A 207,061-nucleotide genomic window follows, 5' to 3' on the forward strand; every position below is an offset into this window, starting at 1 on the left:
TACTCCTTTTTGAAAAATTAAATGAGTAAAAGATTTCGATAAGAGATAGAGAAATACATATGTCATTTTAGAAGCGCACACAAGGATAGTATAATTTGAAGTATTTGAGTTCAGCTAGTTCATGACCTAAATTTCTACTTAATTTTCTCAAAACTTCATACTTTATGACACTTATTAAATTTCCAGTCAAAAATCCTCATTGTAATATAATTTATTTCAACCTATATTGATCTTTATTGTAAACAAAATTTTAACAATCCTGATTCATCTATCTTAACTGATTAAAGTTGACAGTTTCGTTTGGAGATTATTATTATTATTTATCAAAGTGTTTAACCTTGGGGTTATGACTTCGATTGTTTTGCATGATTATGGACAAGGGTGGCAGAGCAAAAGTATTCTAATATGTCTATTGTATTTTACGTTCAGTATTCATAGGTCAGTGGGTTTGGAGCTGCGGAAACAACTTCTAATAACTCATATGATAGATATTGCAACATTTATTCATATTCAATTGTAGGACACATGTAAATAACACTGAACTGATTAACAGTTAAATTATTAATCATAAGATTTTTAAAATAAATGGATTGTGTTTAAAAGTCGAGTTCAAGACAGGCGTTATGTTCTACTTGAGATTCGTCGACTGGATGCATGTGGTTCTCAACGTATTTACATTAACACTTAAACCCAGTGAATTTCACTTCAAATGCCTAACATGTTATCTACTGAGCTACTAACTTCAAAAAGACACCAACGTAGTCTGCTGGCATGGTGTTCAGATTTTTATTAGTTAGGGATATATTGGGACAACCGTCATAGGGTGTACAGAAAAGCCAACACAGGCTAATCATAATTCAGTTCTGGATGTTAAAAACGGGATATTTCAAACCATTTTTAATATGTTATATTAATTATGGAGGTTCTTCATTGGCAATCTAAGATTTCCAACATAGTCAAGGTCACTTTATCGATAGATATATTTAGGCCTAGAATTTGATGAGTATGGAGTAAAACTAACTGCTATCAAGCTATCCATTTACTCATTAATCCCGTTAGTTAGGGATTATACTATCAGACTGTGTGCTTAATACATGTTACTCCAAAATTCCTAACTTTAACATCTGACTGATAATTATGATGAAAGTAAGTCAAAAATATGTCAGCTAGTGTTTTTTATTTTAGATCGTTTAATGAAGACTAAAGATAACATGCACTACTGTGTTCAGTTGAACAAGGTGTATTTTTTAACATTCCTTCCGTCACCTTCCAAGTAGTTAGATTAATGTAAGAATAGCATCTATTCTGATTTGATTTTTCCTCTTCAAAAAGCCCGTTTTCAAATTTATTTGCAGAAATCAATGGTAGCTGAGTAGTTTATTGTTTTGGCAAGAATTTTCATCACAAACTGACTTTAATAGGAAGAAAACATAGTTTTAGTTATAAAACAATCACTTGATTTGACTAGACGAATTCGAATTTAAAAGCAACAAGATCATTACGGAGAAGATCAAAGTGACCATGGTAGGTACACATTTTCCCCAAAATACGCAGAGGATTCTTGAATTTTCGGATAAATAGTTCAAATCATGACCCATTTCTAATATGAATGTTTAAAAATGTAGGATAATTGACACTTGTCATTAGGCTTATCAGATTTAGAAAGCTTATTTGTTTTTCAGTCTCCTAGGTATATAGATTTATGTAGATACCAAAACTTGTCAAAATATGATGTTTCAGATGACTCTAAAATACCTCATTTCCCCGTAACATTAAGACAGTGCAATTCTTCTTGGTTTGTCATATATCATTAGTAGGGTGATAATTATTTCCTCAGACTCACAACGAAGGCCGCAAAAACCAATAAAGTACCTGACTTGAGTCAAACCAAATTTACTGGTGATATACTACTAAATATTCTGTCACATAAATTACTGTAAGCTAACAGAATTTACTTAACATTAGAAGGTGAAACATCTAGCTGTCATTTTAAATAGATGCAATAGTATAGAGAGGTCTGCGTTTGATCCCTGCTGGGAGTTGTGTTATACTCACTGACAATGTGGAGTCCTATACTAGGATGAAACATCTGTCTAATGCATCCCGGTTTTTATTGTTTGACTAAGATTAGTACTTAATGTATGAAAAAATAGTCCCGAAAATTACTGAAGAATCCAATTAAATATATTTATATCATGTTTCTCGATCAAAATGTAAGTTGACCTCAAGGTCAGACTGGATACCTCGACATGAAATCTAAAATAAGTTAACCAAGGATTCTTCAGCATCTAATAACGAATCACTTCACTAATTGACGATGAATGTCAACTAAACCCAGAGTGCAGGTAATGAAACTCTCGTGTACTACTGAGCATGTGGGATGTTGGATATTGTTTCAAGGGATTTATACGCCTTAATAACTTATGAGTACACATATTGTCAGGACCAAAACGCTATTACTAAGAGGGTTTGAACAAATTCCATCGGAATACTGTAGAAAATCAAGATTCATTAGACAACTGTCTCGTTTATTTATGGGACTTCTGAGCACTATACATCTACAGTCTCTCCAGAGATCGAAGTCAGGATTTTCGGGTCTCATGTAAAGCCACTGTTCATTGAAAACACTAGCTCACGTCCAACGGTACAATTTTAAATTTATTGCACTAATATATCACATCTTTCTGATAATTTACATCTTTTGATTACGCTATCTAAATTTATCAAAGGGACCAATTGCTTTAAAATTCTAAAATCAATTCTATATATGTTGGTTTTGAATAGTTGTTAATATTCTACAAGACAATAAAGAAAAACTAGTTCGTTTCATATTCACCCTTCATTTCTCTAACGTTTTAATTCTTCTTCAGTAATCATAAACAAGGAAAATTACTAGAGTTTATCGAGTCATCAGAAACTAATCACTATTTGCACGATTTCAATCATGAAGTGACTTAAGTTATACATTCGAAGTCAAGGGTCACGGAACATGGAGATTTTTAAAATTTGGCTACCTTATGGGTAATAACACTGTTTCTTGGCACAGTTAGTTGGGTGACAACTTGTAGAGCAGTAAAATACTCAGCAATAAAGAACTATTACTCACATAACAAGAAATCGCTCAGCTCGTAATTATTTTTCTCTGTTGAAAATAGTGAAAGGAAATCACTTACTGGTTTATAATTCGTCAGTAGATCTCTACTTTTCGTATGGGTTAAACTAAAAAATATATTTGGATTCTTTTTCAAACCTAACATATGACAGTACACAGTTTACTTCATGATTAATTTAGTAAATCTGAAAAAGAATTAAGTTAATGACTTGTGATTAAGTTCATATTGAGGTCAAAATTTTCTCTGGAAGATATCTCCCTCCCTCTCTCACTTCCTTCCTCATTCTACTATTATTCTGTCAAATTAACTCATTTCTCTTGACCTAGAGATGTGATTATTCACCAGATCCTTTATTCTACAATACCGTTTATATTGGCCAATGGTCATTAGTAGGTTTTCATGTTTTTTTTTAAAAAATTTTTTGACTAGTTCAATTTGAAATGTAAATACAGTACTAAACAACTATTCAGTACTTCCTGATTTTCAGTAGTTATCTCTGACTTAGGTTAGTTCGTGATGTAACCCAGAAAAGATAGGTTTCCCGTTCTCCCTTAACTGTAAATATCCGAAATAATTTAGTATTTAATTACTCTTGTATAGAAAAAGATTACATTAATTTGTCTTATGCTTAGTTATTTGTATGTTCAGTCAACATATTTTGTACTCTTTTAACTAGATGTGGTCCCGTTTATTTTGACCGAACAGAAAATATTCCAAAACTGTGTTCTACCACGAAATAGTGTACTTTATTATACAGAATACATATGGAAGATGTTTGAAGTTAAATATATCTAAGGGGAAGTACAAATGAATAGATCTTGTTCTATCTTTATTAATAAAATCAAATTGAAACGACGATTAACTTTATATATCATGCAACACCTAAATCGGTCAACCGTAAAGAATCATATACATTCGCCCGGGTTTTTTACTAACTATAATCTAGGTATCATATAATTATTTTTGGATAGTTATAGTTTATGAATTCAAAGCTCTTGACTTTAGGCATTATGCATTTCGAGGAAAGGAAAGTAGACTAAACAGTTTTTGAGGAAAATTGAACTGCTTAAGTTTGTACGTTTGAAGTTAACAAAATTAACTGTTTTCTATACTAAACTAATAAGAAGTTTTTAGTATTCTGAATAACTTAACAGCATCCATTAATATATTCTAATTTGAAGGGAAAAAAACATTCCTCAAATGTTTTTGTACTTAGATCTCATAGAACATAGGACAATATTGGCAGTGGTCTTTTCTCATAGAGACAAGATACTGATGTTATGTTTGGTTTTTATCCGTTCTTCAGTAACTGGGCGCCATTAGCATCAGTATATTCTTATTGATATCAAACTAATCCATTTTTTTATATTTGAATTCACATTATGATACAAAGGTGCCTTTTATTAAATGAATAAACTGATTATTTTACAACAATGTATATAAGCGAACAATATTGTTTTCGATTAGATCCTCATCAGGCTTTACTCTAATATACAGTAATATTTATGTGCATATACAAAATTATTAAACCAGTCAAGGTAGTTTATGAGGCAATGACAACAGTGGGATAGTTTACGTAACTAAACATAATAAGTGAAAAGTACAAATTGGTAGCGTGATGACAGGTGTACTAGTTGTGATAAGAATAATGGTAACTATATTTATATACATATGTACAGTTTAACAAGTTAAACATTTCATCATTTTACAATCTTAAACAGAGGTGTAATGCATATTATTCTCTAACCATTATATTTCACTGATGATAGCATTTTCAGATCTCTAAGTTCATATGAAAACTGGATATTTATCGGGTATACGATCTGAATGCAATCAATGAGGACAAAAAGATATTTTGTTAGAGCTCTCCACATGTTAACCAATTCATACTGTCATTCTAATATATTAAAAGTAATTGGATTACACGTTAGTTTCTGTCAGTGGCTAAAATAAACTGAACAGCTGTTTCAAGTCACATAGGGTGTCCAATTTAGTGCTCGTCTTAGGTTTTAAAGCCATCGTGTTAACAACGAGTTACTAGATCAAAGCGCTGTAGTTCTTACTATTTTGGATTCACTCCGTAGTGTAAACGTAAAGTTTGTTTAGAAATTTCTTGATACCTATTTCGACACATGTGCACAGTATAGAAACTGTAATCACAATTGATTGATCACTGGTTGGTGATCAATGTCATGTGTGTCAGGTCCTTCTTAGTGCAGATCAAATGCTATCGAGCAAGTTGCAATGTGGCCACTAGTCTAGGTGACTCGACATTGCGTGCACTATGTTGAGATTAGATGGTGGTTGGAGTTAGTTGACAGGAAACGCTAGACCCGGGTTTCGGGCTACGTGGCACTCATCAGCAAGGTGTACCTGTAATCTTGAGGGAACTGGTGCTCCCTGATGGATTCGATCCCGTGTCACCCAGCTCCACAGTCAGAGAAGTTACTACTGAGCTATCCGGGCCGCGACCGACTTCCTGTAGGACTTAGATGTAATCGCAATTGATTGATCACTGGGTGGTGATCATTGTCATGTGTGTCACCTAGGCTAGTGGTCACAATGCAACTTGGTCGATAGAATTCTATCTGCACTAAGAAGGACTTGACACTTTCATCAATCTGAATTCAGAATTTTAAATTATTCATATTAGTTGCTCACATGGTATGATTATTATTTCTATTGTAATTTCTAGAGGATGTACACTACTAATCGGTAGAGTTAATGCAAATACTCTCATTCACAAGTTAGTTTGGGACTCCAACTGAATAATAGATGCTTTCATTCTAAAACCTTTCTTGTCTCTTAGTATCTAGAATGAAAGAGAAGAGTATGACGGAGAAGAAATAGTGGGACAGTGAGTAATCAACTTTTTTTTGTGACGCAAAGAATATTGTGTAACATAATTAGAAAGGAATTCCAATCTAATTTGATTTATGATTGTTCATGGTCAAGGCAACTAATTAGATACACTACTGAAGGCGATAAGAAACTAACGTTTCAAAACAAATATGTAACGTGACAATTTAGTTAAGGTTTCAGTGCCCAGCTTTCAAAGATATTGTTTTATTCAATGGGTAGTGATTCCAATCTAGCCGACAAAACCATGTATAATTTGTAGTAGTCTTCGACCCTGAAACATAGTGGTTGGGAAAATCAGTGCCTAAATCACCAAGTCATGCAATCGCTTCAATAAATTACCAATTTTTTCACATTAATCTTCTTACGAGAAGCATTTAGAAAGTAAGCAAAGTGTTAAGACAATTAGGCACAGTACACATGAAACCTTAACATCTGCTCACTTTTCAATGTTTATTTTTAGTATTTACTGACAAAATGTGCTTGTGTTTAATGATTTCATCACAAGAACTACCACCAATTGTTATGAAATCGAGTAAAATATATAGATTCGGCATATTAGAACATTTTCAATCCAGTTGGATATAATCTTTTAACTACCGTACCTAAGTACATGTAACTGTAGAGCTGGTAAGAAGAAATATTGTCTTAGAAGTTTCTTTTGTTTGAGAATGAGTTTGCTACATACAATTATAAGTTTTCAGTAGAGTGAAAATTCTCATTCGGACATTTAGTACAAAGACTGGCATATCGCATATGGCTGAAGGTATCGGAATTCATCTTCACAAACCTAATCTTTGTGTTTAAAAATGTGTTTGTGCGACCTCTCTCTCTATTGTTACCATGAATCAATCTAAATTAAACTACCATTCAAAGTGAGCAAGTACTGGACAGTCATTTTGTTCTTATATGGGACTCCTCAGAAGTATGAATCCAAGACCTTGCACGCTGGAACAGAACTCAAAACCTTCAATCTCGCACGCGAATGCGTAACGTCTAGGCCACTGAGCCGGGGTCAAATGATTTGCAAATCTAACTTCAATCAACCCACGACATCCTCCTACTATCTCTCATGGTAGTTAGTGGGTACATTCCTCACAACCGACTCATTTGAAATCCACTCATTATGGCTTCTCACTAAAACTCCATTAATTTCTTCTCACTATCTTGATTATCAACCTGATTCGCCACACTTTTGTGAAGAAGGTTTCTAGTTTCCTTCACTTCTCGGATTCACATATGACTTTAAAATTCATCTCTTGATTCTATGATCAGATCGACTTTTCATGAAAATATTTTATCTACTCGTAATCTGACAGCTACTTAATTACTTACTTTTAGTTATTACAAATAATTGCTTATTACAATTGCCACATTCTCCTTTTAATCACTTAGTCGATCATTAGATGATTTTCTTAATGATCCCTCTGAAATTACGACATTAAATACGTGCAGCACTACTATTTGGTCTCATTCTGTTATTTATACTGATAAAATGTCACGACGACTAACTGGAAACAATCGTCATGTATATGTGCATGGTTTGCGGATTTACACATCGTTTATCATCAACTAGACAGCATAATTCGAAAATCTGTTATAAGTCATTGCCTTTTAGAAATGTAACATTATTAAAAACGTAGAAGTAGACTGGATGATTCCTTTCAAGATTGTTTTATGGTTTGATTATTTGTTAAGTTGAACAGAAGTAATGCAATCAATGAAAAAGAGTAGAGCAAATTACATTAGTTAATATCTATTCACTGGTTATATTTTCTTATCAATAACTAAGTGAAAATCCTGATTAGAGTGCTGAAGGACTAATGAAAAATGTCCTTTGAAACAATTATATCATTCTTGACATGTATGAAAACAGTGGGGGTAATGATGGGCATAACGATACAATATTGATTAGTCAGTGAAAAGAATTAAGATAACTGCTAACAATATTTCGCATGCAATTCGAAACGTCATACTCTTAGATAACATTCACCAAGCGAATACTGCCTTAGGAGATATCTTGATTTACGGACGAAATTGCTTTGGATTGAGTAAGAATAGGCATTCTATGCTAATTTACATAATGTTAATGCAAAAATACTCAAATCATAGAGTTACCCTCTCTGATATAAATTCTATCCAAAACAAAAGAATAAATATCTTTGTCTAGTATTTTTATTGGTTTGAACTAAATGTGCAACCAGATTACTTGATTGAATAATGGACTCAGTTATGAATGTCGAGTAGTTTAAAATGTCAAGAGGTCCGTTTACATAGTCCTCATAAAACTTACTGATCAATCAATTATTTTATCAATCATCTGGTGAGTCTACTTATTTGTGAAGACGTCAACATTTGAGGGGAAGCATGGTATACAGTGGACAGCCAGAATGCACCTGGACGATCTAGATTTCACAGATGATCTGGCTCTTCTATCGCACACGCAACAACAAATGTAGGAGAAGAAGACCAGTATGGCAGCAGCCTCACCAGCAGTAGGTCTCAATATACACAAAGCGAAAAGCAAGATTCTCCGATACAACACAGTATGCACCAATTCAATCACACTTCACGAAGATTTGGAAGTTGTAAAAAGCTTCACATATTTGGGCAGCATCATTGATGAACACGGTGGATCTGATGCAGATGTGAAGGCGCGGATCGGCAAAGCAAGAGGAGCATATTTACAACTGAGGAACGTCTGGAACTCAAAACAACTGTCAACCAACACCAAGGTCAGGATTTTCAATACAAATGTCAAGACAGTTCTACTATATGGGGCGGAAACCTGGAGAACCACGAAAGCCATCATCCAGAAAATACAGCTATCTACGCGAAAAAACTTCGGATCCGTTGGCCAGACACTATCAGCAACAACTAACTGTGGGAGAGAACAAAACAGATTCCAGTGGATGAAGAAATCAGGAAGAAGCGTTGGGAGTGAATAGAACACACATTGAGGAAGACACCCAACTTCGTCACAAGTCAAGCCCTCATATGGAATCCTCAAGGCGAAAGGAAAAGAGGAAGACCAACGAACACATTAGGCCGGGAAATGGAAATAGAGAGGAGAAAAATGAACAAGAATTGGATGGAACTAGAAAAGAAGGCCCAGGATAGATTGGGGTGGAGAATACTGGTCTGCGGCCTATGCTCCCTTAGGAGTAACAGGCGTAAGTTAGTAAGTAATGAAAAGTTATTCATAAAAGTTGCTGACAAAATTTCATGAAACTATTTGAAATTGATTATAACATCAAAAGATTCAGTCATTACCAATTAAATTTGTAATCAATTAAGTAATATTCTTCAACTGACTTTTTTTCTCTCACATCAAATCATTTTGTTACCTTTAATTAATTGTCTTTGTAACATGTGTAACAATAGTAAACGGTTTATTCATAATAATCAATGATCATTGTAACGAGAAGGATTCTTTAAACTTTTGGAATGCTCATATACTGATATTTATTTATTGATTTGATTAGATAATACTTTGAATTCTGTATTACTGTTATTGTTAAATACTTCCGGTCTTCCATTTTTATGTACATAAGCATTTTTGTATTTCTATGTCACATTTTGTCATACGGATAAATTATCTCCCTTAAAAAGCAATTTAACATCAGAGCGAGCGAGTAAGAGAGAGAGAGCAAGAGAGATAGAAAAAGAGAAATCATTTTCCATATTTCAAGTATGATTTATAAAGTATACTGTTTATTAAAGTTATGTAAACAATACTAGGGATAAGTGATTTTGTCATATTGATTTAGAAATGAATAGCACTGGTAATTCTGTTGAAACTTGGTTTCTTTGTGTTGAGTTTAATCGAATTTCAATGGTTCATTAGGGCACTTTTTCTAATCATTGATGATTTCTAGCCATTCATATTAGTTAACCAATGTATCAAGAAATAAAGGGTTGATTCAATTCAGTAGATAAATCATTGCAAAAAGAATCTGCAGCCGACAACTAGCAGTTAAGGAGCGGTATATCTCTTAGATATCAGTGTTGTTTATCATGAAAATGATTAAATGTATGAATAATGTTGGCATTCAACAGGACTGTTGTAACCGTCAAAACGACAGGACATTGAAATAATTAGCTGTAATGATTGACCGTAATCGTTAATGTTGATCACGACGATAGTTCTCCAGCAATAGTGTAATTGAAAATTATCAGTTGTTCGATAATCTGACTCCAGAGATTACGTTTTCACCATTGATGTTTGTCTATGGAAAAGTCTCAGAATAGACTAAAAAGATCTTAGTTTCTCTATTCACCCTGGTCACTAAAATTTACATTATTTATTAACAAGCGGAGGAAGTTCAAAGGAGCAGGTTGGAATAAAATTAGGGACCACCGAACACGGACGGAGTATATATTCATGAACTTAAAAATGGCAAATCAATTGATGAAGTAGTGAAACTTCATCAGTTGAGATGGCTGGGACACGTGTTACGTATGCCCAACCATCGACTACCCCGACGAGCGATCTTTTATGGTGTAGGAGTGGGTTGGAAGAAAGCTAAGGGTGACAATATCAAAACATGGCACAAATCTATAAAGTCACTGACAAGTGGACTGAGTCATATTGGTAGATGTAGACTACATGGTTAAAATCCGCGAAACGATAGCAACCAATGGTTAGAGACCTTGAATGACATGGCTCAAAACCGTCTGGAATGTCGCAGGTGCATCCACTCTTTGTGTTCTTCCAAATTCTAATCTTCTGAATTATTCATGTCCCTTTTTTTCTCGTTCCAAATTTATTTCACTGTATTATACTCTTTAAATAACATCTTTAAACCCTAATCTTTCCGATTACTGCTTATACTCTTACTACCTCCAGTATTATGGGATTTGAATAGATAACTGTATCTCTGTGCTAATGTGGTTTGGGAACTCGAACTGATGTACGTACGTACGAAGTTTCACGTCGTTACTGACTAGCTGACTCATAAAATTATTGGCTGTTGATCTTAACTGTGTTGAACTCTGTGTAATAATCATCATCAGTAATTGGGAACTCTAGATCCAAATGGATTTCATTAGCTCAGAAATACTCATTCTTTGTGTACTTCTAAATACTAAGTTTTAATATTTCATGTATTCTATACCTTTTTTTGCAATTGTAATAGTAACGGCTATATGATAAATTTTTGTGATAAGCTATTCGCTGTTGTTTTTTTTAAAGAATAAGACGTGTATTATCCCATCATCCGAATCTAGATTTCTTTGAACGGGTTATTCAAATCATTCAAAAATATTTTCTTGGAAAAACCATGTACAATGTATGTCATTTGATAGATTTTCTTCGCATTTTATGGTGTTTTAGAGATTTTGAGAAAAGAGAGAGAAATGTCTTTGTTCAAAGAGATAGGGAGCACAGAAATCGGTTACTTCAAATATTGACATCATAAGATGATTTTACTTTAAGTATTTAAAGTGAAAATTAAATTTCTATTTTGATTGTATTGGAGACATAAAGATTTGTTTTGAGATGAGGATAATATTGATTTAAATGGTAATATTTAGAATAAACACAATTTGCCGACATAATTACCCCCCCCCAAAAAAAACACAACTGTGATCAAGTGAATTCATTCTGAAAGATTTACAAAACAAAGGACTTTTTCTATTGCATAAAGGTACGATCAGGCGTTTATATTACGCTAGATTTTTTCGTTGACGCCATATTATCCTTTGTTTTAAACAAAGAAGAGTGAACATTTGATCGTCTTCTGTGTACACATTTAATAGTATTACTTCTTCAAAGGAATATGGAGTAAAACAATATTTACGAATAATGATGGTTTTGTAAATACTGTCGTCAAAGAATCAGTTAATAAACAGTTGAATACAATGAAGGATTGTGATATGTAGACGCTATCAATTTTATGAGGAAGAACTGCTATTTCTATCTTTTTATGCAGACAAAATAAAATTCTCTAACTGTTTAGATTTTAGATGTCGGTAATGCACTACTTTAGCGCAATCTTACTACAGAACATTCATAAGTTAATTACAGCAAATAGTACAAATCATCTTCAAGTTAATACAGTTACTAAGATATCATAGCTCTGAATCATAATCCACCGTTTCTGAGTGACAGATGTTTGAGGAAAATAGTGTTTTATATTTACCAATTGGAAACCTCAAATTCTTGGATATGTCATTTTGGAAGTCAAAATGCATTAGGCGATTATCCCTGATGTTTGGAAATAGCTATGGTTAAAAAAATGGCATTCATTTAAAGTCACTATTGTGGTTTGACGTTAATGTTACATTTTAGACAAATTAATAAAGCATTTACTTTTGAGCTGTCCTCTAAAATAGAATGAATATGTTTCTCACGTTGATTTCCCTCAAATTTCACGTTGAATTATGACATTGAATGTTTATCTGACGGGATAAGTTGTTTATTCCGTTATTGAATGTATCGTCTGCTTTTAAGTAAACTCAATTTATAATTACAGTTCAGTTTTTATTGGTCTAGGACGTTTGACTATGTTTTAGTGTTGTTGAAGGAACCGTTACTAGAAAGGGGAAAGAATACACTAAAGTTTATTTATTCGTGACAAGTTGTAAGGAAAATAGTTCACTGTTAAGTAGTCGGTAGTAGTCGACAGAACATCCCAATTGGCCCTGTTTTTGTGCTAGTCGGCACTTATCACAGGAAGATATACCTATAATCTTGAGGGAACTGATATTTCTTAGTGAATTCAGATCCAGGTAATCCAATTTCACAGTCTGTGGTGTCTGAGATCGACGGAATTCGATTAACGTTCAGAGCTAGATAAACAGAATATTCATTACTACCCATTCTAGTTTAATGTAGATGGAAAGCAGTCATATTTTTGACAAAATCGTTAAGATAATATTTCAGCCGAAATGGATTCTTATTTAAACTAAACAAACATACAATATACACAATTCAGATGAAAAAGCAGCCAAAAACTGTTTATTCTCTGTGTAAACATACGAAACGATGGCGAAAAAAATATTCTAGTCATTAAATTTTTAAGAGAAATTTTCTTTTGACAGTTTTAAATAAAGTTTTTGAATGGTGGAGATTTGTAGCTCAGGTGGGTGATTTTGGTGAAGTTTTGCTCTTTGAGCTGGTTGGTTTGATCGTGAAGCTTTCATCGTTGAGACTCAGAGCCTCATTGTCTATCATATAAGTGAACACATGAAGAGAGAGAGTCAGTCATAACCTTTACGTTAGAGTTGTATAATTTAATTAGAGTATACTGCCCAGCAGTTAATGTGGTAAAAAAAGGCAATCACAATAGATGAAGATGTATTATAATTGTTAAATTTCATAGTCTACATCTTAGTTGAATAACCTTTGAAAGTCAGGAACAATCGGACACCTGGTTAGTCCTCGTAATTAGCTCTTCCACAGTGTATTATATCCATGACCTCATTAAAGATCGAACTCCACACCTTCAGGTCTCTCGGTGAACACTTAACTTTTAGATCACTTAGCCGAAATCAAATGGTTGAAGTATCCAATTGTATCTGTCAACTTGTTTGTTGTCGATTGTAACAAACAAAAAACTTTTATAAGCAATGATGGATGGTTGCTAGCAATGGAATCCAAGACGTGAGTTTCGTCGTATTTGGGACTCATCAGCCGGATGTACCTTCATTCCATAGTTGATGTTCACTCCGGAACATATATGCCAATAAGAGACTGATCAATTACAATCCTAAACATCAATTGGAAAATTCAAACAAACAATACATAATGAATTAAAAAATTGACTATTATAACATATCTGTATCCATTTTCCAATGAAGCCGTTTCATAGTAATAGTTTATGTTGAAATATACATGGAGATAAATAGAGTAGAATTTAAATCTTTTGATTATTTGGGTATTCAGTTGAAAAAAAGTTTCTCTCTCTCTCTCTATTACATACACACATACATAGACTCAATCTATCTACATAAAAGGTTCAAATATATCACCATATAACAACATGATCAACTGTAAAAGGAATAACTCTGATTGTCTATTGACTGATTTGATTCATTTCTTTATTCTGGACTAGTTTTTCTTTTCTAAATTTATTTAAATATTTAGATCATTGATAAAGTTAGAAAAACACAACAATATCATTATCATCATTGTGTGTGCACAGTTGTAAAAATCAGTATTTCCTGTTTTTGGAACGATTGAAGGAAGTGAAAAAAAGGATATTTCCATCACTTGTTGTTCTTCAATAAAGAATTATCATTATTATTATTATTTAGAGAATAATAGTCCAACTTCTACAGAGTCTATTCATTAATTCATGGTAGTAGGAGAACTGTATAAACTTGGAGATCAACAGACAATGAGAATAATGTAAACAAGGAAAAATCAAAAATTTCAGACAGTTTTATTTTATAAATAAGCAGTTTGAGATAGATGTTAGTACTACCATTATTTATGACAAAGAAAGTCTTTTTTTCATAATTCGCATCACAGACTGATCATAATTAGGTAACCATTTGTAAGACAATCATTATGTACTCACTAGTGATTAGCTTCGAGAGGAAAGAAGCTGTGATCGGTGGAGCTAAACTGTGTCGAGTGTGAGGAAGGTATCCACCGAAGACTATGAAATATGGTAGGGATATATCGTGGGTTGATTGAAGTTAGACTTGTAAATGATTGAATCTGTCTCGACGGTCTAGATATTATGCATTTGTCATAGGAAAGAGGTTCCTAGGTTTGATCCGCTGTGACAGATCGTGGATGTGCACAGCTGTAGAGTCTCATACTGGGACAAGATAGCTGTCATGTGCTTGCAGATTTTGAATAGTTATCTAACTTCGGTCGATTCATGATATTTTAGTGACCCGTTGATCTGACTCCAGTTTGAAAGAACGAATGAATATGTCATGAATACAAATTATCCTTTTTACTCTGTATATTACGCTGGCCTAACCCTGTTTGAGTAATGGGAATAGTAAGAAGTTCAATATGAGTTGTGTTGGATCAATTTATTTCAGGCACTTGTTTAATCAGACAAACATTAAGAATGAGAAGTGGGAAGACAAAGCAAAGCGAGGCGGAGAAGGCAAGCGTGCCAACTCTCGTTTTGATAAAGCGTGACTCATTATTTATTGCCAGAGGAAATTAAGTTAGAGACGTTATGAATAGGGTAAGCGCCACTCTTATCATAATTAGAACTCGTCATCTGACTCTACTAGCTTCTCAGTGTTGATCGAAGCATAAACTATCTACTTATATCTTTGAACACTAATAGATTATCCATCGGACCGCTGAGTTTAGATGATAATTTGTTCCACTGGAATAAATTATTTTGTAAGAATATATCAGTTTCACATATGGTTCAATGGATCATTTGTTATTAATTATTCTATTTTCTATTAATATTGGTTTTTGATAGTCGAAGACAATCGGAAGAAATTTCTGGACTTATGTTCCCAGTTATTTAGGATTCTTTACGTTAAGGTAACTACAATCTTGAGATGGTGTATATTCTCTGTGGAATTCAAACTCGTACCACTCAATATAAAAGCCTAAAGTGTCACTTTCGTTTCGCTTTCGTGATTGATTGATTGATTTAGTTCAGTTAGAACTTGAAATTAATTACTTATATACGTGGGAATGAAAAAATATATACCGATGTATTTGACTTGGTTTTAACCAAGACAGATGTGACAAATGCATTATATGAATTAAACTTAATATATGAAAGTATACTACGAAAAATGATTTCAACTTCCCTCTTGCTGTTTTCAACATTTCTTTGTTCATTCACATCTGATTATAAGTAGTTAGAGTGAAATTGAGATATTTATTTATTATTATCTTGCTAATTTTTATTTGTTTTTCAACTCTGAAGGATCAGTGGATGAACGGCATTTGGCTTTACGAAAATCACATTCTTCCAAAAGTCTATTTCAACAAATCGCATGGAGAAGTTTAGATAATTCTAGACGACAAAAAAACATACCAAGTGGAGACTATGCGGAACCACTTTGGGCAATTGTTTTAGATAAGAAAATGGAAAAAAATTATATACCGGTAAGTAAAATTATATTTAATTTCTATCAGACCACTTACTATGAGAAACTAAGATTGCAAATTAATGGTTTGACAACTAAAACATTCAAAATGTAGATAAAGCGAGAGGAGAAAAAACATAATCTCTATCAGATAGTTAACACTTCTTTAGTAGGATATACTGACTTTAGGTAGTAGAAAATAATTGACAAAAATTCCTGAGCTCAGTTTCCACGCTATTCATCAGTACCTTTCAGTAGAGTGTATTTTAAACCTTGTAGTACAGATGCTGACAATTGGGTTTCGAAACTGAGTAGTCATCTAGTGTCGTAGTTTAAGATGTTACCATTGATGTACCCGGGGTGCGATTAGTTTCTGTAGGACTAAGGTATTTACGTTAATCGACACTGATTTAAAACTAATTTACTGTTTGCCTAATCCTTGAAGCTGACTTCATTCTACTGACTCCTTTGTGGCACGGATTTAAATCCTACGGCGAAGCGACACTCCGAGGTTTAATGCTGACTTTCTTCAACCATCTGTCATCAAATATGGTTCATATAGCTTTAAACCACTTTGTAAATTAATAGGCAAATATTAATTAGTGCTGCTCACATGATATTAACTCCTACTTAATGATCATTAGCTGAACATGTATAACACTATTTTTATGCTTATGCAGCTGAATGGTAGTTGGTTTATAACTGTAGTTCTTAGTAGACTCTGCTGTAATTCATCAAACGAACGGCACTCTGAAGTTGGCAATTTAACTTTTATTTTTAAAGCCTGCTGGCATTACAGCACATCATATTGCATATAGAAAATAAAAAGAATACAGACTGGAATATTACCTATGAAATGTGTGTTAATAACTTGTTGCCCCGTAATGTTTAGAAAGATAGATATGATTATTCGTATAAAAATGCCGTAATCAAACTAAATAATACTTTGTATTAACAATAAAAACTGTGTTTCTAACCAGGATTATGAAAGTGAGGCTAAAAACGTGACTTCTAAGGTGTACAGTTCATTAACACATATTGATTCAATGCACGTATCGTGGCATAAAAAATGACAACATTAAAATTCAATGGCATTAAAGTATATTTCCAGGTACTCGTAGTAGATTAGAACATTTCGATTACCATAATTTTCTATGAACAACTGTTAATTCCTAAGTGATTAGAAGTCTGTTTATCATGTAATTAGTGCCAAGATTTGTGTTTATATCATCAGTCTACTCATAAGTAGTTCAAATCAAGAAATGCAAGAATCTAATCATTATGGGATTGTGGAGATCACTAAGTTTTTAAATGAGATCGTGAACCGATTAATGTTAGACCACCATTTAAAAAAACCGGAAACAGTGGACGGCCGTTTCGTCCTACTGTAGGAATCCTCGGCAGTACGCATCCACGATATCGCCCGCGGGTTTCGGAACCACGGCCCTCAGTTTTGCGCGCGATCGCTTAACCTACTGGACAAGTTAGCCGGCGTCCAATGGTGTTAATGTCTAATCTTAACCAATCCACGAAATTGTGCGACCATCTTCCATTGTACTGAGGTAGATACCTATCTCTACCTGACACGGACAAGCTCCGCTGGCCACGGCTTCTCACTAGAACTCCGAGAATTCCCTCACGAAGCTAGTCACTAGTGAGCAGATGGTAATTATCAGTATAGGGGTTGTGCAGGTCATTAAGTTTTTGATTGAAAACATGAACGAACTGAATGCCGGCTTAGTGGTTTGCTAGTTTAAGCGTTAGCGCGCGTGATTGAAGGCCTTGGGTCCGAATCTCCCTAGGCGGGATTGTGGATGCGCACTTCTGAGGAGTCCCACAATAGGAAGAAACGGCCGTCCAGTGCCTCCAGGTTTTCAATGTTTTGTTTTAGAAATTTCTAGGGATTATTAATTGAAAGTAATTAGAAACTATATTGTCAAAGACTGACTTTATTTTAAATTCATGTTTCTGTAGTTCTGTTTTGTATTGTTTATTTATTTATTTGTTTCACATTGTACTCATTGACAGTATTAGTTTTTTAATGATTATTCTATCATTCATTTATTTTGTATTTTTTGACACTTAATCTAACTATGGATAATGTCAGTAGTTGAAGAATGCAAAAATATCTAAACCGTTTTATCCATAATAATCTCTGAATAAATCCTTACATTTCGTTACAAGTAAATGAAGTGATTAATTAGTGTTTTACTTCTGTGATAATATTAATCATAATGACATTTCAGGAAAGAAAATTTTCTTCTTGACAATCATACTTCTTAAAACTATAAAACTGTGTCTATAATTCGTTTATATATTGGTTACTTGAAACTACCTATTGATGTTTAACATTTCGATAGATCAATCTCTTTTGGGATGTGAACATTCAGCTGATAAGTTAAGAATAGAACGAAACAAACGTCCTAGATACCATTGTTAACTACTACACATTTTTGCTTAAAATGTTTCTTTAATTATTTAATGGACATGATGACCTGTTGAGAGGTGCGATGAAGTTGTTTAGTAGAGTGTTTGGGAATACCAAATATCAGCGATAGTTTATTAAAGTTACAATTCAGCAAGGGTTTTACATACAATTAATCTTTGGTTTTGTAGTTTCCAAATTCATCACTTGTAGTTGAACGACAAAAGATATGTTATCTTATTTTTCCAGTTGGATGTATAGTTACGAATTCAGCTATTTTCTTGGATGAATTCGTATTGAGTGTATTACACGACAACCTAGTCAACAAATTAGCCAAATTCTCTCATATACTTTGAAGAGAGTCAGTTATTCTAACGAATATAGAAAAAAGTGAAAAGTTTCAAATATATAACAGTGCACAGTTTGTTTCATGATGAAAGATTTTTGTAAAATATATCAAACTACTCTAGTATCTCATAATTTATCTTTTGGTAATTGCTGTATCCAAACATTCTGAGACAGTTTGACACTAGTCAATGAACTTAACACAAAAATACATTTTAAAGTGCAGGTGCATCCACTCTTTGTGTTCTCCCAAAACCTAATCTTCTTAATTCTTCATGTTCCTTTTTTTCTCGTTCCAAATTTATTTCACTGTATTATACTCTTTAAATAACATCTTCAAACCCCAATCTGTCCGATTACTGCTTATACTCTTACTACCTCCAGTATTATGGGATTTGAATGGACAACTATATTTCTGTGCTAATGTGGTTTGGCAACTCGAAGTGATGTACGTACGTACGACGTTCTACGTTGTTACTGACTGACTGATGTTGAATATAAGTGTCACGGGTTTGATCGCTGGTTTGGTCATGCGTGAACAATTATGAAGAATTCTATACCAGCATAATACAGTTGTGAAGTGTTCCCAATTTTTTAGTGGCACTTCAACTGAGATTAAAGAGTAATGAGTACTGATTATAAAATTAAATCGATTTCGATAAAATTCTTTCATATAAATCATAATAGTTACCTTACTAGTGAATGACTTTAAAATTCCGCGGCTAATGACGTTCAGACATGTTGGGAGTGAAATAGTTGTTCCTAATGCCTCTGTATGACAAATTATTTAAAGTTGGAACTGTACCATTCAACACAAACGCAGTTATCCTATCGGTTAAGCATTCGCTACAATATATGAACGTCCCGGATTCGGGCCCTGATTGGGTCCAAGTAATCATTGCTGCGGAGTATAGTACTAAGACGAAACATCTGCTAAGAGCTCTCTGATTCATAATGGTTTCACAATTGAAATCAATCTCTGACGAACACCGTCTACTTAACACTATCTAATATTTTAGAACGTCTTATTCAAGAGTCATGAACCTCAATATATTCACCAAGACACTGTTTAATAATTATAAATACAATTATACAGCTTAAATAAATGAAAATTATCTACACTGCATTGTCTTAATAATAATTAATAAAGAAAAGAATTACGGTTTAAATTGACTTAACATATTAATGCAGAATATAATTATCGTCGATATATATATATATATATATATATATATAAATTAATACACAGAGTGAAGTCATAGTCATACATCGACATGAGTAAGAAACTACAATATTGGCATAACTACGCAATAAATGAAAGAGAACTGAGCAGTAACAAATTAACAGTAACTTGACAAAAGTACAACATACATTAACAGTTTATACATCATTAACAAGTTTACAAGAAGGACAATGCAAGCATACACTCATTTATTTCATTAATAATTGAAGAACAAATATACAAACAATAACTTCAAGCAGGATACGATTCCGGAAGTTCAACTGTTCTAGTCCTCGTCCCGTTATTACAATAATGTAAACTATAAAACTAATCAAATGGTATTATATCTTTAAAAACACGAAAGGAAATTTCCGGAGTTTTGGTGTGAGGCCGTGACCAGTGGAGTTCGAACGAGTCGCATTGGAGGCAATTATTAAACGAAAATAATGGAAGGTGGTCACACAGTATTTTGAACTGATTAAAGTTGGACATTAACATCGTTAGATGTTGATTCAGTGGTCTAGATGTTAAGCACTCATGTACAAGATCGAAGGTGCTGGGTTCAACTGTCACGTGCAGGATTGTGGATATGCATTGCTTAGGAGTCGCATACTAGGACAAAATGGCCATCCAATGCTTCTAGGTTTTCAATGGTAGTCTAACATTGATCGGTTCATAATTTTAAAGAAGGAAATCTGTTATGTATGTGTAATATGGTTCATATGTAGCAATTCATATGTCTGACTTAATTTTCAAGTGAAATCGACTTGAACACTAGAAGATGTTACTTTCGATGATTGAGATATGGAACAATCATATTGGTAGAAGTATTCTTTCTAAGATAAAGCAGACTAGAAAAACAACACATATGATAGTACTTTTAGTAATCAATGTTAAATGATCACTTTGATCAAACAGGTATGATGATATCAAGGGGATAGTTAATTTTTTTTCAATATTTTTTACTCGAAAAAAGTGTTTACTGTCATATCTACAATTGATAATCGTATGTAATTTGTATTTGGCTTTAGGCATGATTTTTTTTTCCTTTAAAATAATTAAACAGCTGATTGATAAACCTTTTTTTTAATATTTTTCAACAGAATTTTAATTTCATTTGATCGACTCATTTATCTCAAAATAAACTTAATGATTGCTTAATGATGCTCTCATCTGTCTGTTTGTCATACGCTCGTTTACTCTTTCTCTCTCTTTCTCTTTCTCTCTCTCTCTCTCTCTATATATATATATATATATATATATATATATCTACCTCGAGAGAGAGGTCGAATAGCAGTTGGTATCCCATTCTGATTGGTTAGTCGAGTCTACCAATCATATTTTAGAGTAGCCTATCTTTGCCTATATGAAACGAAAGACAATACATTTAGTTTCAGTTGTCCTTTATTATTGTTATTATTATTATTATTATCGTTACTATTATGAGTACTGTTGTTATCATTCTACTCCACATCAATAAATGAAATCATCCATTCAATTATTCGCTATAAGAGACTTTAGTGTTGGGATTATGATCTATCACCGTGATGCATGTACGGTGATATATACGCATGCATGTAGGTGATTTTCAATTCCTTTAATACACACAAGCAACATTATTGTATTTAGTGCTTATCTATTAAGTGCTAGAAATCTAATTTTTTTCATATACATTGTCAAAATGAAACTAACTATCAGAATATTTATGGAATTAATTACTTAACAATAAAAAGAGCAATGTCTAATTATCCTGTTTATCACCCGCTACTGCCTAATCAATCAGAATGGGATCCTGCTAGTGAAGTGGAACGTATTATGTGTGGAACTAGCCAACAAGAGTACCCTGTGATTACGAGTGGGTTACACACTCTACCTCGTCATTACCAATTACGTGAAACAAATCCAATCACATTTAGATATCAAGCTATGAATGGCGGTGAGTGTAGTACAATAAACAGATATGATAAAAACATTCAACATATCAACAAAATGTATCCATGGGGATCTCCAACAACAAGTATCAGACAATTTACAACAACATTTCATCCGTCTTATCAAACTTCTGTAGGTTATGATCCATCTGTACTATTTTCATCGTCACCTTCCTCGTCAGTTTGCTCTGATGAACAACTGTATTATCGACAACAACGATTAGTAAAGCCTGTAAATCAAGCAAGGTACGTATTGAGTACCAACAAAACATTCTCTACTTCTATCGCTACTAATAGTACTACTACTACTACTGTTGCTTATCCACATAATAGGAATACAGTGAATAATAATATTATGTATGATACATTGCAACTAACTGGACGTGTTAATCAACTCCCTGTTCAACAAACACCAATAAATAATCTAAATACTACAACACGCTTACAATATCCATCAGCTTTAGTACGAACAATTGTTAGAATGGAATCGTCGAGTTCTCAACAACCACAACAATCAGCTGATGTACCACCGGCTTTACCATTAAGAGCTCAACGTTCTACAAATCAAAAGGTAACAGTACCTACTAAACCACGTCAATTAATTCCTATCCCATTTGAAGATCGTGTACATTTGGATCCAAATATGGTATTGTATAAACCTAATGCTGGAATTAATAGTCATAATAATCTTGACGACAACCTATCACAATCAATATCAGTTCAGTTAAATCATAAAAGAAATACATTTGATTTAGAAAGTCATTTAGACTGTTCATGTGATTATGTACGAGGTGAAGCTGGCCTGTGGCCAGCTGATGTATGGTTTGAACGTAATTTTCATACGGTTGATAAATGTACGTGTCCACATGAAGAAGTACATCGATTTTTTGATAATGCACCTTCAAAATGGAAATTAGCCGATACTATTGCCATGCTACCAATAAGAGAAACTGATATTTTGGACGATTTAATTGATAGTACAAGCGATGAAGATGAGTCATTGCATCGTTCATTACCATCAGTTATAATGGAGTCACCAACAGACACAACTTATAAAACACAAATTGTAACAACAAATTATAATGATTTAGATGTGACGTCCACACCACCATTCAGTATTCCGATGTCGACTAATCATGTACAGTCGGATATGCAAAAAGATAATTCAACCTATCGGACTAGTGTCACATGTCATCATCTTGTTACAAATAACAGTAGTAGTAATATTTCTTGTGATGAAGATGACTTGGTCCCTCTGGGTGAACTATTGTCGTCAAATACAAACTTACTAAGAACAATTTCAAATTTGGACAGACCAGAATTTTCTATTGATGAGACCACAGTAAGATTGACACCTGCATCATCAAGAAAACAAAGCTTACTCTGTCTTAAGGAGAATGAAGACGAGAGAAATACAAATATCTCTAGGAAAAACAGTTCTCAATTTGTGGAGCAAAGAGAATATATTCCTGGTGTAACGAAAGGGATTGTTTCAACTGTTGCAATACCGAGTGTACCTAGTGATACACGTTGTTTAGCTGTTGTTACCACTAATGCTATTCGACGTAAATCACCACCTGGAGAAACATCTTCACAGTTGAGGATGACACAGATCATTGGACGTAAAAACAATATCTATAAAAATCGTGCGAATTCAATATACCATGAGTCTGGAGATAACCATTTGACAGGAAAAAGTTATATTAACACAGAAGGCACACATACAGGGAACGTGTTAATACCAAATAATTTAACCGATGCTGGTCGAAATGATATGGGAAAAAGCATCCAAGATATGATTGGTGAGGATAAAGCGGGACAACAAAAAGAGGAACGAAAACAGTCTCTGTCTCCATCCGTTCATCGATTTCTGGAACCAGATGGTTGTGTCTATACAGAAGATAAAGAGAATGCATTTCAGACATTTCAGATCGATAATGTTGCAGAAGCCCTAGATCGATTACACCAGGATATGAGAAGTGCTATAGAAGGTAAATTAGTGGATAATTCATCCTCATCTACAGTGAACAAAGAAGGATCATTAACAATTAGCCCTAAAACTGATTCATGCTCAAAGCTGTTAGATAGGCAAAACAAGCATCTATACACTAAATATGACTGGACAGATGAGGATAAGGAATTCAGCCAAAATAAAGAAAATCATTTAATTCCTGACATTGAATTAGTGGGAGAACACAACCATACAGAACATGATCAAGAGATTGATGTGGATCATTACTTTCTCCAGCCTAGAAGATCCACTTTAAAACTGGATGACAATGATTTATCAGCGATACGCTATACAGCTTCTCATAAATCCACCGGCAATAGTTATATTGGTCATGTTCCTTCTGATAATCGGGAGTATAATGACAAATCTCAAAATGTTAGTGATAATGATGAAGAGAACGATGTGGGGGTACATTATTATGAAGATGATCGTAATTCAATGGTGGAGGAAAATGAAGAACTAGATCAAAGTATGGAATATAAATTCAACGATGAATTGACCGATCCTAGTTTATCGCAAAAGTCTGGACAGACTATTAGATTGAATAAATATGGAAGAGCTAAGGAACGATGGAGTCTTCTTCGTACACATGTTGGGAAGGTTGGCAGGCAGGTGAGTGATGTTTGATTAATTACACATTTCGTTTAAGCCTATCATGGGAGTAATAATCCATGTTCATCGGATTGTCTGCTATATGACTAATACTTGAATGACCAAATATATGTTATCTAAAAATCAATTATCAACACTGACTTATGTCAGAGAGAAAATCGTTGAAATATGTGGAAGAGAAGCGTTAGCTGATTGTTACATACTATTCTCGAAATTATTAAATGTATATATTCAAGAAACAGTTACGAAATCAAACTTAAATAGTCAGGTATTATGACAGATACAATCTCATTCGATCAATTCTAGTTGGTTTGGAATGAAGTGGGAATATTAACTAGTGTTATCATAATAGAGTCTCCATTCACTTCTAACGTAATAATGAAAAAAAAATTGGTTGATGAGTTAGTGAGTATTCATCAACAACGGTTACTGTGACATGTATCATGTACGCTCAACCACTACTTGACTTGCCGTACAATGTTGGGTGGTATATAAATGAGTTATTAGAAAGCTAAAGGTGGCTAAAGCAAGACATGGGATCAGCATATGAAGTTACTGACATTTGAACTGAGCTGTGTTGATAGATGTCGATTATCGTAAAGTATGGTTGGAGACGTTGAATGAAATAGGTCGTCTAACCAAAAATTGTCTATAATCTTACAAAAATCTATAATCTATAATTGTAATTATAAGCCCTCTATAAATATGACTATGATTCGCCATATAATTTAGATTCAACTTGATTGAGCAGTTATCATTGTCATTTTCGACTATATCGTCTGTGTTTATTTCATTTAGAATATTTTTTTTGTGTTATCTCATGAGTACTTCACTGTCATTGTCTGTGGTCGACAGATTACTTGTAACCATTTGACAGTTTCAAAATTATTAAAACTAACATACAATAGGCATTATTTTACTGGTACTGTTTTCATCAAAGCATACAGCACTGGATCTAACTACACAAGTTTAGTCTCTGTCTTTTTTTTATAATGGCATAATAATAAAATAAAATAAGAACTGAAAAAAGAGTAAAATTATTACATTTTTAATACTTCGCTTTGTATACAAAAAGAAAAACAAAAAAAAGATCAATCTGAAACAAGATATCAATCTGTCCTTCACTTTATGACCTTAACCTTAAATGCCTACTAGTTTCTTCTTCATTCATCTACGACAGATAAGAACTTATTCTTTAAAAAGAAAAGAAAAAAAACAACTATGTTCTGTATATGAAAATAAATATGTTTTGTTTTTTTCGAAAGAAAAGTATTTACATTTTAATGAAAACTAAACGGTCTCATATTTCAAAGAAGACAATTGGAAAAGAAGTTGAGTAGACTTTCTTCAAAATATTATTCCATAATACCCTCCCCCCCCCGTTTTTTTCTTATTTGACTAATATTTATATGAGAAGAATTTATTAAATTATAAGCATATAAGGTACCTTTCGTCATTAAATATATATATATATATATATATATATATATATATATATATATACAGATGATCGTTATATGTATAGTCGATCACAATGGCGTCGGTGTATACACTCTCTGTCTTCCCTTAAACACTGAAATTAAAATCGTTTCACATCTTTATTTCTATCAACTAATTCTTTCTTCCTATATTATACTCTTATATGCAATCTTTCTTTTATATATTATCACCATTGAATTAATTACTATGAATTAGGTGTTCATCTTATTGTGGTGATGAGGTACGGCAACTTGGACCGATGCATATATGTGCCTGGTCCTACGTTGTAGCTGACTGACTGATAGTCGGAAAATATAGAAAAACAATCTCTTACTTCAATTTACTTCAACACTATCATCATCATCTTGATAATCGTTGATCTAATTAAATATGGAAAAATATTTTTAGGAAGACAATCTTACTACTATATATACTGCAGAACGGAGGATTAATGGTGAACTAGTCAACTTCTAGTCACTGAGTTACTGATTCAAATTTCACTCAGCCTTAATTTGGAGTAAATAACTGAGAAGTATCACTAGTACTAGTATAGATCAGTGTGACTTCAAGTTTCATACATAAACGTGTACTAGGCACTAGCTATATTATTACATAACAGAGAACTTATGGAAACCAAAAAGTACTAGACAGCTGTTACCTCCTAGTATTGGACATTTACGACCTCACTGAAAATCGAACTCAGGAATACAATTCTGATCGATCTGATGAACAGCGAATAACATTCCAACCATTGGATCAGTGTCCAATAAAGTGCATTTTTAACTACCATCGATTCTCGACTGTGCGTAACAATTTTCTAATCCAATTAATGGATAAATAATGCACTATGAAATTCAGCAACCTTTGCAACACTCTATGATAAAAGTCATCATTATTATTGTATCTGGAGCAAATCGATAAAATAATTTGTTAGTTGTCATTAGAGTAGAAAATGCCTGTTTTGCAGAAATAAATTCTGAAATATTTTGGTCATCTGCATGTTGTAATCCATCAACGGGGAATTGAACGTACTGACACATTGAGACACTACTGTTATTAATTAAGTACAGTTGATTTCTTTAAGTTTCTCAAATCACAATAACTAAATATCATCTAGCTGTGATCTAGTCGGAGGCAGTTAGTCAGGGGACTGACTGATAGCCTGCTGATGAAATGATGGTAATAGTCCTTGTAAGTTCGGTATAGTGTTTCCTAGTCCATAGTACGGCCATAGACACCTCTTATTGAAAGGTGTCACGATAAATTGTCCTACAAAATGTTTCTTAACGGTTAATTGCTGGAAGTTGTACAATTTAAAGAAATGAACTGTAAATAGTCAATCTATTCTCTAATTTGTTTAGTTTTTTCAGTAAGTAAAATCTCTGTCTAGGGGTTGCTGAATTTCATGGTTTACATTAACGAGAGATTTTAGTCAGACGATCATTGAAAATAAGGGATCGTTGGACAGATGTTTTATGCTAGTAAGGAGCTGTTACCAGTAAAGTCTAATCATATTGAGAGTGAGTTATTTATCCATTAATTAGATCAGCAGATGGTTACGGACTGTCGAAAATTGATCGAAATTAAACATGTGAACCATTGGTGTCGACTTAGTGGTCTAAAAATTAAGCATTAAACGTGCGGCCTGAAGGTCTCGGGTTCGATCCCATCTTCTAAGTTCGTAGATGAGTTTGACTGAGGAACAAATACTAGTATGAAGCACTTCATTGAGTATCTAACTAGGATCAGTTCGTGCTGTAAACTATGAATATAAAACATAAGTATACAAAGAAGTTGATCATAGTTGACAAGAAAGTTTCTTCGTTTAATTTTCTTTAAAAAAAAAAAAACTCAAGTTTTAATTTTGGCTACCGATCAACAGTCCCTTCTTCCTCTTCTTCATAACCATCATCCGCCTGTTTAAGTGTTTATGCTTATTTATGTAAGTTGTGTGGAGAATACATATTTATATATTATTGTGTGACAACGATAGAGTGAAAACAAACCTAATTAGAAAAACTATGAAATATGTATAGATTTTGTGTCATTCTGTTGACAGTTGTAAATTGTTTTACTAAGACAGTAACTGGAGACAAGAAAAGTTCGTACATTTGACGATATGTAGAGCTACTAGTTACTGTTTGTAGCCAAAGTTGGAACTGTCATATTAGTAGTAGTAGTAGTTTCGCATGGAAATTTATGTTCCTTGGATAGCACATATCGTGCAACTACCTCATTGTAGGTTAAGATTTTAATACAAGAGAAATAGAGTTGTGAAAGTTAGTCAGTTTATAATATAGTTTGCATGATTATTAAAAATATTTATGAGAACAACAAGGTCTCGTTGAACTTAGTTTTTATCACAAACTAATACCAGCTGGATAACCACTGATAAAAACAATCTCAGTGATCAGAGTTTTTGTCAGAAATCGAGATTCCACAGCAGTACCGATAGAGTATCGAAATTTGAACCTTCAAGTCTTGTAGTAAGCTCAGTAGAATCAACTTTGAGATAGATTAACTTCTCAAATCCTTCATCTTAATAATTATTATGTATTGACTAGTAACTAGTTTTCCGAAGAACCCATGAAGTTATTGTTGGAAACCGTGAACAACGATAAAGTTCAAACTTGCTGAGAATGAGGTAAATTGAATAATGTTACGGAATATCATGAACTGACTGATTCTATGAGTGCGGCCCAATTGATTTTCTAATCACTGGTTTAATAACATCATCCTGATTGCAAGACCAGAAGATCTCATGTTTTATCCAGTGTGAGCTTTATATATTAGTATTGATGAATATTTCTTATTTTGGATAAACCATCAATCCAGTACTTCCCTGGTTTTGGTAGTAGTCGTAATACTGCAGTTGGTGTGAGCGAGCAATGAAAGCGAATGTCAGGATAAACAATCCGTGAAAAATCTTGATCTTATTAAGGTATCGATTAGTTTAGTCACGTTTAAAATATTTCACAATTTAAACATATTATTTCATGTCTCTTACAACATTGCAATAGAAACAAAATTATTACAGTTCATATAACGGATCGATTATCTCAGTTAGACAACCATTGAAAACCAGGAAACAAACTACATCCGCTTCATCTTTATTTTAGCCTCTTCAGCAGTGAGCATTCAACACTTTCACTGCAGAACAAGTCGAGTTTAAGAGCTTCAGATCTCGTGATTAGCACATAACCTTTAAACCATTGAGCTGAGATCCAATGATGCATCCTTCTTCAATGCCATTGGTGGATAACCGCTTCAAACCTGGTCATAACTTATTACCAGGACTCCATGAACTATTTCTTGAAATTAGGCGCGAGTGAGCACATGATTGTAAATCAATTTATGAATAACCATTATTTACTAAAGGTCGTCTCTATCTTTTTTCTATCCACGTTCATATCTAAAATGCTCGGTCACGTCTAGATAAGGACTTCTTGGACAGATGCTTCAAGTCTTCGTGTAAACAGTAACTAACAACATTTAAAACAGGACGAAATATATTTTTTAAGTACTAACTATTGATCATCATTATCTTTTATTCATAATAGGTTTATGAATTTTCATATATGACCTTGAAATGCATATTTACCGAATTATTTTAATAGAGAATATTGAGTTGTGTAGTTTCAACAGCCTTTGTAGTAAACATAACAAGAGAATGTCCATACAACTATCACTGTTCAATAAGTGCGCAGTATCCAACATTTTGAGCATTTAATAATAGATTGATGTTATATACCAGGGTGTCATTTTCACTTGTTAACATACCTAACTTTAATTGATCATTCTTAAGTTCTCATTTAAAAGTTTTTAAAAAGTATTAATCTCATGGAATATTGTTTTTCAAAAGTATTTTCCCTATCGATTTCGTACTCACATGCACACACACACACACACTCACATACACAGTGCTGAGAATAGCGTTGAAAAAATATAGGTAAAACTTCTCCTTATTTTGTTACTTATTATTTTTATCCTTGTTATTATTTGTATTTCACCAATAAGAATTGTCTTTTTTCTAGGTCATCCATTCATTCACCACATAGGAAATGTAAATAGAAAAGTTGGTATAAAATAAACAACTATCATAACAGAGGCAATAACCACTGACATAACATTGAATCTAGATTTGATCAGAGGGAATATTCAGATATTGTCGTCCGTGTTATATTCTTTTCTCGAGTTAATTCTTTCTTTTTGATGTCTTATTTTGTTTGTTCTTTTCACTGTAAAATTTCTTGCTAACATTCATTAATTAAATATCTTAAACTGAGGGAAACAAATAGGGTTAACTATAGAAGAGAAGTATAGAAAAATAGTGCACTATCTTGACAAAGTTATGTGGTAGCTGGCAGTGAAATGTCAAGGACATGTGTTTTGAACCATTTTGACCTTGTCAATTAAGTGAACCAAGCACACACCAGAGCTCGAACCAATTACCTGTCGAGTCTTGGTGTAAATATAAACACTGAAAGAAAATATATTTAATTGATGATTTTCAAATAGGGCGAAATGTGTGTCGTAGATTCTACTACTAGCCATTATTCAACTTTACTAAAACTCGTAGCTACATGGTTGTAATCCTACGCTATGATTTATAAAGAATATATCTACAATTTAATTAAGCATTTGTTTTGTCATCAAAATGCAACCAGTGTTAAATGAAACTGATAAAGTGCTGATGATAAATTTATTTAGTAGAAATAAAGGCTGATATTGCCTGCATTCTAAGAAATATATATTTCTAACAGTGAGATCCTAAAAGCAATTCTTAGGTTCAGAGAATATCTTATTAAAGTTCTGTTAATTAAATACTAATTATATAGATTTTACGTAAGAAAACCAATGTTAAGTAAATTAAATTTTTAACATTGGTTTCTTTTGGGAAGATTTAAAACGAGTTTGGAAACTGAAAGTTTGTGGGGCTTGGGTAACACATTTAGGACCAGAAACTTGGTTAATATGACTTGGATTGTAGTGAACAGAACACGGGTGGGGACAATTGAATTACATCTAGCACGAAATTACAGAGTTACTTGCAAAAATAGAAAAACATTATAGTAAATCGTTAGTTTGCAAAATATCAATCCATCATATCAAACCGGACTGTTCTTGTTGCAATCATCAATCCATTTTCTCACATTTCATTGTTCATGCGTTTTCTTACAAATTGCATTGTGTTCTCGCTCTTCTTTTCTTGATCTTCCCCCATCTTCTGCTGCTAAACATTAGGTTTTTAACTCGCGTCATATACTACTTACATCAATATAAGCAGCACGCACACAGTATCAGTGTAGAAAAAGAAATACTTAAAGTTATCTAACAATGTAGTAAAAGCTCTAGTAGACAAAAATGATTGTAGTCGAGAGAAAATCATAGATTACTGGAAAATTTTAACGGACCGTTCTGTATGAATATCTTAGTCTGACAACATTAAACTTTTGTATTTAAAAATTTGTGTATAATCAATAAGTTTCTTCAAGAGTTTGAACTTTACTTGATTAAAAATTGGATGAAAAAGCTTTGCTAAGTAAATATTATAATGATGAATTTTTGGTTATTTACAGTCAGGTACAAGAATCTATTACTACTGTAGGAGAAAGGAAGGTCTTGAGGATTGTCGGATTTTATTGTTTACATCGTGAACTGATCTTACGTGTATATCTATTAAAAATCAGGAAATTCTGGACAGTCGCTTATTCTTAGTATGGAATTACTCGTCATTAAGTATCCAGGAGCCAATCAGGAATCGACAAATACAGGACTTTCAGGATTCATTTTCGACCCCTAACCTGTAGACCACTAAGTTTAAATCCAATGGTTGACATTTCTGACTCTAATCATATTGTGATACTGCTTAGTGAAATTGACATTTAGTTATTAGTTCATTATTGAGGATGAGGGAGGGGACGTTTTCCATCCTTGTTTGTTATTCATAATAAAGTCACTTAATACTTTCAAGAAATAATCTTGACAATCAAACCCATAACGTCATGGCATTCAGTGAGTACTGTATTGTCTTCAGTATGATTTTCATTCTACTACAATACTTGAAATCACTGACAACCACTTAACTGTCAATGTGTTTTTTGTTATGGTCATTTTATGCAAGGTTACCTCAATGAGAATATTCACTAATATAAGTGTTGAAAATTATCGAGCGTTGACTAATTGATGATAATTTGTTGCATGAACTATCCGTCATTTGTTTTTATCTGAATTTTCTTTTACGATTTACAATGTACATGCTGGTGCTTTTATTTGAACAATATAAATCTAAATTGTTCAATGAAATAAGTTTAATAATAAATCCAGCCAACTTACTGATAAGCTTAATTCAAATGTGGCTAAATATTTCATAAATTCGAGTGTATCATTTGCATGTACACTGATCTATTTATTTCTACTTTAACTATTCACTCTATTTATGAGGTATAAAAAATTGTTAAATTTTGACTAGATCTATAGAATCCGATCATCACTAAAATAAACTAGACATTGCTCAATGATCAATCAGTTGTATATATCTCAATTCTACAAGAATTCAGTCTTAGACTGAGTAATTCAGTGGTAACATCTCATACTGTCGAATAGGGTGACCAGGGTTCAAATCCAATAAGGTATATCGTTCACTTTAAGAATACAAGTGAGCTTTAAGAAAGTAACTAGTTAGAATATAAAAATATTATTCGAAATAATTTAGAGGTTACGCCCAACATTTCTATTCTGGTTAAACAATGTAAAATAATTTCTGATAAGCAGCTAAGTTACTTACAATGATTGAATATAATTCTGAGAAAAACAGAAAGGTGAACAATCTATTCATTATTTGAAAATAGTTAACGACATCGAGTGAGATCAACTAATGAACTCTTTAAAAAATTTCGAAGAACTTTAGACTTCAACCAAATGAGAAACTCGTTAACATCATGATCAGTGCATTACGTGTCAACAAAAGAATTTTTTCTAAAAGAGAGTCTAACATGTTTTCTGTCCGATTTTCAAATCTGATGCGTTCAGTTTTGAGAAATTATTCATGAAACATCTCTTCTCTTGTATAAAGTAGACGAAATATTATTGAGCACCATTAATCATTTGTAACAGTAATCAGTGTACTCAATTCTACAATAAAATTATTAAGCATGTTTTTAGTAAGTCTTTGGAAAAAATTTCATACTTGTTTAATCTATGTATATCAGTGAAACAGGTATAAAATATGGCTTTTTACATAACTCTTTCACGTTTATTTTCTCGTCTTTCCTAATGTTTTACAGAAAGTAGAAGACAGTGATTCGATTTCCGCATTTGGGTAAGTTCATTGTTGTTTCTTTATTATCATTGAATGCAGTTTAGATTGAATGATTATATTTGATGTTTGGTAACTTAAGAGTAGGTTGGGAAAAACGTTAGAGGTTGTCAAACCAAGACATTACGTCAGTTCATAATGTGACTTAAGGCTTAATTAAGATATACTAGTATGCGTAGACTACCTGGTCGGGAATAGCTCGATCGTTACAACCAATAGTTGGAGAGGTTAGGTGTTTTGTCTCATAGTCTTTCACCAGGATCTTAGCTACTTAAGACTGACCGACTAATTATTATGTTTCATACAGACTTATCATTTGAAATGTATAGAAGTTGAGATTTCATCATTTCGAGCTACTGAGAAATTATTTCAACTGCTAACTAGAGTTAGAAAGTAAATCAAAAATTAAATTATTGAATGTTATACTACAATTTACTATGGATTTTTTCCACAGAAAAGGATTTAGTAATTTATTGATAGCATAAATATCAAATTCAATTAGTATCGTTTTGCTTGAATCTTCCCATTGAGGTTTAAGACTGCAGTTGATCAGTCTGTTATTGGCATATGTGCATACTGTGCGTATTGCCTCGATATTGTCTTAATTCACAAGCTTTATAAGCAAAGATGGATAGTGGCTAGCAATGAAATCGAGGACGCGCGTTTCGTCCTATTTGGGACTCGTCAGCAGGATGTACCTGCATCTCACAGATGATGTTCACTCTGCGACTCGAACCCAGTACCATGCGCTTCAAAAACCATCAAATTGTTCTTTTGAGAACATAATAGTCAAAAGTAATTCTAATATGGGAATTTCGATTCACATAAACAGAAGTATGATTCTATAGGTTATCCTAAGAAGAACAGTTCTTAAGCATTTCGCGATACACAGATGCAGTTAGACAATATATGGAATAAAAGTGTGTTAAATGTAAAGACCAGAGGAGGCTTTATTTTTGTTGGTGGTGATGGTTTACATTTTTAAAAAATGTGTTTACTGGTTAATATCAGGAAATTTCACATTATGCAATCGGTTTTCGATGTTTGTTTCTTTGTCGACAAACTACAGATCTGATTGTTATTATTGAATGAGAGAAGAAGTAAATCTCTATATAAAGAGGCATTTTATATTACAGTTTCCTCAGTAATAGAAAATTTCTTTTCATTATATTTATATTTGTGTGCTAATGAAAAGTTTATGAGTCGAATGACCGGCGAGACTACAATTTATGGACGAACCAATCAAGTATAAAACAACAGGTCACAGATTTTGGCGAGAAATCAACTCATCCATTTGGATAAATAGAGTTTTGGCATTACATCTGACGTCAGATCTTGATGAAAACTCGAAATTTAATTTCTAACCTTAATATCATCAAATGTAATTTATAATTCTAATTCCTCGCACAGGTTTATCACCCTCATTTGGTGCTGGTTATTAAGTGTACACTCTCTCGAGTTCAGTCTAGTATCGCTCGAAGATCGTCCATTAATTATAGCCTCACCGAATGATCTTCAATAATAAAGAAATATCTGACATAATGGTGTCTTTTTTCAAATTAGGCTACAATATTTTATTGTATAGAAATGTTGATTAATTCTTAGTTGAATTATCCTAACAGATTATAGATGGATTATGATGAAAAATTCATAAATACATTCTTCTCTGTTTTACATTGAAGATATTTTAGCTGATTAACAAATATTTAATACTCTGTTTATTGATGTACTAAGCATAGGGATTCATCTGGCTAGATTACTAATAACATTTATTATTTTGAGTGAATGAGCCATCAATATGTAACAAGAATCGATGTACCAATGTATTTTGGTTATGACTGGCTATACAAACCTATTCACTACTTAAAGTTTGTAATACGGTTGAAATGATTACTGTATATTTGTATTGATGGTATGATGATTGGAAGTCTAGTAGAGACTTTTTTTGTACTGTTTCATTTGGTTAATATGTTCTTATCCAGCTGGGAAACTGGCGTCTGTTCATAATTACAGATTGCATATGAACACACTATACCATATATTAGTGAGGGATATATCAAGCACCGATTCTGAATGCCTTTCAGTGGTATTCAACACTTAGTTTTTTTATCCAGTAATATCCTAGTATAAGGAGGTCGTTCATTTAATTAGAGTGAAATACTGCTGATTGAGATAGATATAACGCTGGTTTAAAGCGAGGACAATTGTCCTTTTTCAACTTTCAACGAAAGTATTGTAGTGAATGAGAACACAAGTGGGGACAACCGAATGAATTTGAATAGAAAATTACAGAATCTTGGTAAAATCTGAGAACCATACAGTAAATACTTCATTTTCAAAATTTCAATCAATCGCTTCAGTCTTCACTGTTCCTTCATTTCCACACCAATCATTTACTGTTCTCGTTCTCTTTTCTTCAACATTCATAAAGTGTGTTAGAGATGCATAAAAGTGTTATTCTTACTGGGGATAAGTTAAAGGTGCCTTCATATATCTTTAATTAATTACACTACTGTAGCGCACATCAGCTTACCTGATGGGAAAGGAAAAAAAGAGAGAAGTTAGAGCTTGAAATTAAACCCTCAGTGAAAATTATACTATCACATGAGGCATTAAATCACTAAATGAACAGAAAAAAGCTAGATCTTGCACACATTGACAATCGAGGAGCAGACAGATTACCGGTTCACAAACACATCCTATCTCCTAGGTAATCACTATATCAGTTTTGAATTTCAACCAATGAGATTAGAAATAAACAGAATACCTAACTTATTGAGACTCATGAGCAGATTGGAGATCTATTCATTTCTCTGTGACTGTACTGAAAATAATGACCTATGAACTCGTGATCCTAACTTTTGATTCAGGGGATCAGTCGAGAAGTGTTTCTTAATCAGTGATAAATTTCAACCACTGAACAGTACACTTTTTCATATAAATTAGTTTTTTACAGACAAAAATCTGTCAATTTCTCCTGCTTACATTGTACTGAAAACACAGATCTATTTAAGCTTTTTATCAAAGCTATAACGCTTTTTAGTGCTAGGTAGTTACCTATACTAGGAATTGATTTCAGAATGTAAAATTTGTTCATATATATTTCTGTAGGGAACGGTCACTGCTGAAGCAAGTCAATTAATTTCTCTTTGAATATGAATTACAACAAATAGGTACATATCATCAGTTTGTAATTCAAGCTTATCAGTTACTCATTTTCGTGTTAGGAATGTAGAAGAAAACTCATTGAACAATTTTGTTTTGTTAAACCACAATTCATTTGAAAAAAGTGATGAGCTGAATAGTTTGAAACTCTTTAAATATGATAGACTTCAATGGCATATGCGTAATAAATGCCGTCCAGTGCTTCCAGGTTTTCCATGGTGGTCTAGCTTCAATTGACTCATGATCTCAACTGTTCAAAGAGTATACCTTTATGTGGAATTCTTTAACGTGTAGATCCAGATGGTTAGACTTTGCTTATTAATAGTTTGTATATTACATATTTATTTAAAATATTAGCTATAGATATAAGTAGATTATGTCTACATAACCAGATTTATTTGTATATTATTTCTTTTTTGATATTGAGGACTGTTATATAATCCGTCTTAGCATTTGTCAATCCTGAATAGATATTTTAATATTGTTTTTGCTTTAAAAGTTTTGTTGCGTTTGAATTACGATTAGTAATGAAGTCCAGGACTTGCGTCTCGATTTTTTTAATGTTTATCAGATGGATGAACTTGGATCCCAATACTGATGTCTATATTTGAACTAGAGTATAGTAGCAGTCTTCCCGAATGCCAACGCGTCATTCACTAAGCTGCTAAGTTCAGATGGCCACTATCTTGATTTATAAAAACTCGTGGTCAAGGTTCAATTGTGAATAGTAACAACGGAATAATTATAAACCTTGACGAATTAACATTAAACCTGTTAAAGAGTTTGGTAGCAATCATAATCAAGCCTTTGAGTAGATAAAACATTAGCATTTGGTGTGGTAGGTAATAGGTTTGATTCTCAGTGTGACACAATCAATACTAAAATTCAAGTGCATTCACCTGTGTAGAGATCAGAATGGGTTAAAACCCATATTCTACATTCTACTGTTGATCATAATTCGAAACTACTAAGATCATATTTATCACCCATGTGAATAATTCAACAATCAATCTATCTATCTTCCATACTTAAAAATAAATATTTATTATACCTAATCGATTTTATGAAATCATTAGATGAAGAGACAAAAATTTTTTTACCAATCAATTTATTAAGGTCAGTTTCTTTGAGATCTTTATGTTTACATGGATATTCATTTCTATTCATCTAAATAGCTTTTGTTTAATGTTATACATGTAACGTGATGATAACATATCAACATAATTATAATGGTTATTATATTGTTGTGAACATGTTTGTCATTTTCGCTCTCTCTTTCAAAATTATTAAGGACTTTATTAATTTTCACTTGGGAAAATAGTACATGAACAGTAGAAATGAACGTGAGAGGTGATAATAATAGTAATAATAAAAAGCTTGTGACTTAAAGCTAGATTGAGGCAATCCGCACAGGATGCACATATACCAACATGAGACTGATCAATTGCAGTTCTAAATAACAATGGGGAAGATACAAGTAAAACAACATCAAGTGAATAATAATAATAATGAAATGGCTGTGTCGAAAATATAAAGTAGAAAAACAAAGATAGGGAGGTGAACTGGATGTCCAGTTAATTGAATATTTGTACAGGTTGTCTGAGGCAGTAATATTAGTGTGACCTCAGTACTAAATCATTTGCGACATTCCTCAGAAATATGTTATAGTGTGATTTCTTAAGCTACAATCAGGATATAATAGGAAAACCTGAAATATTGATATGATATAACTGGAATTAGAAGTATAAACCGTTGTATACTAATCCAGTGATCTGGAAGTTAAGTAATCACCTTAAGGCTGAAATTTTCTGGTTGTCTAAACGAATTTAATCAGTGATGTGAAAAATTCAGGTTCAACAATTTTCAGCAACGCCACAGTATAACAAGATTTATTCCCTAATAACATGTACGAAAGGCACTTTTAGAAAAGAATTTGCTTTTCTGGAACTCTAATTTTACAGACTACTCATCAAGACGGGTAAATAATTTCCCATTATAATGAAATTGTAATTGATATCAGGATGTCAAGTTGACCAGTGGATGATACCATAATTGTCTTGAAAATATTGACGGAAAATAGAGGGAGACAAACAATGTGATCTTAGTAGAATCTACCGGTCTATACCGAAAATTAACTTTATTAGTAAATAACACTTGCCTTTAACGTAGATTTGACAATCTGTGCAATTCAATAGTTCTCGAAAATGATTCTTCGATTAGAAAATTTAATACGACAAGAATAAGTACATTGATTAAATGCTATAATTGTTACCAGTAGTAAAAATGAACAAATTATGTAACGATGTTAGTGTTTAACTTCAATAAATCTAAAATGTAATACGATTAACCTTCATTATTTTTGGTTAATAACTGCCTCATGTTCGACTCCGTTGAACTTTACTGATCACGGATTCTCACTAGAACTCCAGAAATTTCATCTCGAAGCCAGTCATCAATGAGCATATGATAATTCTCAGCATAACGTTGTGTGGGTTTGTTGAGTCTTAATTGAAATCACGAACGGATTAATGTTAGACCATCATTCAAAACTTGGAAGAAATGGATGACTGTTTTGTTTTAGTATGAGACTCCTCAGAAGTTCGCATCTACGATCTGTATCACTATTACATGAATGATGAATGTTAGAAATTTAAGTTTCTTGGTTATTGTCTAGTACTACTGAAAGTGACCAGTAATAATAGGAGATGCTTGAATTAATTTCATCTCTACGAAGTATATTGTCATCGTGTACTTCTTTAGTCATGAATTACAATCTAGCTTAGAATAACATTACATGAAAATGATCACCATTCAGCCTAAAGTATAAAATGTATCTAGGATAAATACGCTTAATAATCACCGAGTAATAACTGATATTGGTTATGTCGTGTATATGTTTGAATGACTTCTGGTGAGATAATTCTTCAAAGAAATATGCCATATTTTTCCCATTTTAAATACATTATTTAGATGCATATCAATCGGTTGTAGACCCAATGTTTCTTATCAATTTATGTTTTAGACTAAACACTTTTCATTCGAAATCCTATCGTTTGTCACTCAATACAAAAAATATCCATGCATTATTTTCACATTATGAAGACTGGAACGATATCTAAACTAGTGTAGCTTTTTTTGGAAACAAATTTATAACTATCATAAATTCTTTTTTTCTATACATCAAAATTGATCGATCGGTTGTTGTCAATTTGTTTTTCCTGTTTTCACCAACAGGTTTTATCGATCTATCGAAAGTCAACCAGAACAACAACCATGGGGTAAGAAAGCAATTCCAATGGTTGGTGATTTGGTAAGTAACTAACACCGTTAGCATGATTTAATGTGACAAAGTGTGACTTGAAACATGCGAATCGTAGGATAAATGAATGTACCAAGAGAGTAACTTATTGCTTATAAGTTTTTATTCAAACGATTGAAGGTAGCTAATCTGTGTATCAGGTGAAAAAAATTATTCAAACCTAAAAAGCATTGAATCGGTGTTTTTCCTTAGTTTGAAACTCTACCTTACTGATAACTCTTACATAGACGAAACTAAGGATATCTGATCTCGTAATGAACGTTATGCTTTTAGAGTACTGAGTCAAAACTCACTAATCCCAATCTTCAACCTCAGTTAATACTCCAAACAGCATGACAATTATACATTACCATCAGTAATAACCTTCCAACTTCCGGTGACATAATCTTTGGAGGTCGCAACTTCATAATAGCACCTCAGCCATCCACTGTAAGAGAAGTCATTGATGAGTGCGTAACTAATTTTAATTTCGATAGTTTGTAAGGAGGTTTATTTTAACAACTTAGCTTCAGCTGAAAGGGAATCAATAAGAATAAAGGAGCACTGGCAAACTATCTCATTCTAATTATAGGTTTAATGATCCCATGATGAATACCCTATTCAAACTATGAAGAGGGGAAACACAACACGTTGTCCATAAAATCGAGTAGCCTAAGATTGAGTTTCTTGATCTAAAAAGTTAATTTATTCAATCTAATGTGAGCCTCCTCAGCTGATAACATAGTCAAATATCATTAGGGTTAAAACGGAACAATAATAAATTAGAGAAATAATCTAACTAATCATTCGTAAAAAGTAGTTTAGTTTTTATAAGTCAATTATTAAACTACAATTTGGGCTATATCTTTTATTTATTTAAAAGGAGTGAGAGAAATAGTAAGAAATATAGCTCATTATCAAATTATACTGCATTTCCTGTTTCACTGAAAGTTGCAATCATTCACTTCAGTAGACTGCTGATGAATTTATAACGATGTATGTGTGAGTGAGTATATGTATGTGTTCATGTAGATATTCAGCTTCATCCTTCAGAACTACCTACAACCACTATTAAAATCTGAGTGAATATTTTTTCAATTATAAAGTTCACAGGTGAAACTATAATTAATGGACGATCTTCGAGCGATACTAGACTGAACTCGAGAGAGTGTACACTTAATAACCAGCACCAAATGAGGGTGATAAACCTGTGCGAGGAATTAGAATTATAAATTACATTTGATGATATTAAGGTTAGAAATTAAATTTCGAGTTTTCATCAAGATCTGACGTCAGATGTAATGCCAAAACTCTATTTATCCAAATGGATGAGTTGATTTCTCGCCAAAATCTGTGACCTGTTGTTTTATACTTGATTGGTTCGTCCATAAATTATAGTCTCGCCAGTTCACGTTTATATGTACATGTTCAATGCTACAATTATATGTAGTCTTGAATTAAAAGTTCAATTTATATTTATATCATGAACTGACTTTAACTGAGCAACTGTTTAAACTAGGAAACACTGGACAGCTGGACTGAAGTTAACAAATCAGAAGTTTGACAGGTGATATTCTATCCCCGGGACTTGAAGTTTGTTACCTCAAAATGATATGAGATAGGATATGCACACTTATGAAGTGTTTCATAACGGGATTAAAAAATCGTTCAATCATTCCAGACATATAATAGTTGTCTAGTTAAATTAATTCAGTGATGTAAACAATATCATGAATAATTTTCACATACGTCTTTTAACGATTAGAAGCAAAGACTTTAAAGCAGATATTATAAACCCATCTGTCCATAGTTTCAGTGAAACAAAATAAAAACTAACTCTCTAGTTTTCAATAATGATCAATTTTGTGTAGTTAAAGCCTAAAAACTATGTAGATAATACTGGTAAATAATACTCTGTTATTATGAATGGAAAATGTGTGCACAAAAATTTTTTCAGTGACCTGGTTTTTATCTTAGATACACATATGTCGAATTTATTCAGAAATTCTAGAGAGTCACTGATATATTAAGATTCGTCAATGGAACATATGACTAATTCATAGAGATAGTAACAAAATAACTTGAATTGAATAACCACTGAAGACCAGGCTTGATGGATGGCTGTTGCATCCCAGAATATAACTACTCGGTAGTCCAAAGATACGAAGTCACCTGAACTCGAACCTAGAACGTTTGGTTACTCTATAAGCGCATCACTTTATGGTCAGTGGGTTGTAATTCGATGGTTCGAATTTATAACTTCAATCACTTCTCGATATTGTGGTATTATTATTATCCACTTTGAATATATAGTGACTGTTACACATCCGATTCAGTTAAGATTCACTTAAAATCTAGTCACCTTTCGAGTTTACAAAGTGACTGATATATTGCAGTGAAATCGGTTTTATAACCCATCAATTGTAAGAAATATCCAAAAGAAAATCATCGAGTATGAGATTATACCAGAGAACTAGTTGGTTAGGTTCATGGTTTTTATTATCTATTGTTTTAGGCTAATCGTAAAAGCAGATTTAAGATAAAATGTTGAGTTTTTTTAATTTTACAGGGAACGTTAGTTAAAACATGCCGATTATCATTGTTCATAGAAAACATTTCTGAATTAGTATGAAGCAATTTTCAAAAACCGAATATTTTAGAAGTCAAGTTGTGTCATTTGAACATTTTTATAGTGACACAGTAACTTTTCTTAACGAACAGAACATGGAGATGTAGTAGGTCGATTTATGAATTCCGTTCAGTGGTTCTTGAATCGGGATTTTTTAGTGGGTTCTCTGGAGAATTCCTCGATGACGTCATCAGGAGTCAGGATTAGACTGAGGACATTTTGTGTAACCAGCACATGTGCTGTTAAAAAGTCTAGGAAATTGACGAAGTATATGCTATACTTTGATTGGATGATTACTTACTATGTTATCAAATTTGATACACTGGTGGAACTTTTCAGAGAATCACAGTTGCCAATAAATCTAGAAGTACTGTTGTTTTCTGTACACTAATTAGCCTTGAAGTAAAGCTTCCTTTCTTATTTTTGCGTATTCTGTAGTGTTCGGGGCTTAATCATGGAAATATTTTGGGGATATAGTAAGCGTTTAGAAAGTCAGTATCAAGAGTTCGAGTGACAGACATATTGGTTTCGTTCTTATCTACCAAAACCTTTTACTGATAGACTAATTATTCAATTTTAATATATCGATAAGCTTCACCTTTTTAAAAGTATATTTATTTGTAAGTGCCTGGATTAAATTGTTAAATCTTCAAATAAAGAATACAATTTTATGCATCTTGTGAGCAAAGTTGGTTTTCGACTAACTAAACGGTTCAGTATCTTAACTGTTCCGTTAAATTACACGTTATACAACTATGTATGCTTGCCAGTCACTCATGAGTTTCTTAAATATTATTTTTTTCATGTACAAATTTTGTGGAAACCAGTTCAGTTTGTTGGTAATATTTGACTTCAGTTGGGATCCCACAGAAAATCAAGGAGCAGTAGATAGTTATTTCGTCTTAATATAGGAGACCTCATGTGTGTTCATCGGTTTTCACTGTCAATTGTCATTTCGAACAGAAAACAATTTGTCCATTAAGTAGTTAGAAACATTTGAGAAGAATCTGTAAATTTAGGTTTCCTGCCTTTTGATACTCATCAAAATACTTTGCTGAGGGTCTCAAAGGGATAGACGCTTTCTATGAGACTTGAATCCACGCAATCCAGTGTTACAGTCAGCTATCTTATCACTGAACCATTTGCGCTGTAACTAATCTGCTACAAGGCTGAGACACATTTATTGATCACTGACTAGTAACCCACGGCATTTTTATTTCATTTTTACCACTAATAGAATTCAATCGACCACTTAGTTATATACACACTGCTTGAGATCGTTTGTTCTGACATTATGTGTTCATAAACTCAGTTAGGCTAAGTGTTCTTTATTCTTTCACCAGTTCAACATTTATTTCTATAATCAAAATTTTTCAATTCAGTTCAATTTAGACAAAAAGATAATACTTTATTGAGTTAGAAAAGAATTCAGTTTGGTGAAAACTAAATGAATGTGCTTCAATGTTCACTACACAAAATTCATTATGACAGTTAGAAATAGTAATTATCGGCAAGAAAATAAAAACACAATAATTACTATATAAGATCTCAGTTATTGTTTAGTCTATTTCTAGTATATGAGTTGAATAATTTTAATTATAAGAGAAAACAAAATGTAATTAGGTAATAATTATGAAAGTTCAATCACATTATTATTACTCCTACTAGTACTTTTAGTACTACTAATAATAGTAATATTAATAATATTAGTAAGATATATATTTAATTTAGAATGTTTGTTTGTTGTAAACCTTTAATACTGAAGATTATGTGTCTTCTCATTTGAATTCGATAGAATTGTTCTAACTCATTCTAAATCTCATTATCGAATGTTTAGGCGATTACTTTATATATTATTATTGTTAGCGTTAATATACATTGATTATTATCACTGAAGTTCAATAGTCTTCGGTTTACATCTCTTAATTTTTGTTTTAATGTTATTCACTGAGGCGAGATTTTTATAGTTGAACGATAAATTTCATACCCCATTGCACAAGCAGGTGGCCACCAGGGCCCAGTAGCTAAGTGGTCAACACGATGGCATTTGAAACCAACGGTACTGGGTTCGAGTCCCGGGGTCAACATCAACTTTGGGATGGAGATACATCCAGCTGACGCGTCCCAAGTAGGACGAAACAGCCGTCCTGGATGCCCCTGCTAACCACTATCCATCTTTGCTTAATAACTAATTTTAGTTTTAGTCGACTTTTCATGGCTACTTCTTTATAGTAATAACTACTATAATGGTTGTGAAAAGAAGTTGTAAGCCCCATGTGAATCTCGTCAAACAAGTTGTACATATACGTAGACAGATCCTGTTGTGTGACAAGTTCATCATATGATGATACTAAAAGGTCTAATATGAAATATATTGGGAATGTGTGCTAATCAACAGACAAGCCAACAGTGAATATAGAGAATGAATGAATTACGCAATAGTATATTTGATTTGTTAATCAAATCAAATTATAGTATGACTATTACAAAATTATAATCAAGTTTTCATTTTCTTCTCTTATATATTGACAACTCTATAGTTTGCATCGAAACTTAAAATCTCCATTAAAGGAAGTTTTCAATGTGTTTATAAACAATTTTCTTTAATTTTTAGATAAGTGAATCTATGATTTACAGATAATCTTGAATGACCATAAGAAATCTCATTATTGATATTATTATTATTATAAGCTTTATTCAATATTAAAGCTTTGGTACAATATAGAATTCTCAGCACAAAGTATTTCAACAAATTTCCGTCTCTTACTTCTTGGTCGATCCTGTCGATAAATATTGAGTGATCGCCAGTTAGATGTTAGCAGTCCAGTAAATGAATATCTGAATAATGTATATTCTTTTTGCTGCATATTGCTAGCGACCACAATATCACTTATTGGTCTTTTTGTAACTTTGACAACGAAAGGTTGTACACTTTTGCGAAACGCACCTGAATAAGTTATGCCATTAATAAACATAATGATGTATTAAAACAAACTAAAATAGATAACTTGCTGAAATATCCAGATGGTAGGAACAGGTAGCTCAGATACTCAAGCAGGCCGCCTTTTATTACGTTCAAAAAAGGGTTAGTAACACATATTAGGAATTAAATCTAGGATTTTCATCATACCCTTTAATCAATAAAATGGTATAAAATACTTTTTAAAACTATGAATAAATAAAAATCATACAAACGCTACTTTAAATCTTATTATTTTAAACCATAACTTATAATCCTTTCGTGATATGCCCTTCATTTTATTACATCATAATAATAACTGAAGTAATAAATTTTCCCCCTCCCCTTGAATCTTTTGTTTCCTACTGAGTTTTAAAATAATCAAATTTTTTTTGTAAAAAAAAACAAACAGCGCCAACTTTCAAATACTCCTGTCAACTGTGATAAATTTTCTAAGAAAAATAATTAATGTTTTTATGACTGGTAACAAATGAGAAAAAAAATTTTTTCTTTTTCTTCTTCTTCTTATTTATGAAAAGTTTCAATTATCATTTGAAGAATTAAAATTAAAATAGATAAATGATGCGTTGTGTATTATAAGTGTTTACATTCTCTTGTAAGCATCTCCTAGTTTGATTAAGGAAAAGGATAGTTAAAACTGTTGACAACTTGATTCTAGTACATTTAGTACAAACAGGTCATACAGACAATATGGAACAATCAATTACAGTAATAATATTGTGTTAACAATAATCTACCTTGATTCATCAGATTAAGAATCCTTTAGACGACTGAAACAATAGCTATTTGGATTTTTAAAAAATATGTTCAATCGCTACTTTTACCATGGCCAACTTCTGATCTAATAAGTTATAATGATCATTTGATGATATACTAACGTAATTCGATTAATGTTCTTATAATCTTCCTTTTGTATTTTCATAGCTTAAACCTATCTTAGTCACATATTCTTATTATCTGTATAATACTTGCAAATATTTTGAGAAATTTATTTTGTATCCATGTCTATTTATTAATTTGTACGTAATTTATATAATACCACATATTACATGATTTTCAATTTGTAATTACATTAATATCTCTCTTATCCCATATTGACCATATTTATTCAAGTCAACGCTTCATATTAGTCATCCAACGTTAGCGATTTTCAGAATAGGGTTATGGAGATTGTTCAGTTTTGATTAAGATCATGAATTGATCAATTTGTGAACTTACCATTGATAATCTGGATGCACTGGACGGCATTTTCGTCCTAGTATGGGAATCCTCAGAAATGAGCATCATTGATTTTATTTTATTTTAGAATTCTAAATTCATATGCTACAATTTTTATACGATGTATTTTTCCCTAAACTTGGTCACCTTTTTGGATTATTAATTTGGAAACTGAAGAAAATTTATTGAAAAGGATATTCTTTGTTTATATATCTGTGTTTTAATGTAATGGATAATCTTTAGCGGTTTTGAATTTGACTGAAATTATGAGGTAGATTACCAGTGAAGACCTGGCAGCACTTGACGTTTGCCTCATCCAAGTGTGCAGGCGGTGCGCATTCATAGTCCTGCACGTGAGACTTGAATCCAGAACTTTTGATCTCACGCCTGAAAGCTTAACTCTTAGACCAATGAGCTGGTATCCAACAATGTTAATGACCAACTTCAATCAATTCACGAAATCGCCCGACTGAGGGTCGGGAGTGAAACAGATGTTATGGGTCGTATTGGATGTTCTTCACTCTTATGGCTTGAGACACTAATCAACATTATGTATCATATCTTCAGTAGGACCGGTGACCTAAGTATCGATTAACACACAGAGCAATGAACAATAATCTATGAGATTAACTCTCATCGGACCATGAGCTCCTTCTAACGAAATAGTCAATTAAAAAACTAAGACGAAAAGCAGAATAAATCACTTTTGTACTCATTTCAATTCATGACTCAAAGCGCATACAATAACAAGCTTGAATTTGCTGATCACATAGCACACCGTATTAGAAATCATACTTTAAAGATAATCATACCATAAGTGGTAGTATTAAACAAACAGTACATAATTAATAAGAAATAAGTAAGGAATAGTAAAACGTATAGTGACAATCAATCCGCTGCGAAAGTTTCAACTTTCCCAACATCTGTCCCGTTATAACACCTACACTATATCGTAAATTGATTAATGTTGAAGTTATAACATCGAAAACCAACCCACTTATTCTAATGTTCAAAAGTTTGCTGAAAGACCTGGAGATTTTGAGTTCTATCCTGAGCAGAATCGTGAATTCATGTGATTAAAGAGTTTCATTACCAGGACTAAGCACCTGTTTAGTACTCCATGATTTCCAATAATATCCTTACAGAGATCAATCTGTAACTAAATCAAACTATGATTTAAACTAATCTTCATTAAAAATCTCTTCAATTAAATCCTTAAAATACCTGAAAATCAATACAGTTGAAGATTTCATTATTACTAAACCATTGTATTAAATATAAATTAAAAATTTATGTTAAAAACATCAAATAATTCAATGAACTATTGTTATCATTTTACGTAAAGAATATTAGAAGGGAAAAGAGTAAAACACGATGGTTTTGCATTAAATTTAACGAGCACTTCCTGTTTATAAGCAAAGATGGATAGTGGTTAGCAAGGGAATCAAGGACAAACGTTTCGTTCTATTTGAGACTCGTCAGCTAGATGTACCTGAATCCTAGAGTTGATGTTCACTCCAGGACTCGAAACGAGTACCGTTCGCTGCAAATGCCATCGCACTCTCCATTATCCATATTTACTTAGAAAGCTTGTGACTTAAGGCTATATCAAGGCAACCTGCACAGGATGCATATATGCCAACATGAGACATCAATTGTAGTTCTAAATAACAATGGAAAGATACAAGTAAAACAACACCAAGTGAATTTCTTGTTTATTATTATTATTATTAACCTTGTTTCTCTCTCTTATAATCAATTAATTTCATCTTTGTTTGATTTCATTTCATCCAAACACTAGGTATTACGAGTAAGTTACAATCTGTTGCCTATATTATACTGTGTATATATTTGTTTTGTTTCGATAATGAATGTGTTATTTTTGAGAACATTATTTATAGGTTTATCTTAAGCCTAATTAAGATTAGCTGTATTATATACTTGTTGTTAGAAGATAACACATACAAGTCATTCAATGGTAACATTTTTATGTTGCATTTTAAATAAAAATATGTTAAATAATTTATTACAATTGATTGATCATTGTGTAGTGACCAGTGTAATGTATGTCTAGTCTTTTCATGTTTCTGATCAAATTCTATAGATTGTTATAATGTAATCATTAGTCTAAGTGACTTAACTATGAATCTATTATGTTGAGATAGAGGAAGTCAACAGAAAAAACTTGCTTAACCTAAGTTTCAGGCTAATTAGAACTTAAGAGCGAGGTGTGCCTGTAATCTTTAGGATTGATTTTAGCGTTGGTTAATTAAGCCTACAAAGACGAAAATATTCATACACTAAAGGAAAAATCTGTCAAAGTAAATTGTTTAATGATTGTATAAGTTTTTTCTGTATTATAAAAGATCCGCTAATTCTGTTACCGTATTCATCCCACAATTGACAAGAAAAAACTCCCACGTCCTTGAACCTTCAGTCAACGTTTCAAGAGTTTTAGTAAAATACCAGATCATAATATTGCTCAATTTCTAAACGTAACCACAAATGACCTCAAAAAGGTGTAGATGAAATTGATTAGGGATTCAGTTTAAACTTAGTACTTTGAAAGTTCTTTCGGTTAATTGTGTTCATAAGTCTTGACTCTATGGAAATTTAGCTTAATGGTTATGTGTAGACAGCATTTTTATCTCATGGAATTAAATTTCTCTTAGTCAGTCAGCTACAACGTAGGACCAAGCACATATATGCATCGGTCCAAGTTACCATACCTCATTAGCACAGCAAGATGAACACCAGATTCATAGAAGTACTTAATTCAGTGATGGTAATATCTAAAAAAGAAAGATTTTATGTAAGGAAAGAATTAGTTCAAAGAAACAAAGATATAAAGTGATTTTAATCTCATGGTTTAAGGGAAGACAAAAAATGTATACACTGCCACCATTGTAATCGATTATGAGCCATATCACCCAGAGTGTCCAACCATTGATTATAATAGTCACACGAACCCCAACCAAGTAGTCTGCATCTACCAACATGGCTCAGAGCGTGAGATAATGATCAAGATTCAAAATTGTTTTTGAAATCCAATATAATTTACATTTAAACAAAAGAACATGCAGAAATTTAAAAAAAAAGTTTTAAATAGTAATTCAAGGGATAAAAACATCTACAGTTTATACAATTCTCAATTGTACTACTTAAAACGATTAGTAACTATGTAAACTACAATGTTAAAATAATAAAAATGTAACATAAAAGTAACATTTTCTTCCAATCTAAAAAAGTATTGAAATAGAACAATGAATAGACACTTAAAAAAACCCACACTCCCCTCCTTGTTTGTCTAAAGTTTATTTTAATTGAAGTTTTTTTTAATTGATGAACAATTAAAGATACTTGTTCAAGAAAGATATCTATCTCTTCAGATAGAATACTTTTCTTCACAGTAGGTTTGCATTTTCTTTCACGCTCCATTCCCTTCTCTCTCTCTCTCTGTATGGAAATGTGTGTGGGAAATATGATGAGACAAACATAGGTTACTTGAGAAATTATTGAATAATTGAATGAATAATGTACGGTGATATGGTGATTCACTAATTCGATGATAATCTATTCACTAAGAAATTCAGATGTTTATACCCTTCGATCAGTTTCAATTAGGAACAAATAATCGAATATTGTTGAACTGTTGTGTTAACAGAGGAGGAGACCAGTTTACTTGATTTCAACTAACAATCACTATTCTAGTATGAAATAAAATATTAGAAGTGATATAAATTTAATCAGAATAATGTCAAAGGTTTTGTAATTAATCGATGTTTAACTGTCTATAGGGTTTTCATTCTTTTCGAAAAAACATTGGTTAAACAGACAAGCCTCAGTTAATAAATAAATGCTCTGACCTATTCCAAATCGTCAGTGTGTCTGATTTTTGAATCAGGGTCGTTTGGTTCTAGAAATTTACTTACAATAATATTCTATGAGACTCAGCTTTTTCCAGCCACGCTATGGTGAATTTCTGTCTTACTTCTAGACTTTCGCTGTATATTTTGTGACTCAGAATGTGAGTATACCGGAGACTTACCAACCAAGAGGGTACTGCTTGTGGCTTTTTCTCTATCTCCGCATGATTGTCCATTTTTCGTCACTCAAGACAGTCTCATCGGAACCATTAGGAACACTGACAGTTTTATCGGGGTCTTCGATTTCTACTTTAGAATCATGAATACAAACATTAGGTGTTATTTCACTCTTCATTAGCTTCAAAGGAGATTTTACTTTTCCGTGAATCACATTCGGGTGTTTGGCAAGTTCGTAACAACATGCACAACACTGATAAATTCTTTGCTGCCAGTATTCGTGTTACCAGTGCAGTCACCGTAAATCTTCTTGAAGGCCAAAGCCAGAACTCGGTAGAAAAAAGTGCCTCGAGGAGGATTTGGGAGAATCCCAAACCCTAACCGAAATAATTCAAGTCAATGTAGACCAAGCATAGTTTGGATGCAACAATTACACAAAAGCCAAGTTAACCACGACTAGTACTAAATCACTGCCCTTTTTGAAACAGGCACTTTCTGTTTTTCTTGTTGTAAGCAGTTCTGCACTGGCTCATTAATGGTATATCAAAGTCAATAACACTACATTGGGAAGTAAACAAGACTCATCATAACATGTACTGTTTCAAGAAGGTGATTTTAAGCATTGTGTTTTGGGCGACGGTTTTTCCTTAATAATCTGCTGCTCAAGCAGTAGTAGTGTAAAACACGACATTACGCTGGAGGAATATACGTTTATTTCAAGAAGTTACAAAGTATTTACGTAATACATATACACAGTAACCATCATCTATTTGCATTTTTCAGTGTTTCTTGCCATCTGAACTATCTTCTCGTCTGGTCTCCATTTGTTCTACCAACGTCGTGCTTTCGATACACTGAATGTCATCACAAGAATTGCAACTTCGACACCCCATTTAGCTACACACTACTTACATACATCCTTGTGGGAGGCGTGCATTACAGTAGTATTAGTAGTAGATAGACAATGGTTTTAGTCACTGTGCTACCACTGAAAGATGTACATGACGGTTAAGATCAAACCCACTAGGTCTAATGACAATTATTTCACACATCACTGGAAGTCGGAAACTGCATAAACAAGTGTTAGTAGTTAATTACTATAAATTATAAAAGGAAAGAATTAGAGATTTTATTAACATGAACAGAAGGAAAGTTGACAATTATGCTAACAGAACTTGTAATCATACTGAATTGCCAAAACAGAAACACAACGAAGTCACCATTATTCCCTGCTTTTGAATAAATAATAAGATAGACAAATTAGTTATCTAATGAAATATCATTCAGATGTCAACCTGTTAAACGCCTAAGTACAAGGGATGCAATTTCCATCTAATAGTCTGACTCGATAAGTGATCTATGTTAAAAACAAATTTGAACTTTATTTTGCATAGCTTTCTGTGCATTAATGTGATGTGTAGTTCAAAGTTTAGCTTGCTTTACTTTCAAATTTTCCTTTGTTCTAATTCAGACTATGGCACAGAAACGTACATTAACATCTTTGTCGTCTAATCTAACCAGTTGGACACTGACAGATCAAGAATTGGTAGGAAGTTATTTTAAATAAATTGTTTTTCTGTTGACTATTTGTGAAAATTGTTAAATTTTATGGTTTACATCAAGGATTGATCTTAAACAGCTTCTGGAAACTAGGTAGCACTGGACCGCTACTGCGTCTTGATAATTGTTAAGCTCTTGTCACGGGACCTGAGAGCCCTGAGTTTGATATCTGGTTAGTCTACGTATGTGTACTGCTGAGGAGTCTCATACTAGCAGGAAATAACTACCCACTGCTTCGCAATTTCCGGCTGTAATTTAACTAATATCAGTCAATGATGCAAGCTATAATAATTCTTTTTATATTGCAACCGAAATTAGAGTAATCACACTTTTTTGGACGGCATACGTAGCTTGAATTAGGCCAATTCATACAAAAATTTCTTTGAATAAGTTTTCGTTGTCCCTACCCAGGTTGATTACAATAGTGCTTCATGTTAAATGCTTGACGTTGTAGGTAATTGGCAGATTTTTGTGATGGACGAGAATATTACTTACCGAATCTAGGTAATCTGAAACCTCTAAATCAACTCATATTTTCTATAGACGACTTCAATCAAATAAACAGTCATGAGAGATATCAGTAGATAACTAACAGAATGTTATATTTAGTATGGAGTTATGGTGATTTTTATAACGCGCAGTTTTACTTCGTCTAATGTTATAACAGTTCGGTTTCCACGTTTCCACGTATGGGACGTTAACTGACCTTAGACGAATATCTACACTAGATTCCCTCCCAGTTTCTATTCTACAGGACTTCAACACAAATCAAGAACACGTGATTAACCTGACCGCAACGTAAATATATTTCCACACCAAAACCCGACACGATCCAACAACAATGAACAATCAATAATAAGTGAGTAATAATAATTAGGATAGGGGAATATATAACTCATCTGACACCTGTCAGTCTACCTACATGGCTGACTAAGCAGACAACCAATCATTATCGTTCTCGCTCACACAGAGATTATTGAATTTCATTGAAATCATTAACTGATCTAAGTTAAGCCACTATTGAAAATTTGGAAGCAGCGGACGACCGTTTTGTCATAGTATCGGATTTCTCAGCAGTAGATACACACGATCGCACACGTGGGAATCGAACCTAGGGTCTTCAGACTCACGTTCAAACACAACCTCTAGACCACTGAGCCGAAATCCAACAGTATCAACGCTTAACCTCAATCAATCTAGGATATTGCGCAATTATTTATATGACATTACTGCTTATGTTAGGTAGATTATCTGAAGAAAAGTAATTTGAATCATCGATGCCAAGGTTGGACTTGGTAGTTTCGAATCGCCTGAGCATCGGGTAGAAAGTTAATGGTAACTATTTTTTATTATATCCCAATGAGTAGAAAAATTGAACTTCTGACGTTTCGTGACTTAATGCAAGTCCCTTCTTCAGAGTAAATAAATAACGGTATTAAATTAACACGTTTCAAAGGAAACAATTTTTTTTCTTTTATCAAGTGACGAAACGTTAGAAATACAATTTTTCATACTCATTGGGATATAATACAGAATAAATTTATCATGAATTTGACTCATGTTTGCTGTGGACTCCCTTACACTGGTCGATGTTAGATAATGGTAGTTTTTTAGTAATTCGTGAGTGAAACTCAGATAACCTACAAACGAATTTGCATATGTTTATATCATCCATTCTAAGAAGCGATGGCTATGAAAGACCCTGAACTAGTTAACTTATTCGGATCGATCATTAGGAAGAACATGAGTAGTTATGCTGATTCGTTTGGAATACATCTGAATAACAAGTGTTCGACTTAAATATCAAGACAACAAAGCAGAAATATGAAATACCATATGATTACAGTTGAAAATATCATAGTTCACTGATATATATGAAGTCGACCAGAGAGTTTCAGGAATGCATATTCTCATTTGTTTCTTACTTACTTACTTACGCCTGTCACTCCTCGTGGAGAAGCATAGGCCGCCCACCAACACTCACAATCCAACCCTGTCCTGAGCAATCCTTTCCAGTTCCTTCCAATTGTTATTCATTCTTTTCATATCTGCTTCTATTTCCCGACGTAATGTGTTCTTTAGCCTTCCACTTTTCCTCTTTCCTTCAGGATTCCAATTTAGGGCTTGTATCGTGATGCGGTTTGGTGATTTCTGTAATGTATGTCCTATCCATTTCTATCATCTTTTTCTAATTTCCTCTTCAGTTAGAATCTGGTTTGTTCTCTCTCACAGAAGGCTGTTGCTGATGGTATCCGGCCAATAGATGTCGAGTATCTTGCGTAGACAGCTATTTATAAATACTTGTACCTTCTCGATTGTGGTTGTTGTAGTTCTCCAAGTTTCCGCTCCGTACAGTAGAACTGCCTTGACGCTCGTATTGAAGATTCTCACTTTGATATTGGTTGAAAGTTATTTTGAGTTCCATACGTTCTTCAACTGTAGGAATGCTGCTTTGCTTAGCCATTCCTCATCTTTACGCCTGTATCACATCCTCCTTGTTCATCGATGATTCTTCCCAGGTACGTGAAGGATTCTACATCTTCCGGAGTTTCGACATCAAGTGCGATTGGATTGGTGTTCTCCGTGTTGTATTTGAGGATCTTAGTTTTCCCCTTGTGTGTGTTGAGGCCTGCTGATGCAGAGATTGCTACTGCCCTTTCCATCCTTATCTGCATTTCTTCGTGTCTATGGGATAGGAGGGCTAGGTCATTTGTAAAGTCCAAATCGTCCAATTAATTCTGAGCTGTCCATTGTATTCCGTCAAGGTTCTCTTAATCCAGTCGACCATCAGAAGAAAGAAGAAGGGGAGAGTAGACAGCCTTGTCCGACTCCGGTCCTTACTTGGAATGCATCTGTCAGCTGTCTTCCATGCACGATATTGCACCGTAGTCCGTCGTATGAGTTCCGGATAAGTTGACGATCTTCTCAGGAACTCCATAGTGTCGAGGAAGTTTCCATAATATTCTCTTATCTACACTGTCGAACGCCTTTTCATAGTCAATGAAGTTGATTTATAGTAACGAGTTTCACTCAACCGATTGTTTAACAGTGATCTGTAGTGTCGCGATTTGGTCTGTGCACGACCGATCCTTACGGAATTCGGCCTGTTGATCTCGAAGTTGGGCGTTTACTGAGTCTTTCATTTGGTCCAGCAACACTTTATTGAAAACGTTTTCTGGTACGGATAGTAGTGTGATTCCTCTGTAGTTCACACATTTGTTCAGATCTCCTTACTTTGGTATCTTGATGAGGTTCCTTCTTTCCAGTCTGTCGGTGGCACTTGTTTCTCCCCCCAAATCTTCCTGAAGAGAGGGTGAATCATACTTAGTTACTTTCATGTCTGAGTTTAGTGCTTCAGTTGGTATATTGTCAGGTCCTGCTATTCTCATTTGTACTACAACATTATGAAGAATAGCTACAGATCTCGACTGTATTCTGTAATTTCCACAAACAGATACCGAAAATATTTATATTTATTTTATAGATCATTCTTTACTAATATTCGTCAAAATAATACTAATTTTCCGTTGAATATTTCCTTATATTTTAGAAAATGCATGTTTATCGTAAAACATTACAAGCCTTGGCTTATCCCATATCAAGTAATACACCGCATAATTTTCAATTGTTTAGTGCTACCAGTCCTACTTATTGTTATGAATGTGAAGGCTTATTATGGGGTGTAGCCAGGCAAGGATTACGTTGTACTGAATGTGGTGTTAAATGTCATGATAAATGTAAACGTTTATTAAATGCAGATTGTTTACAAAGTGAGTATATTATTTCCATATACATATATATCATAATAAAGTGATTTATTTTCACGTTTGGGAAGATAATTGCTGTATGACTTTGAAAGTTGACAGTAGTATATTTATGTTTATATTTAAGTGAGATGAGAAAACAATCAAGTAAGTGTGTCACCTAAATAAATAAGAATCAAAGTAATTCATTAACATACGATTAGCTTGATACTTATTATAATAAATGGTGAAAATTCGTTTGCATAAGTAGGCTATCACTAATCACTCTTTTTGAATCGCTTTTATGCTTCTTGAAAAACAATATATATATTCATATCTATACTTGAAGAAGAGATGAATGTTGACTAATGTTCGTACAAATTATTTGTATTTAGTTTCTATCTTGAAGAACCAGTGAAATAAATGATGAATGGATAAGTGGTTTGTTCTAGTTTTTTTTCTATGACGTCTCACTAGTTCACATGGGGTTGAACCTCAGAACTGCGAAATTTCCAATGGTAATCAAAACAATATGAAGTAGAACTATCTGATAGTTTAATTATTACAATATTATTATTATTAGCTTTATTCAATATTATATTTCTGGTACAATATCGAATTTTCAGCACAAAGTATTTCAACAAATTTCCGTCTCTTACTTCTTGGTCGATCCTGTCGATAAATATTGAGTGATCGCCAGTTAGATGTTAGCAGTCCAGTAAATGAATATCTGAATAATGTATATTCTTTTTGCTGCATATTGCTAGCGACCACAATATCACTTATTGGTCTTTTTGTAACTTTGACAACGAAAGGTTGTACACTTTTGCGAAACGCACCTGAATAAGTTATGCCATTAATAAACATAATGATGTATTAAAACAAACTAAAATAGATAACTTGCTGAAATATCTAGATGGCGGGAACAGGTAGCTCAGATGCTCAAGCGGGCCGCCAGTTATAGTAGACATGTTTAATTTATTCATGACTAAAAGCAAAAACTGACCATGATAGAATCAACAAAAAAAAACTAGATTTCATTAGAAAAATGTATTGAAAATCTTCAGTAAATTCCACTTAATCTTACTTATCTTCAACTGATTTCTTCTTTTCTACTGTTAACCTTAAAATTAGGCCAGCTGTAAGTATAAATCTGTGCATGAGTGTGTGTGTGTATTATTACCAAATATCTAGAGTAATATGACATAAATATCAGCTCAATGAAACAAAAAACACAAAAGAGATAAAATAATCTGGAACGAAATAAAATTGTAAAAAGCTTTCACATATATATTCTTCTACTGTTTGTTTCTCGATACGTTTTTATTATTATTACCAATATATGATATGTGTGTCGGTGTGTAAGTGATAGTCTTGATGACCATATCATTCTAAATCTCGAATGAATCTAATTTTGGAACATTATCCATTCCCTTAAGGAAAAATTATTGTAACAAATATCTACTTGTTCATAAACATTATAAAATAGCTTTCTTCTTTTTTCTCCTTCCAAAAAGAGTTACTTTTCTTCTTCTCAGAGTACGCTGTGGTCTTTGTGGTTAAAAAAATATAAGATCTACAATGGATGATTGTCTCATTGAAATATGTGATGAAAACAGTATAATAATTGTCCATGTAAATTCAATTATTGTTTATACCTTTTACTTCTTATTTCCTTTTATTAGCAACTGGCCCATAAAGAATTCAACAATTTCCTATAAATTTAAGTTTCAAATGTAAGAAGGAACAGTCTACTTAGGGTTTAATCAGTAACAATCAGATGACATCACATTCAGTATATTTCAACTAAATAACTTGATGAATTATAGTATCAGAAAATGATATACAATATCAGAAGCGGAAATTAACAGATTTTTGTACTGAACATCTTTCTTTTTTATGTGAGATTCTTTGATGGATGGACAATGGTACTGATACTGTAAAATGATTTGTAAGATAGTTAACTGATGAGTAGGACTGATAAATCAAACATTTTATCGTAAAGAGAATGTAGCTTGATCAACCAATTGTTGTCTATATTACTGACTTCCGAATGGGTAAACCTTTTCGACATGTTATTACAATATTGTCATACATGTAAGAACAGCAATCTTTACGGAACAAGGTCTGGTAGACTGGTAAATGACAAGGAAGTGGTCAATAACATTTAAGCTATAACATCTCAGACTGTGACTATGGGTCATGTCTGCTCTCATTTCATGGAGAGCATCGGTTCTCTCAAGAATGTTAATAAATCTTGCTAACGAATAGCATTCAGTTCAAAACCCAGATTTAGGGTTATCAGTAGCTTATCTTCAATTGTCTAACAATAAAAGACACTGCACACAGCGTTTAATCATTAATATTAGGTGACCTATAGTGCTTAACGAGTTTTATCGACCAAGTTACTGTGTGGATACTAGTCTAGGTGAATCGACATTGCATGAATTATGTTGAGATAACCAGATTGTTGGTGGTAGTTGGCAGAAAATTTTGCATCTAGATTTTATCCTGCTTGGCGCTCTTCAATAAAACATATTGCCGATCCTGAGGGGACTGAAGCTGCAGTGTAGCAGGATACCCGATTTCACTGTCTGAGATGTTATCACTGAACTATCTGGGTTGTGAAGGGCCTCTGGTAGAACTAAGTTATTTACAACTAGGATTATTTTTTACTCTCAACGATAATCGTCAACTGTCAGTGAGCACGCAATATAAAACCGATGTAATTTCTATCCAGGGTATTTTGTGATCTAATTTGGTTGGATGATATTATTCATCAGTAATTCACTAGAAATCAGGTTATATTTAAAGAGGAAGAATGTATTTGTAAAATCTCAGCGAAAGAATTTGAAGTAAATCCAACATTTCGCCTGGCAATCTGATCCAAGCTTTTTCAAGGAAAATACAATCAAACAACAAAATTATCGCTGAGATTTTACAAATACATTCTTCCTCTTTTTGATGACTCACATTAACTCGGCGCCCAAATGTTGAGAAACTATTCGTTCAAATTTAGACAAAAGTTCTTATTTACAGGTTATATTTATCTGATGAAGATTAATATTTTTAAGCTATAAAATATGTACGTTAACTTCCTTCCTGAGTGCATTAATGCATAATCTATCAATTAATTTCGTTACTTACTTATTTATATAATTTAGTAGTATGCTTGCCCTAATAATTTGACATTCAATAGATTCTTTTATTGGTTCACTATGAGTTAACTAATTATCTATTTAATCTATTTCACTGGTTGAAATCATGAGTCAATTGAAGCTAGACCACTACGGAAAACCTGAAAGCACTGGACGGTCGTTTCGTCCTGGTATGGGACTCCGTTGGATGCCGGCTCAGTGGTCTAATGGTTAAGTGCTCACGCTTGAAACCAGTAGGTCCTGGGTTTGAATCCCGTGGGATCGTGGATGCCCGCTGCTGAGGAGTCCCATATCAGGACGAAACGGCCGTCCAGTGCTTCCAGGTTTTCCATGGTGGTCTAGCTTTAATTGACTCATGATTTCAACCAGTGAAAATTCTAAAAATCTCCACAAAAAACCCATTCTGATAATATTTAATCTATGTTTAAGACATTTGGAATCGACTGACAAAATAATTTCATTTATGACAAGTCATAACGTTTAACAATTGAAATTTCAATGCCATATTCAATAGGATTGAGGTTATTGTTTTAATGATAGCGTTGAAATAGTTTAAAATGATTTGATATAACTGAATTGATTCCGTATTCTATTTTAATTATGAATTTGCTGGCATCAACGTGATAATTGTTACTTTATTTGGCATAGATTTCTAGTAGTTACTTTGAATTTCTTAGAAACTGGTTTCAAATAAAAAGGTATTGAAAATTGGTGGGTACTGAATAATTATTTTGCCCTGGTTTGAGACCACAAAGTTGTGTGCATCCACAGCTCTCTCTCATGAGTTTAAACATCAACTTTAGACCTCAGAGTGAAAGTGTTACTGTTGGATCAATAATTTGCAAAATAGTGTTCAGAAAATTCTAATGAGAACGAGACATCTGTCTAGCTCATATACATTCTAACAGAATATTGGTAAGAATGAATTAGAGAGAATGGAAACAGAAATCAGAGGGTAATTTCAATAACAACGTAATTGACATCATCATGAAACGTGTAAGGGACAACTGAAGGAAGATGTACAAATAGTGTATTCAATGTATGGTTTTCATATTTTAGGAAAGCACTGTTTACTTTTGCATTAAACAACAGATTGGTTATCCCCATCACTAGAATTAAATACTCTGACCAATCAATTGGACTATTTGCCTATTGTGAGCAAACTAAAAGTCGTACAGATCTTTTCGTTGAAATTTAAATATCCGGATGTGAACTTTATTTAGGAAAATCCTAGCTGACTAATCAAATGTTACTGTATCACATAAACTGACAAATAAAAGATAAATTTTCGATGCTTTATCTATAGTTCTACTTTCATATCTGATTTTTAGTTGAATAGTCAGTGCAATATGACGGGTTACCATATGGCAGTATTCATGATTTTATCAGTAACCAATCTGAAAAATTAAAGTTTGATATATTCTTTCTTCAAACTGATTCGTTTTAATAGCAGCTAAGTTTTATAACGATGAATGATTTCAAAATGTTAGTATTAAAACTGAATTAGTTATTCTTAGGGGTAATATTCACATTCTGAAACTTAAGGTTTTTCATTTTTATCCTGATAAAAGTCACTACTTTCTGTTGTCTAAGAAATCTTGAAGTTTCTGTAAATACCTATATAGAGATTCTGAATTTTCATTGATCTTTCAACTTGATTCGGATTTGTTTTTTGCCTGTCTTTCTAACATGTCAGTCATCACACTTTTGAACTGGATTATACTCCTTTTTTAAGTCTTTGTAATCAAATCAGTACATGAATACAGATAAGTTTAACAAGTGATTTTAATTAGAAATTAAATGAAATCAGTTGAAGCTTGTTAATACAATCGTTTATACTTAGAATGTATTCAAATCATATTATTACTGAACATATAATTCCGAAATGATGAATAATTTATTTATGTTAGATTCATAAAATGTCTATTGGAAAAACATCATTCTGTATCTACTAACTAGTAATCATTATTAAAATGATATTTTTTATAAAATAATTTGGATAAATCTTCTCTTTTTCAAAGATTAATGTCTACAATATTGGTTGATTATTAGTTTAAACATTCAGCTATTAAATTCACTTAGTATTACACAAGTAAGTAGCTATCAGGACTCAGTAGCTAAGTGAATAATGTGATGGGGTTTTTAAGCAAACGGTACTGGGTTCGAGTCCCAGAGTGAACATCAACTCCAAGATGCAGACATATCCAGCTGATGAGTCCCAAATAGGAAGAAACGTGCATCAAACTGGATCCCACTACTATTCCATCACTATCCCTTATCCTTTACATTCACCTATTAAGTTCTATATTCCGATTCTTCGTGACCTAAATCATATTGAAGAATCGAGGCTAGTATCAATAATCGTCAAACGTCAATCCATAAACCTATACACTTGATTAGTGAGTTAAAGATTTTAACTTACATTTTACACTTATTGAAAAACTATTACAGAATAGGAAATCAAATTTTGTATGCTACAGTCATATATACAATTTAATAAGTACACAATTATAGTCCATACTAATTAGTTAGACATTAAGAATACTGTATTCACTAAGTTGGTAAATAAAATACTTCTTTATTTATTCATTGTTCTCACACTTGTTAGTGCAAAGTTTTCAACTAAGTATTAGAAAGAAAATTGTGAAAAGTTCCTTTTCTTTCTCTCTTCTCTTTTCTTTTCTTTTTTCTCTTTCTTTTCACATGATATCTGCATATAATTCCTAGTTGAATTAATTAGAATACAGATGACCTAGATTATAGGTAATCATTAAATAAATGCATAAAGAAATAAATGAATAAAAGATGATAACAGGAAATGAACAATCTGATTGTTTGTTATACTTTGTTTCCACATTTTTACACAGATATATATATATACTTGACAAAAACAGGATGTAAAAATAATTGATTCTTTTTATAAAACTGTTGACAAATAATCATTGAACAATGTTGTTTATTAAAACATACTCTCTAGATTATTCTTAGGGATTAGTGTTTTTTTTTGTTGTTGTTGTCCCTATCCCCCCTTTCCTCACTCTATCACAGTTTTGTTCATTTCATTTTTGATCAATCTTGGTTAGGATATGATAGTAATAAGCATAACAATCATTTTATTTATTATAATATGTCAAAAAAAAAAGAATCTTCACAAAAGTGAATAAAATGAGTTTGGATCAATGTTTACAAGGTCTACTTTTTAGTGTGTATAGGTTAGAGGTTTTATATCTTTCCTTGAGTCCATGAATTTCTACTTCTGGTAAAAGAAATAGGCGGGTAAAGATATGAATGGAGTTAACTTCTTGTATCTGATGTAGTAATAATTTCCAGTTGTTTGTAAGAATTCAGATGTCTATCAACAATCAGGTTCGTAAGAATGTCAAAATATTAACCACTTATCCTAATGATAACTTCTAATAAACTACGTAGCACAGAGTAACCTTTTTTTCAAAAATAGAGGTAAAGATATTGGAGAACAGTATAGTATGATAGGTAGCATACAGAAAGTTACATATCTTGAAAGTGAGTGTAGAAGAATACCATCAACACAGCCTCTTCAGTACTGAGGTAATTGGTGTTTTACATAGGATATACTATAGAATTCTAAGTAGTGAAAAATTTCGTGCAACCTAAGCAGGATGTTCAGAATCTTTTTCATATTTTTGGCTAAAGTTATTAGATTAGGAGAAGTTATTGTCAGATCATTTGGAATAGACCATCATCTAACGTGCGCGAACATCCAGTTCATTTCAAAGCAGTCAGAAATGGGAAAGACTGGCATCCACACGCTAGGATCGTCCACGCATTGTTTTTTGTTAGTGGGAGAAGACAGATCGTACAATAAAAACAAGGAAAAGGGAGAGCTTAATGGAATAGACCAACTTCTGGTTATAAAGAAGTAGAATACTTCCCTCCAAGCACTGTATAATCTTCGCTTCGAGAAATGAAAAAAAAACATATCAATGAACGATTCAGTTCAAAATTGTTAGGACTTGCATACTAGCTAAATAACAGAATCAAAGATGAAGAATAGTTGCAAAAGTGTATCCAAAATACTTGTCACAGATGCATTATTCAGCGTTTTTTTAAAAAATTCGTAATCTAACGCTTGACTTATTGAAGACTGAAGTGTAAGTGGTAATAACTTTCCGAGAATTTTGTTCAAATAAAAGATACTGGCATTCTTAACATTGAACATGCTCTTCAATATTAGAGTTACCCTCATTCTACTTCACATTTTTAGTATGAAAGTTGTTAAGAACGATTTACTGCAAATGGTCGTTAGTGAGTGGCACAGAATATCAGAACCTCTTGAAAATGGTTTAAATGCAGTCAGATCCTAAACATGGAGAAGAGTTACTCAACATTAGACATTTTAAAACATCAGTACGACTTTCCCACGAACTTGGAGAAATGGAAAATATAACATCAGATCATCGAACTGTAAAAAGACTTTTTTTTAAAGGACAAGCATATAATTGCATGTCATCACTAAGCCTTTTTTTGCCTGTTAGCTCCCCAATTAGTTTCAATAGATAAAGAGTTTTTACAACTTTCTGAGGACACGTTAAGTTCTTAACTCATCAAACAATTCGAATTCCAAATGTCAACAGAACCGTTTTATTGTAGAGTCTTTTGCTTTCTCCCCTCAATCGTTTAATGTTTTAAGAAGTAGAGCTTTCGAAACTTGGAAAAATTGTTTTTTGGGACAACAAACATCATAACACAAATTAAGCTAATAAGTGATTGTATCAGTAATGTTTTTCAACAAGTCATTCATAAACAAATCTCAGTTTTCCATCCAAAAATAATGTTTTTCAAATCTTAGATATTTCCTTACGAGTAGTCCCTAGATTTGGCAGAAAAAAGTGAATTTTCCAGCTTTGAAACATATTTTGGAAAGAAAGTGGATTATACAGAGTTTAGAGCTGAGAAAAGAAGCTCTTCTGTGAGTCTCATATATTCCTACATTATTGGTAAAACTGCATTAAAATGAGTAGGGAAACAGACTAGGCTTTCAGGATCAACAGATGAAGGTAAGCTGAAATCACCAAAGTTGAGATATGGACATTCTGAATGATTATTTTCTGTAATTACAAGTTGGTCTGAGACCAGTAGAACGGTAAATTTGCCCTGAGACTTGATATCTGAATGAACCTACATTCCAATGTAAATATCCATATGGAAAGTCGAACTCATTTACTGAAGCTTTGAAAACCAGTGACATATCCAATAAACAACTGAGACTAAATATTTGATAAAAACTCTGTTTGTTTAAAGACAGTAAACCCTGGAAAATTATTTCCTTTTACTTCAGTACACTATGGCAACAGTTGTTGATTGAACTTGAATAAACCAATCATAATTAATCTGTCCACCATTGGATAACTTAATTATTGTTTATATGAATTATACTTTTATTTAAAAGAGACACTCATTCAAGACTATTTATCCGTTGATACATTACATAGATAGATTCATTTTATATTGTTTGTTTGAATTATCCTATTGATGTTTAAGACTAAAATTGATTAGGCTCTTATTGGCAATATATGTGCATCCTGTACGGGGATTGCCTCGATATTACTTCAAGTCATAAACAATCTAAGCAAAGATGGTAGATAACATAGTTAACATTATCACTATGAAAACGAAAAAAAACTCTGTTGTTAATGTTTTATCATTTGAAATAATATTTGAAAACAAATGAATTCATCTTTTCTTCATGATGAAGATTTTGTTTAAACAACTGCTTCAATGTATTGTGAAGATGTTTGTTAGGATCATATGAATAGTAAAATATTTAAACATGACTACAATGTGAAAGTTTTTAACAAGCATCTATTATTAAATATATCTTAAATGAATACGTTCAATAGTTATTTGTACTTTTATTTGTACATTATTAACATTTTCGTGTGTATGTGGGATAGGATATTGACTAGGGACTCCAATCAAAGTAAGTGACTTCCTCAGGAAATCAATTCTCCGAAAATTGAATTTAAAGGTCTAAACCATAGTGTAGTGAAGAACTGCCAGACATTACAATGTAATATTAGAAAGGAATCAGAATAGTCTTGTACACCATTCATTCTCTCAGCTTCCTGGATTCCATGTATATCACTGGTTTTGAATAAAAAAATTTCAGCTCCTCATAATTGACCTTCAGTATCCAACAACCTGATGTAAGCTTTGGACATTCACTTTTTGCCCCCTCAGTTTTGTGAAAATAATCTCACTCTACATAGAAGTAGTGAGTAACAGAGCCTATGGTCACGAGGATGGAACTCTTTCCCCAGCTTTTATTATCACTTTAATATATAAATGACAGAAAGTTTCGGTTCTCCGTCTACGTAAAAAAGTTTAGTATTTACTTAAATCTGCTACAATTTTAGTCAAAAGTTTCAAAGAATTATATTACAGGGGTTGACTATCGAGTTTATAGTTTATATAATTTCTCAAGCTCATTAACCTGACCTGATAATAGCCTAAGGCCATATACGATCAATAGATTTACATAAGATTGACATAAATATGTACATATATACGTCTTTACGCGAAGAATTTAAACACATTTAGTTGTTACTAAATTGAAATGGTGGTCGAGCTTGCCTATTGTGATGAACCATTCGAGGTACACTGGCTGGAAAAATCGTTCCTCAAGGTCCTATGATGCCAGACAGGTTGACTGAAGAGCGATGAGACTAAAAGCGGCAAACCCAAGGTCTGAGGGTGAAGTCGTACTGCTAAATGTACAGACGTGTGACGACAGTAAGATGTTTCCTTCAGACAACCAGTATAACAGCAATGCTGCCTTCCCACAAGGCGGGGTGGGGTTAGAAAATGTCGAACCTAAAAATGCGAACCTGGCCTTATCCCATAGATATCCGTCTCCAGTGGTAAGGTCCCAACAAGTACGAAGCTAACAAGAAAATTACTCACAAAAAGTTCGTGTAAGACCAACTTCAAGCACTTGTTCCTTGGGCACTGCGGTCACGCTCTCAGGTCATTAAGACCACCCCTAATCCAATTTCATTTTCAAGTACCACCGAAGAACCCTTGCATAGTGTGGGCAACCAGGAAGTGATAATCGCCCTCATACCTCTAACGGCACTCAAGACCACCAAATAACTTACATTGACACTACAAATTAAAAACTAAACATTTCACTCCAAATCTCAGATTTATTTAAGTGACTACTGTATTTATCTTCGATTTAGTTTGTTTTTTTCCCGGAAGAATTAGAGAGATTGTCAAGTGAAACGTTACAGTTTATTTTGTTACACAAAAATCTGTCATTGAAAATGAACTTATCAACTTAAATAAAATTGAATCATTGAATTGTTTCATATTGAAAGTTGGTACTTCACTTGTATACACAGATGATTGAATTATCTTGTATATCAGGCAATCTATTTATTTGTTATACTTTGATTGATTATTACTTTCTATAAAAGAAATTTATACTAAATAGTAATATCCTTATAGTAGAAATGAAGTGTTTTTCAATATTTGTTTGAATTGTTTTCCAACACGATGATCAAGTAGTATGATCCTTTATTAAATATTGATCCAAAAACGGTTGAAATAGCAATGATCTATGAATGAAAACGAAAGAGAAACGAGATGTTTGTATCAAGACATTGAAGAAATAGATTCTTTTTCAATTAGCCCCATATTATTATGAATTCATAGTTGATATTTAAGAAGTCTTGTCAGTCTAGGTGATTGTGTGTTTGATGAAGTCTCGGGAAAAATGAAAAAATCTCAGTTGGCTTTTACGATCTTGCATCACTTTCGGCCTAGACAAGATAGACAAGATGTCTGGCGAGGGGGAGAATGTATAATGTGCAATGATTTGCTCTGTTTTTTTTATGACTGACACCTAAACATTCGTAGGTTGCTAGTATTTGATCATAGGTTTCTCCGAAGCTCTTGTGACGTATAAGTGTGGCTACTGAGTGGAAAATGATGTATGACACAATATACCAGAAAAAAGGCAATAGTTTTTCATCCACTATGGTAGTTGAGCCTTTTATTGTTTATATGCAACCACGGTCTACCTCAATGCGAGTTCTTAGCCGGTGTAGGAGTAAGCTAGTGAGGAAAGGTTGAAGATCTTGTATTAAATCATAAAATGATCGATTGTCGAGCTGAGCCATATTCAAAGATGCAGATCATCTGATTGAGGTTTACAAGAAACCACGATCAGTGGTTGGAGATGTTGATTATATGGCTCTGGACAATTCCTAGTGTCACAGAAGCATTCACTCTTTGTTTTTCTATGAATACTGAGTTTTAGTTAATAATATCTTTAATCCCACAAAATTGTTTTTCTCAAATCACACAATCTATTTTACTACCATTAATACCATTACCACTTCTGTTGTTTTGCTATTTTTGTTGATATTTTAATCTTGTTGTACTTTTCAGTGGGATAACTTGAATAAATGAACTTATGTTAAAAGTTCTAGGTTACTTACAACGGGTATCAGGTTTTACAATTGGTCAGTTCTTTATTCAAGCTAGTTACGAATGTTCTTTTATCTTTATGTGTACTTAACACTTTTCTTGTCGCTATAGTGTCAGTCAAATTAAGGCATGCAACTAAACAAGCTCATCGTTAAGTTTCTGAATATTATTAATGATAGTTGAGTACTGAATGTTCGGGGACCAGTAGTAGCCCTGTTTGCTCACAATTAATAGACACGAACCAACAAGTATACCTTTTTATCAATGTTATCTATCTAAATGATTCAGTATATCATATAGTTCGCCTATAGAGGAAATAACATAAATCCGTATAGACGCAGACAATCTTTGTGTTTAAATTATACTCTATTTTTTTTACACTAATTATTTACTTAGCTTCAGAATAACACTGATGGGTTTCATTGTGAACTTTTGTAACCAATTTGGATAAGTAACAAAATGAGTAAACATTTTTTTAGTGCATTTGATTATTAACTTACGATTAATGATACATAAATGTAATTCATGTTGATAAAGCTTGACATAAAAAAATGATGATTATCATATCCATTACATGTTAATTGTTAACAGAATGTGAGTAATCAGTAGAGTTGTAAGATTATAGATGGATAGTTTTTGTAGTGAAATTGAATAACATATAAGTTTCATTTTACAACTAATAAATATCCTCTTTCTTTCTAATTCTTATCTTTAAATGAATAGGAGCTGCAGAAAAATCTTTACGTCATGGTGCTGTAGATAAAGCTCAAGCTGCCATGGAAGCAATACGTGCATTGATTCAACGACGTATTACTGAACGACCAGATATTTTCGAATTTTTAGCTAATGTTTTTCAAATTGATGTACATTCAATGACACATTTAAATGCTTTAGAATTTGCACAAAAAAGTATTGTAGCCGGTGCAAGTCAATGGTCAGCTAAAATTGCAATCACTGGTAAATTGTTATTTTTTTAGTATTAAATTATTCAATCTGTTTTTTTTTTAATTTTGAATGACTTAACTCTCCATGTTGCATGTGAGGCATTGATCCACCGAAGAAAAAATAGATGATAGTTGTGTAATATTGTAAATTGACCGGAGTTAGACAATAACACCGTTGGATTAATGATCAATAGTCGCGAGTTTAAGTGTTCGCATGCGCAACTGTAGGTCATTGGCTCGATACCAAGATGTGGGATTGGGGATGAGCACTGCTAAGGGGTTCCATACTATAATAAAACGGCCATCCATAGCTCCCAGGTTTTAAACGGTCGTCTAATTAACATCAATTGGTGGTTTAAACTGTGGTAAATTGAATAATTAATTGTTAGATATCAACTGAAAAGAAAATTTTCTCGAATGAGATAGCTTGGGAGCAAAAGCTCAGTCAATTCATAGGTTGACTTTAGTAGTACTCTCGGAAGATATATATTCCATTTATAATTCGAACAGATTTGGTTGATTGAAATTAAGAAGTATGTATATTATTAGAAGTCAGTTAGCGAAAGTATCTAGTTTTACCAATGGCATTGTAAATAACATTGTCTTTTTTTGTTTGTTTCACATTTAAGTGACAATTATCATATAAATTAATGATAGTGAATATACTTAAACCATTAATAATGTTGCAGTCTTACTAATCACCTCAACCGGGAGTTATTTTCTTGTAATTCGATTTTTTGCATGGCCTTTGATTTCAGATTGGTTAGCTAATTTTCTGTATGCTTTAAGATTGTGCTTTTGTTACTGCATATACTGAGTTTTATCATTTCGGCTTGTTCTGTTTGATGAACAAGTTTTTTTTACAGTCCATTTTCTTCCTATTGTTAGCGGCTAAATTCTAACGTTCTGTATGCTAGTTGACGTTATCAAGTTTACAATAGAACCATTTAAATTAGAATAGCTTAATCATTCGTTAATTCACGAGTATTATAGGTCAATCGGAAACCCTCAGTACATGAGTCATTATTATCAAGATAGAATACAAATCATGGTAAAATTTACAAATATGTGCAATCATGATATTTTACTATTGAATACAAATAGAATCAATTCTCCTAAATCTTAATCCTCTGAATTCTTCATGTCCCCTTTTTTCGTTCCAAATTTATCCCACTGGATTATACTCCTTGACTAACATCTTCAAACCATGATCTTTTCGATTGCTGCTATTACCTTTACTACCTCTACCACTATGGTATTTGAATCGACAATTGTACCTCTGTGGTAATGTGGTATGGGAACCCGAACTGATGTAAGTATGCACGAAGTTCTACGTTGATACTGAATGATTGAACTGTTATAATTGAGTAAATGAATGGAGATGTGAAACTTCGTGAAATATTCCACGGTGAATTAGTTTATACATCTTTAATATGTAATTATTATGTTACCTGATATGTAAGCTTCCATTTGACATATATTGGCTATCAACGCTATCTATTTTGCATCCACGAATTTCATTAAATTAGTTATAAATCTATTATTTAGACTTATACAACGAATATCCTGGTTTTGTATACCGTGAAGTTTAATGTTTACGTCGGGTCATTTCAGGTCTTGTATTTTGTGGTACATAACCGACAGTTTGCTTCATAAGGGTAAAACCCGGTGTATAAGTAATAAAATACAATGACGTATACTGAAAACTGACAAATACTACTTATCATAACAAGTAGCATATATAATTTATTAATTACTCATAATAATGGTTTAGTTGTTCAAGACTAATTTTGTCGATCATCTATAGAGGCTTTACAGTATTTTGATTAAAGCTAGTACATATAATGTATGAATTCACAGCAATTTTGAACATAATGTTAGTGTAACTTGTTTATCAGGTGTAAGTTTGTATTTTTCGACTTCGTCCATATTGATCGTTGTCAAACTGTCAATCAGCCAGTCAGCTACATTGTAGGACCAGGCATACATATGCATCAGTCCAAGTTGCCATACCTCATTAGCACAACAAGATGAACACCGAATTCATAGTAGTTAATTTAAGAAGGATTACACAGAAGGATATAATACAGGAAGAAAGAATTAAGGCAATTTTAGTCGTTGGTGAAGATGACGATGTAGATGTAAGACGTATAGTATCCATTCAAAAAGGGTCGAGCAAAAGGGCATACATTAATAAAGGCATCTATCGAATAGGCGACTATAAAAAAGAATCATATTATTAAAGTTGAGCATTGAAAGGAGGAATAAAATTTTCAGTGGTGTGAAATATATTCGGTTTGCTTTTTGTTTCTCATCCCTACGACCAACCAAAAATGTAGTTATCTAAACGTCTAATGAAGAGTCCACTTTGGATAAATATTGATTCTTCCAATTTGATGACAAATTGTTATTTTTATTACGCTAATTATGTTATCTCTTAAGTCTAATTCAAACAGCTAGAGGATGATCTATTTAGAGGGCTCTTTCGAAAATACTTGAGAAATGTTTAGTGAATGCTACAAACGTGTCCTTTTTTTCAGAAATTAAAAAGTCATACTCAGTATTCTTTATTCTATGTATTCCCGAAAATATTGTTGTTTCTAATCTTCAGCAAAATTTAACCAACTTTTACTCATTCAATTGTTGACATTCGTGTAAATAAGAGTCAAATGGCTAGGTTTTATTTAATATTAGTCGGATGAACAGGTGGAGCTTAATAAGTGGATCTCATAGAATTGATATTATTAAATAACATGAGGATTATTAAGTTTGTATGTAAGTCAGATTATCATTTATTCCAGTTAAAATTATACTCAAATTACCGTTTAATAGGTAAAAATGTTTAAACAGTTTATTTAAATTACAAATCTAACTAAATTACAACAATACCTTCAAGATGATCTCACTGCGGAGGTGATAGTAGTTCATCGATTTAAACATGGGTTATATATGTGCAAAAGTATCAAGTCAGATTATCATTATATCGTAATGCTAATACGTAATTTTCACTTTGTCTATAGCTCTTCTAGATTTACTGCCGGTCTCAAGCCCGGGTAAAAGAGGAAGGTTGAGCATGGGGTTAGCCACCCCATCCCGTAGATAACTAACTCGCCACAAAACGCTAACCAGAAAAAAATAATTGATTATTTATAATTTGTTTTAATTGTCTTTTTTATTTTCTAGTCATTTGTTATTATCACCTCCATGTTTCTTCATCTTTCTCATGCTCTTTAATTAGATAATTATCTTTCACACATTCGGTTTTTATCTCATCATTTTTCTTTTAATTCTTGATCTTTGCGCGATCTTATTTTAACCCTTGAAGTTGTGTACTATTGATTAGATTCTTCAACGGATTAAAAGGAGTAATGAGCATAAGTAAGTAAGTAAGGAAGGAAGGAAGTGACATAGACATTTAAAATTCGGATTCCGACTACCCAACACGTTGATAAATCCTGGACTTTTAACGGCGATTTATTGTTGCAATAAAATAATCCTGGGAACTATATTAACTGACTGAATACAACTCATCAAAAACGAGTATAAAAAAGAGGTAACATCAGCTTAATATAGATGTAAGTGTAGCGTACATTATAAAAATCTCCTAAACAATTTTGGGATGTTTAAATGTGAATATTCAAATTATGCGCTATTCCAAATAGATAGTCTAGTGTTGATCTGTTTTTGTAATCTTCTACGAACAGTTTTATACGTACTGCTGTCTCTTTACACTTTCCTTCTAAGTACTTTTCCTTGATTCCTGCATCCGACCGTTCGATTTTCGATCCATTTATATTTTGTTACTTCTTTGGACCATCAATAATTTTCCATATACTTGAATAAGCGGCACTAATAAGTTGGCGAAAGCCTCAACGCCACTCCTGCATTGTACGTTTTGGGAATTTCTTCCACAGCAAATAAAGAATCAAACATATTTTACACCATTACAAATGTTATTCTTGCTTTCCATGCTCAGCTTTGTTAATGTGGGCTCTTTTGATGGTTGCCCTTATCAATATGAAACTGATTTCATCCTCCCTTTTGATAGTCACTTTTGTTTGTTTCCTTTCTCATGTGAACCTAGATGGTTGAATTACAGTGTACTCGTCTGTTATATTTTCTCAACGGATAGACAACAAAGAAAATATCCTAACATTTTCATTATTTCACTTACTTTAATATTGAGTAACATAACTCAGAATCAGTCACAATGATACAAATGTAGTCATTTCTTTGTTTCCCTCCGGATCTTGAGTTCCATTGTTCCTTCACGAATACTTTTTCTCTATATCTAATAATAATAATAATATATTCTGAAAATAATAATTACAGAATTCACGAAAGTTTACAGGCATGATCAATTTGGTATAAATAGTAACATTAGATGTGGAGAACAAACATGTGATGTAAGACAGTTTTAAGTATTTTAGTTCAGTAATTGTTTAGGCAGTACATTTATGACATGTATTAGAGCAGTCCAATGCATCAGCCGGGAACTTTTAATATTTCTTAAGTGGACAACCTGGTGATTTACGAATGGTGTATTTAAGGTCATTTCCTGTGCCAGAACGAATTAAATGAAAGTTGTCTACAACTAGAGAAAGTAAAACGAAAACAGAGAGTACGGAACAACAAAGCAATAATTACCAAAATACGTCAATCAGGTCTACCATAATGCATCTGTCATTTGACTCAGTGATATACTGTTCATGTTAGATATTATTCAAATTAGTTAAGGCTGCTAGAGACAGTGTTAACGTAAAGTAACAGCAGGTAGGTAGTTTTACTTAAGGAATTCACTAATAAGAATGACTAAACATTTATTATTCCTATAGTCTCACTTGTGGAATAAGATACACCTACAGATGCTAGAACATTTAATGCATTTTCAGAGGAGCAGTATTCATTGAACCATATTTTCAATGTAATGTAAGGAAACAATATAATTCTTTGTAATCCATTGATACAAATATCAAATATCTTTTCAATGTTATTCTATCGTATTAATGTGATATACCAGCTAAGATTTAATACATATTTATCTCAAGTTTTATGTTAGTTATGACTGAATATCTTCTGTCGTTGTGATAAGTCAATTTCAATTCCTGTTTACATTAAGTCTAATAAAATTAACATGAAAAGGAATATCATTAATCAGAGTATACTTATCTATTCTAAACTAAATGAATACAAGCATCAATTTCTTTGTTGAATATACCAGTTGGTGATATGACAAAAAAACAAGTAAAAATCAGACAAACAACACCGATATGCATTCAGTACAGTTTTGTTTTTCTTTTTCATTGTGTTATCTAACTCTATGTTTTATTTAATTGAAGCAAATGAAAGATGCAAGTAAAAAAGTATTATCAGTATTTATATAAATCAAAGTCGGGTGTGATGTAATCAAATCAAAGGAATTATTGTTTACATTGATATTGTTGTTCTCTTCCTTTCTCACTTATCTTTTTTTTTATTGCCTTTCATCATTAATAACGGCACAAATACGTCAAGAAATAGAAGAGAGTACAAATGAATGAAATGACATGCTTTTCTCATATACTATGTCTTCCTTTGTATATCTCTTTGTATCTTTTCTTTATTCCCATTTGGTTGTAATGACTATTTTGTACATATTGATACACAGTTTATCTATCGGTGTAAGTTAATGATAAATTATCAGCAGAATGTAGATTAAGGTGGTATAATGCTATTGTTAAAAGACGAATGTTTGTCACAGTAAACATTTTAACAATGAAAATAATAGTATTTACTAAGGTGAATATGAGCAGAACCTGATTATCCATGTGGAATAACATCAACTTGAGTGAAATTGCATATTGATGGGTAATTGTAAACTAACTCAGCTTAGCTTTAAACTATCAAAAGATGATCGGACGTCAATATCTGTATACTAATTTGAGGTTGAATCCAAGCATTTGGTCTTTTAGGCGAGATCAACGAATCAATTGAAATATATTTCTAAAATAGAGCAGGTCATCTATTTAGGGCATCTTATATTTCATGTTAGATTATTGAAGGCAGTCGACACGGGACACTAAACCTACGCCTAATACTAGTTGGTACTCATCTATAGGGCGTATCTACTAATTTGAAGAAATTGATAATCCCTGGTAGATTCCAACCCGTGTCACATAGTGTCAAAGTCTGGGACGTTACCACTGAACTATTCGTGCTGTACCTGATCTCCTAAAGGACTAAGATATTTGCTCGACATTCATGGAGACATAGCATTTTTTTATTCACTTCCACTGCTAGGAACATTGTTTTGAGTTTTAAGACATTCACGTGCAATCAAATTGCAAGGCTTCATTATTCAGTCTATCAAAGATCTTTAAGGCTTCATCTGTTTGGGGAACTTCAATTAATGTAAATACTGGGTTGTGGAGATTATCTAGTTTGATTAAAATCATTGATTGATCGATGTAAGACCGTTATTGGAAACCTAGAATCAATGAACGTCTTCCGCCTAGTATGGAACTCCTCAGCAGTGCGCACCAATGATCTCGCACGCTGTAGTCAAACCCAAAACCCTTGCCCTTCTACATCACTAAATCTTAAATTAATGTAGCCGGTACAGGAATAAGAAAGAAACATAGTCAGTTAGAAAAAGATGCACAAAGTAAATAATAGTGAAAAATGAAAAAAATACACTGAATACTTAGAGCTAATAGTTATTATAATGGCTGAACTAAAACGCTTATTGAGAAATTGTTAAAAACGGTGTCAGGTCATTGGCAGTTTATTCACGAATTTGTATCCATAACTATATTTGAATATTTATTACCTAGATTTATAAAGTACTTATAGTTTGATACTATAGCATCTCTGGTTTTTCTTCTAAGCTTAATGAAATGTACCATATTATTATTAAATTTCCTATTGAAGCTACAATTCAAAGATCTTGGCAAAAGTATGTCAAATTTTGACCATGGTATCATAAACTAATAAACTCTTTCTAACTTACAACATGATTGATCTTATTAGACACAGTCCCCTGTTAGAATTCCGTGAAACTCATTTTCAAGTTAAATGTGTTTTTAAATTTTTTTTATTTTAACAAAACGGATTGCTGAATGTTTCAGAGGACTGAACTTGACCGTTAATTAATCATTGTACAAATTAATTCAATTTTTTAAAATAACCTCCCTCTTTTTATTGAGTTAGACAAACATAATATATGAAATATATTTTTAAGATTGGTTTTCTTTGTCTAAAGTAGACAAATATTTAGAAGTACTTACTTACCTACTTACTTACTTACTTACTTACTTACGCCTGTTACTCCCAATGGAGCATAGGCCACCGGCCAGCATAGTCCAACTCACTCTGTCCAGAGCCTTCCTTTCCAGTTCTATCCAATTCTTGTTCATTTTTCTCATGTTTGTTTCCATTTCTCGCCGAACTATGTTCTTTGGTCTTCCTCTTTTCCCTTCGCCTTGAGGATTGTGTGTGAGGGATTGCCTTGTGACGCAGTTGGATGCTTTCCTCAATGTGTGTCCTATCCACTTCCAGCACTTCTTTCTGATTTCTTCCTCCGCTGGAATCTGGCTTTGTTCTCTCTGACAATAGTTGTTGTTGATAGTGTCTGGCTAACGGGTCCGAAGTTTTTTGCGTAGACAACTGTTAATAGCCTGTTTTATGTTCTTGATGATGGCTTTCGCCTGGAGTCCCTTTAGGACTACTGCCGGTCCCATGCTCGGATAATGGAGGAGGGTTGGGCATAGGATTAGCGGCGCCAATCCGTAGAAAACTCACTAAAAAACACTAACCAGAAATAATGTTTCGAATACCTGGTGATAAATTATTATTATTGAATTATTTTCTCCAAGAAACGGATAAGATAATACATTATGATTGATTTAGTTAAGGCATTTAGTGAAAATTAATGTACAAAAATTCAGTCGAGCATAGCTAAAAGAAAAAAACAATAATAAAAATAAATGGTTTCTATCATGATTTAGTTTCTTTTTAGCCATAAGACGATTATATCGTCTTAGCAACTGTTTTTTTCAATTGGATATGAAAGTAATTTTGAGCAAAAAGATAGGCAAAGTTTTCATTAATATTATTATAAGAGGGTTTGTGCAGATTATAGAATTTTCATAATTTAAATCACTGGCTATTCTTAGTTAGATCACCATTGAAAAAACTGGAAGTATTGCACATCTATTTTGTCGTAATATAGGATTCTATAGCACTGAGCATCTATGGTTTAACATTTGGGAGCTTAACTTTTAGACTACTTAGTCCTGATCTGATGGTATACATTCCTAACACCAATCACTTCACGATATTGCGTAAGTATTCTGATTTTCAATGGTGATCTAGCTATAATCAATTTGTATTTTAATCTATGAAAGTTCTGCAATCTCCACAAACTCTTCTATACTAATAATGATCATATACCCATTAATGAACGGTTATAAGATGTAATTCCTAGATTTGTATTGAGAATCCTTGACCATTAGGAGTGAAACAATTATTCACCGCAGATAGTCGTTAATGGTCATGTAATATTCTGAAAGCTTTTGTATTTCACGTCTACTTTAAAATAAAATACTTTATGTTTAATTGTAGTGTGTGAAGCATGGAGAAAATTGTATAAGTTGGTTATTTACTATTTGTGACTGACACAACCAACGAGTAATTCGTTCGTCAGTATATTTTCTATATAATTGTATGCTGTATAGTTTGATAAAATTAATTTAAAAATAATCTTGATAAAATGATCTGTTCCCAGTTCGGTTGTTACTTTCATATTTTAAACATTAAATTCAATAGGAGTTTGGTAATATCAGACTATGTATCTGTAATTTTATCCAGCCTGAGAGTGAAAATTATATTGATGTCCCTTCAACTGCAATGATTGACAGTTTAAACGTTCCTGGTCTGTTAGACAGAAATGGCTAACGGACAACTCATATTTTAAATGTTAATCTGTTTAACTGTTATAGCTCAAGATCCTGGTATTTAGTACTGGTGAAAACACTATAATGTCATTGGATATTGAATGAAGTGGTACACATATACTTCCTCATTCTATTTCTTTGCAGGTTATTCTACGTTTGTGCACTCTACTTTCCATCATGTCTGAATGGTTTAATGCTTGAAATTATAAAATAAACGTACAGCCTGTTGTCATGTTAAATACTTGAAACCTGCAGGGGGGATATTTCAATGATTATTATATGTTCCACTTGACCTATATTATGGTTGAAAGTACAAATATGATTACATAGAAATTCACACATGTAAACAACAGTACAAAGGCTATAACATGCCTTACTTGTGATCTCTATATTTTAAGATGAAAAATCTTATAAGGCCAGATCTGATCCAGAGTCCATTTAATTGAGCATAAATGGAATATATGCACTAATTTCATAATTAAGCAAATATTTAGTGATTTTGTAGAAATATATCCATGAGTAATATGTTGGAATATAGTCTATGTTGTACTAAGGATTACAGATTGCAATTAAATATACTACTAATGACGAAGGTTTATAGAGAATTTTCAGTTTGTGATTTACATCAAGAACATTTTTAGTTCGATATTTACCGAAAACCAGAGAGCACTAGTCACTTGTTTCTTTCTAGTATAGAACCTTATAGAAGTGGATATTTATGATCTCACCAGAGATGAAATCCCGGACAATTAGGTCTTGTGGAAATTACTTAGACTCTGGATCATTGAGTTACACTTGCTTGTTCAATGGGATGAAGTTTAAATTCATTTGATGCTGTTTTACTTGTATCTTCCCGTCGTTATTTAGGACTGCAATTGATCAGTTTCATGTTGGCATGTGTGCATCCTGTGCGGATTGCCTCGATATAGTCTTAAGTCACAAGCTTTTTAAGCAAAGATGGATAGTGGCTAGCAGTGGAATCTAGAACGCGCGTTTCACCCTATTTGGGACTCATTAGTTGGATGTGCCTGCGAATTAAGGCTATATTGAGGCAATCCGCACAGGATGTACATATGCCAGCATGAGACTAAATAACTATGGGAAGATACAAATAAAACAACACCAAGTGAATGATAATAATTAATATTACTGTTGAGTACGTAATATTTACAAGGATCAACCGATGAATAAATAATGAATTCATATTCTACAGTCGTATAAATTGTATATTTGTCATGTATTTGGCTGTTCATTTTGATTAATAAATTCAAATATGACGAGATTTTATTGAAAAGAATATTCCTCAATGATGTATCTGAGTTTTCATTAATAAATAATAGTCTTAATTGTTTGAGGTAAGTATTCACACATTGAGATAATTAGCTAGTGGTGACTGTCCTTTGAAGTTTATCCTTTCAGAATTCAGGAATCGATTATGTGAATATATCTGTCAATTCAACCGTCTTATATCGAACAGTTGAATTATTTCAACATATAGGATGATTCTGAAAAAGCTATATATTTCTTTGATGATTTTGATGTTGATTATTATCCTGAAGAAGTCCAGACAACTTAGCTGGACGAAACGTTGGAATTACTCAACTTTCAATCGCTGAGATTATTTCAAATATAATTTTCACATATAATGACTTCTCTATACTCGGCGCCCAATTTCTGTCAAACTATTCATTCTAATTTTGACGAATATTCGTGTATATAGGATTTAATATTATACAAATCAATATGTGTTTACAGTCATATTTTTCGACTAATTTTTATTAGTACCTTCATGTTTATTATACTTATCGCTTTTATTATTATCTTTGTTATTGTTTTCAAGTGAAATCTGCTCAGGGTTTAATTGGTAAAGATAAAACTGGACGAAGTGATCCATATGTGACAGTACAAGTTGGTAAAGTACGTAAACGTACTAAAACAGTTCTACAAGAATTGAATCCAACATGGGATGAAAAATTTCTGTTGTATGTACTTTAGAGTAAAATTATTTGAATCAAATTGTTGTGTATTTTTGGATAATCTTTCTATGGAAAAGCAATTATCTAAGTGAAACCCTACTTTTCTATACTTATTTTTACTTATTATTAATATGTACGAGTAAACGTTATGGAAATGATATCTTCTCTAGTGAATCGAAACCCAATTACGCAGAGACGATCTAACTGAATATTTTTTATTGACTATTAGTGCCAAATGTTTGAGGCTTAAAAAAACGTGTGTTGTCTATATGAACCTTGAGTAGAGACAGCAATCGAAGAGACTATGGTATTGTGTTGTTCCAATGTATTAAACTGTTAAGCACACAATATACTTTCAAACACATTTCATTTAGGTAATTTACGAGTTCAGAAGTGGGTCATATAAATTCTAGGAGTTGCGCAAACTAATAACGTAAGTTACGTAAACATACTTAAAGTCAGTGGTAAATTAGCATATAATGTGATATAAATGTGTGATGGATAAAGTTGCTGCACCACATTAGCATGACGAGATTAGAGTTGAAATAATGTAGTAGCAATGTTGATGGGAAAGACTAACCATTGGAAATAAAACTCTAAAAGACAGAAACAAAAGTTATACATAACGTTAAATTGGAGCTTAAAATTTATGGGAAGGTAATTATTGAATGGATCTTAGTTCTTGTGACGGATTCTAAGCCATATTGCTTAAAGTCTTGACTCACTTATCACAGCTTTAGTGTCAACCACAATCAGGTTGTATGCACCCACTTCATGAACTGATGCCACTTTTTTTATTTAATTCTCTTTCATCAAATCGCAATTATATTGATAAAAGAATTCGATAAACATGATATATTACGAATGACACAACTTTCCTTCTGTTTGCTTCTAGTGAGTGTGATAATGCCTTGGAACGAATTAAACTTCGTGTTTGGTGAGTTTACTTTTGTTTATTAACACTATAATGTATGATTTGTCCACAGAAAATATGCATAATAAGCATTCATTTTATTATAGTAAACTGTAGGAAGAACGATCAGAAAATGCAATAAAATGTTGAGATCTATTTCTATTATGGAAAACAGCTGTTATCATGGGAATTAGACGTTTCATTGTAAACTTTGAAGATTGAAAAGATGATACAAGGTTAGAAAAGTCCTTAACCTACTTTTTGATAAAAAAAAAGTAGACAATGACATGTTAAAGGTCAGCAATAACCAATAAAGATCCAACCCACGACAAGTTGTGCGTCATATGTGACGTAACTCGAACAATTCATTTCTACCTGAAGTGTATGCTAATGATATTATTCAGAAGAACAGTGAAAGCTCCACGATCAAACCATCCAGCTCAGAGAACACAACTCTAGTAAAAGCTAGAATATAAATGTATAGATAAATCTTTCTGATTAATGTCCTCTATTGAATGAAAATAAATTATTTCTATCTTTCTCATCAGTAGTTTATTGTTTATTTAAATAAATCAATCTGTTTTTACGAGAATAATTTAGCCACTCCTTTCTGTATTGGCGTAAAACAATTAATCATTTTGAGTAATTAAGTGTAAACAAATTGACTGATCTTGTTTTCAATGACTTAATTGCTGATATTGATACTGTGAGAGAAGTGTAAATTCTGCAAAATTATAGATATAGAAATATTATTATTTAAATAGTTGCTATGACATGATTTCCATTTGCATCTTATCACATAAGAAAAAGCTTGATATAATAATCAGTTCTCGATTGATTAACCGACTTTATGTTTTATGTTTTAATAAATCACTATTTAAATAGAATAACGGACTAGATATCAATTCATGGGGCTATGATGATCTGTTACTTTTGAATTCTTCAACTAGACCTTATCATATCTCATGGAATGCTTCATTGTTTTGAATTATTTATAGGAATTATTCATGGAAATACTCATTAAGTAAAAAATAACATTCAAATATAGTGAACTTAGTTAAGATAAAGAAATTCAGATGTCTGATAGATCAGTATGAGTTATCTTCATTTTCCTAGGTCTGATACACACAGATACAGCCTATTATACGTAAGTAAACAGATAACATAAATGGATGACCCTGAGATAGTCAGTAACTTCACTGAGACATAAGAATGGTTCACATGTTCATTATCATCCGAATAGTGTACTTTTCTGATAATCATTAATCAACAGTTCACATTGCACATAGCGTACGACCACATGAGTCCAAAGAGACTATCTCATAAGCCGCCCAGTAGAAAACGTTGGATTTCCGCATTTTTGGAGTATAAATGCATCGTTCGATTGATACTCCCTTCGAACACACACACACACACTTGGAATGATTACTAATTGTTTAAGGTTTATTTCCTAATGGGTTGTAGGTGTGCTCATCTGTATACTCTCAAAGTAGAAACAGTTAGCTGTTCATTGTTTCGTGATTTCCAATAGATTTTCCCGACTGATGACGTTTTGTAACAGAAATAATATTCACATACAAATAATCTTTACAAAGCTCTCTTACATTGATTAACATCTGTACAGTCTAAATCATACCATCGTGATTCATTCACACAAAACACTAACAACATAACTCCATTTAACAAAAGATGTTTCTTTATTTCATATCTTGATATATTGAATGACATATTATGTAATGATAAGTTTTGCATAGTGAAAAGAAAGATATAGTTCCGTTTCATAAAAGAATTCTAACATTAACTAAGATGACAATACATGAAAGTCTGTGATGCACAAATTATTGTAAGTGTTTAACATAAAATATGAATGAATTAAATAAGGTTGTTATCACAAAGGTAACTCCTTCTCTTAAAATTTAAATTCATTTTAATATGCTACAATAATATGTAATGTTTACCATTCTTATTCAAATATTATCATGATATAATATCAGTAATTGAGGTCATGAGTCAATTGAAGCCAGAACACTATGGAAGACCTGGAAACACTGGATGGCCGTTTCGTCCTATTGTGGGACTCCCCGGCAGTGCGCATCCACGACCCAACCTCGCAGGATTCAAACCCAGGACCTATCAGTCTCTCGCGCGAGCGCTTAACCACTAGACGACTGGACCGGCATCCAACGGTGTTAATGTCTAAATTCAATGATTCGGAAACAGGATTTATTCAGTTTCTGTATGGCAAATTTTAAGAGTTTGTACAATAGACCATATGCACATTTGTACGCAGTGAAGATGCAAAGCTAAATAGGGATTAGAAGAAAAATTCGTTCATTTTATTGACTGAAAACATTATTCCTAGAACAATGACACACCTTATTCTTTGGGTTTTAAGAAGTTCATTGACTGATGAAAATACATAGTTAGAGCTGATAGCATCCTATATCATCATGAGTACTGATTGAATAATATCAATCATATTTTTATTGATGATCATTTATCTGAATACCAGAACATTGTAGTAAACTTTATTCAAGTGGTTGAAAGCAATTGACAATTAATTTGCCCTACCTAGGTTTCATGCTATTTGCCAATTTTTAGCTAGGAATACCTGCTATCGTGAGGGAATTTGTAGCCTCTGTGAGATTCCAACACAGGTTCATAATTTGGGACATTACCACCGAGCTATTTGAGTCGTTATTGTGTTACTGCAGAACCGATATATCTATAACTGATCGACATCTGAACACTAAGACCATATTTTTCTATTCAAGTGGGAGATGTCAGTTTAAATCCACCGAAAAGCATCGGTTCTCATTGAATTGCAGGGGTACCTTGTTGGTGAGTACCAACTTGCACTAAACTCAGGTTAAATATGGCTGCTCTTAGGCGATGTTGAACCACCCAACATCTCAACAAAGTGCACATAATGTCCAGTCATTCAGGATAGTTGCTACGTTACAACGTCGTAGGTAGAAGTTAATCAGCAATCCCCAATTAGTAGGGTGCTAGGTAAGGATAAGAAACCAATTGATAAAGCAGCAAATCCTCATCAACTGAGTTAGTTGGGACATGTGTTACATGTGTTCAACCATCTTCTACCTCGATGAACGATGCTGTTTGGTGTAGGAGTAGGTTAGAAGAAGGCTAATGGTGGCCAAATCAAGACATGAGAGTGGGTCTACAAAGACACTGACATTTCGACTAAAGCATGTTAATTTATGTAAACTACTTGGTTGAGGTTCGCGTGATTATCATAGCCACTGGTTAGTAAGTTTGAATGACATGGCTCAAAATCATTTACAGTGACGCAGGTCCATCCATTCTTTATCTTCCTTCAAATGATGAGCTTCTGAGTTCCTCATCACGTTTTTATAGTTAACTAATTTATATTTTCTTTTTGAATTGCATATTTGATGACTATTACTAGTGATAATGTTACTGGCTGTACTAGTCTGGGATTCGGTTTGACAATTTCATCTCTTTGTGTTAATGAGGTATGACAACTTGTACGGATATACTAACTGACTGACTGGGGGATTGAATAAACGTGATATTCGTGATTATTCAGTCAACCATAAATGGTCAACTCTATCGGATGTTTACTTCTATGTGTGAAACATCTGTTGACATCAATGATCATCAAAATCTGGTTTTATTATTATCTCATGGAATAGTCCGTTTCAGTTATTGTTGATGTTGTTGTTCTTAGTAGGTTTGAATATTCGTTGAGTTCTTTACCACAGAAATGAATATCTAGAGAGAATGAACTGTCATTAACTATGTTGGATTGATATTGTAATAAAAGATTTCTTGTGTTTTATTCAGTTGTTTATAATTTTCAGTCAAGATAAAAATGTTAGGTGTCTGTAATGAGCAAGAACTCAGATATGGTAAACAATTTATTGTTTGATGTAAAATTACACAGTGCCTGACATTGTGAAAGGTCATGTTCATTTTAAATATTTTTCACATTTTTACAACTTTTTCCCTACAGGGATGAAGATAATGATTTAAAGTCGAAAATTCGACAAAAATTCACTAGAGAATCGGATGATTTTCTTGGTCAGACAATTATTGAAGTAAGAACATTAAGCGGTGAAATGGATGTATGGTATAATCTTGGTAAGTGGTTTAAGTGAATTGAAATAATTTCATCTTGTCTGTATATAAGCACAATAATGATTATGATGATATTGAATGTAATAATCAAATATTGAGACATTTCAATGTTTCATCTACATATAACACTTAAAGTAATTAACTATCGTTCACTTATCCCTGTGATTACAAATTGAGTCGATTGGTTATATAGTATAACAACTATTGAATGAATATTGCTTAGTAACTAACTTCCTTATACGTGATATAATTTAACTCAACTAGAAACAATTTCTTATTGGGATTTCTGAAATTTACCCTTAAACCAGTCATTAATGAGCCAGTTATGTAATAAAAGTGTTAAGGTAGGGTGATTGTGGTAATTACTTCCATCTGAATATTCATTTATTTCATATAGGGTATAGCATACAATGAATGAATTAAAACGGAAAATAATTGTTCTATTCATAACCTGTTAATCACAGTTATAACCCAGTGCACAAATTATCATCAAGTGAATAAATTTTATCGTTTCAGGAATTTTCAGCTATTCTTCACTATGCTAAACAAAACATATTGAAAAGAAAATGTTCAAGAATTAAATTCTCTTGTCAACTTGATCTTATGAATATGTATTCATTAATTCAAAAGAGAAGTGTATTCAACACACTGAAACCACTCCGAGATCATTATTTTTTCTTAGAGAACAATACGGTTTTAATTCACTCAGAAGTTTAAACATTACTTACTTACTTACTTACTTACGCCTGTTACTCCCAATGGAGCATAGGCCACCGACCAGCATAGTCCAACTCACTCTGTCCAGAGCCTTCCTTTCCAGTTCTATCCAATTCTTGTTCATTTTTCTCATGTTTGTTTCCATTTCTCGCCGAACTATGTTCTTTGGTCTTCCTCTTTTCCCTTCGCCTTGAGGATTGTGTGTGAGGGATTGCCTTGTGACGCAGTTGGATGCTTTCCTCAATGTGTGTCCTATACACTTCTAGCACTTCTTTCTGATTTTCTCCTCGGCTGGAATCTGGTTTGTTCTCTCTCACAATAGGTTGTTCCTGATAGTGTTCGGCCAACGGAACCGACGTATTTTGCGTAGACAGCTTTATCTTCTGAATGATGGCTTTCGTAGTTCTCCAGGTTTCCGCCCCATATAGTAGAACTGTTTTGATATTTGTAATAAAAACTCTGGCCTTGGTGTTGGTTGACAGTTGTTTTGAGTTCCAGATGTTCTTCAGTTGTAAATATACTGCCGTTGCCTTCACATCTGCATCAGATCCACCATGTTTATCAATGGTGCTGCCCAGATATGAAAAGGATTATACATCTTCCAAATCTTCTCCGTCAATTGTGACTGGATTGGTGTATACTGTGTTGTATCGGATAATCTTGCTTTTCCCTTTGTGTATGTTGAGACCTACTGCTGCTGAGGCTGCTACTACACGGGTCGTCTTCTCCTGCATTTGTTGTTGCGTTTGCGGTAGAAGAGCCAGATCATCTGCGAAGTCTAGATCGTCCAGCTGCATTCTAGCAGTCCAGCCTTGCCTAACACCAGTAGTTACCTCGAACCACGATGGAAAACGTGGAAGCACTGGACGGCCGTTTCGTCCACAACAACCCTTCTGATACTAATCAACGTGTGCTCACTAGTGACTGGCTTCAAGAGGTATATCCTGGAGTTCCAGTGAGAAGTAGTGACCAATGGAGTTCAACCGGGTCAGTTGTGAGATAGTAACTCACTGAAGACAATGATGGATGTGTCACTCAATTTCATGGATTATTTGAAGTTAGACATTAACATCGTTGAATGCTGGTTCAGTGGTCTAGTGGTTAAGCATTCATGCGCGAGGCCAATAGGTCCTGGGTTGGAATCTTGCAAAGCGGGATCGTCGATGCGCACTGCCGAGGAGTCCCACAGTGGGACGTCCAGTGCCTCCAGGCTTTCTGTGGTTGTCTAGGTTCAACTGACTGATTATCTCAACCATTGAAATTACTATTATATGCACAAAGCTTCTGATACTAATCATTAATTAGTTGATTTTGGACGTACATTATGCTGAATATCTATTAATCAAAGCTTTAAAGATGCTATGATTTGTTACTTCCTTGAGATTTCGATTAGAACTAAAAACGAAGCTTCTATAAACTGGTATCTATTGACAAATAGAACTGAACAAAAAACACTTTTATTGTTATGTAAAACAAATTGATTTTTTAAATAAAATTCAGTTTTTAATTGTTAAAATAATTCTGATGACTAGATACTTTAAATGTTATAAATTAAGAATCTCAGAAAGAGTTTAAGTAACCAGGATACTTCAAACCCCTTTTAATAACAATGTACGCATCATATTCGCCGATCAAATTAATAGTTATTTTGATAATTGATTAAAATTGTGAGACGAAAGGTACTGGATTCGAATCCCTGATTGAATATCAACTATAAGATGCAAGTAGTCCAGGTGACAAGTTTTAAATAGGATGAAGCACGTGCCTTAGATTCCACTGCTAACTATAGTTTGTCTATTCTACATAAAATATGTAACAAAATGGTAGTATCGAGATAATCCGTTCAAAATGCAAATGTGTCAATTGAAATTGATCATTATTTAATCTTGATTATGAACAATGAGATCATTCATTGCCTTTCTAACAATAATACTAATGTTGTTCATATTTTATTCTTTTATTCTCAAAACAAAACTTTAGAGAAACGGACAGATAAATCAGCAGTATCTGGAGCTATTCGTTTATTGATTTCTGTTGAAATAAAAGGTGAAGAACAAATGGCTTCATTTCATGTACAGTATACAGCATTACACGGTGTAAGTATTATTTTCGTTTGTTTGTATAGATGTATGAGGCTTTTGGAAAAATAAATCGAGTTTTCAGTGATGCTATGTTTTGTGATCTAGACAATTTGATTATCGAGTTTTCACTGTTCTTTTAGCTCAGAGAATATTACATCACGAAGAAGAATTCACCGGAGCTACAAACTTTCTTCCTCATTTTGATAAATTGAGGTGAAGAATACTTATATTTTCTACAAAATTCCATAAACTTTAAATCCATTTTCTTTTTTAATCAGAGTGTAATATGGATAAAGAGATTTATCTAGATAGACGAACATCGAAAACCAGGAAGCATTGTGCACCTGTTTCCTCCTATCATGAGACTCTTCAGAGTCCAGAACTAAAGATCTTGCTCTCAATCCTTCGTGGTGGGTTGCGGATTTACAGTGTGAAGTTGAACGTTTATTCAAAAAATCTTTTGATATTTTGATGGGGGAATTATTAAAATCAGCATTCAATCAATCGCTAAACTCGAGATTACTTTTTTCTCTTTCTAGAAAATTGCAATATACAAGAAAGGGCATTTATCATTATCACCTAATATAGTTGCTAGCTTCATTGTTCTGTTAAATGTGGACATTAAAATAAACGTGATAATACAGTTAGTTTCGTGTGTTCAGCATCATCAGCATAACAATAATGCTGACTTCTCACAAACGAATGGGTGGGGTTAGAAAAGGTCAACCCTGAAAATGCACACCTCACCTTGTCCCATGGATATCCGTCTCCGGCGGTAAGGTCCCAACAAGTACGGAGGTAACACGAAAATTACTGACAAAACGTCGTGTGTGACCGACCTCAAGCAGTTGTCCCTTGGGCACTGCATTCATGCTCTCGGGTCACTAAGACCACATCTAATCCAGTTTCCTTTTCAGGTACCTCTAGAAGAACCCTCCCATGGTGTGGGAAACCGAGAAGTGGTAATCGCCCTCATACCTCTAACAGCACTCAAGATCAATATTCATCATTTGCAAGTGAATTGATATAGTGTTAGGATTAATTTCTACTTACTCAGACTTGACGAAAAACGTCAACTACGAAAATGTGAAAAATGATTGAAGTGACGAATTTCGAGTGATGATTGTAAGAGTCCTAGTAATAAGCTATGACCGATAGGGTTTGAATATGTCTAACATGGAAAAGACCTTGTTTATCAGTGATATCAGAATTACATACGTAGACCACTGGATGACAACCCAATGATCAAAATATTAGGCGCTCACAATGAGATCTGAAAGTCATGGGTTTGATCCTCTGTGGAAAGGTCGAGTATGGGCACTACTGTTAAGCCACGTACTAAGATTAAAACAATTATTCAATGCTTTCTGGTTCTTAATATTCGTCAAACTAAAATCGGTCCAATGATATGAACCATAAAAATATTGATATTGATTTTATTAAATTATCTATCATAAATATTTATTGCTTATCGTTTAATAATAAATTGCTGACTGTCCATTTTTTGTACTTTCATGGCATGTCAGTCAAAATTTGCCTGACTTTACTTTTTTTTTGGAAATTTCATTACACCTTCAAAGTAGACATCCGTTTCGCATAACGAAAAGGAGATCGATAAATAGATAAATAGCTGGAGAGAGAGAGAGAGGAATTCTCGATCAAGATGTTATACATGCATCTTAGCTTATCTGTTAGCTGTAACCAACTAGTGAAAATTTACTTAAAAAGATGTATTTTAAATAATGTAACACTGAAAATGACCAACTTAGGATGTATGTTTATGTGTGTATATGCGTTCCTGAAGTATGTATATGATTTGAGATACTTCTTATGGAAGAAAGTATCAAAGGATAAGGTTTTTTAGTGACTATCAATGGAATCCGAAACTTGTTTTTTTACTCGATTAGGGACTCGTCAATTCAGTATACTTTGATTACATTATTCAGACTTGTACCCAGCATCTTACGCGTGAAACTCGAACTCATTATCATCCAAGCTACGATGAGAAGATGGGAACGTCTTTGAATAGGAATTGTTAAAATTTAAGTGATAACCAATTTATTTGGTTTTCCTATGAGAGGTTCTATCTTACTCAATATCTTAGCAAATTTATTACTGCTAGACTGTCAGTGTTTCTCGGTAGACCTTGAAATGTATTCAGTAGTTGATTATAGGCAACCTTGATCCTATATTTTATTATTTTATAGTATTCCACTTGTAGTTAATCAGTTCTAACATTCATCAAATTCAGTAACTGGTGTATAGTCATTAGATTGCTACATTCCTTACTACTCAAGTTAAGTTTGTACACTTTCCAGAAAAAATGTCGCTTAAAAAATCACTTTTTGCTTGTAACAAATTACAGACTATAGTGAAATTACTTTTGTCTACAAAGGTATGGTGATATGAACAATGTTTAGAATGGACACAAAGCTCTAGGTAAATATGACATATAAGCTGACAAATATGGAAATTTTTCATCGACTGAGTTGGTTACATATACCTATTCTTCAACTACCCGATCGCAAGATGGTATCCAGCGTAGGGGTAGGTTGGAAGAAAGTTAATGTCATTCAAACTGATACAGTTAATAATTATAATACTCCATCATTTGTCTTGATTGTTTCATTTTGTTTAGGACATGCAATCATGTCAACATGGACTGATGAACATACCTGACAAATCATAAACTGTATATGACATTGTCTGATAAATGAATTGTAGACAAGAATATAAAATATTACTTTTCCATAATAGGCCAGCATTTATTAAATTTATGATTGAATTCTACTAAGGAGTAATAATATTACCGGTTTGAGGGGGTGAAGTGAGTTGGACTGGGCGGATACTGATTGATGTTGTTAAGTTCTTTTTTCCATCAAAAGCTTATTGAATTATTGAAATATTATTTCAGGTATTTATCTGAACAGTTTTCTAGTTTACTTCATTTACTTCGTTTGTATGTTGATTCAACAATGGAATATTTGTTGATTACAGAAGAAACTAATTATCGTAATTATACAAAGTAAATTAGCTTTATCATGGGAATTACACTTACTCAAGTAATTGTGTTCGTCTAAAAAAAAACAATTGTAAATTACATATTTCTACGAAATAGTAAACTTGAGAATTGAAAACATTTACTCCTTCTCTCATTTTTTCATTAAGATAAAACTTTCAACAATAAACTCATTTGAACTATTGAATAATATGATGGGAATTATGAGTTTTGTTAATGTTTATAGTGAAAACAATCGATAAATGCTCATTGACATATTTATAAGTGATTGATAGCTGTTCTCATATGAATAAAAGGTTGACGGCAATTTCGATAAATCTTATGATGTCAAAATGTAGTCTAGATGACCAGAAAAATTGGATTTATCATTGTCATAAAACGTATTAACAATAGATATTAATTGAATCATAAATTAATCAAAGCTTAGGTGATTGGTGACAACCAGTCATGCTGGTTACTTATATTTGAATAAAATCAAGTTATGGGACAGTAACTGAATGTTTATTTTTCTTGATTATAAATAGATGATCTTTATTTAAGCATTAATAACACGTAAGGATAACATGAAAGGATCTCTTTTCAACGCATTTATTATCAATCAGGTACAATCGTATATATAAGTATATATGAATTTTTTGAAAGTATGAATTTTGTGAGGACTTATGTACAATGAATAAATGTGATAATGTAATATACTATCGTTATAATACTAGATTATGCAGTGTAAGTATTAACAATAATAGACCGTATGTGTTCAAATAAAGTGTTGATTTGTCCGAGAACTGAGCAAACTATCAAATGAAATTGTTCCAACTATGTGACAGTGAGTGAAAATCTCAAGCAGAAATATTTCTATCTCATTTCCTAGTATCTTAAACGACGAAAGTGCCTTCATTGAGAGTATGAATCGGTCTAGGTTAAGCCGCAATTGAAAACCTGTCATAGTATGGCACTCCTCAACAGTGCGCATACACAACCTCGCTGATGAAACAGCTGTCCGGCCCTCTTCGGTCATCGATAGCACCTCAACTATGATTAGCAATCAATGACGAATATCAATTATAAATTAATCTCCTCAAGTATAGTCTACTTGTTGACCATCTACAATTATCCAATATAAAAAACATTGTGTTCTCTGGAACAAATAGTTTAATCATGAAGCTTTGACTGCTTTTCTTGAGAATATAATCAGCCAAACGTTCAACAAGAAGTATTTGTAGTCACGTATGTGGACGTAGAAATATTGTGTAGAGAGTGCACATAGTGGACCAGTAAATCTTCAGAAACCTGGCACTTCGGTCACGCGTCAGTCGAAAGATATATCTTAACTGGCCCGCCATATGAATCAATACCAAAATAGAGTGGATGACTCTAAAACAGTGATCTAGTCAAAGTAAACACAAAAACAAATGCCACACAGTTACGGACATTAATCAATCAAATTTCAGATCAATAGGCCAAGTTCTTAATCAATTATAGTACAGAAATCCTAATAATTTGCTTCTTTTTGAAATATAAACCGATGATACTGTTGTCTAGAGAGACAATGAAAGTTTGTCTACTAAACCATTAGATATCAAAGTAACAACTTCAACACATGTTCATTGTATTTTTTTCCATTTCAGAGTATATTTTGTTATTTATGTCAAGAAAATGAACCAGTTTTTTTACCGGATCAAACATATATCACTCAGGCACAAAATAATGTAAGTGTTAGTCAATTATATTTTAATAATTAATAAGTTTGACACAATGTAACTCATCTCAACTTTTCATCGATTAATTTTGACGGATATGCTATTAATTGTTGATGAATAGAACGGTAGTTTTATGTGTTTTATGTGGTGTGGGTTACTTATATTCACATAAGTAGTATATAACGGTGGTCAGGTATAGAATGTATTTTAGCAGAAGGTCGATAAGGAAAGAATGTGAACGGAACGCAATTGGTATGAAAAGGCATCAACAATGAAATCTGAGACAATCGACTGATATTTACAAAGGAACAGTCAAATTTGAGACGATGGATTGATGTTTTACAAATTAACGATTTGCTATATGGTTTTCAGATTTTATTGAGATGCTCTGTAATTTCTTGTCAAATTGTATTCGATTGTCTCCACTCGTGTTCTTGTTCACTACGTTTTCCTGGTACCTATTTCATAACCAGAAAACTTTTAAGATGACATTTATAGTTATAGACAGGGTTCACTAGATAACTGTTTCATTTCTATTTGCAATTTTTCATTAATTCAAACTCATTATCTCATAAGGAATTCAGCTCGCATCCTATTGATCTGACATCAAGTTTTAAAAAAGTACCTATTTTGGGCATTGAATCGATATCCAATAGTTTATACTTTTATTATTCATCAATTTTCGGTAAGGTCTGATTATTTTCCATTTGTTAATAAGTGCTTGATAGATAAAAAAAAGGTGGAAAAAACGATTACAAAACCATTTGTTATTTATTTTAATTTGCAAATGTTTGTATTTACCCATTGTTCACGTTAAGGAATTCAATGTATCCGTGTGTAATGGGATAAATGCACCCAATTCACAAGCTAGTGGTTATTCAAAGTCGATAGCTCAGTGAATAATACGTTGGAGGTTTTAACAAAGAGGTTTGAGTCTCGGTGTGAACATCAACACTGGGATGTACCAGACTCACCTAACCGACGAGTCTTAAATAGAGTGAAACCAACGCGCTACAATTTGATTTTAGTCAATAATGTGGTTTAACTATCACTTCTTCGTTTCCATCATTGTTGTTTACAATTTGTAATAATTGATAAATATAACCCGGATGGATCATCAATGAAACTGCCTATTTTCATCTAGTTGCATAATCATCTATCATGTTACTGTAATTCATATCCGTTTCATCGGCTTCACGCCCACGATATGTGCATTATCTATTTCTTCTTTACTACTAACTTTATTATCAGTAACATATATTGACAAGTTATTAATCTACTGATGGAAAATTGTTGTCCTGTTCTTTCTGACACTATCTGATACAGTTTTGAAAGAAAAAAACTATCTAATCTGCTGTGAGAAAATGTCTATGATAAGTTGAAAGTTTGAGCTTTTATTTCGGTATTAAGGACTGAAAACAGAAATGATACGAAACATGTGTCCTAAATTTTACTGTAAGCCAAATGTCAAAATTCTAATCAAAAATTATTATTACTAAGTATATCTAACTGACACAATAATAGTAAATATATATCTTGTTGTTATATCCCAATGAGTATAAAATTGTATTTCTGATATTTCGTAGCTTAATGAAAGTCACTCCTTCAGAGTTAGTAACTAACTAAAATAAAATTAACACAAGTTTTACTTACTTACTTACTTACTTACTTACTTACTTACTTACTTACTTACTTACTTACTTACTTACTTACTTACTTACTTACTTACTTACTTACTTACTTACTTACTTACTTACTTACTTACTTACTTCACTTACTTACTTACTCACTTACTTACTCACTCACTCACTCACTCACTCACTCACTCACTCACTCACTCACTCACTCACTCACTCACCTACTCACTCACTACTCACTCACTCACTCACTCACTCACTCACTCACTCACTCACTCACTCACTCACTCACTCACTCACTCACTCACTCACTCACTCACTTCACTCACTCACTCACTCACTCACTCACTCACTCACACTCACTCACTCACTCACTCACTCACTCACTCACTCATCCTCACTCACTCACTCACTCACTCACTCACTCACTCACTCACCACTTACTCACTCACTCACTCACTACTCACTCACTCACTCACTCACCCACTCACTCACTCACTCACTCACTCACTCACTCACTCACTCACTCACTACCACTCACCTCACTCACTCACTCACTCACTCACTTCACTCACCTACTCACTTACTCACTTACTTCACTTACTCACTCACTTACTTACTTACTTACTTACTTACTTACTTACTTACTTACTTACTTACTTACTTACTTACTTACTTACTTACTTACTTACTTACTTACTTACTTACACTTGATACCTCTCGTGGAGAAGTATAGGCCGCTCACCAACACTATCCATCCAACTCTGTCCTGGTAGTCCTTCCCAGTTCTTTCCAATCTTTATTCATTCTCTTCATTTCTGCTTCTATTTCCCGACGTAATGTGTTCATTAGCCTTCCACTTTTCCTCTTCCGTTCAGGATTCCGATTTGGGGCTTCCCTCGTGATGCAGTTTGATGATTTCTGTAATGTATGTCCTACCATTTCCATCGTCTTTTTCTAATTTCCTCTTCAGCTCAAAACTGGTTTGTCCTCTCCCATAGTAGGCTGTTGCTGATGGTATCCGGTCAATGGATATTGAATATCTTGTGTAGACAGCTATTTATAAGTACTTCTACATTCTTGATTATGGTTGTAGTAGTTCTACAAGTTTCGGCTTCGTACAGTAGAACTGTCCTAACGTTCATATTGAAGATTGTGACTTTAATGTTGGTTGAAATTTGTTTCGATTTCCATATGTTCATCAACTGTAGGAATGCTGCTTTACTTTGCCATTCCTCACCTTTACGTCTGTATCACGTCCTCCTTGTTCATCGATGATGCTTTCCAGGTACGTGAAGGATCCTACATCTTCCAGAGTTTAGCCATCAGTTGTGATTGGATTGGTGTTCTCCGTGTTGTATTTGAGGATCTTAGTTTTCCGTTTGTGCATTTTGAGGCCTGCTGATGCAGAGATTGCTGCTGCACTGGTTGTCCTTATCTGCATTTCTTCGTGTCTATGGAATAGGAGGGCTAGGTCATCTGTGAAGTCCAAATCGTCCAATTAATTCCGAGCTGTCTATTGTATTCCGTGCTCCCACTCAGATGTCGAGATCTTCATAATCAATTTGGCCACCAGAAGAGAGAGAAAGGGAGAGTGTAGGCAGCCTTATCTGACTCTAGTCCTTAATTGGAATGGGTTTGTCAGGTGCCCTCTATGTGCGACTTTGCACTGTAGTCCATCGTATCAATTCTTGATGTATAGTAACGAGTTCCACTCAACCAATTGTTTAACAATGATCTGTAGTGTCGCGATTTGGCCTGTGCACGACCGCTTCTTACGGAATCCAGCCTGTTGAAATCGAAGTTGGGCGTTTACTGAGTTTTTCATTCGGTTCAGCAACACTATGTTGAAAACGTTTCCTAGTACGGATAGTAGGGTGATTCCTCTGTAGTTCACACATTTGTTCAGATCTCCTTACTTTGGTATCTTGATGAGGTTCCTTCTTTCCGGTCTGTCGGTGGCACTTGTTTCTCCCCCCAAATCTTCCTGAAAGGAACGTGTAGCATACTTGTAGTTACTTTCATGTCTGAGTTTAGTGCTTCAGTTGGTATATTGTCAGGTCCTGCTGCTTTCCTATTGATGATTTGTCTGATGACCATACTGATTTCTTTGATAGTTTGTGGAGTGACATCTATAGGAAGGTCTGTGTGTGCTGCTTTGATTTACATTGGATTTAATGGAGCTGGTCTATTCAACAGTTCTTCGAAGTATTCTACCCATCTATTTCTCTGTTCTTGAATCTCGGTGATTGACTTGCTTTCCTTGTCCTTGACCGGCTCTCTGGTTTACTATATATTCCCGTCAGTTTCTTCGTAGTATCCTAAGCTGTCTTATATTTTCTTCTCTTAAAACTTTTTTCACTGTTGTTGCTGTCTCTTCTACGTATTTCTGCTCGTCAGCTCTAATTTTTTTCTTCACTCGCTTGTTTATTTCAGTGTATTTAGCTTGTGCCGTGAATTTCTCGGCTCTTGTTCGGCTGTCGTTAATTGCTGTCTTTTTGTTCTTCCTTTCTTGAATCTTGTCCAGAGTTTCTATGGAGATTCATTCCTTATGATGAAGCTTCTTGCGACCCAGCATTTATTAACACAATGAAATTAATACTTTTATGATCTCTTTCCAGATGTCCTCCATAGTAGTTTCTTCTTCTTTCAGCAGATCCTTTAAGGCTTGGAAGCTGTTGTTGAGAATTATTTTGAATTCATTGTGTTTGTTAGTATCTCAAAGGAAGGCTGTATTGAATCTTTATGATGCTGTTCCCCCGGTTGTCCATTGTTTTTTTAGCTTCGATTTCATCTCAGCCACAACCGGTTTGTTATATGAAGCAACGTGATCTCCTCTCCTGGTTCTCATATCCTTCATGTATCTTCTGAACTTTTTATTGATACAAATATGATCTATATGGTTCTCCGTGGTGTGATCCGGTGAGACCCATGTAGCTTTGTGTATACGTTTGTGCCGCCTATAACCAATTTGTTGAATGCACATAGGTTCACAAATCTCTCGCCATTCTCGTTTTTCTCTCCCGGTCCACGTCGTCCCATGATATCTTCATATCTGATGTTGTCTACTCAGACTTTAGCGCTTAGGTCTCTCATCAAGATGTTGAGATCTTTTCTTGGGCACTTCGCTATGACCGATTGAAGCCTCTCATGGAACTAATCTTTATTGTCGTCGTTGCTATCATCGGTGGGTGCATAACATTAGATAACATTCACTATAATTCCCTCCTTCTTTGTTTTGAATGATGCTTTGATGATCCTGGATCCTTCAATTCGAAGAACAGAGTTTAAATAGTTTAATTTGTTTAATCTGGTTGACGTTTATTTAGCAAGATTTTTTTGTACGACATGAGGTTGCCGACCCTATGCTCAACCCTCTTCTTTTATCTGGGTTTGGGACCGGCAGTAACTCTCGAAGAGCTACAGGCAAAGTTACAAGTTTAGGTAGGAACTATTTAACCATTAACTTTCTACCCAGTGCTTAATTTATTCGGAACCATCACGTTCAATCTTGGCATTGATATCTATGAATGACATAATACTCTGATGAACACATTATCTAAGTAGGCAGACAAAAATCATTTGCGAACTGACATTCAATAAATAGCCTTCAACATGATTGTTTGGAAAATAGCTTTTAAATAAATTAATATTAAGGCTGTACGCCGCATAAACTATTAAGTTTTTCAAAACTCAATGGATTAGTTAATGATAGAAGGGGACTGAAATATTTTAAGAGTGTAAACAACGGAACTGCATTTATTCGATTTTTTTAGAATAGTAGTAATAGTAATAGTTCTGTTCCATACTAATCTGAAGTGTCCTCTCCTCCCCCACCCTTCCCTTACACACACATTTCCTTATCGTCGTAGGGTAATGAAGCATGGCGAGTGTATTTCAATCCAATAGGACAGGAAATCGTTGATGAATTTGCTATACGTTATGGTATTGAACCAATATTTCAAGCAATGACGTAAGCTTATCTTATTTTACCATTATTATTATTATTATTATTATTATTAATGTCCACATTGTTTTTACTATAAACTAGTTGTTGGACAGGAATTAATTAAGTGTCGACAAATTCATAAACATTTCTTTCAATTAAGTGTTTGATTCTAATATGTTTACTTTTGTGGTGGTTTCCAAACAAAAAGAGCTTACACAAAATATATTGATACACTAGGTTAATAGTTGTATACCAAAAAATTAATAGTAAAGAAACTTTGATGTCTGTTCGTTAGTAAAACCCAAAGGTAACAAAATACCGTTAACAATACAAAAGGTATATTAAACAAACAGACACTAACAGTTACTATAGAATGAATGTTACTTGTGAATTGCCTTGTGAGAACAACGACCACAAACTGAGTTCACTTGATTGACAGGTGTTCCTCTGCAAGTGACTACACCATTGACGTAATGAGGAAGACGGAGTCCAATAGTATTATACAATGGTAATCCGCGCCAAAAGTCCAACGTTGAGTCGGAAGGCCTATAATGATGTTATAATACTATTATAGTCTTCAATCAAAACGGTGGCCAATAAAACAGAAGAAAAACGGCGTAGATAGTGTTCTATATTTTTAAACAACGCGATAGTATAATCGTATATCATTCATCGGAACAATTATTATCGTCTTTTTAACAAGTGATACAGCAAAACAACAGATATTGAATAAAAATGTGGTTACAACTAAAGTGTGACAAATTAGAGAAAAAATGTGGTTTTTATTTTTGTTGTTACAAAAATCACTGAATATATGTCACCATACTTTTAATCTAGATATTTTGGCCTCATATAGGATATTATTTCCATTATTATTATTATTATTATTATTATTATTATTATTATTATTATTATTACCATCACTAGTATTGTCTTTATGTTTACTCAGGCCTAAAGCCAAAGAGTATAAGTATATAGTGTTCATATATAAACAGCTGGTTTATTGATTGGATGTTAAGATTATTGCGTGAAATTGTTTCTAGTGGGATTCAATCGTGTTGGTAGTAAGACGACTATTTCAGGTGACAAAGAATAAACTTTGTGCTATATCTTGAGTTATTTGATTCCAGATCAAGCAAATAAGTGTATCTTATTCATGGAGAGATCGATGGTTTGTAGGTTTGTTCCAGTATACAATGAACGGGGCCGACTACTGTTATTAAGTGCCAGAATATATCTCAACAATTGCACATAGTTACCTGACTTTTGGTTCGTGACAAAAATCATCTTCAAATCAAACTAGTCTTTAAACATCCCCACCTAGCTACATAGAAAGCTAGTTGCATTTTTTGATCATTCAGTAATAATCATTGTCACTTAATTCAAATCCTTGTTGGTGATCGATTTCTTTCAGTAGTCACAATTTAATTACTATTGTAAGTGGCTAGACATTAAACACATTATGTTTTGGTGTTAGATATCTAGAGCCACTTTTCATGAAGCTTTGAATTTTACTGATTTGTTTATGAATATAGTTAGGCGAAGTCTAAATCACTCGGTTGTAAATACTTCTAAGTATAACAACACTGATTGATATAAGTTCATATTCAATAGGAAGCATTGGTCCTTTCAAAACTGTGCACAAGCCTTGCTCACAAGTACCAACAATCATCAAATCCTAGATTCACAGATTTACATAAATTGCCCCCAACCGTCTAGCATCAAAAACTGAGATTTATGATCTGAGTGTTTTTTATCTGAAGTTATTTTATGAAATTGTGTAAGTGTATACACTCTTTGTCTTCCCCTAAACTATGAGATTAAAATCGCTTCATATCTTTCTTTCTACGTACTAAATCTTTCTTCGTGTACTATATCCATATATGCAATCTTTCTTTTATATATCACCGCCATTGAATTAACTACTTCTATGAATCCGGTGTTCATCTTGCTGTGCTAATGAGGTGTGGCAACTTGAAACTATGCATATATTTACCTGGTTCTACCTTGTAGCTGACTGACTTATATAAAAAATGTAAAAACTTCAACGATTATACACAACTATATATTAATAATTTCATAATGAAGATCACTGACATTTTGAATACCATTGTTTGGTTTGTATGCATACTATTTCACTAACATTCTATGTTATTCTTTTCCATTACTTTTAATTCAATCGGTTTTCCAAGTTCTATATAATAAACTAATCCAATGAATCTTTCAACATTACGTTTGCTTTCATTAATCACTCAATCATTCGTTTAATCATCGTTACATACTTATTTCAACAATCTAGTCCACTATCACTGTCACGAATGATAAACATTTTTTGTTTCTCAATTGGAGTTATATTAATTTTGTAATATGCACTATGACAGATTTTGTCTTGAATTTACTTTGATAAATAATTTCTGAAAAATTGGAATGAATCAAAAAGGTCGTTTGATTTAATTTAAAAAGGTTGTTTGTTCTCTTCGGTTTCTTTGTTTTCTTTCATTCGCTCTTTCTTTCCTCTCTCTCTCTCTCTCCCACCCTCTCAGATCCTCCCTCTTCAAGTAATTTTAACTACATTTTTTCAGAAGGGGTTTTGTAGAGATTTTAGTAATTTCAACAGTTGAAGTTAAACATTAACATCGTTGGATGCCGGCTCAGTGATCTAGTGGTTAAGCGCTCACACGCGGAGCCGATGTGTCCTATGTTTGGATCCCGCTGGAAGTGGAGTCGTGGATACGCACGGCTGAGGAGTCTCATACTGGAATGAAACGGACGTCCAGTGCTTCCGGGTGGTGGTCTAGCTTCAATTGACTCGTGATTTCAACTATTTTTCTTTATTAGAAAGAAAAAGTTTAATCATGATTTTTTTGTAAAATAATAAGTCTTGAGAATTCTCATTAAATGATACCGAAAAATATAATTTTCATGATGATGTGTCAATTATTACTGTCAGTCAACAACAGACTACTAAACTGATAGAATATTGAAAAATATTTTTTTTTAAAAACCGATGAATGTGTGTACGTGACCCAAATTGTCATACTCAATTAGCATGACAACGTGACAATAACAAAAGAGATCGTAATAATATAGTTCCGTAGATAAAAATGGCACTGAACTTTGCAAATGTATTTCACAAGACGGAGAGGAAAGTTATGTATGAAGGTATTTATGAAAGGATACTCGAATTCAAGGTTGATAATAAGATAGTGAGTGAATAATTCTTTCCTCTCTGAACATTTGTGAGCCATATCAGTCAAAGTCTCCAACCACTGATACTGGTTATCGGCAGGCCTCAACCATGTAGTCTGCACCTATCTAAATGACTCAGAACAATTCTCAGTGACTTTATGGGTTGATGTCACGTTTTGGCTTGGTCACCTAAATATTTCTCCCAACCTACTCTTGTACTAGCAGGCGTAGCTCATCGAGGTAGGCGGTGGTTAAGCATACGTAACATGTCTCAACAACTTTGGCCGAAGAAAATTCACCACATCATCAACTAGTTTGTCACCTTCAGGAATCACCCTTTGCCTAACTTCAACATTTTCCACTCAGTCATTCCAAGAAACGCGAGTAATACTTTGAAGACACCTATGATCCAGAATCTTCTACCTTCATATGTATTCGACTGAGTTAAGTTCGAAAGATTGTTGATATTCAGTGGTGACACCATATTAGTAATGCGGAGGTTTAGCAACGCGTGTTCAGACACAGTGATGATAATTTAGTGTCTGTGACGATCTTGCAACATTGACCTTAGTGACCTGGATATGTCCTGTGGATTCCGTCCCAGCGTCTTACACTTCATGAGTTATTTTCCGACTCTAGGACTGATTGGAAAAAGCAGAGAGGTGGTCAGTTTATAACATGGTGCCGTTGTATGAAAGAAATATGAACAAGACTGGCATCTGTCGGACCTTAACAACTATTTGGCCGGCGTCATAGAGATAGTGAAACTAAGTGACTTGAAACGTTGTTGGATAGCTAGAGGCGGTCCTGATGTAATGTTCGATTTATTATTAATATTATTATTAAAACTCACTCACTTGTTTTTTATTCATTCTTGTCCTTTTTCATTATACTCACCTTCCTTTCTCTATTTCTTGATAATCTCTTGTTACTTTTGTGCGGCGCATATATATTCTAGTGCCTCTTAATATCAATGTATGTGTTTAACTAAGGGAATAAATAAGTAAATAAATTTATTCTGATTCCTTATATAAGTTAAAAAGTAGGGGTCCAAGTTCTGAATCCCGGAGAACCCCAGTAGGACATTCAGGATCCTGCGTGAATGAATGTATTCTGATCTTCATTAACTGATTATCAGTTAAAAGTGACTGAATTAAGTGATAAGATCATCATAGTTGGTCTGATTAAATTGCTTTCAAAGTGTTGGAGCAGATTAAATCAACCTCATAGTCAGGAATATTGGTTCAGTTGTCCATCGCGGTCAACATATTCATGAACTATTGATGAATTCCTGAAACAATGGTGTTTAGGTACAAAATAATTAATACATGAGAGAATCACATAGGCTGTCATCGACTGGACCTCAATAATTCTAGGTCTAAATTAATAAAATAAATAAAAATAGTTAAATGTTGTTGCTTGGAAAAACTGTTGAATCCTCCTATGGTTTGTCATTTCTTCTGGTTAATCCAAAAATGTTTTAGCACTGTTTCTGATAGGATATTACTTCAATTTAGTTGGGGTTAAAATCCAACACCAGTTGTTACACTGAAAAGTTGTTTAATGTTATTGTTCTACATTCGAAAGTCCTCTATAGAAAAACTTATAAAATCAAATAAACCACATATATTTTACACAAAATATTAATTCTAACATTTCATATCGCTTCTAAGGATACGTGTGTAGTGAACAAGAAGACGAGTGCGGACAATCGAGTGTACTTGTTATGAAATTACAGAGAATCTCAATAAAATCTGTGAACCATATAGTAAATCGATAATTTGTAAAACATCAATCCATTGTCTCAAATTTGACTGTTCCTTTGTAAATATCAGTCGATTGTCTCAGATTTCATTGTCGATTCCTTTTCATACCAGTTGCGTTCCATTTCTGTTCTTTCCTTATCGATCTTCTGCTAAGTTACATTCTATGCCTTACCACCGTTATATACTACTTGCGTGGAGATAAGCAACCCACACCACGCCTGAATTTTATTCAAATGGTTGTAAGCCATTAAGTATTTCCATCAAATCTGTGGTTTCACATTACTGTTTTCTTGAAAATTTCAGGTGACTATTATTAGATTTTCCATAGTTAATGTTACTTGACACAATTTATTGTTCATTATTTATTTGGTTTAAATATATGCTTGAATTATTTATCAATATTTTCAGGCATTTTGCATGCTTAACTGCGAAATATAATTGCCCTGGTGTACCAGCTCAGTTATCTGTACTTTTGGCTAATATAAATGCATTTTATGCACATACAACATCATCAAATAGTCAGACAGCTAGTGAACGATTTAGTGCAAGTAATTTTGGAGTAAGTTAATTCGTTATTTACTACATATTATCTATTATTTATCAGATTTTTTTATTATTAGATAGAGGTTTTCATATAAGCTCACCGTAAAGGTTTAAACTTACTAGCTTTTTAATTACGCCTGTTACCCCTTGTGGAGAAGTATAGGACACCCACCAACACTATCCATCCAACTCTGTCCTGACAATCCCTCCCAGTTCTTTCCAGTCGCTGTTCATTCTTTTCATTTCTGCTTCCGATTCCCGACGTAGTTTCTTCCTTGACCTTCCTCTTCACTCGTTTCCTTTCAGGATTCAAAGTTAGGGCTTGCCTCGTGATGTAGTTTGATGATTTCTGTAATGTATGTTCTATCCACTTCCAAGGTCTTTTTCTAATTTCCTCTTCAACTGGAAGCTGGTTTGTCCTATTTCATAGTAGGCTGTTGCTGATGATATCCGGTCAACTGATATAAGGTACCTTACGTAGAAAACTGTTTATAAATACTTGTAGATTTTTGATGGTGGTTGTTGTAGTTCTTGAAGTTTCAGCTTTGTACAATAAAGCTGTCCTGAAGTTTGTATTGAAGATGGTGACTTTGATATTGGTTGACAGTTGTTTTGAGTTCCATATGTTAATCAGTGGTGAGAATGTGGCCCTTGCTTTGGTATAGGTTTAGGGCGTTATGGTAATCTATATGTTAGTGAATGAAGCTTTATAAAAGTGAATATTATGGATGCTCAACTCAGTGTCCTAGTGGGTGAATTTACCTATTTTATTGATGTCGTGCTCTCCGAGCTAAACGGTTTAACTGTTGTGATTTCATTGTAATTCTGAACAAAACATCACTAGCGTCTACTTTACTTGAAAATGAGTATTTTAGTTATTTGACAAGTGTTTTGCCAGTTCATTCTAACAGAACTGTCTATGACTGGTTGTATCCGTTTGCCTTACAGATCTGCATTTAGCTAGAATAAGCCATTGAAAACAGTGAGGCTATCACATTATTCAAAATGTATTCTGTTAGATGCAAACAAAGGAGTTCGAAAGAATGACGGATAGCTTTAAACCTAAAGTTCCTGAGTTTATTCCCTGCTGAAACTGTATGTGCTCACTACTGCAGAGTTTCATACTGGGACAAAATAGCTTATCGGTGCTACTAACTTTTAAGTAGTTATTTAATCAAGGTCAATTGGGAATGCCAAACCTTAAATATTTAAACATTAAAATACCCCAATTCATAGTCGTTTGTAAATATGAAAATAATTTACATCCCGTGTATGTTTGAATCCAACTTGAAGTCAAATGAAGTTTTGAAAAAAATATTAGAAAGGAATTAATAAGTATAAGTAATGTAAAAATGAGAAATTATTCAGAGAGGATTTTGACTTAAAATTTACTGTCCTACCGGGTAAATAATTTCTCACAACTCATTTGTCAGCTACGGATTCGTTTACTCAGCTTGGAGCTACACTCTTTGTGCGAGGGTTGGTATTTTTAAACGATTACTGTTGTAAAGTAGGTGGAGTGGGGTTTGCAACTGAAAACACCGAAATCACTGAGACACTATTCCATTGATAATGAATTTCGACCTGCAGATGTAGAACCTGATGTGAAAATTCATTATAACGAGTATTATTTTATTGGATATATCGTTGCGCTTATATGGAATTTCTGAATTTGACATTATATCATTATTTTATCAATATTGATAAATGAAGCTGTGATTTAATTGAAGTGCCTGAATTAATGATAGGCAGTTAAGTAGTTGACCATACCGGCCACTTCACTTGTCTTGGGAGTCTCTCAGTCACAATGGCCTAGTGTCTGACGAAACGCCGGTATGACTTCCGTCAGTTGTAGCATAGGCGAGATATCCGTCTACCTCTAAAGTACTAGTCTAAAGATGGAGGATATATGTAGGTTGTTAGAATTCTATCGTAGGTGTTTTCGAAGTATTTCTTGAGTATTTTGAGAGCACCGCGTAAGCAATAGTTGGGTTAGGAATGGCGTGTCAAGTAAGAATGGGAAATCGATTGATGATGTAGCAAATCTTCATCAACTGAGGTGATTGGAGCATATGTTACGTATGCTCAACCATCATCTATCTCCAAGACGGTGTTGTCTGGGGTAGGAGTAGGTTAGAAGAAAGCTAAGAGTAATGAAGCTAACACGTGCAGCCTATCTACCAAGACACGGACATTTGAACTGAGCTATGTAGTTAGGTGTAAACTACCTGGTAGGGTTTGTGGTATTATCGTAACCACCAGTCAGAGAGTTTGAATGACAGCTTGAAATCGTTTACAGTGAAGCAGGTTCATTTACTCTTTGTTTTCTCCTAAATCCTGAGCTTCTGAATTCTACCAAATTTTTTATCTCATCAATTTATATTTTCTTCTCAAATTGTATCTTCGACGCTCAACCTTTTCTACTATCATTGATATTATTATTATCTCTACTACTCTGGTATTTGTTCTAATAATTTCACTTCACCATATTAATGTGTTGTGGCAACTTAAACCAATGTATATACCTACCAGGTTCTATGTTGAGAATGATTAACTGACCAACTAACTTAACTGATATTTTGTTAATTTCTTTTATTTTTCTTAAACATTGCTCGTATATCATGGGACCATCGAGTAAGTAACACAGTTGTTAGGAAACGGGTACTAGGTAAGGATGGCAAATCAATTGATGAAGCAGTGAAACTTCATCAGTTGAGATGGCTGGGACACGTGTTACGTATGCCCAACGACCGACTACCTCGACGTGCTATGTTCAGTGGTATAGGAGTAGGTTGGAAGAAAGTTAGAGGCGGCCAAACCAAAGCATGGCACAAGTCCATGAAGTCACTGACAAGTGGACTGAGTCATGTTGGTAGGTGTAGACTACCTGGTTGGGAACCACGAGATGATAGCAACCGATGGTTAGAGACCCTGAATGACATGGCTCAAAATCGTTTGCAATGGCGCAGGTGCATCCACTCTTTGTGTTCTCCCAAATTCTAATCTTCTGAATTCTTCATGTCGTTTTTTACCTCTTTCCAAATTTATTTCACTGGATTATACTCTTTAAATAACATCTCCAAACCCTAATCTTCCCGATTACTGCTTATAATCTTGCTACCTCTACCACTACGGGATTTGAATCGACAACTGCATCTCTGTGCTAATGTGGTGTGGCAACTCGAACTGATGTACGTATGTACGAAGTTCTACGTTGTTACTGACTGACTGACTGACTTTTGTTTTTCTTGCTTGATTCTAAAGTACAATTGTTGTGCATGTATTATTGACAATTTTTCATTTACCCTTATTTATTTCATATCTTTAATTATTGTTTACATTGTTCTGTATGTTCTCTCTTTTTTTCTCTCTCTTTATGTAAATTATAAAAAAAAACAATTTTTTTTACTAGCGAGAGAAATTCATTAAATTACTGGACAATTTATATATCGCCATAAGAATCGATTTATCAAAATATCGTGTAAGTGTTTGTGGATATAATTCCGTTCATTTCTTGTTATCTATATAGACACTTATATATATTTCACTGGTTGAAATCATGAGTCAATTGAAGCTAGACTACCATGGAAAACCTTGAGGCACTGGACGGCTGTTTCGCCCTAGTATAGGACTCTTTAGCAGTGCGCAACCACGATCCCGCACCCCGCGAGGTTCGAACCCAGGACCTATCGGCCTCGCGCCAGGCGCTTAACCAACTAGACCATTGAGCCGACATCCAGCGATGTTAATGTCTAACTTCAACCAATCCACGAAGTTGCGCCACCGTACACTATTGTCTCCAGTGAGTTCCTATCTTACAACAGACCTCAAAACAGTCCCATACCAGGATGGAACGGCCGTTCAGTGCTTCCAAGTTTTCCATGGTGGTCCAGCTTCAATCTACTCATGATTTTACTCAGTGAAATTTCTAAAAATCTCCACAAAACCCATTCTGATATATATATATATATATATATATATATATATAACGACTATTCATGTGAAAGAGTTTTGCCACAAAGGTAAGTTTAACTGGTAATAATAATAATAATAATAATAGTAATAATAATGTCGTCAGTAGTATTGGTATCAACATAACATTAATAATATAAGATATAATTACAATTTAGCTCATTACATATTAAGTAATCGATTGCATTTTGAAATTAACTTCAATTAAATTCACCCATATAATATATGTTTATTAAGATTAATTGGATAATACGATTCAATGATAAGTAAGTTATCAAATAGATTAGTACTTCATGATGCAAATATATTTGTACAATGTATGGAACATAAATGAATTAACTCCATTCATAGGCATACTTATATACATGTATTCATATAGTTTATTTTTGTATAAGTAACAAAAGATAATTATTTTCATAATGATCATTGAAGTATTGATTACGTTTTGATTTCATGGAGAGAAAAAAAGCATTGTAAGAAGGAAATCAGCAACATGAAAGAATAATCTGTTTGGTTATTGAGTAGTGCCTGATGTCATGTTTGTCTTGTCTTTTAGCATTGATCGAATTCTATCGATGAAATTGTGATATGCCTGACAGTTTAAAACATTTAACGTCACATGCACTATATTCAGATATAAAGTGATTCGAAGTAATCAACAGAAAACCCTGCTTTTGCTAGTTAGGACTGATCAGCAAAGTTCATTCGGAATCTTGAGGAACTGATGCTTGCTGGTAGATTCAAACTGTTAGCAACCGTCTTTATAGGCTATAATTTTATCACTGAGTCATTTAGATACTGTCTGACCTTCATGACATGAAACCTAGGCCTACGACTTCCTTCAAACGACTTCTAATTAGTATAATTTAACAAAACGTATATGATGGTTTCTGATTTATTTGACATTATAACTCACGAAGCAATTTTAGTGACGGATTACTTTTACAGAACCATGGATTTCTTACCGAAACCATCTGGTTGTAAGATCACATAGATTCCATACAGACGATGTGAGACTGTAATTCAGAAAGTATGCTATTATCCCTAATCCACATAGGATTTAAACAGTTTTTCTTCTGTTGATAATTCCATAATTAAGTTCGTCTGTCACTGATCATTATCAACGTCGAATCTGATGTTTACATGTATTACTCCATGTTGTAGCCCTTCACATCAGCTGAACGAGAGGAATTCAACAAGATGGCTGGTATTATACAAGAAACCTATTGATGAAATAATACCTTCTTGGAGGAATAGATGTGATCGATGATTGGAAAGTCATGAATGATAGTCGATGAAAGGTGTAAAGAAAGATAGAAAATACTTACAATTGAGTGAATATGACTGAATTGTTTCCGTGTTCCTAAGTGTTCTCACAAATTGATTATGATTATTCAGTGGGCTCTAACCTAGGAAACGAGAATTCACGACTTGGCTCAGATCAAAAGGTTGTGATTTCGTGAAATGACCTCTGTCTTTCTTCCAAGTCACTTTTATATCAGCCTACATTGTACATTGTGTTGGATGTTGGTTAGTCAAAAGTAACCAATGTCCTAACCACCTCATTCCATAACATTTTATAGCCTCATTAGTGAACTGAGTTACTAATTTATCAATCTATGTAAATTTATATCTTAGTTGTCTCAGTGAAGATCTGTGATTTTTTAACTTTAAATTCACAAGAAAATCAGATGCGATTCACTTTGTATTGTTTATTTGAATCTTCCCATTGATGCCTTGATATTGCCTTAAGTCACAAGTATCGCAAGCAAAGATGGATGGTGGGCAGCATTGGAATACAGGGCACGCGTTTCGTCCCATTTGGGAATCGTCAGCTGGATGTATCTCTTATCAGGACTTGTTCGCTAAGTGGATAACGTGATGATGTTTGAAAAGAACGGGTTCAAGTGCCGGAGTGAACATCAATTCTGGGATGCAGATGCATCCAACTGACGAGCCTCAATTAGAATGAAACGCGAGTCCTGGATTCAACTGCTAGCCACCATCTATCATTTCTTATAATATCAGGATTTACCTACATCCTAACGTTGATCTTCATATTAAGACTCATTGGGGAAATGCGTTGGTGTTTGAAATGAAAGATATTGGGTTCGAATCTTACGGTAAACATCAAAACTAGCATGCAAATCCAACTGTCTAACTAGTTCCAAATAAGACGTAATATTCATCGTGAATTTCACTGCTAGATACAATCCATACAATTTGTTTTTCAAGATTTTCTTTTACACCGGTATATCAAAAATTCTGATAGTTTTAAATCATTCTACCATTACTTTCTATAATTTTAATAAATTGTACTTCTTGCATTTCTCTTCTCTTTATCAGTAAAACATTAATTAGTTTATTAGCACTGTAATGAATAAAAACATAGGTGGGGACGACCAAGTGTATACAAATACGAAATTACAGAATATCTTGGTAAAATATGAGAACCATACATTACAAGTTTCCATCATTTGTCCTTCACATTCTACATGATTATTCCACTTCATAATTTCTTCCTATTTTACCTTCTATTTTGTTCAAATCTTAACCTTCTGCTATCAGGGTTTTCACTTCCAATTGATATTACATACTACTTGTGTCTGTCAATATAAGTAGCATACACGACAGCACTTTTACAAAACAGATTGTCATTACTAACTTAAACTAGTGGATAACATGAACAACGGATGTGTTTGTTAAGACACGATTACGAAGATGTAAACGAATATACATACAAATAAATATAGAAAAATTTGTAAAACCTATCCACTTTTTTTCCTATGGTCAACTCATCAATAATGTATCCGTGTTGTTGTTTTCGAAAGGAAATGAAAGGATAAAAAAACAAATAATAAGATGAAAACAGAATAAAAATCCAGGAATAAGTTTTTTTGTTTTTTTAAAAATGTATCCAAGTTGAATGTTGGTTAGTTGTTCAAAGAATTGTGTATGTGTATGTGTGTGTGTGTACATCCATGTGGAATAAACGAATGTCGAACAAGATTAAACTATCCTGTAGTAGTTCAATAAATAATGGTGATAATAACAACAGACTTTGTTTTAGAAATTGAACCAAGATTTGATGGATCAAATTATGATGAGATGAATCTGTGTGAAAATAATTTGGTTTTTTTTTTAATTTTCTTCTCAGTTTTGCAAAGCGTTCAGACACAACAGCTCTGGCACATAGACACATACACATACAGTATATTCTAATTGTCAATTCAAGTTTAGCTGACACTTGATATAATATTGAATAGATTAGTGTTATACGGATTAGCTTCATTTAGATTAAGCTGAAAATAATAATAATAATAAATGTCAGAAAACAACTTGTTTACTGTAAAGATTATCGTTTTTTGGAATATCATCAAGAATGATGGTGTGTTTTTTTGTAAAAAAAAACAACCCATGAGAGATCTATTCAAACTTACAGGGTATATATTTTTCAACTATGCAAATATCACAATGTATTTTCCATGTTTAAAACTTCTTATCACTCATTAATTATGCATGTCATGCTCATAACACACTCACATGATTCGGTTAGAAACATGAACAACCTATTGTGAAATGAATCATCAAAGATTTCAAGCAGTGCCAATTTCGTAAAGTGGAGTGAGTGTGTTCCACTTTATTTGCTTTTTTAAGGGGAGGGGACGATTGGGGATTTTGATAAAATTCATGTGGTAAATATCATTTGTGAGATGGATAAAAGTTTCTAGGCACAGAACCAATCAAAAAAGTTGGCAGATAAAAATCAGTATCCGTGACACTTTTGAAAAATACTTATCCAAATTTATTTTCAATATTCATCAATTAAATAGAATTTAATTTTACTGGGGTCAATTCTTAATGGAAAAGTCAACACTAAGCAAGACTCAAGCACATCTATCTGATGATTCATAGATAGAATGAAACACACTTAATGAAACATACATAATATATTAAATGGAATTTGTTGCACATTTTTTATATTTTAATCATTGTAGGGTTTGGGGGCAGATTGTAGAATTTTCATGGACTTTACATAACTACCTAGTCTCAGTTATACTACCATTGAAAACCTGGAGGCATCGGGAGACGGTTTCGTCCTCGTATGATAGGCATCGGCGGCGGAAAACCATGACTACATATCTGTGAATCAAACTCAGGACCTTAGGCTTCACATGCTAGCGCTTAACCTCTAGACCCTTAGCACGGAATCCAACAACGTTAGTGTCTAACTCCAATCATTTTTTTTAGCTCTCGGAATTCTTTATTGTAATCAAACATACGAAATTAATCGACGTGATCATTATTGTTAATAGAAATAATTATTTACATAGCAGCAAAAGGGTTCTCTTTTCAACAAATATATATATATGAGATTTTCTATCAGCAAACATAAACAGTGAATAAATATGAGATCATAGGAAAGTTGCTATACTAGCTTATAATGTGTTGATAATTACAACAATAAAAAAGATTTCTGTTTGTGAACAGAAAGCTGTGTACGGTTTAATAAATTAACAATCGATCATAGTAGGTGGATGATATCTTACAACCCAAGTGTTTTAATGAAATACCTATGATTACGATAGATTTTTGAATATATCTGGGTGTAGAGTAAATGTTAACTTGTCTATTAGTCATATCTATAGTTTGCAGTAGTTTGTTTTGGTTACTAATACATTGAAATCTAGTTATTTCTTATTATCCGGGTGCTTTGATGGCTGAATACTAATCTCCTGCACTTAACTAACCTTTCAAGTACATATATATTCAAGAATTTGTTAGTGGTAGTTCATTTACAAATATTTTGTTAGTTGTACTACCACAAATAGGATCATCAAGTTTTTTTCATGTACACATTTTTTATTATGGTGATTGTGTTTGAAATATTTGTTAATATAAAGTTACAGTTCCAATCAGTTACCACATTTACACAGGTTAAGTTATTATCTTTATTTTTCCCCCTCTCTTTCTTTACGTTTATTCATTTTCTAGACTGTATTCCCTGCATCACAACCAGAAAGATTGATTGATTTGAAATCTACCGTAGATCTTCTTACAAGTATCACATTTTTTCGTCTCAAAGTAGGTTTGTCAGTTAGTGGGAAAAATTGTTAGTATTTTTCTAAAAAATTTAACTGTATTGTTGTCAATCCTGTGAGTCACGTTCCAACAGATCTATTCAGAGTAGTAATAATAATAATTATAGTACTGATGTAGTCTAAAGTTTTTATCTCTTTTGATATGATATTTTTCGGTAATAAATATCAATATAATAGTTGTCAGTTTATCAGAGGTTTGCATCAAACATAATTTCCGTTTGAATCACTAACACACACACACAACACATTCAGTAGAGGTTTGAGCCAAGTAACGTGATTTGAAAATCATTTTGTTCTTGGGAGAATGAAATAACTTTGTGAATAGTTTGGTTCGCTAAGTGTTGTGAAGGCAAGTCAGTCAACTATATTTTAATAGCATTTCTATAATTACAACTTCAACATGTTTGAACAGAAAACATGTAACTAAGTAGAATGGGGTAAGAGAGGACCCACCGATATGAGTTTTAGCATTCTACATCTTTATAAATGGAAGAACGTTTCAATGAAAGTGATAGAATTTAAGTAGTACAATTCAGAACTGGATATTAAGATATACAAATTTTGTCGGACGTATTGATGAACTGAATGCTCATCTTTAGTGACCAATATCTTCATTGAGTACACTTGTGGGTTAACAGCCATTAATGTTTCAATATATTAAGAATTTTAGAAGGCAGCTGCCACTCTAAACAAACTTTCGTGTTTTTGTACAAGCCAGCGCATTATTGATTTCACATTTTAGATTGTCTAATCTGTTAACCCTGAATCCACTCATAATCCGGTTGTCAAAGTACATCTCTTAAGTTGTGCTACTCAAAGAATAAATACAGATTGCATAATTATATAATTAATTCGTTCCTTTTAAATATGTTTAAATCTACAATCCGTTTAAATAAACGACATATTTTACCAAGATATTTGGTATATAGATGGACGTTTTAGTTCACACATCCTTATCTCGATGCAGCAATCCATTTAGGTTAGTATAGTGCGTTTACGAAATTTTATATTATTGGTCTGCTAAATATTGCCAGTCACCACTATTGAAGTCAACTGAATAAGATGGTAGACAAAACAAACCAAACACTGTCCACAAAATGAAATGCAGTAATTAAGAGCAGCATCACACAGGGCAAAATGACCATCTTATTATTCTACGTCCAACTGAACATCGATTGGAATGACATAGAGTCATTTATATCAATGCATTTATATAACTATGGACATGAGTTCGACTAGAAAAACATCAAAATATCTAACAAAGGAAAATATAGGAATCTAGGGAATGTTCGGAAGCCCAATACTGAACGTGCGTCAATCAGTAGACATATAGAAATTGACTCAATCTATCAAACGATAAAAAAATGATAAACAACTTCGAAATCAGAGATCAGGTCGAGGTAGAAAATATTCAAAACGATAATGTGCTTATGATGTTGTTTACAATGCTGACAAAATCTTTATGACCGAATAATTTACCTCCGAAAACACGACACAACTTGAAAATCCTCGTCCGAAGCTGCCAATATTCTTCAACTGGACAGGTTTGTTACAAAAGTTGACTAGATACAATAATTAAACATGGTTTAATAAGTATTATACTTAGTGTTGGATAAACATTCGATTCCAATCAAACCAACAGATTCACTGAAAGTATTGAACCTAGCACTAGTACTGCGAGATGAAAAAAATATTAGGTAACAAATCCAATAAATTTCAGTAGAATTTCAATTCTAAAAGATCCAAGAGTTGTTAGGAAACAAGAAAAAGAAAATTGCCGGTGACATTTTTCTTCACATTTAGACTGATTTCTACCAAATCCTCCTGTTTTTTTTTCTTTCATAATTCTTCTATTTCTCGTTTACACTTTGAAAATAGGTTCAAGAGCTTAGTTCACCTCCAAGAACAGGTCAAATATTACGTGAATGTATTGAAGCTTGTATTCATGCAACCTATCAGTGCCTTTGTGAAAATGTACATGACTTATATGGGAAAAGTTTACAGGTAAGCAAATAATTAGTTAGTTTATTTAATTAATTAAGTTAATTAATTGGTTAATATTCAATAGCATATACAAATATGTACTGCACTAAACCGGTGTTGATAAGTTATTCAATAATAGTCATGAAAATTAACTTTGACTTTCAGCAATTGTGGTACTTTGTAGGTATCATTATCAAGGTTTGACATGGTGATTTCAAATAAATTGAGGATTAAGTAGATTGATCTAAATAAAAAAAATGTAATATCCCAATGAGTAGGGAAATTAGGTTTTCTGATGGTTCGTTATTCAGTGGAAGCCACTTCTTCAGAGAATAAATAAGCAAATCAAGTTTAAATAATACAAAGGAACAAAGCAAGAATATTAGGTGCCGTCAATCAAAAACAGGTCTGAACAAGTCAATTGTAGTACTGTAAATAATATTCAGACAGTTTAATTTAAACCAGTAGTGCGGTCGAATCCTAAGTGCGTTATTAGCGGTATAGTGAAGTTGTTCAAATAAGTAGAGTAATTTTACAGCTGGATTCACTTTATCGTTTTAATGATGGACACTAATCACTAGGAAACTGTTAAATTGTGTTTAATTCCTCTTAATCATCTTATTAAAAGCGTACCTAAAGGAAACTATTCGATTACTTCTAAACCAAATCAGTGAAGTGTACATCAATTCTCATTATGATTAATGTCAACACTCAGGAAACTTCATGCAATTGGTTCCCTTTATGAATTTAAATAAAGCAAAAACAAATATTGGTGCAGAATAGTATGAATTCATATTATTTCGAGGTTTCTCGTCAGCTGCTTACAAACCAAAAATGTGATAGAATTTTTACATTGAGATAGAGTGAAAACAAATGACATAGATGAGTGTAAATAACTGGGTTACAATAATAACTATATATATATGCTAGAACAGGTCAGAGGTCAAAAGGAATTAATTCGGGTTGGGTGGTGTAATAATGGAATTGAATAATCATAAGATAGGTTACGTAATAATAATTAAATAGAATTTGAAAAGTTAAGATAATTTAGGAGGATCAGATGGTGGAAATGCGTAAATAATAATGTGGTTTAAGAATTATGTAACAGGGGAGGAATATAAATATTTTAAAATAAATAAAAATAAGATAATAATAATAAGAATAATAATAAAGGGTTACCAGGGTAGCGATAAGTTAATTAAAGTCTCTTTTTGAATACATAAGTCAGGTTTAAGTTTTTTTTATCATAATAGCTTCAGCAAAACGGAGGGTGGTCGTACTTCTTTGTCTATTGATAACTTTGAAAGCATGAGGAATGTCGATGGTGTGCCCGGTGTCAAGTAGATGTCGAGCTATTGCACTGTTGAAAGCCCTGGTCCCACGCAGCCTCAAGTTTTTGGAACATGCTCAGAAATGCGGACATGCACTCTTCTCTCAGTTCTTCCAATGTATGTGCTTTGGCACGTACATGTAAATTGGTAGATGCAGTTGGAGCTACTAAGAAAAGAGGGCTTGTCGATTTTGGTTTGTTGAAGTGAGCAGTTCGTTTGCCATACTGTCATAAGTTTTGCTGCTGGGTAGGTGACTTTCAACGCAGAGTTTATTCTGTGATTGATTATTCCAGCGATTTCATCACCTTTGAAACGTAAGTGTAAAAAGCAGGTTTTTCTTTCTACTCCATCGTATTTTGTATGAGGATTGCTTTTTGCATATTTCTGGATAAATCTCAATGGGTATTCATTATCGCGTAGAACATTAGTAATCAGATTAATTTCATCATCAAGGTATTCTTTTGAACAGATTTTTTGAGCGCGGTCAAAAAGGGTTCGTACAATACCCTTTTTGTAACTCATTGGGCAGAAACTGTGGTTATTGAGATAAAGACCACTCCAGGTATTTTTATGATGAATATGTCTATGTAATTTACCATCAGATGTTCGTCGGATGCCAACATCAGTATGGCAAACGAACTGCTCACTTCAACAAACCAAAATCGACAAGCCCTCTTTTCTTAGTAGCTCCAACTGCATCTACCAATTTACATGTACGTGCCAAAGCACATACATTGGAAGAACTGAGAGAAGAGTGCATGTCCGCATTTCTGAGCATGTTCCAAAAAACTTGAGGCTGCGTGGGACCAGGGCTTTCAACAGTGCAATAGCTCGACATCTACTTGACACCGGGCACACCATCGACATTCCTCATGCTTTCAAAGTTATCAATAGACAAAGAAGTACGACCACCCTCCGTTTTGCTGAAGCTATTATGATAAAAAAACTTAAACCTGACTTATGTATTCAAAAAGAGACTTTAATTAACTTATCGCTACCCTGGTAACCCTTTATTATTATTCTTATTATTATTATCTTATTTTTATTTATTTTAAAATATTTATATTCCTCCCCTGTTACATAATTCTTAAACCACATTATTATTTACGCATTTCCACCATCTGATCCTCCTAAATTATCTTAACTTTTCAAATTCTATTTAATTATTATTACGTAACCTATCTTATGATTATTCAATTCCATTATTACACCACCCAACCCGAATTAATTCCTTTTGACCTCTGACCTGTTCTAGCATATATATATAGTTATTATTGTAACCCAGTTATTTACACTCATCTATGTCATTTGTTTTCACTCTATCTCAATGTAAAAATTCTATCACATTTTTGGTTTGTAAGCAGCTGACGAGAAACCTCGAAATAATATGAATTCATACTATTCTGCACCAATATTTGTTTTTGCTTTATTTAAACTCAGGAAACTGTGTACATCATACAATCCCTCTTCCTCCCGAAAAACTACAAATGACTAACATGCTGAGATGTTTCTGAACACCCACTCTTTATAAAACATTCATTTCAACGAAAGAACCATTTAGTTTAAATGTTTTATTATGAAGAAAGATATCCAGGTATAACTATAATTATAATTAACAATATTTTTTATTAACATACTCCTGGAACAAAACAGCAATGAGAAAACAAAACTATAACTAATAATTATTTGGTCTGGCGATTGTCCTTGTCAGTACTGAGTACAATTTGTTTCACTGTAATGATGGTAATAATAACAATAATAATAATAATAATATTAATAATAATAATAATCATACCCTGTACTACAGTAAACGACAAAATGTTTCTTTTCTTCGTTCTCTATATACTGCTAATTCTCCTTTTTATATGATATGTGAAAGTAAAATAGAGTTTAACTGTTACCATGGTAAATGTTTATTGATTATTCTTTTTTCTTGAGAAAAAGGTTTTAGAAATATCATCTAGTTATTTATCTATCATTGAGTAAGTCAAATACTAACTTGCAAATAAAACCGGAGAGTTATTGATTAACTCTAAAGTGACATAAAGTAAATGGATTGTGTCTAGTAGTAGCATCCAAAATGTACGTTTCATTCATATTGAGACTCATCAACTGAACGTACATGCACACTAGTATTGATGTTAACATGGGAATTTGAACCCAGTAAACTTGGTTTCAAACATCACTGAACAACTGAATCTAGGCTACCACTGACTTGTTCAACAGGTGTGATGCTAATAGGATTATTAGAGACGATTTGAAGAACCTGAAGTTTGTATATGGTAATTCAGCCGTTCAATTAAGCGTTCAGATGATAATTTTTTACTAGACTAGGACCGATTACCAGAAATAAAAAAATCATTTACACTGATTCATAGTAATCTCTAATAGTTAGCAATTTCATGTTCGTCTTGTCATTAGGTGTCACTCAATTCTACCAAGGACACTACGTTAACTGGCTACTAGTCCAAATGACATGAAATCTCGATCAAAAATATGTTAGGTTGTCAGGAATCAACTATGTGGAGCATCAGATCTACTCCGTTCAAACTGAATTGCATAGTGATGCCGTCTCTCACACAGTAACGCTGAGTAACTTTTGTTCGGTTCAAATATACAGCATCTGCTTTTCCAAGACATTTTATGTGTGTTGTGCTGATTTGTATCAGATAACACAATAGTTAGGTATTCTTAATGAGCCTAATTTATGATATAACTGACATTCTCAATTTGATTTCACATCTACCATATAATAGACGAGTTTTACTAGATTTGCTTATAGTCATTAGTCCACAAGATTATTTTCTTTTATTCTATATTAAATAAAGGCAACCAATACAGAATCTGGGAATACTGAATTTGTATCTGATAATATGAATAGTGGAGCTGGACAATCGTTAATTGGGGAATTAGATCAAATGGATGGTATGCGATCGCCGACCTATTGGCATCGTCTTATCACATTGGTTGTTTCAGTTCTTGAAGATGATCGAAAACATTATGCACCAGTATTAAATCAGTAAATTTGAAGAGTTAATTTTTTTAAAAGGAAAATTAAATTGGACGCTGATAAATTTGACTTATTAATATTCCGCATAACATTTTAAAATGATCTACAGTGTAGATCTATTGTGTTATTTAATAATACTTTACAAGTTGAATGATTACAGAAGTTTTTCTCCTTTAATTTCGAGTTGAATAACAATGAGAGAGAGAGTTATACTCACTGATATAGGATCGAATACACAACCTTTATATCTTTCAGCTTACACGGTATGATTAATCTATGGAGTTGGAATATATCGGTCTATATTTTTGAACTTAGTCAATGTCATTGGCAAGATACTTTAACACTGTCAACTTAACTGACTCTAAATGTCATGGTTTCTCATTGGAACATTGAAAAAACACACTTAAGATAGCTACATCTGGGTGTATTATGTTAGTTTTCGATTGAAACCATCTTGAGATTTCACAAATCTCCATATAAGTAACTTAGTAACTTTTTATCAGTATTAACGATGTTTTTGACTTTCACTTGAAAAAGGAAACAGGAAAATACACAAGAATCTTCCTGGGTAAATGTGAGGACAACTTATCCTAGACTAGAGAAGTCTTTACTTAAGTGTAGAAATCCTGACACAATAAGGGAGTAAAAAAGTATACTCCAAAGAAATGGAGAAATAATATTGTAAAGAAAAATAAAGGAGAGGGATGGTATACTTAATAACGAAATGAACAGAAATAGTATTTCATAAGAAATACAGTTCAATTAGGAATACAACTGACAAACACTTCATTCAGTTAAGGAAGCTCTATTCACTACTATAAAGAGTAGTGCAATAGTAACCTACAGAAAGACCACTACAATATTTTTATCATTATCTGACAATTTTATTGGCGTTATGTCTTCTGGGCTAAATGGTATAATGGATGGAGTAGCTTCTATTGTCACTCAAGACAATATTTTCAGGATTTACTTCATGTATCATGTCACTGTGTTACACAATTTCCAAGTGCTTGAACCCAAGAGTCATGAAGTATATCAGTGAGATCAAACCCAATGAGCAGTGATGAATAACAAGGTCACGGTGATAAATTATTGAAGAAAAGAAAGATAAACAACTACAGATTCTGGCTAAAAAAACATGCAGTCTATAATATATGATAGGTTGATGTGTTATAAAATGATTTAAAACTAAGTTGAGAGATTAATCTTCAGTGATATATTTGTTTACGGTGAAAAAGAGTAATTTCTAAGTCTATTTATTTTAATAATATTAGGAGTTATGTCATCTCATTTTGTTTTTATTCACTTTGTCCATCAGATTTCCACATGAAATCAATCTAGGCGATATGTCAGCTGAGATGATATGGAAATGTTTATCGGATGATTTAGCTAATGGATTAGCTCAGCATACAATTACAGCTAAATATTATTTCAATAATACTGAAGAGAATATATTGGATAGTTTATCAAAAGTGAATAAATTGCGTGATTCATCTAAGTCAACTGGACAAGATAAAGTTGTCTTAAAAAGTGGAATGAATAAAATCAAATCTTCAGATTATATGAATCTGTGTTTTCGAGTGAAATGGTTTTATAATACTTATATATCAACACTGGCAAGATTCAAAAATTCAGTTCCTGATTATCCTCGGTAAGTAAAGACTAATATTGACGTAATGTTTTTTACATCACGGATTGATCTTAGTTAAGCGACCGTTAGAAACCAGAAAACAGTAGTGTTGTGAAGATTGTTAAGTTTTAATTGGAATCATGAATTGATCAAACCCGGAAGCACTGGATGGCCGTTTAGTTTTAGTATTGAACTTCTCAGTAGTGCGCATCTAGGGTTCGACTGCCTCACGCGGGATCGTGGATGCTCACTGCTGAGAAGTCCCATATTAGAACAAAACGGCCGTCTAGTGCTTCCAGGTTTTGCAGTGGTGATCTACAAATTGATAGGTCCATGATCTCATTTAAAGCATTGAATAGCTCTTTGGTCTCAGTCTTCGACTATATATAGAGGTGTTTATCCATAAACTTAATACAGATCAAGTCCGAGAGCATCATTTTTCTCACTGAGCACTTGATTCTAAGACCACTGAGTTAGGATCCAGTAGTTAACGATTCTAAGTTCAGTCAATCCACCATATTGGATAACTACCTATCAGTGACACTGACGAGTGACTACTTCATACATTAGATGTAGACTATAACATTTAAAGATCCCCACAAATCTCCTATACTAAAAATGAATCATTTAACTCATTGATTTGAAATAAAGTGAAAAGTTGTTTCTATCAAACGTTAAATCCATTTATCGAGAATGAAAAGATACGAGAAATGTTATGGATTTGTGATGTTTCAAAGTTAGATGAGATCTCTTTTGACGGTTAATCAACTTAACAATTGTTTACATCATTTAAAAAAACAATGGTGAACTGGCCTGCTTGATGTTAGTTCAAAGGTCCTGCGTTAAGACCTTTAAACATTTCATTGATGTGACTCATTTACCAAGTCTAGATTTATATATATACATCGTTTCGAAGGCTAGTGATACTGATCACTCACTCAAAACCAAAGTAAGTAGAATGGGTTTTAGACAACTGGCTAAATGGTTGCATATCAAATGGATTAACCATTACTGCACCGTTCAATTCTTGTCTGGGTTTTAGGCGCTCATTATAAACTTGGTCGAAGTAATTATTCAATTTATCTTGGGTTTTTTAAAATAATTTTCAGTATGTAATACAGAATATTTTGATAATGATTGGCATGAACATTGTTACCATTGACAAATAAAACCGTTGGATGAGTTGATATTCTGGTTGTAAAGACTCATGATCTATTTCTGTAGCACAGGGGCATTTTTTTTCTTAGACATTGGTTGAACATTAGATTATTTTATATGCTATGTCTTTAATTGTTTCTGCGTATTGAACAGGTGGACTTAATATCATCTCATTTATTCTACTATAACACTCACACGAATATATAACTAGTTTTTCAAAATAACCTACATATTCCTTTAACTCAGAATAAGAACATCTTTATCTGTAGACTTCTTGAATTTTGTGACATTACACAATTGTATTCAGTACAAATGAAACTAGGATAAACATTTAATATCGAATTAGGTCGTTCTGTCATAACGTACGTTGGTGGTTTATCTGTACAGAAAATTATTCAGTATTGGCTAATTACAAACTAATGATTGAATGAAATGGCAGTAACGTAATAATAATAACAAAGGAGTTAATTATTCGAAAAATCCAGATTTTTATCTTGTCTGATTAAGATCCATTAACTGAATGTTTTTAAGTCTTCCCTAAACTTGAACCCATTATCTATTACAGTAATCAATACTGAGTTTCCTGTTTTCCTATGAATATTGATCGTACTAATATTGTACCTAATAGTGGTTACACCTGTTTCATTAAACTATGCTTGATCGAATCTGTTGGAAATTTAAAAAATCTGTCTAACAAAATCTAAAAGATCGAGTAACCGTTAAATTGTTTTTGATCAGTTTGACTAATTAAACATTTAGGGAATCATTAAGTACAAGTTTTTACTTGAAGCTTTCATAATCTTTGGATTATTGGTTTTGACTTGATCTGTCTGACTGATCTAATTTTTGAAGCGAAATTTCTATCGCTTTTCTACCTTCTAACTTTCTTCAAAGTTTAAGGATCGTTGATTTTTGTGCAGGTCTATAAACTGGTTAGAAGTTCGATAATGCAACATGTTTAACGTGACAAACTTAACAGTATAAAAATGAAATGCAATTTCCTGTACTTAACGTTATTTGGAGAATGAATACCTTTCAACTGTTCATAGTGTTTTAGTGTTTGATCCTTTATTATTTTTGAAATCCTTGAAGATCTTTAAAAAGTAACTATGTTTTGAAAGTAGAATTAAGGTGCTATGTTTGTTCCTTTAGCTGGTACCTAGTGTGATCACTGGTTTTTAGTTTGTACAATAAGACTAGATAATATTTACTTAAACTATATCTGCATAACTACAGAGTTTATTACAGTTTTTGATATTCGGTTAATTTAGTTTTCATTCTGTAACTTTTTATTCTTTTCATAAACTGCAGTTGGTTTGAAGGTCTCGTATTGATTTGGCTAGCTGAGAATGATGAAGTATCTGCAAATTATTTAAGAAATGCTTATGATCGTGACAAACAAGATGGTTTTCAATGTTCTAGTGAACATGTACTCTATTCAAATTCTGTTGTTGATGTATTCACTCAACTGAATCAATGTTTCGATGTTATACGTAAACTTGAATGTCCAGATAAACAAGTTGAAGGACAATTTTTTCATAGATTCTCACTGGTAAGTAAATTCCTTAACTATTGGATCTACATGAGTGATTAAATAACTGCGTGTAATTGTAAACAAATTTACGGAAATAAAAATTTTTTTCAACAGCTAACTTCATCAAATAATTATGTGCTGAAATGAGCTAGTTACTAAACTATTTCTAAACTGGTTAACCTTATTTTAAAGCCAAGCACACGATTTATACCGTTTAAACGTATACAACTGATTATGTCACAATAGACAGGGTAAGTTTTATACAAAGAAATTCTTCTCTTATATAACTGTCAATCATGACAATTTATACAAAATTACAATTTCACATCCAGTTTTCAATAGGCTAGATCTGTGTTGTCATTGCGTGGATATGAAGAAGTGAGAGAAAGGAGTCACTAGCCAATCAGTTAATCACCATATATTATCTGATCAACAGAGGGAAATTAATACATGTTAATTGAACAGTATACCTCTCTCCATATGTGTATATATATATAATCATTTAGTGCTAACGATGAATAAATGTGAAGTCAGTTTTAAGTAAATAAATACACTGAAAATTGAATGGATTGTTTGTATGGAAACTAATTAACAATTATGATAATGATTTAGGTGAACTAATTAAAGAAAGTTTGGATTCTGATTTGAACACCATTAAGATTTACATAAGTCTTTATTCTTATACAATTATTCACTCAAAATTTGTATTTGATTAGTTAAGTTAATTAAATAGTTAAGTTTGATCTTTCAACAGAATGTTCATCACGCAAACGAACATGAACTCGAAAATAGTTGAAGTTTAAAAAGTACAAGACAACTAGTTTTATCTTCAAATTATTAATCACTGACTACTGACTAGTGTCCTATTTCGCTAGTGTTTTCTATCAAGTTACAATGTGGCTATTAGTCTAAGTGACTCGATATCGTGTCAACTATATTAAGATGTTAGGTGATTAAAATTGATTGTCTAAAAATCCTGCCTGACTTGGGTGTCACTAGGGTGTGCCTGTAATCTTGAATAAAATCATGCTCCTCGAGTCAACTTAAATTTCTGTTCCCCAGTCTTGTATTTTGTGACGTTACCACTGAGCTATTCAGATTACAAGTGACTACTGTCAGGATTGAAATATGTACAATTTACTGATCGTGAAGTATTGGTTAATGTCATGATGGTCTAGTCTTTTAATGCTTATCAATTGCTACCGCCTAAGTTTCAATGCCGCTAGAAGTCTGAATGGCTCGATATCGCTTGCACTATGCTCTCTACTGGATTTGAACAATGCGCTCTGTTACCGGATACCTATAATGATAAGAAAGCTAGGTACATCTTCAAGGTCCTATCGACTACATCAAATCACCTTACAACTGTTGTTTCTTACTTTTTCTATGATTCATTAGAACTACAAACTCATGATCTTGTTGCTCATATCACCGATAGAGAGATTTCAATTATTCAAAGTGCTTCACACCTAATATTATCACATAATTCAGCTATATAGTCGGAATGTACAATCGTTAATATGCCTAATTATAACCAGTCTTTGATTAAGCTTTGTATGTTCGTTTGTTTTTACCACATTCAACCAAGAGGGTACTTAACCTAGAAGAATGAAAACAATAACAAAAAACACTTCTTCATTTGACGTATTGTTTCATGTAATTAATTATTTAATAACAATTATAAATAAAATGAATTGATTGATACATTTCTATGGTTTGTGATTGAATAAAGAATAGAAATGACAACATAATTCATGGTAGAACAAAGTGATTTAATAAAAATTAACTAATTAACAAGTTGATAAGTTCAGTAGTTAGATTAGTGAATCACTAAGTGAAAATTTCTATTCATGTGGAGTTATTGAAGAAAACGAAGACGAAGAAGTGAATTAAGTTTGGGTATGCAGATACAAAGGGAGAACGAGAGTATGTGTGTATATGGTTAGTTCAACGATAATGATTCTGAAAACAATAAAAGGAAAATAGGAAATAATGATAAGGATTCATAGTTCTGGCGGTTACTTTTATTTGCGGTTTTATATTCTGTGAAATTAAGAAAAGGTTTGATGGTGAAGCCATCATTGTCATTCTAGATAATAATACAGTCAATAATGAATGCTGAGGTTATGGATTGGGTACTTGAAAAAGATGGTAAATTATCTGATATGATTGTTGACCTTCATCAACCAAGGTAGTTGGGTATGTGGTGCATGCCTGATCACTGCTTATTATTAATGCCCGATTTTGGCTCATAAAGGATTATTTTCGAAGAAAACAAAGAAACTTCAAACCAAAACGTTGAATCCGTCCATGGCGTCATTATCTGTTAGTCTAAGTCGTGATGGTAGATTTCGACTACCTGGATGAGGCTATTGTGATAACTACAATTAATGAGTGGAAACGTTATGTGACACTCCTTAGAGTCCATCACAATGTTCTAAACGCACTCTCTCACTATCCTACCCTAGATATTGATTTCCATTATTCGTTCATACAGATTGTATCGTTTCATTCTTATTTTCGAAATATATTCTCGATGTTTAGTCCTTCTCATTACCGTTAATACTGCATTATTTTGATTCATTTACTATTCATCTAATAAATTAAATCTCGTCATGCTAATATGGTATGGTAATTAAAGGTAGTTCAAATGTGTACCATATTCTATGTTGATTATCACTGACTTATATCAACAAGATTTCATTCATCCGATGTCATTTCATTTTTTTTGTTATTTATCCTTTTACGTCTATATTATTTTAAAATTGTTAGACTGTTGAAAAAGTTCTCCTTGCATATGCTGATCGTGTGTTAGCTGATTTCTCAACATACAAAACAGATCAACGTGTAGCTTGTATATTAGTGAATAATACACAACAACTTCGTGTTCAACTAGAAAAAGTTTATGAGAATATGGCACGTGAAAGGTTAGTTTTTCATTTTTTCTATTATTTATTCTTTCTCATTTATTTAACTTTCTGATGACAATTGTATAATTGAGACCATAAACCAGTCAAAACTAGAGCACCATTAAAAACCTTAAATCACTGGATGCCCGCTTTGTCCCAGTATAAGATAATTCAGCAGTGAGCATTTACGGTCCCTCATATAGTAATCAGACCAAGAATCTGAGGTCTTGCGCTCGAACGTTTAACTTCCAGGCCATTAGAATCGAAGGTCCTGCGTTCAAGCCCCAGGTGCGGTATCGTGGTGCGCACTGCTGAGGATTTCCATACTAGGATGAAACGACCGTCTAGTGCTTTTAGGTTTTCAATGGTGGTCTAAAATTAATCGACTCAATCAAAACTCAACAATCTCCCAAACCCTATACTGATAATTGTACGAAAATTTTTTTTGCCTAGTGATTAATATCGTTATTTATTTGTCAAATATAAATTAGTTAAAGGATAATGGTTTTCTACATTTGAAAAAAATGATTATGAATTGAGAAAATAGAAAATAAACCTGGATAATCTGACAAAATGTAGATAAATCAATCCATGTTTTTATTACTGGGCCGGTTTTTTATTTGAAAGAAAAATATTTTTTTCTTTTTTTTATTTCAAGGGAAATTAAATTGGATGGAACAGAGAACCAATAAGCACTTCACTTTTTATTAGTCAGTTTCAATAGTTGAAATCATGAGTCATGAGCATCCATGATCCCAGCTCCTACGAGATTCGAACCCAGGACCTATCAGTCTCATGCACGAGCGCTTACCCATTAGACCACTGAGCCGGCATTCAACTGTGTTAATGTCTAATTTCAACTAAGCTTCAATTGACTCATGATTTCAATTATTGAAATTACTAAAATCTCCATAAAACCCCTTCTAATTAGTTAGTTTGTTGGTAGCTGGTTTAAAATTACACCAAATCATCATGAACCTTAATTTCATAATTAATTATTTTGAAATGAAATTCTTATTACTAACCTGTGTTGATAGTATAACTATAGAGAAATGAAGGAGATCATTAGAGAGCCTATTCTTTAAATTTTGAAACTTATTTAAAATGAGTAGCTCATAATCAGCATTTATGAAATAGAACCTACTTATTTAGGTTTCAGTTAAACTAATAGTTTATGCTGATACACTCAATATGAGAGTAGTATTCAATGGATGTTGGTATTAGTTGGAGTATCATCAAAAAAGAAAACGGAATAGACTAAATACCTGTTTTCGTAATATTAATCTTTTCAAATATTTGTCTAGATCTACCTTTCTGTAATGTTAAGTGATTGGAGATAGTTAACAAGAAACCTTGGATTTAGGTCTCATGCCATTTGGCACTTGTCAGCAAAGCCTACTTATAATATTGGTAGTATTCATGCCTATTGATAGAGTTTAACTTGTGTCTATCCATCAGAAAGAACTTTTTTAGATCTTGTAATCATTCTTCATAAAGTTGTGCCCTAATATGACACTTTTGAAAGTAAATCACTTGACATTAGGAATTTTGGCTACATTAAATACTATAAACGACAACGTTATGTAATTTAACTTCATCAGTAATACGGTAGCTTAAATGACTGATAGACTGAGTGTAGGATCACATTCATTTTGAATAATTAATCAAATTGTATTTATTTCTAACTTCATCGTTTATAATTTCAGCATAATTAAAAGGTTACGGGATGATGAAAATAATTCTTTTCTAACTGTTGATTCTATTGCAATGACAGTATTATCATATTACAAATACTACTGACAAAGACCAGAAGTAAACTTTTTAATCTCAAGCAATTTACGTTTTTTTTTCTTTTAATTTTCAGTCTTGAATCCAACACTCGAGATCGTTTAAGTGCCCTTCAAGGTCGATTAAATGAAGTAGTTGATAAATTAGCTATCCAACTGACTGATCAGTTCGAACCCGGGGTTCGTTCACATGCACGTGAATGTGGCAAACTTTTACAGAAGGTTAGTTGAGATAGCAGAATTTCGTTTGGTACAAATTATTCATTGTTTTGTGACACCGCCCATCTGAAGTGGGTGGTGTCTTAACGAAACCTTGGTCTTAAGCTTTGCGTTAGTTGGCACTGGTCAACATAGTATTCCCGGGAAGTGATGTTTCCTGATGAATTTGAACCCACGTCCTGAAGTCCCACATAGTGAAGTGTTACCCTTGAACTGTTCGAGCAGCCACTCACTCAGTTTACGACAATTGATTGATCACTAAGTAGTGATCGATGTCATCTTTGTCCACTCCTACGATCGACATCAGAGAGCTAGACAAATATGACACCGGTCGCTACTCAGTGGTTAATTGATTGTACATGCATATATACATATATAAATCTCACTGAAACTGAGTTCTTACTATTTTGATTGCTATTTGTGTAATTGAAGTTTAATGTTCCATTGAGCATGTCCTTCTAAACGTTGTTTAGTATCTAGATTTCACAATTTTGTTGGACAGATTTAGTTGGAATGATATGAGAGCTAGTTTAGTGACTAGTCTAGTTGAAGATTTCGACGGTGGCTTTTTGCACAATTTTCTATGGTAATAATTTTAATAAAATTTAGTTGATTCATTGAAAAAAAAATTTGTATTTTGGTCTATCCATTTGATGTTAGGAAACTGAAAATTCATGATGATTAAAGGTTTAGATCAGACTTCAAAAGATTGTTTACATTATGAAGTATATCTAGGGGTAAGAGAAAAATTACCCTGGTACAAAGTTAAAACAAATATGAAGTTAAAAAACAGCGAGAAAAAGAGAGAAAGAGAAAAAGAAAGGAACATATTTTTGGATGATCACAAAAAGTATGCCAAACTTAGCAATATACTATTCGGGCTCAACGAACACAAACCCCATATTGTATTTTCTCTGGTTAAGAAAAGAATAAGTTCAAAATAAGGCCAGGAGTGAACTAGATATAGGCAAGGCGATATTACCACATGAAATTAATGATTAGTGTCTTAAATTCTTTTGTAAAATGCAAATCCCCTAAATTCAAGCACTGGTTAACATAGCTTTAAATAATTGTTCTGTATTTTCTTTAAAAAGTTTGAGCTAAGTACTGTCATTTACTTTTAAATCTAATGTTATTCATGTTTTCTTCTGAAATATTCTTTGTTATTGATTTCTCATTACTTGGTGCATTGCCACCATTACCTCTCCTCTTTTATCTTAGTCAAATTTCTTTCACTGTGATTGATTTGAAGTGTGATACCTTAGGTTGGCAGGGATTTGTGTTGAATTCTATTTTGTTCATTAACGCCTACACTTCAATGAGTGTGTTGTATAAAACAACCGCCCGTTTATTTCGTTATTTTATTCATACTACTTAAAATGATTAATCAATAGCTCAGTTTTTATATCTGATTAAATTGACTCAACCGATCATTTTCCGGTTCATCAATTGGCGTAAGCCTATAATGAATAACTGATGTAAACTGTTACTATACAATGTTGATAATCTCTAAAAATGAACAAAAGATGTTAGTCTTTAATGGTAGCTTTAAGGACGACATTTAGTAGCTCTTTAAAATACATCGAGAAACTACGTTTTATTTTTAGTCAATCAGAATGCAAATGATAGAAAGGGATAGTTTATTTCTTGAAAACCCAAGATGTGGTTAGGATAAGATTTGAAGTTAGGGTTTGGACTTGGGGATTAGATTTAAGACTAACGTTATAGAGTGCGTTGTAACCATATGGGTGCATCTAAGAAATTAACTTTGATGAAGAATAAAAGTATTTCAGTAGAAAAGCTAGACAATTGTTCATACTTTTACATTCTCATTTACTTAGGCAGTTAATTCTTTATTCTCAAATTTTGTGACATTTTTAGTTGTTGGGGGTTATTCAGAAATCCCAATTCGTGTTTCTTCATTTTCTCATGTTTATCACTTTTAAATGCGTCAATAAGTTATGTATTGGTATACATTTATCAGTGCAAAAATGAATGCCAGATCAGTGATATGCCTTTTTCTCAATTATTATATCACTATTGAAATTAATAAAATCTCCACAAAATCCCTTCTGATATTAATCAACATATTCTCACTCGTGACTGGCTTCAAGAGGTATATCCTGGAGTTCTATTAGGAAGCTGTCTCTAGTGAAGTTCAACCAGGTCTGTTGTGAGATAGTAACACATTGAAGATAATGGTGGATTAGTTGAATTTAGACATTAACAACACTGGATGCCGGCTCAGTAGTCTAGTGGTTAGACCAGTAAGTCCTGGTTTGGAATCCCGCGAGGTGGGATCGTGGTTATGCACTGCTGAGGAATCCCACAATAGGACAAAACGGCTCTTCAGTGCTTCCGGGTTTTCCATTGTGGTCTAGCTTCAATTGACTCATGATCTCAACTATTGATATTATATCACTACTAATACTCATTAAGATATACTATTTTATTTCCATTATTATGTAATTTATTGATGTGCCAGATGAAAATAATCAAGTAATTGGTCAATAATCTATTGTATACATATTCAACTACGTTAAATATAAAAGACTGTTTCATGTATGAAAGTGTTTTTACTTTTTTTTCTATTCTGACTCCATTTCTTCACTATTCATTTTCAATTATATCCGACTGTTGATCGTTGATCAGATAACTTAATCGAGTGTATCATTTAATCAAGTATTTTGATCTAAATTTTTTTATTGATCTACTGTTCAGTTTCATGTTTAGTCCTACTGATACATTCATCTATAATCGAGTGATCTGGTATTGAGTTGGATTGGGAACCACAATTTTGCCTAATTTTGTTATAACATATATGACTATTGAAATGCTTTTAACTGCGTTTGGTTTTGAGTCTGTACAGTAATAATAATAATAATAGTATTAATAATACTTTTTTTCTAACAGTGTAGACCATCGAATGGTTCAGATAATACAACTGGTCGTGGTGTCAGTAAAGAAGATGAAGCAAATGAATGCTTACAACCGCTAATGGATCATTTTGAAAGTATTCTCTCTATACTAGCAAATGTCTGTGATAAAACTGTATTAAAAAGAATATTAAAGGTATGTATTGTGATTTACAAAAATTTATTGAAAGTTAAGATAAAATTCTCAAGAAAGTTTTCAGAATCTGAGGAAATGCTTGAAAAACATTTTTATCCGACTAAAGTTTAGTGGAAATTTCCTAGTGAATACTAGAAAATCGATGGATTATTACTGAATTATTATTATAGAAAACTTTTAAAATATTAAAATCATGTATAAACCCATAAATATCCTTGTTTTACGTATGTAAACTTACCTATGATGTGAAGCTTCTTTTCATACTTTTAACCTTTTGTCTTCTGTTCAAGGCTTAAGTGTAGAAGATTACTAAGAAGTTAAGGAGAGGTTAGAAGTTGTTGTCAAGCATTCATGTACAAAGTATATCGAATGTGAATAATGAATATCAGTGATAAGTGTGTTGTACTATATAGTGAGGATATAAATTTGTTTCAAACAAGATTGTTAACAAATATTCTATTTTAAAGAGAGCAAGAACAAAGATTAGTACAGAAACTAATGCCTTTGATGAATTAGTCAACTATCTAAGTATCGTATGTCGCGTAAAATTTATCAACTTTATCCAAGATTTGCAAAGCAAAATATACAAGAATCTTTGTCAAAGGAACAATAAGGCTTTGGTTTCCCGGAAGCCCCCTGAAATTCTCCCTATAATCTATCAACAGTGAAGTCAAATTAGATAGAAACAGAAGTTAGAAAAAAGTAACAGAGACTTAACTGATTCCGCTGAGAAAAGAATCACGAAAGTACTCAGAGAACTCTTGAAGAAAAAGATAATCGATAATTCTACTTACAATAACCTATGACCTTGTAGGTGTCGTTTGCCCCACATATACTGTACCAGTCTTTGTTCTTGCTCTCTTTAAAATAATAAAGAGAACTATGTGTATGAAATATCCTATTGTTAAACTCTAATTACACTGAACAAAGTTTTTTTGTTTATTCTTAAGTAGATTTTATAAATAATAAAGATTTACTTAATTTTTGCCCATTTTCCCTACGTTACTCATTCGTTTTCCCCAAATAAGTACACATATAAGTGTACACTTCTTAGACTGTTTTTTTTGACAATGTAAAGCTTGTGAGATGGTGGGGAAGATTTGTAGCTCAGGTGGATGATTTTGGTGGAATTTTGTTCTGTGAGCTGGATGGTTTGGTCGTGGAGCTTTCATCGTCCTTCTGAACGAAATCATCAGCACAAACTTCAAATAGAAGTGAAGTGTTTGAATTTCTCCATATGTGTTTCAAAGCTTGTTCTGTGCACCTCGATGTTGATTGGTTCTTATTGACCTTAAATTCGTCATTGTTTACTTCTTTGTTTTGCTTGTGTCTCCCATTGTTTTGATTTTTGTTCTTATGTTTGTGCATGATTTTTCTGATGTAAAGCTTGTATATATATATGTTATACCAAACAGTACATTAGAATAGTTGTCAACGTTCTTGTTTAATTATTTGTGTTTGTATTTCCAAACATTAATTTTTTCAAGCAATTATGGCGAATAACAATGTGTAATTTAGAAAAACTTGTTGTACTACCCGCAGTTACTGATCAAAAACAGGTAAATAGTTTTCTTACCTCTTCATATTTTAATTTATGTGTACATTCTGTGTTGATTGAATGTTACATAAATCTATGTTCGTTTACTTCTGGAATTTTCAGAAGAGAAACGATCATTTATTAGTTTGTTTGATCTATAAATTCTGAGCAACATTATTTTTTGGTGATGTTCAGGAAATAATTGATAATGTTCTGTTGACATTCATAGTCTTTGAACAAATTTCTTGATATCATATTCAGTCACAAGTTGAGTTTCAGATAGGTGTTAGTGATAAAATGAAGAATGGACTTTTGTTCTGCACAGGACTTACAGTGTAAATGTACTTGGATCTCAATGTTCGTTTGCAGGTTAAGATTTCAATTCAGTGCCCATTGCATCAAACTTGACTCAGTAACTTGGTAGGTAACACTTTAGCATTTGGACAAATGGTTACTTAGTCCGAATCTAAGTGGAAACACTTAAGGTGAAATATAAACAAATCTGGCTATCACGTCTAAAACAGGACGAAACCCGAGCCTTTAATTACATTGTTAGTCACTATCCGGAATATGCTATGTTTGAATTTTTATAGACTTGTTGTGTTCATAACATTAAATCATTTTCAGTAACCAGTAAGAAGTGAAAAATGGTTACTGCTACTAGACGTTAAATTAAACTGGATGTCAATTACCCATGACTGTTTTTTCCTAAAAAAACATGTCGTTTTTCCTCACCAGGAAAAATCTTGTTTTAAGGTTAGAAATTGTTCTGAACGCAAAATCAGTCTTTCGAACATGTTGGTGAGTTAAGAAGTTATTTCTTTTTGTGAACTAGGTCTTTTAGAAGTGAATTTAAGCAAATATAATGAAGGATAGGTTAACATCATAAAGTTGTGAAGTGGCTAGCTGTGGGATCCAGGATACACTTCATGATATTTAAGACCTATCAGCTAGATGTACCTGTATGCAACTGTTCGTGTTCACCCCGATACTTGGGTCTAATATTTTTTGCTTCAAATGCCGAACTTGCTACCCTTTAAAACTACTGTGTTCAAATCGTCACTAGCTTGTGCAACTGGTATAAACTTTGTGTTGAATGTCATAGACATTTAGCGTATACCTTTTTTTAAACAAAATAAATGTTGGATTACTATATTTGGCTTCATAGTAAACCCAAATTGACACCGGTCTTTCATAATTTTCTGTTCATTCAAGACCTCAAAGATAAAATTTATATTAATATTGTCAAACGTTTGCTCATAGAAAAATAGAGACATGTTCTAATTAGTCTTTAAATATCAACTTATATCTTAATATCAGAAGGGGTTTTTTCGTGGACATAATAGTGATTTCAATGGTTGAGATCATGAGGAGTCCCACAATAGGACGAAACGGCTGTTCAGTGCTTTCAGGTTCTCCATGGTGGTCTAGATTCAATTGACTCTTGATTTCAACCATTGAAATTACTATTTTAATGTCTAGATTATGATGCTAACAGAATTCTATGAGGAAAGTTTACACTGCTGCCACCATAACAGGTGAATCAATATTTAAATGAATTAAAATTTCATTTTAGTTGTGTAAAAACGTTATGAAGCCTAGTACCCTTGTTTCATGTTACCCTAAGCATTTCAAATTTGATTCATAAAGTTCGGTTAGATTTAATGAATGTTGATAATGGTTAGCTAGTAACCGATATTTATTCTTCAACTTCCAAGGGGGATCTGTTTTGTTTTATAACATGTAATCTTTTTTTCTATGGTTAAATATAATCACCACAAATCACTAGGTGAGTTCAATAACGGAAAGAAATAAACTGAATTTATATCTCTATTTTTCATTATTGAGTGAAATCCATGGAACAAGTTAACTGATAATAAGTTCATACCATCAAGAAACATCTTCAAGTTTGTAATTGGGACACTGAATGAAGTGTACACAAATCATTTATTTAGACGAGTATGTATAGGCCACGAATTTGACAAGTGTATAATCGATTTTATCTAATAGCGTGCCTTCTTCATTATCTCTTGCCTGTAGTTTATCCTTATGATAGCACGTAAACAAAGGTATATTGTTTGTCTGAAACAGCACACTCTACCAGTTTACTGTTAACATTTAACTAATATGAAATACAATTGTGTTCTTCTTCCCTTTAGTTGGCTACGGGATTACTTTTAAGCTCAAATGCATCAGCGAAATTAATCGGTGGGGCACAAAGCCTATTAAGTCATGTTGGTAGTCAAGTTGTACAGGGGAAAATTTTATCTGTAAGTTGAATAACTTTGTTTTTGTGAAATCATAGTCTTCTGTGGTTCACTTAAATTTTGAACAACATAGTTTATCATTAGTTTAAAGAAAGAACTCTTGTTCAGTGCTATTAACATTAGGTTATTTAGTAGAGATCAAGATATCAAGGTATTTGATCTAGAAACAATGTGGGAGGGTTTAAAATGTTTATTTTGTGATTAAACTATCTCTTGTACCCGAAAAGATCAACAAAGCTAGGTTGAATTGAATCATAACCACTGAACTGTGTCCAATCAGACAAAGAACCCAAACAAAACTATCTGTTGTTGCAAACTCTGAAAATTTAATCTATGCATGAAGAAGGAGAAGAATGGTTGTCTGTTGTATTTTGATTTCCATCTGGACTAACAACACTCAACCCATGAACTCTACACAAAAATCTATTTCAAAATATGCGATAGTTTGGAGATAAAATTCATCCTTCCTTAAACCTATTCATCATAACACTGTAAAGATTAGTTGACTTCCATGTATTTGATCTTGTACTATTTCTTGTGTGTTATTATTATTTAGACTCAAAAATCTACTTAATTCTTTGCATAACATACCAATTTAGAATAAACTGTAGATGAAATTTTTCTGAAATTAAGTAACAAATTTATTATGGTGTACCTACAGGTTCCATTAAAGGAATTAGGGCCAAGGAAGGATGAGAGTTAATTAACTGTGATTTCTGAATGGTTGAAAGATGATGTGACAGTAAAATGAAAGTTAATTGAAAAACTACAATAAGGATAAATGGTGAAACTATAATTTAGAGACAACCTTTGGGTGACGCTAAAGTAACCTTGAGAATGTCCATTTACTAACTAGCACGAAATGAGGGTTATCAACCAGGTTGGCGAATCAGAATTATGATTTAAAGCTGACGGTTATTGTTTGGAATTAGATTAAGGATTTTCATCACAAACTGACAAACTAAAATGCCGAAATAAATGAATGAATTTTATGCTAAGATCCATGACCTGTTACCCTAAATCTGATTATATATAAACTGATTCACTTAGCTTTTTGAGTATTAATTTTTACTGATCTATACGTTCATGGTAAGTTTTCTTAATCATGAAATTTAGGATAAATAGTTGAATTCAATTGATTATCTAGTTTATTCACAATGGCCTATAAAAGCTCAGCTTTCATTTGAATATTAAATGTGTCATTTAATATTCTAATCATTACTGGGTACTGTTATAACTTGTGGCCTGTGTGCCCTGTGAATATATAACGTAACGAGCAGTGAATTATCGATCGAAACAATGACGCTAAAAACCGTGCGAGAAGTCTAGATTACATATCGGTCCTGCTTCCTGCCTAGCCCAGCCAGTTAAGTCCAGAACACCAATCTCAGCCTCTGTGATATGAATTATCTATTTCAAGCATACTAGGTTTGTATACTAACCAGACAGACCACATCGTACCATAAAATAGGAAATAACATTTGTATAAGATTTAGCCAAACGTGGCTGTGAGTATGGGAGGTAGGGATTAATTGACAGAGTATAATTCAAGAATGGTAAATCGTAGAATAATAGTTCATATGTCAAAATAAAGCTCATGATAAGAGGGACATGAATATGAATAGTTTAGTTATTTAACGATTATACGACAAAAATATACGCATAGTATTGGCCCATAAATGGATCCCAAAGTTACCATTCATAATGCTTATCGGGGCATAACAGGTAGTGACAGAGATGATTAATTATCAGTATGCGCTTTTTGTATAGATGCATGATTATTTATCTCTTTGCATATCAATGAACTCTATGTAAATTTATTCAATAATTCACACATTGTTTGATATCCCTATTAATCCAAATACTGTTAGATTTAATGATGAAGTCAATTTGAACTTCATCCATACGTTCACTCACATAATTCACCTATTCATTTTCTTGTATGAAATATCATTGTTGAGTGAAATATTTTATTTAATCTGTATTGAATAACAGTGTTTTTGAAACTTCTAGATGGGTGACAGATCACATGTCATGTTTTTGATTGAATAATTATCTTCCTCTGTTATATTTAGTATACTCCTAGAACTTTCTAGATGACTAAGTTCACCTTAAAAGGTATGAATACACACGATCTTCTATGTGTACCTTAACAGTGGAGTAAAACTTCTTTCGGGACTTTCGACCTTTTCTCTTGTGTTCAGGTTGTTTATATTTAGTCCAGAGTTACTAGAAGTGGATAGAAAATCATATCGAGATTTTGATTAGAAGATTTAATAATAACATTCCCAATATATTACAATGGAATTTTAATATCGTGTTCTCAAATGAACTTGTTACACTGTGGGATAAGTATAAGGAAATGTATAAAGTTAACCAGTGATCAAATGTGAATGGAGTCTGATAAGTTTGCCTATAAAAGGGTATGATTAAATAGTAAGACAGGGAAAATAATACAAACAAGTATTTGAAGAATCATTATTCATTAATAAGTCTAAATTCATTGGTTTATTTTTCAATGTTCAAATCACTAGCTGAATGAAACAATTGAAGATTATGAGAACAATTATTTAGCATTTTGTTGTTATGTCGTGTGGATCTGAAGTGGAATTTGTTTTTTCCAGTTAGTGTTGACCTTAGTTACTTCATAGATTAAGTCATCAATTGTTTCGCAACTTCATTCACATATGAATCAAATACAACCAAATGTATTCACTCTTAATCTCTCTCCATATCTGGCGTCTCAGTAGTGATAGATCTTTCTTCTGCCATCGATGCAAGTGGTTTTGCGACCTAAGCGATTCTCATTTGATGGATTTTTTTCTGTACCTCTTTCTCTCTCCCTCTCTTACACACTGGTATGTTGTGGAGTATATAAATTTAATGTGAATCTCATCTGCACTGAGTTCGGTACTGTTTATGAATAACTGAATGGCATGACCTGATTCATCGTTCTCGCTAATTCAGTACAAAAACTCTATCAGTTAGAATTCAACTGTGAATATTGAACAATACCATATGTTGACTAACAAGATGATAACACTTCACTTTTGTAAGATAACCAATTTTAATTTTAAATTTGGATGGTAACTAGTAGTGGGATTCAGGACTCTTGTGTCATCCTATTTGGGACTTATCAATTTCTTCTATTTTTATGTTTACCTTGACTACAAAATTCACATGAACAAAAGTGTGTTTGGGGTGGTGATATTGGAGGATTTTGTTTGTTATAATTCAACCATATGATCTATTGAAGTTATGAACCAATCAATGTAAGAGGACCTTTGACAATCTGGAATCTTTGAACTCCCGCTTCATCCTAGTATTAGACTTTTCAACACTGAGCATCCATGATCCCTCAAGTAGCAATCGAACCCAGGTTTTTCGGTCTCGTGCGTGGTGGCTTAGCCTCCAGACATGATCTACCATGACTTATAGATTTTAGATAGTTCAGCTCTCATCAGTTTTGAATAGGTGAAAGCAGTTTATATGTAACTTAAATTTATATTGTATTGTAGGAAACAACACGTGAACCAGAAAAAGGCCTTACACCATATCAATGTGAATTACTTGGTATTTGCTTGAATACAATTCGTGTATATTTTCATGCTGGTGGGCGTGGTGTGAAACGTTCGTTTCTTGATAGAAGTCCAGAACTACATAGTTTACGACAAGTATTAGCTCTATATTCTCAGGCTACAGATGAATTACTTCGAGATTTTATAGCTACACAAACTTCACAAGGTAATGACTTGTTTTATACAGACAAAATATTTTTTACTTATGATGAATGAATAAGTATTTTAAACTGAATTGTTCATTAAACTATGGCTACATTAATTGTTTACTTTAGTTCAGAGTTTGAAATTATATAATTTCAATGAATATCTACCAAATCGACTTGAATGACCAACTATCTAATTCATACTAAGGTGCTAGTATAGAGGTTGTGGAGATTATTAAGTTTTTGATTGAGATCATGAACCAATTGATGTTAGACCACCACCTTTCAGGTTTCTAAAGGTGGTGGTCTAACATCAATTGGTTCATGATCTCAATCAAAAACTTAATAATCTCCACAACCTCTATACTAGTACTCAACATGTGCTCACTAGTGACTAGCTTCGTGAGGGAATTCTCAGAGTTCTAGTGAGAAGCCGTGACCAGTGGAGCTAATCCATGTCGGGTAGAGACAGGTATCTACCTCAGTACAACGGAAGTTGGTCGCGCAATTTCGTGGATTGGTTGATGTTAGACACTATCACCATTGGATGCCGGCTCAGTGGTCCTGTTGGTTAAGCGTTCGCGCGCGAGACCGAAGGCACTGGGTTCGAATCCCGCGGGCAGGATCGTGAATGCGCACTGCTGTGGAGTCCCACAATAGGACGAAACGGCCGTCCAGTGCTTCCAGGTTTCCAAAGGTGGTGGTCTAACATCAATTGGTTCATGATCTCAATCATACTAAGGTGATTGGTGAGACTCACCGAGTCTTCACATTTATTGGAGATCTCATATACATTCAGCTGATGAATACCAATTAATATGACAACCACTTCCAAGGTTTTTTGCTTACGAACTCCAAGTTCCTAACATCAAAATGATTATTATGTACAATTACTTTTGGGATTAAAAATTTCAGTAATTAAAAAGTGGATTCATCTGTTAACCCATTTAAAATGTTTCTTGATCAACTTTCAATCACATAGTCATGTTGTCAACTGAACAAGAGAAACAAGTCTACTTTTAAAAGCATTGAATTTTCTGGTTCAGACATTTCTTTAGATTTCAAACCAGTGACTAAAATATCTATTAAACTGGAAAAGCACTCATTTTTTTTTGAATTGTACTTGTAAGAGCTCCTTGAAGTTTTGAATGAGAATCAACGACAAATGGCATTAAGCCATGTTGAGGGTGAGGAGAACACCCATAGATAGCATTGAATAGTGATTGCTCATCTTCATAGATTAACTTAAGTTGTAGACTGTAAATTACTTAAGTTGCAAATTAGTAGTTTATAGGCAACAAGTACGTTTCAAGTACTGACAGGTCGTGGAAGAACCTTTCAACGTGAGGGTATATTAGATACTTTCGATTTATCCAACCTTTTTGTATAAACTATTCTCAGGTTGAACAAGCTCCATAAATCACACATCCCAATAAGTTAAGTTTATTATTACATTTTGAAATATATATATATAAAAGAAACAGAAACGATTTTGATTCCCATGTTTGTTGTTGTATTTTCTAAATTATTATTATTCACTAAAGATTATCTGGCCAATGAGGAACCAGTTGGCTACTTAACACTTCAAGTAGAAATTTTCAAGCACCCTGGTACCGGTGAATATAAAGTAAATGTGAAAAGTAAGTCAAGTCTCATTATCACTGTATTTCTCATTCTGTCGATGAGTGGCAATGTAGTGAACGAAGGATAAGGTGGGAAAAACCAACTTATAAATTAATGTGAAATTATAAAGTGTCTTACTAAAATATGAAAACCAAACATTAAATACTTCATGTGCATATCTTTCATCAGTTGTCTCTTGAAAATTTCATCCTCCATTTGTCCTTGTTTCTATTACAATTACTCACAGTATATATTTCTGTTCTTTTCAATTCAATCTAATCAATCTTCTACTGGCATGCATTCCACTTCTGATTGTTGCTACATACTACTTATGTCAACATAAGTAGCATATAGTGGCTGGTGAATTGAACATGGTATCAGTCATTATTGTTCTGTGCCAATTAAAATGAAGCAGAAAAATTTATTAGTATATCAGTTTGGATAATACGAGATTCATTTGACTGTGAACAGTTGTTTTGGATATAATGATGACACAAGTTTCTTCACAACTCCATTCCTATTCCTATTAGCAAACGTCAGCCTAGTATGCATAACAGTTGATTATTTGTATTGTTTTTGTTAACGAAAACTAAAATCCTTTACAAAAATATCTGAAAAGGGAACTAATTATATGAAGGAAACAATCATTATTGATCAAAACAAGTAACTGAGTGAAATGTAATCAGAATCAGGAAATGATTAAAATATTCTTTTTTCATAGTTTGAGGTGTATAGAAATATAATTAAAGACTCATTTGGATTGAACTTACTATAGTGTTTCTAAGTATTTGAATTATAGTAAGAACTAAGAGTCTCGGAAATAACGTAATTGAATCAAGAAGTACTAGATAAGCACAAACGAATGTACTGAATTTAGAATTCGAAATTAAACATTCAACAAGTACAATGGTATCAATTAGTTCATTCAAACACCACACTTAATCAAATATGATTAACTTATGATTGTATAACATGAAGCTCAAAAGATCAGAAAGGAAAAGTTGGAAAACGCATTTAATCATACTTATACTTGTCTTGACAAATATTACTAGAAATTTAAAACAATTAGTCCCTTTGATAAATTTCGATAATGATATTAGAAGACGAAGATTATCAGAACTATGTGATATATTAGCGCAATACATTTCGAACAATCTGGTCACACATATACTTGTTAAGAGCATTTATATATGAAAATAAAAGGTCAACTAGACAGGAAACGGGGTAAGAGTATTGTGCTAATATATCACATAGTTCTGATAATCTTTGTCTTCTAATATCATTATCGAAATATTACTAGCTTTTAATTCATTTTTCATGTTTTCCAGATATGTATGGTTTCTAATATCATCTACTATCCTAACCCTGGTCAGTATCTGTAAATATATTCGTTGTTCGGATAGTGTTAGGTAGACGGTATGATCTAAATTTCCCCAAAATTTAATAAGGATATATGACGGGGGATATTTTCAAAGAAATTCCATCACAAAATATCATCAATCACAAAGTTTGTTGTTAACAAATCTGTAGCGAAACTCTTTCGTTACGAGGTATTATTAAGTATATAACCCGATCTCTTGACTTATCGCATTTTTAAACTTCCAGTAGACCTCAGTAGGTATCCAGATGATGTTAGAGTTTACTGTAGAAAATCTAAACGTATCATTGCTATGAAACACCAATGGTTTTAATTTATCATATTCCAAGTAGTTAATTGTATACTCTGTGTCTAAATACCAGAAATGGATCAACATAAAACTGAGTATACACACTGACTAGTAGTCCCATAGTAGAAAAATGAAAAAAAAATAATATCACAGCCAACCATAAATTCATATAGTTGTTTTATTGTATTCTTCAAAATGCCGACAGGAAGATTGAAGATCTCTGATACTCTTACGAAATTTTAATACACAATATATACACATATATTTTATTAATTAGAGATAGCTACACAAAAGTGATGATTTTTTTCAAATAGTTCTAAGAAAGTTTATCCTTCTTAAGGTTTTGAATTTAAATATTGTTATAAGATGTCGGTAATGCAACGACACATTGGATATAACGTAAGCATTAAAACATTAGCTATTTGCCACAGGATAGTACGACCGGTTTAAGTATGGGTTTAGTATAAATACACTACTGATATTATATGTAGATAATAGGTTTGATAGATTAGACAGATCACTAAGGTATGTTACATGATAGAAGCATACACAGTATCTGGTCAGCAAGTGATTAAATTAGATAAGTTTGTTAACACAAAGTATAAGGAGTCACTCAGTAGAGGTCTTGAATGACAGTTAGATATAAAATATTTCCATTTATCAAGATGATTGGATACATCTGTCTTTAATGACTAGGTGATCATAGCTCACTAGCATATATCACATTGACAAACGAAATGCACACAGATGACGGTGAAAAATGTATCACCAGGAGCAGTTTTCTTCAAACATCTATTAACATAGATACATGTGTGCAGATTTTCGAAATTTATTGAGATCATGAACCGATTTAAGTTTGATAACCATTGAGGACCTGAAAATACTGTCTCATCCTATTATGTAAATATTCAGTAGGCTGTGTGTTTTCATGACTGCGTCATAAAATCCGATTGAACAATTCAACAAAAAGACTATATTTTGAGCCTTATCCATGTGCTAGAAAGTAGGAGAGTTAAGTGTTAATCCGTTATAAGTGTTTTTTGAAATTAATTGAGTATCAGAATAAAAATAAAATAAGACTCAATGTATTGATTAACACAAAAGTGAAAGATTCTTTTATTTGTGATCTATTTGTAATTATAATTTGGAGTTCTTTGAAATGCTCAATGCATATCATATGATGTATGCATTTATGGACTTTCCTTGATGATATCCTCATTAAATGAGCAATAGTGTGAACTTTATGATTTGATTGGATTTATTATTATTGGCTGTTTACCTACACTTTTGGATCGTGAATAGTATTCGATGATTATGAACAGTACAATTATAACTTTTTAAACTTATACTCAACAAAATTTGACCGCGATTAGGGTTCTGTTGAAAACCAGGGAAAATCTGACTGTTATTTCGTTCCAGTATGTGATTTTTCAACTATGAGGCGCTTATAAATTCACCTCGGTTATAAGTAACAACCTTTGGGTCTTAAGGCAAACACTTAACCGTAAGAACTAATAGATTGGAACGGGATTGTACAAATACAACTTCAATCAGTTTGTGATATGTTTAGACAATTTGAAGATTAATTGTTCGCCACAAAACCTAAATGTCTTGAGTTTAATATCTGATAAAGTTTAGAGTTTACCCTGTTTAGAAGTCCTAAAATAGGACGAAATAACTATGGAGTACTTCCTGGTTGTTAATTGCACCTCAAATGATATCTGTGATGAGTAAAACTTACAAACTAAACCAACCTCTACAAGACTCCTATCACTAAATTACAACATTTGTCAACTTGGTCTCCTATACAACCGTTGGACAAAAGAGCTTAAATTGGTCATAATTTAATAAGCGGTGCAACCATACGAGTTAACACTAAACACATTTAAGCATAGATTCAATGTAATCACTATTCTTTCATAGGAGTGATAGAATGAATTGGTCCTTATTATGGGAAATTAAGTTTCGTTTTGAGAATGACTTAGTATTATTCACTGTAGATTGAGAAAAATATTTAAACAAACTTAATTTTTATACAGACATGTTAGGTGTTTGAAGGTAGTTGATAGACGACCCAGGATCGAGGTTTCGTGCAATCTGACACTCATCAACAAGGCATGCTTGTAATCTTAAGGGAACTAATGCTTCCTCCTGAATTGAAACCTTAGTCAGTTGCACTGTCTGAGGTGCTACGAATACTGTTTTTCGACAGTAATGTCAAGTCACTTAGATTAATCGACACACTATAAACTGATAGACAGAATTGTCATAACTAAAGACTAAACCAACAAAACATGATCATTAGTCAGTGACCAGTCAGTGTATTTAGCTCTATATTAATAACATGAAATTGATTAGCCTTAAATGAAAAATTCGTAATTGCTTCATTGAATTTCTGTCCTTATAAGGTCTTCTCAGAAACTGTTGATTTTTTGGAAGGAATAAACCGGATAACAATTGGAAAATATAAAATATTGGAATGGTTATTTTGTATAATCCATTTAACACTCGTCAAGAAGGCGTAATTAAGATCTTAAAATAGGTTGGCATGCGGCACAGTGTTGGTTCTTCAAATAATAAAGAGACAATTAACAGAATGTTTTGTTAATCGTTGAGTCACACAGTATTGAAAAGGTGAAGAAGGTTTATAGCTCACGTGGATGATTTCGACGGAGTTTTGTTCTCTGAACGACATCATCAGCACAAACTTCAGATAGAAGACTTCAGAAGAACGATGAAAGCTCCACGACTAAACCATCCATCTCAGAGAACAAAACTCCATCAAAGTCACACAGTATCACATGCAACCATCTAAAAAAACTTGAATGTGAATGGGATGAAAATCTGTGAATGACTAGATTAAATACATGTACTAGTATTAGACATTCAACAGTTATACGCTTAAATACACAGTTATATAATTAAAGTAATTCGTGCATCCAGTTATCATTCAGTGACTATCAATACCTGTATACATACAATATATATTTTGTTTAGTTCATACAGCTTCAGATTTGAATTGGTCTCTTGCCACTGGAATGTTTAGACCATTTGTAGAAGTTTACATTTTTGGACCATTATTATCTGATCGTAAACGTAAAGCTGCTACAAAATCGAAATCAGTTACTACAATGCCCATTTATCACGAAACCTTTGTATTGTAAGTATACTTAATATAAATTCGATATTTCATCTAAAAATGATTACAGTTAAATGATATATATATATACATGATTTCTTGTGTGTATATATTGACGCTTGACTACTTAAAGATTTGAAATAAAGTTGAGATAATTTAACGAAGTCAGTGAACATAAACCTATTATTAAGATGGAGCAAAGACACATAGTATATCGGATAATTATTGAGAATGAAATCATTTACTTTGGTAGTTTTCACAGCCCACATCAAGAAAACAAGTTTCTTCAATGTGTTATTTACATAAAAAGTAGAACTTAAAACACTATAATAATAATTCTTGAGATGATTCAAGGTATTCCAGATATAAAATAGAAGAACAATATAAGAACATAAAATTGAGTAGTTAATATTATAAGAGTTTTATTTTTCTGGTTAGCGTTTTTTTTAGCGAGTTAGTTTTCTACGGGATGGGGTCGCCAACCCCATGTCTAATCCTCCTTCTTTACCCGGACTTGGGACCGGCAGTAACTCTAGAAGAGCTACAGGCGGAGTTATTATAAGAGTTACTGTCATCTAAATTCAACCTATGTTATCTAATGTTTTTGAGCATAGATTATAACCAGTTAGCCCGCTACACTCATGAAGTTTGCATCTCTTGATGTGAGTCGATTTATATTGTCCAAGTATTTACCTCCATTTATGACTTAACTGAGAAAATGTTTGTAATACCAGTTGATTTCGTTTTTCCTGTATATATTCTTATATCTTAATATATGTTTCCATTTTGGTGGTGTTGTGTTCTTTGAATTAGATAATTTAATTGTAGAGCTATAAATGTCATTCTGGACAATATCATCTGTGCCTACTTTATGTAGAAGTGGGCTTTTCAGTTTTTTTCTGAAAGCGTTGTGCCAGCTTGTTTTGACGACTTTGAGGTGGGCGTTAAAAGTAATGTTCAGAATACCAATGAAAGCTTCACGATTAAATTTTCTACCTTGGAGAATACAACATCACTAAATGCATTCATCTAAGGTAGAAAAATCTTACAATTAATATAATTTGTATTTGACATTTTTGTAGTTTCTTATCTAATCAAAGTGATCCTGAATGGTATGAATTACATTTATCTGTAAAAGATTATTGTTTTGGACGAACTGATCGTCTTGTCGGTGTCACAGTATTATCTTTATCTAGAGCATTAAATCTTGGTGCAACTCCAATTCGACTACCTTTAGGACGACGTTTACATTTTACAGAAACTGGATGGACTGTATTACGTGTACTTTCACAACGTGTTAATACAGATGATGTAGCCAGAGAGTTTGTTCGTGCTAAATCTGAATATCGTGCTACCACAGAGAATGATAATACTGTATCGGTAGCACAATAGAATGGAGAATAATAATGATTTTATTAACATATTTATATATTTCAAGATATCATTAATATAGTGATACATATTTTTTTTCTTTTATGAGCAATAATGATAGATTAAAAGGACATAAATCAGGAACAAAACTATTTATTTACTATTAACAATAATCCGCAGGGTAAGAGATGGAGAGAGAGAGAGAGGGAGAGGGAGAGAGACAGAAATAATATCTAGTACGAAGTTACCAATACAGTATTTTTGATGATTTGCTTAATTCTTTCTCTTTAAGTGCATTCAAACAATTCTCAAGAGATTTGCATTTACATACGTATACATACATACCTACTTACATACCTACATACCTACATAGATAAAGTACGGATAAACAGATTGTAATATCTCAGCGCCTATTTTCTATAGTTTCACTATTATTTATGTACTAATGACCTGAGCTATATTCTCTGTAATAATATTCGCCGAGTGTATAAAAGTTTTTATACATATATATATCGAGAGAGTGAGAGAGATTCGACAAAATCAATAGTTTGTACTGAATAGCTCGTATATGGAGTTAAAAGTGACCACATATGTACACAAATTTACACACACACACAAATATATATTTATAAATTTAGAAGATAAACAATTACATTGATTGCCATTGCTTATTGAAAACCTGAGCATGAATATACAAACAATCAATATATGTATCCAATCCAGATAAATGAATAAATATGAGTAAAGGATAACTGCCTACTTCTTTTTTTCATCCAAAGAGTTTCTTTTGTTTAATATTATTTATAAATCAGGAATGCATTTCTTCTTTTTGTCCAATTTCATTTGGGGGGGATTTGTGAGCAGTAAAAAGTGTTTTCAATAATACCTCAATCGTTATATTGTTGGTACTATTATTAAAGAACGGTAATAGATAACAAAATGATGTTTAAAATAGTTGGATTACGATCTAATCGATTGTATATGTTCGGGAAATGATTGTTATGAAGCGTTTATGCATATCGTTCAATTCATATCTTCTATCCATCCAAGTTTAACAGGAGTGAGGTGACTGCTTAACTTTGTTATTTTCAAATCTAAGTCATACTATATTGCGACCATTTAGCCTGACCTACCTCAGCATATCAAACAGCATATTACTCTTCCTTAATGTCTATAGCAGATAGGTAGAATACTACCAGTGAAATTACTCAGTAAGCAGAACAGACTATCGAGAGTTCATGAACATAGATTGAGACTATGCTCCATCGTATGCAGAAATCGTGTCACTGATTGGTCAACCCCCTTTAGTCATCAGCGTTCAGTCACCAGTCTTTTTTTTGTATGGATGAAATCAACTTGACAGATAGTTTAGCTAGAGTTCAGTGAAGTTAAACTTAAGCTGTAAAGTTTCACGGTTACTAATAGATATACATGTCCAGTGCCATTACTGTTTAGGATTGCTGGTAAACCTTGCTTACGTGGCCAATTATTTTTAGTTGTCTTTTGATGCAAAAATGAAAGCAGATCATGTAAAAGTTTTGAAAAATTACATGTTTTACAGGTGAGTTGTAACAGCGAAAATGCAGAACTTCATGGAATGAGAGAACCTTTCTCAAACTCAGCTATCTCCAGTCAGTTTTTATATTAAGGGGGAGATTAGACTACTCGAATTTCTCTCTTCATTTTAAACCAATCCATACAGAATCCCACCTCCAAATAGAATTAGCTAATCCGCTTTGTACTTTCCGAGTGCTTCTACCATCCTAAATTTCGCCTCATAGAAGAACCTTAGTGCTACTCTATGAGAAACGCTAGTTGTCTTTCCTAAATGGAATCCTAGGGTTTGCAGGTTTTCATTTTCCACAGTCTGATTAGTTACTTCGTGCCCATAAAATTTTCAGAGCAAATGAATTGCACTTTAATAGAGTCTCGTCGGGCTTCGAGTGGTATGACGTTATTGTTCATGAGTATATTTATTTGGTTACCTACTAGCTTTTTTGCAAATGATGGTGATATTAAGAGATAATCAGACAATGTAGATAATATTTCTTGTTTTCTTTAACTTAGGACTTCTACAGGTCACTCATAAAGGAGCAAATGTGAATCTAGTGGGTGATGAACTGTAGAATTATGGTCTACTATGATATTAGTACTGCTCTAATAATGGACCTAATCCTAAATTTTGTAGATTTGTCATGATATAACTGCCTAATCTATAAGATCTTACGTGGAAGTCACACCATCGACTACACCAACTCACTGTATCGTATCAATTACCAATACATGATGTAGAACAAGGTTAGGCTAGAGAAGGAACAATATATTTAATATGAATAGAAGATATAAGGTAACATTCAGATGGACCACGCCTGCATGGTCGAGCCATGCCATCCGATCAACTCCAGTCAATTCAATCCATTGTTCGCTCCTTCTCCATTCTTAGGTATTTCTCTGTGTTAAATATTGAATATCTATTTTCTCAATAGTCTTGTGTTCAGCTTTGAAGATTGTATGGTTATGGTCCAATGCCACTACAGAACCTTCTTTCAAAGCCATTGCCAGATATCTTAATGACAGCACGAACAAGATTAATAATCCCACATTCGGTCATGATATTGGCAATAATGTGATAATGAGCATATAATGATAATTTGAATCGTAATGGAACAATCCAACAAATGGATCAATGAGAATAGTTGACGTGAGAACAAAGTATCGATAAGATAATACGACGTGAACACGTCCATGTCATGTTGCACAGGCTGTGCTGATTGCGTCGGATTGGAGTTTGCGCTGGCTTCGAAGGCGGGCTTACCATTTTAGTTCATCGAAAATATGGAGTGCCGCCGTTTCTTCATCGACGTAGCTTGCTGCGTTGCGCTCGTCGTCGGCGGGCTCATCACTTTAGTGGCCCGTTTGATCTGACTCCAAGACCGTACGAATGTTTGTTATCGCTTATTCTCGTATATCATCGTAGACTTAAATCGTGTTAGTCAGTAACAGAATTAAATAAGTCAAATAACGAGAATCGACCTGTGCATACATATATTTTGTATATGAAGCGAATGAAACAGAGCAAAGCAAAATGACACGCGGGGAAGATGGCTAGGAAGCCAACTCGATTTTAGCCAAGCGTTACTCAATATTTGTAGTCAGACAAAAGAAAGCTACAGACATGTGATTCATGGAATAAGAAGGGCACACACATATACGCTCATATAAAAACAATCAAGACTGACAAGCGAATAATTGACAAGGTCAAAATATGACTCAAGTGGAATGAATAGATTGGTTTGTCCAAAAACTAGAATAAGATATATGGGCTTAAAATAATGACTGACACTACAAGTACTTGCCACATGACTCAATTTAATGATTTTTTCAATATATGTCCTAACCACCGTCAACGCCTTTTTCTAATTTTACTCTTCAACTGGAAGCTGGTTTGTCCTCTTCCACATCAGGCTGTTTTTTGATGGTGTCCGATCAGCGAATATTCAGTGTCTTACATATACAATCGTTCATAAATACGTGTACATCTTTAGTGATGGTTGTGGTAGTTCTCCAATTTTCACCCATGTATTGACGTTCGCACTGGAGATTGTGACTTTGATGTTGGTTGACAGTTGTTTTGAGTTCCATATATTCTTCGATCGTAGGAAATCTGTTCTTGCCTTTTCAATCCTGACCTTTACGTCTGCATCAGATCCTCCCTGTTTATCGATGATGCTTTCCAGGGGCGTCAAAATTTCTGTCAGTCACAAGCTCCGGTTAAGAGTATGATTGGGCATGGTGTCAGCGAATAATTTATGACTGTAAATCCAACAACTTGCACAATCCACCCTAACCCAAGTAGTCATCCTAATTCTTCTACAATTACTTTTAAGTCATCGTTTATTGAGAAGATTCGATTCAAGAAATTTGTGAATAAAATATATTAGTAAAGAACTTGTACTCATCTCATTTATTTTGAAATTTTAGCACACAAAGAAAAATTTACAATATGAAAACATGCCAAGTTTTATTTCTTTCGTAAAAGTGTCGACACAAACTGTGTTTAAATACTCCAATCTATCAATTGCATGACGCGGAAAATGCGACTCTTGAGCTCCGTATCGCGCATTTTTGGAGTTGTAAATAGGTTTGCTTGTTAATCGCTCACGGTTGTTTATCTTATTCAGGAAGTCATCTTCAACCACTATAAAAACAGTTGCACTTATACCTGGTGATGGTATAGGTCCAGAAATATCGGCAGCTGTTCAGGAAATTTTCAAATTTGCTGATGTACGTTATATTAATAAGACGTCGTTTTATACATAATTTTCCATCTTTACCATACCAACCGAACTAAAGATAAACTCATTTTTTTACTAACAAATGTTTGGTCTGAATCTCTGAATTTTGATTTGAAAATCGATGTAACACTCAAGTGTTACACGTTACTTTTCCGCATCAATTTACTATATCTTAGTTTAAAACTCATTTTTGATTACTACATCAATAGTCATGCAAATTAGATGTTTTTCCAGTTCATATGCGCTTGCCTTTTTCTGGATTTCCATCTGTATAAATGTATGTCATTACGATTAATGCTAACTAAAATTATGCTAGCACGTAATTCCAATAACCATCGGACCCAATAATCAGAGTATCGTAGTCAGTATATAGTTTACTGCATTGTGATTACTATAAGGAGCCAAACCATTAAGAAGATTAGATCATTCGACTTTAATTGTCTGTGTTTAACTGATTAGTAATTTCAGCATGTCTAAATAACATATGAATTATTTTTCCGATTATGTTTGGAGTTCTCATTATATTAAAAGAAAACAGCGGTACATTGGTGAATAAGAACACTTTTTTGGCTTTCTTGTGTGGAACATCAAAACTACTTTTTACCCACCTCTGTGGTTTATTTACTTATTTATGTATTCAAACATGAACATTAGTTCAAGGAGGAACCAAATAGATATGCACTACATAGACCATCCAATTTGTGTGAGAGATGAGATACTACCCTGGTGCCCAAACCCAAGCTCTTCTGTAGAGTCGAAAATAATCTGTTTGAATTTAATTCTGGAGTTTTTAACACATAGAAAATCCTAATTATCATGGTGACACATCTGTTTGACGTATTTGCTTTTACTACGAAAGTCTTATTTGTTTCAATCAGTTGCAAAAAATAGTTTGGTTTTATCGCTTGGCACTTCATAATTTATTTTCTTTTTGAAAATACCAGGTTCCTATTAAATGGGATTCAGTGGATGTAACACCTCGACCTACAGAAGACGGTCGCTTTCGTATGCCACAGTCTTCACTAGATATTATACGCAAGCATGGAATTGGGTTAAAAGGTCCATTAGCTACTCCAATTGGGAAGGGTCATCAATCTTTAAATTTAGCATTACGAAAGTGAGTTCTGTTTCTCTGTAATGCACTAAAATTGGCTTTTTGATTTGTTACTTCTATTTCTTTCAGCCAACTGGAAATATCAGGACTTAGTGATGGCTGCTAAGTGGTTGAAGGCTATTGTTAAGATCCCTAAGACCTAGGTTCTTTGCTAGTTGGTACTCGTTAGAGACGTATATCTGATGCTTCCTTTCCAATCGTAAAACGGCTGGGATGTTAGCTAATCGGCCCGCTACTAGCTTGTAGGATTGGGAAATTTGCCCTAATCGATCGCTGAGTAGTAACCAATAAGTTGTCACATTCTAGGGACTAAATTACGATGGCTAAGATTTCTTAGTCTTCTAGTTAGTTAACAGTAGTATGTTTAGGAGTGTAGTGTGAATGTTTACAACCACTTATGATGTGATAGTTAAGAGACCAATGCTTTTTTGTTTCGATTAAAATACCGAATGAAGCAATACATATATAGTTCTTGACATGAGACCACATTCTTCCTAAGTAGTAGTGGTTTTTTCGGAATACATCCGAGAATTGTGGTTAAAACGAAAATCGTCATTGGTAATAATAAGAATTAGTCAAATCAGAAGTAATATTTCAGGTCGTTGGGTGGTCAGATAGGAATTTCTCGACTCCACATTTCTATTCATGCTACTACGTGGTCGGGAAAACTTTATTGAACAATTTAGTCTTATGCTGAACCAATCAACACAAATCATATAATCACTTGTCCTCTGTAATTTGAAGTTCCAATATATATGGCAAGTGCTATTTTCATTCACTAATTCGCAGTCAAAGCAAGTATGAATTTTTGTTATTCTATGATTTATTGAAGTATACAAATTTGAGAGTGGCAACCATATTTTTTGTTACCGATGTGTACATAGTCAATACAAGTCCCTCCTCATCATTGCATTCAATTGACTTGGTCATATCAAATAACTGTGCAATAAATTATACATCTATATGTTTATACCTGAATTTCGGACTGCTTATTCAGTTTTATGTAGTAATACAGCGCATTTATACTCATAGACCTCATAATTACTCGAGTACTTATGTATGAAAAGCACATACTTTCTATGGATGAAAATGGGCGAAATGAATTTTCATATTTAAAGGTAGAATTACTTCTCGCAGAGCAACTCCAGTCCTGCGAAAAGAACTGAGGCATTTAACACAGCAATCTAGGCTCTCTAATTTGGATTTTTGCTGATTCTCAGACTCAAATACACCATATAATTTAAGCTAGACAGCCCGTTAGTAATTTGTACGCACAACTATGTACTTGGTAATCTGGTTTATACATATATAAAACATGCCTTTTGCATTAGTCAGCGATAATGCTTAGTACAATGTCCTACGGCCTGTCAAATATCACATGAAAAAATCACCAATGAAAATACTGACTTCTATGACCCTGTCCGTGTACTGAACCAACTATGCGTCAGACATCACTATCATACCCGAGTCCTTATTGGTCCTCTGTATAGCAAATTCTCGCCTAACCTAGCCTGTTCAGTCCAGAATACAAACATCAGCCTCCACTGTAAGAATCGTATTTTTCAGAAATGCGTAGTTTATATACAAACAGACCAGACCGCATCACACCATAAAATGAAAAGCAACAATTATACGAAATCAAGCCACAAGTGGATGTGAGTGAGGGATTCTGTAACTGGTATATTGGGAATAAATTATGAATAGTAAACCGTATAACCGTAGCCAATGAGTCAGACGGAAATTTATGATAAAAGGAAATTGGATATGTATATAATCTAGTTACTTAATAGTTATCCAATAGAAAAATACGTAATAATAGCCCATACAGAATTCCTAGCAGTTACCATTCATTTGTTCTTCGTTCGGATATAACACTTAGATACTCAGACCCGAAGTATTTAGAGCAAGGCTCAGATCTGGGACCAAACCAACTGGGTTAGTTGCCATACTACCGGTCATGTTTATATATTGTTTCGGATTTCCTGAAATTTGTTAAAAATATGCAGTTTTTAAAACTGTCAACACGTTTGGAGTGAAATACGTTTCAGAATCACTTTTTTACACTATATAACTGTTGGTTTGAAGATGTGCGATTTGGAACATAAAACAATGTATATGAGTAATCTATAAATAGTTTTTCTTAGTTCCTGTACTCGTTGTTTAACTTAAAGTTGTATTCTAGATCAGTTCTATAACTGTGCTTAAATTGTATGATTAGTGACCTTGTTTGACCTTTCTATTTACTCATGTAGTCTCATCACTTTATATTTTGTACTTAACTCTGTTGTCTTACAAGTAAAATCAATCAACTTTTAAGACTCGACCCAAAATACTTAAGAACCGTTATATCAATCCATGAGTTTCGGCCTTGGAAATTACTTAAAAGAAAAATTAACAAAATCATCGATAACGCTCAAACACTGCGAAAGGTAAAGAGTTATACAAAAATGTTTCGCCGATCAGTATTCTAAAATATATGCGTTCGGTTACCACCTTTCAGGGATTTTGTAGGATTGGGGATAATTTTGTTGTTTTCGCCAGTTGCCAGCTTGTCAAAATAAAGTAGACTAGGGTTGGGTTCGAACTTGTATCCCTGTAGTTGGAATGCAGATGCTTTAACCATGATTAAAACGATACTTTTAGTATTCCCTATGTTAGGCACTATTTTATTGCTAATTGTTTCGAAATGATTGCAGTCTATCACTTAAATATGAGGAAATCGTTGAAGTCATAATGTAAAATCGAGAATATCTAGTTCAGCCGAACAAGGCGGTATTCACATTAATTGGTCACTGGGCTATATTACCTTGCTTTGAGTATCTACCAAATCTACTCTCTTAGTTGATCTTACCGTTCTGATAAGATGTGGCACCTTGGTCTGACGCTCACTTATGTCAGGCTTTGTGTTATTACTGACCACTAACTTATTATTATGATCTCTAAATGGTCTCTGAGCTAATTAACTGAGGTGCTGTAATGATGGAAGTGACTCAGTTTTTTCTCTCCTTACCTGACTTAGGTTGCTTAGTAAATACTATGAGTTCTGATGTCAGTATGACGATTACAAGATATCCTCTATTTATCAACAAACAAAGTTTACTGTCGAGTTCCCTTATCCATGTACAATAGGCGTGTTGCCTACGAAATTGAGAGGACGGAAAGCAAATGACCGGCACTTTAACCGGATTGGTTGGTACGCAGGATCCACCTAGGGAGGTGGAAAACTCTGGTTCCAAACCAATGGTGCACATGAACTCCAGGATCCTGAGTAATCAAATAGCGTAATAAGCACATCTTGGTAACCGGCTACCATGTGACTGCATCTCCTGACGTTGCTCCACTGCTTTGTGGATCGGACCTTTAGGTTGAAGGCTCCGGGTGTGGCCTCCTGAGAGAACCACCTGGTTCGGTCTAGACATCCGGGCAGCATCACATCCCTCACACAAATCAAGTGATTTGTGTGGCACATATGTATTTGGTGCCCCTTTGTACCAATATTTATGTGGGGAGAGTCCACTCTCCCTCTCGAAATGCTCTCACATGGCCCTGCGTATACAGCTACTGCCAGGGAAGTCCTACTCACTGCCTTCTCGTGGCGGAGATGTTGGTGGACACAGAAGTTTTGTCTTCTTTTAAGCGACTCAATATGGAATATAAACAAATTTGCGACAATAGGAGGTACTGGAATTCCTATAGCCACTCCATTTGTTTATTTATATAGGGTCATTTTGAAAGTGAAAAGTGGACTGGTCTGTGTCAACACCTGAACTAAGGATGGGGAGTGAAGTAGTCGAACGCGTCGACAAATTCATCGACTGAACATGGACTACCACGACGAGCAATGCTGACTAGTGTTGGGAATGGTTGGAAGAAAGTTAGGGGCGGCCAAACCAAAACGTGGCATCAGTGCTTGAAATTACTAACTTCTAGTCTGAGCCATGTTGGTAGATGCAGACTACTTGGTTGGGGTCCGCATGACTATCGTAACCAATGGTTGAAGACTGGATGAAATGGCTCAGAATCGATCACCATGGCGTCGGTGTATACACTCTCTGTCTTCCCTTAAACCATGAGATTAAAGTCACTTCATATCTTTCTTTCTACCAACTAATTCTTTTTTTCTGTACTATATCCTTACATAAAATCTTTCTTTTTTATATATTACCATCACTGAATTTACTACTTCTATGAATCCGGTGTGGGTCCGCTACGGATTTTGAATATTTGGTAAGCCATAGAAGCATGATATGGTGTTGGATTTAGGGTGTGCAGTAAACCGTAGGGTTGTTTATTCACTCTGAAGAAGTGGCTTACATCAAGTCATTAAACGTTAGGAATACAATTTTTCTATTGATTGAGATATAACAAGAATTATATTTATTACTAACTTTCTACCCAATGCTCAATTTATTTCAAACTATTAATTTCAATCGTAGCATTGACACCTAACAATTTTCTAGATAGTTCAAATTTCTGTTCGCTTCCTCACAAATGTACAGTAATTTATCATACTAGCTTTCTCTGTTCACATTATCATAATTTATTTACAGAGAGTTCAATCTTTATGCCAATGTTCGACCATGTAAATCTATTGAAGGCTATGAAACTCCTTATAAAAATGTTGATTTGGTTACAGTTAGAGAGAATACTGAAGGTGAATATTCTGGTATAGAACATGTGGTAAGTAATAAAAATGTTTTTTTTATATTTGTTCACGTTTTTTTCTCCTTTTACTCAGCTCCCTTTTTTGTATTATTCTATACTACTTGTTGATATTCAGTAACCAATTGTAATTCTAATAACTTTTGAACATCGTATGTACATTAACTGGTGACACTCAGTTTGTTTATTGTTGTGACTGCATTTCTATAACATTTTTAATGTTCGCCTTCAATTCCAATATACTCGTTAAATATTTGTTTCATTTGTAACAGTTTCCATATAGTGATTGGTGTTATTCGTTCTTGTTTCGATCTAGTTTGCCACTGTAATTTCGACATAGCCATTACCTATCATATGGTTATTTTGTTGTAACTAAGTTAAGATATATATTTTGGAGACTGCTCTCCTGTTATTGTACATAAACACCGTAGATACAGCAGATACCTCACGAGTTGAGGTGTATAATGTATTTTATGTAATTTCATGATAATAGTACCGTATTGAACGAAGACTTCTATAGGGAAGACCAATTTATTGTTTAATGCACAATTACACATTGGTTCAGTAAACTGTGAAACTCATACGTCAAATACATCATTTGCACAAGCTTCGTTGTTTCTTTATTCCTCTTGTTATCTTGGTTGCTTTCAGTTTTTCGCTTTTCAGCACCATCTTTACGGATAATCTTCCATTCTAGTTTGCTGGGTTTGACACATCATTCTATTGTCTGTTTGGAAACCCTGATAAGATTTTACATCAGGACTGAAGCAAACTTCATGACTTCTGGGTAGTATATGAATTTCAGTTGTGATGAATAAATATGCGTACACTGACATCCTATTTTATCTTCTTTTACTTCGATTTGTTGCCTGTATAGTTTCTTAGTTAAGTTTCATCAAATAATTTCGATTTATGGCCGTATTAACTTGGATTCCTTTTTTTTCTATTTTCGTTTTACTTTGAAATATTTGGTATTATTTTCATACATTTTTCAATCTTCGATTTTACACTCTTCATTTAAACTCTGTATATTTCTTCTTCGCTTTCTTTACGGGTGATTTTTAAAAAGTGTGACTGATTAAACATTCGTGCCAAATTTCATGTTGTTTAATAATGTTTGTGTATTTGCCTGATGATTACTGAGGTTCTTATTGGTTGAAAGTGCACTTGTGTTTTAACATTCTGACCTGAATAAAAGTGATGTATATTACGTTATTTGACTGATTGTTGATCAGTGATCACTATCCTTAATTACCATGCACGAAGGAATATGTCAGTCAGCCACTAAGACGCAACGTAGAACCTGGCATGTATGTACATCGGTCTAAGTTGTCTTACCCTAATAACACAGTAAGATAACATTGTTAGGGAGAATCCCATAATAGTAGAGGTAGTAACAGTATCAGTGAAAATAGAAAATATTAAGCATCAAAGATACGATTCAAGAAAACATAAATTAATTAAATTTTAAAAGAATTACAAGGAATTCAGTAGAAGACAAAGGGTGGATGCATCTGGGTCATTTCATACGAGTTTGAGTCATGTCATTTAAACTCACTAACCACTAGTTATGATGACACGCAAGCCCTAACCGGGTAGTTTACACTTGTTAACATGGCTCAGCCCAATTGTCAATGATATCATGGACTGGCGCCTCGTTTTGGTTTGGGAGCTTCTTGTTTTCCCTTTGGCAGACGTATATCTTGTCTACTTCATAGTTGACACAAGTTCGTAGAATCCAATCGAGCTGTCTGAATACGTGCTGAGATTTCGTCAGACACCAGACCATCAGGACTTGTGGGACTCCCAAGATAAGTTAAGTGGTCAGTATGGTCAACCATTTCGCTCCCTATCATTAATTCAGGCACTGACACAGACCGGTCCTGAAGCAATATTTTGCATTTAGAATAAGAGAATCGGCTCCCAAACATGCATGTGTATGTCATCTTATTCGTAAACAGTTTAAACTATAAACTATAGGTTTATAAACAATCTAATCTCTACATCGAATTCTTTCTCTCGTCCAACTGCTTTGCTTATCATTAATCCCAAAGTTAAACTTATTCACTTTAACCATATAAAACAGAAAAGGAAACGAAAATATTCTTTCATCTTTGTTAACGTATAAATCGTTTCGTCGTTTCGTTAAGAGTTCTTTATTTCTTTTTGGAATTGTGAGTAGTATGTTTATTTTTCTAACATATCATGATATTTTTGTTTGTTTCATTGTCATCTACATGTGTACTAAACTATTATTGTTAATGTAACACTTTATGTATATGTATGTATACAGATTGTGGATGGTGTTGTACAAAGTATTAAATTGATCACTGAAGAAGCAAGTCGACGTGTTGCTAGATATGCATTTCAATATGCAAAAGATAATGGTCGACGTAGTGTAACAGCTGTGCATAAAGCTAATATTATGTAAGTTACTTTCGTGAACATTCTTATTCCACTCAATGAGCTTCAAATTTTAATGTTTCTTTGTCTGTTATAAACATTCAACTGTTTATTGAGTAACTAATTTTGAGCGTTGAATAAAAAGTGGAGCCAAAAATATTTATTAATCAATGGCCCCTCAGTTCCGCTGGTACGACCGAGGTCAGGGATAAACCTCTCAAAATGCTCTCACATGACCACGAGTACATAACCATTGTCAGGGAAGCCCTATTCACTACCTACTCGTGGAGGGGAGATGGGTGGTTATAGTTTACAAAACTGAGAGGACAAAAGCGAATATCCGGTTTTTAAATCCACCTAGGAGAGTTGGAAAACCCTGATTCCAAACCAATGATGCTCCAGAATCCTGAGACACAAAATGGCGTATGGTCACCAGCTGCCATGGGACTGCATTTCCTAACGTTGCTCCACTTTCTTATGGATTGAACCTCTTGGTCAAGGACTCGGGAAGTGGCCACCTGTGTCGGTTTGGACACCTTGGATGTATCACAGCCTACACACAAATTTAATGATAACTTGTGTGCGTATATATATATATATATATATATATATATATATATATATATATATATATATATATATATATATATATGGATGTAGGGGTGTTTGTATCAGATAATTGAAAGCTGGATGCTTTAGGTACCAAGGTTTCTCTCCTTGAATCAAAATAATTATGATTTCTAGTGATATTTGAAGACTGATTATGCTGATAATTTAAAACTCAAGTTTGATATTCATGGCTTCGAGAGATAGGTTGTCAGTCACTAACTAAGCTACCATTTGATATGATCATATTTTATACAACTAGAACTGTCATGTTCTCGTTATTTGACATCAGTGTGTATTTTTGCGGAACTTTTATGGATCCAATTTAATATAATTGTTATGACGTCCCATCTTTTCCGAACTTGGCATCATTTTGATGCCTGTGACTCATCCGATTACTTTGTGTTAGCTTAACACAGATATTTCACCAAGCCTACTGCACTACCATTCGGAGTATACCATTTTATTTTATGGAGGTCGCTAATTCAGAATGCTTGTTTAAGTAGTAAATTTACAGACTGTGGTCTGTGTTCCAAACTCCTGCCTAATATTTACACATTATGTATTACTTTAGTAATGTAGTTTTCCTCTTTGAAATGACTGCTACTAACTCAACATACAAATGGCATCTGTAGTCTGCACTACTGAATGCTTGGTCAGTTTCTGTCTCGAATACAAAGACAAACGAGTTTTCACGGTACTATGGCAGATAACCTCTAGTCCCAGATCATAGTTTCCCAGTTACATTATGTTATGACCTGTGGCTTGTTAGTTATATCACATGATTTATTCGCCAATTAGAACACCGACTTGTATGATCAGACCAAAGACGAAAAAACCGGTACAATCAGCCTAGAGTCCTTATTGGTCCTTCTCGTCTAGCACTGCCAGTTGAGTCCATAACACCAATATCGCCTTCCACTATATGAATCATATATTTCAGGCACACTTGGTTCATATACAAGCAAATTAGACCACATCATACCATAAAATAAAAAATTACAATTATACAGGATCAAGCCAAAAAGTGGCTGTGATTGTGAGAGACTGTAACTAATAAATTGGCAATAACTCAAGAATGGTAAATCGTATGATAGTAGTCAATTGGTCAAATGAAAGCTTATGATAAAAGGAATATAAATATACATAATCTAGGTACTTAACAATTATAAAGCAAGAGGTATATGTAATAATAATCCATAAATGGTTCCCAGAAGTTACACATAATTTAATCTTCTCCGGATATAACATAGTGGTGCTCATAAATAATCGTGGAGAAAACAATTTCAAATCATCACCACCAAATTGTATAGTACATACTATGATTGTTAAAACCCGATGTTTTAGGAAGTTAATATAAATTAATTGATCTGTAATTTTTTTTCTATTTTCCATCCCTCTCCTCAATAAAAAGGAGAATGTCAGATGGTCTATTCCTTCGAGTATGCCGTGAAGAAGCTGCACACCATAGGGAGATTGAATTTTGTGATATGTTTTTGGATACTGTCTGCTTAAATGTAAGTTAAATAGAAGAAAGATTATTTATGGAAGTTATTAGATATTCACTTCTTTTTCATAATATTTTTCTCTTTTGATGATTGGATACCTTGGATAAAATACATGGTGGTCGCATACATTTTCTTCTCCAAACCATACTTTGAAAGTTTATTCTTTTTCCCACTGTTGTTAATACTGCTACATTTTTGCTGTTCATTTGACTGTAGGTAGGAATTCTTACAGACTGCCTACAATTGTCTAATTATCTTAACATAGTATATGAGATGTTGAATCACTTAGATAAGTGCTCGTGATGCAACTTGGTTGATAGAATTCGATAACTACTAAGAACTAGACAAATGTTACATTATTCATTTTTTCATCTTATTGTGTTAATGTGTTTTAGGTATTTAACTTAGTGCATATGTATGCCAGTTCTTGTGTTGATTACAACTAGCTGACTGACTGACTGATTCATTCATTCATTGATTCACAAACACTAACTGATTATAATCTGTAATCCTATTTTTTTTTACTAATCACCGAATTCTAAAAGCATAACTGTCTCTTTATGTGTATTCGTTAAAAATACTATGCATACTTCATGTAAAAGATGAAGCTATCGAATAGTTATATCAATTTGTTTTAATAGCCTTGTTTTTAATTAGTAGTTATCTTTGTTTCTTTCTTGTATTGAAGTTAACGGTGAGAAATACGCAAGAAGTGTTATAACTTGTGACTTCTGATTAATGAGCAGTGACTTATTGATCGAATCAAAGACGCGTAAACACGTATGTTCAGCCTAGAGTTCTGATTGGCCCTGCTTTCCGCCTAGCCCAGCCAGATAATTCCAGAACGCAAGTCTCAGCCTCTGCGATATGAATCATGTATTTCAAACATACTCTGTTTATATACCAATCAAGCAGACCACAACGCACCATAAAATAGAAAATAACATTTGTACAATATTTGGCCAACAGGAAAATGACATGTGAAATAAATATTGCCCAATAGGGAAACGACACATGAAATAAAAATTGGCCAATAGGAAAATGATGCCATTTCAAGTCCAAGGATAGCATTAGACTTAACAGGATAATTTTTGTGATATTTTTCTGAATATCCCAACAGGAAAATAACAGAATCTCTTAAAACTTTCAAGTTATATGAATAAATTGTTATAGCAGTTGTGAGATAAACTTTAAAAAAGAAAAACTATTCACCTCTATTTCAAGCAAGGCGTATAACAAATTAGTAAGACAATCTAGTCAGCAAATACCGTATACCACCGAATAATTATATGACTACCATATATGATACTCACTTGTTGCTACAGTGACAATGATGTATTCTAAAAAGTTCTCTCTTTCGTTGATCATAATTATTATTGTTTTTTTTTCCGTTGTTTTAAAACAATGTGCAAGCGACCGATTTAAACGTTTGAGTCATTTATTTCCTAACTGTGCAAATCTTGCACTTAATCCATCTGTTTTGAATTTCACTGATACCATGAACCGATCTAAGTTAGACCAATATTAAAAACCTGAAAGCATTGGACGGCTGTTTCGTCGTAGTATGGGACTCTTCATTAGTGCTAATCTTAGACCCAGCACGGAGGAATCGAGATCAAGATCTTCGGTCTTGCGTGCGAACGCCTAGCCTCCAAACCACTGAATCAGCCCCCCGATGGTGTTAATGTTTAACTTTAATTACTCCATTCCACTGTGTGTCCATCTTCCATCATCTGTGGTAGGTAACTATCTCACACCCGATACGGTTTAGCTACACTGGTCTACACGAACTCTCAACAGAACTCCAGAAATTGTTCTGGATTTGTCTGAACTAAATACTTATGAATTTTGGCTGTATGCACTGAGGCCCTTCTGTGAAAGGGTTCTAAATTGTTGCGAATCTATGTACTGAAACACTGAGTTTGTTGGAATATTTTATTCACTGTCTATTCTTTGAAAAAAATAATCAGAGACAACTACACTGCAACTCGTGCTTCATTTATATGATAAACGGAAACAGTGATCCTAGCATCTGAACTGGTAGAAAATTTTCCCAATTAAGGACAAATACTAAATACCTGACCATTAAAAATATTTATAAAATATATTATAAAATAATTACAGTTTGACTACTTGTTACGCAGAAATTCTTTGCAGTATTGTACAATTGATACTGAGAATTCCTTGCCGTAATGAAATTTTTAATACTGAATAAAGCTATTATTATTGTTTTGATTAGTTTTATAACCGTGAGAATAATTAAAATAACAGTTATTAATATGAATACATTGAGTGGAATTTTCTCTCCCTATATCAGCTTGTTCAAGATCCAACTCGTTTCGATGTATTAGTTATGCCAAATTTGTATGGTGATATATTGAGTGATTTAGCCGCTGGTTTAATTGGTGGTCTAGGTGTTACACCAAGCGGTAACATTGGTGAAACTGGAGCTATATTTGAATCAGTAAGTTAGTAACTTTTTATGTTAATATTTAACTAACGTTACTTGTGATGCAAACAATTTGTCCATGTATTTTTCGAAGCATAACTGTTACTGTTCAGCAGTTCTCTCTGTACTATATTCTGTTTATGAAATGCGACCTATGGGAAAAGAATACCTTCTCGTAGGCTACTGGTTTTTGAACGTAGGCATCTCCGAATTGTCGCTCCTGTATTGTTAAAAGACCTAGGGACTGATGTTGAGATTAGGAAAAAATAATTAGGCCAAAATAATAAATCTGTTAGTGAGGTTGTGAATGTATATCCTCTATATATATCCAACCATCGTCTATCTCAACGGACAGCGCTAGCTGGTGTGATCGACTTACATCGTTTTGTGGGCATTTGGAAATATGGTGGACAAGAGTTAACCCTCATAGTTAATTGTTAATCTTCATAAGTTGATAAATTTCCTATAAAACTCATATCTTAAAGTCATAGGCGTTTCAGATTGATTTTCTAAATGTGTACTTTTGTGTCAAATATTCCGTTTATTCAAAACACCTTGGTAGTTTACCCCTGTCCTATCTTAGTAGAAACTATGTGGATGATTATCGAATAAGCTGAAACGTGTTTCAAGATCAACTGTTATGAATGTCAGCTTCTGACAAATCACATACAAGTTTTCTCTCGATTAGTTTAAGTTCTTGAAATGGCGCCTTCCTATTTTTTAAGAGCTGATTTAAGTCGATTTTTCTCAACTGTGGATCATAATCCTGCAGACGTAACATGTATTAAACTGTAGTTATCCTGGAAATTTTGTGTCATGCGATTAGAATTTTTTATATTTTTTCGTAATAGTAATATCCATTATACATATTTTCAGGTACATGGTACCGCTCCTGATATTGCTGGTCAAGATCGTGCCAATCCAACTGCTCTACTCTTTTCAGCCATTATGATGCTTCGTTATATGAATTTAAATAAGTACGCAGATTTAATTGAATCTGCTGTATTGGCTACAATTCGTGAAGCGAAAGTATGTCTAGTTGTTGTTTTTACAATTTCACGTTTATTTATATTACTTACTTCGTTTATCAGTAGTCAGTATTTTATTTAATAAACTTTTGTTGTGCAGTCTTCTGTAGTCCGGAAATTAAAATTTCTGTATGAACTCAAACAAAGCAATACGATCATTTTTTTCCATCTTCTCTGATATTCTATGATGTGAAGTTGCATAAGGGATAGTGAGGTTTTAAATGGACATTGGAAATATGACCGGAACATACGTTTCATCCCACTTGAGACTCGTCAGCTGGATGTACCTGCATTATCCTAGTATAGATTGTAGCTAAAATTCAGCCAAACTATTCTTCGCGTCCAACACCAAATACATGTGACTAAATGACATTATAGACACCAGGAAAATTCAAATAAAGTACCAGTTATTATATCCGAAAATCTCTTTATCGCCAACTAAAATGTGACTGGAACATATTTGTACTTCATTTACTCTTTTTAATAATACACTGGTTCTTGATAAGTTCACCGGAAATTAAGGAAGGCACAACAAACAATATTAGTTTATGCATCAAGAGAAAGCTTACAAATAGGATCATGTAAATATACAATCATTTAGTTCATTAATAATTAATGAACAAAGATGCAACCATTAATTTCAAGTAGGAGACGATTCCGAAAGTTCAACTTTTCCAATACTCGTCCCGTTATCACTATTATGCTTGATGAGAATTCAATGTAAGATTAAGTAGTTTACCAGTTCTCATATTTTTTGTTAACTACCATTTATAGTTTAAAAGTTTGATTGCAATAATTGGTATATATGTATGTACATTGGTTAGAGACAATTCTTTTCAATTTGGTACCAAATGGTAAATTATACAGGTTCAAAACTATCAGTTTGAGGATTGTTATTTAATCTTTTTTCATCTCTTATCAGATGTCCCCCCCTCCCCCCGCTCTTACATCAATACTAAACATCTATCAATATTTCACATTATTTCCTAGCTTTTAAAAAAAATGTTTTCTCGTAAGCTTATAAGTTAAATGCAATCCTGTTTCGTATTTGTACATAATCGATTACTTGATAGCTTCATTACTCACAATTTATTTCAATTGTCCGTAGTTTTGTGCTGCAGTATTTTTTAAAAACTGCATTTTATCCCACGGATTCATTCTTTCCCAACTATATTCTTCACAGTAATCAGTGTTTTCTGTTACCTTTTATACTACTAATGTTTCTACTTGTTTTCTAGTCATCTTGTTAATTTCATTTCTCCATGCTAGTGGTATATGAAGTTGAACGTACATTTTTGTCTGACTAATTGTAAGAGGAAGGAAATAAATGTGAATAAATTTCACTATCCACTATTAAGCAGTTTACCTATCGATGAAACCACAAATTAACCGAAATTTCAAATGATTGCTGTTAGATTTCACTTTGATAGCTTAAAAATGAATCATTTGTCTTGAAATCGGAAGTTTATGAATTTTATTTTTTAGGAGGATCATGGATGCTCACTACGGCAAAACCACATAATTTGAACAAACGTCTAGGAATTGTCGACATGAGTTTAGTACTTGTTTGATTAGGTGCAATACTTCTTGTTGGCCGATGCATATTGACTGAATCAAGAGTAAATGAGTTTGTCGGTAATTTCATCTTATCTAGGAGTTGTCTTAGTTCTTTCATTTAACATATAACATCGACGTAGTAATTCATAACAGTTAGTGAAAAAGAATAATTAAAATATTCAACTTGCACCGATTGTATCTAAAGCTTAAACCATTTCCTTTCTATTTCTAATTAATAAGCCGACTGGTATCACACACAATATTTCAAGTAAAAGCTAATTGTATTAGCACTTAACCTCGATTATAAAATCGAATACTATTGTACCTTGAGGTATATTGTATGTTTATTAATTTTAGAAGTTTGTGGGGATTTTTTTAAATCTTATAATTTATATCACAAACTAACCTTAGTTTGACAACGATTAAAACCAGTAAGCATGAGATAGCTGTTTCTTCCCAGTATCAGATTCTTCGGGAGTATGCGTTGCCTTCTCCACTTTTCATCAAACACGGATATAGTCCAGATCTCGCTGCGAGCATCTAACACTTGAACCATTGAGCAAGGATTTAATAGTTTACATGTTTGATATTGAATCAGTTCACGATACTGAGTAATCATTGCTCACATTTGACATGGCTGAATTTTACTGCTCACCTCCTGGAATCAATTTTTCCTGTTGTATACTACACTAGTTTTCTAAATGTAAATTATAAACTATGTTCTATTTTGTTGTTGGTTGTTCATTACTAACCTGTCCACTTTGATGTTTGTTCAATCAATCAACTGTGTACACCTTAAGCCATTAATTTGTATTTATTTGTTAATTCTCGTTAATTCACAATATACAATAACTTAAATAATGAAATCATAATCCATAGATCTCTGTTAAATGTGAATAAATAAATAAATAAATAAAGATTACATATGTTGCGCCTACATTGACCTATTTATTGTTAATTACAAAAAGTAATAAATGAAAACCTGGTACGATTTTCACGTTACATACCGGCACAACTATAGTGATTTGCTACTTACTATTAATAATCAAAAAGTTTTCATCTTTTTTTTTCTTAAAAAAATATGTGACCATTGGTAACGGAATTTTGTTGTTCTTAAATGTTAATCAGCTAATGTCCGACGACAGTAATACAGTAACTCTTTATAGTTTGTCTCCAGCTTTTTATAATGTATAATATTTACTAACTCACCCAGATTCAGGTTTGTACACTTAACTGCGAGCTACATTTTGAATGTGTAAAGTTTAGCGGTACTACATTCTGGTTATCCAAACTGAATTAAGTGACCCAGGGTTCGAACCTGCGACTTTGCGGCTGAAAGTTGAATACCGTGTTTATTGGACCTGACTAATCACTTCATACTAGGTTTATTATTCATAATAATTGATCTAGTTGCATTATCTTTCGATTAATAAATATACATGATAGTTTACTACCAATCTTTATCAATTAATTAAAACTGTTTTGCCTTTGTTCATTTGTATTGATTCTTTGAATATTTCCAATGGTGTTTTATGACTGCAATTAATCAGTCTCTTTTGCTATATGTGCATTCTGTGTGGATTGCCTCGATCTCATCGTTAAGTCACAAGCGTTTTTTGAGCAGAGTTAGATAGTCGCTAGCAGTAGAATCTTGGACGCGAGTTTTAACCTATCTGGGACTCGTCATCTGGTGTATTTGCACTCTAGTTCTGATGGTCACATCGAGACTGGAACCCAGTACTTTTTCCTTTAAACACCATATGCATTATCCACTTAGCTACTGAGTTCAGATAGCCACTAGCTTGTATAACAATGGGGTTAATTTTACTTCATTTATATTGGTTGTTTAAATCCTCTCATTGGTGTTATGTCCTGCAATTGATCAGTCGTTTTTATTATATGATGAAGCGCGCGCCCTAAATTCTAATGTTAATCACTATCCATCTCTGCTCATAAAACATTTTATTTTCATATCCCATCTTTCATTATTTATCGTACCAGCTGTTCATGTATTAAATTACGATTGATATCATGTTGCAAATTTACGATTATTAAGTACATATGACTTAAGCAATTACCGAAAGTCTACGTTGTTTGAAGTTATGCTTAAACAAATCTAATCCTAAAAGTGAGTTAATTCGATGCTCTGAATCTCTGACTGATGTGTCGTTGGAATTTTCATTACTGATATACAGGTTGGAATCTGACCTCGTATGTTTTAGTTTGTTCAGACGGTTCCCCAGACAAACAGAAACATATGGTGTAAAACAACACTATCAAGGTCACATACTGAGACGATACTAGTAACATGGTATTCAGTCTTCAACTGTGACACTTTGTATTTTTAAGTTATTTACACTAATCGATTACTGAATAAAGTAACCAATGTCATATATGTCTATTTGATGAAATCCAACTAATACGAATCCTTGATCCTATCGATTACCATAAATCATATAGTATGAAAACATCAGGTATGCTATACCAAATGACCAACACTGGTGAGTTCAATTGATGAAACTCAATCAGTATTACATAATGTACATTTTTAAAAGTTTATTGATCAATTAGCTTAGGGTTAGATTTCATTTATTTGTCCATATTTATGTTAACACAGTCGTACAAATGGGTTGTGGAGATGATGATCTTTTCATACTGACTACTTTAAATATTTTTTTGTAATATTCAGTCATCCAGTGGTTTTTACTATACAACCTATCCATTTATTATGTAATGGTCTCACAATCTAATGTCAATATGATCTCTTATCTATAAATGTATTTATGTGTATATTTTAACTTATCGTATGATTCTGTGTTATAGTTTGTGAATACTGTTCCAAACATTTTAATTGTTCCAAATAATGTTATTTACAGTTCTAATAGCTAAGTATTTCTCTCTCTCTGTGTGTGTATCTGTACGCCATGGTGTTTCAAAGTGTGTGTATGCATGTGTGACTTTTCTCAAAAGAAATAGAAACTTTTATTTTCTGGATACATCAATATACCACTTGATCATAACACAAATTCTCAGGATCATCACGTAATAAGAATGAGCTTATCTACCACTCTACCCACTTAAATATATGTTTGTGCACTCAAATAAACCGTACAAACTATATACATGTACACAATTATCGAATCATATATATTAACATGATAATATGCATATAACTTCATAAAGTGGCGAGACTATATGGATCATGTGTTGTGCTTTTGAATAGAAAGAATGAATGACCTTGAAATTAATTCGAGTTGACCAGATTAGACCATTGAATTCCATTTCAGTGATTTATAGTTATCATACTAAATGTAAACTATGAAGGTATTGACTGTGAAATGTGACTGAAATGGATGTCCAAATAATAAAACCCTTGTTTCCAGTAGTTCACTAATCAATTACTATTCGTTATAAATAGATCTACCTTCAAAATCATTTTATAAAAGTCTTTCCACAATAAAATTTAATTAGTAGATTAATACAGTCACGAAAGGTCGTGTCGAATACCATGGGGATAATAATAATAATAATCGGTTCCATCTACGTCATTTCTGTCAATCGATTCGTATCACTGGACGTCATAAAACTAGCATGACTAAAAGCTAAGTTTATGATTGTGATTGACTAGAAAAAATCACATTATTATTTGATTTTATCAAAATAAAGAAACACAAAACTATTGTTACGTCAGGGGTGTTATTACAACATCCAACATCTAGCTGTTATGCTTCTGATTTGAGTCCTGCTTTTTTGGTCTAGGTAACTACAATAATAAATATCTCGTAGTTGTGCCTAATAAATAGGTTAAGCTTCAACTTTATATACAAATATTTAACAAGATAAGTGAGGAATTCAATAAATAATCAATTCCAAACATTAGTGTACCATTATTTGTGAAACGAATATCACAAGTGCTTGGAATTGTTTAACTATAATCCTATAAATAGACTGTCTATCTCTTTCATGAATTCAACTGAGCATGTACTTGAAAAGTGTATTTTTGTCTTTACTATCAAATAGGTTTTCTAGCCAAGAAATAACTGTTCACCATTACTTAAAATAATTTTCAACTCTATCAGTCTGAAATTCAGATGTACAGAATTAAATTTAGGGTTGCGTCCACGGTTTGAACACTCGGGCAGTATTCCATCTCTCACACATATCCAATGATTTGTGTTGTTCATATGTATTTGGTCCCTTCTTGTACCAATGTTTATGTGTTTAAATAAATAAGCCGAATTTCTAAGAACTTTCATATTGTTTTATCATCTTATGCATATTAATATGGTAATATAGGATCAAACGTATACACCTTGTAAACATTCTAATAAAAGATGAGTTTATTCATTTATATTGAAACATATAAATTTTCGTGATGCTTTTCATTATGCATTAATTTCGTATGGATGATAATTTGGGCAAAACAAAATCACTGAACAACTATTTTATTATAATCTAAAACTTCTTAGGGGTATACACATAGAGACACACATACACAACCTTTCCACATATTGAATTGAATCAGTAATCTTTGGGTGTTTCTGAAAGAAAAAAAACTTTTTATCTTTAAACTCATATTGAAGTATTTTACAACTTTAATTTAGTAAATTCGTACAATAATAATTTAAAAACTCATATAGCAGTATTAAGTATAAAAAAGTACCATTATTTAGGGTATTCTTTATAGTTTCAACAGTTTATGGACAATATTCTTTTTTTTTAAAAGTGATAATTGGTTGTCATTTCTTACTATTTACATTCCATGTACCTAAATTAATGATTGCTCTGGTTGTCAGTCTTGTGATTTCCGAATGAACTCGGCTTTCATCATGAGACGTCATAACTCTTCTAAATGTAGATCTTCTAACTCTCAGGGTAGAGTTTAAATGGTTTGAACTATTTTTTTCTGGTTAGTGTTTTTTTTTTTTCTAGCGAGTTAATTTTCTACGGGATGGAGTCGTTAACCCTATACCCAACCCTCCTCGTTTATCTGAACTTTGGACTGGTAGTAGCCCCAGAGGGACTCCAGGTTGACTATTATGCATTATTTGTTTCTATTACAAGTTAACAAAATGTTGAGCCTATTTTTTTTGTATCCATGATCGAAATTGTAATAATAATATACATCTAAACTTAATTTTCTATAATTAAAAATGGTGTAATTAAGATCAAAATTAGTTTATTACTGTACTTCATAACTCAAACCCTATTCAAACTTTTCATGCATTATTCATCAATTGGTTTATGAATTTGTGTTTAGCTTATTGTATTATGATCTCCTTTTCCGATAATTAAACTTACTCTTAAAAATAGCTTGTATGTGTGATATATTTAATACTTGGTTAGTATGAATTAGATTCGATAAAGAATGTGTGTGTGTGTGTGTGTATGTAAGTCATTGCCACCTTCAACTTTATATTTTATAAAACAAACATTGATTGTAGTGCAATCATATTCTTTTATTTAGTCGATTATAAGTAACATAAAATCGGATATAAATATACATCTAATCAAGTTGGTCACATCGTATCCATTCAGCCCAAATGAAACTATCAAAACAAATACCAGAGTATTTTTAAGCAAAGATGAATTGTGATTAGCAGTGGAATCCAGTTTGACGCATGTCTCGTCCTATTTTAGACTCGTCAGCTGAATGTACCTTCATCACAAAATTGATGTTCACGTCATTGCGTTCTCCACTAAAGTAGAAGTAGTAATAATATCATTGATAGTAGAAAAGATTAATTATATGTAAAATGTTATTCAAGAAAAAAAGACTGAATTCTAGAAACAGAAAAGTATAAAATAATTTCAACAAATCTCATGATAGTGGAGTGAATGCATCGGCTCCATTACCACCAATTTTAAGCCATGTGACTCAATATCTTCAATGATCGGTTATGATAATTATTTTTATCATGTTGTATAGAATCAATTAAGAATTACATATATCTTTCGTAAATTCTAGTGCTCTTTTGTCAGTATATGTAAATAGAATATATCCATTGCTACATAAAATAAGAAAGAGTGGTTCAGCCAAAAGTTCTTTATTCGATGAATTCATTTTCAAAGCTGTACAATCGTAGATATGTATATATGTATTGTTTCAGGAGGATAATAATTACAATAATAATGATAATAAAATTTTGTTAAACATGGTAACAGTGAAGTAGAATAAACAAAAACATTAAGACATTACTTTTTTAATTAGAGAAACTAATAACAATTTTATAAACAAAGATAAACGTGCGCTTTGTCCTATTTGGGACTCGTCACCTGGATGTACCTGCATCTCAGAGTTGTTGTTCCCTCCGGAACTCGAACCCAGTGCCGGATGCACATATTCCAATAAGTGACTGACCAATCGCAATCCTAAACATCAATGGGAAGATTCAAGTAAAACAATACCACGTGAATAATAACAATTTTGTTGTTAGGACTTTGAATATTCATCATAACGATAGATTTGGGAATTATAATTGGGATAGGAAGGCTCAGCATGATAAGATAAAATGTTGAAATTGAAATTAAATGTAATCAGGAGGATCGTAGAAACAGAAATAAATCAGTTGGGGGTAAAAGGTCTATGGAGAAAATAGAAGGGGAACCAGATGGCTATGAAAGAAGAAAAGTATGAATAGAAAGAAAATTATGAGACATTAATATCATGGTAGAAGAAGAGATTGTACCAATTTGTAGTTTCTCAGATGTATAGCTATTGTTTCGACAATGATAAGAACAACAATTGAGGCCGAAATATTTCATGACTTCTTTTCAACTACCTACAATCACTCCTATTTGTATTAACATGTAACACTGAATCATTCTTTTTTAAATAATGCAAATTGACTAATCCAACTTATTTTGAAATTTTACTTGTGAACAGGTACATTTCTATTTATTTCAAATATCATCATATATGTTATGGTTTATTTGGTGTTTCTAGTATCATAGTTGTTTACTAATTTGAAATTTCTTTCTCAAATAATGCAAAATTTCTCTTATGAGTTGTGACAATCTAGTCTGTTAATCCACTGCGAGTATGAGACAGTCATCCACCGCGAACAATGAATGAAGGTTACGCAATATTGTGGGTTAATTGGAGCTAGACATTAGCACTGTTGGATGCCCACTCAGTAGTTTAGAGGTGTGGCATCCAGGTACAATACCGAAGATCCTGAATTCTAGTTATGCGTGTGGGATCACGGATACATACTGGTGAAGAGTCCCGTACCAAGACAAAACAGTCATCAAATGCTTCCAGGTTCACAGTGCTGGTCCAATTATGAGCAATTCGTGATCTAAACTAGAGAAATTCTACATTCTCCCCTATGCTAATTTTAATTAAATGTATCAAATTGGGACAGTAGCCTCTGTGTAGTAGTTAAAACAAGTAATGCTCATATAAAATTGTTGTTTAGTTCGAATTTCGCTCTAATTATTTCAGTTTAGGCAACCAAGTTAACCGTCATACGAGAACCAGCTGTAACTTAAACCGTGAAATGAGCGAACAAGAAATAGAAAAGTAAACTGGTATCACAAAATGTTAAAGTATTTTGATACTTGACATAGCGGGAATTATTACAATCATAATAGTTAATAAATCATATAGAGTTTTTTCTTACAAAAGTCTCATTGATTGCTGACTAGTTGATAATAGGTTCACTCACAATTATTACTTATAAAACTTACATTGGTAATCATTGTTGTCTGTTACTTATTTGTTACAAATTATAATCGTAGTTTACTATAAATAAAATTTGGTTCTGTGTTATATTCCTCTGGGTATGTGTTGTAATGGTTATTTAGAAGACTATACATCATATATTGATTGTACAATGATTTCTGTTACTACTAGACTATTTTCAACTTTCGATTGAATGAAACTAGTCGATTAAACTTGTACGACTGATAATCGATTATTTATGTCAATGAGAGTACATTTGTCATAATCGATCTTTATGAATGGGATTCTTGTTTTTTTTTAAAGTATGATATTAAATTTGGCTCTTTTTTTGTATTAACAATGAAACTGTTACTCAGTGATCCAATAATTTTTGGTGGAGTTTTGTTCTCTGAGCTGGATGGTTTGGACCAAACCATCCAGCTCAGAGAACAAAACTCCACCAAAATCATCCACCTGAGCTACAAATCTTCTCCACCATCTCAAGATCCAATAATCCAATTTTCAACTAATAATAAGTAGTAACTGATTTTTGTATTGATTGTTTGAATCCTTCAATTAATGTTTAGGACGGCGATTAATCAGTCTCGTATTGGCATACGTGCATTCTATGCGAATCACCTCGATATTACCTTAAATCACAAGCATTTTAAAAAGAAATGTATGGTGATTGGCAGTGGAATCCAGTTTGACGAGTGTTTCGTCCTATTTGGGATTCATCAGCTTGATTGGTGCATTGAAAACACGTAGTCATTTTGACGCTATTGTTTCTCGTATCTCTACAATCCTTTTATACTACTTATATAGAATTATGTATTGCAAACATATTTTACAAAATTATTTCAATCAATCATATTGAATTATGTTTAACAAGATACTACGCATACCGTCGTCGTACGATACAATTGATAATAGATGTTAAAAAAGTATATTATTTGATCTGATCGGTCACTTGAAAAGGTCAATACTAATAACAGTTTACATTAAATAAAACAATCATATTTATTAAAACTAAGCTGAAAATGGCGTAATGAATACGTTATTGCTGACTGTTTATAAAACGGTCAAATTGTGATGTCAACCGATTATAAGGGACCTTTCAAAATCATAAAAGTAGCTTTGCATAAAGCAAATAACATTAGATAGTTGATTCTGATTCATTATACTGTGATCGAAATTGTAGATGTTTACATTTCACCCCATTAGATGTGTGATTGGTGTTGAAGTCATTTGGGTTCACTTTTCAATCAGTGGTTTAGGTCAACATATATGTGTATAGAGTAGAGTAACTTCTCTTTCAGTTTTCTTTTTGTAGATATAGTTTTTCAGTTTTTGTAGAATAAGTCTGTTTTTCCAGTCTCGGAGTGAATATCAACTCTAAGATGCGGCTACATCCAGTTGACTCGTCCCAAATGGGACGAAACGCGTATCCTAGATTTCATTGCTTAAAAGTTTGTTTTTGTTTGCAAAACAGAATATGACATTATAATGAGATATTACTGAAAATTGTAATATTCATTCATTGAAATGTCGATATTTGTCCTCTTGCTTACATACCACTAACAATTGTAATAAATCCCTCAATTTCTTTTTGTTATGTCTTGCTGATTGGACGCTATATTCGTTCCCAAACTATTCTGATAACCCGCACGCTAGAACTATACAGCGACCTGAACACCAGAAGGGAGACGCAAAGTATGAGAGAAACACTTTACTCCAAGGTTCGTTTTTGTACAGAAAACATGGGTATTTATAGATGTTAACGTTTGTTAAATCAACATCATATTTCGGCCAATTCGTTAACGACATATTATGTACTGACCAATAGTAGCACGCCACGTTGGAATTCTAGAATGCTCTATCATGCTATGATTGGCTAGGACTCTTCGGCTCCTTTTGGGCCTCTGGAGGCTCCGTTGAAGTTCTCCGAAAGCCTACTCAACACTTTTACTCACTTCTTTTTCAAATCTCTCCATGATAATAAACAATATAGGACTGGATAATTATAGTAATAGTTTTAAGTATTTCTTACAATTTTCATTCATTACTCTTCATATAAAACTGACTATATAAGTGAAGTATGAAATGCTACTATTACTGTATTATAATTGATAATTATCGATGTAATTTTAAGACTGAAACATTTCTTGGTGCTATCAAAGTTGAATAACTAACATAACTTTACACTTGAATGACTCGGTACTTTTTTCAATAAGGAATGAATAGATATAAACGATAATGAATAAGTCAAACTATAACACTTCCGATTGAAATAATACATAATAATATGATCATACATACGGGTGACTTTGTTGACCAAATCTGTATTATTTTCTTAGTACTATAATCTTATATTTTACTTCTTTATGTAGCACTAGTAAACCTGTTTACACAAGATGTATATCCTATACAACTTAAGTTTGTGTGTGTGTGTGTGTATACGTACATCAGCTGATCCATGATTGGTGGTAGTCTAGTGTACTTCATAAATAGTTGTATATTGTAATATAATATATACCTATACATAATATCAAGCAATCTTAGATCCACGTGATATTGATATACATTTAAGTAGGAAAGCCAATCTATAATTTATGGTAACTATATTACCTCTAATCAATCCACTGTTTCAAATAGGAAAGTGGTGGTGGGGGCTATAAAGTCTTCTTTTTTTTTCAAGTTTTTATCTATAATTCAACACTGTCATTTCTCTATTCTTTTCTCGTGTTTTTGCATTTCGCTAAAATTTCTTCATCAATATAAATTGTTTAATTATAGTCACTGGTTGAATGAATTGTATAATGGATTATTAAACTCTGTAAACACCTATTTAATATCATATATATATAAACACTTAACTATCCAATTTTCTAGTTGCTATTTCATTTTGTTTTTTCTTTCAACTATGCAAACTGTTACCATAATACTTGTAGGTTAACATTAACTGACTCATCACATATTTTGTTTGTCACATTGAAATATTTGCATAATTTAATATTCTTTTTTTGATGAAAAAAAAAAAAGCTCAATATTGGCAAACTTACTAGAAAATTTATTCGGAAACACTATCATGATAGTTTTCAGTAGACATATAATGTAATATATATCATCATACAATGTGAAAATAATGGTCATAGGAACAAAAATTGATCGAAATTGTATATGAATGACAGTTTAATAGTGATTAACTATTTAAATTAAACAAAGATATGGATAGTGGCTAGCAGTGGAATCTGATTTGACACGCATTTCGTCCTATTTGGTACAAGTCAAGTAGATGTACCTACATCTCCGAGTTGATGATCACTCCGCGGGACTCAAACCCAGTACTATTCGCTTCAAATGTCATTACGTTGTCCACTTAGCAACTGTGTTAAATGATATATGAATAGATGGGGATTTATCCATAGTATTCTCTCTATTTGTGTATTATATTCACATATATATGATATTAAATATAGGGAATGTTCTCTTAAACCACTGTAAGCTGAGACTTTAACTGTAAATACAAAGTCAGATAATCTTAATGGACTTGGCAGCATTCACAATTGTTTAATCACTGAGTTGTGGTGACTAGTGTTATATGTTATATCAAGTTCTTCTTAGTGCTGATCAAATTTTATCGATCAAGCTGCAATGCATTCACTAATCTAAGTGACTTGATATCTCATGCTTTGTGTTCAGATGTAAAATGATGGGTTAAAGGATGTTAAGGGAAACTTTGAACAAGTGCCAAATACCACATTTTGTTTCCATTTTCAACTCTTTTATCGTTCAACAATAGATATCTCCTCATATGATAACATATCTTTACATTCAGTTATCAAATTTGACCTTCGTAATTAATTTTCTTTTCATACATTCTATTAACTTGTTTCGTAGAATAATTCTTGATTTTGTCTAATGAATGGTTACAAGTTTACTTTATAATGCAGTTGTGAAATTTTACCTTCTTCCTAAATTTAGTAACCTGTAATATATATTGGTTAAGCTTTTCCCATCAAGTTTAAAGTTTAATCATTGAGTTAACAGATATGCACAACATCTTGTAACACTGTAAGTGTTGGTAATCGGTCAAAAAATCAATTATTAAAAAGTGAATTGCAGCTAATTTGTTTCGAAGTATCTGGAATCCATCAATAAAGCATATATCTGTAAAGTCGAGAAAAACCTTCCATTATTCTCAGGGATCTGAATAAATATTGATTTATTTAATGATAACATCTTTATTTCTTTGACTATAGTATACCGATCATCATAGATTCCAACTTGTGTATTGGGACTCGGGGGTGGGGATCGATTTCCCCATGCTGCTGGGTACATATATTTTTCCAATACATTCTGCCAACATGTTGTTGTTGTCGTTATCAGCTATTAGTATTTCAGCATACAGAATCGAGCTCGTGTAGATTTTTCGCTCTTCATTTTCTGTAACCATAAGTTTTGTATCTGTTCAGAAACAGACAATTTTGTCATTTTTTTACTTATGTGCTTTCAACCGTTCACTTGCTGAGAATTACCGTGATCGACTCTGTTCCCTAGTGTATGAATAGGTTAGAAGAAAGCTAAGAGCGGACAAATCAATAACATTATATCATTCCATGTAGTTATCATTGACTGTTAGTCTTAGTCATGTTTGTAGATGCAGATTACACTTAGTTGGAGTTCACAAGATCACCATGATCAGAATCGATCACAATGACTCTAATACATTTATTGTTTATCTAGATTTTACGTTTCAGTATTTCAACTCATATTTTCAATGTTTATTCTTCCTCATTCATTGTTTTCTACTGGATTATTATTATTCATCTTAATCATTTCATCTCTTTTTGTATTACAACAACTTGAATCGACTCATATATCTACCCTATAACCTTCATTGATTTCTGTCAGTAATTATTAAATTTTTTTATAATGTTGTTCAATGGTTCATTTTGTTTGTTTTATTCTTATTATTTTCAATAGTATCTTACGGCGGATCTTGGCGGTCGTTCAACTTGTTCTCAATATACTAAAGAAATATGTCGTAAAATTGAAGAGAAAGCTTCAAATCGATAAGAATAGTGTAAAATTGTTTAGTTTCTTCTTTTTGTTTTCTTTGTCATTCTGTTTATCTATCATATTTAATTTAATGAAAACATAGAAACAAAAAAAACGGGGGGGGAGGCAAAAGAAGAAATAAAACAATATTTAATTATTGGAATTTTGTATAGTTTTAATTCATGTTATCTATTTGATAATGATAAACATTAGTTTTATCCTTCTGTCTTGTACGCAGTGAAAACAAAAAAGTACACTATTTCTATCAGTGTAGATTCATATATGTGGATCAGTTCATACATACATACACACACACACACATACTGTGTATCTTCTTTCACCTTTTCTTTTTCGCCCACGTTTTGCTTAGAACAGTTAATTACCTATATGTGGATTTGCATGAAATGTTTAATTTTTATAGAATTGCAAAATTTAAATATGAATCACATGCATATTATCTTTATTTGTTGAAAAAGGTTGGGATAAAGGAGAAAAGAAACCTTTCAGTGTTATCACAATTATGAATGTATGTTTAGATTGTAATAGTATTTACAGCAAAGCCTACTGATGAATAATCCCTGGTTGTTGTAGAGTATCTCAAACATATTATGTTAATTTCAATAGTTGAGATCATGAATCAATTCAAGCTAGATCACCATGGAAAACCTGGAATTGAAATGTCCACAAAAACATTCTAATACTAATCAACATATGCTCGCTAGTGACTGGAGTTCTGGTGCGAAGCAGTGACCAGTGGATTTCAACCTGGTCTGTTGTGACATAGTAATTCACTGAAGATAATAGTCGATATGTCGCTCAATTCTGTGGGTTAGTTGAAGTTAAACATTAACACCATTGGATGCCGTCTCAGTGGTCTAAACGTTCGCGCGTGAGACCGATAGGTCCTGGGTTGGAATCTCACGGGACGGGATCGTGGTTGCGCATTGATAAGGAGTCTCACAATCGGACGAAACGGCCGTCCACTGCCTCCAGGTTTTCCATGGTGGTCTAGCTTTAATTGACTATTGAACTCAACTACTGAAATATATATATTTATTGTTGAGTATGGGATTCAAATGTTAATTTACGTCATGGTTACAGACTTAATAATTCTCAATAGTTTATTCAATAAATATTACGCACTTCTGAGTTTTCATAACTTGTTGTTTATGCTTGATTAGGTATAAGCCAAATAATAAGTGAGGGATCTTGATGGACTCATGATATTGGTCGAAATATAGCTTAAATTGCCGAGAAAATGAACACATCCAATAGGCTAAAGATCCTTGATTTTTTGAAGAAGATTGATATCGACAAAGATAGTGGCTAGCAATGGGATCCAGGGCTCGCGTTTCCTGTTCGGGACTCGTCAGCTGGATATACCTGCATCTCAGAGTTTATGTTCACTCTGGGACTCGAACCCAGTACCGTTCGCTTCAAACACCACTGCGTTATCCACTTAGCTCCTGAGTCCTGCTAACCACTTGCTTGTGCAATGGGGTGAAGTTATATTGAATAGTCAATTGCAGTCCTAAATAACAATAGGAAGATACAAGTAAACATAGAATACAGGTTTATGAATGAGTTTATGCATATGTTTTTTTATTCGGTTACTTAATAAGTGATTCCTACTCCTGATTCACTCGTGTAGCTGTTTTTACTCGTGTATATTTCAGTAGCAGACTCGAACAACCTAGTTTATAAAATAAAGCCAGTTCAAATATCGATGCAGAATAATATGAATTCATTATATTTCATGGTTTCTCGTCAGCTACTTACAACCAAATATGTATTAGAATTTTACATTGAGATAAGATATGGTGTGAAATCAATTGACAAGTGAATGTAAAGGATTGGAATGACAAAGGTTATCAATATATACATGTGCAAGAACAGGTCAAAGGTTATTAGGTGTTAGAATCAAGGAAACATTACGGATGGGTGGTGTATACGTTGAGTGGAGTTCAGAGACTGATAAGATAAATTGTGGACGAAAGGGTGGTTTAAGAATTCGGTAATGGGAGAGGAATAAAACTAATAACCGAAAAAACAGTCAGTCAGAACAACGTAGAACTTCGTACGTACGTAAATCAGTTTGAGTTGCCATACCAAATTAGCACAGAGATGCAGTTGTCGACTCAAATCCTATCGTCGTAGAGTTAGTAAGAGTATAAGCAGTAATCGGAAACATTAGAGCTTGAAGATGTTATTTAAGGAGTATAATCCAGTAAAACAAATTTGGATAGTGACAAAGAAAGGAGTATGAAGAATTCAGAAGATAAGAATTTGGGAGAACACAAAGAGTGGATGCACCTGCGACATTGCAAACGATTTTGACCCATGTCATTCAAGGTCTCTAACCATCGGTTGCTATCATCTCGCGGTTCCCAACCAGGTAGTTTACACCTACCAACATGGTGCAGTCCACTTGTCAGTGACTTTATGGATTTGTGCTATGTCTCGGTGTGGCGGTCCCTAGCTTTCTTCCAACCTACTCCTACACCATGAAACATCGCTTGTCGGGGCGGTCGGTGGTTAGGTATACGTAATCCGTGTTCCAGCCATGTCAACTGGTGAAGTTTCACCACTTCATCAATTGATTTGCCATCCTTACTTAGTATCCGTTTCCTAACAACTGCATTGCTTACTCAGTGATCGCAGGATATACGAGCAATGTTTCGAAGACACCTATGATCAAACACTAGTAACTTACGAATATCCTCTACTCTTACCGGTCATGTTTCACTGCCATGAAGTAGGACGGAACGAACTGCTATACAGTAAAGTCGTCCTTTGGTTGATAGACGGATACCTCACCTGCGCCATAAATGACGCAAGTTGGCAAAAGCTAGTCGAGCCTTCTGTATCCATGCTGGGATTTCGTCACACACCAGTCCACAAGGGCTGATGAGACTTCCAATATAAGTGAAGCGATCGACACGCTGAACTACTTCACACTCTATCATTAGTTCGGGTGTTGATGCAACCCAATCCTGAAGCAACATTTTGCATTTTGAGGAGGAAAGGAACATGCCTTCATTGTTGCTTAGAGTGGTGGGAAGACTGCATTTTGTCAGCGTCTTCACCAAAAAGGACGTCAACGACAAAGTTAAATAAGAATGAAGAGAGCGGACAGCCCCGACAAACACCACTTGAGGTAATCAATTCTGATGACAGTTCGCCATAAGCTCTCACTCGACCAGATGTGCTCGAGTAGAGAGCCTGTATAAGGTTAATGTACTTCTTTGGTACTTCTTTCAGTGACAAACACTGCCACAGAACCTCACGATCAACCGAGTCAAATACTGCCTTAAGGTCGAGAAATATTACGATTGTAGGGTGTCTGAATCTGTGTATGTCCTACAACCACGTCGAAATCCAGCCTGGTTTTCTCTAATCTGCTCTTCACGAGCTTTGATTAGGCGTCGAAGTATTATTGAGGCTAATATTTTAGACACTATATTAGTCAAACTGATTCCTCTGTGATTGTCACAAGAGGACTTTTGTGCCTTCTTATAGACTGGCACAATCAGTGATTGAGACCAGTCAGATGGGATTACGTCCAGTTCCCAAATTCTACCTAAGACCTCAGTTAATCTCATTGCTAATACTGGACCACCGTCCTTAAAAATCTCAGGAGTAAACCTGTCAGGGCCTGCTGCTCTCCCTCGCTTCAGATTTCCTATAGCTTTTTCAACTTCGTAAAGGGACGGAGGACTTACATTAACTTGCCATTCAGGTTGACTAGAGATCGTGGGAAACCGAAGCGTGGATGAAGGCCAATTGAACTGAACCCTGAAGTGTTCTGCCCATCGATCCAATCTCCTGGATTGAGAATGAATAATATGTCCATCTTTCTCTGAGATTGTTTCGCTAACGGTCGGGTTCCTAATTCCGGTTTCCTTAACGAGTCTGAACAATTGTCTGCTATTACCTATTGCCGCTGCCTTTTCCATCTCTCTTGCTTTCGCTACCCACCACTGTTCCCGATCATTGCGTAGACTTCTTGTCAGCTTGCGCGTAAGCTGACTCCGCTCTTCACTATGTTCAGAGCCAGGTCGAATGAGTTTCCGATCATCTATCAGTGCGATAGATGCTGCTGAGATCCAGTGTTGCTCCCTAACCTTCTGGTTTACCTTACTAGCAGATATCACTGCTGTTTCCACAGCTTTTCGGATATCATTCCATGCTGCCTCGGGGTGGGCATCACATGCATGGCTGCCTAACTGTTTTTCTAGTTGTTCCTGAAATATACTCTTAGCTTGACTATCATTAAAGTAGGGTCCCTAATACATATATGGTTGTAAGCAGCCGACGAGAAACCATGAAATATAATGAATTCATATTATTCTGCATCAATATTTGTTCTGGCTTTATTTGGATTCATAAAGGGAACTAATTGTATGAAATTTTCGGAAAGCCGTCTCCCTGCTCATAGATTTCGCGACCAACTAACATAGAGCTAATTCATGTCGGGTAGAGACAGGTATCTACTTCAGTAAAATGGAAGTTGGTCGCGCGATTTCGTGGATTGGTTGATGTTAGACACTATCACCATTGGATGCCGGCTCAGTGGTCCAGTAGGTTAAACGTTCGCGCGCGAGCGGGATCGTGGATGCTGAGGAGTCCCACAATAGGACGAAACGGTCATCCAGTGCTTCCAGGTTTCCAAAGGTGGTCTAACATCAATCGGTTCATGATCTCAATAAAAAAACAACTTAGTAATCTCCACAACCCCTATACTAGTAACATCAACTAGTTAACTATCAGAAATTGGGAAACCTTTGAAACATCTACATCATCCTTCATTTAGAAGTATTTGATAATGGACATATGAAATTAAGCCCAGGATCTTCTAAATTAAATTTCTATCATACAAATTTTCAGACTAATTACTACAATATCTTGATTGGGATGCCATCAACTCTTTAATATCATATGATTACAAAGTGGATTATCTTATGATAAATTGGTTTTCTATTCCAACTTATTATTTAGTAGTACATTATCTAATCAATTTTTATTATCTGGTTCTATTTTAAGTTTGAATGTTACTTCAGTGATTATTTTGTTTTGTTAACATTGAATTTGAACTACTTCATCGATATCGAACATACATACATACACGCATACACACACACACACAAATTAGGTGTGGCTTTACCACTTAGTACTTGGAGTTGTAGTTAGTTACCAAGGCATTTTTTAATTACGTTTCCCTTTTTCTTCTCACTGTGTAGAAGATATTAAAGATACTTCATAATCTACTGTCGTTTATTTAATCATTTAATAATAGCAATCAACTGGCGGCCTGGTCGAATATCTGGGCTACTTGTTCCTGGCATTTAGATATTTCAACAAGTTATCTGTTTTTGTTTATTTCAATACATCATTATGTTTATTAATTGCATAACCTATTCAAGCGTGTTTATGAAAAAGTTTACGACCATTCGCTGTACAAGTTACAGAAGGGCCCAATCAGGGACATAGTAGTTTCTGGCAATATGCATCGAAAAGAATCGACATTAATCAGATATCGATTCCGGAAATGCTAACATCTAACTGGCAACCACTCCATATTTATCATCACGATCAACCAAGAAATAAGAAACGTAAACTTGTTGGAATATTTTTTGTTCAGAATTCTATATTGTACAAAAAAAGAATACAGAATAAAGCCAATAATACAAACTTAACCTCATTAATTGGTTATTAATGTGTCCATGTAAGAGAGAGAGAGAGAAAACATTTCATATCGTCTGATGAATGTACCATGTATATTGATTTATACGACAACTTGAAATGATGTAGATATATCCTGTGTTCTGCATTGCATATAACCCACTAACTCTACAAACTTCTAAACTATACTATAATTGTGTACTGTATTTAGTTGTTAGATTTAAGTTTGATTTCCCAAATTCTAGATGTAACTTATGGCTTACGAAGCTTTATCATTAATAAATAATATTATTCTGAAAGTAACAATGACATAATTTATGCCAGTTTATAGGCATGATCAACTTGATATAGATAGTAATATTAAATGTAGAGGACAGATATTAGATTATTTTGAAGTGTTCTTTTACAAAAATTGTTTAGATATTACATTTTTCACATATATTACAGCAATAAAAGACATCAGCCTGGAACTCATTTTAATTGGATGTCCTGTTGATCTATGAACAGTGCATTTAAGGTCATTTCCTGCGCCATAACGAATTGATTATAATAATGTACAACTAGAGAAAATGAAATGCAAACAGAGAGCACGGAACAACAACCCAGGCACAGATGAGTATCGGTTCAAATTGCCATACTGCATTAACACAACAAGATGAACATCGAATACATAGAAGTAGTTAATTTAATAGTGGGAATATATAAAAGAAAGATTGCATATAAGGATATAGTACAGGAAGAAAGAATTAGTACGTAGAAAGATATGAAGCTATTTTAATCTCATAGTTTAAGGGAAGACAGAGAGTGTATACACCTACACCATTGTGATCGATTATGAGCCATGTCACCAAGATTCTCCAATCACTGTTTACGATGGTCACACAGTAATGAAAACGATTAAACATTCAAAGTCCCTATATTCTCACTTAGGGAATATGATATACCATTTTCAGAGGAATAATAGTTACCGATGTAGAGAAAAAAAGGATGGGAATGATTTTATCTCATAGATAGATTGTGGAAGATCATTTCAGTGTCTGGAAATTTTACTGGTAATATTGGAAATAAAACAGCTATCATATCTAGGATTAAAAGCCGTTAACTAATTGAGGCTTAAGATATCAACTTAATAATTTAAAGCTTAAGCAATATTTTTATTTAGAAGCATTGGATCCTACCCTTTGTGTTATTATCTTACATATTTACTTGTATCCCTTCTGGAATTCATTCAAAGTGAATTGGTAAAGTTTGTGTATTCGATGCTTATCTACATTCGAACTCTGTTCTATCTAACTACTATATTGTCACTAGTCATTATCCTCAATAGTACAGTTCATAATCAAGTATAGATTTACTTTTAATTACTAATCCAATTAAAGAGGACAATACAGATTGAATCTTTGAAATGGTGTTCTTATCGATTATTTTAATGTAATAAGATCGATGAATTTTGTTTTAACATTCAATTATCTACTTCCGGTAAATCCATTACAAATAAACAACTCAGTAGATGAGCACATTTGAGTTGTTTAATCTTAACTTCATATTTAAATTTATTTTATATTTCATACATCCCCTATCAGAACTTTTATTGATTACTGATATCAACTAAAATTGACTGATGTATTCTTCTTTGCCTCTTTAATACTTTTGAAATAAAATCCATAAGATGGTGGTTGGAGGTAGTCGACAGGAAACCCTGGACTCGGGTTTCGTGTTACTTGGCACTCGTCAGCAATGTGTGCTCGGAATCTTGAGAGAACTGGTGCTCCCTGACGCATTCGATCCCGTATCACCCAGCTTCACAATCAGAGACGTTACCACTGGGATATCCGGGCCGAGACCAACCTCCTGTAGGACTGAGATGTAATCATGATTGATTGATCACTGGGTGGTGATCAATGTCATGTGTGTCAAGTCCTTATTATTAGTGCAGATGGAATGCTATCGACCATGATGCAATGTGGCCACCAGTCCAGGTGACTCGACACCGCCAAGGAGCACCAGTTCCCTCAAGATTACAGGTACACCTTGCTGACGAGTGCCAAGTAGGACGAAACCCGGGTTCAGGGTTTCCTGTTGATTACCTCCAACCACCATCTAATCTCAATACATGGTGCCCGCAGTGTCGAGTCACCTAGACCGGTGGCCACATTGCAACATGATCGATAGCATTCGGTCTGCACCAATAAGGACTGGACATGTATGACATTGATCAACACCCAGTGATCAATCAGTTGTGATAAAATCCATAAATTACGTAAGTTTTGTTCAGTCTATAATGTATGTACAATTTCCAATTGGGAGACTTGAAGTAACTTCAGCAAGTGAGCACCTTAGTCTCTTTAGAAGTAATTGTGTTATTGCATAACATATTCACTTATATTGATTGTCTAGAAATGATCATTCAATATATCATAATATACAATAGTTTAGTGCTCAAAATTAAGAATGTATATTATATAACGATTTATTTATTTATTTGAACACAGAAATATTGGTACACAGAGGCACCGGATACATATGTGCCGCACAAGTCAATTGATTTGTGTGTGAGATGTGATGCTGCCCGGATGCCCAGACCGAACCAGGTGGTTCTCTCAGGAGGCCACACTCCAACGTAAAGGTCCGATCCACAAAGCAGTGGAACAACGTGAGGAGATGCATTCCCATAGTAGCCGGTGACTAACAAGTGGTCAATACAACATGTGTCCCCTCAGGATCCTAAAGTCCATGTGCACCACTTATCGACTTAGAATACGCAGATGACATAGTCCTGTTTGGTGAAGACGCTGATAAAATGAAGTGTCTTTTGGTAGCACTCATCAACAATGCCAGAATGTTTGGGATGCGTTTCTCTCCCTCTAAATGCAAGTTGTTGCTTCAGGATTGGTCTGCGTCAACACCTGAACTAAGGATAGGGAGTGAAATAGTCGAACGCGTTGACAACTTCACTTATCTTGGAAGTCTGATCAGCCCTAATGGGTTGGTGTCTGACGAAATTTCAGCATGGATTCGAAAATCTCGTTTGGCTTTTGCCAACTTACGTCACCTTTGGCGAAGGGGAGATATCCGTCTATCAATAAAAGGACGAGTGTACTGCGCGGCAGTTTGTTCCGTTCTACTTTAAGGCCGCAAAAAATGGCCATTGACAGTAGAAGACACTCGTAAGCTACTAGTATTTGACCACAGATGCCTCAGAAATATTGCTGGCGTCTGCTGGGATCACCGGGTAAGTAATAGTGAGGTTAGACGTAGGAGCATTAGGGAATGATGATGGTAAATCAGTTGATGAGGTTGTGAATCGTCATCGACTGAGATGGTTGGGACACGTGTTACGTACGTCCGAACATTGATTACCACGACGTGCAGTGCTAACCTGTATTGGAGATGGTTGGAAGAAAGTTTGGGGGCGGCCAAACCAAAACGTGGCATCAGTGCTTGAAATCACTAACTTCTAGTCTGAGCCATGTTGGTAGATGCAGACTACTTGGTTGGGGTCCGCATGACTATCGTAACCAATGGTTGGAGACTCTTGATGACATGGCTCATAATCGATCACAATGGCGTAGGTGTATACACTCTCTGTCTTCCCTTAAACTAAGAGATTAAAATTGCTTCATATCTTTCTTTCTACCAACTAATTCTTTCTTCCTGTACTATATCCTTATTGGAATCTTTCTTTTATATATTACCACCTCTGAATTAACTACTTTTATGAATCCAGTGTCCATCTTGTTGTGTTAATGCAGTATGGCAACTTGGACCGATTCATATATGTGCCTGGTCCTACGTTGTAGCTGACTGACTGACCTCCCCTAGGTGGATCCTCCGTATCAACCAACCCGGTTAGTGCGTCAGATATTCGCTTTCCGTCCTCTCAATTTCGTAGGCAACACGCCTATTGTACATGGATAAGGGAACTCGACAGTAAACTTTGTTTGTTGATAAATAGAGAATATCTTGTAATCATCATACTGACATCAGAACTTATAGTATTTACTAAGCAACTTAGGTAAGGTAGGGAGAGAAGAAATTGAGTCACTTCCACGATTACAGCATCTCAGTTAATTAGCTCAGAGATCATTTAGCGAGCATAATAATAACTAAGTTAGTGGTCAGTAATAACGAAAAGCCTGACATAAGTGAGCGTCAGATCAAGGTGTCACTTCATATAAGAACAGTGAGGTTAACTAAGAGAGTAGATTTGGTAGATACTCAAAGCAAGGTAATATAGCACAGATTACCATCCAGTGACCAATTATTATGAATACCGCCTTTTTCGCTTTTCGTCCTCTCAATTTTGTAGACAACAGTGATGCTACAAGAAGGCGGTGAGTAAGATTTCCCTATCAGTGGCTATATGCAGGTAAGCATGTGAGAGCATTTCGAGAGGGAGAGTTGACTCTCCCCACTCTCGGCCGTACCAAGGCATTTGGGGTCTAGACGTTAGGCATTCGCGCGCTTGACTGAAGTTTATGGGTTCGATTCCTGAGTGTGGGATCGTGAATGAGCACCGCTGAGCAGTCCCATACTAAGAAGATACGACCGTCCAATGCTTCCGGGTTTTCCATCGATAGTCTAGCTTCAATTGACTCATGGATTCAACTATTTAATTTCCTATAATATCCATAAAACCCCTTTCTGATGATTTCAGTATTTTCACAGATTGAAATCATGAGTCGATTGAAGCTAGACCACCATGGAAAACCTGGAAGCACTGGACGGCCGTTTCGTCCTAGTACGGGACCCCTCAGCAGTGTGCATCCACGATCCTGCACCCCGAGGGATTCGAACTCAGGACTTACTGGCTTCGCGCGCGAGCACTTAACCATTAGACCACTGAGCCGGCATCCAACGGGGTTAATGTCTAACTTCAACCAATCCACGAAGCTGCGCCACGGTATACCATTGTCTTCAGTGAGCTAATATCTCACAACAGACCTGGTCTAACTCCACTGGTAACGGCTTCCCACTAGAACACCAGGAGTATCTCTTGAACTCGAAACGGCCGTCCGGTGCTTCCAGGTTTTCCATAGTGGTCTAGCTTCAACTGACTCATGATTTCAATCTGTGAAAATTTCTAAAATCTCCACAAACCCCTCCTGATAATTTCAGCATTTATAAATGATTCAAAAAAAAATCATTACTAATTTATTATCTTGTATCTATGTACAATGATTCTATTTCATCGATATTTATTATCTATAATACACATGCAACTTATTGATATATAGGTCATAAGATGATTGGAATCTCATGGAAACTGTTTACTTTACATCTGAATCATATAAAGATACTTTCAAGGTTATTTATACATACACAGAAATACAAATACACCCTATAATCATACGATTTTCTAAGTAAACAAAATCATTAAGAGATTTTTTTTCTGTAATAGATTACACGTGTACATGTGTATCTATTCACCTATTATGGCTAAATTATGATTAATTGTTTCTTCTTCTTCTTCTTCTTTATTTCCATAGTCAGAATAGAAGACTGAGTCGGTGATTATGTTTGGAATGACAACAAAAACTTTACAATAAAAATCATTCAGCTCAAAGAATCTTTAACAGGGATTTATGATTCTTATCATTTAGCTTACTTATATAAATGATGCATTCAATGATGTTCATATACAAATAATGTTGCATAGAATAATAATGTATTTTGATTAATACAATTAACGAACCAACTTCATATGTAACTTTGATGTAGTATATGGAAATGAAATGGCAATGTACTAGGAAAATAGTTTGTTATAAATATCTTTGGTTACTTACTCCTGTTAACACTTGTGAAGGAACATAGGCTGCCAACCCCTATTCGCCACCGAATTCCGTCCTAGACAATATTTTCCAATTTCTATTCTTCCTATTCATGTCTGCTTCCAGTTCATGATTCAATATGTTTTAGTTTTCCTTTAATCTTCAGCAATCTAAGTTAGGATCAGATTCATGATACAGTTTGATGATTTTATCAATGTGTTTTCTATGCAGTTCCAACATCTTTTCCTAATTTCCTCCTCATTTGAAAGGTGGTTTGTTCTCTACAATATTAGACTGTTGTTGATAGTATCCGGTAAAAGGACATTGAGTACCATGGGACTGCATCTCCTGACGTTGTTCCACTAGCATGTAGATAAATACGTTGAAGATTGATTTTCAACCATGAAAACTATTGTATTGTGGTGTGATTCGAACACAGGACCTATTGATCTCACGCACGAACGCTTAACCTCTCGATCACTGAGTCGACATTCGACGGTTTTAATGTCTAACTTCAAACAATTCATGAAGTTCAATTTTTAGGTGTTTGATTCTATTTCCCGATGTAGTGTGTTCCTTGGTCTTCCTCTTTCCCGTTTCCCTTCACGATTCCAAGTTGACGCTTGACACGTGACATACTTTGATGTCCTGCGTCACTTCCTAATTTTCTCCTCAACTGGAAGCTGGCTTGTTCCCTTCAATATTAGACTGCTGCTGATAGTATCCGACAAAAGGACATTGAGTACCTTGTGTAGACAATTGTTCATAAATACTTGTACATTGTCGATGATCATTGTAGTAGTTTGCCAAGTTTCAGCTCCATACAGTAGAACTGTGTTGACGTTTGTATTGAAGATTCTCACTTCCATATTGGTTCACAGACAGTTGTTTTGAGTTGCGTATATTCATCAACTGTAGAAATGCTACCCTTACTTCGCCAATCCTTGTCCTCACATCTGCATCGAATCCTCCTTGTTGATTGATGATGCTACCCAGATACGTGAATTTTTCCACCTCTTACTGAGTTTCTCCATCAAGTATGAATGGGTTAGTGTTCTTCGTGTTGTATTTGAGGACCTTGACTTTTTCCTTGTGTATGTTGAAGCCTACTGATACAGGGGCTTCTACTATACTGATTGTCTTCACCTGCATATGTTGACGTGTATGGGATGGAGAAGCTTAGTTATGTCTGAAGTCCAAATCGCCTAATCACAAGCAAGCCGTCCACTATATTCTGTGCTTCCCTTGATATCTGAGGATGCTGAGAATTCTATATTGTGCCCAAACTATAATATTGAATAGAGCGTTTAATAATAATAATAATAATAGAACAAGAGAAGGGGGGGAGGAGACAGCCTTGTCTGACTCTGGTCCTCACTTCAAATGTGTCTATCAACTATCCTTCATGCATCACTTTGCACTGTAGTACGTCGTATCAATTCCGGATGATGTTGACGATCTTCTCAGCTTCTCATACCAAAATGTCAAAGAAGTTTCCATAATGTTCTCCTATCTATACGGTCAGATGCTTTCTCATAATCAATGAAGTTGATGTATAGTGACGAGTTTCATTCAACTGATTGTTCAACGATGATCTGTAGTGATGTGATTTAGTTTGTGCACGACCGATCCTTACGGAATCCAGCCTGTTGATTTCCACATTGGACGTCCACTGAGTCTTTCATTCGATTCAGAAACAATCACTTGAAAACTGTACCTGGTACTGACAATAATGTGATGTCTCTGGGGTTCTTACATTTCTTCAGATCTTGTTTCTTTGATATTTTCATGAGGCATCCTTCTTTCCAGTCTGTCTGTGTCACTTCAAACGTTAAAACTCCATCAACTAAACGAATAGAAGTTAATCAAATAATACAAATGAAACCCATGATGATAATCAATCAGAAACAAGACCATCAAAATGAATTGATTCATATCTTGGGAAATAACTGCATGTCTCACTATGACGTAAATTACATACTGATAACATTGTTCAGAATGAAAATGAAAACTGTACAATGAAATGATCTAGCACAGAAAACTCGATAGCAACAAAATTATCAGCTCTCTCTCTTTCTCTGTATCTGGGTATGCATAACAACTGCCGATTTTCAATTAACTAACATGTTAAAATCATGCTCTCAGTTTCGTGCTTAGTCAATAATAATGTTTTCTTAACACAAAAATCTTTTCATGTCAATCATAAATTGTTTCATCAAATTTTTCTTATGAATTAGTATATTTAACTCATTTATAATATGCCTATCAAATTACCACGTAAACACTGATGTTAAATTTCGCGCCATCATAAAATAACACAAATCTAAGTAAATAAACTCAACTGTCATATAATAAGCTTATAAAAATCGATAACTATTATAAATTGGACAGTGAGCAAATAAATTCAGTTCACCTACCTGCATCCCATTGTTGATGTCCACTCCGGGATTCGAACCCAGTACCGTTCGCTACAAACGCCATAGTATCCCAGAGTGAACATCAAATCTCAGATGCAGGTATATCCAGCTGACGAATTCCAAGTAGGATGAAACACGTGTCAAACTAGATTCCACTAACAGCCACTATCCATCTTTGCATATAATGCTTATGAATGAGGACAATATCGAGGCAATCCACACAGCATACGCATATGCCAATAAGAGATTGATCAATTTCAGACCTAAACATCAATAAGAAGATCCAATAAAAACAATACGAAGTGAATTCAATTTATGTACTTATGAAAAGACGACGTACATTAGCTTAGACTGTATTGATCCGTATTCATGGTAACAGTTTAGATACGTTCGACATTTACATGTAACTTCATGCTATTGGACACAGATTACTCCATTTTGTTTTTAGTATTCATTCAATAATTGAATTTATGAGTTAATTGGTGCTAGACCACCATGGAAAATTCGTAAACACTGAAAGGCCGTTTAAATCTAGTGTGGGACTCCTCAGCAGTACTCATCCACGATCCTATCCCACTAGATTCGAACCCAGGACCTATTAGTCTCGCTTAACCTCTAGACCATTGAGCCGGCATCCAACAATGTGAATGCCCATCTTTAACTGGTCCAATTCAAATGATTACATCTGAATCAAGAAAATTATTTCCAAACTTTTAAGTAGAAAACTTAAAAATAATAATGAATGGCTTCTATCATACAAAAAAAGAACACACAAAACAAATACTTTTATTATCATCTTCTGGCAAAAATGAAAATTACAAATGTATCAAGTATCCATTAGTTTATGTGAAAACCAATGTTATATGCAACACGTGAACTAATCAGTTTCTATTTCAATTCACATTGGTTACAATAAAAACTCGAAGATAAATCATTTTATTTCATGATTCATAGAATATTGAGTAAGTTTAATGATGTATGAATGTTGAGATAGTGAAGATTTATAATTCAGGTGGATGATTTTGATAAAGTTTTTGTTCTCTCAGCCGGATGATTTGGTCATGGAGCTTTCATCGTTTCGCTGAACGACATCATCAGCAGAAGTTTCACAACTAAACCATCTAGCTCAAAGAACAAAACTCTATCAAAATAAATGTTAGAATTGATTATTACACAAAGAAGTTCTGTAAATCGATATGTGATGATAAGAATGGATCTTCTATCATTTCATTTCTGTAACTATTCAGAGAAGTTTGTGATAGCTTATCATTTATCAAGCCCATATAGACTATTCTAACTTCTAGACAAATCAATTTATTCATTCTTCTAAAGGTACATTTTCAACTTGTTGATTATTCGCTTGTTAATCGTGATCGTTTTATATATGATCCTATGTGAGTTGATTGGTCACCATATTCATCAAGTGTCTGTAACTTATTTTCGTCTGAATTGAAAAATATTGAGTCTAGAGTCTTTATCAGTCCTTCTTCCTGCTTGTTAAGTTCAGAACACCGATCTCAGCCTCTGCGATATGAATCATGTATTTCAAACATACTGCGTTTATATACATCAGCCAAACAGACCACATCGCACCACAAAAATAGAAAACAACATTTATACAAGATCTAACCAAAAGTGGCTGTGAATGTGGGAGATAGTAATTAATAGACTGGGTATAACTCAAGAACGGTAAATCGTATAATAATAGTCTATAGGTCAAAATAAAGTTTATAATAAACGGGACGTAAATATTTATTTTATTTATTTATTTATTTTAACACATAGATATTGGTACAAGAAGGCACCAAATACATATGCGCCACACAAATCTCATTCGATATGTGTGAGGGCTGTGATACTGCCCAGGTGCCCAAACCGAAGCGGGTGGTTTTCTTAGGGGACCACTTCCCTAGCCTTCAACCTGAAAGTCTGATCCGCAAGGCAGTGGAACATCATAAGGGGATGCAGTCCCATGAAAGCCGGTGACCAACGATTGGTTCATACGCCATTTGTTCCTTTAGGATACTGGAGCCCATGTGCAGCATTGATTTGAAATCCGGTTAGAGCGCCGGACATTCGCTTTTCGTCCTCTCATTTTTATGAACAACACCACCGCCACGAGAAGGCATTAAGTAGTACTTCCCTGGCAGAGGGTGTATAAGCGTGGCCATGTGAGAGCATTTCGAGAGGGAGAGCGGACTCTCCCCACTCTCTGCCGTACCAGGGCATTTGGGGGCAGGAACGTAAATATGATTAGTTTAGCTACTTAACAATTATACAATAAGAATATATGTATCGTATTGGTCTAGAAATAGATCCCAACAGTTACCATTCATAATTCTAGTCAGAATATAATATTATCTACAGAGTGAGCACTTGTTTGCCAAAGGGAATTCGACACCGTGTCATGTAGATTCACAGTCATAAGTGTTATCACTAGGCTAACTGGAGCCATTTAACTTCTATATTCAACAATCATTTAATAAATTAGCTTATTTGATAGGAATCATTGCATAACATGTGTAATACTAAAGTGTTTTAATGATTTATGCATAAAAAGTTTTGCTTTTTTAATGTCGTATATATTGTACATTCAACTTTCAATTATTGATTTAAAAAATCTTGAACATTGACTATTTTTAATAATCGGTTGTATTGCGTTTTAATTAAATAATACGTCGTAAAACTCATATAATGAATGTTCTCTTATAGTAACAATTTTTGTTGTACAATAATTACGTAATAACAGATTACTTATGATATCATGTACTAAACAGTATTGCTCTAGCGTAGTTGACTGGCATATATATATGTATAATGTATAATGATGTTATTCGGGGTGTATAGGGTTTAATCAGTAATTATTTATGAAGCGATTATTGAATATAATGGAAATATCAAGTTATTTATTATGTCAAATATCATCTCACTAAAGTTGAACTTTCCTAAATGAATGTGACTGCATATTATGCAAACCACTAATTTCATATAAGTTCAATAAATGTATAGATGATATGCTGTTAAGGTCGAAGGATTTACTACTGTTGTACTCTTTGAGCTATAATGTAATTATTACAAACTTTGGAAAGTATTGGTATATCAGAATGTCTCCATAAACAGCTAACCACTTTCCTGTCGACTTTAAATGTCATTGTTTGATGTTAGTAGATGTAATGCCAGTATTTATAGCGAATACGCTGGACCTGTCAAACACGAAAAGGCCGTCCAGTGCCTTCAGATTTTCATTGGTGTTCTAGCTTAGATTGACTCATGAATTCATCCATGAAGATACTACAATCTCTACAAATTCCCATAGTGTAAAATTAAATTAATCGAAGTGTAAATAGTATAAAGGAACATAGCAAGATTATTTGATGAGATCAATGAAAAACAGGTTTGACTAAGCCAACATCATGCTATTCCGGCCAAGGTGATTTATGTGAGGTATTTTTGTGTATTTGTATGTATGTAAGCATGTTAAAGGATGAAAACATGTGACATTTGTTGTACAAAAGGATAGAATTGAATTCGCCTGTACGATAATGGTGTAAGGTGTGGATAAAATAAGACATGGTAGCTTGGATAGATAGTTCAAATCGAATGAATAGTGAGCTCTTCTTTTCTATTGAGGATAGTGGGATTAAGCCAAATATTGAAAGCTTCAGCTACTCTTTGTAGTTGGAAAATACTTTTTGTATTATTTTGGTATTTTCAATATCGGATCGATGGTTATAGAAAATGGCGTGGACTGCCATCATCGAATTAATTTGGAATCATTCCAGTTTTATGGGAATATTAGTCCGTTTCTTTGTGTACTTAAAATGTCATTTGGCTTGAGTCACGAAATGACTCTCTAACATAGAAGGCATCACAATCGACACATCCTAATTTGTAGACACAATTCTGTGTTGAAATAAATGGGATTTTTTCTTTTGCGAGAACTAAAGCATTTCGAAGGGTGTTCGTTGATTTGTAGTATACTCTATTTCTGTGTTGTTTTAAGACTCTTTAGAGTTCATCAGTTGTACAATGGCAGTATGGTAAAACTAAAGTACCAATCCATGGTATTCCTAAAAGTCAAATACATGAGTCGATCTAAGCTGAACCACCGTTGAAAACGGGGATATGCTGGGAAACCGTTTTGTCCTAGTATGGGACTTCTCAACACTGTACATCTAAGATCCCTCACAAGGGACTCGAACCCAGGACCTCCAGTCAGGTACCTCTAGACCACTGAGCTGACATCCAATGGTCTTAATGTCTAGTTTTAATCGATCTATGACCTTGAGCGACCCTTTATCCATTGTCTGAACTGGATAACTTTCTCCACCCGATTATTATTTAGCAGGAAATGTCTCGTTTTATTACACTTTTATTAATCTTCATAGAAAAATTACTTAATTGTAAAATGTTAGTAATACGCTTTCGTTCTTTTTGTCTATCCACTTCAGATGTAATAATTTTGTTTTCTCTCCTAAAGGGATTTTTGCCCTGAACGGATGTGCTGAATTGAAGTTTATATAAGGATTTGACTGCCTTGGTTTTCGGTAGATGTTTAGATTTACAGCTCCACTTAGATTTCTTTTAACTAAGCAATTTAAAAATGGTAGCTCACTGTGTTCACTTTCATTCTCGTACGTAAATTTAATATGAGATGAGAGTGTAATCATCAGTTTAGAAAAAGATCTTAGGTGAGTCTTTTTTACGACAACAGAGGTAGCATCGACATATCTGAGCCCGATTCGTGGTTTAATGTTATTGTCGAAAATATTTGATTCAATATGTGACAAAAACAGGTTGGCTACAATCGGGAAAACGTGGGATTCCATTGCTTATCTGTTTGTTTGCTTGTATAATGTCTTGTTAAGTGTAAATAAAGTTGAATTTAAGCATAGTTTTAAAAATTTCATGATTAGAATGTTCATGTAGGATATTATGGGTAAATATATAAAGACGTCAGGGACATTCACAGTTTGAGAACTCTGTTAACCGTAACATCCTAAGCCCAGTCAAACAAGAACTCCGGAATAAAGCAGTTCGAAGATATGTTTGGAAGATAGTCGGTGTATCAATAAGTTTACGAGCTAAGCAGACTAATCATTTTCAGGGATACATAGTACAGCGTACCCAATGGTGATCTGGTGTGAATGTTTGTCCGAGTACTTTCAACTAGGTTGTGTCGAGTAAAACAAATAAAGTCACCATCAGTGTCTAAGACTTACAGATCTATTCACTTTAATAGGTTGATTTACCGCTACATTCAGATTTTAAAATGTGATAACATAACGGTATATCATGTAGACTCAGATAGCGACATTTTTTGATTTCATCGATGTTATTCATATATAATTTCCATACTTTTGTTTGTTTACTACGTAGTATGGACAGATTCTTTAGTTTGTGATCTCTTAACTACCTCGAGAATCTTATTGACCTCTTGTAGTTAACTCATCTTCGTAGAAATAGTCACTAAGCGTTGTTTACTAAGATGTATTATAACGTCCTTGTAAGACTATTTTTTCAATTGAAGTTAACAAGCAACTGTTTTCTTAAAATACCAATTTATTATTATTATTATTATCATGATATGTTTATTCGGTTTGTGTTTATTTTGTTGTGCTAATGAGGTGTGGCAACTTGGACCGATGTATATATGCGCCTGGTCCTGTGTTGTAGCTAACTGACTGACTGATATTCAGTTTGTGTAGGTTATTAATTCTTGCAATGCATTTTAAACTTTAGTTATTCTGTATTGGTTATGTTGATCGGAACATAATAATGGAACGGTGTGATGCCTGTTTATTCCTTTCATATCATGAGATTAATATTGTTTGAAATTTAGTCGGTCAATGGATTGTTGTTTAAAGTAGTCCTTTCAATGAGTTTTGTTTTGATTCTAATAAATTTAGTTTTTTTTTGACGACACACAGTTAAACAACTGTCTTTTACATCTTGGTTTATTTTTATTTATTTATTTGAACACACAAATATTGGTACAAACGGGCACTGAATATATATGCACCACACAAGTCACTTGATTTGTGTGTGGGCTGTGATACTTCTCAGGTGACCAGACCGAAACTGGTGGTTTTATTAGGGGACCACACTCGGAGCCCTCAACCTGAAGGTCTAGTCCATATGGTAGTGTGGTGACGTCAGGAAATGCAGTCACATGGTAGAAGGTGACCGACATTTGTTCCGTCAGGTTCCTGGAACCCATATGCACCATTATTTTTGAATCAGGGTTTTCCAACTCCCCTAGGTGGACCCTCCATATCCACTAACTCGGTTAAGTTGCCAGGTATTCTCTTTTCGTTTTCTCAATTTCGTAAACAACAGTAATGCCGCAAGAAGGTGGCCAGTAGGAATTCTGTGGTAATGAAACATCAAAATGATCTATTATCAAATATAACTAAACTGTTGACATTAATTATGAAAAGTGGATGGTGGCGTAACTTCGCGGATCGATTGAAGTCAGACAATAACACCGTTGGATGCCGGCTCAGTGGTCTAGTGGTTAAGCGTTCGTTCGCACGCGAGACTGATAGGTCCTGAGTTTGAAACTCGAGAGGTAGGATCGTGGATGCACACTACTGAGGAGTCCCATACTAGTACGAAACGGCTGTCTAGTGCTTCCAGGTTTTCCATGATGGTCTCATGAATCCAACAATTAAATTAATTATTATTATTTTACAGTTCATTTACAGTGACATCATCTTGTAACCTATCAGTGGTGTAACCTAATCAATACAAAATAATGGGTCAAATGTTACTGTCAGACCTTAGCTTAACAATATCATCCGGATGTTTATGAACTTACATTTATCAATGGATATGTATGTGATAATTGATAATAGATACAATTATACAATGATTAAAAAGCATTAGACATAACCAATGAATTTGTTAAATATAATTTCGGATAGAGAAATCTACAGTACATATAGCTTAATAGTAACATCTCTGATTGTGAAGCTAAGTGACTGGTGATCGAACCTATCAGGGAGAGTCAGTCCCTTCAAGATTACTGGTATGCCTAGCTGATGAATGTCAAATAACAAGAAATCTTGGTCCACAGTTCCCTGTCTACTGTTTCCAACTACCACCTTGAAGTTAACGAAGTCATGGTAATGTTAACTGGTAGTGTGTCTGATTTTACCAAATGTAGTACAATGAATCCATAAACTGTTTTTGCTTAAATAGTTCATTCTTAATTTGTGTACTAAATTGAGTCATTTTGATAGTTCACATGTGTGACTAAATTGTTCGAAATATGTAGCACAAATACATCACATTTCTTCAGATCGACTCCATCTTCTCATTACTCTATCGAACTTTATAAAAATTAAATCAATTCAACTAAGACATTAGTCATATGAAGTAATTAAAGTGGTGATGCAATATGATTCGATATTCCATATACTACAATCTAATTTTCAATAGCAACCAAATTTCAGTATATTTATATTCAGTGGTTGGATGTAGAGTTGTGTTGTCCTGAATCATAATGAAAGCTCTTACATATAACAGTTTGCCTTTCGGAACACAATACTATCTAACTTGATAGCTAATGATACTCAGGGTAGAATGAATTTATAAGACATGAATACATGACATCAGTCTGTAAAGATATTGAACATTGCTGTAGACAACCATAGACTGTCTAATTGAGATCTATGTGATTGTTGTAATCAGTGGTCGAAGATCTTAGGTAACATGACTTGAAATCAATCAGACAGATACATTCATTCTCTATCTTCTATTCGATTTTAAGTTTCAATGCAATTTTACAATTTTTATGTCTCGAATTCCCCCACTATCATCGATATTAATGGCCTTTGATTTATTTTCCATATGATAATAGTGAATGTGTGTGTGTGTAGAAACATAAGGTAGAACACGTTTTTAAGTGCTTAATACGCTTGCTTATGATTGAAATGACTGACATTTAGTAAGAAATTACATATATCATTTGACAATGAGTTACATAGTAACTATTTTCTTCACTTGGTGTTGTTTAGTTGTATCTTCCGATTGTTGTGTAGGACTGCAATTGATCAGTCTCTTATTGGCCTATATTCATCCTAAACCGATCGCCTCGGTATTACCTTAAGTCACAAGCTTTTTGGGCAAAGATGTATAGCGGCTAGAAGTAGGATCCAGTTGGACGCGCGTTTCGTCCTATTTGGGACTCGTCAGCTGGATGTACCTGCATCTCAGAGTTGATGTTCACTCCGGGACTGAAACCCAGTACCGTTCGATTCAAACACCATCGGGTTATCCACTTAGTTACTGAGTTTTGATAGCGACTCGCTTGTACAACCGGGTGAAGTTCAAATTTACTTGAGATTGTTTCCTTGTATGTTCCGATTGTTATTTAGGACTGCAATTAATCATGCTGTAAGGATTGTCTCGATATTACCTTAAGTAATGAAAAATGGATTTGTGAGGTAGAAGTCAGGTTATAACCATCTTTTACTGAAAATTAAATTGTGAAAGCCGTTAATCTATCCAGTTACTTAGAATAAAGTAAATAACAACAAATCAAATATGCACTGAAACAATTTAAATGTGTGAGTCATTTCCAGAGTAACCTACTGATTTGCTCCAAACTTCTGATAAGTAACAAAATCCACTGAAATGTTAATTTACTTAGATATATAAATACGTCAATTGGTTCATGATCTCAATTAAAAACCTAATAATCTCCACAAGCCCTATACTGATAATTACCATGTACTCACTAGTGACTAGCTTCGTGAGGGAATTCTCGGAGTTCTAGTGAGAAGCCGTGACCAGTGGAGCTAATCCTTGTCGGGTAGAAACAGGTGTCTACCTGAATGGAATATGGTAACGCAATTTTGTAGATTAGTTAAAGTTAGACATTAACACCGTTGGATGCCGGTTCAGTGGTCCGGAGGCTAAGCGTTCGCGTGGGAGACTGAAGGCTCTCGGTTTGAATCTCGCGAGCGGGATTATGGATACGGATTGGTGAAGATCCCCATACTAGGATAAAATGGCCATCCAGTGCTCCCAGGTTTTCAATGGTGGTCTAACATTAATGGGTTCATGATCTCAATTGAAAAAAATTATTTATTATACCATGGTTTCCCATCGGCTGCCCACAAAGCATATTCACATTAAAGTGTAACACTGAGATATAATATAAAATGGTAGACAATAATGACAGAAAGAATATACGTGAGACTATTACTGAAGGACAACATTTGCATGACCATCAAGTGACTTTGAGAATATTCACCTTCTTACTAAAACTAAAAGAAGGTTATAAACTAGTATAAAGAATTAGGATTAGAATTTAGAGATAGAAGTTAAGGTTCGGGTATTCATCATGAACTGACACCAACTAATATGTCAAAATGCTATTTAACCATAAAGATTAATGAATTCTTGTGCCAAAATCTAAAACATGCGATTTTCTATTTCATTGATTCATTCATAAGTTATAGTCACGCCAGAATAAGAATTATTGAACTAACCTATTTATGTCAATAAACTAGAGTAAAGTTATTTGAAGATGAAATTCTAAATATCATAAGGTCAGATTAGGCAGTAATTATATAGAATCCATAGACTGATTAGATTAATCGTCTGATAATTTAAAAGATCAAAAGAGTTTACATAAGTTTGTAGTGACTCACCTTTATCACGAGAACACGATTGGTTTATTGAAAACAATTATTATTGTAACCAATTGTACCAGTGACTGTTTTAATGTGCTTTTGTTTAACTGTGCTAAAAAGCATCCATTATTCACACACTTTGATTGTGACTTCGCGCGAATTCGGTTACGTTCTGTAGCCAAGCTTGTATCCTGTCACGATCTCGGTATCCTTTTGATACCACAAGATCGCCAGCAAATATATCTCGACTTGGTCTATTAACTGCCTTCTGATATTTGGCTTCCGCGGGATTTTTGGGAGTCATTTGGCACGTGTTTCTCTGTAGCGGTGTTCATAGTCAATTTCGACTCGACTCCACGCTACAAGTTTTAGACCATTTTCGGAATTACTTATAGTAGGCATAGATTAATGATAGAGTAATCGTCAAGACCTTGAAATTATAATTAGATTTGAACAGGTTACATCAGTTCAGGTATGTGAACGAAGTAAATATGGTTTTAATGCAAATGGAATAACGATTAGTTCAGTGATGATTGTATAACAAAATAAACACATTAATAGAATAATAATAATAATAATTGGCGGTTATTGTAATCAAAGCTGTGAATTTACAAAGGTAACTATATCAATCAAGTCCAACCTTTGTTTAAAGTAAAGAACAATTGTGTGTTGAAGGATTGACATATGTCAATGATATGCTCGATATCAATTCGAATACTTCCAAACATCAATGTCGATTATTTCATGGTATATCTCAATGTTACATATAGATTTGTCAGCAACTGATGAGAAACCACCAAATGAAACCAATTTCATACCATTCCACTTCAATTTTATATTCGTAAAAAGAATCAACTGTATGAAATTTCGTAGTCAATCTGTTATGTCCTTTGGTCTGTCTACCCACTTTTGGTGCTGAGGATACTTATCTAATCCAGATTAAGACCTTGGCGCGATAGGCTGACCGACCTAACTTGAGGCTAGTACGCGTGAGTTCGAAGTGGGGTAGAGAGAAGAAAACTATTCTATCACCTGATTAGCTGACAAGCACGTGAATGAGAGAAGACAAGACAACTGGAACACTACTCGATCTATTCCCGATATCCTGATTATCTTCGGATTAGTGTAAAAAGGTACATGAATAAATGGGTGACTAGGCCGTCACAACGTACAATAATTAGGAAAAATACAATTATGTCCAAAGCCGGGAATTAGTATAGAAAATAGGGTGCAAAATATTATGTTTAAATTACAATATCTTCGGAACAGAGAAGGGTATGGCAATGAATCATACATCGAACGAAAGCTCATGTTCTGTAGAATAGATTAGGGACAAAAATAAATGTCAGTCTTTTACAAGCTTTTAAATAAAATGGAATAACTTCCCGAAAAATAGCTTACGTAGTTTGTCTGGGCTTCTTGTTTCCCTGTTCACAACACAATCAATAAGTAAATATTAATTGGATATACCTGTATCTCAGAGTTGATGTTCACTTTGGGATTCGAACCTAATACTGTTCACTTTAAACTCTATTGTATCATTCACAATGAAATGAAGTTTTGCATACTTTAAAGCTTTAATCAACAATAAGTTTTGATTATTCTAATGAATTTTTTTTCAAGCCGGTTTTGTTCCTTTTTTTTCTCATTTTGATGCAAATTGATGAACTCATTGAATAATTAGGTTATTCCAATTCATTCAACTATTACTCATATTGATCATAAATAATATTGAACCTTGAAGATACATAAATGAAACATTGTTTTATCTATATAAATATATGAAATCACTAGTTATCTATTTAAACAAAGTCATTGATGATTATGTATTTATCTAGGTCAATGAACAAATAAATTTTAGTATCAGAAGGGGTTTTTTGTGGAGATTGTAGTAATTTTAATGGTTGAGATCATGAGTTAATTGAAGCTAGATCACCATGGAAAACGTGGAAGCACTAGATGACCGTTTCATCCTAGTGTGGGACTCCTCCGTGGCAGTGCGCATCCATGATCCCGCTTGTGGGATTCGAACCCAGGACCTATCAGTCTCACGCGCGAGCGAGCGCCTAACCACTAGACCAATGAGCTGACTGGCATCTAATGGCGTTATTGTCTAATTTCAACTAATCCACGAAATTGGGCGGCACTTAATAGGACGAAACGGTCGTCCAGTGCTTCTAGATTTTCCATGGTGGTCTAGCTTTAATTGATTCATAATCTCAACCATCAAAATAAATTTTAAATGATTCTTTCCAATTGTGATCACAAATCAATGAATGTCAGACTACTATTGAAAAGCTAGAAGCACTGGATGATCGTTATGTCCAAGGTATGAAACTCTTCAGCAGTATATATTCTAGATCTCGTACACGAGATTCGAACTCAGGACCTTCGATCTAGCGCTCGAACACGTGCGAGCATATTCTTCTATTTATAATCCTATGCAAAGAAAAAAAAATGTTATTTAAGATACGATTTTCAAGAAAAAATTATTATTTAAACAATCTTATTTCACAGAAACTAAGTAAAAATTATTGATTTTTGAATAGAATCTGGTAGAAATGTATGTCAGGTCACATGGTTACAATGTATCAATGTAATAAGATGAAATTAACAAAATATGGATAATTATAAAATGGAATTTACTATCAGCGCTATTGGTTACAAGTAAATCAAAAAAACTATTTGACTGGACACTTAAGATAAATAATATGTGATCTATGGTGACTAATACCATGAGGTTTACAGTGAGTTTCAACTATTTGTCCGAGATGAGGTTGTTTTCTTTTCGTTTTAATGCAAATTGATAATTAAGTTATTGAAATTTACTAAATTCATTCAACTGTTGTTATATGAGAAGTTGTAACTTGTACGCTTAAACCATTGAGAGTGTAAGGTAATCACTTGCCAACAGCTTAAGTAACAGTCTGTACGATAAGTTGAATTGGTTAAATTAACAACGTATTAACCTTTGAATGTTGAGTTAATGATCACTTCTTGTTAAATTTTAAAGATTGTGTTTGATTATACTTGAGATGCTGAGTATACACTATTGAGAAGTTTCGTACTAGGTGTTTAGTGTTTCTAGGTTTATAACATTTGTCTAACTATGCCTCCAAATGCCCTGGTACAGCCGAGAGTGTGGAGAGTCCGTTCTCCCTCTCGAAACGCTCTCATATGGCCACGCGTATACAGTCTCTGCCAGGGAAGCCCTACTCACTACCTTCTCGTGGAATCACTGTTGTTTACGAAATTGAGAGGACGAAAAGCGAATGTCCGGCGCTTTAACCGGGTTGGTGGATATGGAGAGTCCATCTAGGGGAGTTGGAAAACCCTGATTCCAAACCAATGGTGCACATGCAACTCAGGATCATGAGGGAACAAATGGCGTATGAGCCAATCGTTGGTCACCAGCTACCATGGAACTGCATCTCCTAACGTTGCTCCACTGCCTTGTGGATCAATACATTGAAGATTGATTTTCAACCATGAAAACTATTGTATTGTGGTGTGATTCGAACACAGGACCTATTGATCTCACGCACGAACGCTTAACCTCTCGATCACTGAGTCGACATTCGACGGTTTTAATGTCTAACTTCAAACAATTCATGAAGTTCAATTTTTAGGTGTTTGATTCTATTTCCCGATGTAGTGTGTTCCTTGGTCTTCCTCTTTCCCGTTTCCCTTCACGATTCCAAGTTGACGCTTGACACGTGACATACTTTGATGTCCTGCGTCATTTCTTAATTTTCTCCTCAACTGGAAGCTGGCTTGTTCCCTTCAATATTAGACTGCTGCTGATAGTATCCGACAAAAGGACATTGAGTACCTTGTGTAGACAATTGTTCATAAATACTTGTACATTGTCGATGATCATTGTAGTAGTTTGCCAAGTTTCAGCTCCATACAGTAGAACTGTGTTGACGTTTGTATTGAAGATTCTCACTTCCATATTGGTTCACAGACAGTTGTTTTGAGTTGCGTATATTCATCAACTGTAGAAATGCTACCCTTACTTCGCCAATCCTTGTCCTCACATCTGCATCGAATCCTCCTTGTTGATTGATGATGCTACCCAGATACGTGAATTTTTCCACCTCTTACTGAGTTTCTCCATCAAGTATGAATGGGTTAGTGTTCTTCGTGTTGTATTTGAGGACCTTGACTTTTTCCTTGTGTATGTTGAAGCCTACTGATACAGGGGCTTCTACTATACTGATTGTCTTCACCTGCATATGTTGACGTGTATGGGATGGAGGAGCTTAGTTATGTCTGAAGTCCAAATCGCCTAATCACAAGCAAGCCGTCCACTATATTCTGTGCTTCCCTTGATATCTGAGGATGCTGAGAATTCTATATTGTGCCCAAACTATAATATTGAATAGAGCGTTTAATAATAATAATAATAATAGAACAAGAGAAGGGGGGGAGGAGACAGCCTTGTCTGACTCTGGTCCTCACTTCAAATGTGTCTATCAACTATCCTTCATGCATCACTTTGCACTGTAGCACGTCGTATCAATTCCGGATGATGTTGACGATCTTCTCAGCTTCTCATACCATAGTGTTGAAGGAGTTTCCATAATGTTCTCCTATCTATACGGTCAGATGCTTTCTCATAATCAATGAAGTTGATGTATAGTGACGAGTTGCATTCAATTAATTGCTCAACGATGATCTGTAGTGATGTGATTTAGTTTGTGCACGACCGATCCTTATGGAGTCCAACCTGTTGATCTCAATGTTGAGCGTTTACTGAGTTTTTGATGCAGTCTAGCGATCTTCTGTTGAAAACTGTTCCTGGTAGTGATAGTAGCGTGATTCCTCTGTAGTCCTCACATTTGTTCAGATCTTTCTTTTGTACCTTGATGCGGTATGCTTCATTCCAGTCCGTCGGCATTTGTTCTACCACCCACCACTATAAGCAATAATGCAAGGATGTTTGGGTTGCGATTCTCCCCCTCAAAATGCAAAATGTTGCTTCAGGATTGGGTTGCGTTGACACCCGAACTAATGATAGGGAGTGATGTAGTTGAGCGTGTCGACCGCTTCACTTATATTGGAAGT

General features: G+C 33.5%; 3 protein-coding genes across 4 annotated transcripts; all 3 read left to right on the forward strand.

Annotated features, from left to right (window-relative positions):
- Positions 1 to 21,381: 21,381 nt before the first annotated feature.
- On the forward strand, positions 21,382 to 41,523 carry UNC13C_1 (Protein unc-13 C). Its single transcript, XM_051218008.1, has 3 exons — positions 21,382 to 24,544; positions 33,310 to 33,344; positions 39,741 to 41,523. The coding sequence occupies exons 1-3, from the start codon at positions 21,728 to 21,730 to the stop codon at positions 39,826 to 39,828; spliced, it is 2,940 nt and encodes a 979-aa protein (XP_051064441.1). The 5' UTR covers positions 21,382 to 21,727; the 3' UTR covers positions 39,829 to 41,523.
- A 10,625-nt stretch (positions 41,524 to 52,148) lies between these two features.
- Positions 52,149 to 147,821, forward strand: UNC13C_2 (Protein unc-13 C; the record flags this gene model as incomplete). Its single annotated transcript, XM_035731286.2, has 25 exons — positions 52,149 to 52,220; positions 55,785 to 56,004; positions 68,331 to 68,564; positions 79,325 to 79,466; positions 80,356 to 80,397; positions 84,371 to 84,498; positions 87,193 to 87,308; positions 91,938 to 92,018; positions 97,519 to 97,619; positions 102,959 to 103,109; positions 106,506 to 106,574; positions 112,061 to 112,150; positions 114,046 to 114,171; positions 118,310 to 118,500; positions 119,810 to 120,142; positions 122,591 to 122,831; positions 125,586 to 125,740; positions 127,587 to 127,731; positions 130,642 to 130,800; positions 132,288 to 132,359; positions 134,497 to 134,607; positions 138,123 to 138,348; positions 139,873 to 139,968; positions 144,616 to 144,778; positions 145,840 to 147,821. 25 exons carry the CDS (start codon positions 52,149 to 52,151, stop codon positions 146,147 to 146,149), a joined length of 3,774 nt encoding a protein of 1,257 aa, XP_035588142.1. The 3' UTR covers positions 146,150 to 147,821.
- A 2,375-nt stretch (positions 147,822 to 150,196) lies between these two features.
- On the forward strand, positions 150,197 to 189,936 carry IDH3A_1 (Isocitrate dehydrogenase [NAD] subunit alpha, mitochondrial). Of its 2 annotated transcripts, XM_051219588.1 has the most exons (10): positions 150,197 to 150,269; positions 150,310 to 150,412; positions 151,368 to 151,540; positions 156,088 to 156,217; positions 158,493 to 158,626; positions 160,623 to 160,725; positions 163,034 to 163,180; positions 164,042 to 164,194; positions 178,403 to 178,502; positions 189,649 to 189,936. In XM_051219588.1, the coding sequence occupies exons 1-9, from the start codon at positions 150,211 to 150,213 to the stop codon at positions 178,493 to 178,495; spliced, it is 1,095 nt and encodes a 364-aa protein (XP_051064443.1). In that variant the 5' UTR covers positions 150,197 to 150,210; the 3' UTR covers positions 178,496 to 178,502; positions 189,649 to 189,936. The 2 variants fall into 2 exon arrangements, with proteins under 2 accessions (XP_051064443.1, XP_051064442.1); XM_051219589.1 differs by lacking the exons at positions 150,310 to 150,412; positions 189,649 to 189,936 and having other exon boundaries at positions 178,403 to 178,927.
- The last annotated feature ends 17,125 nt before the right edge of the window (positions 189,937 to 207,061 follow it).

Source organism: Schistosoma haematobium, chromosome 7 (genome assembly GCF_000699445.3).
Source record: "Schistosoma haematobium chromosome 7, whole genome shotgun sequence".
Taxonomy (NCBI): domain Eukaryota; kingdom Metazoa; phylum Platyhelminthes; class Trematoda; order Strigeidida; family Schistosomatidae; genus Schistosoma; species Schistosoma haematobium.

Coding starts and splice junctions, on each gene's coding strand:
- UNC13C_1 (XM_051218008.1), top strand. CDS start 21,728: ATGTCTAATTATCCTGTTTATCACCCGCTACTGCCTAATCAATCAGAA. Junction 24,545..33,309: donor TTGGGAAGGTTGGCAGGCAG/GTGAGTGATGTT, acceptor AATGTTTTACAG/AAAGTAGAAGACAGTGATTC. Junction 33,345..39,740: donor GATTCGATTTCCGCATTTGG/GTAAGTTCATTG, acceptor TTTCACCAACAG/GTTTTATCGATCTATCGAAA.
- IDH3A_1 (XM_051219588.1), top strand. CDS start 150,211: ATGACGCGGAAAATGCGACTCTTGAGCTCCGTATCGCGCATTTTTGGA. Junction 158,627..160,622: donor GTGCATAAAGCTAATATTAT/GTAAGTTACTTT, acceptor CTCAATAAAAAG/GAGAATGTCAGATGGTCTAT. Junction 163,181..164,041: donor CTGGAGCTATATTTGAATCA/GTAAGTTAGTAA, acceptor ACATATTTTCAG/GTACATGGTACCGCTCCTGA.